The sequence below is a fragment of the Astatotilapia calliptera genome, chromosome 6, assembly GCF_900246225.1.
Source record: "Astatotilapia calliptera chromosome 6, fAstCal1.2, whole genome shotgun sequence".
Taxonomy (NCBI): Eukaryota; Metazoa; Chordata; class Actinopteri; order Cichliformes; family Cichlidae; genus Astatotilapia; species Astatotilapia calliptera.
In genome coordinates this window covers 30782496-31031003 of record NC_039307.1, presented here as the reverse complement: position 1 = coordinate 31031003, position 248508 = coordinate 30782496, and the positions used below count along the sequence as shown (strand labels likewise).

The 248508-nt window shown below is 40.5% G+C and overlaps 6 protein-coding genes across 7 annotated transcripts; 3 read left to right on the top strand and 3 right to left on the bottom strand.

The window, feature by feature from the left end:
• Nucleotides 1-14085: 14085 nt before the first annotated feature.
• On the bottom strand, nt 14086-16949 carry thumpd1 (THUMP domain containing 1). Its single transcript, XM_026169351.1, has 5 exons — nt 16422-16949; nt 15766-15943; nt 15587-15672; nt 15204-15366; nt 14086-15115 (listed from the first exon to the last, which is right to left on the bottom strand). The coding sequence occupies exons 1-5, from the start codon at nt 16626-16628 to the stop codon at nt 14787-14789; spliced, it is 963 nt and encodes a 320-aa protein (XP_026025136.1). The 5' UTR covers nt 16629-16949; the 3' UTR covers nt 14086-14786.
• A 1997-nt stretch (nt 16950-18946) lies between these two features.
• On the bottom strand, nt 18947-23230 carry eri2 (ERI1 exoribonuclease family member 2). The gene is made up of 9 exons (XM_026171652.1): nt 22982-23230; nt 22668-22729; nt 22494-22574; nt 22274-22401; nt 22037-22193; nt 21712-21812; nt 21372-21453; nt 21201-21289; nt 18947-20479 (listed from the first exon to the last, which is right to left on the bottom strand). Exons 1-9 carry the CDS (start codon nt 23002-23004, stop codon nt 19013-19015), a joined length of 2190 nt encoding a protein of 729 aa, XP_026027437.1. The 5' UTR covers nt 23005-23230; the 3' UTR covers nt 18947-19012.
• On the top strand, nt 22386-32633 carry rexo5 (RNA exonuclease 5). Its single transcript, XM_026171651.1, is given in 20 exon segments — nt 22386-22443; nt 24617-24719; nt 24721-24890; nt 25020-25146; nt 25245-25356; nt 25543-25650; nt 26247-26335; nt 26751-26866; nt 27032-27170; nt 27436-27530; nt 27605-27707; nt 27787-27851; nt 28823-28910; nt 29125-29241; nt 29323-29460; nt 29557-29649; nt 29764-30124; nt 30213-30370; nt 31818-31927; nt 32014-32633. Coding segments are annotated over 19 exon segments (2325 nt in total). The 5' UTR covers nt 22386-22443; nt 24617-24638; the 3' UTR covers nt 32069-32633.
• A 2199-nt stretch (nt 32634-34832) lies between these two features.
• Nucleotides 34833-45260, bottom strand: parn (poly(A)-specific ribonuclease (deadenylation nuclease)). Its single transcript, XM_026171650.1, has 26 exons — nt 45131-45260; nt 44808-44885; nt 44632-44711; nt 44391-44458; nt 43193-43274; nt 42962-43022; nt 41280-41448; nt 41057-41119; nt 40926-40964; nt 40804-40846; nt 40639-40719; nt 40466-40522; nt 40166-40243; nt 39990-40033; nt 39850-39892; nt 38864-38939; nt 38664-38774; nt 38519-38588; nt 38364-38419; nt 37957-38043; nt 37795-37869; nt 37522-37690; nt 37272-37396; nt 36812-36869; nt 36575-36729; nt 34833-35472 (listed from the first exon to the last, which is right to left on the bottom strand). Exons 1-26 carry the CDS (start codon nt 45147-45149, stop codon nt 35426-35428), a joined length of 2034 nt encoding a protein of 677 aa, XP_026027435.1. The 5' UTR covers nt 45150-45260; the 3' UTR covers nt 34833-35425.
• Nucleotides 45261-87898: 42638 nt separating this feature from the next.
• On the top strand, nt 87899-89998 carry LOC113023331 (piggyBac transposable element-derived protein 3-like). The gene is made up of 2 exons (XM_026169350.1): nt 87899-89271; nt 89511-89998. The coding sequence occupies exons 1-2, from the start codon at nt 88403-88405 to the stop codon at nt 89791-89793; spliced, it is 1152 nt and encodes a 383-aa protein (XP_026025135.1). The 5' UTR covers nt 87899-88402; the 3' UTR covers nt 89794-89998.
• Nucleotides 89999-111456: 21458 nt separating this feature from the next.
• Nucleotides 111457-238755, top strand: LOC113024497 (protein ELFN1-like). 2 transcript variants are annotated; one of them, XM_026171642.1, is made up of 6 exons: nt 111457-111855; nt 192542-192605; nt 231071-231765; nt 231850-232003; nt 233832-233998; nt 235535-238755. In XM_026171642.1, the coding sequence occupies exons 3-6, from the start codon at nt 231476-231478 to the stop codon at nt 237621-237623; spliced, it is 2700 nt and encodes an 899-aa protein (XP_026027427.1). In that variant the 5' UTR covers nt 111457-111855; nt 192542-192605; nt 231071-231475; the 3' UTR covers nt 237624-238755. The 2 variants fall into 2 exon arrangements, with proteins under 2 accessions (XP_026027427.1, XP_026027428.1); XM_026171643.1 differs by lacking the exons at nt 111457-111855; nt 192542-192605 and adding an exon at nt 211217-216591.
• The last annotated feature ends 9753 nt before the right edge of the window (nt 238756-248508 follow it).

The window sequence follows — 248508 nt, the reverse complement described above, 5'->3', positions numbered from 1 at the left end:
CAAGAATGATTTCAATTCACAGCACTCCTCGTCTTTGACAACAGCAAAAACATGAGAAAATACACTAATGCAAATGTCCATTAACAAATTGTTTTTGGTATGAATTTGAATCAGAAAATGAAAATAGCCCATGCCAGTAAAATCAGAAGAAGCAGCATTTACTCTCTTTGGAGATAATAAAACCAAACCAAGGATGCATGGAGCTTACTATGCCTCCTGAGGGGTCGTCAGGCCAGCTGTCCCATGTGAAGGAGAGCAGGGTCCGGTGGCTCAGGTGAGGTCCAGACACCTGTCCTCATCTCTGCCCACTCCTCGATGCACTGCTTCTTCATAACAACTCGAAGCTGGGAAATAATAACAATAATCATCATCACCATCATCCTTCCTGTTAAAAGGGAGTTTGTCCTTCCCACTATTGCCAAGTTCTTGGTAATAAGTGGTTTACTGATTGTTGGGGGTTTTCTCTGTATTATTGTAGGGGCTTTACCTTACAATATAAAGCATCTCGAGGGGACTGTTGCTGTGATTGATGCAGTATAAATAAAGTGAATTGAATTATTATTTTTATTATTTCATATGAGATTCAAAAATAAATTGTAACCCTCTTGTATATCTGGTTCTTTTATTTGATCGTGTATATTTGAGCAGAACAATATAACAGTATAGTTTTCAACCCTTATGACATGACATTGTTGGTAAAAAGCTTTTACCAGTCACATGAATTAACCGTGTGCAACTAAAAACAACAGATCCCTCAATTTCATGTTAACTTACTACTACATGTGAAAATCCTGCTGTGTAAATGCTCCACTTATGTCATAAGAGCTGATACTTCTTAAATGTAACTCTCTTAATATTGGATACAGCCTACATGTTGCGGTCAAAGGCTAATAAAAAAAAAATCATATTTCTAGACTAACCCAACACAATAAACGCCTACGTTTATTTCAACATATCCAGAACAAAATTATTTTCTTCATCTTGATTTTCATTTCTGTACATGTTCACTGTACCATTGTAATATATTTACATTTCAAAGATATTATTATTATTTTGTTAGCATTGTTTAATTTTGTCCGCCCTTTCGACGAGTGCCGTTGAATCCAACAAAAGCACGGTGAAATTTCCAGCACTTTAACTTTAAAACTCTATTTGGCATGCGCCATTTAAAACCATGTAATCGTCTCTAAACAGATAATCGCTGTGAAATTGTCAGAGAAGGCTTTCAGAGGACAGTAATGAAGACGGGCGGCAAGGTTTAGCGAATGGCAGTGTGTTTGATTGGCAGACTTTACAGCCAAGGCAAACACACTTCATTATGGAAATGTATGCACATTATTTTGGCCTATATCATCAACAGTCAACACACATACACTCGTTGCACCTGCAGATACAGGTTCTTGTGTGGTAACAGGCTGGTGTTGTCAGGGCTGCTGTGGTGCCCCCGGAGACAATGAGGGGAGAGGGAAGAAGACAAAGAGAGAATACTGACGAAGATGAACTTGACCTTTATGATGTCTTGGTGAGGAGGGGTTGGGGGCATGTTGGTACTTATGAATCTATAATGAATCTGAACTATGTATGTGTGTGAGTATTGCTGGTCTGTACTCTAAGCTGAAGAAAGGTCATCACACAAGGGGACCACTAATACACCTGGTGCTATCTATCTATCTATCTATCTATCTATCTATCTATCTATCTATCTATCTATCTATCTATCTATCTATCTATCTATCTATCTATCTATCTATCTATCTATCTATCTATCTATCTATCTATCTATCTATCTATCTATCTATCTATCTATTGCTTGAGACATACATGAAACATACTTTTCCATCCTAATACATTTTTCTTGACTAACTCATCATAACTCATCAGAGCAAAATCATATTGTATTGACTGACGGCTGAGTTGCCTAGGGTGAAGACGTGGATATACCAATAACCACGTCTTGGTATTTGACAGATAGGATTGGCTCCAGCACCCCTGCAACACTCAGTTGGATAACCTGCTACGAAAATGAACGGATTTAATAGTTATATGATCATTAGTTGTGTTTAGACTTGAGTTTTTGTGGCTTTGGAGTGTAGTTTTCAGAGTTTATGTGATTGTATGTTAACATTTAGCTAGCAATGGGCTACCGTCACCAAAACTCCATGAGGTGTACAGGGAAATCAGAACCAATCTACTTGTTTGTTCAAGAAGGTCAAGCAACTGAATTCAGGAAACAGAGGAAAAGACATGCAGATTGAGACAGTGTTCAGTGTAAGGAATAGTGCATTTATAGATACAGATCCATAGTACTTGATTGCTTTCCTTATCAGTTTCAGTTTTAGAATTTTAAAGACTTGGATGGTAGGAAGTGACATTCAGAGAATGAATATTCCTGCACACCTATATGCTCCACATCATTTGACATTTATGCAATACGACAATGTAACACATTTTTACTCATAGACAACATATATGTTTGTTAAACATTAAGCACATTGTGCCTCATTTATTCCTGTTATATATCTTGTTTTATTGGCTTTACTGACTTTTTTATTGCATTATTAGCAGAGCAGCTGTTACTAATAAAACTGACAAAGACGCCTTTCAACTCAGTGCGCCAGAACCAACGACGCCTGAACTCTGGAATCAAAGAAGGTAAATGGTATTCAACAATTATTAAACGTATTACCTGTGCTGTGCTTTTACTCCTCTGATGTGTCAAAATATCTTCTGGGAAAAGCTTTCAGTAGATCATGTTTGAAGTGAAGTCATTTTTATTCATAAAGTCCAATATCCCGGATCACAGCCCTTTACACTCTCTGTCGTCAGATGCCAGACTGGGTTAAGGAAGACTCATCCACCAAAATTCAAACAAACCTACCGTATGTTTTGGCTAACAAGAATCAAATAATGTGTTCTGCTGCACCTGTTGCCACTGGACTAATTCAGATGAATAACGTGATTGATACATGGATGATCAATAATCGACTGGTCACCCTTGCTAGCTCTTCTCAATTTCAGTAAAAACACAGTCACCTTTTCATAAGCTGAAGTGAAGTGAAGACGAGAGTAGATCATTAATTCCTAAATTGAGGCAACCCTCTTAGACTACTGAGACGGAGCTTTTTGTCAGTGAGCCGGTCCAGCTCAGGGGTCCCTTTGTTCCAGCTGCCACAGCAGATTTGGGCGTCTGTACGGAGGCCTGTCAGAAACAGGCTTATCTCTTGGGGGCCTCCCAGCACAAAGACCCATTTAGATGCTCAGAAAAAGTGAAATCTTCATTATATACCCCTTAAAAGAAAAACACACCCCTGCTCTTTAGGAAAATTAATTGGAGACAAGTATTTTATTCGGGTGAAATAAGAGCTCCAAAGCAAAGTATAAGGCTGAGCTTGTACAGTGAGCCCTTTTATTATGTTTGATATGTAGTAGTGAGTAGGATAACGTCAACGTTTCAGGCAACTTTGCACTGAGAATTGGCGATTACATTAGTCACAAACATTGCCACAGAGCTATGAAGGACGGCTAGCGTCATCACCCTCCTACTTAAACACTTCCCTCTGTTTTCATTTTTTTCTTTCAATCCTCAAAGTTACACAAGCCAACCAAAACAATATGTGAACTACAGAAAGCACAATATCAACACTCTCCCATCTATATCTATCTCTCTATCATTTATCCACCTATCCGTCAATCCACCTATCCATCCATCTGCTGGCCTTTCCCAGCCATGCCTGTAGTGAGAGTGTCAGTATATCTGCCATGGCGTCCCGCTGATGTGTATTGTGATGGGGCTGAATACTCCAGCAACCAATATGGCCCGCACCAATACTGGATTAGCCACAGTGGATTAGCTCGCTGCCCTCCTGCTGCTTATTCAAATATTGTTTCACGTATTGTCATCATTGGGGCTGAGCTCTGGCCCAGTAGCCTGCAAGCTACAGAATATTTTCAAAGAAACCCAAAAAAAATGTCTTTGCTTCCATTTCCCTACAAAAGCGTCTGATTTCAGCGAATGTGGGATCTGGACCACTGAGGGTCGGGGGAAATTGTTGAGGGTTCGGAGAGCATCCGCAGCCCTAGAACAGGCAGGGGGGAAAAGGGATGGAAAGATGATGGAAAAGCAAAAACCCAACTAGGCCAAAAACAGGCATGAAAGCGTGCCTTGATCTTTGATACATGGTGTTCTTCTTTTTTTTCTCCTCTCTCCCTTTCTTTCACCCTCACACATACACTTGGGAGTCAAGGCAATTGATGTGCTGCCTTTGATGGCAAAGAGAGGCCTATATTAACGGCCAAAAAGACCATGATGAAAGGGCTGAGGAAAAAGAAGCAAAATGGGTAGAAAATGTGTTATTAGAAAGAATGGCAACTCATGATGAATACTTGGGATGAAGTGATGGTAACCAGACATCGGGGTCTTGAGGGTTTGATGATTTAACGGCAGCGGAGGAAAGGCTAAGGTAGACGGAAGGCTTACCGTGCTAGCCCCGCGGTAGTGATGGCTGAGGTTGGCTTGGTGGTTCCAGTGTGTCATGCTGATGGTCGTCCTGTTAGAATAAGGGAGGTGAATACACCTGCTGCATTGCCCGAGTTCATCGCAGTGATTCCGAGGTCTGGACGCCAGTGGACGTCCCATTGCAGAAGCAGTCGCCATCTTTGTCCCGTTGTTGTCTTGGATATGCTCTCCTGCGTCTTCATCCCTCCCTCTTTCCTTTGATCATGCCTCCCTCCCTTGCTGTCTGCCGTATGACATCATCACGCAGCGGTATCGACAAGCATCAAAGAACCTCTGGGCAGGACGGGGTGTAAATATGGAGCATAAAGAGTGCTGTAACCCCCCCTGCTCCTAGCATCCACTCCTCTTCTCTCACTGCAGATGGGTGGTTTATTAGGCCGATACAAAACTATAAGCACACACCCACACCACCCATTTCTCAGACGGGTGTATCCCAAGGCCCCCTGCTGTGCTTGCAGCGTTTGATGATGCGTCTAGCTTAATTCGATCCCAAAGCTCGCTCCTTTTCTAAGACGTTCATTTCACCCTTCTTATATGTTTTTGCAAGCTGCTGCAACAAAACACAAATGTGTTCTTGGTCAACTTTGTGACTAAATGACAACACTACTCTTCGCGTAGCCACCCCTCCTTCTTCACACTTTGACTCTCATCCCCTGCTCTTTCTCTCTTACCTCTTACAGCTGGTCGGTACCATTTCCAATCCTGTTAAAGTTCTATGTCCTCTCAAGGAGACCTTCTGTCTGTCTGTCATCGGCCCCAAAATCACATATACATGTTTCACTGTCACACTCTCAATCCTCTGTGGCAGCTGGTATCAAACCCAATAAGATCATCCCTTAAAAAAACACACAGAATTAGCAACTGAATGGATTAGATTTGTCCAACATCAATGTACCTGCAAAGAGAATGAAGCAAACCAACGTTTTACTACAGTCAACATATATTTAAAATACAGTGTAATGGATTTACAATTAAACTGCTCTGCAAAGGCCGGCAGTAGTAATGTAATTATAAAGATAATAAAGTCAAGAAGAAACAATTAATAGTTTAAAGTTTTCAAAGTGGAAAAGACAGAAAGGCTGCAGTACAATTACTTTATGCGTTCTTAAAAGCTGATTATTTTACCCTAATTTAACCAAACTGAATCACATAAACTACTCTAGTTACTGCTAAAATGGCTTAGCTAGCTTTTAGCCAAGCTAGTTATACAGTTTTTCTACATCAAGACTAAAAATTAATGTTTTGCACTTTTTTCAGTCATAAAGTCAACACTTCAGCAGAATAGCATTTTTTAACTGTTGAATCTTGTGTCAAAAAGTCCTGTCCAAGCAAAGTTTTAAGCGAATACAGTAAAGCTATGTAGCAAGACAGTTTTAGCTTAATACTAACATTTTTGTCAATCCAAATAATTTCATAATAAAAGCTTTTCAGTAAAATAATAATAATAATAATAATGGATACTTTATTGATCCCCATGGGGAAATTACTTGTTTTTCTCTGCATTTGACCCATTCACTCAGTGAAGCAGTGGGCAGCCCACTAAGCAGGCGCCCGGGGAGCAGTGTGTAGGGACGGTACCTTGCTCAGGGGTACCTCAGGGTAGCCGTTAAGTGGATTCGAACCGCCGACCTTCCGATCATGGGGCGACCACTTTACCTACTGAGCTATCCCTGCCCCTAAGATAATAAAATAAATGTGTCCCCCTATCAAAAATGTTATTAACAGTCTATCTTTGACTGAACTGCTGTATTATTATACCTAATAATTTATATTGGCTGCTGTCTCTGCTGTTCGCTAGCTAAACGGGCCTACTTCAGGCCAATGCAGTTGAAGTAACCTGGGCTCACGCTGTATAATATCACTGAAACAACATGCTGTATCACTGCGGTCTTTCTGATGCAGTTTTTCTGATGGAAAAACGAAAACTGACCATCAAAGCAATGAACAGTCCCACAGTCCCATTCAGTTACCGAGGTATTTTCTGTAATAGACAAAGAGCCGAATCAAACATGACTCATCAGTGTAACAGAACCTGGATCAGCTTTCTCTCAAGCACTGATCATTGAGTGGAAAAAAGAATGAAAAGTAATTGGAGCTCTTTAGAGTCACACAGCTACCGCCTCCTCGCCTGTCTGCTGTTCTTCTACTTTCCCCCAGTTTCCATTCACATCTTTACTCTGCCCTGCCGCTTCTCTGCCCCCACTCTCTACACCCCCCCCCCCCCCCCCAACTAATTGTCAAGGTTCTTGTTAGCGTTATGCTTAAATGCACCTCTCTGCAGCGAAAGCCACCCAGTGATATGGAAAGTATCCTTAGCAAAGGATTATACACCACTGATTGGAAGTACCAAACAAACGTGAGTGTTTGGAGAGGAATAACTGCTACGAAATCTGTTGTTCACTCAGGCTTTCGCCTTTTTCCATCCTGTACTTCCCTCTATTCAACTCAACAAACTGTTTCTCAGCTTTCCAACTCTAAGACCAGGCATTCTCTTTCTCCTTCCCAAACCAATCGCATAAACAGCCATTTCCATTCAAACAGCAACTTCATTCCAGGTATTAGGAGAACTAATTCCACCACATTATTAGACTCCTTAAAAATGCCCACTTATTTCCTCCACAAATTACTTCCCGTAATCCCAATCAACTAAATCCATTTGCTGATTGCTGCCCTTCTGCAGGGGACAAACAGCAATGTCTGGAATCAATATGAGGACTCTTAGCCTACCTGTAAGATTGTTGGGGTAACAGCTAATGGCAGCAAGCTGACGGGCTGTAGAGGGTTGATAAGCATTTCTCATTACTGAACCCCCATTCACATAAGCGCCTGCAACACTTGTATAATACACATTCACACACACACAATCTGTGGGAGAAATACATGTCCTCCAAAACATATTGCCATTGTTGTAACAATAGATATAAATAAATAAATAAATCATCGGTGTGTGCATCTATTAACTATGTGTGACAAAAGAGAAGGCATCTGGAAATGCTATAAACTGGCACATAGCTAGAGGGTATGGATAAAATAGCAGAAAAGCTTCAACTATACAAAAACATACCAGCTTGGCGAGGCTTGTAATTGCTTATTGTCACCATCGCACAAGTGCGTCCAACTCTGTGGTCATTTCTGATTTCATTTTTTTGGCTCTAATTTGTTATGAAGTAAATACCACACTCAGCGTCTTTCAGTCAGTTTTAGTCAGCTCAGTGCATTCCCCTCCACTTTTAATAGATGTGCTTGAAAATTATGCAAAGAACAACAAAAAACAACAAGATAAATATTCAGTATGTATTTTATGTAATGCTAGCAGAATACCTGGATTTTATTCTTACTTTGGGGTTACTTCACAGCAGAATATTTGACTTGTCACAGTAAAGCACTGACATTTTCATTAATATGACATAGCACAAGTCAAATGTGTTTATACAGGGGTTATTAGTTTGTTTAACTGGAATTAAACAGTTCGAGTAGTGTTTTCCATCACAGAAGATGAGACCACGCGAGGTAACTCTGTAGGACGGAAAAATGATTAACGGGACAAATATAGCTTTTCTTTAGGTTGCCTTACTTGTTGTGTGATGCTGGATTGTTTCACCTTGAATTTCTGATCTAGTTCTTTTTGAGGAGAAAATCTTTGGTCAGCATCCACAATGATTGTTCAAAATATCTTTTGGTTAAATAGTGTCTTTTTTGCGGACTCAGTCGAATTTAATGCTTTTTGTACTTTTTTTGTACTTGGACATTTTATGTGTGGTTAATGGAAAGTGAATGAGAGTGCCCTTGTTCATTGCAGTTAGCAAACTTACCATATTAAGGCTTTGCCATACATAGAATACATGTCGGTCCAATGTATTTGTTGCTGTTCACCCAGTTTTAATGAATCAATCTCATGGAATCAGGGTTAACTCTGTTAACTATTTCAAACTGTTAACATTAACCCTATAATGCCCATTGTATCATTTTTGATACATGAGTTTCTGAGACCTCTATATCATCAACATGATCAATACTTGGCATAATTTCAAAATGTTATGAACAAAACTCTTTTTTTTGTCTAAAATTAACATTGTTGTTAACAAAAAGTTGCCAAAAATGCCTAATGTATCAAATGTGATACAAAAAATATATAATAAATATGTAATAAAAATATATCATACACCACATGATACAGCAAAAAAAGTGGATTTTGTTATAAGGGTTAATAAACATCTCAGTTTTTTGATTGCTTGGGTCTTACAGGGTTAACACTGAAGACAATCTTCAGGGCTCTAAATGCTTATTAGTGCAATTGATGCGCATTACGACCATAAAGCCAAGGATGATAATGTAGTCATGATGCCAGTTGATGAAGAACCTCATAATGCTGATGTCCATGTAGTACTGTATGCCCACTCACACCCACACATGGACAAGCTAACCTTTTGTTTTCCACCGTGTCTTGTTCTAATAAAGCTTGTCATACTGTAATGATTGTACTCTTTCACTATTTAATGCTTTCATCACATTATTACACCATGTGTATATTTTTAGGAGCGGCATTTTAAGGCACTAAAAGGTTTTTTCTTAGTCATTTTCTTGCATATTTTTTTTTGTCTGAGCTCTACTCACTGGTTTGCTGCAAGAAGAGATGATACTATCTGTATTATATTATAAATTCCTTAATCCTTTTTTGTAAAATCCAGAATTGAGTCCATTTCCTAGATCATTTTACATAATTCTGATTGTATCTACAACTCAGTCTCAGTCAGTCATCTATATTATCAGTTCCCAGAGTCAGAACCAGACACGGAGAAGCTGCATTCAGCTTTTATGCTCCTTATATCTGGAACAAACTCCCAGAAAGCCTCAGATCAGCTGAAACACTCAGTTTATTTAAATCCAGGTTGAAGACTCACCTGTTCTCAGCTGCATTTGAATAAAGCACCAAATCCACACTTTAAGCTTAAATTTCAAAACTTACATTAACTACTGATTTTATCTACTGTTCTGATTTTATCTGTTTTGATTTTATATACTGTTTTGTTTGTTTGTTTGTTTGTTAATTAGTTAGTTAGTTTATTTGCTTGTTTTAATCAATTTTAAATCATGCTTTTTATTTGTTCTTGTTTCTAATGTCTCTGTAAAGCACTTTGAATCACCTTGTTGTTGAATTGTGCTATACAAATAAACTTGCCTTGCCTTGCCTATATGTGCACTGGAGGCTTCAACCTTTCATATTTTATTCAGCTTACATGTTAAAACCAGGTTACAGGTGAGCAGAAGTCATATTGAAAAACTATTTCCTGATGTAGCCATAAAGGGTCCTTAATAACCAGGAACTAAATGCTTTCTTACAAATTGTCACTTTCGACAGTGGTTTGCTTGCTTAATGTTACATTTTGGAACCAAATTTTCACACCTTTAATGGTTATTTCATCCACCTATAAGTGGACCTCGAGTCCTTGGTGTGCTCTTAAGCTCAACAATTTCAGGCTCTGAATGTTCATTCTGCAGAGAGAGAAAGCTGCAGTCGTGAGGGGATTGAGGCCATTGTTCAGTTAAAGTGAGACAAATGAGACCCCGGAGAGCACTACTTAGCCACTCATAAAGGTCAGATATGGAGCCACACCAATGGATGCTAATCCTGACCCTGGGGACTGTGTGCACATGCGCCTGTGGATGTAATTGTTTCACAGGCCTGTGACATTTAAACCTGAATGAGTGTACAATCCTGGGTGGCTGAACAGTGTGTACGTGCTTGTAAGTCCTTTGGCTGGAAACCAATGGGCTGCAGTGCCCACAGAGGTTTAATTAGACATTGCCTTGGGGGCAATTAAAACATCAGAGGCTATGTTTTTATGTAGACAACACCATTTTATTACTGCTGTAAATATTCTCTTGATTTAGATGATGTTGTTTCTGGCTAAACATTTAAAACTGTGAGCTCTGAAAGACAGATTTTCAAAACCTTCATATGCCATGAAGAATCATCTGGAAGTTACTAATATTAGAAAAAAAGAATCGATGGGAAATGATACATTTTCTATACCATACGAATTTCACCTGATGGTAGATATGTCATAATGAGGCATCACTGTATGTCTCTCATTAAAATGACTAGCTACATAGTCTAATTGGTATTGCACTAATAACACACTATTGAGGCTGAAAACAGCCAATCCTTCCTTCCTGTATAAGCGCCACAAGCTTGTCAGTAGGTCTCACTGGCTGGGGCACCAGAGAGCTGGAGGTAATGCAATTTGTGAGTTTTAGCAGAATGTGGTGTAGATAACGACTGCCAGGGTCACAACAACAGTTCAGCACAAGTGTAATGAGCAGAAAAAGAAATGACAAATCAGTTAGAGCATGTGTGCGTATCTGAAAGAGACAGAAAACGTGAACTGGAGGTCCTTATTATGATTAATTACCATCACTACACTGTATCCAACATCCTAGTTATACTGCACAATTTTTTTCAGAGACAATTCTTGCTATTTCTCTTAGATTTGACATGAAGTTTGATGTGTCTGCCCACAAATCTATAAACAGTGCCTGGTTCTCCTGGTAATATCTTTAAAAGGCAAACTGCAAAACTGTTTATGACCTTTAGAGGAAGGCAGAGCAGAAACAGAGAACATACCCAGGATAATTCTACAAAGATATGAGCATGTACTCTGGCATGAACCTGTAAACTGAGGGAAGAGTCACAGATGCGAGACCTTTTGCAAACAATGGCAAAACAAACAATGCAAAAAGAGAAAGCGGCTCTTATTTTTTGTCATTGTTTGCAAGGCAAAGGTGCCAGTGAGTGAAATCTGAGTTTTTATTTTAAATCTATCATCATCAGCAAAATGAATTTCACTGGCAATTTCATGCCACAATATCTGCAAAACAAACAGCAGCAAACATTTCCATCAGCTGCTTTTGTCTTTGTGCTAATAAACAAACGTTAGCATGCTAACAAGCTAAACTGAGATGTACACATGAAACATTATATGTGTAAACAATTACTGTTAGGTTTGTCATTGTAATTCTATTAGCATGATTAGATCAAAAACGATGACTCACTTTATTGTGGCTCCCCTTGGAGACTTTTCAGCAGCATGAGAGTGCACCAAATGATCTTTGTTTTTATTCTGCTCCCAGTTCCCACCTCTCCTCTGTTAGCTAGGTAGTTTTTGCTTAATCTTACAAAAAAGCAACAATGATCACTTCTGCTGCAGTGTTCCTCTTACCGGGGGAAATTTATAATAATAACAACAACAACAACAACAACAATAATAATAATAATAATAATAATAAATATAGCACCATATTATCAATCAAAAACACAGCTGGCTCTAGCCGTTTCAGTGCCCTGGGTGAGATAAGTACTGTTCTATCTACAAGTTTGTTCATCTGTCTGAGATGCACACTCATGTTTGGGGATGCTCATATGTATGATACTGTAGGTTGGTATAATAAACTCAGGAGAAAGACACGAACAGATGTTTGATTCTTCTCTTTTTCATTCATTCTCTTTTAGATTTGCTGCTGTGCTTAAGATTATCGTCCTGACAGATGATTTATTTTCAGCCAACCTTCAGCTGTCAGACAGATGCTCTCACATTTTTCAAAATTTTGGTATACAGCAGAGGTCATGATCATCTCAGTGACTGCAAGGTGCCCAGGTCCTTTGGAACAAGTCCAAATTATCATCCTTCCATTTCCATGTCTAACAGGTGGCAGAGGTGCTGATAGGCTGTGTTTTCTTCTGGCCAAACATGATTTGCACTACAGCCAAATATCTCGCCTTTGGTATCTTCTGTGCAAAGGACATTGATCCAGAACTCTTGTGATTTGTTGTGATATAAGTTTGCAATCCTAAAATGTGCTGTCATGTTCATTTTAGAGAAAGGAGGCGTTTTCCTGGCAACCCATCCAAACAAGTCGTACCTGTTCCGCCATTCTCTGATTTCACTGTCAGAAACTTCAACATGTAACATGCTACTTGAGGCCTACTTGAAGTAGTTTCTGAGATGTACAGTGCTAAACAATGTTAATAGAAACCAGATATTTTGGAAATCTGTCAAAAACTTGTTTCAAACTAAACTTATTTATTAGGCAAATAACCAACAGGTTTCAAGTTTAGTTTAGCTTTGTTTTGGTTTTTTTTTTTACCAAATTTGAGCTAGAAGTCAGCGATTAATCAAGCATAACATTCAACTGCAAAAACACATCTTTCTGTGCAGGAATACGAGTAAATACCTCTATTTTGGCATCTTAATCAAAAAATAATATTGTGCTTTACTATGTTTCTTTCTATTTTTGTAAAGCAGTAAATCTGAAAATTAATTTTCAACAATAATCATATTTTTTGCTTTAAAAACTTTGATTAAAGAGCTTGCACATACTGGCGGTTTAACCATTACAAAAACATAAAAATTATTTACCAATACTGTTAACTGTGGCATAAACCTTACATTGGTTGACGGCCTAATAAATTGCTAAGCACTGTAGCTCTTGCTGCTTTTATTCCCTCTCTGAACATTGCACGCTCTTGGGCTGAATTTGAGTGTCGACTCCTGCAGGCTGTGGCTCTACGTCTCCTCCAGACCAGCAAACTGTTCACACATCTGCTTCTACAGAGGTGATCACACTCTGAATTTCAGTTAATCAAGTACATTTAACTAACAGCACCTGGCTGCTATTACCCTCTTAATTCCTATGGAAGCAGTGAGGCTGTACTTAGTATTTCACAGGACTGCACTACAGACTTTTGCATTTATAGCTTACAGGTTATCAAAATGTCTGAATATGCTTCCTCGTGACATTGACTTAATTAGGATGTGGGTTGCTCCTAATTACAGACTTTTTCTGTTTTTGTTAAACCTACTGACTCACAGACCTGCGTGAGCCACATTGAGAGCACACCTTCACTTAGACAATGCCATCTACACTGTATCTGGTTACAAAATGGATCATGTTATATTTGCATGACACATAAGTAACACGGGCTGTTTGACTTAGGTGTAGGAGCAATTACCTTTGGGACCTGATAATATAGAAATGAACCCCCCCCCCCAAAAAAAAAAAAACAGCTTATGTGAGAGTCGGTGCCTCTCACAGCCCACCCGTACTTTCTTCCCAGTATCAGTTGTTTATTGCAGTGTTCTAAACAATGCACTTGACACACTGCACGGGAGTAGTCAGTATTCATTAGAAACTTAATGCATGAATAACAAGTACTCACAGGTAGGACCGCACCTTCAGACCAGAGATTAATTTGTTCTCAACTGCACGATATCAATCAAGCACTAGAATGGCTGAAATATTTCTTCCTCTGCTGGCGTCGCTCCAGCAGCAACAGCTGGAGCGACGCCAAAAGAAAAAACTGCACTCATATAAAATTTGTCTGTGTAACAGGTTATACTCTTCATGTATTCTGTAATAAGATGTTACTCTCTTATATGAAGTGTTTTATATTTTAAACGGTAGGTACAGCCTGGAGTATTCAAGTAGGATTATGTAGTATTCAAGACTAAAACAAACGCAAGTCTGTTTCTCCTAAAATAATTTTTAAAAGAAAACAACAGTACGCAGTATAGCTACAAATATCCATTTAGAGGGTAGCACAATTATCACGTAACAGTCAGTACTCTGGAAAATGATGTTTTATCTCCATCTTGTGGAGCACAAAAGAACTGCCAAAGAAGTATCTACACTTTCTAAGTGTAACACACCATACAGAGTTTATATGTATGCCATTTCTAACCTGCTCACTCTCCTCCACTTCGTTCTGTTTATTGTCCCAATGAGCAGAACAGAGAGCACCACGAACCAAGTAAAGGATACGTGAGGAACCAGTTAAACACACGGGCAGCAGGGACGAATATAGGAAACAAGTTACACAACAGTAAAAGGTACTAGGAGTGATGCCTGTTAACTTGAAGAAAAGTCCATTTTTAAGCGAGTAATAAAAACACACTGAAATTAAAAGTCAAATTAACCATTTAAAAGAACAAACAAACAAAAAGACAAACCAAAAACTGTGAGCAGCTACAAATAGTTTGTAACATCAATTAAAAAATTCTCCCATTTGAAATGTACAACTCAATAAAGGTGATAATGGATGCCAGATATCCCCATGAATATTAAAAAACCCCAAATATTAAATTATATTAGAATCGTTTGTGATGTTTACGGAGGTCATGATGTTGACAAATCAGTCCATTTAAAACAAAAGCACGGCACTACAAAGAAAATTAAACGGTATTTCCTCAACGATTTTCTTCAGTGTGAGCTTTCACTCCCCCCCACCTTCACCCTCATCACCCTCCCCCTTCTCTGAAACACTCGTGCCCTTATCTTCTTCGCCCTTCGTCTCTCTTCTGTCAGTCTCTCCCGCATCGGGTTTCTCCGTCTGATCGCTTGTGTCTGCGTCTGCTTTTGCTGTGGTCACGTCAGGCTTCAATATGTCGTCTTTCACCACTTCCTGAACGTTGTACTTTCTGTACAGCGTATAGTCTTTTACCACACTGAGGCAACACACTGTCTTGATGACCTCCACAATGATTGTCAGTTCAGGGTTTGTCAAATCCACTTTGTTCTTAGGGTTCATCTTCCCCACAAGGCCTGTAAAACAGTCGGATTCGAAAGGAGTTAGTTTCCTTTAGCACGGGCACCGGCAGCCATGAAAAACATGGAAAATGAACGAGCCTACCTGCGATAGATTTGATGATTTCGTCTCGCTTGTTGTGGTTGCTGTTGCGAGCCTTGAACGCAATCTGGTAGGTAGCACAGCTTGGAGTTTTGAACCAAGGCTCCAGGAAAGTGGTCAGATATTTCACCATGTCTTCCTGAAAAGCTTTGCAGGTTCCAGTTACCTGAAAGAAGAAAGAAAAAAACCCCCAAGGGTTTTACTGTTGTTGTCATAATGCATCAATATCAAATAATAGCTCATTTTAAAAGCACTATTTTAGAGCTTCAGTCATGTGAATGCTCAGATGATTCAACAACCCCTCGACTTACAGTACGGCGGCATCTCTCTATCCTGCATCAGTTCAAACGCATATGCACATCGAGACTCGCAACTAAGCTACTTACTGGCAACATTCGAAGGATGACACGTGACTTTTTCTTCTTTGTAGTATGGAGATCTGACAGGATATGATGAACCAGTTTATCAGACTCTACAGAAAAACAAAATAAAACAAAAATCAGAAAAAAAAAGCCCAAACAAAAACACTGAAAGACAGACTCGCATCAACTACAAAAAGCTTTACCGATATTCTGAGTTCTGATGAAGATCACGTTGTTTGCTCCGCTGTCGAGAGCCTGGAAGCGCCTCTCCTGTTTAGTTTCTGATGCTCGCAGCTGGGCCACTTCTTTCTTCAGGGCAACATCAACATCATCTTCTTCAGCCTCCTCTTCTTCACTGCTGCTCCCCGTATTTTCCTGAAGCTGTGAGCAAGAATCAAGTCAACTTTTTTGTCATATATGCACACTGCAAAACACAGAGGTTACGCTGGGCAATGCCATTCTTACTTTGTATGTTGCCTTGACACAAGTTAAATCAAAGAACTACACTAAGAGAATAATAAGCACAGAAAATTACTGAATGTAGAGCATTAAAAACACACAAAAAAGTACAAGTGATACGAAAAAGCAACATGTGTGCTTCTCGTTTTACGCATGTGGAACACGAAAGCATTTCCAGTAACGTAAAACATGAGAAAAGAAGCAATCACACGTGGAAACACCGAAACCAGCCATTTGTTCTTCACATATTCATTATAGCTTGTATGAGATCGTTGCTTTTCCCTTACTCCATTAACAGAGCAAGCTAAATCCTAGTTTAACTCAAACCATCCAGCATATTAGCCCCAAACACTGCTCGTCGGAGGCCTTTGATCCAATAATGTAAACAATGTAAACTTACCTGCTCGAGACCATAGAGCTTGTCTGCGTATTCACCGAGCAGATTCAAGGCCTCCGCCGTGCACTTTCTCTCGTTCATGTTGCATGTGATGAGGATCCCCTGCATGCCCACCTCCAGCTCCCGGGAGCCCTTCCACCGCTTGCTGTGGTGGCCGGCCATAAAGCGCTTCTTGCTCCGTTTCCTGGATTCGTTTTGCACGGCTGACATGTTTCCAGAGCGCTTTCAGATACAGAACTAAAACCGGGAGTTTGGAGGCTCACTAGCTTATCGGCTACCTGTTTTGTGTTTGTTTTGATTGTACCTCCTCGCCTGTATTAGCCGTAAGCTCAACACGAACTGTCGGAGATTTTAAACCTGCAGCAACAATATAAAAACCGAGTGAAGTTGACGGACTGGTGCAGCCTTTTCCCCCCTCACGTGCGTTCAAACCTTAGCCGTTCCAAGAAAGGAGGTCTCCGTGCACGTTTGTTGGTCATCCTGTACGGCGTGTCAGGAGGGACAAAAGTCTCTGGCCGCGTGTTAAACTACGCTACTCTAGGACACCGTATCAGATTTCCAAAAAAATGACCACATTCTTAAAATAATACAAAATAACTAAAAAAAACAACAACTTTATTTACAATGTTGTCACAGTAAACATTTGTTCTTGTTCACAATCTTTTTTCTGTTAAAATTGCTATTGTACATTATATTGTTTGACAAGAAAAAAACCCATATATTTAAAAATGTATTTGGTAAATAATAATAATCATTATAAGGTTGATATATATTTGGGGGAGGGGGGTCAAACTCGAAATCATTCCAAAACAATGCTAAAGTACATCCTGAATGAATAAGTGTTAAAGAGTTTCCACCCATGTAATTTATATCAGGAATCAGTGTTTACAAATAACTCAATTTCACAGACAATGTTACACAAGAGTTACTGATTTCTTTTAGCCAACACTAGGGGTGAGTGTCTTCCTTCTCTCACCCCAACCGGTCGCAGCAGATGGCCGCCCCTCCCTGAGCCTGGTTCTGCCGGAGGTTTGTTCCTGTTAAAAGGGAGTTTTTCCTTCCCACTGTCGCCAAAGTGCTTGCTCATAAGGGGTCATATGATTGTTGGGTTTTTCCTCTGTATCTATGAAGCGCCTTGAGGCAACTTTTGTTGTGATTTGGTGCTATATAAATAAAAATGAATTGAAATTGCATTGAATTGAATAGAACCATAGATGGTATAAAAAAAATTATACTATCACATGTAGATTATGTGATAGTATAAAAAAAACCCTGAACACTATCTGAAAGCCACTAGAAGGCGATGCCGGTGGTTCCAAAAAAGACATCCAGCCCTATTGAAGTCTATGGAAAAATCACCATGACATGACCTCTCGAGTTTATGGGCTCAGTCACTCATTTTGGAACACATTGAATAAATAAAGTTGTCTTTTTTTTTAAAAATTTTGGTCATGGGATTATCTTAAAAACCACATTATTATTACCTAATGAGCTGTCAGTCAGAAGTCATTAGCCAGTGTGTGGTTTGACAGTCAGACCCGCCTTTCCTTGTCACATCTGATTTTTTGTAGTGGTGGCAACACTCAACTGGAAGCTTAAACTTCAAACTGGGACCATCTGTAACCAATAGGTTATGTCACAGTGGAAATAGTCGAGGAAATAATTATTTCAACCGCAGGTGAATCTGTAAGTTTGCTAGCTTACAAAGAAATGAACAGTCTCACATTTTTAATAATATTTTCATATTAATGGAGAGAGACAGAATTTTAACCAAACTAATTACACAACAGTTATACACTGAATTGCTTGTCATTGAGTGAATTATTTGAGCTACTAAAACTCAGCCTGAGTTCTGGCTCCTACAGATTCAAACGTGACCTGACCAATTTTTAGGACCAATGCTGGTGGTCAATACTTTCTATACTCTGTTAAAGATCATGGTTCCTCTCTACCTGCAGACAAATATAATCAACTTTATTATTATAAAAGAATTTAATGGATCCTTGATTCAAATTTAAAAATATATTTAATATAAACAACATAATAATAAATTATTTTCTCTTTTGAGTGGCCCCAGTTATTGATCAGTGTAGTAATGAATGAATCCAGTGTTTCCCAAACACATGGGCCAGGTCCCCCTGGTGTGTCTCAAAGGTTCTCCAGGTGGACCACAGTGATAACAGAAATTCAGTTTGAAATTATTAACAAGTATGTAAAGTTACAAATGTATATAAATGCCTATATTTATATAAAGAGTTAATTAAAACTGGTAATCAGAGGTGGTTAGTTTGTGATATTGATTGGCATTGATGCCATAATACTAGCCTTTCCACCAATAATACTAATGCAGGGGTAGGCAACTCAAGGCCTCGAGTGCCGGTGTCCTGCAGGTTTTAGATCGCACCCTGGGTTAACACACCTGAATCAAATGATTAGTTCATTACCAGGCCTCTGGAGAACTTCAAGAAATGCTGAGGAGTCATTTAGCCCTTTAAATCAGCTGTGATGGATCATGGACACATCTAAAACCTCCAGGACACCGGCACTCGAGGCCTGGAGTTGCCTACCCCTGTACTAATGTATGATGGAGGATTTCAGTAGCTTTTCCTTAGCAGTGACGTGTGGGCTGGACGATGGGACACAGTGGAGTTGAGCTGACAGAGTGAAACAGAGGATCCGACAGCAGGAGCGGCCGCTGATGCGCTCTTCATCACGGCCGACTCCCACTTAAAAAACTCGCACCCTTTCTCCATCCGTCCTCCGCTGCCCGATCGGCGGACTGGGCAGCAATAAAACCCTCGACCGTGGTTTGGACCGCCGTTTGACACGACCTGACGCTTTGCACGACGACCGCACGCGCACAGTGGAGAAGTGATCTTCTGAGCTCCTCTCACAGAAATGATGGAACGGTCGGCACGAGAGGGGAGAGCGTTGGTTGACAAAGAGGAGAGAACACTGCCGTGTGAGGAAGGACGCAAGGGAGCTGTAGCTTGTTTGGCCGGCTCGGTGTAGATGGTAAAGGAGGATCTCAGAGTGTCTTTATGTTTTGGGATTTGTGTGATGGCGGGTTTGGGCCGGGCAAAGGACGTGTTGGGGGTGGAGGTTTTTTCTGGGACAAAAGGATTAGGCCTAATCGAACAGTTCTTAGTGGGAACATATGATGTTTTGTGAAGTTGGAGGGAGGTTCTAAGTCCTGTGTTGCACTGATTTGATTTACCAATGTTAACAGTTTTAGGCACAGCAAAATAAATATCTGAGGTCACTGAATGCATCGTTTCTGTTGTTGTTCTGTTGTTCATTGCTGTTAAGATACAACAATGAGATTTTTGACCTTTACTGGTAGAATCTGTGGTAATCTTTTGCATTTTAGAGCTCTTTCCAGTTGATTCTCTCATATCATCATTCAAAGTGAGCCGACTTCCTGCTGAATGTGAAGTATGCTGCTCTAACCAATCATAAGATCCACTATCAAACTCAGACATGTACTCTGCATCACATTCATCATTTGCTTCATTAACATCACCCTCCAACACCATGTCGTCATATGAGCCACACCTCTCCTCAGTTTCCACTAAAAGCTCCGCACCCTCCTCTTTCTCCGTGGATCCTAGCATTGCTTCTGTTTTTGAGGCCCAGTTTGGTGGAGACAGATTTGAAAAGCAGCTCACGGTAGTGGAACACAGAATAAGACTGCTATTGTTATTCTGGGGAGAAACACAGTTTGTAACAACTGAGGTGGAAAGGCTAGGGGCAGCCTCTGCTGTGACTGATTTCCTGCCGTGCCTCAACAGCGGCGCCATCGTGCCGTTCAGAAGAGTCTTTGGTGAGATCAGGCTTTGACAGATTTGAGCAGATTTGTAAACGGAGCTTGGGTTTTTCTCTGTGGCAAAGTTTTGAGCAATCTCCTCGGGACATGGTTGTTTTTGACAAGCTTTGAGGGGAATTTTAAATGAGTGTTTGCTACGGATGACTGCATTTTTCTTTTCATTCTCATTAGGTTTTTCTTTCTTGTCTGCAGGACAGGCAGTGTTTCCAAACACTGGTTTGGCCATCACCGGGGTCTACAGGACACAGAGAAGATTTTAAATCAGTATCTGAATGGTACAACCCATTAACTATCAAATTAACTCTGGAAGCACTTCTTCTGAGTTACATAAACTATATTGCCAACAGCATTCCCTCAGCCAGCAAAATAATTGGATTTCCAAACTCAGGTTTTCCAGTTATTTCCATGGATGCAGGTGTGAAAGAATGGCCTGCACAGAGTCCTGACCTGAACCCAATAGAACACCTTTGAGATAAGTTAGTGTAGAAACTCCGAGCCAGGCCTTCTCATCCAACATCAGTGTCTGACCTTACAAATGTGATTCCAGACAACGGTCAGAAATTCCCATAAACAGTCCTAAACCCAGTGGAAAGGTTTCCCAGAAGAGCTGAAGCTATCACAGCTACAAAGGGTGAACTGACATAAAACTCTTTGGATTAAAAATGGGACGTCACTAAAGACGAGCGAACACCATTGGCAATACAGTATACTTAGTTCTAATGTTGTCTTCTCTCCAAGCACACAAAATACAAACTTAAAGATATAATTTTATTAATAAATAAAATCTAAATCAGTACAACATTTTTAAAAAATGTCCACAATCAAAATGTTTTTGCACAGAGCAAATTTCCTTTATATTATTATCTTCACAGAGCTTTTAAATTTGGAAGATGATGAGGGATGCTAGGATTTCCAGAGTTGGGGTTCGTTAAGGGCGACATCGGCCGGCCACTCACCCTCTCCAGGCTCCTAGTAACCTTCATTATGCACCCATCCCTCATCATTCTTGCTGCCAGCTGAGCTGTGTTTCGGGCATCATCTAAACCTGAGAGAGAAAACAAAGAAGGGTTAGGCCGTTAGGTTGATGGTCGTGTGTAATACAGAATTATCTACACTTGGTCACATACCAGAATGTTCTCTGCCCGAAAACTGTATTCCGAGATCCTGAAGAGCTCCATTCAGGCCTTTGGGTTTCCTGTTGTAAAAAAGCTGGAAAAACAAAAAGAAGTTAGAGAAACAACCACATGAGCAGAGGTAATTAGAGTAAATCAGCTCAATTACACAGTCTGTGACATCTTAGATCTTAATAAAAATATGTACTCCTTTTACTGCATAATATATGCCTTTTTGGACTCACTTAAATCTGTATTCTAGTCTTTGTGCTTTTACCTTAAAACTGACACCCATTTAAACATTTTATGCTTAAATAAAACATACAATAAACAAAGACACCTTCGAAACTCTTACCCGGTATGTGCTTCTCAGGTCTATCCAGCTGTTGAGAACATCAGGTTTATGAAGCTGTTTGCGTTTACACTCGTACTGCAGACAAACTCCAAGATCCCAGTCTGACACCCAGCAGAGACCAAAGAACACAAATTTCAGTGCACTTTTGCTCATTTTATACCATTTAATACCTTAAATAGTCTTAAGAACTGCAGTAAATGAGCAGATTTAATGGTTCTCTATAGCTAGTTTAAAAATACAATTGAGACCCCAGTGGTTCACCAATGTCAATTCATAGCAATGCTGAGCTTACAGATGTGTAGACCAATATACTGAGAACTTTTACCTGACCACGTGAGGAAAGTACACAGCTTTTGAGACGGTCCCGAACATCTCTGGTCTTTGTTGGCAAAGGCCACTCCCATTTCGAGCTGAAGGTTTTGGAGCCAACGGCTGAACCGCGAGAGACAGATGTGAAGCGGGATCCCTGCTTCAACCTGCATCTGTACAAGAGAGAAATAAAAGTTGGTTGTAATGTAACACAGAGCATGCTGGCATTTTTAAATGTGTATGCTGCAGACACCTGTGTAATCCCAGTCAGCTCAGTGCAGAAGTCAGACAGGATGGGGTGCTCCTGGGGTTGAACATAAGTGTGAAATTCAGACTCCATCTCCCCCGTGGACGTGTTCAGCAGAACAGCAGGAAACTCGACTGCAGGGAGGAAGAAAGAAAAGATGGGCCGGTGTTAAAACAGTAAGGACATCACCCGGATGTAAACTGTGAATGTTAAATCTGCTCCTTACTAATTTCTTGGCTGCGGTTGTTTTTCTCTCTCCAGCAAGTGGACTCAAAGTCGATCACAATCAGATAAGAAAATATTTGATCTGAAAGAACCAGACAGTTTTCACAGCCATGATCCAGTGTTAAAAAAAAAAATCAACTGTCAAACAAATCCGATTTGAACGTGGCATACTCACTTGATACCACAGATTTCTTCGACACAGAGGACTTGCTCCGCTGTCTCAACAATCCTAATTCCCTGCGAAGGGACGAAGATAAAATAGTGTGTATATGGTAACAACACCTGAATTTAAAGTTTACAGTGAACCACAATTCTACTTTTAACTGAATACGCTGTCCTCGCAGATGTACTTATAGCATTTATCTAAAACAATATTGAAAAACGTAACTTGTAATCGACATAAACTTATTCGTTGCTTTCAAAACACGTTCCTTTGTTCAGTTTGTTTAGGTTAGCAGATAAGCCAGCAAACAGGCTAATTTTACTTACTTCGCCAATTTCTTTGTGGTCATAGCTGTTATTTTATTTTGCCACGGTGATGTTTCTGCGACCGTCTTTCTATGAGAAACTGTGAACTATAGCAGGAGCTTGACTTTAGCCATTAATTGAAAACTCGGGGAATTCGCGCTGTTTCTTTCAAAACGGCATCTGTAGCTCCGAGCTCGATTATTTAAGCCTGCAAGTCGGCAGGCATCACTGTAGAGTCAAAAATAGTCGAGCTTCTGTTGCCGTCTTACGATTTCTTATCAAAATAAAAGACCTCTTAACACTCAAAGCAGCTAGGTTGTTATATAGTTAACAAAAAATTGAACAAAATCTAAGACTAGATGTGTGAAAAATACTCCACTTTTGTAAAAACTTAAACAAAAATAAAAACGACTTAAAAACGTCAAATTAAACTATCAGAAACGGTTTTGTGAACTCGAAAAATGTTTAAAACAAAAAGAATAAAAACTATAGATGAAATATCCTGTTTTAGTATCTGTTTGGTAAAAACCTTATTACAACATGCTTGATGAGGCACTGACGTCGTGTATACTGAGATTGTGGTTGTCTGCATGCCTGTGAGCCAGCTGCTTTTAAAAAGTGCTGTGTTTTTATTGTAGTAACTTTGCTGATTTTCCTGAAGCTTGCCCCTGAAATATGTGCTTCATACAATAATAATTGAAAAAATTGTGAAAAATAACACTGAAACCATTAACAAATAAATCTAAACATTAAATAACAATAACTAAATTAAAACAAAGAAAATTCCCCCTGGAAACTAACTGAAACCAAGCTCAATTTTAAACAAAAAAGTCAAAATGGAATAAAAATTAAGAACTAACTAGAAAATGCTAATCTATAAACAACAATTCTGCTACATGCACATAGCCGTAGCTACTCGTGTTTTATTTTTAAAGTTACAGACAGGAAGTAGTGCTAGTACCTGTTTTTATTTGCACTTACAAGACAAAACTAGTAACACATGCTTTAGCCATGTGTTACTAACTGAAGATATTGGCAGAAACATATAATTTTGGACCAAACCGGACCTATGGCGTGTGGTATTTACACAATTTTACCCTTATTATACATCTCACGCGTATACCGGACTTCAAATTTGATTTAAACTAAAATTTCAGCTAGGTTGAGATTTCCTGTGTAACTGTGACTCTGATATAAATAAACTAACTAACCAGAAAGAGAAGAATAAGAAAGTCGTCCGCTGAACCAGCATTTATGAGCACTTTAATTTGTGAAACTGAACTTTTGTTGATAACAAATGGCTTCGCTGTGTTTTCAGTTCCCCAGCTCTGGGTAATGTGCTGTAAACGTAGCATAGTCTTTCTGTATTTTATTTTGGTTTAAACTGCCTGTCTAAAATACAGTTCAACGAACAATTACCAGCTCCAAAATTAAGTAAACATGAAAATGAAAAAGCTCACTGACAGCGTGTGATTCTTAGCTGTTTTTAATGCCCACAGCTATATTAGTAACTCTAAAGTTTGAGCTCCAGCTCTACAGAACAAGGCTGCATTGCTCTGCACTTATTTGAACCTACAAACATTGCACATTTAAAAAGGAGCATCAGTAAATCTTAGCTCTACCCAAACTGAAATATGTTTTTGGTTTGCCTTCCAGTGTAAATATAATTGGCTGGAACATGGAGTCTTCCACAGTTGCAAAGTGCAAAGCAAAGAAAAGGAAAAACAGCACCCACAGAGCTCAGGAGGAGGCTAAGAGATTTCAAAACTGAACAGCGAGATGATGAGGTGCTGCAGTGTGGACCTGCCTCTTGCTTGCCAAGGGTTTCGATATTGCCTGACTGCCTTCAGCAACCGATCGCCCTGAATGAACTGACAGAGCTGCTGCAGTATGCCGCTCTCGGGGAAGCAGGTGGCATCAAAAAGCCCAGGTAACAGCTGCAGTAGTAATGTGTTATCTACCCCATCAGCTGGTGTCAAAGAGTCCTCAGTAACTCATACTGTGCCGTTATACTCACATAATAATAATAATTTAAAATGTGTTTTTTTCTGTCTACCAGCTGGTGCCGTCTCCGCCATCACAGAAGGGTTAAAGGTGTAAATGTTGTGATTGTGGAGGACCTGACACAGAATCACTTTTACAAACACTACCTCTGTCTGCAGCACCTCAGGACCAGCTACACTTCTGTAAGAGGGAAAATAAACACAGCAAATCAAATTATTTATGAGTGAAGTCATATTCGTAGCACTTTAGCAAAAAAATAAATAAATCTTACTTTTTTTAGAGGGTCACCTTCACGCCATCATCTGTAGATGTAGTATCTGGAATCTTTTCCAGTCAAGTTCCCAAACAGGACAGTTTGTCTGTCTCCAAACCAGATGAGGAACTGCAGGAAGGTGAGAATCATGTGATGGATGATGGATTCATTTAGCTCCTATTATCTTTTCTTATTAATATTCATCATATTATTATACTGTAACATTAAGTGAAGAATATTCGATCTCTCTGGTGTTTTTGAGTTTTCATGTAAGGTTTTTGCTCTTCTCTGTACCTGTGTTCACTTTTTCTGTGCACTGGTGCAGCGATGAAGAACCACCCAATCATCACTGTGTTTGGGACCGAGAGGAGAGGACTCACAGCATATGTTCTCACAGAGGATGAGATGATCAAGAATAACTACCCTGTTAAAGGTAAGAATTTTTCTCTTTGTAATATTGTGTCAACTCTTAGTTGACACAATATTACAAATATTACATTTGGTAATAAAAAAAAAATCATGAAATAAGAGATGAGAGGGATCTTTTTTCTGTCGATGCATTTTTTTAATGTTGTCATGGCCATCCAACAAAAAGGAAAAGAAAAATAGATGTTCATACTGGGATCAATCACAATTGTTTCTGTTTTCCATCCTTTTTTTTAATTGCCACTTGGCTTCTTCTTGTTTCTATCTAACACTTTTCTACTCCCAAGGTGCTTTTTACTACAAGCCGTAGCAACCCATTCATACAGAGCTTTATTCTGTGCTCCTGAGCACTGATCTCTGAAGGATCAGGGCCCATTTGGGGTTTAGTGTGTTAAAACAGTAATCTGATATTTTTTAAACTATATCTTGTGACAAAATTACCAAATATTAGATGGAAAAATAAAATAAGCCAACCTGGGGCATTTCAACATGAGTGCTGAGTGGCGAGATTTACTTTGAGCTTTGACCTTGAATATGAGTGGTATGGTGTTGTGTGGGCTCAGCGTCTCCTCCTCACCTGTTGGTTTATTTGTTTTCAAACAGGAATGCCCGGCTTTGAGGAATTTGTGTGTACAAACTGCGCTGACTGTGTGACTGACAGCAGCCCCCTCTTTGGAATCGACTGTGAAATGGTGAGAGACTAAAATATTTTGTCACTTCCCATTTTCCACGATGGAATCAGGTGGCATCACAGAGGTGCAGCTGACAGCTAACAACCTGTACGGCGCTATATTGTGTGGCTGATTTTTGACTTACCCAACACTTTTGAAAACCAGATCCCAGATTAAAAATAAACAAACAAACAAAAAAAAACTGTAGCACTATGTCCATTTCTTTGCCCAGTGTTTCCCAGCAGGGCAGTGTGCCTCTGTAAATAGGAAGCTTCCACTCACATGCCTGTGTTAGCATCTCATTGACTATGCCTATGATAACAACTGCAGCACAAAAGGTTACATCCATAACATCGATTTGTAGCTTTTTTCCTGCAATTTTTAGTATGATTGAGTTTTTGCATTCACTCACTGTTATGTTTATTTTATGTTTCAGTGTGTAACAAAAGATGGAAAAGAGCTAACTCGTGTTTCTCTGGTGGACGGTGATGGGAAGTGTTTAATGGATGAGCTGGTGAAACCTCCGAACCACATTCTCAACTACTGTACCAAGTACACACGCTTTTTTATGGTCTCGAGTTTTAATAAATTGTTAAGAGTCACATTATGTTTGTACAGGAATCTGTGTCAGTCAGTGTCATATGTTACATCTTATAGAAACATATTCATTGTTCTGTCTGAAATTCTTTCTCCAACACTGCTCGTATCTCCTGATAGATTCTCTGGTATCACACCTGCGATGTTGCAACGAGTAACAACGACTCTGCAGGATGTTCAAGAAATGCTTATTAGGATTTTGCCACATGAGGCAGTTCTGGTGGGCCATTCTCTTGAACATGACCTCATAGCTTTGAAAGTGAGTGATTTCTTTCAAACCTTCTGATGAAGTCATGGCTCACAAAAACAAAATATTAAAACAAAACACTGTGTGCAGGATATTGGCAGCTTTTTAACATTTATCAGAAATGTTAGAACATGATCATCTTGACTCGGCTGAAATAGTACTTTATTCCAGCAGTAATCATGTCCTGTAATTTCAGAGAAAATATCTTAAAAGAAATACTTCAGTTTTGTCATTAACATGAACTGTAAACCATGTTGCGTCTGTGCCCGCCCCGCAGCTCATCCACAAGCATGTAATTGACACGTCACTGCTGTACAAGAGGGAGTGTGGGCGAAGGTATAAGCTCAAGGTTCTGACTGGGATCATACTGAAGTGAGTTCTCGTGTTATCTCTAAATATTTCTGTCCCACTGTGATCGATAACCGAATTTTCCACTCGTATCTCAGGAGGAAAATACAAACAGAAGATATGTTGGGTCATCATCCAACTGAGGATGCTCTGGCAGCCCTAGAGCTGGCCCAGTACTTTATCAAAACAGGACCTCGCCAGGTAGGAAATCATATTTGGAAAAGCACACACACACTCACACACACAGGAATAATCTAACATTTCCTTTGCTTACTGTCAGGTTTTAGAGATTCACTGGAAGGCGCTGTGGAGAGAAACAAGAGAGGAGCCCTCACAGAGTCACAGGTACAACAGTCTCTATATTGTTAGCGTGCAGGTCAGTCTGTAACTTGTGTTTGGGTAACCTTAAAAAGAAAAAAAAAAAACATGGGTCTGACTAAAAACGTAAAACACAGTGATCCACTAAGCCATGCTGGGATTACTCATCCAGTCTTTCTTCCTTCTCGTCATGTGTAAACCCCACACACAGCAGAGGGTGTGGGTTTTCTTATAGCCAGGCATTAACAAATTATAAAGTGACCTGATGTAACCTGTAGGTGGAGCAGGTCAGAAAATTAACCTTACTGCACTCAGATGCTGCCATTATATATAATTTAAGGTCAAATAACTTAAATGACCCTGCTTGTCATTTACTGAGAGAGAGAAGGAGAAAACCCTGAACGAATAAACTCAATCTGCTGCATTCAGCTTCAAGGTGATCGCTGGAGTGGGTGAAACGGAGGAGAAGTGGATGAAATGGAATTGTAGAATAACAAATGTCACTTTAGTGTTGCAGGTCAGGTCAAGTAGTTAATGTCCACATATTTTGGAGGTCTGCTGGGGTGGATTGTCTCATGTTTGCTCTGAGCTGAGTGAACTGTGTCTTTGTCCGGGTTTTTTTAACCTTCAAGTTAAGGCAGTGCATTGCACACCTGAAAATTAAGCACTTGAAGAAATGTAGGTTTTAAAACAGGATGTAAACCTCCTGCAGTAAGCATGTAGGAACTGACCCATGTGACCCACTGTGTTATCTTCAGAGGTATTTAACACACTGTGAAACTATTTGCAATCGGCCTCCTGATCTCTGTAATCTGTTTTTGTCTTGTTTTGGATCTCTTTCCATCCAGTGGCCTCAGCTACCAGCTAAGACTGACCAACTTTATGAAAGTCTGAAATGAGAGAACAAATTTAGGCATTAAAGTCGTCTCAGAATACTGTGGATGGATTGAGTTGTTCACCTGCTGCTGACAGGTCCTCTGTCTTTCCTTCTTGTGCAGGTTTTCTGACGTGCTACACGCACTTGGACGTTCAGTAGCCTTTTTAGGAAAAGATTCCAGTCACAAGCAGTGTAACTCAGACAAAGAGGTAAGAAGTAAGGTGATGTCTCTTGTGTCTGTAATGAAACACTCGACTGAACCCCCCAAAGCTTTTTAGACGTTACTGACTCCTTCTCCAGTACATGTGAAAGTATTGGTTCATTGTTTTTCTTTCATATTTACCCTCACTTTCCTCTTATAAACTCTTCCTGCTTTGCTTCTGCCCAATTACACCTAACTCATTATGCACCGCCCCCCTCCAGGTGCTTAAATCTTTCCGAAATCTGAAAGCGCAGCCGTTCTTCTCCGTCCTTCAGTTTTCCACCTTGTCAAACCATCTGAAGAGTTACTTCCCTCATCAGGAGCGGCACCATCAGATGGTGAGGCTTTTCGCCAGCGCTTTGTATCATTTTGAAGACATTCGCTTGCTTGTATTTACTCTGTCTATTTATTCCCTGCAGACTTGCTCAAGACTTCAGGACATGTGCGTAGTGTTTGCTGGGCCGTTCCCCACAGGCTTCTCTGACGGAGACGTGAAGCAGCTGTTTAGTTTCTGCGGAGCCGTTCGAAAAGTCAAGATGTTGAACACAGTGGTCAGGGTGTGCATCGCTTTCATTGTTTCACCAATTCGCTATAAAACCAGAGCTGCGAAATTCTTCACCGTTGCTTGAATGCTTAAGTGTTTGATCTCCCAGGTACACGCAGAGATTGAGTTTGAGTTGCTGGAGGGAGCGATGCTGGCGGTAAAAACTCTGAATGGCCTTAATGTGCTCGGGCAGAGTATAAAGGTAGCTCTCTTCCTTTTCCTTTTTTTCCCCATTTGCTTCTGTTATTTATTCCCTTTGTGCTGCAGTTAGGCCCACATTTATGCAGATTATCTCCAACTACTTGTTATTTTCTAGGTACAGAGGCCGGTGTGTGAGTCAATGCTAGATCTGGACGTGACTCTTAAAGCACTGATGGGTGACGCTCTGAATGCCCGTCACCTCTACGCTGTTAAAATGAACCACAGTATGACTGAGTGCATCAGCACTTCCACAAAAGTTAATGGGCATGCGTCAGATGCTGAATGCTTAGATGTCACTCTTGTGAAAACAGTAAACGGGCTACTTCCTGCTAAAATAAACAAATGGTTGCATCTCAATACCTCTAAATCTGAACTGTGTGAGGAGTCAGTCAGAGAGACATTTGGCCACTTTGGCACAGTTAAGAGAGTCATCCTATCTGCCAAGCCTAAAGAATCCACAGGACATGCACGCATAGGTAAGGTGAAAACTACATTTATCACGCGTTGCACGTGCTGTGTGGGACGTTTGCGTACACTTCAGAGTCTAACATGTCCAGCTGTCAGTGTTTGTGAATTCAGAGGACAGACGCGCAGCGCTCAACTCTTCTGAGGATCTGTGGAAGAAGAACTACCTCATCTGTCCATCGCTGACACCGGTCCATTTGCCTTCATGGGTTGGAGCGGAGATTAAGGAGACAACCCACAGGCACAGCAGCGCTCAGGTAACGAGTAGATTGTTGTGATTCCAGTAGGTTATCGTTCTTTTTTTAACCCTTTATCACCTATGTTTGACACAGGTTGCCTGGACTTGTTTCATAATTTTGGCTGTAAAAATGACAAAATAATTCTCATCTTTTTGGAACCATTTGAATTTTCTTTCTAGCCAAAAATGGTTGAGAGGGAAGCCAATCAAAAAGCTGACCTGAAAGTGAGGGGAGTTAAAACGACCTGTTTTCAGAAAGCGCGTGAACTCGGGGCCTGCTAACAGGGCAGAACTGTGAGTCATGCAAAGCTACTCCAGTTAAGTCAAGCATAAAAATATTGATCTGGAAATGTGCACAAAAAGGTCTCATTTGAAATGTTTGGGTTTTTTTTCCAAGGCTCTGAATTCAATACTGTTGTTTTCTTAGAACAAGTATTTCAACCATCCTGGGTCATAACGCAGTTCTGTTGTGTCATCCTATAAAAATCCCAAATAAAAAGGGAAAAAGGAAAGGCTACACCAAGAAGAAACATCACACACAGATGACTTCACTAATTAAGAATATGACCAAAAATATAATATAGTAAAGTCTTACAGAAGAATTTGAATCTGTTAGTTACTTTTATTCTTTCCTATCTGCACACTTTCTGAACGTGTGGTCAGGTTTTATTGAGTTGAAATGTGACTAGTAATTAATTTCTCCCTCCTGTGGAAAATCAAACTGATCCCAGAATTCACACAGCGTGTCAGCACCTCAAAAGAGAAAAAAGAAAACACGTCATGAATTCTAAATAACTCTGTAGAGCGCAGGGATAAAACTGCAGCCTTGAGCTCACAGTATATCAGGGTTACTCTGAGCAGAGGCCAAGTGACAGCCCCACTGGAGTTTGTTAAATTGGATTTAAGAGTACGAGAAACAGAAAGCTGGATAGTGCTGGGACCATGATTATCTTTAGATGCTTAGCTGGCACGATCTTACAAATACAGATCCCCATGGTGAGCGTGATAAGCTGCTACGTTTAACGAATGGAGTCATAGTATGATGGATGTCATCATGTGGTTTCAGGATATCTCCGTGTGATTGGTTGATATAGATAGTGCTGCATTGTGTTTTTTTCTTTTATAAGAATCCAATCTCAGTATAGGTTCATTTCCTGTAATAGTTATGCTGCAATATGTTTGTGCAGATGACTGCGCCTGGCTCTGCTGGAGGTTTCTTCCTGTTAAAAGGGAGTTTTTCCTTCCCACTGTCGCCAAGGAGCTTGCTCATAGGGGAATCATATGATTGTTGGAGTTTTCTTGCAATAAAAAGCACTTTGAGGCAATTCCTGTTGTGATTTGGAGCTATAAAAATAAAATTGAATTCAATTAGGAGAGCTAAAAGCATCTTTGGTAATTAGATTTTTCAGAATATTATTGATGTACAGAACATGTATAATGATGACTCTTATGTTTTATATGCGTAGGAACAGCAGATGGATGTCGTGATGAGGAAGCTAGACCGCTGCCTGCAGAAGCTCTTCAGATTCCTCCCGGCTGGCACCTTGTCTGTGGTTGTGTTGCTCGGACACGCCAGGTGAGAACCCCGCAGCGTCTCTGCCTCATTCTGCCCTCCAGTCATACATTTCTGAACCATTTCCTCCCTGTTTTTCCTCCCCCTAGCACAAATGGTCACCTTCCCGGCTTGTGTCTAATGGAAGTCAAGCAAGATTATTGAGGAGATGGAGCTGTCGGCTCCAGGATGCCTGAACCTGTGTCACCTGGATCAAATGAAATCTGTTCAGTAAAGTGAAACCTGAAGGTGTTGGGTTTTACTGAGACTTGCTCTACCTCAGGAATTGCTTTTTTAGTTTTGTGTAATGCGGCAAGTTTTTTTTATGGCCTTGAAATAATCAAAGCTGCAAACTAAGATTTGCCTTTAGTGTGTGGATCTAAATTGAAGAACTCCATACCCTAAGGGTATAATAAAAATATGATGGTTGTCATTCCATGAATAAACAATATTTATACATTAACCTGGCTTCATGTTGTGGTACAATGATAGAAAATGAAGAAAACAACTTGGGAGTCTCATTTATGAGGGGAAAACATGCAGAGGGATTATGCTGTATGTAAAAGGAAGATGGAATGATTTCCACGAATGTAATGCTTGAATTAAATACAAAACACATGAATATTATTGTGCTTAGAATATAGGAACTTTGAATTTGGATGTTGTACTTAAAAGGGATTACATTTACAGACTAAAATTACACATTAAAGCAGTTCTGCTGCGACTGAGTGCAAACATTTATAAGCCAAACCTGCGTATAAATATAAAGGTCATTGCATATAAAATCAATCAGTGCTTCTTATCTGATTCCCTCAGAGATAGCTGATGTTTTTGTGATACAGAAACTTTAGCATATTTAATCAAACCATGCACGTCTGAATTGCAGGTCCTACAGTACAAAGTTATGCTGCGATATTTCTTTGGAATATATCCACACGAATATTTAAGGGTTGAAAAAGGCTGGGCATCAGTGCATGACTGATCGAGGCCCTGCTCTGTGGATGTGTGTGAGAACCTCTATCAGGATGTAAAATTGTTTAATCAGTGTTGTATGTTCAAAATAATAGATCCCAGAATTAATACAGAACATGTAAGCGCCAATGCAGTTTCTTCATTTAACATTTGCAGGATTAAAGAAATGATTGTTTTAGAAGAAATCACAGCTAGAAAAATGACCCTGGTATCAATATAGGTATGGAAATGCCACTAATCACAAATATATCCATCCATCCACTTTCTTCTGCTTAATCTGCTGTATGGTGACACGGCCCTTGAAAATGTGCACAAAATGAACTTTTTGTAGTATTCTCCAGTGAATTATCAGAAGATAAAACAGTCAGGATACCAGTGCTTGTTTGCGCTCTGTGCAGAGGTGCCGCTTCCCAACAGGAAAAGGCTTCTCACCAAAACAGTGGTGAGTGGATTAGCTAAAAACTTATAAATATATTAATATAATGGGCTGCATAGCGGTTAGCACTGTTGCCTCACAGCAAAAGGGTCACTGGTTTGAATAGACCATTTGGCCTCTGTGTGTGTAGTTTGTATGTTCTGAATGGTTGTCTGCCTCTGTGTTGGCAACAGATTGTCAAGCTGCTCAAGGTGTACTCCACCTCTCATCCTAAGGTAGCTCCACCGCTCTGAATTGCATAAATAGAACAGAATTCAATTCAATTCAATAAAACTTTATTGATCCTGAAGGTTGACCCCAAAGGAAATTGTTTTATTTTTATTTTTTTCCAATTCATGCATGGATATTACATATGACGCTATGTAAATGCAGCCAGTAGGGAAGAGGAACTCCCACCAGTAACACATTATTTCTTTTCTACACTTTGATGTTCAGCATTAATTAATTTAGCCAGCAGGGTAGTAATCTCTTTCATCAGGGTCAGATCATTTATGATGTTAAAAGGGACAGGATGGTCTCCCTGTGACTTTTTACCAAACGCCCCAACAAACAATCATGTCACAGACGTTACACTGCTGCGCTTTTAATTCCAGTCTAATATATTCCATGACGCTGATGTCCAACACTTTGGATATATAACTGATTTAACTGTGTTCTCAAACAGAGCTCAAATGTGTTTATTTACCCTTAAAAAACAAGTGGCACCTGTTCTTAAAAACCCAAAAGACAAATATTCAATACAGGGCCATGTACTTAAAGAATGAAGGCACAATTTTGTAAGGCTTTAACACATGTTCTGGAAAAAAAAACAAAACAAGGAAAGAAAACAAACAAACAACCAACCCCTCAACTGATTCTGAAAGCCTCATGGGGTTTGAATGATTTTGCATTTTAAAGATCTGCAAGCTGGACAGATAACACAAGAATCGGGAATCAACACAACTCTCAAGTTTCCATTTAGGCTCCAGAATTTCCCATCTTCCCCCTCTGGGAGCAGTTTCAAGCCTTCCACCACCCCAGCATCCTCCTATAGGCTGCGGGGGTGTATACACAGAAATTGAGTGCAATATTTAACAACGTGGGAGGATCTTGAAGCCAAGTCACCAAATTAAATTCCTCTGCTATAATAAATAATTTCAGGCATGTTTTCCATTCAACAACATCAAAAATAATCAGAAGTAGTCAATTTAATCATGAGGAATGTTTAAAAAAAAAAAAAAAAAAAAAAAAAGTCTATTTAACAATTGTTTAAGAAAATGAGACAAAAACAATTAGTAAGAAACATTCTTTAATTTTTTTCCCCCCTTTTCCAAGGAAATATTCAAGGATTTTTAAACTTTCTCATACAAAAATGTATACGTCATTTTAACGCTTACACCTTTTGCATTAGAACATACTCAGACAGCTGAAGGTTGACACGGTTACAAAACATTCAACACAAAAAGGTAAAGAAAAATCATTTCTGTACAAGAGAAAAAAAAAAAAAAAAAAAAAAAAAAAAGGAAATACAAGCACCTCTCATTACTTTTTTAAAAATGGAAAAAATATTGGACTGCATTAAAATACTAAATAACCCTGACTTTGTAAACTATAGGACCTGTCAAGTGGTATATCTCACAATTTATGACTCACAGGGATACAAAGACGGGAGAAAAATGTACATGTCCCTCACATGCATAAACTCTCACACTCACAACTCACACTCACAAAAATAAGACTGACTACAGGTATCCGTCATTAAAACGTGTAAATGTTTCCAAAGTGACAACGTGGATGTGGTGGCAGATACCAGTCTGAACACATCAGAGAATAAATGAACAATAATTTCGATATTAAAGATCTGGTGGTACATCTGTGTGTGTTTACCCAGAGGAGTTGCCTGCTCCTCTGATGTAGGATCAAAATATGGCAGCTGCTGTTATGGCTTGTGTTCTCTGTCAGTAGTCCAGTTATGTAGCTTGGCTGGTAGCTATGGACACGGTATCCACAGCTGTTGGATGAACAAATGAATATAGTACTATACGACCTTGAAGGAGAATATCCCAAGTGCTTAGGAAGAGAGACTGTGCAGGAGCCCAGTATGAGACAGCGGCCTCTACATGCTTCACCTCTCGCTACCAGACTTCTGGGACTTCAAACAGCGTTGGTGTAGATTCAGCACCTGCACAGGAGAGATGCACATTTTTCACATGACTGAAAAAACCCAACAACTTGCTCCCAGTGTCTACATTCACCAGGTCATATTAAAACAGTATATGATAAATGTACAGTTTTATTTTTTACCGTTAGTCCTCCCCTTCCTTAAACTGCCATGTAATCCCTTACTAACATCCTCAGGCTGTTGTGAACCCTTAGATTCTCACCTAATTTCAGCTTTCACAAATGAGACTCCCAGCAACAAAGAAAAGAAAGAAAGAAAAAAACAAAACAAAAACAAACTATAGTCCAAGTATATTTGGTAACTATATTATTTCTATGAGATCAACTACAAGCAGATCTCCTTTGTCAAGTATTCCCTACCTGACGCCCACCATATTCCAGTTTCTCCCAATTCTCTGGAATGTCAAAAAGATGGCATAAAGGAACATAACACAAAAATACTGGCACCCTCAGTGCCATTTCTTGGCCTCCTGCAATATCAATTTCATAATCCTACGTCACCCAGTGTAAGTTATTGCATTCACAGGATTTTCAGAAAACTTGACCTCTGACCTTGAGGTCAAGGCCACTGGGATTCGAACTTGCCTGAGATTTTTTTTTTTTAGTAGATACACCTATGGTCTCACTCTGAAACTCCTATTTTGCCCTGTTCAAGTTAACACACACACACACACGCTAATCAATGTATGTTGAGAAGATATTTAGTTTGTCTTATTCTTATCTAGGATAAAAGAAGGGAGTAGTTAACTTAGGAAAGGGCGCAGCTAAGCAGATTTTAGCTACACATCTTTATATTTGACAACACTACAAAGAGCCCAAAGCAGTGAGTCAGCCTGAATCTGACCTGGTCCTGTTTTTTTACTTCCAGAACATCTAAATGTGACGATGAACCATTATTTAATAAATAAAGAAAAAAAACAAAAAAAACTAAAAACCACATGAGGAGAATCTTTGTTCCAGGCCTGCAAGTAGGTTAATGGACCGGTAATAAATCCGCTTGGCATCTTTCTTGGCCTTAAGACAACAATTCTGATGGCTAAAGATCCAAACGGGACACAAAAAAAAGAAGGTTAATGGACCGGTATCAAAAAACTAAAACGCACCTTCAGATTTCTTTTTCTTTTGACCCTTCCTCTTGTGTACTGTTGGAGTTTGTTGCCAAGGGACAGTCCCATCAGCGTCATTGCCTGGATTTGTACCCTCTGGGCTTTTCTCATCATCAGGGGCTGGACTTAGCCCAGGTGAATCTGATAGATCCCTACAGAACACAGCAACCATAAGAGGCTTAAATCACAACAAACATGACAGTGTCAGCATAAATGATGGCTGCTTTTACTTACGTCGTCTTCAGCCATCCCTCGGATGTCTTACTCTCGACAGCTTTAGTATTTGCCGCATCTAGGAAACAGTGACAACAGTGCACAAGACCCAAGATTATAGTTCAGAGTATTCATTATCATTTAATGGGACACAGCGTGTGTGTAGAAAATGCATTAAGACAGAGCTTTTATTAGTATATGCACTCCCTCACTATTCACCATAAATATCTTTGGGAATAATGTCATCAAAGTCATTTGACATCTCTGCTTTGGAGCAGGTCAATATTAATAAAATTACACTAATCTAGCGCTAGAGTACCCAGGCTTGCTTAACTTTAACTCCTTGGCAGTGATTATCATTCACCATGCCACCTGCTCTCATCCTCTACTAAGTACTTTCCTAGGGGAATCCTGCTGCATACTACCAAACAGAGAAAAAACAAAACAAAAACAGTACAGATGAACACACGTATTCACACACCATCAGTTTTCATCTTCTTGGTGCCTGTGGTATCAGGATAAGAGTAGTGACTCCAGCCATCTGTAATTTGAGCATCATCAGCTCCCTGCTCTCCCTGCATGGGACTGATGCTTCGCTTCCTCATCCTACAACAGCAGAATATTTCATGTAAACACAACCTGTGAAAATCTGAAGAAAATACTACAGAAGAGAAAAATGGACAGAATTTCATCAGGAAATGTACAACGTGAAGCATTCATTGCACGAGTACCTGGAATATCCAAACGCAGAAGTGGTGGAGCAGGTGTAGTGAGGCTTCACCCAACTGTCTTCTCCCCATGTTTTGGTTGTCTGCTTCTCCTTTTCCTGCTGCTTTCCCTGGATGTACTCTGCATATGTCTGGATCTTGTAGCTCTCTGCATAGCGGCTGGTGTTCATAGCTGTGTTTAAATTAAAAAAAAAAAAAAAAAAAAAAAAAGCACAGTTTGAAACATTTATGAAAGACTATTTACTACTTTGTGATTAGCTAAAGCGTCACACTCACCTATCTGTACCTGGTCCGTCTGACTTAGGGACACAAAGGCAGACGTGTCATCTATCCATGAAACCTGGATGTTCCCTGAGTAGATAAAGAGCAGAGGGTAAATTATAAAGAATTGCTAATATCCGTTTAAAAGCAGAATTAATGGGCTAAATTGTGACATACCAAAGGCACTAAAGAGCTGGTAGAGGTCACTAGTCTTCCATTCTTTTGGGAAGGTGACGTACAGGACATGGTCTCTCTTGGGTTGCACTGTGCAAGAAGAAGGGAAGAAAGACAAACATGACGTGGACGAGCTGCAGTTTGAATTTGTACCAAGCATATTTTAAGTTTGAAACTTAACTTTGTATTGTGTTAGGGTGAGTCTAACAATATTTAAGCTGTTTCAGTTTATTTTGGTTTAATACCGCCGCAGCTCTAAGAAATGCTCAAAATTTAACATTTGGTCTGTAAAAAAACAAAACAAAAAAAAAAAAAAAAAAAAAAAAACACTTTGGAATTAGTGAGTCCAAACCAAGTTAATATAATAGACCATTAGTGACAGTCATGTTGCGTTGCAGTACTTTACTCACAATCCGGTCCTGTGATGTTGAGGTAGGGTATATCTATAATCCTCATCAGAAAAAGCCTTAATAACAGAAAACAAGTATTAAAAAGGTTTTATTAAAATAAAAATGTAAATCAAAATAAAACACTTAAAGCAAATCAAATCTATGAAATCACTTACTTATTGAAGAAAGGCTCAATTAATTTGGAACGAGCTGAGATGTATGCTTTGGGCGGAGTCAAGAAAGAACCTGTAAAGGGAAACGCCAAGTTTAAAATCAAATATCTGAACTGAAACTTTCTGTGTGAAAAGAATCAGTGATTACCCAGATAATTGGCCATGGCGATGAAACAAAGGCCAGTGATGTAGGCATCATAACCCGCCTCATGGAGCTGCTCCTGGGCTGTGTCATAGCTGGGGAAACCCTCTGCTGTTTCTGAGAACAGCAGCACAGAGACAAAAGTGTGTCAGCGGGGTTTCTGGACAGTCACTGCATTTCAGACAGAGTCTGCTTTATTTACTCACCAACTTGTGGTGACTTGAAGGGGCTCTCCTTCAGCTGCTTCTCCAACTCTGCCAGAGAAGTATTTGTGATCAACTCCTGAAATGTAAAAGAACGTGCAATTATCGCCCTGATCACTTATAATTTACAACAAATCACAAATGATATCTTCAGTTGATTGAGGGCTCTAGCCACTTGTACCATCACATTATAATTAGACCCAATTACAAAAACTGTCTTAATAAGCCCTACTTAAAATCATAATCAGCTTGTGGTCAAGTTTGTTGACACCAGAGAAATTAAGGCACGGGAGCTCTTAAAGTACTTACAGAGCAGCGGGAATTTACAGGTTGACACAGATTTAGTGGACACTAATCTCAAACAACCACATCACAGGGATGTGGGGGTGACATGTTTGATGTCAGAAGCTTTTTGTTTCCATTTGTATTTTGAGCTCTCTTGACTAACTGGATATCAGCAGAATTCTAACTGTGTAGGCAAACGTTATTATTAATGCTACTGTTACTACCAAAACTGCAGGTCAGCACAACAGCAATATAAATCATACTGGCACTTGTTTAGAGTTCGGGCAGGATAACCCAGAAATGTTGAAGGTGTCGCCACTCAGGACTTAGCAGGCAATGCAGCCATCATACTGGGTAACAGTGTTAACCTTTCAGGGAGACTGTTGCCCTTAGATGAAGACTTCAAAGTAACTGCCTACATCCAGGAAAAAAAAAAGTCTACATGAAGCAGAAGACGAATTGAATTTTGAACACTGTCCAATTAAGACTGAGTTTTAAAAATAGGAAATTGTAGCCTAGATATTGGCTGGCTGTAGCAGAAGGCCTGAAAAATGGGCCTCATGAGGGTAAGTCAGCAGTTCAGCTGATGGGTTCACAGATGGAAAGTAAACAAAACATAAATTAGTGTTACCCCACCCCCATCTTTTCAATACATCTTAGTGACCAACAGCGATCCACTAAAAGCACTTAAGCAAATGATTTACCTTAAATGGCTGAGTGGAAGCCATCAATTTGGTGTCTAGAAGTCTGCAAGTGAATAAATCAATCAATTAAAGCAAACAAATAAAAAAGTAATGCAAAACCCCTGCTGTAATGACAAAAACCCCAAATTTAACAACATTACCTTGGGAAGACGCACATTGTAACTTCTTTAAAGTCTTGAATATCCTTAAAAAAAAAAAAAAAAAAAAAAAAGAGTACCACCTTAAATAATGCATACATCTCATACCAAGCGTGAAATTGCCATTTCTTGTACCGAAAATGCATTTTAGCTCCATATTTAAAATATGCAAAACATACCTCAGGCAGAGGGCAGTAAAACTGATGGATGGTGTGCATCACATCCAAGAGCATGTTGTGGCCGACAACCAGTTTACCCTGCAAGTCAGAAAGAGTGGTTCTGTAAATGTCACATTTATGGGCGCAAATTTAAAAATCTTCTAAAAACAAAAAAAAAAAACAACAACAACAAAAAAAACAAAACGCAACACTATAAAAGAAATTCTTTAACAAACAAAACTTTGCTCACAAAATTGCATGTTGGTATAAAGCCTCAGTCTATATTTGTGTATAAATCTGTAAGTGAAAAACTAGACTTACAGACTTTGAGATGGCATGGATGACTCTGGAGAAACCAACAGCGTCATTTAGCTCCTCCTGTCAGGGGGAGGTGATTCAGTTCGGTTAGTTTTATAAATGCATAAAGCTACAACATGTTTTTCTGAATTTCATACAAGCTTGACAATTAGCACAAGAAACATTTGATAGCTTGCCTGCTCTTTCTCTAGTTTCTGCTGCTCCCTCCGCTTCCTCTCCTCCTCGTCAACTTTACTGATTTGTATGTATCGCTCCTTCTGCAAAGACACAAATATGTATTTTCAAATGTTCACAAAACAGCAAAAAGTGAAAAAACAGCTTCAAACAAAATATAAGCATACCTTTTCTGTTTCCACAGTTTCCACGTGCAGGCCCTTTGGAAACCTGTAGGAACAAGACAAATGTTAATCTTTAAGCCAAGCAAGACCGTCAGAGCAAAGACAGGGCTTTAAGCAACACTCACTTCCAGTTCAGCGTCTGGTATATCAGCTTTCGCTGAAATCTGGAAAGCAAAAGTAGAAATAAAATGAAATTTACATGGTGAAAACAAAAGTTTGGGTTAGATGCAGCTTTTCTAGAAGAGTGTCCAGTTACCCAGTGCATGGTTCCAGGTCCAAAGTCTTCTCAGAGTTAACCATGAGGGCCTCAACCTTCTCGCTGTAGTGGAAACAAAATGATTGTAGAGTATTCAAAAGCAAACAACGTTTCCTTTGTGGCTTCCTTGACCAATACACCACCAAGGACATCAACCAAAAGCTAAAACATGATCAAAGAACTCATTTGATGCTGTAAAGAAAACAACTGAAGCAGCACTTACACAACTTTGTTGATGAAATCTTTATGTTCCTCAGGTACATGTGAAGAGCCTTTGGAGGATGATGGGGAGATAAAGGATGGTGTCCCTACACCATTGGCATGCTGATTCCTCCTCTCCTCTGTCTGCTCTCTCAGCTGGGCTTCCTCTTCCTGATTTAGGTAGGGGATTCCTTTAAAATACCACAAAGCCTCGTTTTTAAACTTTGCAGTGACCTGGAGCTTATTGTGCAGCGTGTACAAACATGGAATGTGTATCCAGATGAGGTTTAATGCACTTAATATAATGCAACCGATTCATCCCAACTGCATTTGTGGAAGGCCAGGTAGCAGCAGTCACGCTATTGTGCACTGCTGGTCCACTGCTTGCCTGGGACGTGCAATGTTTGTTGACAAATCAGCCGTCTGTGCCAAACTAATTTGCACATTGAGATTAGATGAAATTGCAGGCGCACAATTGAGACAGAAAGAATGCAACGTGAAAATAGAGAGAGACCCACAGGTTGTTGATTAACATGATTCAAGCAGGGTTCACTGGGCGTAAATGGGGCATAGTTGTAATGTGTGGTTTGTGCTCTGGAGTGTGCGCTAAGCCACAAGAAAAAGTTTCAGCAATGGGCCACATTCACAATGTGCACACAAACATTTGTACCTGAATTTGTTCGTACTCGATGAATGAATTGAAGATGACCGCAGACCATACAGATAAACAGATGAAGATTTAGCAGTCTAAGAAAATGTACTCACTTCTTTCAAATGAGCACTGATTTTACTACAACATTGTTACAGCTTTCTAAAATAACCATAAACCAAAAGAAGAAAAAAAAATGCTCAGAATTAAATACGATTCATTGAGTAATACTATAAAGAATTCAACACAAATTCTTTGCTTCCTTTAACACGAAGCTCTGTAGCCCATCCCAAAAAACAAACCCCTGCTAACAACAGTAGCAGTGACAATGACGCCGTTGCAGTTTAACGTGCAGCCGGAGACTGTTTACACACAGCGAAGAGCAAAGAGGTGGAGCCGTTACCAAGACAGTGAGAAACCGTGTTTCTAGTGTCCAAAACAGCAGTGCTATTCCTGTAATCACCATTAAAACCTTTACTGGGAAGAAGCTAGTGGATGATGGTGCCCTGATGCATGTTTATTTTATGATTAATCTTATTACCATTTATTAAAAATGACTTCCATCAGTGCTGGGTGTCACCACTTATATAACTTTGTTTAATCAGTTTCTAGTATTCCACAGATGCCGAAGGATACAGATGTTTTTTGATAACTGCAGTGTTTCTCTTTGGAGACTGACCATCATCCGTCCTGTGAAAACTTATTTTAAAGCTGCACCTTTTCTGGCTTCCTTCTCAGACCCTTGTTTCAGCTTCCATTTATATTGTAAAAGCCTGCTGATGTAGAATGATTCTGATTCACTAACATACCCACGGTGGCAAGAAAACTGGCCAGAGCACATGGTTCATAAATCTGATGGCAATTTTGTGCGTGCACATCACCATAACTGCTATAAAGTAGAAGCAGAAAACCCTTTATAGCTTTTATGAGTAATTATATATCAAGTATAGAGGCCAAGTAATCACAGTGAGCTTCCATTTTAAGATTTTTGTATAACAATAGATATCTAGAACTGCTTTTTTTTTTTTTTTTTTTTTTTTTTTTTTTGCACTCACCGTGACAGAACACCTTGTTGAAGTCAAATCCCTGACTGGCCAGGAAGTCGATACTGGAACTCTGAAATGACAAAATGTGTTTGTGTTAATACTGTTATTAAAGCTTTCTGCAGCTGAACCAGCATTTCATGAAGCACCATTTTTAAACCATCTAAATCTCTCTGAATCCAAAAGGTCATATCCCAGTTGCTTATTAAGAAGCAATTCAATAATGTGGAGAACAATACTCACTTGACAGATGAACTTTATGTCAGGAGATGTCCTGTTGAACGGTTTAGGGAATATATAAAAGTTAAAGGGCTTTGTGATGTACCTGCAGAGCAAGGAAATGGGGAGGAGAAATAATTTAAGTTCCTGGGAGTTTATTGCAATAACCTGCAGAAATATATATGGTTCAAGCACTTTACATCTTTTAAGCACCACAGGGAGACTGGGCCCCAGTTATATATTGCTACAATGTCTTGCATTACTGACAAATATTTTGCAAGGTATACAGACACACACATACACAAAAATTACAGTGTCTTCAGAACCTGGATTTAACATTATCTCACATGCACAAATGCACAGAGAATTGGTTTAAACTGTATGCATCACAAAAGTAAACCAAACAATGGCTCAAAGATAGATTTTTGGACCAAAGGCCAAAATAGGACATCAACCTCCTTGTAAGTAGAAATAAATAAGGAAAACTAGGAATAGCATACATTAACGAATTAATAAAAAATGCCTGCACCCATGTCAATCTATGAGATTCTGGCTACACTCTGCAAGTAGTTGATGTGAATACTCGCTTATGCAATCAGCAACTGGCATTGGCCAGTTTCCCTGATTTATCATGGTTATTCTCTGTATTACCACAAAGAGAAGCTGGTCACGCAACAGCAGACTGGCTTCATCTTTTATTGCCATATTGATGCACCAGAATTGTTTTGAAGACAACACCTGACTGAGTGGTCACAGGCCTGGTCCCCACCTTTAAAGTAACCATATCAAAAGCGACAAGCCTAATATTACTGGACACAGTTGCTCTAATTTTGGCCTCCAACCACCTCTTTCCCTAAACAGATTATGATAATGTGTCTAGAAATTGCACTGTCCCAGACCCTCATTTGAAATGGTACAAGGCAATGGGCATGTAGTAAGCCTGGAGGCTTTTGGGCCTAATTGTGGGCAGTGATCCATTTCATAATCCGGCTTTAAGTGTGAGAATGCCCAAGGAGGAGAATATCAGTAGATTAGTCTGAATCTAAAACAGTATGCCTACACTTGACCAGAGGCCATCTGTGGTTTATGCATTATGGTGCACTTCAATGTAAAGGACCAGACACCAGCAAACTAATGGGAGTCCAGTAGCTGATTAGTTATTTTTGTGTTTCACCAATTAGAATAACACATTTACTGTATTCAACAAACAGACACCACTCACTTTGACTTTGCCTGGTCGTACTTGAAGGTACACAAACCAAACTGGAACAAGAGGAAGTCCATGGAATGCTGCAGGCATGGAGAGAAACACATGTTAACACGTTCAAACGATAAACGGAAAAGTGAAAGTGTTCAAGCTACTGCAGGACCATAAAAGAAGTAGAGGTTCCAACTAGAATTGTGTGTATGGAGGTTGCAGTATTATTTAATATGCATAAACTGCGTTTCTCAACGTTGCTAACCTTTTTAAGCTTCGTGTATCGCTCTTCCGGTGTGTCCAGTCCATTGGTTAGTGCACTGACATTAGGACCGTCGCTTATCCCTTTAAAATAAACAATTAAAAAAAAAAGAAGTCAGTTTCCACATATAATGCTGGGGACTTCAATACCAACGTCTGCTACAGCTCTGACACGGATACCTGAAAATTCCCCATCGATGGCAAGGAAGTCAGCCTCTTCTATCGCGCTGTACACAGTGTTTAAGCAGTCTTTATAATCTGAGAGAAGGAAACAGTCAGTCAGTATCAGAATGCTAGCGCAATGCTAGCCAGCAGTTGAACACACTGCAGCTATCAAGCTAGCTGGGTAGCTCGCTCGCAGGCAGCACTCACGCTGGGATGTTCATTTTCAGTCTGCTCAGTACTGAATATCTGTCATACCACTAGTCTATTTCATCCTATCGTGAAATGTATGGTGAGACAAAAAGTCCGTAAATCGCTGAAAACGGTGTCTGGCTACTTACTTTTCCGTGTAACCTCCATCCCTACACAATGACTGGACCCGGCTGACAGCTACGGTTAGCTAGCCTTCGTCAACTGGCTTTTAACCCGTTTGACATACACTTCCGGCGGCGGTGCCGCAGCACGAAGTAACGCTGTCGCGGTCATGCATCTTTGTAGCTTTTGAGCTGAAAGAGATTTAATTGACAATTATAAAAGGACAATATTTAAAATAAATGTTCCATTTTTTTCATGAAACCTTTGGGGCATGTTTATAGAGTAACACTTAAAATACGATTTTGCAATTTATTGCAGCTATCCAGTTATTTTCCTTAATTTTAACGCTGTTGACATTTCCGTTTAAAATTCCATTTCTTTTTCATTTTTAATATTTTTCTCTAAAGTTGAAATAGATTTTTCACATAAAAAAAAAATCCTACCAGAAGGAAATCTCTACAAAAACGACAGCCATCTTGAAACGCCTGCAGCTATTTCTCTGGGCAGTTCTCTAGGATTTCTGAGGGTCTTTCAAATGTTTTTTTGGAGAAATTGGCCGCTTTTTCACAAATTTCAGTCCATTTGCAGAGGAATGTTTTGTCTGTCACTTAACACTTACCTATAGATCGTTCAAGTATAAAATGCCATCTCACAATGGGTCTCGTGGAGTGATGAATCAAATGAGGTTTGAAATGTTTGGTTGAAATTATTGTCAGCAGAGCAGATCAGGAGAGAGGTATCACAGTGAAGATCTACAGCCATTTGTAAAACACAGTGGAGGGTCTGTCATGGTTTGGAGCAGCATTTCAGTCGGTGGTATTGGAGATTTGTCAAAATAAATGGAACTATAGGTCGAAATCAACAGATTTTGATCCATAATGCAATACCATCATTGTTATCAGCATGACAATGATCCCAAACACACTGCCAATGAATTAAAAGCATACCGGGGTAGAAAAGCAGACAATAGATACGATCAGTCATGGACTGGCCTCCCCAGAGGCCAGACCTCAACATCATTGAAGCAGCATGGGATCATTTTTACAGAGAAGAGAACAAATGGCAGCAAAAATCCAAAGAAATGTCTAAGGCAGTTCAAACTTGTTAGAAGTTTGTACTGTACTCCCATGTATGTTTGTATGCCTTCATCCACCCACTTTCCATTTTCTAGCAAAATATAAAGAAAAGGGAGTTGCTCAAGACTTTTGCACAGTATTGTAGCTCTTTTCAGTCATCTCTTTTATTCTTGCCTACTGCGTCATTGTGATCATTATTTGTCATTTCTGGCTTGTTTCGAGGTACAATCTTGATTCGACCTCCTCCTTCGCCATTTTGCACCCATGATACTTACACTTATCAGTGGTAAACACATTACCATCCTTACAGTTTTCATGTGTAAAACATACCACACATTCTTCCTCTTCATATTCTTCACAGTGACAGAATTCATCTCAAACACTGAACAAAAACCATTAACTCTGCGTACACCTGTCAAGCTGTACAAATGGTGCCTTGTAGGAGGCTGTGTTTTGTGGATCTTATATCTGTGGGCTACTCCAGATCTTGACTGATTTGTAACTGTCAGTTCCAGATGTGTTGTAAAGTGGTGACTCAATTCAATCTGGCAGTGTGTCTGCCACTGATTTTCTTAGAGCTGGAACAGCTTCTGCAATTATCATATGCATTTGTCAAAGGAATATATATATTAAAAAAATCTTTGTCAATAGAAAATGTCTTCCCAGTGGAAGAAGCAAGGGGTGACGTGTTTTCTCCATTGAAATGCAAAGATGACATTTCAAAAAATAGGGACAGGAAGGTTTTCCTTTTCATACTTTTTTATAAAGGAAAGGGAAAAGAAAAGCTTCTGCTTGTATGTATTTTCTCAGGGGGTGTAAAGCTGCAGAATTACATTTTTTTTACTTCTCAGATTCAAATGTGAAATGCCACATCCTTTCTAGTTGTCACACTGAAAGCATTTTATGCTCAGTAGAAATGTAAAAAGTTTGTTTTGTTTTTATTCTTAGAGTTTTACTATGTGTTAGGATCGAGACAGAATGTATGCATTGCTACAAAAGGAGGATTAAATAATAATAATAGTATGAACAGATCTCACACCAGAACAAACAAAGGGAAATGCAGCAGCAAACCAACTGTTGGGATGACTCACAAAGAAAAACAAATTAGAGCACAGTCCGACATGATGACAAATGCTTACATAAGAGATGAATGACAAGTCATATTAAACAGATTTAATTAAATATGGTTAATGAGTGGAAGTGATAGAGTGTGGGGGAGGGTGTGGGAAGGGTGTGGGGGTGTGTGCATTAACCTTCAGCTGAATCACGACTAATCTGAGGAAGCCCTGATTTTTAAATGACCTTTAAGGTGTCGCTTCACATTTGCTGCCGTTCTCTTTTTCCTCCTATACACTCAGTGAGAGATCTGTGCGCTTCTCAAAAACAGCAAGGATGCTTGATTATTCTCCAGCTCGAAAAAGGAAAAATCTTTGTCTGCTAAATGTGAAAAGAAAAGTCACCTGTAATAGCTGAGCAACACCTGAACGAGTCGCAACGTTTCCATGACAAATATAAATTTTGTAACTTGATTCATTTCAGGAAACTCATTTCCCTGAAGGATGTTTGCTCTTGTAATATTGAGAACACGTCGAGTTTGAGCAAAGATTTTGGCTTTAAAAGGGAAACGTTTTTGCTGACATGGTGACAGTACCCTCACATATGTAATACTGAAAGAGTTTCTGGTTGCATTATTGGCAGCAAACACATGTCACATCAAGGTTTGTTGTAGTGCCGGTGATCTCAGCATTAGCTTCTGACAGGCCAACAATTCAAACAACTCTCATCATATGGATAGATTATAACTTAACTATGAAATTACATGCTACCCTTATGTCTGTGGATGTTTGTGTTGCAGTGATCAGGTTTAGTGATTCAAGACTTGAGTGTCAGCTACTAAAGAAATAATCTTTAAATTATGTTATTGTTACCTGTAAAACAGTTTTAGGAATAAAAACTTTATACTTCAAATCTCTTTCAGTGCAAATTGACTGCTTTGCAACATCTCATGAGTTTCTCTCTCCTTTTATCTTCTTTTTCCCTCCTTGGGTGATTCCTGTCCATTGTATTCCCATCATTTAACAGCTTTTCATTTGTTGTCTTTTGTACACTGATCAGGTATAAAATTAAGTGCACTGACAGATGACAGGTAAAGTGAATAACACTGATTATCTCTTCATCGTGGCATCTGTTAGTGGGTGGGATATATTAGGGAACAAGTCAACATTTTGTCTTCAAAGTTGGTGTTAGAAGCAAGAAAATGGGCGAGCATAAGGACCGAAGCAAGTTGGATAAGGGCTAAACTGTGATGACTGGGTGAGAGCATTTCCAAAACTGCAGCTCCTGTGAGGTGTTCCCAGTCTGCAGTGGTGAGTGTCTATCGAAAATGATCCAAATAAGAAACAGTAGCGAATGAGCGACAAGGTCTTGGGTGGCCAAAGGCTCATTGATGCACTTGGAGAGTCATGGTTTTTCCTGTGTGGTCTGATCCAACAGGCAAACGATTGTAGTTTAAACTGTAGATAAAGTTAATGCTGGTTCTAATAGTCAGGTGTCACATTACAGAACGCATTGCAGTTTGGTGTGTATGGGGCTGCATAGCTGCAGACCAGTGAGGGATCCCATGTGGATCCCTGTCCACCGCCTAAAGCACCAACAATGGGCACGCAAACATCAGAAGTGGACCACGAATCATGTTTTCTTCTACATCACATGGGTGACCGGGTTTCATGTATAACACTTACATGGAGGAACACCTGGCACCAAGCTGCACTATGGGAAGAAGGCAAGCTGGTAGAGGCAGGGAAAACCTGAGAAAAAACAGTGAACCTCCACAGGAGTCCTGCAGGTGGAACTAATTATGTGGATGTTACTTGAACTAGCTACCTGGACTAGCTACCTATAAGCAATGTTGCAGACCATATACACCTGTTCATGGTATTCCCTGATGGGTGCAGCCTCGTTCAGCAGGATAATGCAACCTGCCACAAAGTAAAAATGGTTTAAGAAATTTTTGAGGGTGCACAACAACAAGTGTGAGATATTGGCCTCCAAATTCCCCAAGTCGCAATCCAGTGTAGCATCTATGGGGGATGTGCTGGACAAACCGCAAAGTCCGATCCATGGAGGCCCCACCTCACAACTTACACTTTCCCATAGCGCTTAAAATATCTGTTGCTAACATCTTGGTGCCAGATACTACAGCACAACTTCAGGGGTCTAGTGGAGTCCATGTCTTGATGGGTCAGGGCTGCTTTGGTAGCAAAAGGGGGTAAAAAAACAAATCCTTTTCTGAAAACAGCTTCAATTTACAACCTACACCGTTTTTTTTTTGTGCAAACATCCATGTGGAAGATGCCCATTTTAAACCACAAGAAGCCTCATTCAGACAAAATGATGACCTCTTACAGTGAAAATACGTGACGAGTTCAGGTTGGAATCATGAAGCACTTGGTTCATTTCAGTTCTGTTCAAAGAGTCATAGCTACTGACTATGTTTGCCACCCCACCGCCCTGCTACATCTTATTCAAAGGCTTCACCATTCATACACCAAACATTCAGCTCTAATACAGACTAGATACAGACAGTTTAGTCTGTTTCTACTATAGGTTATTAAGATCATTTCAGTGTAAAACCTACAGAACATAAGCCTGCCAAAGCCTTTGAGCACCCCACATAATATCAATAACTCAGCAGCATATTATTTAAGCCAGCTTATCAGATCATAATTGTTTGATTTTAATTTACTGCCAATCCCAGCTGAGCAGTCAACGGCGCTGTTTCACCACTGAGGAGCTCCACCACAACTGCCACTCTAATCCTCGACAAGTGTCTATTAAGTCCAAGTTTTCATTTTCAGTAAATTTTCATTTGTTTGTACACGAACTGTTTCAGGAAGTGTGCTGCCAGGAAACAATCACAGCAAACGAAAACTTTTCTGTACTAATATTCATGCAATTATTTTTTAAGACAGGCTTTCAAAATGTAGACTTAACCTTTAACTGACAGATGGGAAGTGATTGAAACAAATGTCCTCAGTTAGTGTCATGTGCAGTCTCCAAATCTTGAGGATAAGGCAGGACTTGCAGTACTGTGGCATTTCAAAAGTAAGGTAGTATGTGTTATATGTTCAGAGTCAATTAACTTGAGTGTACACATCACACTATATCACAAAGTACTTTTGTATTTTCCCTGGAAGCTCAAACCACTATATCATCTGGCACATGTTCTGGTGTGTTTGTCATATAGGTTTCTGGTAATTTTATCAAGGTAGAGCTTTTCTGTATTTATTTATTTTTGTCATATTTAAAATAAGGTTCATGAAAATACAAGTAATCCCTAAGAGCCCAAAGATCAGGCTTTACACTGCTCATAAATGCTCAATTTGTTACAGTTTTCTTTCCTACACTTTGATCTGTATAATGTCAAACAGAGTAGATATCCTTAAGATCTCCAGAAACACATTTCTAGCTGTTAGCACAGTGGCCTTGCTGTTCAAACCTTCTATCTGTGAAGGGCAGAGAGTCATAGAAAGCTGGTTTAAAGGGAGGGGGTCCTTAAAGGAGAGAGAAGTTAAACAATGAAAGAAAGCTGTTATAAGTTAAAGAATAAAAATATTGAGCTGGAAATGCCTGTAATAGGTCCCCTTCAGCTGCTTGTTAACACAAATATCTAATTACCCAATCACGTGGTAGTACGTCATTGCATTTAGGTACGCAGATATGATCAAGAAGACCTGCTGAAGTTCAAACTGAGCATCAGAATGATTTAAGTGACTTTGAATGTGGCATGGTTGTTGGTGCCAGACAGGCTGGTCTGACTACTTCACAAACTGCTGATCCACTGGAATCAGCAGTTTGTGATCCCAGTTGACACGGCTATCTCCTGGGTTTACAGAAAATGAAAAGAGAAAAGAGAAGATAACCAGTGAGCTGCAGTTTCTTGGGAAAAGTGCCTTGTTGATTCAAGAGGAGGGAAGAATGGCCAGACTGTTTGAAGCTGATAGGAAAGCAACAGTAACTCAAATAACCAATCTTTACAAAAAGGAATACAGAAGAGCATCTCTGAATGCACAATATGTTGACTTTGAAGCAGAGCTGTCAGCTAAAGACAGGAAACAGAAGCTACAATTCGCATGAGCTCTCCAAAACTGGACAAGAAAACACTGGAAAACACATTTGACTTGTATCAACAGTTCATACCACTGCTGTAATGGTATGGGGGGATAGTTTCTTTGGGCCCTTTTTGGGTTAACTGAGCATCATTTAAACTCCACAACCTTCCTGAATATTGTTGATGACCATGTCCATCCCTTAATGACCATCTTGTGACCACCATGTCAGAAAGCTTAGGTCATTTCAAACTTGCACTGAAATGGCTTCTAGAGTCACCAGATGCAGTCACCAGAAAAAGGGCGTCCAACCCAGTACTAGCAACTCATGTCAGTTTTCAAACTCAAATAGAAAGTTCTTCCTTATTTCTCTTTCAGTTGTCCGGACTCTTTGAAAAGCTTGTTTGACAACACTGAAAATTCCTTTTCATTCATTATACATATATTTATGACAGTTGTCAAGTTAATATTTGAGTGTTGTAACGAGTGATATTTTCCCCTGGCATGACAATCCGGCGTTAAGTTTGACTTTATGGATCAGATATGAATGCTTTGTATTAACCAGTTCTATTATCTAACATCATCCGGAAGATTTAATTGACCACCATCATTTTCAGCTTATAATATAAGTATAACCTAATTTAAGACAAGTAATTTTGCTATTGATGTGTATTTTTCTGGCAATGTTTTTTTGTAGCCATTTAAAAACACTTTCTCGTACAAAACTGTGATGGATTAGGTGTTTACTTCCAAATAGTGACAAAGCCATCAAGACCACAAAGTCAACATTTAATTGGGCAATGAAAATGAATAGGAAAAAAAAATCTATCCATAAATAACTCGGCTAACAAAATCCTGAAACAAAGCAGAGTATTAAATTCACTGATATTTTCTGATGGCCAATATAAAATTCAATTATTCATTCAGTATTTTTGAAAAGTGTAGCTTTTGCATGTTTTAATAGCTTAAATTATGCAACTAGATCTGATTTGTAAATTCTTGTAAAGTCATTCATAAATAAATTTTGCTGCGCTGCATGATAAGGCTGAACGCTGAAGAAAACACTTGATCATTACCAACTTCACCGGTTTTGCAGAGGGTGGGTGTCACATTTTTGTTTCTTTCCATTCACATTTGGGGATAGGCTCCAGCCTTCCCATGACCCTGAACTGGATAAGTGGAAGTAAATGAATGGATGGCTGGCGATCTTTAAATCCAGAGATGCACAAACTTGGATGGTAAAAATAGACAAGCACCACATGAGGGTGCTGTACTCCAGAAATTGAGATTTGTTTTTTAACTTGCTATTACATAGCCGCATTCCACTCTCCCTTTTACACACACACACACACACACACACACACACACACACACACACACACACACACACACACACACACACACACACACACACACACACACACACACACACACACACACCGGTTCTTGAGATCACTGTAAAACCATTCTATGCCTCTTCTCCAACAAAGTCCACCATACCTTTTCAGTCAAAAGGAGCACAATGTCTGCAAACTGGGCAGAGTAGGAAGTGAATGTAAGAACGAAATGAAGTGAAGGCGAGGGGATGAATGGTGGGAGAGAGGCAGAGAAGGGGTGGAGGCGAGAAGGGGAGTAGCAATTTGTGGAAAAAGCATGCTGAGAGGAGACTGTTGGCTTCTGTCAAGTGAGAGTGTCCATTGTTTGCTGATCCAACGGTGGATGTCTCCTCAACCACCCTTTTTTCAGAGTAAAGAAATTGAAGTGCAGCCACAAGTGATGAAAGAGGTAAAGAGGGAAAATTGAGAATGTTAGATGAAGGTCAAGGGCAGAGATTTGTTATCCGGTTGGTATAAAAACAAAGATGGAAGGTGCACAGGTGGGGGGGAAAAGAAAGAGTCTGGTTGTAATGTGACAGTTAGTGGTTCGATAAACATTTTCTAGGCTGTCGCACACAGGGAAGCGTACATGCAAACACACACTGAGAAGGGACGCTCACATTTTTGTAACCTGCTCAGACAGTCGTGTTATTGCTCTCCTAATCATGCGTGAGATTAGGTAGCAACACACAAGCAAAAACCTGCTGTTGACACGTCCTGTGCCATTTCATCACTTACACACACAAATGCACACACACTCTCTGTTTAAACTGGGCCTCCGGTGAATAGAAACTGATTTGCTTTCAGGCCAAAGAGACGAACGGTAAAGTGTGGTTTATCGCACGATAATTGCAGGGTGGGGAAGGGAAAGGAACAGAAACAGAGTTGTTGAAAGAGATAAAAGTTTTTCAGAGTTGTAGAAGTGTAACAGATAAGTGAGAACAAAGAATAAATTGATGGCAATTTAGGGAGCGGAGCTTTGCTGGCTGCCTGTCGCTGGTCTGGCTCTTTGTTTAAAAAAGAACTTGTGGGAGGATGAGGAGTTTGACTCGGATGAAAGGAAAGATGCTTGAATGAATCTCAGCTGTGGAGACAAGTAAGAGGAAGTCTCCCTGTCAGAGGTGAGCCTCAGAATTTATACACTCATTTCCATCGCTGGTGTGCAGAAATGGCGTCACTTATTACACTTGGACTCTAAAATTATCACACTTAATCAGAGAGCTGCTGCTCAGTCTGAACATGACTCCCATTTGTTTGCTGTTGGTTTGACTGAGATCTCAAGCCAAACACGTGTGTGACAGCTCATGGGTACACAGGGATAACAGAGACTCAGTTTAAGTCCAAGGGCAGGGTGCAGGGCACAAAAGACAGAGGAAAATAGCTGTCACTGAGCTACTGTTCTTTTTTGATGTATAAAATTGTGCCCAATTGTCTCCCATTCAATCTTTATTACATTTATGTATCAAAAAAAGCTAATCAGTTTCATACTAAACACATGCATGTGTGTGAACGAGAGGCAGACAGCTGTAACAGAAAAGCTGCAAGGATTAGAGGTTGCAAAGGAGTTTAATTACCTGGCATCAACAGACAGTATATAAGAGAGGTGAAGAAGAGAGTGCAGGCAGGATGGAGTGGGTGGAGACGAATGTCAGGGGTGATTTGGGACATAAGGATAGCAGCGAGAGTGAAAGTGATGGCTTAGATGATGGTAGTGAAATCTGCCGTGATGTATGGTTTGGAGACTGCAGCACTGACAAAAGGACAGGAGGTGAAGCTGGAGGTGGCAGAGTTGAAGATGCTCAGATTTTCACTGGGAGTGATGAGGATGGACAAGATTTTAGTACATCAGAGGGACAGCTCAGGTTGAGCAGTGTGGAGACAAAGTCAGAGAGTCAAGGGTGCGAAGCTTTGGCCATGTGCAGAGGAGGGATAGTGGATATGCTGGACAAAGGATGTTGAATATGGAGCTGCCAGGGAGGAGGAAATGAGGAAGACCATAAAACACATTCATGGATGTTGTCAAGTAGGACATGCAGAGGGTTGGTGCGACAGAGCTCGATGCTAGGGATAGCGTGACATGGAAGCAGATGTTCTTCTGTGGCGACCCCTAAAGGGACCTGATGGAGGAGGAGGAGGGGAAGAAGAAGAGCCATCAAGACATTACAGTTATATCATTTAACTGAAGCTCACATTCGCTGAAGACGCCATGGAGTATATGTTGAGTGTCTAATATAGTCCATGTTGACTTGATCAAATTTCTAGACTTGATCAAAATTCTTAGAACACATTCAATAACACAGTATTTGCTAGCTTATGAGGGTATTATTTATTCTTGAATTAGTTTTACATTGGAATCAAGTCTGTCTGGCACAGAAACAAGTGTAAGGAAACTTACTGTATCTAGAAAACACTCCCACGGGTGTCTGTTGGACAAAGATCATTCACACTGGCCCAGTTTTATAAATGAATCAATCTGAGGATGATGACTGGTAACCTCTTGGACATGTACTCTTCCTTTTTCAGCAGGTATTGGCTACAGCCAGGTGGATGAGTGGTTAAGAAAACAGACAGATGTATGGATATACAAATATAATTGAATTGAACTGAAAATGTTGACTTCTGAAGCAACAACAGAACATTTGCAGCTCATTTGAGGCCATGGGCTATTGCTATTCCTGGATAAGTACTTGTTATTACTTATATCTCTCTACAACACTAAAATAAATATTTATAACACAAATCTGTGCACACATATTTTATTGACACCATACCTTAGTTGAACTGTAGCCACAAACACAAAAGGGTGGACACTGCAGATTTATATTTTAATATATTCATTATGAAATAAGAACTCCTCCTAGATATTATAGGGCGAAAGGGGGATACACCATGGACAGCACTCCAATCTTTCAGAGGGCTAACTAATAGACACAACCATTCACTCACATTCACACCTATGGCCAATTTAGAATCACAAGTTAACCTCGCGTGCATGTCTTTGGACTGTGGGAGGAAGCTGGAGTAGCCAGAGAGACCCCACACCCAGCCATCCAGTGGATTCTCTTGCCGTCATGGCGCCACATGTTTCAATCAGCTCTATGAAATATCTGACACTATACACGGAATAATTCTAACACAGCCCTCAACTAAGAGGTTAATGGTAGAATTGTAGCCACTAAACATGCTTATTTGATATTTACATGAGAAGATATTAAAGATAGAGTTAAACAGAGATTTGTAAAGTCAGGAGACTTTGCTGGCTTATATAGGTCCTGTTACTGCTTTTCAGCTTTGCCTTTTTCTTTGTACAAAGTGGCACTGCAGTTGTGCTAGAGTCCTAAATCAGAGTCTGACTCTCACTAATGATCACTTGACCCAATAAGTCCAATCAGCCTTTTTGTTGCTGTTGTGTAAGTTTGTCGCAAACAAATCTGTTGTGCAGCAACATAGTCTTGAGTCCTTTTCTGTCTTACAAGGACACACATGAAGAGCAACGGGGTGTTAAAAGATTAGAATTAGAATCAGGCTTCATTTGAAGCAAAACTCAAAGTGACAAAACATGGCCTGAGGAGAATGTGGCTGCAATGTCAGTGTTAATTTAATAGCCATAATGCTATGTTTGGAAGCTAAACATGTGGCTGGATAGCAATATCTGCAAAGTCTTTTAATTATGTCAGACAACCACAAAAACATATAATATAAGATAAAGTTAAACTAAAGTTACATCTTAGTTCACATGTGCTTCAAAAGATTTGGCCTACTGGTCTCAGATCTTATACATTTTCCTGGCCTTTAGTGGTTGTTCACCCTAAATACACCATCCTAAGTTGCATGAACAAACCGCAAGACAGATGATACAACAATATGAAAATGGATCAATATGAATCATAATAAGTATGATTCATATTGATCGCACAAAGACTTTTGTCTCTTCATCCATCAAAGTAAACGCACCACATGCACATCTCTACCGTGGGGCGCCTGGGAAAGATGAGCAGATTAAGCTCCAGAGCTGTGACACAGCTTAATGATGAAACACAGTGTAATAACAACAATATCTATCCATCTATCTTAGTAAGAGCATCTTGCAACTAGCGATAGTATTGGACACAGGGAATTGGATGTTAGAAGAGGTCTAACACAGCCATTTTTTTAAACTGGTAACTGCCTCCTTTCTTGTAGAGTCAGAGGGCTGGGAAATTGGAAGTGAGTCATAAAATTACTGTGTCAGTGAGTGCCATCACAGACTGAGATTATCACCATCCAATGCTCAGCTCTGCGTAAGTGGCTCTGAGTGTGTGTGTTAATGTGAGTCCGTGTGCGTATCCCGTTAGATGATATAGCCAATAAAATGCACACCTTGACAACAGGCAGCCTGCTGTTAGGTTAATTAAGTTGTGTGTTAACTGTTTTGTGGCCACTTGGGGATATACCAAGCAGTAAATATAACGTGGACATAAGAGAGAGGTAGGACACTGCGCTCTTTTAAGTCAACTTGTCAGTCACCTCTGCATTATAGTCTGTTTAACACTAGATGCAATTATATGTTTGTGAAAAATCATCATCTTCCTTGTGATGTATTAAATAATACCTGAAACTAGTGGCTGGCATCATAAAACCTTCAAGAAAAGTTTTGCTGAGGTAATAAATCAAGTGTGCATTCTTAAATAGACTTCAAGATAATCTGATTTCTTTATGCAGCCAAGCGAATCACCCCCTGCTGGCTATCTGAAAGAATGGAGTTTGAAGGCGCTGTTGCACATGCTTCAGTTTTCAGACCCAGAGGCTTTTATATAAGGTCTGATCATGCTGTATTAGCAGCAAGCTGCATCCACTAGATGCAGAGCAACATCACCATTATCTTCAGGAATTGAAGCATTTTGCACCTAACAAATGTGCAGTTAGGTCCATAAGTAGCTGGAGGAAGCCATAAGTTTTGCAATTTTGCCTCTGTGCACCACCACAATGGATCAAACAGGACAGACTGATTGCTTGGATAAATCAAACAATCAATATGTGTCCAATGAGTGCAGACTTTCAGCTTTAATTCAGGGATTATTTTACATGAACTGTTTAGGAATTAGAGCCATTTTTATAGACAGTCCATTTTTTTCAAGAATGTAAATTAATTGGACAAGCTGACATAACTCTACATGTAAGGATTGTTTTAAAAAATTGGATGAAAATTATTTGCATTCAGTCAGTGTCTAGAACCCATGGACATCACCAGATGCTGTGTTTGCTCCCTTGAGATGCTCTATCAAGCCTTTGCTATAGCCACCTTCACTTGCTGCTTGTTTGTGGGTCTCTCTGCCTTCAGTTTTTTATTTGATAACTGAAAGCATGCTCTGTGCTCAGGTGCTGACTTAGCCATTTCAGGCTACTTTTTCTGCCTAGAGAAACTCTTGGGTTGCTTTTGCAGTTGGCTTTGGGTCATTAGCCATTATCCAGTCTGCACTTCAATCACATTTGGATTGTTTGATTTAACGTTCACTGTGACAGTTCAGTTCAAGCAGTTCAATTCAGTTTTACTTATATAGCACCAAATCACAACATCAGTTGCCACAAAGTACTTTATATTGTAAGGTAAAGACCCCACAATAATACAGAGAAAATCTCAATAATCAATCAACCCCCTTATGAGCAAGCACTTGGCGACAGTGGGAAAGAAAAACTCCCTTTTAATAGCAAGAAACCTCCAGTAGAATCAGACGCAGTGAGGTGCAGCTATCTGCAGTTGTGGAAAAAAATTGTATCAGACTGTTGAAAACTTCTCCATGTCAGATGTGTAGTTTAGTAGCATGAGCTAGCTAGCTGAAATGCAGTTGTTTGCTAAGCTAGCATAGTTAGCTAAGTGCCTCACAAACTAATAGCTTTCTGGATTATCTATTTCATGATACCACAACTTAACCTCTGGACATATAACCTAATAGCCTATCCAAAGTAGCCCAGCTTGTGTATTTGCCATATTTCCTGTTGCCTGCATTCAAATTTTTCTCCTTAGAATCCACAATTTTCATTTTTTTGTAAGTTTGTCAAATTTAGTTCTTCCCCTTTACTTAGTTGTTAATGGATCGCACCACAAGTACAGCCTTAAGATAATGTTTTTAGATTTTTTGCTGACAGACATAATCAACATAGAGGTAACTTCATGTGGTCAGATTTGTGATCCGTCTCATTATTACTTTTTTTGGGCCTCATTTTATCCTGCGCTAATTACTGAGAAAAATATCAAGCTCTGTAGTTCATAAATGATCTACTGTTTACTATTTACTAGTTGATAACTTTTGTTCTGGACAGGTATTTCATAATTAATTTCATTAAAGCTATTTGCCAAGAAGCAGCTGCCTGTTGTGTCTGGGAACAGTTGGTCCTACCAGCAGGTCAGAAACCCAATGCAGGGAGGAAAGAGATGCTGAAATACTCAGAAAACTGAAGAAAGCAGAAAGCAAATGACAACATTAAACACAATAATTTGAGCTATAAAGATGCTGAATAATTTTACGCAGATGACTTCTTTATTGGAAAGGTGTGCCATATCACAGATAATCATATTAAAACATTAGATTATTAATAGAATCTTCATCTGTAGAGATCTCAGCTGCTAACACTTAATCACTCCAGAGACACAGTGGTCTTAAAAAAAATCAGCTGCTTTTCAATTGAGTGTGCATGGCTTAAAATGATGGGTTTGTTTATTTAAGTTATGACTACACACACTACTTCTGTCTCTCTAAACCAAGATTCAGAGATTAAATAAAGTGTTTTTAAAAAAATCCACAGGGATGAGAAGAAAGTTTCGGTGTTGCCACTTCATTTAACTGAGAAATGGATTTTAGGCTCTGCCAAATCTTGATTTCATACTTGTTCTGATTGGATGGACTCGATGAATTAATCAACTTTTTTTAACCAAAGTGGGAAAAAACCCATTTCTCACATCAGTCGAATCTTTCTGATAATCCGTGTTTGGCTTTGATCACTATCAATGAATCACTGTTCGTTTACACAGTTCCTCAAAAATGGCCATTTTACAATCCGGCTTAATAAATATATTTCGGATATGATATGAAAACTATAGCTACATGTAATAATGTATAATATTTAAATTAGATCATTACTATGAATAATCGTCTCCAATGAATTATAGTCACGTACTGAGACGATATGGAAACTTTACTATTACCACTAAAATGTTCATCAAGGGAAGAATAATGACATTTAGAGTTAGAAAGATATGAATTATATATAGGATACCTCTTAATCAGCAGCACCTCCAACTCATTCGCACAGAAAATGTAATCTGAGCATCCATGTGGAAGAAATGGTTCCTGCAGTTGTCGACATTATGGCTTTTTGCAGGATTAGCTTGCTACACTACACAGGATCACTTCCTGTCTGATAAGTGCCCACAGATTCTCTATCACCAGCCACTACAGATAAAAAAATCACAGAGTTAAAGGGGCTTGGATTAAAGCTAATGCACAATCACAAATTTTAATCAAAGACGATTTCCACTACCTTATTATTCTTATGAGCTCAAGCTAAAAAAAAATGTATTGAATACCTTGCTAACACAATCTAACACAAATCAGGACCAGTAGGCTTGGAACAAACCTAATAAATGGTTGCATGTGGTGCTTGGCAAAATCACTTTTCTTTGCTGAGAAAAAAAAATCATTCTAAAAGAAGATATTACTGGCTTCAAATTCTTTATTTGCAGCGCAACTCGTGCCTTTCGTGTGAAGCAGGGTTATGTAAAAATTAATGCTGCCCACAGCTCTCAGCTAATACAATATAGCCTCCACTCTTTTGGACTCTGCAGCTCTCAGTTCCCTCATAGGTCAGTGCTGTCAGGGCAGTTTGCGGCTGGTTAATAACGCAAATTATGCATGTCAGAGTTCACCAAAGATGAACTTTTCCAGTGACTGGACTAATATAGGCTCTTTTCCACAAAAAACTTTTTGACATCTTAATATCATTTAGCTTCTTCATTCCTCATTTCCTACTCACTGCCCATGTTCTTGGGACACAGGACTAAAACAAGTCATAGTTGCCAGAGCAAAATGGCCACTGAACAAGGCCTATATCTCTGGCACTCACCTTGAAGAGGCTGTGGCTCCATATTAGAGTAGGTCACCTAGTAATCAGAAGGTTGGTGGTTTAATCCCCATCTGCTTCAGTCTGCATGCCAAATATCCTTGGCTAAGACGGTAACCCCAAGTTACTCTCCATATGAATGTGTGTGAATGTTAGCTAGAGAGCACCTACATAGGAAAAGAGTAGAAAAAAGGGCTTGGGTGAGTGAGTCAAGTTGTATAAAGAGCTTTGAGTGCTCACTTAGAGTAGAGTATGTAAGAACCATTCCATTTACCTCTGAAATCAGTTCTGCTACAACAAAATACAGCTGGTTTGCATCTATGCAGCCATATTGAAAGGATTCATTTTAACATTGGTTTCTAACGTTTAAATGAAGCTTACGTATAACTTCAATAAGGAAGATCTGTTGTGTAGCTTAAATCTGTGATTTCTGTCACTCTTCCTTTTCAGACTCTCATTGATGCAACCCACCTCCTCCCCATCTCTACCTCTCTACCTTTATCTTCACCAGCATCTAGACTCCTGGGGGTCCTGTCCTAAATCCTATCATCACTGGGATTCTGTTCGGTCGAATCGGAGTCTAATCACTGAAAACGTGACTTTCTCGATCTCATTAAATCATGTTCAGTTCTTCCAAGTGATCTCTTCTTATTGAAATAGCATTTGTTTCAACATCAATTCAATTCAATTCAGGTTTACTTATATGGCGCCAAATCGCAGCAACAGTCGCCTCAAGGCACATCCAAGTCATAATTATGAGAGGTGAGAGATGATTGAACCAGTGTGCTTCCTTGTTAGTTGTTAGAAGAAACTCCAGTGAGCCGGGTGAGTGTCCACTAGTCTTTACGATCTGGTCGTGGCAGATGGCAGCCGTCTCCTGAGTTTGGTTCTGCGAGAGGTTTCTTCCTGTTAAAAGGGAGTTTTTCATTCCTGCTGTCACCAAAGCACTTGCTCAAAGGGGGTCATGATTATTGGGGGTTTCTCTGTTTTCTTTGTATTATTGTAGGGTCTTCATCTTACAATTTAAAGCACTTTGAGGCAACTTTTGTTGTGATTTGACGTTACATAAATAAAAATGAATTGAATTGACCTGAATTACCAATAGGAAATTGAGTTGTGGAGGTGAGTATCCAGTTTGTATTCTGTGGGAAGATTAGGAGTTTTTATGGAAATGGGAAGACAGCGAGCAACTCTTCTTCAAGACTTAATTTACTTGGTACATGGACAGTGTTCTGCTTTATCAGTACTGGTACACAGATTGTTGACGCGATGCAATTTCTGGACAGCCTCATCCATCCTCTACCTGACTACAGGGCTAACAGGCCAGGGTAATTAAGGACACGTGAGAGGTTGTGCTGGGCCTTTAATCTGTAAATTCAATGTCGTCAATGCACATTACTCTTAACATTCACAAGACTTTCTCTGCAATCAGACAATCATATAGAGTTTTCCAGGTAAGTCAGCTTGGCCTAAACAAATCGTTCCCATTCTCCACCCATCCCTGACGGCATTACCACAGCTTTAGAATCTCAAAGAGAAACTGATTGGGAGCTTCACAAAAGTGGAATTTGTTGCAGGAGTTTGCCATGGCATTGCATTAGATTGCAGGGCTATACCTCATTAAGACCTAACTGATTTCTCCTACAGTTGTGGCCGTCATTCTGGCTCAGTAGCTCCTTTCATCCATTCACGATATAGAGTCTGACTCTGAATATACAACATGTCAACCTGGACAAATCCCACCATCTGGTATCTGAGACAGGCTGGTAGAAACGCACAGTCACTGACAGTATTTACATGGACTGCAACAATCTGTCCTGTGGCTGAGTGGAAATTTTCCCTCGATCTGTTCTTTCGGTGACTATATGCTGGAGTTGATTCATGCACAGTAATAACCCATGCATCACTGAGCAGCTGGATTGCTGTATGTGACGCAAAATGCCATGAAAACTCTGAGTCACAGTCAGATAAAGGCATATACATGTCTTGAGTGCCCTTTCATAACAAGATTGAATCCCTCTCATCTTCAATTCAAAGCTCTGACCTTATTTGGGTTAAGCTAATTAAAAACTGCTGTTTACAATTTCTTACTGAGAGTACTGTTTTAATTGGATTAATGTAGTATTGCTTTCCATTTCAACACTGCGTACATTATATGTTAAAGTTACGGGGGTGGATGGTACCCAGCTAATCAAGGTTGCTGGGTTTGTGAATGTTGTCTATGCGTGTGTCTAGGCGTGAGAAAATATGCCTTGATGAAGGTGGAAGTCTTTGAACAGCGGTTTAATGAAGCCTGTGCGTCGAGATGCTGATCAAACTATGCGTGAGGCATAAATATTTTGTGTATATAAGCTTGCACATGTAATTTAGCTGTGTTATCTTCAGCCGGTGTGTGGGCAAAGCATGGGGGTGACACCAACATGAAAATATTGTACATTATTTATTAAGAAGTTGCCGCAGTTTGTAAAAAAAAAAAAGAAGTTGTCTGAGGCTGTGAATGCATGGATAAGTTAGGATGGGGCTTGTCAAAAGTGTTTAGTTGGCAATCGCACGGGTGTAGCTGTGCAGCCAGACACTTTGATCTAAGTTCTTCATCTGCTAGGCAGCGACAAAATTAGACAGCTGCTTGATAATTTCTCAGCCACGCTAGTGGCATGGCTTCAGGGTGCCAATGAAGATCTGTCAGTAAGTTCACCACTGTGGTTTCAGATTGAAATATCTCAACAACTATTTAACCCTTGTATGGTGTTCGGGTCTGTGAGACCCGTGTTCAGTTTTTTTCAAAAGAAAAATTAAACAATCAATTATTTTTTCACGTGTAAATGTGTTGTGTCTTTCCACTCACTCCACTTGATTATAACTGATTTATTTATAACATTTTATATAAAAGAAAAACGAGAAGCACATTAATTCATAAATGTGATCTAACAAAGGTAAAGGGAAAAAATTAACCATGTTTGCTGTTCATATGTCTTGTAATTGGGATGAAGTAAACATCTGTTGAGTAATTTAACATAAAATTGTTTGATAGTGTTAATTTGGAAAGCCAAAACTCTAGCGGGTCCACCAGACCCATGAACACTGGCTGAGTAACAAAAATACGAACACCACACAAGGGTTAATAACTTGAACAGACCTTCACTGGGCCCAGACGATGGATTCTACAGATGTTCAGGATCCCCTGACTTTTACTTTTAGCACCAACATAAGGGAGAGTTTTTTTTATTTTATTTGTTGTACTCATATTACCTAGAGACAAAGCACGTACAAACTCCAAAACACTTGCAAACTCCAAAGCACATGCAAACTCCAGAACATATGCAAATTCCAAAACACGTGCAAACTCCAAAACACATGCAAACTCCAAAACACGTGCAAACTCCAAAACACTTGCAAACTCCAAAACACTTGCAAAATCCAAAACACTTGCAAACTAAAAAACACATGCAAACTCCAAAACACGTACAAACTCCAAAACACTTGCAAAATTCAAAACACGTACAAACTAAAAAACACTTGCAAAATGACCGGATTTTGGGGTTTGCAGCCTTAAAGGCCACATTTTAAGGCTGATTAAGTCACAGCGACAAGAGAAGGCTTTCCCAATTCAAAGGCTGCTCGAAATGCGGCCCTCAAATGCGTCCTTAATTTCCCTGAATTTTAAGGATGGGTCGGTGTAGCCTTCATGGCCCAACATATCCCAGACTTCATAGTGCGGTGGTGGTGTGGATAATTTTGCCGAAAAAAAAAAAACGGTGGAAGCGGAGCGGAGGAAGAGTAAACTTTCAGAAGTAAGTACTGAATATTATGTCACTTATTTATGCGCAAATATTTTTTTAATGAAGAACATTAAACCATTATTGTTGGCCACATGTCGGGAAAGTTATGTGACATTAGCGATGTCTGTACTTTCAGAATTAACTTGGTTTTAAAGCCTTTACTTTAAAAAATATATATATAGTCGACCTTAATCTTACAGAGATTGTGATGATTTTGTGGATAATTAAAGTCAGTCATATATCCACAAACACAACAAGCTGAAAGTCAGTGATGCTGCTCGGTTTGCAGTCCTGAATATCACGACACAAGCAGGATCCACTGCACTGTTTAACGTGTGTTTGAACGAGCTGACGGTTCACTCGTTAAGCTGAAAGAAAGATGCTTTAATCACAGGAGTCACACATGTGTCCACTGTACCATCTGGGAACTCTTCTTGTTTAGCACTCGTAATGACACAAACACTAAATCCTCCTTCTCTGGTGCTGTTTTGTAGCAGTGTGTACACCTGAGACTTTCACCTGTCTGTCTGTCCTGCACTCTCTCTCTGTTTCTTTCTCTCTGATTGTGTAATAAAAGTATGAACATGTGTTTATAAGTTACACTTGTGTTTGAATCCTGCAGCTTATCACACATTTGATTTCCATGTGTGACAACTGCAAGTGTCCAGAGTGAGGACAGACTGAGGGACCCACTGCATTACATCATCTGTGAGGCTTTGCACCCCTAATGATCCACCAGGACAAACTCAACAGTGTGTGAGGAAGAGGAGGAGGAAGAGCCAGCAGCAGCTGACAGATGGAGAGAATAGACAGACTGTTCCCTGTTTGTGAAGGACTGCTAGAAAAGTTTAAAATAACTAATTGTCTGTCCTGAATCAGTCTTATTAGGTAATTTTCAAATAATTTGATCATTCCAGTGTTTCCAGTGTGGGAGTAAGTACTCAGGGCCTTCAAGTTACACACTATGAAAGGCAGCAACAAGTTTAATGTTCAGAAACCTAAAGTCTGTATCAGCAGCAGAATGGACCTAAAAATAAATGTTTGTTTCAGTTCTATGAAGCTTTGAGTATTTTGGATCAGTAGCACTGCTGTGTTTGTTGCATCATATTGCTGTAATTGTTTATATGCTTTATATATTCTGAGGTAAGTTGATCTATAGTGTTACATCATATTCTATAAGGATGTTATGTGTTTGTATACTTTCTGCCCAGTTTGACCCATTTAGCAGAAGTCAGCCTGTTTAAGGCTCTGATATCTATTCTGTATGACTTAAAGCAGTTATGACATGGTCTGATTTTCTCACCCAATAAAGGAATATTTCATATATCAGTCTACTCTTCGTTTTATCAGAAACAGTTATCACAGCTTGTACATTTTCTTTTTATAAATATATGTAAGCAATGAGCCAAATTTAGTAATGCCAACATACTGAAGGAACAACATTTGTCTCTTATATATGATACACCTATATATACACTGTCAAAGATACTTGTCTTTGAGTGAAGATTTAAGGTGATAGGACATATAAATAACTGCAACTTGAATCTGTACTGAAGCTCAGTATTTGACACAGAGTTCATGTTCACTGCTGTAATAGCTAATAATGATTAATATAATAACTATAATATTGGCCATATTATATTTACATTACCAAAGTGATATGACTTTAGTCTCATGAACAACATCAGCTAATTCTTATTTACTAACTAATCTTGAAATAACTAATCTTGAAATAACTGTTCAGTACACTGGGGTGGCTGTAGCTCAGGTGGCAGAGCAGGTCAGCCACTAATCAGAAGGTCGGTGGTTTGATCCCAGGCTGCATCCTGGCATGCCAAATATCCTTGGGCAAGATACTAACCCCGTGTTTGCCTACTGGTGGTGGTCAGAGGGCCCGGTGGCACCTGTGTCTGGCAGCCTCGCCTCTGTCAGTGCGCCCCAGGGCAGCTGTGGCTACAATGTAGCTTGCTATCGCCAGTGTGTGAATGTGTGTGTGAATGACTGAATGTAGTGTAAAGCGCTTTGGGGTCCTATGGACTAGAAAAGCGCTATACAAATGCAGGCCATTTACCATACAAATGCAGGCCATTTTACAGAAATGAAGCCCAAAAATCATGTTTTACTGTCCTGTGGTCTCAGCGTCAGATACTTATCAAATCACACAAAGCTCTTGTAGAAACAAACAAACAAATGAACAAAATATGTTCTCCCTCATTTCTGTCAAACAAAGTTGTATGACATGTTTCCAGCAGTTAGTATCATGGTTGCTAGGCAACCTGGGAAGCGCGACGGAGACTAGACCGTCCCATACAGACAAACTTGCCGTTTATTTTGCAAATCGAGCTCAACACTGCCCCTAGCGTCCTGGAGCACTTCCGTTGTGTTTTGGAATTTGCATGTGTTTTTGAGTTTGCAAGTGTTTTGGAGTTTGCAAGTGTTTTGGAGTTTGTACGTGCTTTGTCTCTGGGGGCCACCGTACATAAGCACTCAAGTTATATACGTTTATAAGCTTAAAGAAGAGATTTAAAAGAGGCTACAGATTTTGCCTGTCAGAGATCTTTAGGTTCTATTGCTTTGCGGCTTGAACTGCAAAGGAGTGACCACCTTTAGTGATCAGACGAATCTTTGAGATCACCGCCATGGCCTTGACGGAAGATCTTGAAAATACGCTGCTTACAGATGTGGGCAGGAGCCTGATCATATAGCGCTTTAAAAATGAGCAATAACATCTAATAGGTAACAAGCAATGTTCCCTCTAATTTTTCATGCGTCTGAGCGAACACACAAACTCTCTGAGCGGTCCCTTGGACCACTGTGAGCAACATTAGACGTGTGCACTGTGGTCACGCCAGCCACTATGGGATAAAAGAGATCAACAGCCTGACACCTGCAGGCCTGACAGCAGGAGATGTATCACTCCTGTAACACCTGTAACATTCAGCAGTCGCCTCATTGTTCTGACACACACTAAAAAACTATTGACTACACTACACACTAACTACACAAGAGTTGAACTAAACGTCGCAAATCTCTCACATCTCAAAACACCGCTGCTCCTAACTCCCCCCGCCCCCCAATAACTAAATGCCATGTTGCCATATCATTTTTTGATTGGTCCACATGGTACATTTTTCGACCAATAGAAAAGGGTGGGGTTTTTTTGTTTTTTTTTTGTTTTTGCTCACAGTCGGAGAGCGCTTTCCTTATGAAATGCTGTTTTACTGTTAATGATGTACAATAGACAACAATAGTATTTGGGAAGAAAACCAAACATTGCATATTTTTATCATAACTCTGGTTTTACGTGGTCTATCAACACAATTTAAAAAGTGGCATAAAGTCCACACTTTTTCCGTCAATTGTTCCATCTGTCCTGCTCACATCTCCAATGGTTGTAGGCTACACGTTGTCATTAACATAGCTTCACTCCACATCAGCCACGCCGCTTTGCTTGCTAAAACACCGGTGTCGGCACATAAGGATGCTGTCATAGCCTGTCAACGATGTCAATTAGCTGAGTATGTACGAATGTGAATCGCATCATTGGCTGGACTATGGGATAAGGTGGCATCGTTCTAATCCCATATGGTAGCAGCCTGTCACTTACTGACTAACACTGCAAAACAGAATTTTTAAAGTTTTAATTTTAATTGCAGTTCAGGTTAGATTTTTTTGTGCGCAACGCAGATTTTCTGTGTGCAGAGGCTGTGCCAGCAGTGCGCAATTGCGCACGCGTGCAGCTTAGAGGGAACATTGGTAACAAGTGAAAGGGTGCAAGGGCTGGTGTAATGTGTTAGAGGCCTGGCAGCAGCATTTTGAGTTAATTATAGCTTGTTGATAACTTAATGACTTATTCCAGATTCAAAGTGCACTACGGTAATTAAATCTGGAAGAAATAAAAGTGTGGGGGCATGCTTTTTCTTGCAGAATACTTTTGAACATCCAGTTTCTAGCTTCACTTCTTCAGTTCTTTTGGACTACATCAATAATATATTTTATCTTTCATCTTACTGAGGTTTTGAGTTAGTTTACTTTCTCTCAGCCTCATATTTCTTACAGTGTAATAAAATATATGGCGTTTCCTTATTATGAATAATGTGCCAGCAAACATGCCCATGTGAGCCCACAGTGGGTAGGGGTGAGGCTGTGTGGGTTGGGGAAAACCCACACTTATTTAACATGGGTGTGCTCACACAGGGCCCACAGCAGTTTTGCACTTTGGGGCTCCTATATGATTTTCTATGCACAAACCCACTATGGGTCGCCCACAGAAAACTGTTATGGAGGCCTCAAACTCCACTTGGGTTTTTAAGCCCTAAAGGGCAAAACTGCTGTAGGCCGTGTGTGAACCAGTGCTAACTTCACTGATTCATTAATGATTCATTAATCATAGTTTTCATCTAAAAGGTTTATTTTGATAACAAATGATAACAAAATAAAAACGAATACATGTTGAATTGTGACGAAATGTACCAACACATTCATCAACAAATAAAAACAGATAAAAATGTTGTGGAGAGACATGCAGTAAGGTTAGACATGCACAGACATTTACTAAATAGTTCAGTGAACATTTGGACACATTTGGCACATTTGACATCTGATGTCAAGGAAAAAAGAGATTGTGTAAACTGTGTGGAGCAGCTCTCACCGGTAAAAACCCAACAGACTGATTCAACGTTAGATTTAATCGACTGTAATCTTATATTATCAGTATGAATTCAAATAGAGAACAGATGCTTCTATAACAATTAACATTCAAGTTTCTTCAGTTTACACAATCATTTGAATTATTTGTCATTATCCTGTGTGACTTTCATAAACATTGCTCAAACAAAATTTAGTTGTTGATGAATGCAGAACTGGTAGAGCTAAATGAGAGTTTAACAGTTTGTTTCACAAAAGGAGATAAGAAATGGATGAGGTGAATTTTCTGGGAATTGACATGGTGATAAAGAACAAGGTGGAAAGTGTACAATCACGATTTTTCTAAGAAAGATTTTTCCACAGCGAATCCAGAGGAGATTTGCTCCAAAAGGAGCTGTCAGGCAATTGGCTGGAGATTCAAACACCAAGGAGAGTCTAGGACAGGAAATGAGAGAACACAAAGCACAAAAAACACATTTGCAAGAAAGTAAGCTGAGTCTGAACATGTTACTGCTACTGAAGGTGCATGATGCAATGAAGAGTGGATGACTGAGTCCTTAAATACACAGGTGGGTGATGAGCTGTTGGAGAGCAGGTGTGCCAGGCAGGATCATCCACTGGGAACCAGTGGGAAGGCATGCCTGCAGAAAGACGTCTCAGGAGCTGTAAAGTCTGCCCACCCACAGGCACACAAACCAGACCAAGGAAAATGAAGAGGTAGAACATGACAGAAAAGGGTGAAGGCGCAGAGCGAGAAAGCAAGAAAAAGAAACAGGAAAAGTAAAAGAAAAGCACGAACAACAAAAAGTTCGATACAGGAAAAGCATTTACTACATTTGAAAGATTACTTACCCCACCAGAGATTCTACAATTGTAGGGCTTCAATCAACCTCAGACACACTCATCATTTGCAGTTGTTGACATCCAATGACATATCATAACAACAACAAAAATTCTTGCAATTGCATAGTTTGCTAAAGCAATGCAGGTTGCTGTTGTCTATAGTCCGAAAGATGCAGACTTTTCTGTAAACGCTTGGAAGCAAAGACATTTGTCTTTAAAGTAGTGCTGTCGGTGTTAATCTTGCTAAAATGATGTTAACACCATAACCGCATTAACGCGGCAAATCTCCGTTAGCGAGTTAACGCGGATCACGTGGGGCTGCACTCACTCACTAACTGGTCTGGGAGTACATAGTTTTTACCTACGAGTTTGCCAGAGTTTGCGTCTCTGTGTTACTGAGGCTTAAGCAGCATTAAATTGTTAACTTGCTGCTAGCTGCTTCACAATTTTAAGTTAGTCAGCTGTATACATGTCACACAAAAGTGAAAATAAAGGGTTTACAAAATAGAACATAGATCTGCTTAGACATGGTTTGGAGACAGTGGACTGACAAAAAGACAAGAGACTGAGTTGGAGGTTGGCTGAGATGAAGATGTTAAGATGTTTATTGAAAGTGACCAGAATGACTGAGATTAGAAATGAGCACATCAGAGGGACTGCTCAAGTTTGGAAGCAAAGTTAGACATGGAGAGGGCTGGTGTGACTGAGATGGAGGCAAATGAGCTCCTGTGGTGGTCCTTAAAGGGAGCAACTGAAAGAAAAAAAGAAGCTGCAAACATGTCACACTGAGGCTGACCTCTGTTAACTAAACAAAAGTTAAACAAAAGCTTTTGTCATTGGGAACAAAGCTGTTCCTGATTGTATTCTCAGTCTCAGACAGTGCCATTCTTTATGAACAACCTCACAGTCTGTCCTTTAGGGCAGCTGAAAACTGCACAGGCTTCCTGGACATCATTGTCAACATTACGATTATTATTTAACTATGTAAAGTTATGTAACTTTACTTCTAGTACTTTTATTCATTTTTGTGTGTAGAAAAATTGAACTATGTTTTAAAGAAAACATCTCCCACTCCTGAGTGATTCACAGGTAAAGGAAGGAAAGAAAATAGAGAAGGATCTAAAACATTATCTTTCAAAAAAGAAAGGAAAGAGCTCAAGGCAGCTAGGATGCTGTATGACTGCACAAATCATCTGTAGTAAAAGAACACCAAATCAATGAGTGCTTATCATCACAGTGGTGATATAAGCCACAGAGATTGGAATAAAATAATTATGTGCGAGATTGCTAGTTCACAGTCTGCCCATGAATTTTTCAAACATGGTGTGAAATGCGTTGATTCAAAAGTCTCTTCTTTTAAACGTTACATCTGTGTCCTTTCCTTTCCTCCTCAATCTCTTCTATCTCACCTTTTCTCTATCTCTGTTCTCACCCGTTTACCAATCCCCCACTTTCAGCATTTATTTAGTATGATCCTACTTTTTTACTTTTCTCTTTGAACTCCCATCTGCACTGTCCAAAGTGCCATATTTCTCTGTTACTGCCCAACAGATGCTCAGCCAAAGCCTGAATCATATATTTTCAGCATGATGTATAGAGGTCCCGTTGTGGATGCCTTTGTCATAGGACTTAACAGCACCAGACAGATTTGTCCTTCTGCCAACTGAATTTGTGATGCATAGCAACAACCACAAAGCTTTTCTGACGCCTTCATGCATTAATAGTGAGAATATTTATGCTGATACACTTTAATTCATATTTTTCAATCACCACTAATCATATTAACGTCATCAACTGCAGTTGTTAGATTTGTATTGTTGATTGTCATTTATGCTTAGCAATATCTACTCATATATGCTTAGAGTTGTATAATCAATGTCATGTTGATAGAGGGTTGATCCTTAATAGTCTGCAAAGACTTTGTGTGCATTCCAGAATGTTCTGGCATTCACACTTACATCCTGGGAGCATGGAAGAGGTCGTACCTTCTCTTATTGTTTTATGGTAGGATAAACGTAGCTATATCTGTTTTAGTCTAAGTCCCTTGAACTGCTGGACTTCCAGACCAGCAGGTTTAGAGAAGTCTTTATGGGGTCACACATTGACACCCCCCCCCCCCCCCACACACACACACACAGCCACACATACTTACACAACGCACAGGCAAGGTGCTCTTTGTGTGTATGTATACGTTGTATGTTAATGAACCTATGTATACTCATGTGACCTCAATAAAAGAGCAGTGTTACGGGGGAGCAGATGAGAGAAACTGGGGTCAAGCGAAGGAACGGCGTTTGTCCAGTTCTCTCCCGTGCACAGGAAACATAAAGAACTTTGCCTACTCGTGTCTTGCTTTTGCTGTGTAATTAAATTGTCTTCAAAGTTCCAGCGAATAGGTTTAAGCTACAAACCTATCAGCAGTCATGTGAAAAAATTTTCCTGTGAGAGACTAAATATATCCTATGGTTCAGTAGCTTGTAGAACCACCTTTAGCAGCAATACCTTGAAGTAATAATTTTTCCGTATGTCTCTCACATTGTTATGGAGTCATCTGGGCCTGCTCTTGTTTACAGCACCACTTTGGTTCACTGAGAGTTGCAAGTGTTCATTTATGCACAGCTCTCTTGAAATTCCACCACAGCATTTCAATCAAATTGATGTCTGGACTTTGACTGGACCGTTGCAACATCTTGATTATTTTCTTTACAGCCATCCGGTTGTAGATTTGCTGCTGTTGCTGCACGACCCAATTTCGGCCAAGCTTTAGCTGTCAGACAGATTTTCTATACTTTGTATATAAAGGGGTTCAAAGTCGACTCAAATGTCTGGTGGAAACCAAAACAAGCCCAAATCATCACCCCTTCACTGTCGTGCTTGACCGTTGGTATAAGATGTTTGTGTCTGTTTGATTTTCACCAAACATGGCGCTGTTCATTATGGCCAAAAACCTCCGCTTGTTGATCTACACTGCACCAGAAATCTCACTGTGCGACCACATTCTTTTTAGAGAGACGAAACTTTGACCTGGCAGTCACTAAAAGTAACCCATACTTGTGCAGTCTTTTTCTAACTAAAGACCTAAGAAATGACTGTGGACCAGGAAAACAGTGACCTCTGTTTCAATCCAGCCAGAGCTGTCTCTATTCTCAGGTCTATTTTGAGGTCTTTTAACACACAATTAGGTCCATAAATATTTGGACAGAGACAACATTTTTCTAATTTTGGTTCTCTGCGTTATCACAATGAATTTAAAATAATCAACTCAGATGCAGTTGAAGTGCAGACTTTCAGCTTTAATTCTGAACAAAAGAATACTTAAAAATGTCAGGAACTAAAGCATTTTTAATACAATCTCTCCATTTCACGGGCTCAAAAATAATTGGACAAATTAAATAACTGAGAATAAAATGTTCATTTCTAATACTTGGTTGAAAACCCTTTGCTGGTAATGACAGCCTGAAGTCTTGAACTCATGAAGGTCACCAGATGCTGAGTTCCCTTTTTCTTAATGCTCTGCCAGGCCTTTACTGCAGCAGCTTTCCGTTGCAGTTTGGTTGTGGGCCTTTCTGTCTGACGTTTAGTCCTCAACACGTGAAATGCATGCTTAGTTGGGTTAAGATCAGTTGACTGACTTGGCCATTGAAGAATATTCCACTTCTTTGCCTTAATAAACTCCTGGGTTGCTTTGGCTGTATGTTTTGGGTCATTGTGCATGTATACTATAAAAAGGCCACCCAGTCAGTTTGACTGCATTTAGCTGGATTTGAGCAGAAAGTATGTCTACGAACACCTCAGACTTCATTCAGCTGCTTCTGTCCTGTGTCACATCATCAGTAAACACTAGTGTTCCAGTGCTACTGGCAGCCATGCATGGCCGAGCCATCACACTGCCTCTGCTGTGTTTTACAGATGATATGGTATGCTTTGGATCATGAGCTGTTCCACACCTTCTCCATACTTTTTTCTTACCATCATTCTGGTGGACGTTGATCTTGGTTTTATCTGTCCAAAGACTGTTTTTTCAGAACTCTGCTGGCTTTTTTTTAGAAGTCCAATCTAGCCTTTCTGTTCTTGAGGCTTATGGCTTCCACCTTGCAGTGAACTCTCTGTATTTACTTTCATGCAGTCTTCTCTTTATGGTAGACTTGGATATCGATACACCTACTCCCTGGAGAGTGCTGTTCACTTGCTGGTTGTTGTGAAGGGGTTTCTCTTTACCGTGGAAATGATTCTGCGATCATCCACCACTGTTGTCTTCCGTGAATGTCCAGGTCTTTTTGCGTTGCTGAGTTTACCAGTGCTTTCTTCCCTTTTGTAGATTTTGCGACTCCTAATATATTATCAGTTTCTCAGGTATTTTTTTTTCCTTTTTCACAACTTAAGGATGTCTTGTGTCACCTGCATGGAGAGCTTCTTTAACCACATGTTGTCTGTTCACAGCAAAATCTTCCAAGTGCAATCACCACACCTCAAATCAACTCCAGGCCTTTTATTTGCTTAATTGATAATGACATAGCTAAAGAATAGCTTACACCTGCCCATTAAATAGCCTTTGAGTCCAATTACTTTTGATCCATTTAAAAAGAGGGGGCACGTGTTAAGGAGCTGAAACTCCTAAAGCCTTCATCTAATTTGAGTGTGGATACCCTCAAATGAAAGCTGGGTGTCGACACGTTATGTCCATGTTCATCATATGACTATAATTGGAATATGTTTCAGTAAACAGGTAAAAAAAAGTAAAACTTGTGTCCAAATATACATAACTGTATGTTGGACAATGCTCCGGATATTCTACATGTCTGTGGTATCATTGCTTTCCTCTATGCTGTTGCATGCTGGGGCAGCAGGTTGATTGCTGCGAATGCCAACAGAATCAATAAATTGATCCGCATGTGGCTATCTCACTGTACAATTTCTCCATGTAAAGAACAACTACAGACTGCACTAGTTGCACACCCTTAGTTTCTGCACATCCTCTACAGAGTATACAGTATGATAAGACGGGCACCTAAATGTTTAACCATGTATATTTAGTTTTGTGTATTATACTCAGATATTTATTATTAGAGCTATTTGTATTTATTATAGCTATTTTGTTATAGTTTGTAACTTTGTAATATATTGTATCATTTAATTTAGTCTTGTTAGCTGGAGTAATTAACCACATTATTTCCTCAGGGATTAATAAAGTGTTCTGATTCTGATAATTGTACTTGTATGAAGGGCTGTAGAATCTGAGATGTAGATTTGGATTTCTTTTTTCTTTTTTCATGGGAAGATTGTGCACTCAGGTACTGCTTTTTTAAGGTGTTCACACTTGCTTGCACATCCATTTAATCAAGCCTATTTTATTATCAGCACCTGAATGCTACTTCCTTCTTATGTCTCATGAAGGCAGCAAGGGGGGGACTGTAGATGTGTTTTCACAGTGGATCTCCTTAAAGGAATAGTTCAAGATTTTGAAAACTATGGCATCATGGTGTCTCCACTTATAGCTTGCTATTGGTATTCTATAAGACAATGGTAAAGAGGCAAAATGATTAAAGAGGAGTAGTCACATAGCGCATTCAACCTATAAATAATAAATAAATAAATAAAACGCATCATCTTTCATGATATGTTTTTTTTTATCCTGAGACCTGTTTTATCATTTCCAGCACAGAGCAGATAAAAGCAGTTTTTGTCAGTGTAGAGTACTTACAAATAACCTCATCTATCTAGTTCTATGTGGGGGGAAACATGGGGAGGAAAGAGGAGAATTTATGGTAAACACACACACACACACACACACACACACACACACACACACACACACACACACACACACACACACACACACACACACACACACACTGTTAATCTTGCATGGCCTTGTGTTGAGGGAGGATTCTGAGGTAGCTTGAGTTCAGCCTTGAAGGCAGAGAGAAGCAGCGATAAAGAAATGAAAAATGAAAAAAGAGGGCGAAAGGAGAACATGAGGAGGATCATATGGAGTTTTCAAGCTATTCTCATTTGCTAATTTTTAACAGTGTACACATTTAACACAGAAACACATTTATGTTTCGCTTTTCATGGGCAGCTACAGTGTTATTTTTTGTAGTTTACTCTTTGAGCTTCCTTTTGCATGAATATATATTAAATAATTTGCATGTAAATAATATATTTGTACATGTAAACAGTTTATTACACAACAGAAGGACTGATTATGTTCTGTAAGCTGACATTGGACACACTCTGGCTTCGACATGCAGCCCTGAAACAAGCAGGAAATGAGATTGTGTTTTACTAGCATCTAACACAGATGCGTGCATGCACACACACACACACACACACAAACATGCACACACACTCTTAAATACCGTACAGTCCCCAAATGTAGAGCAAAAAGCAAAAAGTAACTCTTATCTATATCTGAGTGCTGCGGTTCAGCATTAACTCATTATAAACACTGTCAGAAATATGTAATGTGATATATAGTGTCAAATTTACCATCTAATAAACCATGAAAATAGAAGAAAATTATCTTCTGGTGACAAATGTGCACATGTGTGTTTCTCTGTGTGTGTGAACAACTGCTGTAACACCAGCATGTCTCATTTATCTGCTCCTTTTCACTTTTTCTCTCTCTCAGTTTTTGTAATTGCAAGACATTTTATGTGTTTTCTTTGAGTCTGCTATTTGCTTCAAAGCAGATCTTTTCCTTCTCTTCCAGTGAATGCATTATTTGACTCACTGCTTCTTGGATTACTGCTTAACACCCGTGCTGCTCAAGTAAACGACCATAATTTCTAATCAGAAATTAATGAAATATATTTAAAAGGGCCATGTGTAGGATAAACGTAGTGACAAGGCTACGGATTAAACTAACTGCATACCCTGAATCCCAAGACTGTCTGTGATCTTGAGATGGACGCAGTATTGGCTTCTCTTCTTCACTTTTACCAGATCATTCAGCTATCTCAGTGCTAACAACACCGCAGCCTAGTTTGAATTCACTTTTCTCCTGCTCTTGTCTCCTTCTCCAGGAAGCTCCAGTGTACTGTCTCACTGCTTGCTAGTCAGCTAGATTCCCACAATGTGCATTTGGAGGTAATTGGACTTTTATTCAGAATCACTGGATTACTTACCTGCTTGCCCACTCATCTGCAAAACCCAGTGCCTCATAATTGCAGAATAGCAAAATGTATCTGTAATAAATGCTCCCGTAGTCACTGTCTGCAATTCGGTCTGTCTATCCTCATAAAATTATAAAACCTTATTATAGACTGAAAAAAACAAAACTCCAATATGATCCTTTAAACATAATAACAGTCACAATCAGTGTTTACACAAAGGAGTGTAATTGAAGCCTTGTATTTGCATCAGCACGCAGCACTTTTGCCCAATGCCTGCCTCTAGTTTGAAACACTCTCGTTAAAGCTGAGGGTACAGTCGCCAATCATTCAAGTCAGAGGACTCTGTTGTAGTTGCCGGTAGTCTGACAGTGATGGAAACACGGAAACATCACGCCTGGATGGGCATGCAAATTTTCTGCCACAATGCTATGACGGTCTGTCAGTAACGTCTCCAATCAATTTCATTCATCTTATTTTAAGCAGTGCTTAAACATTGTGCAGCATTTTATTTGACGAGACTGAATAAGAGACTTTAAAAAGTAATATAGCATTGTCACCGAACACTGAGCTGCTTTCGGCTGCTTCTAGGGGTGTAACCTAGACTGAATCCTTGATGCAAACATCCACCATCTCTGTCCACTGTTTCACAACACCCACCAGCAACAATTAACTTTTTGCCATGTGCTTTTGAACTCTCATTTTCATCACGTCTAGAGTCATCAATAGCAAATTTAAGACAGCAGGCATTGTGAAAGTTAGGTCCCAAATGTGGCTGGCAAAGTTCTGGTCATGGTCTGACTACAAAAACGGAAATTAATGGACACTGACTCTATTCCCTACAGAATAGAATCAGACTGTCAGAGGAATATAGATCAAAAATCTGTTTGTGGGTTTCTTTGCCTTATTGTAATCAGTAAAGGGTTTGTTGAAAACAGTTCTTGAAATGTTCTCTTTCTAGAGTTTAACATTGTTTTTGGAACTATATTTCAGCCAGAATTAGACATCCAAAAAACCCCAAAACAAACAATCAGTTGATGGGTATTCAATGTTTGCTGGTGTACAGTTTGAAGAATTTGTGATGGGGACACAGCAAAGAAACACGGCTTTGCTTTGTCACTGTGGTTAACTGCAGGTAAATGTAAATGGATACGATATGCTAGTCTAGTGAAAGTTGTAATGTTAGAAAGTCATTGAGGCAAAGAGTGAAGTAGATATACAGAACTAGATGTATCAGAATGAAAGAAAATGTGTTTGGTTCTTGGTTCTATCATCATCTATCATGAACATGTGGTAACAATGGTGTAATTTGGGGCTTTTTAAAAACCTGTCCTCCTATATTTCTTCAAATGTAACCAGATTTTTTTTGTGCCAACTCTATGATGTTTTTATATCAAAAATCCCTTTTCAGCTTTGTTTATAATAGTTTTGTTGTGTTGCGTCATGACTGAAAACATACATACATTCAGTAGTAACGCAAAAAAGAAAGCCTGTATTTGACAGACATCACCTTCTGTTCTACATTGTTTAAGCTTAAACAGTTACACCTGTATCAGTTTTATTGTGACATGGAGTTTGCTGGCCTCACTTACATCTTACTTTATTTCCAGTCAACTTTGAGTAGAGCTCTAATCAGTGAAAATATCTCTGTGGGTGTGCTTGGAGTTTATACGCTGCATCCAAATGTTTTGTGGATAGAACTGGAAAAGTTTGGCTTCCTTCAGATTTAATTTTAGTGGGTGTTAAAAGACCTTACATGGCAGAGGAGTTTTTAAGGCAATTCAGTAAATAGAACAATCTAAATGAAAAGCAGTCATAAGCATAAGGACAATCGCATTAAACCCATGCATTAGTGTGTTGATTTAAAATAAAATGTCTAACCAGGAAACTGTAAAAGCTTTCTCAAGGCCGGAGGATGGCGCATGTGTGAAATACTGCAAATCACTCCTGGAGACTTTCCTAGACCTAATTTTGCAAACATCGGTGTGAATTAATGAATCACAGAAAAGCAAAATGATTAATTGTGGCCAAGCTGATTAAATCAGTGCTTATTCTAGTCCACTGGCACAAACATAACTCTCAGCTTGAACCAATAATAGACAGACTGACCGAGGCTGAGGGCCAGGGCTCTCTTAATTATTACACCACTCATGCTTGCATCGAGCAGGCTGAACTGTAGCCTTTGAGGAAACACACAAATTCACCCAGGGAGTGGGGTTTTTTCTCCTTCTTTAAAAAAATAAAAAATTCCCCCTGCAGTCAGTGCACTCCTTGTTCATGAGAGTGGAAGTCGAGCTGTGCAGTTGGTTTACAACTCCCAGAGTGAGTTGTTTTTCCTCCCAGATGAGATGCTAGATTCCGGGCATCTCTTCTCACAGCAGCCCCTCCCCTTATTGCCCTGTGAAAACTAGACCATATATCCTCTTGTTGACATTAACGGCAGCTTGCTCTAGTGTGCATGCACACCGTTTTTGTCTTTCTTCTTGACATGTCGTACATGCAGACAAGCATTTAAATAAGAGAGAGCTTCAAGCGAGCACAGGTCAGGAGCTGGTAATAAACATGATGATTATTTTTGGAAAAGTTCATATGCTCATGATTCATAACTTTCATTCTGGGATTATCATGTAATTTTTATATGATCTCCTAAATGCCTGCTGTTGTAGCCTTGACATTTATCCTTCTTTGGAAACACATCAAACTGTTCGCTAACAATAATTAACAATTTGGCAAAACAGGAAATGAATCAAGGTACAACTGTGTAATAATTAAAGCATGGCTTGTAATAGCGGGAATATTTATCAACGTGTTACCTGGAGAATAAAGAAACTGCTGAATATTAGACTTTCCTAGAGAACTCTGCTCAAATACAATACTTTATCGTCACATGCTATTTTGGTTTCCTTTTGCCCACAGACAAGGCACAGTAGCTTCTGCCCACCCTCAGAGCAGCCGTCATAACAGTTTGTGAAGTGGAGCGTGTGCAGTACCACATGTGAAGCTGAATAGCAGGGGATGAGCCTAATAAAACCTTGAATTTCTGTAAATTGCGAGGGAGAGATGAGAGCTTCTTCTCGATAGATATGCAAATGGGGTGCTTTTGAGTGTCAACGTGTCAAAGGAAGTTCCAGTCAGTATAGAAAAATGAAATAGGAATGAAATTGTTAGAGGTCTTTTAGGCCAGGCTGCAGTAACTAACCGTGGAGCTGCTCAGGCTTTGCTTTTTAGAGAACGCGTACCAGTCTGTGCTCCGTGAAGTTAGAAAAAAAAGAAAGTAGTTCAGTGTCACACAGGAAAATGAAATTATCATATGTCTGATGATGAGTGCTGGTAATAACGTCGTTTCTTGAAACCCATTTGATGTTCGATCATTATGACATGATGCAAATGGAACCTAAAGGGTCAATTTCCTGAAACGCGAACATTTTCTCGTTAACCTCACGCAGTATGTAATTCATCCCTGTAGCTCTTGCGGTTCGTTTGATATTTGATGATTCTGTAGCCCATCCTAAGATGGACTGCCAGTGTTATGTCCTTTATCTACCAATCAAGCATGTAAGGATAGGACATTATGAGCCTAATAGGCAGCAGTGGTGCACAGTGCTTGCTTTGTCATGTTACATGTCTTAGTTATCTATATGTAATAAACACCTCCGTCACCAAGTGTAGGGCTGTGTTTTACAATTTTACAGAGACAAAATGTATTTGCCCTCCTTCATCTCAAATGCTAAAAGTTTACTTAAAAAAGAACTGTAAGAATGTATGATTAAATGCAGTTTTAAGTGTCATGCGGTGTTTCATATCCCACTGGGAGAAGACCCCTGGGCAAACCCAGGACACACTGGAGAGGTTATGTCTCTTTGGCTGGCTTGGCCTCTACGTCCCCCCAGAATAGATGAAAGAGATAGCTGAGGAGAGGGAGGTCTGTGAATCTCTGCTCAGACTGCTGCCCTCATGATCCAGACCTGGATAAGCAGCTGAAAATGAATGGATGGAAAAGCTTCCTTTTCATGGCATCAAATGCAAAAATTGACCCAAAAATATTAGTCAATGAAATTAACACTGTTACAGTTCTATCCTTTGGAAAGAGCCAAAGCCCACATTAGGAAGCAGGAGGTTTTGGTCCGTAAGTCACTAAGTGCTCTTTTTTTTCTTCCTCTTGTATCGCTTTTATATGTACGTTTGTACTGTCTGGTTAATGCCCCAAAGTTGATTCTGTTCATCTGGACGTAGCGTTTTCAGTGGGAGAAACGTTTCGTCACTCATCCAACTCATCTTCAGTCTCAGCTGACTGCAGGTTTCCTCAACTTTATCAACAGTACATTTGCACAATGACTGAAAGTAGGACCACTGAGTGAACAATGAATAATGGGCCGGGAGGTCAGTTCCTTGATCATTAATATGCAAATTGTCATGACCATTGATCAACAGTGAGATGACCAGAATCAACCTTTTGGGATTTACTTACCTGGATGATTGAGCAGACATCAAGACACTGTCTGGTTAGCTTTAACATGAAAACTACCTGGTTAGAGTTAGGCCAGTGGTGATCCTACAACCTGATTCTAAGCAAAAATCCACAGTGGACCCCTCCAACCAGCATTCATCACATTTTTGTTACAAATAATCTGATATCACCAATACCAACAACAGTTCGATAAAATGACAGATTAAAAATCTTACTCTGGAGGCAGTGACCGAGTTTATTTCAGTAACAATGCCCAAATTAGCTTTGGTGTTTGGTCTTTGAGGTGACTGCTGGTTTCCTAGGCTACTGTGTTAGCTAAGTTACATTATTCATGTGTCTCTCTCCCACATTTAGGCAGCGTTAAGTTATTTAGCAACACATTCATTGTTATTGTGGTCATCTGTTCCACTGTCTTTGACAGCACAGTTCACCGAGTGGGAGGAAACCTCTTGCGGTCTTGGACCGGCTGCAATCACTCTGAGGCAAACTGAAGCTTTTCAAATAATTGCAGTCTCACTTAGAAATGCAGACAGACTTCCAACACGTTGCTATCAGTCTGAGTCAGTCTGCACTGACACATCTGTTTGCAGCAGAGGATATGATTCAGTTGGTTGCTAACTAACTCCAGTTTTATTCCTGTATAAAAACAATGTGGTTGAGCACCTGCATCATTCTGCAGTTGAACTGCCATCATGCAGCAATTAAATGACTGCTTGTGGAGGAATTTCTGAATTTGTCTTTCAAATTTCTGAGGTTCTGGCTGGACTGTGATGTGATTCTATGTTATTTATTGTTATTTGCAATTTTATCACAGATTGCATTAAATTGCCAACTTGACCCCACTGAATTATGAACTGATATCAGACCCACCAAAGTCACAACTATTCAAAAAGCAACAGGAAACAGATGGCACATGGTCACAAGAGTTTTGGTGATGCCGTGGTCTCCAACCACTGTTTTCCACGGTGTGACTGAGGACAGTTTTCTCCTACTCTCAGTACAACCTTTGTATATTGGCAGTGCTGTGGTTTAATTGATTTCCAGCTGTAATAAATGACTTTCATAGTGGTGTTGAGTGCCATAAGAAAGGGACAATATGTTATCATATACACAAAGATATAGATCACATTTTGTGTCAATTTCACACTTTAAAATGTATTTTTTTTCCTGTCAGGCAATCAGAATTTTATATTCATTTCTCTCTATAAGTGAGTACAGGTTTAATAGACACAGCCTATTTCACACCTGTTTTTGACTTTGTTAAATAAATGTACCTTTCCTTGTGTCACTGGAATTCACGCTCTGTTTCAGAAGATATTACACAGAGGTGGGTCATAAAAACTTGATTAAAATATATGAGGGACTAACTCACCACAGTTGACAGGATGGAAATGAGGAAAATGAAACTGTTCAGGGCAGGACTGTTTGAAACAAAAAACAAACAAACATATTTTCATACTTACTGACATGAAGTGCAGTGACAGCTAATACTTTGCACAGTAATCAATAGTAGTTTCGGGACTCTGTAAACTGGCAAGATGAAAATTAATGACATATGCTGGAGAAGTGGAAAAGAGATGGGGGACCCTTTTCTTCATATATTTGTGAAAAAGCTGAAAGTGTGTGGAAAGAGATTGAATTTGGTATTAGGAATACAGTTGAGGTAATCCCCTACTTTGTGTCTGTTTGGATTATCACCACATTGCATAAAAAATTCAAAACATGGCTGGTTGTGGTTTTGTCTGCAGGAAAAACAATCTTCACCATTGGGAATCCTCCATAATGTCTCATTTGGAGGAGAGGATGAAAATGTAAATGGGTGACTGCGTGGGAGAGAAGACATCTTTAATGAGTTATGAGAGAGCTTTCTTTTCCAAATAAAGGGACATTGATAAAAACTTCTTGTCTGAGATATATGTGTGTAGGACTAGCTAACTGCTAACTGATTGAACATTTGTGGTCTCCAGACCTTTGTCTGTATCACATGACGGTAACCGATCTTTTTCAGTTTCAGACTAAACATGACATCCTGAGAGTCGAGTGTATACACAGATGATCGATGTAAAGGCAAAAGTGGTTATCTGTTTAGAGGTGATTGGGCTGAAGTCTTAAGGGCCTCAAAATATAAAGATCAAAGGCAAACCCTCCATTCTAGTCCTAAATACTTTGGAAATAATCTTTAAATTGTTCTGTCAAAAATGATCAAATTGAGCGTAAATCAAACACATGGTTTAAAGGAGAAACTCGACATCTGATGAAACTTTCACAAACCTTTTACTTGGTAGAAAAGTCACCCAGTGCAGAAACCTAAGTGTTTGTGTGGCTGGCTACAGTAAAAAACCTTCTACATGTTCTATGAATAGCCACTGGAGTGATATAACCTGGACAGAGACCGTAGGAATGAAGCGATTTGTGCTTAGAAACCAGCATGGTGATTAGGTTGAAAAGGTTGAGTCATTTAGATTTATGACTTTAGTGATTTTTTCCTCTTTTATTTGCCGAGGTTTAGATATGCATTCTCCTGCCAATCTAACGCAGGTGAGTGGATTGATGTTTGAAGTACATAGCAGTTCCACTGAAAATGGATTACAGCCAGGCCTTTGGTATTCCTGATCAGGTTTTTCAGTAATTTGAGAGCCTCAAAATAAATTCCATTTACCTCTGTTGTACTGGTCTGTAGGGAAAAAAAACTGTTACAGAAAAATGTACCTTTAAAGTTAAGAAAATGAAAAGAAAACCCTACATTATCTGCATATGCCTCATTTCTGATCAGCATGTTTTTTGGTGTTTTTGCGAGCCAAACAGTGAAGAGAGTCTTAATAACTGATCTTCTGGAAGGAGCTGAAATTGTTGTTGGAGCCGTTTTGTACATTGGAGCCACTTGGGATTCCTTCACCATGGCAGCAAGACAGGGATCACTGATCCCTCTGAAAGTTTCTTGGATATTACAATCACAGGACATCTGCTGCTACTAATGCTCCCCCCGAGGACTTGTGAGGAATGAATATTAAGGAATGAGTAGTGATGGTGCAGACTATTAAAAGACTGAGTTTAAAAGTAATTGGTGGTTATGTCTGCATTAATATTATAAAGTTAATACTTTCGGTTCTCTGAGATGTGTGTTTGTAGGAGAGACACACTGAAGCACACCTCTCTAAACACAAGCAGTAGGAAGCAAACATGGTAACAGTAACCAAAGCACCTTCTTATGCAGTTAAAGTATGATTATGATTGATAGATGACCTTTAAGCAACAGATACACTATCTGAAACAATACAGTCTAAGAAACAGCAGATAAACGCAGCTTAATGTCACAGTACTGGGCCTCTGACACAGTGTTTTTGTGTTTCTCATGTTTTCATTTGGTATTGTTGACTTTCCTTTTGAGTCTATTCCCTTTTGTGCCTCCCTGCGTTGTCTGTCATGTGTATCTTGCATGTGAAGTTCTGTCTCCACATTGAGTCATCTGTTTCCCACTCGTGTCTCTTGCTCCCTCTGTTCCCTGTGTTCAATCAGGCTGTGTCTTAGGGTGTGTCTCATGTTTCCTGTTTTATTTTGATAGTCTCTTGTCCTGTGTCCAGCGTATTCAGTGTTTTCATTGTTGGAAAAAAATCTGTTTGTGAAATTTCTTTCTTCCTAGTATTCCACAAACAACTGTAAGTGGGATTATTGCAAAGTGGAAGAGTTTATGAACCACAATGACTTCGTCACAATATGGCAGACCATGCAAAGTTGCAGATGAGATTGATGAGTGCTGAGACACGTAGTGCAAAAAATGCACCAACGCACTGCTGACTCAATAACTGCAGCGCTCCAAATTTTCTCCGACATTAACATCAGCACAAAAACTGTGCACTGGGAGCTTCATGGTATTGGTTTCCATGGCTGAGAAGTTGGTGTAATGTGTAGGTACTTGGTACCTACACTAGTTCTTTTGTCCATATGCTGTATTTCCTGTCACGTCTTTGCTTTTCTTAATAAGAACAAAATGTTAAAATGGGAAGAGTCAGATCAAGCCTAACAGACAGGTCATCAGGAGGCCTGACAGGATGTACCATTCTTTGTTTCAATGGCACAGCAACGTTACTACAGACAGATTTGGTTATCAGTTGCTGTGCAAGGCCTGAATAAATCAAATGATCTGCCGATTCAGCCCACAGATTCTCTCCATTAGTTCCTTCTCATGAAACCTCGCCTTTGTAATACTGTGTAATGTTAGATTCTCACATGGACAAAATGCCTCAAAAAGATATAAAGCATTAGTGGCTCTGCATCACGAGTGGCACTGGTACCATTTCAGTCTCTTTTATTCCAAGTGATATTGGTATGTTTAATGGAAAACTGCACTCTGTCTGGGTACTTGGACTACTCTTGCACTTCAGAGCTTTGCTCACTTGGTACAAGTTTCCTTTTTTCTGTATTAGTTTTGTGATTTATTGTTGACGCTATTGTTGTTGTTCCTTTGTATTCTTGTACGCAAACCCTTACTAGAGAGCAGATTTGCCCTTGTGGAACAACAGCGATAACTCTGAACCGCAAACATCTCAGCAGTAATGGTTCCAACATACATTGCTGTACATTTAGGTTTGTTTGCTATTAAGATTTTTTATGAATGCTACAGAACGATCTCTCCTAATGTGTCTGTGTGCACTAACTGTTGTAACTCTGTCACTTTTCGGCATCATTTCACCAGCGGTGCTGTTATCTCAGAACTTCTGTTTCAAAGACTCCTTACAATAACTGTGTATGTGTGTGTGAGTTTGTAGTAAAGGATGTTTATATAGGCTATACACAGTATGCAGTACAAATCAGGAGAAGCTGATAATCGATAACTACCCTGAAGTCTAATTGCCAAACAACGCATTTCTCCAAGATATAGAAACAATACGTCAAAGAAACACGCAGAATAAAATGAATTGATTACTGTCTATAGATTTGTATTTCAGAATGTGCAAGCATGCAACCAGGCAGACACACACAAACACACACATAGACACTCACGTTTTTCCTTCTTACATGTAAAAACCAAACAATAAGCCTCTTACATTGTAATTAACAAAGAAACAGAAGTTAACAATAGAATCTGATGATAAGACACGTTTTTGAATGTTCCACCCAAGCCACAAAGCAGCGTGTGCGGTCTGATAAATAGGCATAAACGCCTGGTTTGCAGAAACGCTGTGACTGTGGAACTGCAGAACATTTCTGTTAACATAACTGAACTCTGCTGTAAAGAAAACAGTGTCATTTTGAAAAGGAGCTTTTCTTGTGTGGCTGAAGGCTATGAAGTATACTTTAAAGATCGCGCAGGCTAATAGAGCAGGACTCGAGCCTTGGTTTCAAAGGTGGTTTTTATGGCTTTTTGCCTGATCTGAGCTCATAGATTGTGTTTATTTTCTCTTTATTGTTACTGTGGGCCCATTGTCCACATCACTCTGCTTCACTGAAATGTGCTTTCTTCAGTGTGAATTACAAGTTTCTAAGGGAACGTTCTGAAGCCTGAACTCTTGAGTCCTGCTGAGGTCACTTCAAAGGGCACAGAAAAAAACCCTGCGGCGTATTAAAGGTGGTTCCAGTCAGCAGGGGTCATATGTAATCACTCCTCAGGTTACCTCAGTATGGAATCTTAGCATGCAGGGGATTTTTTCCGTACTTATTTATTTAATTTTTCATTGCTGTGGATAATATTAAGATATATTTTTTACAAATATCTTTTTATTGCATAGTGAGTACATTGGGGGCATTTTAGATGAAATAAAATACAATTGTTTAATCCCTGAGAGCCTGAACCTTGGAAAAAAAACCCTAACCCTATGTATGAACTTTAATTAGCATCATATTTGCTAAATTTCTACAATTCTCCGATGCATTAGAATGTATTTTGGAATTTATTTAAGTTTTCTGGACGTAAAGAAGTCAAACTAATGATGGAAAGTTCTCAAAAAACTCACAAAAGCTCATGTATTAAATATAATACAGCCACTGTCAAGGGTTTAAATTGGGAAATTATCAGAAAATATTTATACCACAAGGGAAGAATACACTAAAAATATTAACAGATACTTAAAAGTCGTAAATGTTTTAGTATGGCGGTTTACGAGGGTGGACACACTTTTGGAAGAACTACCCGTTTTGCCCCACTGGCAACAATTGTTGCCAAAGTTTATCACTGTCATTTTCGACTCACAATAAAAAATCTCAAAGGTACTAATGCAACTTTTTCCACTTATATGCTAGTAGACAACTTAGACAAAGGTTTTGATTTTAAAAAATCGTTTCCAAGTGCTTCCTATCGCATGACATCATCTGCTTCCCGCTCTTTCTGGCTGAAGACATGGCGGATGCAAATCATCCTGGAAAGAGGTAATTTTCATAAATTTCTTATGACTTTCCCCCCAAACATATTTATAATTATTTAATCATTCAAGTCTCTAGAGTAACCCTCCCCAAAAAAATTGTACCTAGGATAAATATTTTTTGTTCATGGGCTTATTTCTGTGAGTGGCAACAAAAGTTGCCAGTGGGCACATAGCATGTCGCTAACTAAAGGAAAACACTGTCTGCAGGATTGCTCCTAATTTACTTATTTAAAATTGTAGAATGATGTACAATGGCTCATTTTAGTCCTTTTAGAATAATTCCTAGCTAAATAAATTCACAGGTATTCAAGGCCTCTGTGTATAGGATTTTTATACATTACCATACATCATTTTCTTGCTAGCTAAAATTCGCTTGCTAGCTAACATGTATGTTGTCCTTTCCTTAGGTACACCGTAGCAGAGATCCTGGCCAATGCTGCAGGACTCTGAAACTGTGGCGGACATCACAGTTGTGCCTGAGTCAGAAATGCACGCACATGACACAGACTGTGACAGTGACCAATCTGATGATGAGGCCACTGGTGACCATAACCGCCTCCCATCAAGAATACTCAAAGGTGAAGGCTTTCTACCTAATTCGGACATGCAGCTGCCAAATCCCCCCGATGATGATCCTGGGTGCTCATCCTCAGTGAGTCAGACGGAGACTAGAAAGGTCAGTGGCACAAATGAAAATGTGACCAGTCAGATTGTTGGGCCCATGCTCCACAAAACTAAGAACCAAGACAGGAAATTCAAAAAAATCAAAATTGCGGCCAAAGCTGGCCTTGGCCTTGGCCTTGGCCTGGCAGAGAAAGCTGAAGTGCCACCTGGAGTCAAGTTTTACCACGACAACCTCTTCACAACCCTGTCCCTGGTGGATGAGATGACCCTGAGAGGCTATGGCAGCTGTGGCACGATGCGACAAACTCAGCTCCATAACGTTCCCTTCACAGCACCCCAGACCTTCAAGAAGACACCCAGAGGAGATGCTGAGTATCTGGTTGAGGCAGAGAAGCTGATTGTAAGGTGGAATGACAACAGCGTGGTCACCGTGGTGTCGAACATGGAGAGGGAGTTCACCGAAACTGAGGCGAAGAGATGGAATAAACAGAAGCGGACTATGGACAAGGTCAGACAGCCCAAGTGTATCCAGGACTACAACACACACATGGGAGGAGTGGACCTGCATGACCAGTTTGTCAGCCGCTACAGAGTCAACATCCGGTCCAAGAAGTGGTGGTGGCCATGCTTCAGCTGGGCCCTGAACAGTGCCATGGTGAACAGCTGGTGCTATTACAGGTACACAAGGCTGTATGTTATTTAGTGATATCACAATCGAGTTGGTGATGTTTGACTCGAGGTCATCGCTAGTGCTCTTCGGTCGACAAGAGCAACAGTGATGATATCCAGACCAACATCACAAACTCAAGTGTGATATTGCTTTTACAGAACATTCTACATATGGGGCATGACGTTGTAGAAAGGATGAAACGATGCACATTCATGCATCTATCATGCTTGTTTTGTCATTCATTTAGGTCCTGGAAAAGCGGGGAGAAGGATCTCCTCTCCTTCCAGAGGCTGGTAGCCCAGACCCTCCTCCTGCGCCATGGAACAAAGCCAAGTAGGCAGGGCAGAAGATCTTCAATGGCGGTGGCGATAACTGATGCCACCAGGTTTGATAATTTGAACCACTGGCCCTGCAACACTGGTAGCAGGTACAAGCGATGCAAGAACTGCGGCGGACGCACATCATTTGCGTGTGGAAAGTGTGATGTGCCACTACATGTGGAGTGCTTCAAGAAGTACCACACTGAGTAGAACATGCATGAAAGATGATGGAATGTATGGGAAGAAATATGTTATATATGTATATATGTTTTTAGAGGTTCTAAGAAAAAAATGTTTGTTGAGTTTTTGAGTATAAAAAAATTGAGAATAAAGAAATCAGTTCAAATTGTTTGATGTTTTGAATTTTATACAGGGGGAACCTGAGGCTCCACCTTTTTGTTATTATTTATTATGACTATATTATTATTTGTTCTTATTATATTATTATTATTACTTCTCTATTATTATTATTAGGTGACATTTGACCTAGTGACAAGCTGTGTGACTACTGGCAACAATTGTTGCCAGTCATATAAAGTGGCCATTTGAGGGCCTCCAGGTTTTTGACCCCCTTCGCTTCATTTTGAAGCCTTGTGGACTGAAAGTTTTTAACAGGCATTCACTAAGGGAAGCAGTCTTTGTAGCTGTGTCTTTATTCTGAGAATCTTGTAGAAAGGACCGAACAGAAAGTGCTCAAACTCTTGAGAAAGTACACGTCGCATTTTCTGTGCAGATGTTGCAAATACTTGACCTTCGTACAGTCGCAGTACAAATATATGTCTGATTGAATTAATAGAGAGTATGAAACTGAGATGCTGCTTGTGTGTAGATATTCTTCCCTTTATAGATTGTGAGTTGATAGGAGACAAGAGAGAATATCTGAAGTAGTATTGCATGGGTAGTGTATTGAACCCTAAGGGCCCTGTCACAAACACTGGTCAATACAGAAAAGAGAACATTTCCCTACTCGTTGCAAGTGGTCGCTGGCAGTCACTGTGAAATTGATTGCTAAAGCCGTTCACCTTCAAACAACAATCTTTGCCTTTTGGAATGTGTCGGTTTCAGTGGTAAGGCACAACTTTTATTCTGGTGTAAAAACCAAAAGCTTACGTTGCACTTTTTCTTGTAGTTAATGTTTTTGCAGACAAGTTGACTTCTTCCACGTAAACTGTGGGCATCTGCAACCAGAACAATAATAATGAGGCTTTTGGTACAACTGGACTGGCTGCTAATTGGACTCTAGAAGTGTATTACTGAGGCCTAAGACCACCAGAGCAAATCAAATAGTAACTGGACTTAAGTGTATTCTGGAGCGCCTAATTTTAAGTTGTCAACTGAGAGAGCTGTATGGCACAGAAAGACCAGACGGTGTAACAACTGGTTGGTTTAAATGCGCAACAAATGATATCAGGGAATGTTTTGTTAAAAAATAAATATTGACTGAGTTTCTGGAAAGAGAATAAAGGATAGTGGAGCTGCATACGTTAGCAGTTAGAAGAATCAGTCACATTCAGCTGTGGTGGTTCCTGCTTTGACTGAATATTTTGTGTTTCGGTTTAACTCCCCTCCACACATCATACTGTGTGTGTGTATTTAATTTCTAGTATTTAAACGTCACAGAGAAAATGTGGGTTTTTACTCTTTTCCAGTTCTCCTTTATGAGATTTTGTGGTGTGTGTGTGTGTGTGTGTGTGTGTGTGTGTGTGTGTGTGTGTGTGTGTGTGTGTATGTATGTGGTGGACGAGGGTGGCCAAAGGTAAACCTCGAGGGTGGGGGGTGGGGCATACAGCTGAAAAGCCACTGTAAGCTTAAAGAAGTTTGCAAAATGCAGCAAAAATGCTTAGCCAGGAGTTTAACAGATGAAAATTATTCACTGGGGCACCATGTAAGGAAAACCAGACCTACTGGGAAAGAATTTGAAAAATAAAACCATGAGCGAACATGCATAAACTCAACTGACTGTAAGTAAGTTTACACCTTTTAAGAAGCCGAGAAATGGGCCCGTCTCTGCATATTTCGATCATGGAAACAAAAAAAATTATTTTAACCTCATGAAAAAAGTTCAAACTTCATACTGGACTGTGTGCTGAAGTTCATAAAGGGAGGTCATATCATTGGAGATGAAATTAGTTCATTTAAATAGTTAATGCTGACTGTGAATGTGAGGTTATTTGACTCCTAATAAGCTTCAGCCTTGTTAGCCAGACATGCTTGTTCTTTCACGCCACAGACTACCTACAGAAATGGTAAATGGCCTGTATTTATATAGCGCTTTACTAGTCCCTAAGGACCCCAAAGCGCTTTACATATCCAGTCATCCACCCATTCACACACAGGTGATGGCAAGCTACATTGCAGCCACAGCCACCCTGGGGCGCACTGACAGAGGCGAGGCTGCCGGACACTGGCGCCACCGGGCCCTCTGACCACCACGGGTGAAGTGTCTCACCCAAAGACACAACGACCGATACTGTCCAAGCCGGGGCTCGAACCGGCAACCTTCTGATTACAAGGCGAACGCCCAACTCTTGAGCCACGATCGCCCCATCACAGAAGAGTGATGTCGCCACCATGACTTCACTGACTGGGTCGTACACAACTGTTCTAAAGCCCTGAGGCTTGAGTCCCTTATGCAGTTTAAATTGGTATAAAACGGTGTCCTTATTCTACAGTGGCCCTGGGAAATGTCAAATACACCACAACCTGAGAAAAAAAACCCAGCAAAATACACAAAACACAATAGAAATAAAGAAAATACACAAAGGAAATCGAATAAAACACAAAGGAAGTTTTTATGGGGAGGCAAAAAATGGTAAATGGCCTGTATTTGTATAGCGCTTTTCAAGTCCCTAAGGACCCCAAAGCGCTTTACACAACCTGTCATCCACCCATTCACACACACATTCACACACTGGTGATGGCAAGCTACAATGTAGCCACAGCCACCCTGGGGCGCACTAACAGAGGCGAGGCTGCCGGACACTGGCGCCACCGGGCCCTCTGACCACCACCAGTAGGCAACGGGTGAAGTGTCTTGCCCAAGGACACAACGACCGAGACTATCCAAGCCGGGGCTCGAACCGGCAACCTTCCGATTACAAGGCGACCTCCCAACTCTTGAGCCACGATCGGACATAAAAGCTGCAAAAGTGGAAAAAGTGGAAAAGGGTCGCATTGAGACACGCTTAAAAGAAGCAGAAGATTCATCTATGTCGTCAGGCAGAAAAAGATGCATGTGGTGTGTGTTTTAATTGCATGATTCATACAATTCTACAGATAAATGTTCGCTATTAGCTGTTTACTGGTAGCTTCTCACCTCCACAGCTGTTCTATCACGCTCTTGTCTCCTAAAAACACTTCTGTTGTGTTTCGTGAGGGTTTTTTCTGGATGTTTTTCTGTTCCTTTGTTGTCTTTTTCCCCTACTATTGCTGTTATGCGGCTTTACAGCACTTTCTGTTGTTTTCTCAAGTTGCCATGCGTTTGACCCCTCAGGACCACCGTACTGTACCATACGGATGTCATGAAGGGGGAAATTAGCCAAGGAGACCAAAATCCCTGTTTCTTAACCAGCTGTATTCCTGTTTATTTCTGCAGGTTAAGTTTTAAATTTTAACATAGTCTAAGGGGACTGACTCGTTTTTTTGGAGCCGGTCTCCAGGGGCCATTAGAGGAACTGCATTTTTTTATACCTCTGTGCTGGCTGCATTTCTTAGCCCTGGAGGTTTTTGCTTGGTTAAGTCAGATAAGTGTTACAGTCTCATGTTCCTCTTGGGTATGAGGGAATATTATTGGTTTTAATGAAGTGAAATACAAAAATCATAACAGAGCCCCCCGGATGACACCACTGACAACCCATTTTTTGTGTCTTGTGTTTCTTCTCCTTTATGATTTTCATGTTTTTATTACAAAAGTTTTTGCCTTGATAATTAGTAACACTTGAAATACAAACTTTGTCCCGGGTTTGTAGCAACATAGAGGTGATGTACAAAGACTCAAAGAGATGAGGCTGAAAGATGCAGGGGGAGGTGATATTATAATCAGCACTTCCAAAGCTACCAGTGCTGAAATTAAACAAACAAAAATTTTAAGCAGCAGAGATATCAGCCTGTGATGATTGCCACTGGGAAGGATTTGTTAAGGGCGAAGAACGATGACAATCCAACGCTGTCCCCTGAAGAAAGGAGCATTTGGACAGGCTGGATGGGGAATTGCCCGAGGCCCTACTAAGGAACAGAAGGAACAGCTGTCCTTGACACATACACTGCACACAAATATCTGTGCAGGCACGCAGACAAACACATGTGCATGGACATGTACATGCAGAGTGCACACACAAACACACACAGTCAAACTAAGCCTGTCTATTGTTGCCTGGGGGCATATTGTTTGCAGGGAGGCGATTGATTCCACAGAAGCCGACGGGACTGCGGCTCATATCGAAACCTCATATTTCTTGCACTGCAGAGGAAGCACCTCGTATGAGGCTCTGTGCAGACGTGTGTCCAAACGCAACCTTAATAAAATATAAAAATCATCTCCAGTTCCATTTCTCCTATAACTCAGATTTATGTCCCTCTGCGACTTGTTAACATAGAAGGTCATTAACTGACCCATTTAAAGCAGACGCTGCTTAAGCCATCTGAGAATTGATAAATCAATGCGACACACATACACGCACGTACTGTACATAAACAGATACTGGGTCTTTAGGGAAGTGTTAAGGTGCTGGTGAATTATGGCAGCCATTATGTTTTCACATGAAGCGTTTCCTGCTTATCGGCTTGTGTTGGCTTCACAGAAACACTTCATCTTCCTTCTTGGTGGAGCTTTGCTCTTGTTGAAAAATAGAAACACTTTTGGCATAAAAAGTTACCGTCTGTCAGCCCTGTGTTTAGAACTTAAAGGCAGCACTAAAACAGCGATATAGCGCACATCTTCAACTCATAAACAGCATGGAGGCAAAATATGTCATCTTGGAACATCATGTACATTATAAAAAAACAACAAAAAAAGATGACTGTCTCCATTAGATTTGTTACACGCCAGCTCTATTAGAAAGCCTTTTACGGGTTCTGCATTTGGCTAGAGTCAGTGTCACAACTGGTAACAAAGACCGTCCAACACCTCCAGGATGGCACTTCAATATGCACCACTGCCAAAAGGTTTGCTGTGTCTCCCAGCACAGTCTCAAGAGCATGGAGGAGATTGCCTGCCTCTTGGAGTTGCTCTAGGAGAGCTTGGCAGGGCTGTAGAAGGTCCTTAAACCATCATGATTATGTCAATAAGGACCCAAAGTGTCTAGTGGGTCCTCTACTCACTGCCTGTCATGGTGGAGCCTGATTGACATTTGCCATAGGATACCAGAACTGGCAGGTTCACCACTTGCACCCTGTGCCTTTTACTGATAAAAGAAGGTTCACGGTGAGCATGTGTGACAGATGTGAAAGGGCCTGGAAAAGGTGTGGAGAAGGTTAGGCTGCCACCACCAAGCTGGTCATGCTTGGTGGTGGGTCTGTGATGGTATGGGGAGGTATATCTATGCAGGGACGCACAGACCTCTACAGGGTAGCCAACAGCAACCTGACTGTCATTGGGTATTGGGATGAATTCCTTGGATCAATCGACGACAGACCCCACTTTAATGCAGTGGGTCCTGGTGCAGGACAATGCCCGGGCCCATGTGTGAGAGTATGCACTTATATGAATATGAACAGACGTCTGTGAAAATACTAAATCAAAATGTTAGTGATCTACAAATACATCAAAGGCAAGTAGATAATTATCAGTCATACCTGTATGTTTCTGACACAACAGTACTTGTTGAAATAGATGTTTGCAAGATAATTGGCGAGGCAACAATATGCTCACCAGTCTAGAAAAGTGGAAGAAGTTCAGTTCTGCTATACTGTATCTTTTTCAGATTTTCCTTTCTTTTAAGGTACTACAAGTCCCCGTGCAGACCTCTAAAACGTATCCAAGTAAAACAGAGTGTGAAAGGAAAATCAATCCTCAAACAACTTGCTCACAAATCATAGATGTGCACTGAGGGGGTCACAAAAAATCTCTGCTTTTGATTACAAGCAAAAAGGGAACCACAACTCTAAAAGCCCAAAGTGCACTTTTAAGTTTGTAGAAGTCTCTCGTGTGGATGAATATCATTAGCATCAAACTGTGCTATTCAACAGCCATGGGTACGTACCTAAAGATTTCTCTCCAGATGCTGCTGATCCATCCATGTATCCAATGTTCCCTCTAATTTTTCACATGTCTGAGCAAACACACAAACTCCCTGAGCGATCCCTTGGACCACTGTGAGCAACATTAGACGTGTGCACACAACTTTATTATTATTATTATTATTATTATTATTATTATTATTATTTTGCTCTGACTTGTATTGTGAGTATGAGTCTGTGGTCTGGGAGAGAGTCCTGTATGACATTTAATTTCTGTCCACTATGAGAGAAAGGAGAACATCCTGATACCTGCAGGCCTGACAACAGGAGATGTATCACTCCTGTCAAAACTATTGACTACACTACACACTAACTACACAAGATTTGCGCTAAACCTCTCAAATCTCGCACATCTCAAAACACCGCTGTCACTCCTAAAACTTCCCCCTTCCTAAACAACTAAATGCCATGTTGCCATCTAATTTGATTGGTCGACATGGTACATTTTTCGACCAATAGGAAAGGCTGGGGGAGGGGGGGTGTTTTTGCTCACAGGCTTTCTAGCGTTTTCCTTATAAAACGCAGTTTTTACCGTTTCTTCCCACAGTAAATATAAACAACGATAGTGTTCAGGAAAAATAACAAACATTGCATATATTTTTTATCATAACTCTGGTTTTCCGTGGTCTATCAACACAATTTAAAAACTATAAAAAACTATAAAGTCCACACTTTTTCCGTCAATTGTTCCGTCTGTCCTGCTCACATCTCCAATGGTTGTACACGTTGTAATTAACGTGGCTTCACTCCACATCAGCCACGCTGCTTAACTAAAACACCGGTGTCGGCCCATAAGGACGCTGTCATAGCCTGTCAGCAACGTTGATTAGCTGCTTATACACAAATGCGAATCGCATTATTGGCTGGACTATGGGATAAAGTGGCATCGTTCTAATCCCATATGGGAGCAGCCAGTCACTCACTGACTAACACTACAAAACAGAGTTGTTAAAGTATTAATGTTAATTTCAATTCAGGTTAGAATTTTTTTTGTGCACAATGCAGAATTTCTGTGCGCAGAGACTGTGCCAGCAGTGCGCAATTAGAGGGAACATTGCATGCATCCTTTTTTTTTTCTTTTTTTTACCACTTATCCAATTTAAGGTTAAAGAGGAAGGGGCTTATCATTTGACTGGTTGCCAATTGACGGCAGGGCTAACACAGAGAGAACAAAAGCATTCATACTACAGCCAATTTAGATGCATGTCACACAGGCACGGTGACAACATAGAGAAGGTCCTGGTGGGTTTGAACTCAGGACCTTGGTGAGTGACCACTGTGGTGCAGTGGTCACTCACCAAGGTCCTGATTGACTGATCAATTAAACAGGTTGTGTTAACTTTTTTTTGTTAACTTTGGTAGATAGCTAGTTGTGCCTTTACTGTGCTATTAGTTTTCCCCTGATGCCAGACTTCGCAGATGGCTCAGTCCTCTCATTAAAAATTACTAAAATTGATCTGTGGAAGGAGAGCTGGATTGATTTTTTTTAAAAGAGACACTTTGAAGAAGAGGGTCCCCACCAACACTTGCCTTTACAGTGACCATTTTACCTGTGAAATTATACTGAATTACTGGAGACAACTTTCCCTCCCTGGACTTCATCTTCACATCCCATAGCCGTGTGCTGCCCTGTTCACTGCAGCAGTACACACCACCACAGTTTAAGCTTTCTTACTGTTCACCAACACAATGGCACTGTGATTAGCACTGTTGCGTCACAGCAAGTAGGTCCTGAGTTTAGTCCCACCACCTGGATTCTTTGTGGAGTTTGCATGTTCTCCCTGTGTTTGCTTGGGTTCTCTCTGGGTGCTCCGGCTTCCTCCCACAGTCGAAAGACAAGCAGTTAGTGGGGTTAGGTTATATGGTAACTCAAAACTGCCCATGAATGAGAATGATTGTCTGTCTTTATGTCTTAGCCTGGTGACCTGTCCAGGACGTACCCTGCATCTTGCCCTATGGGAGCTGGGATAGGCTCCAGCCCCCCTGTGACCCGGACTAGGATATGCAGAAGAAAATGGATGGATTTACTACAAAACTGGCAAAACAGGTGTTAAAATGAGATAATGCTTAAAACTTGGCCGTTCTCCTTGGGGTGATGGGATAGTTCTCTTGTCAGTGAACGTGCACTAAAATCATGCCTGCCAGCTTGAGAACTAAATAAGCTGACGTTCCATGGAACCTTTATATTTTAGTTTCTTTATATGAACTGTGAAAGGATAAAATACACTCAATACTTACACACAATTACAGATTTCCACCTTGTTGATGTGGATGCTGGATGAATGACTGTCACCTGCTAGTGTGCATTTCCTGAATCACTGACAGATGGTAAACAGCTGACGAGTAAACACACACTGCCATGCCATGCTTTCTGCAGAGCCGAGCATCAGCTGTGTTTGGAAGTAGTGATGTAATAAATGTAATAAAACTATTTTTTTTGTTTTTTTTGTTTTGTTTTTTTTGTAGCGTTCATTCATAGCCAACATTCATAGTCATAGATTTTTTATGTGCCATTATGTGTTGATGAGTTACTCACCAAAACTATAAATCTGAGCTGTAAAGAGAAATGTTTTTGTTGCTGTTTTTCACTAGCTGGGCCCACGTCCTCATTGAAGGTTGGGCAGCATTTTTTTAGTAGATAAAGGCGAATGGCTTAATCAAGAATTGAGGTGCGGTTTGGGGAAGGCCTCGATGGGGACTGGCGGTGTCTCCTGGGCCTGGCAGATCCCCATGTACTAATTTGAAGTGAAGAAGCGAGGGAATTGAAATTCAGATAATTTATCTCCAAATAATGTTACGATTGGTACACTGAATTGCCAAAAGTATTTGCTCATCTGGGTTAACGGGCATATGAACTTGTGTAACATCCCATTCTTAATCCATGGGGATTAATATGGAGTTGGCCTACCCTTTGCACATATAACAGCTTCACCTATTCTGGGTTTAGGGGGGTGTTTATGGGAATTTTTTACTATTCTTCCAGGAGCACATTTGTGAGGTCTGACACTGATGAGGGATGAGAAGGCTTAGTCTCTGCTTTAAATCCTCCCAAAGGTATTCTGTAACATTGAGGCCAGTCAAATTCTTCCAGACCAAACTTGCTCATCCATGTCTTTATCGATCTTGCTTTGTGTACTGGTGCACAGTCATGTTGGAACAGGAAGGGGCCATCCCCAAACTGTTCCCACAAAGTTGGTAGAATTAAATTACCCCAAATCTCTTGGTATGTTGAAGCATTAAGAGTTCCTTTCACTGGAACTAAGGGGCTGACTCCTAAAAAACACCCCCACACCATAATCCCCCCTCTACCATACTTTATATGTGCCACAATGCAGTCAAACAAGTACCAACAAACCCAGACTCATCCATCGGATTGCCAGATGGAGAATCATGATTTTTCAAAGCAGAGAACACATCTCCACTGCTCTAGAGCCCAGTGGTCACATGCTTGACAGCACTAATTCATTCATTAGTTTTAAACCTAATTTAAAGTTTGCAAGAAAAGGAACATAGTGTTTTGTTAGAGTAAAATAATAGCTGGGTGTGCTTTAGGGCACGATAGGGCCATTATCCTTGGTTTGTCAGCCAAATTCAACTGTCACTCATGACATGATGATGCTCAATGGCCAAATGTTTCAAAACAGGATTTCACCATCGATGGATGATGTCAGGGTGGGGAATCTTTTATCTTTTTTTCTTTGGCATTTCACAAATAAACAAATATTACTATTCAAGGAAAAAGGCAAATCTCAGAATGAATGTAAACAAAACCCACCTGACAACGTGGCCGCTACTTAAAGCACAACACTGCCATGAGGTGATTCCAGGGGTCCTTGAGTAGCCAAACAATGCCCAAAGGACATTTCTATTAAGAGGGTAGGAAAGCACAGAGATTAAAACAAACACAGTCTGAAGGGGTAAATCAGTGACTTCTGTAATTGCTGAAGGGGAAAATCCATATCGCATGAATTAAAACAGAAGAGGACAGAAAGGGTAGTGGTCACAAAAGAGTCAATTTATCCAATGGAATCCAGTTTGAAATAAATAGAGAAAAGCACACGAGCGTGACTAAGAAAAAGTACATCTGGAAGAAAGTGAGTGGCAGTTTGTATGCAGAACCAGCTGGATTTCTTACTTGGCCAACCATGTGCTGCTTGACAGAGTGGCAATCCCCCGAGTGGCTATGATTGATTTTTTTTTAATCTTCACCTTTTTCTGCTTGACTTTTCCCCCCTTACTTTACTGGATATTCTGATTTGCCCAAAGGAAGCAATATATTAAGTCATCTGTTTATTGAACAAGTTTTTCCTACTATTTCAGAACAGCTCTTTGTCTGCTTTTGCGTCCATCTTGTTGTATACTGGGACTATGAAGGTCTTAGTTGGTTCAGAAAAGGGTGAGTTATGTATTTAGTTTTCTCTTTTCTCTTGCTCGAGAGATGGTAGTATGTTATTGATTGCAAAAATGTATATATATGATAATCACAGATCCTCCATGTCAGTCTTACGACAGGAGAGCTTCATACCCATTTTCATGAAAGTGTACATTTATATAGTGTAAATGTAAAAGTAAGTAGTTCCGTGCGTTTGGTTACTTCCTGTCATAATGGTTTGATTGGTCAGCTCCTGAGTGGGCTCCACCCACCATTCCTCATCCAGGTTGTGTTCAGCCTTGACAAAAAGTCTTTATTTATATGGAGACTGCCAAAGTATGAGAAAGTTGTGCAGGTATGTGTGTATGAACTAGATTATCTGCCTGACAGTCTTCATCGATACGCACATTTTGCAAATTGCTTGTGAGAACCTGGGAACATTTCTGCTCCAAATCCAAGCAGCTGCTCAGTTTTGTCTTAATATCAAGAGCCCGCGCCAACTTGGAAATGTCCACTGATCATGCTGCATTCCTTCACACATATCTGTTTCTGTACAGAAAACATGCCCTCCACCCTCTGGAAACATGGGACTACAGAGCTTATGGAAGTGGCATAAAAACGACCTCTAAAATGAGTCTTAGTTTGACGTTGAAAAGACACCCAAAACGACCACATTTAGATTATAAAAAGGCGGTCCTACACACGCCTCTCGCCCTGTGACAACTGGGATAGGCACCCTGAAAAGGATAAGCGGAAGAGAATAGATTGAACTTCAAGAACATGAGGTATACCTTTAATTTTAATATTCATACAGGTGTTCTGACGTTGTGAAGTGCCACATCTTGACTGTCTCTGACCTGCTCCCGTGAATAAATTCTAATCAGACTTTTAGCTTAATGCTAATGGGACCGGGTGGAAGTTAGTTGATTGGCAGGAAATGATGTACACTTCTTAAAGATAAGTGATTAGTGAAGTAGCAAATGACTGGGCCTCATTAAAACACCCATGCTGTCACACACACACATGAACGTGCACACACACAAGCACGTCCTCTGGTGAATATGCATGAGACTTGATGCTTCCTAGTGGGATGACAGACTGTTTCCAGCCCCCTTTGATCTGAATGCCCGCTCACACACATGCGCACACTTGCACACAAACAAACACACTGTCCCTTTGAACCCTGGCCAACATGGTGGGTCAGGAACACACAGCCTCCAAACTGGACAGGAAATGGAGCCGGTCCATGTAGAAAACAGCATCAACAAACTCCTGTTTACGTGTTGCGTAGAATAAATGGACAGAGGGGGGAAGACATGAAGGAGAGGACAATGAGGAAAAAATACCAGCTGAGGACAGACAGAGCAACGTCTGTCGAGCCATTCTAGTACTGCCACGGTCTCTTAGGGTTGACTGTAAATGCAGCTAAGTATATTTGTGTGTATGCACAGCTTGTGCGTGCGTGGATGCAGATGTTGGAGTTGCTCATCCGTGAATGGTATACTGCGAGTATTTGTGTACTTTTAACTTGTGTGTCGGCGTGTCTTTCTGTTGAATAGGCTTCTTGTCATTGACCTAAAAACAGTGTGAGAGCCTGCCAGTGTCGCTTAAATCCTCTTTTCTTCTCCATTCCCCCAGTCTCTGTCTTCTACTCAGCGCACGCACTCGTCTTTGTGCATATGCGTGAGTCTTTTGGCGAGTGCGTGCACGCACGCGTCAGTGGCTGTCTCTATTTAAACATCATACAGACTCACAAATGGCGTTCCTGCCAACGGAGATGAGAGCACACTGTTCACAAAGACTTACTCTCCCGCTCTTTCTCTTTTCCACTCTCCTTCTTCAGTCCCTTTTTCACACTTTGAGGTACCCATGGGATATCATTAGTCTTATTACCGCATCGAGATAAATGAGCGCATGTATGTCTGTATGTGTGAGCACACTGTTACATATGTTTGTGTGAGAACCATGTGGTGGTGGAGCTGCTGAGATGCTACACATCCAAACCCACCCTGAAGGCTTGGATATAATTACGGCATATGAGTGATTACAGATGCTGCTTTCAAAAGATTTCAAGTGCAATGTTATTTTTCTTTTCCATCTTCATTCTGTCCTCCATCATGTGTGTGTACATGTGTGCTTCTTATTTAAAAAAAAGACACTTTTTCTTTAGCCTTACAAAAGGTAGAGCGATGTGCTGTTGTTTTATCAACCTTGGTAAAGGAGGAGCGATGTTGCATCACCAAATCTCTCCTTAAGGGGGTGAGGGTTAAGCATAATTACAGCTGCAGCTTTCATGTTTTCTCTTGCCTCGGCTAGTCTTCGCTGCCACCGCTGGCCTTTCGTTCCATATCAAAGGAGACTTTGGTCCTCTGGGGCTGCAGTCCCAGACAGACGTTGACACAGATTAATGCACACATATGCAGACCCGCACACATTCATCAGGATTTTATTTGGTGGTTTGCATCAGTTAGGTTTTAAAATGTTGTGATGTCGATCAAGATTTCATTTACATTTTAACTCTATTATTGATTTTGGGCAGTAGTCAGTTAGGCTTTGGATCTTGTTTTTTTTTTAGTTCTGACACAAAAGCAGTTTTTGATTTTGCTGTCAGCTGTAGTGGACTAATTTATTAAACTTATTAAAGTTCATCACTTTAATCAAAAACACTTCTTCTCTCTCTCACTTTTTCTCAGCTTCTTTCCATCTGACTGTTTCAAAGTTTAAACCTTAAAGATTTGAAGGCATAACAATTAATTTTATTATAGAAAGAAGAATCTTTTACTGATAAATATGTGCATTAGTATGTAATTACTTCTTCTAACAAACTGATGCATTGATGAACGTATCCATTAAAGATGCATAGTTGCAGTTTGTGGAAGCCATACTGTTGCCCCACTATTTTGAATACAGTGGCCAAGGCGAACATCATGTTCCATCTAATCACATTTTACGTATGTGGTTAGAGACTGGCCACACATGTTGAACACATAACTTATTTTTTCATTTAAAGATCACAAATAGCTCTTTTAAACTATATGTGACCATTTAACCTTTGCACATGTAGCTATGTAGCTTTCCGTAATCTCTTTCTCATTATGTCTTTCTCCTCCCTCATTACCGCCTCATCCTTTTCCTCCTCACCTCAAGGGTCACCTCTTGAACTGAAGTCAAGGCTCTAACACACAAAAACTTGCATCAAAATGCTAATTTATTGATGTTGTTGTCAGCTGATTAGACATATGACCCTGCTGTCCCCAGACACCTGACGCTTCCTAATCTAAACAGCAACGACAAGTATTTTTAAGCTAACATTAGCCAAGCTACTGTTGGGCTTGAGAGACCTAATAGTCCCACTTTCTCTCTGCTAAACAGTTTGATGACATTGTTGCAACACAAGAGAGCTTATTCACGATGTCTGAGTCCAACAGTGTTAGATTCACTTCAAAGAAAGTTTCACTACCATCGGCTAACAGCAGCAAAAACAGCAGTGCTTACCTCGGGGGTGGCTCCTGATGTGTCCATTGGACTGTGAATGTAAGCTAGAAAGCACTTAGACATATGAAAAAAATGTTTGCATACATGTGTGTGTGAATGAAGCATGTTGTATAAAGCACTATAAAAGTGCTATCTAAGTTCATTTATCATTTACTGACAGGAAAGGTGATCATACCCCAATAACTCAACTCAGTATCACTGTCATCAGACGGAAGTGAGCTTCAGTGACTCATCAACTCGTATCAGATGACTTTTTTTTACACTTCCTATAGAGTAAATAGACTGGACACATATCGACAGCTGAGGTAAGACAGCCTTTTTCTCACCACAGGTGAATGGGGGCATCATACATGTGTGATAATCTAAATGAAAGTTTATTTGAACACAATTATTTATGGTGCTTAGCATAAAAACCTAAAAAAAACCTAAGTGAAAATATGTTTCGATACAGTTCTCTGCATTTGAGTTCTGCTTTATTAAATCCAACCTATACTTCATCCTAACCTCTAAGCAACATACCAGGTTTAGCTTTGACAAAAAGCCAAATTGTAGACTGGGAAACATAAATATAACACTTAAGGGTCACATTTACTTTGGTAATGATATAGCAGTGCTTTTTAAGATTCACTTATGAACAAAAACTACCATGATGTGTTTTTTTTAAATTATTACACTGTGCTCTAAACATAAAATTATAGCTTTAAATCCCAAGTGATATTAATTAAATATTAAACAGCAACAAAGCCTTTGAACTTTTTTATAGTGAAATTTAAACTCTAAAATGTTTTCTTAGTCATCTAAGTCGTAAAAGGTCTAAAAGTTATTTTAGACCTGAAGAAGATTTGCTTTCTTTCCAAGCTCCTTGGACTCTTCACTCTAATCTAAAATGTGTTAAACTGTAACTTTGAGAGTAAATATTTCATGCCATATTCGGTGGCTCAGGTATTCAGGCAGGCAGCTGCTGAAAAAAAAAATCTATCTAAATCATTGTGTCACACCTCATGTTGCTCCAAGAAATCAAATATTCAAAAGCTTAAATACAGCCCATGCCTTTTCCAATAAACATCTTTATCAAACACCTGAGTAATGCCCTGATTATTTCCTTTTACCTCTTTCTAGAGCATGCACTTGGAATAGTCTGTCTGTGTTTCCTCATCAGAGAAGGCTCTTCCTCTTGTAGCATTTGCATATAGTTTTCTTCTGTTTCATTGTGCTTTCTGAAACCAAAGTGTGCTTAGATGAGGGCTTATTTCTTCCATACTAGCTCATCTTCATCTGCATTGTGACGGCTTCTGTTCCTCTAGCCACGGGCTAATTTTCACTTTTCTTGTCCCCCATTGCTGAGCAACGGCAGTAACATTAACCTAAAAATGTTAGCTGTGAGCTAGGAGGAAAGATGCTGATGAGCATGTGTGAACTCAAACAAAGGTTATGAGCACAAAAAAAAAAGGAGATTGGTGAGGCAAGCTTTGGGTCCTTGTTGGAACTGAAAGTAACTGTAACATTGTAATACATCACACATTGTATTATGTATTGCATATATATATGTTGTAACTGTGACAATAGACATATACAATACACAACTGCCACAAATGAAGGTGACATTACCAGCAGCTGCACTGTGACAGGGGTCCAAAGCAACTCAAGAATGCTCGATAGGCTTCCTTCTCACCTCTGCTCTCCTCATGTCAGTCATCTGAAGCTCTCCACCTGTCGGCATTTTATTCTGCCTGCCTGTCTGCCAGATCGGTCGACCTGTAAGTGTGTTTCTCCACACTAAATGAGCGATTGTGTGTGCCCGTTTGTGTCTGAATGTAGGCCACATGCGGAGGAAATGTGGCGGGTAAAAACACACATGGAACAAATAGGGTCTGCAAGTGAATATTCTCAAACTGATGATAGTATACCACAACTGGCCAAAGAAAAACTGACAAAATTAATTGTGGATGATTGAAAAAAAGAAAAAAGATTTCTCTACACTTGGAGCCTTTATGCCAGCTGCACTTGTTGCTGTCTTCCATGTTTTCCTGTGTTTGTGGGCAAGGATAGACAAGAGCACCTGAAGCATATGCCTAGTTGCAGATTCGGTACATATGCTGCATATGGTCGTCACAGGAGGTCCCACTCCTCCAAAAGAAAAGAAGAAAAAAACCCAAAAAAGCGAAATAGGTGCTGTAATGTTTTCAGTATTTTGCTATTAAAATGTATCATAAGTTCTTGAAGCACATTCAGAGTTCTGCTTTAGATTTTGCCTCCTTTTATTCCTCAAGATCCATCAAGATGATCCCACACTGCTACAGTGATGTTAAGGTCCAGGTGCTGGGAGGCCAATCCATTACTGATAATCCTTCACTGTGCGTTTTTCTATCCAGGTGTACTTTTTTTTTTTTTACTGCATTGGCACTGGGAGTGTGTTTGGGATCATTGTCATGCTGAGAGATGAACCTGTTCCCAATCAGAGGCTTTTCTCGTGGTATTACACGATGGATTGAAATCTGACAGTACTCATAAATCCCAAACACCACTGGCTTAAATGCAGCACCAAGCCATGACAGAATCTCTACCTTTCTCTCTCCTGACCCCCTCCATGCATATTGGCAACTATTTGAGCTACAGATTTCAAGTTTGGATTCATACCTGTTGCCACTTCAGTCCAGTTCTTGTGTAATTTGGCATAGCTCAGCCTTTTCTCTTCCTCAGAAATGGCTTCTTGACAGCCACCCTTAAACTGACACGATTTCTGATCAGGCTTTTGTAAACAAAAGCTTGCTCAAGTGAAGGGAAAGATGCATCTCTTGGGTCCTGGTCTTTGCGTGATCTTTTACTATTTTGATACTGTTCATCTGTTGTAGTTTTTTTTAAGGCTTACCACTTTGTCTTTTGACTATTTGTCCAGCTTTCTCAAATTCCTAAAGGCACGATGCACATTATGCAGTACAAAAATACTGTTTTATGGTGTCAAACTGTGTTATCTATGGGACTTTTTATGGATTCATCTCTCTTTTTTTTAGATAGGCTGCTACTAACAAAGTGACTAAAATCTTCTGTCTCCTCTATGTCCTCATCTTTAGTGGTCTCCACAGCAGGTATCTGCCTCCATCCTACCCTGTCCCTTGCATGCACCTCTGTCAAACCAACCATTTGCATGTCCTCCTTCACTAGATCCATGAACCTCCTCTGAGATCTTCCTCTTTCCTCCTGCCTGGCAGCTCCATATCCAACATCCTTTCTAGCATCTTTTCCTAGAACCTTTCCTAAGTTCTGTGTTAGCTGTAGATGGAACACTGTTTCATCTCTTGATTTAGGTGCCATTTCTGTGCTTAAATGAGCCACATTCGCTCACATTCACACTTATGGTTAATTTAGAATCACCAGTTAACTTAACTCCACTACTTGCATTTCTTTGGACTGTGGGAGGAAGCTGGAGTACCTGGAGAGAACCACCACAAACATGGGGAGAAGATGCAAACTCTACACAGAAAGGTAGATTCAAATTCAGGACCTTCTTGCTGTGCGGCAACAGTGCTAACAACTGCACCACTGAGCCGTCATAGTTAAGAAAAGTAGGAAATCAATGATTACGAGGCTTGATAGAGAATTTTCTTTATATTTGTGTCCTTGACTGGTCAAACCACAATAAATAACAATATCCACAGTGATTTTCCTGTGGTTTGAATATCGCGAGTCTAGGCAACTATCCACTCTTACTAGATTGTATCATGTCATCACAACAAGAATACATTTAACAGGTGTTAAGTTTTTGAATTTCATGCATATTTTACATGTTTTAATTACATTTAACATAGAAACATGAAATTATTTGGTTCAAATTACAAGTTAAACTCTTGTAAATGTAACAACCACCCAATTTCTCCCAATTTAACAGTCAGATGATCAATCAGTCGTTCAGTCATTCATTTTAAAACAATTAATGATTCACCCATGAATCTAGCTTCTCCAATATTATTGTTGGTCACTCTAGAAAAAAGTGACGGACCTGATTCAAGTCGCCTTCACAGCTGCCTAAGATATTTTACGAGCTTTGCTGAGTTTGCTTTTGGACAAAAAACACAAAATCATGGTTATCTGGAAGAATTGTGCATACAGATGTAAACACATCACACATGCATTTAAAACTAATTATAAAACTTCACTCAGTTATAAATAGAAGTCATGTTGAACTAGCAGGTTAGTTCCTGACCCTGTAATACGTGCATGCATACACAGAGTGAATTTGCTCAGCTGTCACTGAGAGTACAGAAAGAGTCAGCATCTCAGACGACACCTCGACGGACAATTAATCAAATAACAATCTGCTAAAGCGACAGAATGGCCTCTGCAGTGTTCTGACACATTAGGCTCAATAAGATGATGTTTAATTGATACACAGAAACATACTGTAGGTGAACATTCACATGCAGTGCTCAACTCAAAGTCATGAAACTGGGACAGCGGCTCTTTGAGTTTCTTGAAAAGATGCTCACAGGAGACATCCAACCATGATCAGCAGCTATCCTGGTTACTGGCCTTTGTCCAAAGGAAAAACGTGTTGTTAAATACCTTAATGTGACACAACATCTCTTAAATATGCTTAGTTGTAAAGGTCTCGAAGCGAGACACTTTTACAGCAGGTTCGAGGTGTCCATGGCTCAGTTTCAAAATGTCCCACTGACTTTCAACAGTCACACAGGAAGTGATGTATTTTATATCCACAGTCGACCACAGTGCAGGGCGGATTTAGTGAACTACTGCATAGTGGTGCTGGGGTCCTGCCAACGCGCATGACCTACAGCTCAAAACTTCATTCTTATTTTCCAGGTGTTTTTGAAAGTCACTGTGTTGTGGGGAGAAAAAAAGATACTGCCAAACTAACACCAGAAGTATGACTCACTTGTTTTTACAGTGAATCAATTTGATTATGCATCTTGACTATTTTATTCAAGAGTTCAAGAATTTTTGCCCTTCGTTTAAACTTTTGGAACTTTTGAAGCAAAAAACAAAAACAAAACAAAAAAGCACTGAAATAATTTTGTGAAATCTGGATAAAGCAGGGGTGCTTTATAACAACACACACAGATTATAAAACTCTCTGCTGATACTTAGTGAAAATATCATTGTGGCTGATAGCAGTCAAGTCTTTCTTCTTTTCTTTTCATGTCACGCATTTCCAGTTTTGTTCCAGAGAAAAAAAGAAATCTTTATAAGTCATACACCTTCATATCAATCTTCATAAATCTCCTCATATGTAAGAAAACAACTGAACTGTTTGTCACTCTAAATCTTTGTCACTCTGTCTTTAAACATTTAGCCGGTGAACAATTGATACAAGAGATAAATATTAGCCACTCGTGTGAGTGAATAATGATGCAACACAATCAGTAAATGATATCAGTCAACAAAGCAAATATATATATATATATATATATATATATATATATATATATATATGAGCATAATCCTACCAAAGTCGCTTTTGAATAATAGATGGAGTTACTCTAAACTTTTAGTTGAGGTTCACTTGATATGTTTAAGTCTGCATAGATTACAAATCAGAGTGGATTTAGTTTGTTTGGTATTGAATATTGATTTCTGCTAAAAGCTCCCATGTGAACTGATTGTGTTTTAGTAGATCTATAAACTGATCACGCACAGTGTAATCAAAGCTTTAATGTCATGAATAAATCATTTTACCTCTAATAATCAAACCTTGGTTTGAAAAAGCATGTTGGGAAATTAGGATCATCAAAGTCTTAGTGCGAGGGCATCTAAGAAGAGGCTGAGGCGGACTGATGATCGCTGCAAATAATACATGCAAATCATACAGAGAGGGTGTAAGAATACTTTATGTTGCATTTCATTGATTTGTCCATCTAAAGGTAATAATCTTCCTTTTAGCGCTGCGTGCAGTGCAAATGAGCTTTGAAAACAACTACTGTGTGCTTCACTAATGTCGCATCTTTGAAGCATCCAGCAGAAATGTTCTCATTTATTCGATTTGTTTTATTTCCACCCGAAGAACGTCAGCCCGGTGCTTGCTTGCCAGCTGGTGTAGGAAATGTCTCTTTAGCTGCTGAAATCTCCGCTACATTTACCAGCTAATCGATAACTTTGTCATTAATCTGGTGCTGCATGAGAAGGTAGGTGTGCCGTGGGCTTTTCAGAGCCTTTCTCCTGGAAACAGATGCTGATACATCTGGACGCAGTTCTGATGGGAGCAGAAGGAGTGAAAGAAATGAGTGTAGTTGAAAAGCTAAAACACGGCGCTGGAGGGAACTAAATGTAATGTTGACATCAGGACACAGGCGATAATGCCCTGTGGGCTCATTCTGACCATTGTTATTGCCTGCTGTAAATCTACCAAGTCAGGCAATCTTCAGATTTTGAAGAATCCTTTAGTAAAAACACACAGAGTGGCTTTGATATGCTGATTAAGTTTTCTGTCATTTAACTCACCCTTTTTATTCCATCAATAATAATATGGTGATTCATCATTCAATACTTAAGTCCCTCGTAGGGATGCTTTAATACAGTAGGTCAGCGGTCAGCTGCCTCAATAACCCAGCAGAAGCAGGAGATTTAATATGCGATTCACAAAAGCTCCTGAGTGGTCTGCTGTGCAGTCCTGTATGATTTTACTTACCCCACATGCCCACAGAGGCAGACACGAGCATGGATTTATGCAAATGAATGAGGTGTCTTTCCCTCTGTTTCTTCCTTTGTCCCCCCACCCAGCCTCATCTGCCCCTAATTCCTAAATACTCAATCATGCAGGATGAGGGTCACAAGGCTTGGGTTCACTATAATGCCAGCCATCACCTGCAGCCATGTAGCGCTAGGTCACTGGATTTATATATAGTTTCCATATCCATTAATGCAACACAAAACATAAGCCAGAGGACACCCAACTTTGTGTTTAATGTGCACGACTTTTAACAGAAGCTCTGATATTTTTTCTTCTTCTCTTTTTAGACCACAGTACATGTTGTAGTGGTGATATGTGGTTTCAGCATTCATAGCGCTTTTAAGTTGTTTAGCTATTTATCCGCACCCACGTGTGTGTGTCTGTTTCTGTATGTGTGTGTGTGTGTGCCTGCACTAAAGAGGCAGTTAATCTGACCATGTCTGCTGGCAGGACATCAGGTTGCCCCGTAGTGCATGTAGGCAAACAGCCAACCTTAAATAACATTGAACTGTTCAGTCTGGTAGGCTTCTGTCACTTCGCCTCCAGCTGCAGAGACCTGATGCTTCCAGCAGCGGCAGCTGGAGTGCAGATAGAAAAAGGCAGTAATGTGAAATCCTATCACTCCAAAACAAACTACAGTATATCTCTAATGCTATTCTGCACGGCTCTTCTAGTCTTCTAAAGAACTCCAGGCTGGATTTCATATAGTTTCGTGAAGAACTTTCACGGTTTGGGTTTGATAGTGCAGCACTTATACAGCTACAGTATGTCGCTCTCCAAATGGGAAAGCATCTAATCTAAATGACTGTCTGCTGCGCTTGAAGTGCCAAGCAACCCTCTCTCTCTCTCTCGCTCTCTTGGCTACCGGAACAGCTGGCTGGTGGACGCTTTAGTTCAGAGAAGAAGCGACGGATCGAGGCACATAGCTATAGAAACAGAGGGAGAGCAGAGGAAAGAGAGAGAGAGAGGGAGAGAGAGGTGGAATTCTAACGAATTAATCACCGTCTGTTCCCGTGAGTGTGTGTGTGTGAGAGAGAGAGCGTGAGAGTCAAAGGCAGTGAAATAGAGAGAGAGAGAGAGAGAGAGAGAGAGAGAGGAGGGGGAGCGGAGCCTGACGCAGTGTGAGAGGCAGAAACTGAGAGGAGAGAGGCAAAGAACGAGGGAGACAGCAGCGGGCAGGCAGCGCGTCACATCAGGCGCCGTTTTGCATCCAGAAAATCTTGACGCGGGTCAATAACCACATTGACTGATGCCGTGATCGCACGAGCCACTTCCCGGTCACCGCTCTTCACGGAGACCGCAGAGGAGACAAGCTGGGACAAATCAGTACAGACAAAGATAAATACACATATATATAAATATAAATATCCCAGTATCAACAAAACCACACATACTGCCAGAGGCAACGAGGGGACGTTGGTGCCGCGGACACCTGCGAGGCGAAGCTCTTCTTCTTCTTCTTTTTCTACGCTTGCATCTGGAACAGGTAAAGTGAAAAACCATGAGGAGCATGTGTGAACTGCGTGCAGGGCTTTCATGTGCGTTTCATGTGTGTTTCTCGTGATGGCTGGACTCGCATTGCGTAGGCAACTTTGAAATATGTCAAGCGCTCTGGCATTCCTGCGGTTCCGAATTTACCGACACTGAAGCCCGTGTCTAAGAATGTGTGTGTGTGTGTGTGTGTGTGTGTGTCTCTCTCTCTCTCTCTATGTGTGCGTGTGCACGCGCGCGTGCATTGGTGGTGAACGGGGGGGGGGGGGGGGGGATTTGCTGAATGGCTATTCCCAGGCAGCTTGTCTTGACTGTCTTATCTCCATCCTCATGAGTCCATTGATAAATGCGGGCGCAGATACAGTACGTACACCCAGATTTACATTATCAGTCCGGTGGATGCATGCCTGACAGACACCGTGCTCAATTCCGTGCAAGTAATTTCTGTTCAGATTTTGATGCAAGCCTGCTCAGGATTTGGTAATATTTCTGAGGTGGGGCCACATTTTGCTCACATTTAGCTCGGTCACTTTCTCTTACTGTAGTTTTCGTCCCGGGACGCTCTGTAGTGCCAGAGCCTTCATACCCCTCTGCAGCCCCGTGTTCAGCACCTTGGACAGCGGCTCCACACAAGCCGGGTCGCCGGAGAGAAAAATCCTGCACTCCGAACTCTTCCCCCCCCCTCCTCTGTGTTGATGATGTTTTGAAATCGTTATTTCAGCTGTAGATGTCTTACTTTATTCTCAAGCGGAAATAACTTTACACTCATATGATGCCGAAACAGTATTCTCCATAATTTCTGTTTTCCCCCTCTAAACACGCAGAGCACCTTCACCACTGCACTGTAGAAAATCCCACCATAGAAGAAATTGACCATGTGCAGGTGCAGGTGACTAATTAAAGGGGCATTCCTGGGATTTGGTATTATGTTACCTTAAAGTTGGGAGAACATGAGATTGGGTGAAAATTGGGTGTCTGTTGGTTTCCTCCCTTCAGGGGTCACCATAATTTCTCACACCTCAGTCGTTTCTCCACATTTCTCTTCCTTAACAATGGCTTCTTGACAGACAGCCTTCCACTGAGACCTTCTGATGATGCCTCAGTGAACAGTAGATGGATCAACTAAAAGTCCAGATGCATCTCTGAGGTCCTGTGTCAGGCCCTTGTTGGATTTTTCTTTTCCATTTCTTAAGGACACGACTTTCAGATACTGTTCTGTTATAGGTAGTTTTTTAGGCCTGCTACTCCTTTTGTCCTCTACTTGTCCAGTATCCTCAAATCTTTTAAGGACACACTGCACACTATGCCAAGATATGCCAGGTTTTCAACTAAAAGCTCTTTCGAGAATCACCTTGTTGACACAGAAATGCTATTTTATGTCTGCTAATTTTTATATATACATTTTTCCCAACAGGCTGCTAATTCCTCTTTAAGGGTCTCCACAGCAGATCATCTGCCTCCATCTCAACCTGTCCCTACCATCCTCCTCTGTCACACCAGCCCTCTGCATGTCCTCCTTCACTATATCCACAAACCTCCTCTGTGATTTTCCTCTTTTCTCCATCCTCAACTTCCTTTGTCAAGTATATCCACAATCACTCCTTTGCCCATGTCCAAACCATCTCAGCCTTGTGTCCTAACATTGTCTCCAAACTGCTCAACCTGAGCTGTCCCTCTGATGTACTCATTTCTGATTGTGTCCATCCTGATCACTCCCAGTAATCATTTTAGCCTTTTGAACTCTGCCACCCACTCCTCCTCCCATTGTTGTGTCAGCACCACCATCTCCAAACCATACATCACAGTCGGTCTCACTACCATCTTGTAATCCTTCTCTTTCCCTTTAATTTAGACCAAAATGAGGTCAAAATTAAAGCAGCTTATTACGAATCCCAAACATAATATTGTGTCTCCTAACTAGACCTTTTGTCAAACTTTAGTGTCACCTCCTGAGCTGCATAAGTCATTATTTTTCAGGTTTCATGATCATTGTGACAAATAAATGAAACTTCCTGTGTGAAACCAATGGTGAATCCCTTAAAGGAAAAACTGAATACGAGTAGAGAAACCTAATTAATGATAATTCTTCCTAATAGGGCACCGGGTGGGCTGGACTGACTTAATGAACACTGGAATAACGTGAAGTGTATTCACATGGTTTTCATAGTAACCGGATTTGAACCCTGTTGAATACTTAAAGTAGATATTTGGGAGACCTTTTGTTACCTCTCATCGCCATCATGCAAACATCACTTCAACAGAGTTTCACACATTCAGAGTGACGAGCAGCAGCGCTGTTTAACACTGGGACTCGTGGTGGCTCCAGACTTTGCTAAATAAGTTTCATTCCTTCCCTCCATGCTTTTATTTGTTTCCACAGCTTTTCCATAAATGAATAAACTGGCTGTGAAGCCATAAACCACACCTTTAAAAACAGCCCTGACGTGTTTTTTATAAACACAGCAGCCCGCTAAGTGCACGCGTGTGAGCCAGAGTCACTCAGCCAGTTAAATTTTGGCTTCTGTGCCTCGTGCCTCCTGCCCACTGCCCCACTATCTCTTGTAACGGATGTTGTTGCCACTTTGTCCCATAGGGCATGGACTACTAACAGAGTTTTTCCACTGACTGACTCCAATTGTTGGCTGAGTGCCACAGAGGGAGAGCAGGAAAGAAAAGGAAGAAGGAAAGATTGATAGAAAGAAAAGAGCGAGAGAGGAGCATGGCCCCACTCCTGGCACCATGAATAGACACGAGGTAGTTCCAGCATTAACAGTTTCAATGACTCGGTTTAGGACATTATGCTTTTGGGATTTTAAAATGGTTGACTGGCTCTTTTTAAGGCCGGAGATCGTCTGTCACAGTGAAGTCTTTACTTATCCTGGGAATTCACTGATAACTATCTTAGAGGTCGCTCATCTTGCTTTCATCCTGCATTAGCACTGCAGTGCTTGCTGCAGCAGTACACTTCTCCAATCAACAGGGACATCCCCCCTTCTCCCCTACAAACCTGTGCTTACCAACCTGCTTTGTTTGGTTGTTAAGACCTAAAAGCTTTGCACGACTAAGCCAAACAACATCTCTTTGCAAGCAGCTCCACAGTGAGAGCATTTTGTGCCAAAGCGGCACAAGTGGGAAAAATCTTGCGACCTTAATGGTTACATTTCTAATAAGACAGGTGGCAACACTAAAAATCAGCCATAATGAGAAGTGACAACTTTAGTGGAGAGGAACTGCCAGGATGTCCGCAGGACTAAATGAATGAAAACTGATGGGCGGTGATGTCTGTACTGCTTTCAGTTGGTGCTCTTAACCTTCTCCTGAAGTTGTAAGACGTTTTTTTCTCTCCATCTCTTGCTGTCTCATTTACTGTAGACCCAAGAGCGAGCTATCCATCCATAGTACAATCCAAGTACCTAGAGGCATGACTGTGGGGCAAGTTCTTCAGGAATAGCGCGGCGATGTAATGGGAGCTCACTCCTCGCTCTCCCATCCACTTATTGCATTTTTTCGCCCCTTTGGCTGTCGCTGCAAGAGAGCAACACAGGGCGTGTATCTGGTGAAATCCCCAGCTTAATTTCAGAATCAACTCTCACCAGTTTTTATTTGTCAAAGCCATCCATATTTCAACAGAAACCAGCTCCCCATATTAAGCATGTTGGTGCAGAGTGCTGGCAGAAGCTCTCGTCATAATGTTGATCTTTGTTGAGAGGGAATACCCCGTCGTGTGGAAGCAAATCCGCTTGCATAGTTAATGTGGCACCTCAGTGCTGACTGGGCCTGAATGTGAATACCTTTTTCCCCTTTACTGCGCTATTACTGCAAAATGTTGTGTTACATTTATTGTTTTTCCTTCTTTTTCTTAATAGAAATACAAGTTGGTTGTACAAAAGTCTTAGATTAGGCTACTTGTGTTGAAAGGGGAAAAACTTAACACCTCCACGCTCATGGAGTCATGCACAACGTGCAGCCACAGCAGCCGTGGCATGCACACGTACTCAGCTGAATGCGAACAATGCATGTGCACAAGAAGGGGAGAGGGACGGGTAGCGCAAATAAACACACGTCTACACACAGAGGTGCACGCGGGCGTGCTACAGACACACACTTCCCAGCAAAGGATGCGCACACTCAGGCGAGCACATGGATTAATAATGTACCATATTCCCTGTAGGAGGCTAGTTAGCATTTCAGGAAGATTGCACAAACACTGGGGAACTGTAATTAGGAAGTTATTGTTACAAGTTGCAACTCTCTGTCTCTCTCCCTTTCTCTCTCTCTTTCACGACACACACACACACACACACACACACACATTGGTAAGCATATAGGCGCATGCATGAATAAAGAATGCAAATGGTGAAGGTTGGGGTAGAGTATTTCTCAGCAAAAATGAGCAGAAACAACACAGAAAGATTAGATACACTATAAAAATGCAAGAATTTTTGCACAGCAATTTGCAGTTTTTGTAAATGCAGCTGAATATCAATGCTGACGCCTCTGAAATACTACCGGCGACCTACTGTGATTATATTCTATGCTGAAATGCACTTTATTTTATTAGAGTTAGTCTGCTGATGTAGATTACAGTAGGAGTACAATGCCAGTAAGTCTACTGAAATTAACAAGGAATGTTTTTGCAGTTTATGCCACAAGACATGTGCAAAATAAATCAGGGGTGTGACGTTGCCCCAGACAAAACCTGAACAGTGCGTTAAAGCAACACAAAAGTTGTCTAAAAGAAGACTAACGCATTAAAAATACTCCAAAAACCTGCTGCCACAAAAAAAGGGGAGCGCACAGTTTCTGTGGTCTGGAGTGTGACTGGAATCCAGCTTGTGGTGCATACAGCATTAAAAAGGTGCGTTTAAAAAAAATTCAGAGTAACATCTCCTTTCGCAAATAGTCCCGCTGTCAGAGAGCGGTAGCTTCAGAAAAAATTCTTCAGAAGTTTTTTGTCTTATTCTATGGTGGATCTCAAATACTGGGCAAGTGAGCCAATCAAATCTGTCTGCATAGATGCAAAGAGAAAATCTTCCTCTAATGTAGCTGTAGCTCTAATGTATAGCCAATTAGCGAGTAAGAAGCTATCCTCTCACAGCTCTGAAGTGGAAGGTGAGCTTTTCATTTTGGTCTGACGAAGGCCGTCAAAGTTTGCCCAACAGCAGCTGCATCCATTTAGGGTCTCGAGTCGCGGTGCATAAAGATTCCTGAGAGCCTGTTTCATTAACCCGGTCGTTACATTTTGAAATGCTGAGACAACCCAAAGCTGACCTCATACCTCATATCCATAGCGTAAATGATGAACGAGGTGCTTAATATCTGCTGACACGTATCTCGCTGTTGCCAGTTTTCCACAACTCGACCTAATCCTGACCTACACTCCCCAGTAAAGCTCTACGTAGCTTCTCCTTTTTCCTGTGTCTGTCCAAACATATTCCCGCTCTTCCCAAATTTACCTCTCATCTCTTCCCATCTATCTATACACATACCATAATGCACACGTCCTATGTGTGTGTGTATGTGTGTATTGAGTCAGCTAGTTTGTATGCCGGTTGCTGCCGTACCACCCCTCTCTAGAAATCAAGGCGAGATTGCTGTGTGTATGAGAGGAGGAGAAGAAGAAAGAGCAGAGAAGGGGGAGGGAAGGTGAAGAGGGTGAGGCGATAGAGACTGAAAAGAGAGATGGAGAGAGGGATAGCGATGCCACGGGGCGAAATGAAAAAGGCAGAGTGGAGAAAAAACCCCAGCAACAAAAGGGTGGAAGAATCGCTCAATAGACATGTTTTCCTCCCATTCTCCTCGTCCTTTTTTCCCTTTTCCCCTCTGCCCTCTGTTCTGCAGACAGAACTGTCGCTGTAGCAGAGGTGGTTTGGAGACTGTGGTCTGGCAGAGACTTGAAAAGCTCTCTGATGCTCTGTGTCTGAGGTGCTCTTCAGGGCTAAGAGGAGAAATCTCTCCGGCTGTCCCATTAACTAGTGGAGGCTGGACCATTGAAATCGTATTACCTTCTCTGACTGAGCAGCACATCGGCTTCCTGACAAAGATCAGATCTGTTGTTAAAACCCCGAGACGCCGGCAGCAGCAGAACAACACTGAGATTTTGTTTTTTGATATGTCCCTCCTCTCTTATCTTTCAGGCATCTCTTCTTTGGCGACAAATTTCTCTAGGGTTTAGGCGTCATTTGTATCCCCCTCCCATTGCTTGAAATGCTCTGAGAGCAGCTTTGAAAGAGGCAATGGTGGAGAAGAATGGTGAAGATGATTCTCTCCCCAGTTGCTTAACAGGTAACTTTTACATTTGAGAGTAAGATGATGATTGAATCCCCCCAAAACAATTTTGCTCAGTTTCTAAAAATCCAACCATTTTAACACCTGGAAGCTCTTTTTCAAACCACTTCACGGCGTGCATGGCTGCCCCGGAAACAAGATGTAAAGAACGTACTCAAATAGAAACCCTGAGACACGTCTAACGACTTCTTATTTACAAGGAGCTCATTATCTTTCTGTGAAGTGTGTGCGTGCCCTCAACGACTATTGTTTAATTACAGCTGAGCAATATTATTAGGAGACATCGGGATAGTCAAGCTTAGGGGTTAAAAGCAGAAAGTTTGGGCTTGTTTTTTTTTGTAAAAAAGAATTATAGAAATACAAGTATAAAGGGGAAGTATTCTGTGCCAGCAAGTGGGAAATATTAGCACATCCTTGTGAACTAGCTTGCTACTGACAGCATCCTGTGCTTAATTAATTCTGTTTTTTCTCCCATACTGTTATAATTGGTGGGGTAAGTCTTATTCACATCAGCACAGTCTACAGCACAGTTGGGTCCGAATCCCCCCCCCGAGACAAAACACTAAATCGGGCACAATCAGCTAACCTCGTAACTCCTCTGCTCACCGTCAACATACATCAGCAGCACATTGAATCCCTGATATGCGTGAGTTGTGTTATCAGGTAAGCTCTTTGTTTCTTTATTTTTCCAGCTTGTGGCAGAAGATCAAAAGAAAGCACTGAATGCACTGAAGAAGCTACTTTGTATGCATTTGTGTTACAAGTGTGAAAGTGGGCATCTACAAAAAGAAAAACAGCATTTCTTATGGTTTCAGTCTGTCAAGTCACGTCAAGTCAAGTTTGTTTGTATTGTCCAATATCCTATTCAGTGTCTCAGCGGGCTTTATAGGCTCACAGCAACAACAGCTCAGAGCCAGAGCTTTCGAAGAGACAAGGAAATAAAAAAAGCAAAAAAAACCCCAAAAACTGTGAGCACACAAAAAATTGAAACTGCTTGAGAGGAAATTCGAAAAGATATTCTCTCCTCTCTGCTGGGAGTATCGAATAACCTCAGATGTGTCAATGATGGAGCAAGACATGGTCTATAATTCCAATGTTTCCACTAGCCTTTAGGTTTGTATAAACTCATGGAGCAGTTTGTGTAACGTTCTCAGGCAGTGGGGAGGACGAGCACAGGACTGAGTGAAAAAGCTCTATGAAATACACAAGTGTTGGCCGTTTCCAAAACCAGAGACCAAATTCAGAATCAGAATCAGAATCAGAATACTTTATTGATCCCTGGGGGAAATTATTTTTTGTTACAGTGCTCCATTTTAAACCAACATTAAGACAAGACAGACAATACACTAACTAAGAATAGTACAATATATACATACATACATACATAAGTCACTTATAAATAAATAGTTGGAAAAGAAACATGTGTAGCTGTAGCAGCAAACAGTGTGTTAAGTGGATGCATTGTACAGGGAGATGGCCACAGGCAGGAATGATTTCCTGTGTCGTTCAGTGGTGCTTTTCGGTAATCTCAGTCTCTCACTGAACGAGCTCCTGTGGCTGACCAGCATGTCATGGAGTGGGTGGGAGGTGTTATCCAACATTGTCTTTATCTTGGACAGCATCCGCCTCTCCGACACCACCTTGAGGGAGTCCAGCTCCATCCCCACAACATTGCTGGCCTTACGGATCAGTTTATTAAGTCTGTTGGCACCTGCGACCCTCAGCCTGCTCCCCCAGCATGCAACAGCATAGAGGATCGCACTGGCCACAACAGACTCATAGAAAATCCTCAGCATTTTCTGGCAGATGTTGAAGGACCTCAGTCGCCTCAAAAAATAGAGACGACTCTGGCCCTTCCTGTAAAGTGCTGTGGTGTTTTTAGCCCAGTCCAGTTTATTGTCAATGTGTACTCCAAGGTATTTATAGTCCTCCACAATGTCAACACTGACCCCCTGGATTGAAACAGGGGTCAAGTGTTTCCTGGTCTTCCTGAAGTCCACGATCAGTTCCTTGGTCTTTGCCACATTGAGCTGCAGATGATTCTGCTCACACCACGTGACAAAGGAGTCGACCACAGCCCGGTACTCTGTCTCATCATCCCTGCTGATGCATCCAACCACCGCAGAGTCATCAGAAAACTTCTGAAGATGGCAGGTCTCTGTGCAGTGGCTGAAGTCTGTGGTGTAGAGGGTGAAGAGGAAGGGGGAGAGGACAGTCCCCTGTGGTGCCCCTGTGTTGCTAATCACCTTGTCAGACACACACTGTGGGAGACGTACATATTGTGGTCTTCCTGTCAGGTAATCAACAATCCAGGACACCAGAGAAGCATCCACCTGCATCGCTGCTAACTTATCACCCAGGAGGGTCGGCCTGATGGTGTTGAAAGCACTGGAAAAGTCAAAAAACATGACCCTCACAGTGCTCGCCGGCTGGTCCAGATGGGTGTAGACACGATTGAGCAGGTAGATGATGGCGTCCTCTGTTCCGAGACGAGGCTGATAAGCGAACTCAGAACTGCAGACTCAGACTCAGCATAAACAGTTTATGAAAGACTCCACACAGCTGGGGGGCACAGGTCTTGAGGACAAGGGGACTCACTCCGTCTGGTCCAGCAGACTTGCCTGAGTGAAGTCTCCTCATTTGCATCTCAACCTGGTATTGAGTGAAGGTGATGGGTGGGGGAGGGGGGTCAGGAATCTCACAGGAGGCAACATGTGAAGAGAGAGGCTGGCACAGTGGTGTGGCTCTGGATTCCAGGCTGACTACAGGTGAGGTTGTGGGGGTGGGAGCAGACACTGTGGTGTTGAATCTATTGAAAAACAGATTCAACTCGTCGGCTCTATTCTCACCTCCCTCAGCTCCCCTGCTGTTGGTTGGCCTGAATCCAGTGATGGTCTTCATGCCCCTCCACACCTCTCTCATGCTGTTCTGCTGGAGTTTCCACTCCAGCTTCCTCCTGTAATTGTCCTTAGCCTCTCTGATCTTGTCCTTTAGTAACACCTGGATCTTCCTCACCTCCTCTTTGTTGCCCCCTCTGAAAGCCCTCTTCTTGTTGTTGAGGAGGGCTTTGATGTCCTTAGTCACCCACGGCTTGTTATTTGGGTAACAATGAACAGTCTGAGCTGGAACAATGGAGTCGGTGCAGAAAGTTATGTAGTCTGTGATACACTCAGTAAGCCCATTGATGTCCTCGGCGTGTTTCCCAGTCGGTCACCTCGAAACAGCCCTGTAGTTCCGCTATTGCCTCCTCTGACCACCACCTAACAGTCCTGGTGGTCACAGGTTCCCTCCTCACAATTGGCACATAGCGGGGGGTGAGGTGAATCAGGTTATGATCTGACCTACCAAGTGGGGGGAGGGAGGAGGAGCTGTATGCATCCTTGACGTTAGCATACAGTAAGTCTAAAGTTTTCTCTCCCCTGGTGGGACAGTCCACATATTGTTTGAATGTTGGTAGTGTATTGTCCAGTGATACATGGTTGAAGTCACCCGAGATCACAATAAAGGCACTCGGGTGCTGAGTCTGTAGCCGAGCTATGGCAGAGTGGATAGTGTCACATGCAGCTGTGGGGTTAGCAGAGGGGGGAACATAAACAGCCACCAAGATGACGTGAGAGAATTCCCTGGGTAAATAATACAGCCTGAGTCCAACAGCACACAGTTCAGTGTCCGGGCAACAAATCCTTTCTTTGATTGTTATGTTGGCAGGGTTACACCACCGGTTGTTAACTAAAACAGCAAGCCCACCTCCTTTACGCTTACCGCTAGCGATGCTGTCCCTGTCCGCCCGAACAGTGTGGAAGCCTTCCACTGAAGCATTCTCATCGGGAATGACCTGGTGCAGCCATGATTCGGTGAAACACATCAGGCTACACTCTCGGTATTCCCTCTGACTCCGTACCAGTGCTGAGAGCTCGTCGATTTTAATTGCCAACGATCGCACATTTCCCATCACGATAGACGGCAGACACGGTTTAAACCTCCTCCTCGCTTCGAGCCTCCGCTGTCTCACCGTCACCTTTTTTCTTCTCTTCTGTCCTTGACCTCTGCATCCCCGATGTGTTTTCCTCCAAATTTCAGCTGGTACTTCTGCGGGCACTTCTGCGGGCCTGGCCAGCGAACCGGCCGGCATCAGGGCGATCAGCTGATCTCTGGAGTAAACAGTCCGTGCGTGTAGGAGATGTGCCGCGGTCCCGTTCCTTGATAAAAGTAACAGTTCCACGGCCACCAGAAGAACAAAAACTCTCTCAATCCACATGATTGAGTAAGAGATAGAAAACGGAGGAAAATACAAGTCAGACAAAAAAAAGAATACGTAAGAAAAAAGAGCTAAACTAAGAGAAAAGCAGGAGCGACTGTAACAGGCTGCACGCTGGTTGGCGCATGCGCACTACTCCATTCAAATTCAAGCTAATACTGGATGTTTTCACCATTCGAAGTGGAATCCTCGTGTTTTTATCAAAACATCTTAAAAATATATAAAGTAGGATAGTTAAAATAATTCAGCAATGCATAACTTGTGAGGTTTTCGAGAAAGGTATAGCTGAAGAAGTCAAACATCAAAAAAGACACATGAATGTACATTCACTGGCCACTTGATTAGGTTCAGCTTACTCTTACCGCCTTGAACCTCTTTTGTCTTCAGGCATATATTTAACAAGGTTCTGGAAACATTCCTCAGAGAATTTGGTCCATATTGGTAAAAAAAATGGTAAAATGGCCTGTATTTGTATAGCGCTTTAATAGTCCCTAAGGACCCCAAAGCGCTTTACACAACCTGTCATCCACCCATTCACACACTGGTGATGGCAAGCTACATTGGAGCCACCGCCACCCTGGGGTGCACTGACAGAGGCGAGGCTGCCGGACACTGGCGCCACCGGGCCCTCTGACCACCTCCAGTAGGCAACGGGTGAAGTGTCTTGCCCGAGGACACAACGACTGAGACTGTCCAAGCTGAGGCTCGAACCAGCATTACAAGGCGAACTCCCAACTCTTGAGCCACGATCGACCAATATTGAGATGTTGGCATCATTTGTTGGTCACACATCCATGATGTGAATCTCCTGCTCCATCGCATCCCAAAGATGCTCTGCTGGATTAAGATTTGTTGACTGTGAAGACCACCTGAGTACAGGAAACTCAATGTCATGTTTAAGAAACCAGTCTGAGATGATCTGAGCTTTGTGACATGGTGTGAGATCCTGGTGGAAGTAGCAATCAGAAGATGGGCGCACTGTAGTCATAAAGGGATGGACATGGTCAGGAACATTACTCAGGTAGGCTGTGGTTTTTGAATGATGTCTTGCACCAAGGAAATATCCCCAGCACTATTACAACGCCAGCCTGAAATACTGATGGTTTTGATTTTTGAAACCAAATTCTAATACTACCATCACAACTTCAGCAGAAACTGAGACATCACATCAGGTTTTTCCGATCTTCTATTATCCACCTTTGGTCTCAATTTCCTGTTCTTAGCTGTCAGGAGATGAATCCAGTGTGGTCTTCTGCTTGTAGCACAACACAAGGAGGTCTGACATCGTACATTCGGTAACGAGTGGTTATTTGAACTACTTTTGCCTTCATACCAGTTCAAAAAAGCCTGGCCATCCTTCTCTGACATCAACAAGACATTTTCTCTCAGAGAACTGCTGCTCACTGGATAGTTTCTCTTCTTTTGAACCACACTCTGTAAACTCTGCTGATGGTTTTTGTGGGAAAATCCCAGTAGTCCAGCCTGTTAGCCTGCCTGCAGTTGGTGTAGGCAGGCTTTAAAAAAAGCTAAAGCTGCAACCTACTTTCACCCAAGGTCCTCTTTTTTCATGTGGCAATTTAATCGTACCATGTCATGTCAGTTGTCACTGGTGCATACTGTGCTTTGTGCAGGGGTCTCTTTAGCCAAGACATCATTAAAGTTAAATGGATCAATAAAATGAATGACTATTTCCTTAATCAGATCCACTATGACAGTCTTGGATGGCTGAAACAACTTCTCAGTTTTCAGCCACTCGCTCTGTGTTAAATAGTTTATGGTTATGATTTGTACTTTTTCAAGTTAATTAGTAATACCCATATGGCTGGCAGGGAAGCCAGCTTGATAAGTGGGTGTCCAATTTAAGTGTCTGTTTTGGTAAATTTGTGAAACACGGCCACAAGTGAACTTCAACCAGGAACAAAAGAAAACTAGTTTTTTGAAATAAACAGTTTCGGGCATTTGATTCATGAATAATGCGTAAACACAGTGTGTACGTGTAAAAGTAACGCAAGCCCCACTATTTGTTGTTTCTGAATTTATTAGTGTAAGTGGATGCCATACTATTTGATGGTAAGGCTGCTGTTCACAGCTGCAGGTTTTTAGGAGTCCTGTGATCAAACATGTTTTTGCTTAATTGATCCCGTGTTTCCATGACTTGTCCTTGTTCCTGTTTTCGATTTTTAAAAACCTTCTTTGTTCAATTTAGCACTCCAGCTATTTACAAGCTTTGTGAAATCATCCAGTTGGCAATCACAGCAGAGGCTAAACCATACAAACCCTTTGTCAATTAGCGCGCTGCAACACCGGGGGGAAATACCAGCGCTTGGCAGGCAAATGTGTGTTTGGTGTGTGTGTGTGTGTGTTTATTAATGTGTCTGTTTTGTGTGAATTACTAAGTGACTGAGTGAACGAGTGGGCAGACTAAGTGTTTGAAGGAGGTCAGAGGTCGTGTGTGTATGTTTATGTCAATTTGGGTGGATAGCACACATGCATATGTGTGTGTAGGCAGCAAATGCTGCCGGAAAATGCGTGTGTGTTTCCGAGTGTGCGCCGAGACAAACTAAATATCACTCCTTGTATAATCCTTTAATTTCCCAGAGCGTTGTGCATTTTATCCAGTTTTTGTAGCCAGCTTGAAGACACACAGAAGTGTGCTGAGAGTCTGTGTGAGGGAGTGTGCGTGTACGTGTGTGTGTACGCGTGTGTGTGTGCGCGTGCACTATGTGTCGGACAGCCGAACCAAAGAAAAGAAAGAGAAACATGAGCACGGCATTGATATCTGTCAGCTGCTGGCAGTTTGTACTGCATGTTGGAAGTGTGACATGCTCTGTATTGAGGCATATGCTGGGTGTTAAATGTGTGAGTGAAGGCAGTGTAAGGTGTATATGATTTATAATGGCTGTCTGCGCTCAGCCTATGATTTTCTCCTTCTGTCTGTCGCTTTTTCTGTTTCCCGGGCATTGTGTTGTGATGTGACATGTTGTCTTCTAGCTTCTGCAGATTGGTTTTGTTTGAGGAGCCTTGCACAAAATGTTAAGAGTCGGCTCTTTATTTCAGCTTGTCTCGGGCGGTAAAAACATGCTGTTCAGAGTCATGAGTGCTAAAAAGGGAGCTGTCCGGTCTCGGGCTACAACTGATGATTGTTTTTCTTTAGAGTGAATCCTCCAATTATTTTCGATCGATGTTTATGAAACCACAAACAAGGACTTTAAAAAAGTTCATCACCTTTTTTTTTTTCCAAAGGGACCAACAAAAAGAAGCAATTCTTCCACTGGAGAAGCTCGAATCAGGAGTGTATGTTTGTTAATAAAGAATGACTTGTGATTAACTTGTCATTGACCCCACTAATGGATTAAATGACTGTATAACTGATTTGAGATTTTTGGGTTACGTTACTGTGCAAAAGTCTTAAGCCAACCCACATATCTTTATATTGTACTTACTTTTATATTATGCTTAATTTTCAACGTTTTGCTTTGGTACCTGGCTGCTTGTTCGATCATTTGCAGTTCAATCCTTTTCATTTTTTCATTTTTTCAGAGGAATGTTTTTTAGTTTAACTGTTTGACACTGATCTATGGCTCATTCAAGAATAAGGAAAGCACCTAACTCAAGAGATAAACCAGACGACTGAGCAAAGAACCAATTTTATTACCAGCAGCCTGTCACAAAAACTAACTTTTAGCATTGCTTTAGCTGAAGCTATGAAAAATGTCAAAGATGCCCCAGATTAACAGGCATAAAATAGTATTAATAGACCGATGAGGTGATTTTCAAAGAGCTATTAGCTGAAACTGGACAAGTAGAGGACAAATGAAGAAGGCCTTAAAAAATTATCGTCAGCAGATGAAATGTATCTTAAAGTCATGTCCTTAAGAAAGAGAAGGAAAAATCCAGCAAATATCTGACACAGACCCTGAGAGATGCATCTGGCTCTCAAGCTGATCATTGAAGCCTCATCAAAAAAGGAAACAAAGCCATTTTTAAGGAAGTGCTGAAATTATGCCAAATTATACAGGAACTGAACTGAGAATCTGGGGCAACAGATCTTGGAGAGTGATGAATCAAAAAATAGAATTTTTGGTCAATATGCAAGTAGAGGGTCAGGAGAGAGCAGTGAGTGAGGGTAACAGCTGGGAAACTGAGAGAAATGCTTAGTTATGCCATATCAGACAAGAACTGGACAGAAAATCATTTATGGAGCGACGAATCCAAACGTGTAAGATTGTTCAAATCAGCAATATGTATGAAGGAGGTCAGGCAAAACTGAGGGCATTATGAACGCAGGAAAGTACCGTCAAATTTTGATCCACTGTGTAACACTATCAGGAAAATGTCTGACGGGCAACAGCTTCATTTTTAAGCATGACAATGATCCCAGACACACTGTCAGTGCAGTAAAAACATACCTGGATAGAAAGGGAAGAGAACAAAAGCAGCCAGCATCCAAAGAAGAGCTTTGAATGTCCTTCAAGAAGCCTGGAGAGCTATTCCTGAAGACCACTTAAAGAAATGACTAAGAGAGTTCGGGCTGTGCTGAAGAATAAAGGTGATCACACCAAATATTGACTTTCAAACTTGTTAGAAACGTACAAGCTCTGTTTGTGCCTCAGATACTGTATTTCCATGTATGTTTGCATGCTTTAATAAATCACTCTACCTATTGTCAATTTTTTATACAATATAAAGAAATGAGGGGTGATTAAAAACATCTGGACAACAGCCAGTAGTAGATCCAGTAACTGAGAGATGGGGTACATCCTGTAAGCCACAAACGGCAACATGAAAGTAATTTTTTTATTACCGCAAATGCTTAATTAAAGCTCAGATTGCTGCATAACGTTTTCTGTTGTGTCACGCATTAAATAAAAAGGTTGTAACTACAGTCATGTGTCTAAAATATTGTTAAAAATAATTTGAAGCTGACAGGAGATTCAGCTGCTTCTGTGCAAGAATGACAAAATGCACCTACCAGCACTTCCAAAGTGCACTAATTAACGCATCAGATCTTATTTGTTTTAATTGTTCAGAAACCAAAGTGTACAAACACCTCACAACCACACTGTGATAACAAGATCCCTCCGAATTTTAAAGTACAATGAGTCGTGAGCTTCACGTGTGCTCGCGGCTCGATTTTGTTTCTTCTGGACAGAATAAGGCTCGTTTTCCCCATTTTTCTAGTAATGGCTTCATATACCTTACAGACATGAGAATGATACTGATCCTCTCATCTATGAAAGCAATTAAGTGCATTTTCCAAAGTGTCAAATTATTCCCTCAAGCAATCGCAAATTATATTTAATCTCTACCATCAGTTTGACTTTGGAAGTAATGCATAGTTAAACACTTTAAACATTTCTTTAATCTTTAAAAGTAAGGTAACTTTATCTTTTACTTTTCTTCAAAGTTTTTATTTTTTTAAGGGAACTGAAAACACACGCTGAGCATGAAATGCTTCACAGGGCAGGCGACATCCTGAGATGGTGAAAACAGTGTGAAAAGAAATTAAGAAAGGCAAAAGCAAAGAAAAATCTTTGTGAATGTATCACAATGGCTCAGTGTTAGATGCACTCCCATCCTTATTTCTCCATCTCCATCTCCATCTCCCACAGACATCTATTACCATGACAACACCGAGAATCCTGGGTAACGACAAACAAGCGGCGCTGTCAACCGCTCAGGACTGTTCAAGTGTTCAAGTGCTTCAGAGCTGCAGCAGGCGATGCTTCGCTCTGTGACACAGGGAAACTTAACCTTTCCCTTTTAATGACTTGTCAGTTTAAGCGACAGCAGAAATGTGTTTAAATCAGCTCGATTTAACAGCATAATCTCACGACATGCCCCTTTTCTATGAGGCCTTCCTCCTTCGGGGACTTTTTGGGAACAGTTCCCATCAGCATTACACAGGTGCGCTGCACCAGATGCCAAGATGCTACAAGTGAGAGTAAAGTTTTTTGGCCCATAAATCACTTATTCAATCAAAAAAAAAAATCTGAAATCATATTAGGAGTGAAAGGTCAGGGCTGTCCTTAAACTGCAGTTAAAATAATCTCATCACAAAGTCCATCCACTTCCTGTTCTGGGCATTCAGTCATTTTACAAGCAGGGCTGGTTCTTGCCTTGGTGACATCACCCACTGGTCTCTCAAGTCCCAGTGGATGCATCAGAGGCAACTGCGTGCAGACTGAAGTACACAGGGCATCAAACCACTAAATTGGCAGACAACCCACTCTTCCGGGAGTGGAGCTATTTGCCCGTCACTGCCATGAGTGGGATTTAACATCATTGTAAAGCTGTTGCTATGAGAGGCATATTTTCAACCCCCAGCACCTGCTTTCTTTTGGCACCACTAATCCACAACTACTGAGCTGAGCGTTGGAAAAACCCTAACGTCAAAGTTTGTTTTAGTGCCTTCTGTCTAGAATTTCACAATACAAGTTAGAGAAATATAGCACCATATCAGTGTCAGGATCCCGTCTGCCTGCTCTTCTTCATGTCCTCTGGTTAGAGTGGCACTGTAGCCTACAGTACAGTTAACCAGGCAGTGTCACCTAGCAACAAGTGTGTACATGCTCATGCTTTTATATGAAACATGTTTACAGCTCGTTTTTTTTTTTTTTTTTATCATTTTGTTTCTTCTTCTTCTTATTAGACGTTATGTGTAACATATCAGGAAACAATTAGAATTACAAGTGATGCATATTTATAGTTTGTGATGACTGTTGATCTGGTCATGGTGTGCCCAGGCTTTTACCCTTTGACAGCTGGGACAGGCTACAGCCCCCTCACCCCCAACCCGCTGCCATTTTCACAGTAGGCCTCTATTCAAAGCTGAGGACATGAAGAACAGCAGGCAGGTGGTTTGAAAGTAGGTGCCAGATCAGAATCGCCTGCTTCCCAATGAAAGCTGAGCCGGGTCCTGTGTTTAAAAATATATTTAAAAAAACAGGAAAATAACTAGTTAACACTCATTAAATTTGCACTGAATAATCAAGACTGTGATTGTGAGCCACTGCCACTCCTGTGTGCTGAGGCTGCCTTCCTCATGAATATTTCTGACATCAAAAAGCACAGCAGGCTTATTTAAAAGCATTTCAGCGTCTTAAAAAACCAGCAGCGCTCCAGAGATTTATTTAGATGTTCTTTCTAAAAGGCCTAAAATGTACATATTTAGTAAGGCAAAGAGTAACTGCAGAGAGCGAGAATGGTGCTCAGATTTTATCTCCACCGTGCACACAAAAATAAAGATGCTGTTTTAGCTGAGCTTCCTGATAAAATCAGAGTAGCATATCATAGAGCGTGAGGCACTCACACACACACACACACACACACACACACACACACACACACACACACACACACACACACACACACACACACACACACACACACACACACACTGGTGCACACACTGGTGCACACACACGGCAGCTGCATGGTGATGTCAGGAACAAAGTCACATCATCTTGGAGAGAAAACAGGCCAGAATCTCATCACAGCTTCCTGAAATGAGATTACCACCACAGCCTTGCTTTTATATAGAAGTCAATATATCATTCATTCCTCCCTGCCTCCTTCCCCTACAAATTGCATTAAATCCCACATGCGTCCCTTAGAATCAAGACTGGATTTCTGGGTGGGGTGTTCAAGCAAGAGCTGGAGAGAGAAAGAAGGGAGAGCGCGAGTGAGAGAAAGAGAGATGCGAGTGGTGGGGACTTTAGAGAGCAGAGCCTCTTTGTGCGTCACTCAGAGCGAGCTCAGTCAAGGACACATTGAGACGTGTAAACTGAAAATATCACACACGGGAGGTTGTATCTGTTGTGTGTCTGCGTCTGTATGCGTGTCACACGGAGTTGGATGCACCATTATGTCTTTGAACACACGGGCTGAACGCAGTTAGGCTTTTGTGAGCAAAGCTGCTGCTCTCACATGCCTGCACTCACACTGGCTGCTGCTACAGGATACAACCAAAAGTATGTGGACACGTTTCAGTTATTTGCAGGTGGCGCAATATTTGGAACTGAGGTGACAAGATCCCCTGCTATTGCTTGCACTGGCAATAAGTCATCACACATTCAAATATACACATGTACATATGCATCTGGAAACTCACTCAAGAGCACAGCGTTTTATTTGCCTCTAACATACACTCTGAGCCATAATCATAAAACATCAAAAAATCGACATAGACGAAATGTAGGATCGATGACAAGGAAGACAAGGATCTTTACATCAGAGATGAGATGTAGTTGGGAGTCATGCTTATTAGATGCACAGCCACCCCGCATTTCTTTATATTTTGCTAAGACGATAGGAAATTTATTGAAACGTGCAAACTTATAATGGAAATACAGTTTATATGCAAACAAAAGGAGTATTTAAAATTCTAATGAGTTTATTCTTCAATACAGCCTGAAGGCAGCTTTCTTGTCATTTCTTTAAGCGGTCTTCACGAATACTTCTCCAGGCTTCTTGAAGGACATTCAAAGCTCTTCTTTGCATGTTGGCTGCCTTTTGTTCTCTTCTCTGTCAATATGATCCCATACTGCTTCAGCAATGTTGAGGTCCAGTCCTCTGGGGAGCCAAATCCATGACTGATAATGTTCCACTGTGTGTTTTTCTATCCAGGTATCTTTTTTTTCCTAGTATTACACAGTGAATCAAAATTTGATGATACTTTCCTGTGTTCATAATTCCCTCAGTTTTGCCTGACCTCCTTCATACATATTGCTGATTTGAACAAACTTAAATATTCAGATTCATCCCTCCATAAATGATTCGCAGTCCAGTTCTTGTCTCATATGTCATAACTAAGCATTTCTCTCAGTTTCCCGTCCTTAAGAATGATTTCTTGACAGCCACCCCTCCACTGAGACCATTTCTGATGAAGCTTCTGTAAACAGCAGACGGATCAAGTGAAGGGCCAGATGCTGCTGCTGGCGAAGCTGCTGAAGTTACTGTTAATCTGCTGTAGATATATTTTGTTCTTCTTTTGTCCTTCACATGTTTGGTTTTTGGCAAGTTTCTAGCAAATAGCTCTCTGGGAATCACCTCGCTAGCAAAATGCATGTTAATCTGTGCTATTGGCATTTTCAGTAGATTCTACTAAATAAATTGGAACAAATTATATGTTTTTTGGAACAGGCTGCAAGGTACAATTTAAAACTGGTTCTTTGCTAAGTGGTTTGCTTTGTGTAGACACAATACTGGATCATGAGGACTGAACTGAAAATAAGTGAAAAGCAGCCAACGTCGAAAGAAAAACTTATATTGCTCCTTAAAAAATACAAGCATGCCTGGCTCTTTGTAAGCATAATATAAGGATATGTGGTCTGGCTCAAGACTTTTGCACAACAACGTCAACCAAAAATCTGTGCAAAACAATCTAATGTATATACAATTGGGAACTTTCAGGCTTTCACTGTAAATTTGTTTTCTGAGCTCTAGTTTTAGTGAGGAAACACTGTTTCCTGTGTGACTACAGCGCTTTGGAAGATACTCATTACTACACTCGTGATTGGGCCAAGTTGTGCTGTTGAGGCGGGATTTTCTGGAATAAGTCCCCATCTCTAATAATAGAATTAGAATAGAAAGATCTCCATTTGGACAGTGTAAACAGGAGGAACGCATTGTGCACAGCGTACATACAAGCACGTGAGGCATGCTCGTATGTAATAAACAGTTTCAGTTTATTGAAAAATCTCCAAAGTAGACTGGCCTGTTTCTTCTTCATCAGTCTACTAAGGCTCTTATACCTGAATAAAAGCTAATCCCTGCAGCCATAATTCATTATCTTGTGGACAACATACAAAGCAGTGATCTGTCCATATATTTCTGGTCATGTGGTACATTTTATTCCTCTCTTTTTTTTTCTGGGCAAAATTAGGCCACAGATTAAAGTCAAATATGATTATCATAGGAAATAAAGCACAGAAGAGCAACCCCCACAACTATACAGACACACAGCTCATTGCTTCCAGCCACCGAGAACATTTCCCCACAGGAAGAAACAGAAAAAGTCCACTGTCCTTACACTGTACCTCATCACAGAGCAGTGTGACTCACCCACCCTTCTCTTCCCTCTCTCGTCTACAGTTGCCAACTCAGCTATTTAGCTCACGCCTGCCCTCTCTGACCATGCACGGTCTCACTCCTCTCTTCTCTCTCCGCTGGTTTTTTGCAGCACTACAACTCTTAGCGAAACTGCTCACGCACACGAACACATACGTGCCCCACTGCCTGCACTGCATTGCACCGCGCTGCACACATGCATGCACGCACACACACACACACGCGCGCATGCATTTCAGGCACTTTATATAGTTAAGATGCAAATGTAACATAAAGGAGTGTCTCGATCAGCAAAAGGTCCCGCAGCCAATCACAGTAATGAGATCCTTGGGGATGCGTGTGTTTAGGTGTCTAGTTGCGTACGACTGCGCTTTACCGTGTGCATTTGTGCGCTCATGTGTGCCCTGTCTGTTTGAATGGGGCGCTCTGTAATGGCTGAACAGTTGACTACTGTCACTCTGTCCACGTTTTCTACAATTAGAACTGAGTGGCTGTCAGAATATTTGGCTCCTCTTCTTCCATCCTCAAAGCCCTTTGATGTGTGAAGCCAGCAGCTGTGTATCAACGGGCCTCTTGCCAATCAGAAGGCCAACTAGGACTCCTTATATTTTAGCCTAATGGTGCAAAACACTGGACTCTTTGATTTAAGTGACATGATCATTTTGCGTTTGAAGACGATAACGTGGAACAGAAAGTGAACTCTATTGTGCTTTTTGAAGACTCTGAGTAGTAGTACATGCATCACATCTAGAGCTAACACACACACACAAATATATACAGCAATCTGAAAGCTAGGACCTCTCTGTATGTGTATACAGAAGCAATACAATAGTAATTTATGCATGCTGCCACCAAAGTTACTGTAAATTAATATCTGGGCCCTAAATTAATAAAAATTAACTGGCAAAGCAACAAAGTGCAAGTGTGGAAAACATCCACAAGAATAAACGGAGCTTAGCTTGATACACTGGGCGAGTTAATGGACGATGGCTCATGGTTAAATTAAGATGCGATTCACACAAGAGAATCGACAGGTCTTTAAATTTGTTGATTTGCAGTTAACACATTCTGTTGGGAAGTGTAAGGTTGCTGGTTCGATTCCAGCCGGAGAAACAAACCGTTCTTTTGGGTTTCATCAGCGTCTGCCAAATCAAACCAGCTTACCTGCTGTGGCAAAACCCTTGTGACAAGGGAGCAGCTGAAAGTAGCTTTGATGATTTAAGTAAAGGAAAACTTGAGCTGGAACAATGTCACATCCCTTCAAATAACACTTCACTGTGATGTTTTTCTAGCTTAAAAAGGAAACGCACAAGGTCATCAACAAATTAGTGATTAGCTTGTAAGACAAGATGCACTTCACGTAGGTGCCTGATTCCCTGATTGATTGAAGAAAATTGTCACATATTTCCTCTAGAGTTTGCAGGAGCAATCAGGACCGTCCCCTGCTAAGTTGGCTCTCCACTCTAACGCGGTTGTAAGTGAAAAAGTTTGCCGTGACTTCCCAGTGAAATGGATGAAGAATTTAAACATGAAAAACAAAGAAAATGAAAAGAAATCTGATAACATTCTTACACAATTATGACACCTCAGACCTACTTTGGTAAATTTCCAGAGTGAGGGAGGGAACTCTAAATCATTACTTGCTGTTTATTATATATTACGTCACAAACAAGTGCCTGGTAAAGCCCACCAAGCAAGCTGTAAGCTGGCATTGCCAGGCGATGAGTTCTGTTTTATAATAAATGTCGGGAAGAAATTCATGTGCTTTGTATTCACATAACAGCCCGTTATCTTGTGCCAAATTTAAGTCTCCCAGAAACATCTACTATTTGTTTGGATATGTTTTCTGCTTGGCTCGAAGACTTGACGGCTGGAAAACCTAGAAACACACAATAATAATATCTGTTCAACCAGAATGCTGCGATAAATAGTGATGTTAACAGTTTCCAGTGAGCTGATGATACAGTCAGATTTTCTGCAAGGGGCTCCAAAAAGCTAAACTAAGAATTAATTTGATCATTTTACCTTGTTGATACTTAATATACGCACACAACACAGAGATACACATATTTTATTCACATATTCGCATACATATTTTTCTTCTTTATAGCTTTTCAATAGACTTTGTCTCTTCATTAGGTACACTTTGCTAGCACCAGATTCGACCTCCTTTTGCCTTCAGAACGTCCTTGATTCTTGATGGCATAGATTAAACGAGGTGCTGGAGATTTGACATGATGACATTACAGCTGCTGAAGATCTTTGAGCTGTGCATCCATCATGTGGATTCCCATAGTAGAATGGGACCATAAGGCCATTTGAGTACAGTCAACTCATTGCAATGTTCAAGAAACTAGTCTGAGAGGATGTGAGCTTTGTGGCATGGTGTGTTATCCTGCTGGAAGCAGCTATCAGCTCAAAGCAGTCTGGCCATTCTCCTCTGAGCTCTGACTTTAACAACGCTTTTTAGTTTTATGTTTGTCTCATAATATCTAGTTTTATTCAACCTTGTGTTCAGACAATCAGTGATCATGTTCAGACAAGCTTGTCGTTAAACATGATCACTGAAGGTAATTTTAACCATGATGTTGGTGTTCCTCAAGAGCAGGTCACTCATTCTAAGTTTCTCATTATATTAATGATGACTGCATTTAATCATCAGTAATTGTGCCATTTGAGTCTGAAAAGAAGATTTGAGAAGATGCAGTTACATTCATCATGCCTGCCTATAATTACAGTGACATGCTGTTTTTGTGCAAATAAGAAAAAAAAGCACAACCAGAGAAAAATAAATTAATAACTGAACTTGTTTGCACTGACTTAATAAGCACTTTAAATATCAACATACTGTGCACATAGAATTAAATCAAATATTTAAGTTTTAAGTTTATCAACTTCCAGGACTGATCTTTGAGGTTTTTCTCCACTGGTAGAAAACATCCTCACTGAGTCCCTCAGTCTCCTGAATGAGCCATCCCGGGTCATCTGCTGATAGTCATGGGCTGATGACTGTGCTGCACACTGTTTGTCAGCACTCTCGCCGTTCCTCCCTGGTTGCCAGAGAGACCACATGACTTGACCTTAAGCGTCGGACCTGGCGAAGTGTCCTTAAGCAAGACAATGAATCACTTCTGGTTCTAAATGAGGCTGCTGGTGTGTATAGCTGGAGGGCAGCGGGGAAGAGAAACTCCCCAGAGGGATAAACAGAGTGTCACATCATTGCTAATTATCAGTGGCCCTGATGTACTGATGATGAACACCTGATTTAATTATCATTGAAGAGTCTTTTTCTTATCAGGCTTATCGCAGCGCCGAGGTGCCAGGGTGCAGAAAATTAGGAAGTAGATTTCAGGGAGCGCTATTTCCCCGCTTAACCTGAAATGATCGCTGTTTAAAAGATATCTTCTCAGATGTGCGTGTTGGAACTAACAAAACAAAATCACAAAATGAGCAGTTCTGATAAATATCAAGGCGATACTGGCAGTCTGTGTGTCCATAATTAATGAAGTAGCAGTGCTCGGAGAGAGGGGACATAGGGGTCGAGCTTAGAAAGACTGGCATTGCCATAGGAACGAGCTGCACCCACGCACTCACGGAGTGAAGGCAGGGAGAGTCACAGAGGCAGAGAGAACAAGGGAGAGTGAAAAAAGAGAAAGATTGAGAAAGAGAGTGATGTCTTTGATGTGACTATGAGCCTCAGGTCTCTAATCTCTGGCTTCTAAATATTTTTGTGCTAATGTGATGAGATTTACCCCCTTCTTTAAACCCCCCTTCCTCCATTTACATGTTCTTTGCATCCGTGACAGATGTCTTCGGGCAGAGTGAAGATGGAAGTTTAGTGGGAGATGGAGAGCATCCGGGGCAGTTCTGAAACAGTAAATGATGTCAGTCAGTCAGTCCACCTGTGTGGAGGAGGAAGAGATAATACTCCCAGGGTGCCTGCAGCTTGAAGAAGCCTTCGGGGGAAGTAGGGCTGCACTGTAGGATTTCATATGCGCCGGACATGTGGGGGCCCATGTGTCAAATCTTATCAGGCTGGCCAGAGTGTCTGAGCAGCCGCTCGAGTTTTGCCGCGTGGAAGCCCTGTCTGTCACATGCTTGAGCTCTTTAGAAATACTGTGGCGTCGCTTGCCTTGGCTGCATTGATCTCTCTCATCTATCTCACAGCAAGGCCATCAAAAACCCCTTTTATTACATCCAGGCTTCCATCAATTACTAATTAGGCTTGGGTCGCAAAACGACTTTGTTTCTCTATTGGCTTTATCAGCTTGTTTCCATACTGTAGACCAGGGGTGTCAAACTCAAATACACAGTGGGCCAAAATTCAAAACTGGAACAAAGTCGCGGGCTAACGTTAATATTTATTGAAATATATTTATTCCTCCAGATATAAGAATGAATCTTTTCTTATGGACTCAAACACGTTTTGCTGAAAAACTGAATATGGAACAAGCAAAGCTTAATACTAAACAATATATATATTAGCTGTATAATACCAGTAGGCCAGCTCTAATAGTAATTTCTTTATTCTCTTTATTCTCTTGTCACTTTTTAAAATAACACCACGAATTCTGCTTCCGTCTCAAGCATCAGCCTCTGTCATTAAGCCATTTACATCTCTCTGTAATCATGCTATCAAAGCGCTATCCACAAAATCATCCTTATTTCATCATGGAAAAAAAATGTAATGAATATAATTTTTCCCTTATATCTGACAATTTAAATAATTAAAGGCATACGCTTAAAGTTAAGGGTCTTCCTCATTATTAACTTTTGCTCTCAATGTCCAAATAAAGCTGAAGAAAATGGTAGAGTTACACGATGTAAAACATTTGCACAAACTTCAGTCCTCGATGAAAGGCTGAAACTTTCTAAAACTCCATAAATGCCAGCTCAAATCAGATTCACGATTTTAAAAACCTTTGGTTAAAATTTAACCACAACTGCAGTTGCTGTGTAAATGAACTCACACTCTAAATGTTGCATAAGGTGATTATTCTTGCTATTTTAGGTCTTTACTCACCATCAGGGAGCAATGTCAGTCAAGGACCTTGTGTTAAAAAATTAGCCACATATACAGGACACTGGTGATGCTTTTTCTCTGCAGTTGTTCTTTTCAGTTAAATAAATTCTATTGAAAACAAGAACGAGAAGCACTCAGAGAGCCAGAAACTAAACCACAGGAGCTCACTCTCTGGGCAGTCTTTAATTTGAATAATAACTTGAGCTTATTATATAATATTATACTACAGTATTTCTAACTAACTAGGCAGCTCGTTCTCATTCTTCCTACTTTCTTTAAAGATATAAACGACTTTAGGTTCAGCTTGAAAGAATGGCAGATCTGAGGTCAGAGGTCAAATGCGATATGGTATTTGGATGCAAACTATAACATGATATTTAGATTTTCTCCATGTAGCTCTATTATTTACTAAATGTTGCCAACAAAGGCAGGAGAATTTTGCACAGCGTTTTAAAGATGAAATTTAATGAAGGTTTGACCTTATTTGATGTTAAAGAAGCAGTCAGAGGTCCAAAGTAAGGTGATATTTAGAATCCAAATATATTGTTCCCTATATGCCTAAATACCGTGAATACAAACAATGGTAGTAAGAAACATAGTTTTAAATTGTTTGGTATAGCATTATTATTACTTTGACTTTCAGATCAATTAGTTGACCTTGAAGGTGAGGGGGTCAGAGGTCAACTGAAAGACGATATCATAACATTCATATAAGAAACTTTCCACATGCTAACAATACACAGCACACCTATAAGAATCACAGATTCTAAATGATAAGACTTTGTGTCAATTTTTCACCAATAGATTAGTAAGTCGACTGTGAAGATTTTAACAAACTGTTAACACGAATCCATCTACACCCAGTTTTATTAGAATTCATTCAAAATTATTCAAGTGGTCGTTTTTATAGCCTGAAAGAAAAGCAAACCTCCTCAGTGGAGGTAAAGTTAGTTAAACTAATTTATCACATTAATGAATATATGCAATGCCAGTTGACAGCTGGTTCGAAGATGTTATGCAGCCGGCTGCCAATAGGCAGACAGTACAACTCCCTGTGACTGCAAGTTAGAAATTAGCAAGGTGAGAAAAACAACAGCCATAAGACGCAGTGGAGTTGTGCCGTACTTTGACATAGGAAATGCAGAGTTGTGCCAATACATGCTATGTCACAATAAACAACAATGAAACAATGCCTAACTAATTATAAAACCATTAGATTATTGAAGAATTTGAGTATGTTGAGTAGAGTTACATCAAAAAGAGTTGTTTCTTCTCTGAATGTTAGATATGTATTTTAAGGTGTTAAAGCTGATTTTTTTTAATTCCCCAGGAACATCCTTGACTTTTGTTACGTTACTGTTTCTGTAATCCCAATCATCTGTTTCATCTTATTTCTTCGGATTCCTCTCTTACATAATTTCTTGTATCTCATCTCATTATTCCCTTTTAATTACTCCATTTCTCTCTCTCATCATTTCATAGTTTATTGATGGTAGCTCATTTAATTCCTGCTGTAATTTTTGTCCAACTTCTCGGATCTTATTTTCCTGTCTTTGTCTAAACCTGCCTTCAATTGAATATTTTTGTCAGCTTCCTTCCAACTCATCAGTTTTATCTACCCTTTCCTTTTCTAAACGTAAAATCTATTTAATAAAAAAATTGAACTGAATTTCAAATTTTCACACAATTAGCAGATCTCATTTCTCTCACTTGTGTCGATTTTTTAATGTAACGTCTTCATTGTAATTTAGTTCTTAAATCTAATTTTGTTCTCTAATTTTACTATCTCATGTGACTGCTTATGCCTTACTAAATGTTATCAAATTTCTCAGCGATTCTCTTTGTTGTAATATTTCTTAAATGTGATCAAATTAGCTCATCTCTAAAAACAAGGAATTCTTAATTCCTTTACTTGTGACGTCGTTTCTCATTTCTTTTTTAAAATCTTCATAAACCGTGAATTCGTAAAATGAATTTGCAAAAATGACCTTAAACTTAGAAACTTAGATTTGTAAGTCACTGAAGAGTAAAGTTAAAGAAAATGTAATGAGGAAGAGAAATAAAAGAGTGCAAAGAGGTCAGGGGAGATGATAAAGAGGAAGTCGGGTGTCATTCTGACGCTCGCTCTGATGGGACCATCTGTTATATGCACCTATCACCAGGCTCGCCCGCAGCCACCTCACTCATTGTCATCACCACGGCCTGATGGATTGGCTCATGTGGTGTGTATATGTGTCAAGTCCGAGTCAACACCAAAGTGACTGCGCGATATTTTGTTTGAGACAAGGAACAAAGTGCTTCCAGACAGTTTTATCATTAGATAATTGTGCATATGTTGTTGGCACCGCACTACACACATATGCTTCAGGGCAGTCGGCTATCATTCTTCCATTCCTTTGTTCTTCCTCCCTCTTGTAAATTCCTTTCCTTTCCTTCCCTTTCCTTTCCTTGATCCCTTTTTTATCGTCCCCGTCGTCTTTGGTGAATGAACTTTTCTCCCTGAAGTTTCTTGCTCAGTCCTCTTTGTTATTCTGTCTAGTTATTTCTGACAGGAGCTTTTTGAAGTCTTTCTCCCCTGAGGTTGACAAAAAGACCAAAAAAAAAAAAAATCTTTTGGAAAAAGATGTGGGTCATTCTGTTGTCAAAAAAGCAAAACACAAAAACTTCTTATTATATTATATTTGTCTCATAAAAAATAGGGTCTCTCTCTTCTCTCAGGTGGTATCACATTAGATTTTCTCATGACAGATTGATGTTTGGAGTCAATTTACCAAAAACCCGACTCCCTCTGTTGTTTGTTGTTCGGTGAAACACAGTAAGTTCAAGTTGCTCTCGCTCATTAATATTTCTTTTTCACTTTCGCTTATGCCTCCCAAATCTTTCCCATTTATCAAACTAGAGTATTTCAACTGCTTTACCTTTCTCCCTCCCTCTCTCTCTTTCTCTCTGCGTTGAGTCCTACCTTCCTAAAAGTGATCTATACCACCAGAAGGGTAATTTGCTTTAGCTCAGATCCCAGATGAAAGCCATTTTTCACCCAAAAGAGTCAGGACGGATACATATTCAAGTGCTAAGAGCAATATATTTCACAGAAAGGCGGTGAAGAACAGGAGGAATAGTAAAGACCAACGAGGGAAGGACTGAGAAAAACTTGCAGTTTGCAAAGAATGTGCTTCTGAGTATCGGGGACACTCTGTTCCACTCTTATTTTCCTGACATCAAACAAAATACATGCTATTGTTTTTGTGTTTTGCCGCTGATCAGAAGTTGTTCATTAACCAAGGAATGCATTTGTGCAGAGAGAATAATGAGGAAGAGAAATACTTACACTTGCATTTTTTTTAACGATGCATCATTTCAGAGTTGAAGTCTAGAACGTAAAGTGTAGGGCGGCTGTTGTTTGAGCCAGTCAGAAATGGACCTGACTGAAAAAGAGGTACCATAAGCCTTATGTCTGCATACTGGCTTTCATTTCACAGTCCACTTCAGTAATGTATGTGCAGTCACAGTAAGGTCCAAATCATCCCGCAGCCCAGGGAGTGGCTGCTTTACTGCTTTGGCGAGCATGAGTTATTATAGCCTCTTCTCTTCCAGCACCAGTATTGGCACTCTAGAGTGATGTTAGGCCAAATGACTTTACATATTTAATGCATCGCCACAGGCTCAAAGGCAACAGGCATCCACTCCTCACATTGTGCACCACTTGTCCCTCATGCCTTCTAACAGCAGACCTAAATGATGCTGCTGGGGGGATTTGTCAATTCCGCCCCGGGCTTGTCCACATGCCATCTTTAAAGGCTGCTGTGGTTTCAGGTTTGAATTTGAAAAGAACATTAGCAGATGTGCATGTTCTCCAGCTGAGCGAAATCAAAGTGTTTTTGCTTCTCACGGAGAGTCACGACTGAGCTTTAAGGCACAAGCTCCTCGTTCGGCTTTGTGCTTGCTGGAGGAAAAAAAAAATCTAGATTTTCGTGCCACAAATTGATTAAATCAGATGTTTAGGTCATTTTGTCTTCAAACTCAGGTCAAATTTTGGTGTCTATACGGCTTCACTCAGAGACGTGTGGTGTTTGCATGTTTCTGGGTGAGGCAGGGATTTATTCGTTTCTGCTTCTCTTATCTTTGTATGGGAAGTGCATATTACATTGCTATCTCTGTGAAGAGCATGCATGTGTGCACTCAGGAGGTTGTGCACAGTGTAGCTCTACTCATCAGACCAAAGGTCCTTGACACTGTAATCTCTGACATACAGGCAAGCGCCCACATAAACTCCCATGCCTTTATTTTTGTGTTGATATGCTCTGAATCCACTGACCTGTGCATATATTTCTATGTTAGATTCATTATTTTACTATTTTTAACAATAAAGTCCTCACATTATGACCTCAATGCAAACATAAATGTGGACTGCCAGGGTCCAGATTTATTTTTGAAAGGTGACACAAACCTACTTGGCATGAAGGAAGCTAAATTTCTGTAGAGACTGCAGAGAGACCTTTTTTTTAAAAGCCTCCTTGCTGGAGGAAATGTGCCATCTTTCCCTTTAAAACACCCCAGAGGTGTTCTGTTGGATTTGAGTCAGGTGACCCGGTCATAGTTTCCATTTTTTTCTTCTTCAGAGACTCCTGTGTGATTTTGGCAGTGTGCTTTGGATTATTGTGATGCTGGAATTTTCCTTTCATGCCAGACTTCTGGAGGCTTGGAGTATTTTGGTATGCCCATAGGCACTGATGGTGCCATATTTAAGTATGATCCTCCCAGCACTATTTGTACTCATTTAGCCCCATATCATCAAAAGTCCCAGCTTCATACTTCACTGTGGTAGCCCTGATAAAGTCAAAGTTAAAGTCAAATTTATTTATGTAGCATTTGAATTGATCTTTACCAATACACCGCCCCGTTTCCCTCGCCTTCTGTGGCATTTCTTCCTGGAGGGATGGCAATGTGGACCGCCGCTGTAGAACAGTGGTACGGTCTCTAACACACGTGGGATACAAAATTCCTCACATCATGGGGCCAGTCAGGACTGCTCTCCAACAGTAGCTCAGATATTTAGTAGCGATTGGAAGTCATAAACCAGAAGAGTAGAGAGATTTTTTGAAGAAAACAGGTGTAAACAAAGCTAGCAAAAACAAAAGAGGTAACAGCTGACAGCAAGCAGTGCACACACAGGCGCCATCTTAGATTAGGAAGAGCTCAAGGTTCACACGAACATACTGGATCCCATATGAGCCAGAGAAATGTACTGTGGCTTCACTTGAAGACAGAATGTGTTACCAGTATTCATTAGGCTTCTTTTCATCATCTTTCAGGAAGTTAACCTTAACCTTGGATGCTGTCCTTTGTCACTGTTTGAGCTGTTACCAAAGCTTTGATTACCACTAATGACGTTTTAGTATGCTGTGACTAGTTTGGCTACCTGTATGCATTGCTAATTAAAAATATATATAAATAAAAACTAAAATGTGTGCACTGGTATGTAATTTAAAGCTCAACACCACCATTTGACTTAAATTAGACTCTGATGAAATGCAAATCTTAAAAAAAAGACAAACAAAACAAAAACACATGATTTAAGCTGTTAATTTATGAGAAGCTCTTTGTGTTCACATAAAAACTATTAAAAAAACCCCACAACTCTTTTATAGCATCAGTTTTGATGCTATAACACAACAGGGCTGCGTTTTTCCATCTGTCATGCTAATGCGCATGTGCAGATAAGAAACTGAGTGCCGTGTGAAAGCCCGAGAGGCCTGAACGATTACACAGGAGCTGCTGCTTTGATGGTTCCATACACAATAAAAAAGGCAAGTGTCATTAAAGAAAAATTGACCCTCAGAGACGAATGCATTGTTATTTTCAGCTATTAGGCTCTGATGTTCAGTACATTCCAAGAATTATTATGCGCTAAAGTGCTGTAATTTACTCTCTCCTGCATACCCTCATGTGCTTTTAGTTTAGCCCGCGATTTCCTCCTGAGACACTATTATGAACTAATGTACGAAGCAGTGGATTGCAAAGTGCGGCAGTATGTATCCCACGAGTGAGGTTTTCTGGTCAAGAAAACGTGAGATCCACATTAGGAATTGCGCCTTGTGGTTTATCGGTACTGCTCTCACAGGAGAAGCCGGTTTGACGTCCTTTTTATTGTGTTTTTCTTCACAGTGAGTGGAGCGTGGACTATTTTTTTTAATCTTTGTGATTCTGAATGACCCTTTGTGATTTGTCACTTTGAGTGACACAGCTTATATACATGTTGTCTGTGGATAGAGTGCAGTGGATCTTTTTTGTTTCTCTTTTTTTTGTTCTCTTGAAAATAATGGAGCTTGGTGGTACTTACCTCATACAGTCTGAGATAAGATGGTGATTTCAAGAAAGAGACATCACTGATGAGTTTTTCAAATGTATACTTTTTGGTTCTTTGTGCACCACACAGCATTGTACCATTATATTCAAGAGGCGGCAGATATTTCTGCAGCTGATATCTCCGTAACTGGGCACCACATCGAAGCCATCTAAGTGTATAAAAAGCCCTATAGGCCTCAACAGTAAAAAATCCAATTCTTTTTCTTCATGGGGATTTTGATTGTGAGCTACAGGCTTCAAAAGTCTAGTGGGTAGAGCTACTCTACTGCAGTAGTGGGTAGAACTATTCAAGCTGCAATCCTAACCTGAAACACCAATGTGTACGGAATATGGAATTTGTAGTGCATTGTGGGATGAGTAGTTCCTTCACTGTTAAAAGTAATTCTTTACAGTCGGGCACCTTTTTGTTTTTTCCCCCCACATTTTTCTTTGTTCTTTTGATCAAAATCAACATTTTTTACAGGTATGAGTAAAAAGCATCATAGCTTGTTGGATTGGTTCAAGGCTCAAAATTTAATATAATGATTTTCTGAAACATCGGAGAAAAGATGTAATCTTTTTGATGTAAAATCACCCGTTTGTTGAGCTATCCATTCTTCACAGCAAAATCTCCAGTGTTAAATTAACACTAGAGAGTGTCTATATGGGTCCACACCTCTGAGTGTTAAATACAACACTGTTGAGTGTTAAATTAACACTTTTGACGGCGTTATATGTTTAAAAGTAACCTAGTCAGTTTTGAAGATTAACAAAGACTAACACTGAGCAGTGCTGATGTTCTAACACTGGAATATTTCTAACATTTTGAGTTATTTTCCAGTGTTAGAAAATCAGCACTGCTCAGTGTTAGTCTTTGTTAATCTTCAAAACTGACTAGGTTACTTTTAAACATATAACGCCGTCAAAAGTGTTAATTTAACACTCAGAGGTGTGGACCCATATAGACACTCTCCAGTGTTAATTTAACACTGGAGATTTTGTTGTGTTGGATTACAACATGCATTTTTTAGAGTTTAGGTAGCGGCGGCATTCGGTTATGGTTTTCTGTCAAAAACATCCACGTCTATTTTGCATTAAACAAAAACCTCGATCGTGCTCTCGTTGCCTCCAAACCTAAACTCAGACGTGAACGGAATCCAGTCGGTCATTAGATTAGCACCACATCATAGCTGTGAAAACAACTCGGTAATATATGAACGTGATTTCTGGGGAATAAGGTTGCCTTGGAACACATTTTAGGTTATCGCAGTATATTACTTCTGCACTAATCTACTATCATTTTCAGTTTTATTGCTTTGCCTACAGTCTGATTGAATTTTCAACCTTAATCTGGAATTTGAGGAGCAAGTGAAGTTCTCCTCAGTGTCACTCACAGCCCTGAGCAGAGCATTATGGCAGCGCTTCAGTAAGTGTTGGAAACACAAGTCACACGCAGTCACTTATATACTGGAGACTTAGAGCAAATGCAGAAAATTGGGTTTGGGCTCAGATGAGTGTTTTGTTTGTCTTTGAAAGACACTAATTTTAATGTTAAAGCTGCTGTGTGAAACTTTTTATTTGAGTCCCAGTTAAGAGGAAATGTCAGCGCCTGAATATAAAAGATTTCATTACTTCATCAGAAAGATTTGAAAGCTGCCTTTTCACATAAAAGCATCGTATCCCAACTTAAACATAATACTATTATATACACACATCCCCATTACAGGCAACACTTGGCTCCGACTCTGATCCAATTGCTACTCTCTGCATGAAACACATAATGTTAGTTTATTTTCTTATGAGAAATCCGATTTAAAAATGGCCAAGTCAATTTAATTGATACTCTTAGCTGTCATTAAATAGAATGACGAAATTTAAAAAAAAGATAAAAATGATATAAGAGATTAAAAAATATCCTCTGTACAGTGATTATGCAGTGAAAATCTCATGAACACAATATGTGCTGAAAAAATGACATCATGAAACACAGATTTTGGACCCCAGGAGCTTCCAGTGAAGAAAATGACAACAGGTATGACACAAGGCAAAGAGTGAATGAGTGAGTGAGGTTATGCAGCAATTCTGCATGTAAGTCCTTTAACTGCAGCAAGTAACTATTCAGACCAAGTTACTGGACACCATGCATCATCACTACTGCACTCCATATTAGACTATTAGACTACAGGAGAGAATAGGTATGTGCCAATTCATAGGCTGCATCCTTGGAGGCCGCATTTGAAGGCCGATTACGTCACAGCCAGGCGACGAAAGCTGTCCCAATTCAAAGGCTGCTCCACATGTGGCTGACAAATGGGTCCTTCATTTGAAGGATGGGTCGGGCGTATCCTTCGTGGCCCAACCTATCCCAGACGTCTGTTACCCACCAGCCTGATAGCTGACTGGGAGGTTGAGGCTCACTAGAGCTGGCGAGAACGCTGGACCCCCGGCACATTGCTTAGGTAACTTAAAAATTTTATTGTTTGGCTTTTTTCAGTGTTTTATTTGTTCCTGAGTAAATCGGTTTGGCTGAGATTAAAGTTATTGTTTTCACACAGCTGAATAAATGTCAAACAGAAAACTGATTAAACAGAAGTGTGAGATGCGTTAACATCTTTAGGCTCTATGCTCCTTTGTGCAACTTGGACATTGCTAAAGTTGTGAAAGAGAACCATTTACTGTTTCTTCACCATTTTCTAATTCTGAAATGCACTCACCATGGAAGAGCAACAACGCAACAACAAATCGACCCTGAGGAAGGCAATAAACAGAAATACATCAATAAAATAATACATTAGCACTATAGCATTAACCTCATCCAAACAATGGCCTGATTCCTCCAACAGTGTCCAGAGGCCAGGTTGTAAAAGGTTAGTGAGTTTTGTTTGTCTTCATTAAAAAAAATACCACATTACGCATACATTTACATGTACATGTAAACTGCAGCCAGACAAAACATGGGACATAGTCTCAGTATGTGGGATGAGGAGAAAGATAATCCTGTACAAAGATGGACGGAACATCTTTATTTTATTATAATTCACAGTCCTCAGATAATTAATCCTACTGACTTTGGCAATACTCAGTCTTTACCACTAAAGCCTCAATCACACAAGCCTAGAGATTGGTCAGTGACTCCCTGGCAACCTCCTGTCACTAGGGGAAAAATGTGTTTTCCCTGCTGGTTGGTGAGTACCTGCTTGAGGTTGCAAAGCTAGTGCACCAAAAACCTCTTGTGATTGCTTTGGTAGTTAGCGGATTGCCTTGGTCACCCTTAGACATCGGTTTGTCTGAAAACATTCACTAACAAACCACTAAGTAGAAACCTTAAGCTAAATTGTGCCCTAATGTTAAAAAACATCTCTCTCAAAAGGCAAACAGCTTAATTTCCAGCGTATGTTGCATGCTTTACAGTCCACAACTGCTCACAATCCCAGCAATTACAAGGTTTTCTTTAGCAACTGGTGGTTACAAAGTGTTGGTCTAGGCTTTTTCACTGGTCCTTAATTAAAATATGTTAGCATGCTAACAAGCTAAACTCACGACTGGCATTTAGTTTGCTAGCAGGATCTGGGACAAATTAAGTCCCTGTTCATTTAGCTCACAACACAGTGTTACAGTACAAAGTCTTCTGGGACTGTTTAAAGTGATCTGCCACCCATAAAAAACCACATTGTTCACCTTGGGCTGGTTGGGTTTAGACAGTACTGTCATCATTTTCATAAATGTCCCCCTTTGCATGTTTTCTCCTGCGCATGTTGCTGTGTGCCAGTTATTATCTTCTCTGAATTATGTGTTGTGACAAAAGTCTCTCTAAGTTTATGCAAACTGCTTAAAAATGAATGATTACTAAAGGGAAAAGGATGCTTACTGAAGTATATAATCGTAATATGGTGCTACTGGATGGTGTAGCGATTATGCAGCTCAGTATTCAGATTTCACTCCTTTGCCTCAGAGCGACACAGTTTGAAGGTACAATCTGACATGTGACAGAAATGAGAGTGAAGAGGTGGTCCTGCCTCCCAGACAGTGACGTCTCTCTGATCTTTGTGTCTGTGAAAAGAGACTTTCAGAGGAGTGATTTTCACAGCAAAAGGGTTACATGCTGATTTTCACACTGAACACAGTTTAAACACTAAAAAAAATCATTTGAATGCATTAATCATTGAAATGAGTCTAATTAGCCCTAATTAGAATGACATTTCAGATAACTTCCTATATTATCACATTTTCAGCTTGTAAAATTGCCCAGGAATGCTAACTTGTAGCATGTAAGACAACAAATGTTGGTAGTTGTAGTTAAAAAGCTTTTTCAAATCCTTTAAAAATGACTAATTTCTTCATATAGTAATAAAATAATTATGCCCCATGCTTATCTTGGTCCTATAAGATTTGATACATGAGTTTTGTTAGCTTGTTAGACTTCTACATCATCAGTGGGATTTTCTTTTCATCAAAAACTTGCACAAAAATTTTTTAAGCAAAAATTCCACAAAAATGCTGGATGTTGCAAAAGTGATACAAATTAAAACTCATATATGCAAATTGATATTTAATTTCTTTGTTTTAATTTGTTAGAAGGTTAAAAAAAATGTATATATGATAACTTATTACAGAAAACTGAAAAAATGAAATATTTGCTGGTTTCAGCTTTTACAAAAATATGATTTATGTTCTTGTAAATTCAGTTCAGATAAATGAGGAAATCTTAAGATAAGCTGTTTTTATGCATGGTTTTACATCCTGCTTTTCTTTAAAGTTAAAAAGCTAAAACCTCCAAAAAACATTTACATTGGTGTGTTCAGAAGTAGTGATTGATATTTCAGGTGGAAAAAATCTGTGCAGCCTCTGAGTTTTGATTTGATTTGATTAATTGTATTTGCTCTTGGCTTGAGGAACAGTATTATGTAAATTCTAAATCTGAGTAGTAGGCACCTTGTAACACAACTACACCCCATATGGCCTGAGTAACGCCTGTGCTCGACTCTGTCCCAAAATATTTAAGTCCCCATGGAAACCAGGCACGCCAAAAATCCATAAATAATGGTGAGTGTTCATATGTGCTTCATCTGAGTGCAGATATACAAAAGTTACTACTTTTATATATTTACTGTACACATCTGAGGGAAATCAACTATCTGTATAGAGTAGGCTAAAATAAGTGAAATAATTTACAACGTGATGAAATCAAATGCAACACGATGAAACCGCATGAAAATGACCTAGTTGTGAAATGTACACTATTCCCTTCAATTTTTGCATGTTATGTTGTGTTCTTGCCGTTTTTTACATGTTTATCATAAATCTACAATAATGACAGAGATTATAAATGCATGTTTTTAAATGTGGGGGCAAATACAGATATATATATATAAAAAAAATCAAAAGCTGAAGTTTCTCATTTCCAGAGATATTCAGGCCATTAATTCAGTCCTTACTCTAGAAAGTCTCTATACGCTTTGCACACCTGGATTTGGGCAGTTTATCTGATTCTTCCTGGCAGATCCCCTGAGCTCTGTCAGACTGGATGGGAAGCATCTGTGAACTGTCGTCTTCGGGTCTCTCCACAGATGTTGTGTGCAGTATAAGTCTGGAAAATAGAGCTTTACAGTGTGTGATTTATGTTGTAAAAGGCTCTACTTTAATGCAGATGATCTTTTTTTGTAACACTAACCACTATGACTCAGTGGAGTCAGTCTCCTATGCCATGTGAAATATAAAGTTTACATGAAGACATCTGCAGTGATCTTAAAGAAGCAATTGTTGTTTTCTGTCAACCTGAGAAGGGGTTTAGGGCTATTAAACAAATAAATCCATCAACCCAGCACAAACCAAGCACAGCATAAGAGCACAAACACCACACACCAGCTGTTAAGCATGGAATTGGAGATTCACAAGCTAGATATCCCCAGACTGGGATAAATGATGATCAGAAACAGCATAAAATCTTTGGCAATTCAAACGTGATCATCAAGTGTAAGAGTGAAAGGAAAGGTTTACAAGACCAAGCTGTGACACCTGCTATGAGGTATGGTTTAAAGATGGCGGCTCTGACAAAAAGACTGGAGGCCAAGCTACAGATTAAAGTGTTGAAGAAGATAAGATGTTCATTGGGTGTCAGAAACAGCATAAAAGGTGAATTTTGGGGTTTATGTGGGTTGCAAAGTGACATGCAGATGTGCAGCAACTGTCATGCTGTTTAATAGCCAGCCATCAAAATCAATCAATCAATCAATCAATCAATCAATCAATCAATCAATGCTTTAGTCGCCACGTGCAGGTTGCCCTGCAGTGAAATAGGACCCCCCCCCCCCCCCCCCCCCACCTTACACACACAACACAGACATCACATGGGGATACAGGTCGGAGAGCATTACAGAAAAAAAAACACTGAAATATACACTACAATGGGAAAGTACAAGAGGAAAAAAGGAGACCTCTACTCATGCTGGGCTCCTCGGAGGAAAGCATGAGAACGGGAAACAAAAAAGCTCCTCTGCAGAAAAAAGCACATAAATGTCGACAGCACAACATTATAGAACACGTGACAAGCCACAGGGTCGGGTGGGGGGTGAGGAGTAATCTGAAGCAAACACAGCAGGCATCCTGCCCAGCGCTACCATTCCAGCGCAGGCTCAAACCCGAAGAAATGATGAAGACGAGACACGTTATGGATGAGGGAAGCTGAGAAAGGAGGGCTAGCAGGGGTGTTGGAGGCAGATGACATGTTTTGGTTTCTTTTATAAGAAAAATGTAATTTCACTGTATGGTGGAGTTTCTGTTTAGGTTGACACTGTTTGAAACACATTATTACTGAATTTTGTTTGGTGAACATTTAGACTACACAGTTTTCCTGTGGCTTAGGTACAGCAAAACATAGCATGTAAATTTGAATTTTGGCGTTATAAAAAGGCATAGTTCTCCTGTTTAACCTAAGTCTCCTTTTTTTTTTTTTTTGCCTGTCCCATTTGGTTCTTTAGCCGTCAGAATTGTTGTCTGAAGACCAACAAGGATACCCAACGGATTTACTTTGCCAAATGGATCATCACGGCCTTGCCGTATTGGTCCATTTGATCGACCTTTGTTGTTATTATTTATTTTATTTTATCTTTAGTTGTTACAGACAGGACAGACATGACTGAGGGATAGAAAAGGGAGAAAGAAAGATGAAGGAAAAGAAAAAAAAGAAGGGAAGAGGGACAGTGAGAAAGGGCACTTAAAAAGAGAAAAAAGAGAAAAAAAATCTCCTGGATCACCTGTTGAGAGAAAAAGAAGAGAAAACAAGCAAAAAAACAGAGCAACATACTAAACACAACACCGTCACGTTAATCTAGCTAAGTGTAAACAGCAGTAAATACTAAATATTGAATGTTGTTGTGTAGCAAGCAGGACCGACAGCGCACAATGTGCTTGGAAATAGCAGCCAATAAAGGTGTAGTTTATGTCTATGAACAGTGAACACCCATGTGCACACCTGTGTGGATCAGTGCGCTTGTATTCAAAAGGTTTCCCCGTGTAATGGTCTGCTAGAGAATGTAGAGAGCCATAGCCCCGTCCCCCAAGGCATGAAGCAGGCATGGAGGAGATCCAGGCTCCAGACATCCAGAGGCCCCAGAGTGCGAGAGCCCAAGGAGGACCACCAGAGGGGCATCCGTAAGTCTCCTGAATCAGTGTTTCCACTGTATGCTCAGAATCAGAAGAAAAGCAACCTTGATGCCATAAATAACTCTGGGTAAGACGCTTTACCTATCCCTTCAAATCGATAAATAGCATTGATGTAATCTAACTGTAAGTGTTTTTCAACTTATTTCTACTTGTTATTCAGAATCAGAATCAGAATCAGAATCAGAATACTTTATTGATCCCTGGGGGAAATTATTTTTTGTTACAGTGCTCCATTTTAAACCAACATTAAGACAAGACAGACAATACGCTAACTAAGAATAGTACAATATATACATATATATACATACATACATACATAAGTCACTTATAAATAAATATTTGGAAAAGAAACATGTGTAGCTGTAGCAGCAAACAGTGTGTTAAGTGGATGCGTTGTACAGGGAGATGGCCACAGGCAGGAATGATTTCCTGTGTCGTTCAGTGGTGCTTTTCGGTAATCTCAGTCTCTCACTGAACGAGCTCCTGTGACTGACCAACATGTCATGGAGTGGGTGGGAGGTGTTATCCAACATTGTCTTTATCTTGGACAGCATCCGCCTCTCCGACACCACCTTGAGGGAGTCCAGCTCCATCCCCACAACATTGCTGGCCTTACGGATCATCATATTGAAGAACATAATGATTTTTACTGTGACATTGCTGTGCAGTGTCATTAACAAACCAGACCCATTTCTCATTGTCCAAATATAGTCTTCTTTCACTCGTACATCTAGCTTTCTTCTCCTCGCAATCTGCCCCGAGACTTTCCCCTCTGATGCCTCTCATCTCCAGTGGCTCTCGTCTCTCATTGGGCCTCGAGTGTCTGGTTCAACACCCACTCTGTGGCTAATGACTGCTGTTGGAGGTTAAATATTTTGATTTCACAAAATCTAAAACATCATGTGCTTTGCGTTTTTATTAAGTGCTTTATTTTTTTGTGTGTGTGTCCTTGCAGTGGACTCATCCAAGGATACAAATATCTTACTGTCTCGCTCACGCACACATGTACACGCTTTCACACAAGAGAAGTCAGTGAAGTGTCCCAGTTTCTTAGAAGGGAGCAGGCAACTGATGCCCTGATAGCTTCTGATCACCAAATGTCTCCATCATCTGAGTGCTGACACACTCCTGTATGCCCCAGACTCCGCTAACACTACACTAGAGTGTGACTGAGAGCAACAGCACAATACACTTCAACCGACAGCACTCAAGCGCTTTTTCAGTTTAGAGCACAACTCTTCTCCCTTGATCCTCCTCTCACCTGTCCCCCCCCCCCCCCCCCTCTGTCCTTTGCTGTTGTGTACTGCCCGCTCCTCTTTTTACTTTCTTCCGCCAAGATAACTCATCTGACCCCAGCTCGAGACCCTTGAGAAGCATTCATATCTTATCTCCCGTAGCAAGATTAAAAGGGAAAAAAAGTGGAAGTGAGAGAGAAAGTTTGGTAAGCGCACATATGGTTTGATTGAACTGAGCCCTCATTCTGTTGAGCTTATGTTCTCTATAGTGATGAAGAGGAGACGAGACATGGATGAGGGAAGGTGAAAAAGGAGGGCTGGCGGGGGTGTGGGAGGGAGGTGACAAAAGGAAAGCTGATTGTGGCCAGGAGTGGAGGGGAAGTGGGTCTCTTTCGGTGCAGCGCACTGATGAGGCAAAGAAGTGATTGGATCGAAGAAACACTTGCGTATAGTGTCAGTTACGTGCTGAGAGGCTTTGGCTATTTTGGGATCTCAGGCAGGTTTTTTTTTTTCAGTCAGACACATTTTCTAGAATAAACCTGCCACAGGACACGTGCCTTGAAAATATGTTAAAAAATTTATATAGGTCCTTTAAAAATTGCAAAACAACCAAAAACTCCTTCCCAGCGTTTCTGCTTTCTCAGTAGCGCGTGACTGCAGACCAATTAATGTCCTCTCTGCAATCAGCCTGTGTGCTTTTGTTTGCCTTTAGGCTGGCAAATATAAAACTTGCATACAAGTTGTTTGTTGAATACTAACAGTGAGAAGTGACCTGTTTGGAAACAAGGACCTTAAGGAAAGCCACCTTTTCCCTTAAAAGCTGCCTTAATTCTTTGTGGCACAAATCCAACATTGGCTGGAAATTTGAGTGCAGGGAACTTATTCTCATGTTCAAGAAACCAGTTTGAGATGATCTGAACTTTGTTATGTGCTGCATGAAACACATTCCTGAAGATGGGTACACACTAAAGGGACAGACATGGTCAACGACAGTACTCGGGTAGGCCGTGGTGTTTAAATACTTCTTAGTTTCTACTAAGGGTCTCAAAGGGGACTAAAAAATATCCTCCTGAAGCCTGAACCATGAATGCAAGGCAGGGTGGACCATGCTGGCAAGTTGTTGACTTCAGTCTGAATCTGAATCCTTTTTCCTTCTTTATCCTTTATCTTCTTCTTGCCCAGTGTTGTTGAGCACATGTGAAATATAGTCTCAGTTTCCTGTTCTTAGCTGAAAGAAGTCACTCAGTGTGGTATCCTGCTACGACAGAGGTTCAAGGTTGGATGTATTGCATTCCAGAGATGCTCCTTTGCATACCTTGCTTGTAACGATTGGATATTTGAGTTATCGTTGCCTTCTTATCAGCTCAGGAGTCTGGTCATTCTTCTCTTTATTTTGGCATCAAAAAAGCATTTTTCACCCAGAGAATTCATACTTCTTTCTGCTTAAAAACACCATTGCAGCACATTCATACACAGAGCCTGTTCAGTGCTCTGTGTATGGCTTATTTAACAAGTCAGAAATACACAACAGTGGCAGTAAGGGTTAAAAGTTTGCGTTCAGTGCCACAATCTTGGAATATGTAGAACTGCTCAGACCTTCCAAGTGGGAAATATGAGTTAAGGGAGAGTTGAACAAATAATTTCAGACTGGGGAAAATTTCAACTTCCGATTCATTCATGAGCGCACCTATCAGGTCCCAACAACTATGCTACATTAGAAGTCATATTTATTAACTTTTAGTTATATGAAACAAAAAAAATCTTTTTTCATAAAAAACCCACTGAGATCTTCAACCCTTAACAGCAAGTAAGATCAACTGCAATGGTTAAGTAAGTCACTCTAGTTCTGCCAGTTGGCACGACTATTAAAACCTTTTTCTGCTTGTTTTGTCAATGTTGAAAGTTGTTGATGTCTTTTAAAATGGCTGTAATTGGGGGGGGGGGGAAAGTCTGTTTTGGCCCAAACATTTAATGGGGTTTTCCCCTGAGTCTAGATGCTGCCGATGTTGAGCAGCCAACAGCTGGTAGATGGAACCACTTCATGAAATCTGCTGATCAAGGTGGTAATTAAAGAGGCAGCGAGTTGTGTAAAACTTGCCCAAATGAATATTTCAGGTTGGAATTTAGCTAATTAGGTAGATGTGATCATGGAGGAAATTGCAAAGGACAGAATTTGGACATCATGGATATGTTGAAATTGAAGTTTTGCTGCCTTTGGTTGGTCATTATATATTGTGATTAAAAAAGGTGTGAAAGTGTATGTGTGTGTGTAAAAGTGCACGAGAGATGAATCAGGAAAATAGGTCCAGCTTTTAATCTGTTCGCAAAATGCACAAACATGTGTGGCGCAAGGACCCACTTACACACATGATACACAAACTAGAAAGTGCAGAGCTGGCAGGGTGGACTAATTTATGCTTGAGTGCAGTTCAATTAAGGCAGATGTTAAAAAAACTGTTCCCCAGTCTCAGCATGTGCTACCCCGTTAAACGCAATGCAGAGAGCACACATCCTCCCTCTGTCACACGTACACACACAGATACACATACATGGTACCAAGGGTGTTGGAAAAATTCAGGAGTTACATAATGCCGCTGGAACTGTTCACCGAGCCATAGGATGTGTACCAACAGTAGAATGCCATGGCAACACAGGGAGGGCACTGGATGAAGGAGTGCTGGAATTCAACTAAAAGGCATCGTGACTGAGAGGATTGTGGCTTCTCTCGGAAAGGCTGGGGTGATGATCTGACACAGAGAAATGTTTTTCATCTCCAATCTGCTGTGTATGAAAAGAACCTTTATATTGTCAGAGTAGATTAACAAGGTCAGTGGCATGAGGAACATCAGACTGACCAAACAAGAATTCAGATTAGCCGTTATTTTTTCATTTTTGTCCAGGGGCTCCTGTTGACTGTATTATGTGCTCGGCTTACTTGTGACTATTTGACAATTTTTCAGTGATAAAGCATTAAAGCTGAGAAGTTCATCAGCAGCAGCTATACCCTGGTCACTAAGCAGGGTCGAATTACAACTACCTATTCGATGTCATCTGCTTGACTTTGGACTGCATGCAAAAACTTTGCATAAAAGAGTGGTCGTGACCTCGTGCCATCCCGTTTTGTCTTGCCAACATCCTGCTGACTAAATGTAAAATTAGCTGAATTTTGGCCACAAAGTCTAACAGAAAATTAGGGTGCAGTGAGCTCTTTTGGATGAAGTAGGCACTAAACGGTTCATTATAGAGGGAAAACCTTGCTCTGAGCAATCCTGTAGTTAAGACATGATAAACTGTTCTAGGGCTTCCTTTGAATCACGACTTGTCTTTTTTCTTTTTAGTAGAATTTGGCAGTTCACTTTTTTTCTTTAAGAGTGAGCCAGGACATACACTTAATGCATACTTTGCTTGGAAAATGGGAAATAATTGCATGAATGGATATAGTATATGATGCAAAAACAGAGTCTGTACAGTTTTAACAAGCTTGAAGGTCAATATTTAGTACGACCAATTATTCTTTAACACAGACTGAACTCTCTTAGGTAAGCTGTCAGTTCTTTATTTCTTCAGGAAAAGTTCTGCAGGCTTCCTGAACAACATTCGAAGCTCTTTGTTTGGATCTCGGCTGCCTTTTGATCTGTTCTGTGTCAATATCATTCTACGCTGCCTTTAATAATACTGAGGTGCGACTCCGCGGACACTGACACTATGCACATTACATTGTGTGTACTGCATTGGCAATGTATTTGGGATTATCTCCTTCCTATATACTGAAAACAATTTTCACCAAAAATTTCAAATTTGGATTCCTCACTCTGTTGCCACTGACTTTCAGTGCAATTCTTGTGAAATGATTCATATTTCAGCCTTTTCTCCCAGTTTTCCCCTTCTTTAAGAATGGCTTCCTGCTGCCAGCCTTCCACTGAGATCATTTCTGATGAGGCTTCAGTGAACAGTAGATGAATCAACTGAAGGGCCAGATGCATCTCCCAGGTCCTGTGTCAGCACTCTGCTGAATTTTTTAAGGACGTGATTTTCAGATACAGTTCATTTGTTGTAGGGATTTTTTTTAAATGCCTGACACGTTTTCTTTTGTTCTTTACTTCTCTAGTTTCTTAAAATTTTATAAGGACACAGTGCACACCATGTTCAGATATGGCAAGTTTTCAGTTAGTAGTTCTTTAGTTATCACCTTGTTGGTGCAAAATACTATTTTTTTCTGACAAAGTGCCTGAAAATACAATTTAAAAGTGGTTCTTTGTTTTTCTAGTTCTTTGTCTGCTGCTGGTTCATTTTTTGAGTGAAGTGCACTTTTTGCGTGTGAATGATTCACAGATCATTCACGCATTCCTTATGTGCTTCATAAACAAAAAAGACAAAACAAACAATTAAACAAATAAACCCACAACTTTTAAAGACTTTCAGAAAGCCTGGAGTGTTCTTGTTCAAGACCACTTTAAAAATGACAAGTCTGGCTCCTTGAATAAAAAATAAAGAAATGAGAGGTGGCTCAAGACTTTTGCACAGTGGTGTACATTCCAAGGGGTTTGCCATAGTCGTTGTTGTTGCATATTACATCATTTCTTGCTTCCACAGTTTTTTCTTTTCCCATCCCAACTGAAACGTTGACACTTTACGGTTGATTGCAGTAACTTAATCACCATAGCTGGCAAGAAGTTCTCAGTGGCTGGAGCTGCTTATCACACTGGTGTCAAACTTTCCACAACCTCTGTCACACACAGGTTTCCGGGATGGAAAGGCTCAGTTGGTAACAAGAGCATCACATCATTGCAGGTTTCAGCTCACCAATGAGTAGATTTTTATCACAAGCCAAGCAAACTCTAACTGAAATCAGGGACATTTTACTGATGTTCGGTAGCTTCGACATTCAGGCAGCAGCTTTATACTTAATGTGTGACTCTACAGTGCGCCAACAAGCTACTTTTTTTTGCATATGTTGTGGCTAAATTACTATAATTTTAAAATTTGTGTGGTTCTGCTGCTTAAACAAGAATCCAATAAGTAAATTTGGTCAGTGAATTATTTCTAAAGAAGACCTTCAGCTCTGATAAACTCAACAAGCGTTCGCCATCTTCTCTGAGCTGCTGTTTACTCTTAAATAACAACACCTCCTCCTCCCGCGCGCAGTTCTGTGAGCATGGATAAGTGGCATACTTCAAACGCACTTTTCTCTAACTGCTCACTTTCCCATCCATCCATATCTGCGTACTCATATGTCCTTGTTACTGTATAGTTTTGGTTTTCTGGGTTTTGCTTGATTCCCTGCTCGCTGGCTTTCTCTGTGTACATCTTCTGCCACTCCCTCCCACATCTTATCGCTCGGAGCAAACAATTACTTGCCTTGTTTGAGATACTCTGGACTAAAATAAATCTGAATAAATGTAGGGATCACAACTGCTACAGAGATGTAGTGCGGGTGAGGGAGGAACAGATGAAGAAACGCAAGAGATGGTATGCAAAGAAAGAGGATGTCACTGGCCATCAGAATAGTCCTCCCCGCCTTTTTCTGCCTTGCGTCCATGCGCACACACTAAAGAAGTGTAGGGTTATATTCGTAATCATAACCCTACTAGGCAGGGAGGAAATAGGTTATTTTCTAGGAGATTACTAAAGAAAATGTGCAGTCCTGTCAAACCTGAGGGCTTTTTTAAATGTATATGACGAAAATGTTTAATTTTCTGCTTTTCCCTCCATCTCTGCTTTGCATATTTAGGTTTGTGTTACTGTAAATTATTAGCAGCTCCCCTCCCACCATCGATCCCGGTCCATCATTCACCATGGCCTCCATTTGAGGCTGTTTCCCCAGCTGCACCTCTAAGATCTTGGAAGAGATTTAAAGAAGCTGGAAAAAATTTAAATTGCAAATAAGACTGTGGGACTCTTGAGGGTGCACATGCGAGATTATTTAAAACATTTATGACATTTCTGACTTTTTTTTTCCCACTGAATGGATGAGAGAGGAAAAATGAGGGATGGAAAGATTAAATGTGGGGAGGGATTAACCCTTTAAATGTCCCACCCCCTCAAAAATGATTATTTGGGATGCTGACAACAACAAAAAAACATATAAGTATATTTTAACAGCATTTTAAACTCACTTATGAGCCTCTATCAAATACTGTTAGGTATGAAGTCTCTATCTCACAGGTTCAAAGTTTATAAAGAGCCACTGCAGGTTTAGGTTATGGTAATGTGGTTCTCTACAAAGATATAGGCTTAGGCTGCAATTCTGCAGTTGAACTGTAGTTGGACATTTATATATATGTGTGTGATTGTGTGCTGATAATAGAATCTTAATTGGTTGATTAAGGAGGATTAAGGTCATTGATTGGATAGAGCTCAGGGTTCACCTGCTGTTCCCAACATCTAATTGGTTGGCTAAATAACATTTCAATGAAAGGCTGGGAGCTGAATCAGGCGAGCTTTCACACACTCACACAGACACACACATACACAGGCAGCTGAGAGAGGGAGGGAGGGACGGAGGCAGATAAAAAGAGGAGCAAAGGGTGAAGGATGAGGGATGAGGGAAGAAAAGAGAGAGGGAGAGAACATCCTTTTACACCCAAGTGTCTCAGCCTTTCTGGGTGACAAAAATATGGCTTGTCAATCACAAAGCAGGGTGAAAAAATGTGTGTTTGTGTGAGGGAGAAAGATGTTCAGAGTGCAAACGGTGCAGGTGTTCAGAATAGACTGTTAATAACCTGTGTCAGCACACACCGTGCTATGTGTGTGCGTGATAGCTGCAGTGACAGTAACAGGATGCAGAAGATGAGGCTGATAATTGATTGACACCGATGTCCTTGCAGCTGTATCTGTGTTTGTATGTGTCGGTATGGATTTTGTGAGAGTGACTTTAAAATGTGGTGCGAATTCGTGTCTGTGTGAGTGATTCGAATATTGAATTTGACACGGTGAGGGGAAAAAGGGTGCACATCCATGCAAATGTGTTTGCTTTTTTCCCCCTTTTTGTGCAGCTGCATGCTGCGTCTGCACCTGCAGGCTTTTATGTGCGAAAGCACATGTTCAGGAGCTTGTTGTCAGTTTGGTTTCATGGAAGGGATAATAGACTTTCACCTGGTTTATGAAACCACTTGAGTACTGCAGGCTGTTAGAGGGTTATTGAGGTGTGTGCTTGGCAACCACAGCCTGTATCATTATTATGGGAGACCTTAATGATGGTGAATTATCATTACTGCAGAAAATGCTCCCCTGCACAGCAGGAAAGAGGTGCATAAACTACATATTCACACACGCAGGAGGTTGTAAATCTCACTCTAGATGTTTCTAATGTGATGTGTAGTGATGCACTAGAGTCACCAGGAGCGCTGCTAATATTGTTTGTGTTATTAATCCAGAAAGAACGTTAGGAAATAAAGGAAAAACATTACTTAGTTATGACAATGGTTCTTTTTATTGCAAAGAATTTGCACATTTTTAAGGTCCAATGAAGATCTAGCCATCTTTTTTTTTTTACATTTCAAAATGTGATATGACTTAAATCTTAAGTACTTGATAATAATGACCTAATGATCCTGACCAAAATACACTTGATGAGTCACACAAATTCGACAAGCACATACCTTCTACTTGCCACTTTCACAAAGTAAGCGACATATGCTGTGCACTAAAATCCAATCCTTTCTATTGCTTGCACCACGCAGCAAGGCTGGACTGAGACAAAAAATTGGCCCGGGCATTCTGACTAGAGACCAGCCCACCAGGATAAAGATTGAAAATGTGACGTCATTCAGGGGTAAAACCGCAAAGGATTCTGGGAACTTGTGGCAAGAGGTACTAGCGCACGCAGGCTTTCAATTGAACTCAGTTACACAGCGATAAAAAGAAACCCAAAAAATGGCAAGAAGCTGTTGTATTATTAACTTCAATAGCCGGTCGCATGACAGCCACGGGAAGCCGACGGGTAAAGAGATCGTTTTTTTTTTTTTTTTTTATCGGATTACGTCGTTGAAGAGAAATTTTTTAAGCCATGTTTCCGAAGTAAGAGCCGACGGATGGTCTGGATATACCAAATATAACGTCTCAGAACACTCCAGCTCACATGTTAGTCTGCTCCAAGCATTCCCACAAAGGTCAGAGTTTTGTAGTAGTTAATACGTCATTTTTCTTAACATAACTGGTGATATAGGTTACAAGCAAGTCTGGCGCTGAACAGAAATTGTCGCTCCTTTGTTTATTGTGCATAAATAGTGAACTGTCCTGACACAATATTGCGTTTCGCTTCTGTTATTACCATGGTACATTGACAAAAACATATATTTTTATTCACAGGATAAAACAGTTGTTTTGTATCACTAATTGTCCAGTGCGATTACAACATACAGTATTATTGTCACTGCTACATTTCTGTAATGCTACCAGAAATTATTTCCACTACTAATTAATTACCGTTGAGCTCAAAGGTTATATTAATAAACGGTTAACGAATCTGTATTTATGACGACGATTTGTGAGACTGGTAAACTTACCTTTGTTCGTACGATGGTCTTTCGTTCTACACGGTGCATTTCAAGGTCCTGTACCCATCCATCGGTAAACTGTACCTTGTCTTGTTGCAGTGACCTGAAGTTACTAAACTTCATGAGTGTATGCACTCACTCCAAGAACCGTATAATTATAAATATGAGCGTGGTGAAAGTTGGGCAGCACGCTAACGTCTTTTGTCCACTCTGTGTGCTCGTAAGGGTCTGACCCTTTCACTCCTTTGATTTTTTCCTCGTATCTTTTCTTTGTGTTTTCGTCGAGTCTGTCTTTGTACGGACCGGCATTGTTCTCCTTTTGTTTTGTACATTCCTTTTTTGTGCGGCAAAGAAAAAACAAGAAGGTATTGGAACCGGAGAATGAACGTTTTGCGGTGCTGCAAATGCTTGCATTTGATGCGGTACTTGGATTGTTTTGCCACTAGTTCCCGGCATGCAATGCGCGAAAATCACATGATTGCTAAACAAGGGGAGGGTACATCCGGCCTCCTCGGCTGTAATTGGTCCAGCCCAGAGTCGATCATGACCAATTGGCCAATCCAACACCTTTCATTATATATACCCTTCCTTAAAAAAAAAAAAAAAAAAAAAAAAAATCCATCGGCCCATAAAAACAAAAAATCGCCAGCGGCCCACCAGGCAAATGCCCGGTATGCCCGATGGCCAGTCCAGCTATGCCATGCAGTAATGCTTTCCCACTGTGCTGAGTAAAGTCCAGCGCAGTGGTGGTGTACTGGCTGGTCAGGACACTTTGGCTTTTGCTCAGCACAGCGTGACGAGCAGTTGTGCAGCCAATAGAAATTCAGAATGACAGGGAGAGGGTAGAAAAAATGAATAAAATACAGACAGAAAGCCACTCAACACAAATTTTGCGCCGTTTTCTCAACCTAGCAACAATGCATCCTTCCTTAACAGTTAGTGATACTAGATGAACAGGGTGACACCAAAAAAAAAAAAGAGGCGCCATCAATGATTGCAGGAAATGAGTTAAATCCTCAACAAAGGTTGTTTCCAGCTTGCCATTTATTGCTATTACTGTTATTATTGTTGTTGTTATTGCCTTGCTACTAACCAAACGCAATTAAACACATGCCTCTTCTCTCTAATAGTTGACTAATGAGAATGAATGAGTGAGAATCAGTGATCAGTTGGGGTTGTGATGTGCAACACAATTAAGTAATATGATGGACCGAGAGGGCTCGAGGCTCTCCAGCTGATGTAGGTCAAAAGTTTGATGGAGACACTTCAACAACAAAAACAACATTTGCCACCACAAACATTCCTCCTCTGTGTCATTTAGTGGTTGTCAGAGATGTGAGTTACCTATTTATAGACCTGATCCTGCTCAGTTACACACACATCGACACACACATTAAACTGCCAGGCCTTGACCTTTTGGCCAGTGGTCATGTCATACTAAGCACGGTAAGAGAACAAACCTGACTCAGCTCTTTAACTGTAGGTGTTCACACACACACACGCACGCACACACAACAGCACACACACGCAAATACACACAAACACAGATTATGTGTATGTGTGTAACTATAATAGAAGGTTCTGCTTTCCCATTTGCCATATTGTTCAGAGGAAGGTACTTAGAACCAGATGGATCTCTTTCAAACACACACACACACACGCACACACACACACACACACACACACACACACACACACACACACACACACACACACACACACACACACACACACACACGCAGAGTCTTTCACAAATTGAATATACATATTTATAAGATGAGTCACTGAATAATTGAATGGTTTGAAATAGAGCCAATAAAGGTACAGCAGGACTGTGTATGAGTACACACTCTATGAATATGTATGTGGAAAAAATGTGTGTATTTAAAAACTCAGTGACCCCCAAAGTGCTCCCAAAGCGTACATCTCCTCACCTATGGAGGTAGTGATGGCTTTAACAAGTACATGAACACACACATATGCAGGCACTATAACCTTAGAGGACATTTACTTATACTTCCTTGTGTTTTACTAATATGAACCATAACTGCTAATTTCCTAATCTTATCTCAGCCTCATGTTAAATCACGTGTTTACCTTAAAGAGTAACATTTTACACTGTAGAGACTTATATTTTCTTCCCTATAAGGATGACAAAGCCCCTCGTTAATGTGACTGTGGGAAAAGATTTGGAGAAGGTCCCCACAGCATGAGTAACAGTTGGGTCTCTTACACACACACACACACACACACATACGCGCGCGCGCGCGCGGCGCGCACACACACACACGAGGGTTTGACAAAAATATAATCTCTCAAAATCTTTCTACTGTATGGAAACCTTTTTATTAATTCATTAGCTAATCGCTCTTAAATGCTTCCCTGGAAGTTTTTAACTATTTATATTTTCCTGATTCATACCCTTAGAGGGTGTGTTTGAAAAGTTTAATACTCAATGGGAAAACTTGTTCACTCAGCTCTCCATTAGCAGACCTCACATCAGGGTGCCAATCTCATCAAAAAAAATATACAGGTTTGAGATATTCTTAGGAAAATAAAAACCTTTTTTATCCTCATGGAGCAGTGGGAGAAAAAAAGAGAAGAGAATGAAAAAATAAAGTCACATCTTGATTTAAATCAGAGGTAGACAGCAGTGTTTCAAATAAAGTGAATTAAGGGCTACATATTGGATAACTTAATCAAAATATGTAGATTAGATGAAAACACTACATTTAAATTAGCCCATACCCACCACTTAAGTAATGAAATCTCAGCACTGTTTCCAGGTCTACTGAATTGATTGAGGCTGTCATCTTTTTAAAGTGTTGTAAATGCATTGTGTCTTGTATTGCATGCATTGTGTGTTGTAATGCAATCCTACGTCTTTACTGTGCTAATCTGTTTTTAGCTTAACCCTCACTTGCCTAGCTAGCCATCAGATAGCATATAATATATGTCAGCTTGTCCAACACCACTAACCTTCTAGTAGTTTGTGTTCTGTCTTTATTTACTTGCAAAGTTAGGGCAGAGGTTTACATTAAAGAAAAAGAAAATATTTCAGTCAGAAAATAATATATATTATCTTTAGGTGAAAGCTAGATTAGCTAACTTCCTGCTAACCTCTGTCTCCGCTAGACCTTTTAAATCCTCTTTTTCATGGATGCTTGGGCATTAAATAGCATTGTAACACCTGTGAGAACAGTGTCATTGATCCATTTACTGTAGCTGAAATAATTTAGACTGTTTTTAATACTTATAGGTGCCTCAGAGCTTGTTTGATTTTGGGAGCATTTGGACCCAGAAACAGGTAACGATGTTCTCCTTAAGAAGTGAATAATCTTTTGCCCTTCAGACCTTTGCAATGCCATATTATGATAGTACAAGTATTTCATTGATGTGGGAAAAAAAGGTAAAAAATCCATTATGTATTTCCAAAGCAATCACATGCAAACCTATAGTGGCATAAAAACATCTAAAAGTCAGGAAGTTTATATATAGAATTAAATACACAAACAATACCTAACAGTGCTCAAACCATATATAAAATAGGATGGATTTGCTATTATTCAAGAGTAGTTTGCACTTTTTTTTTTTAAGTTGGAGACGCCACAAAGTTTTTACCCCTCAACAAATACTGAAAGGCGAAATAAATGACGAGGTTCCCTAGTTTAATGCAGTGCCAATGTTCACCATTTTGGCATGTTTCACTAATGTGTTTGTGTTCATCGTAGAAGAAAAAGAGGGAATACTGAAGGCAAGAACACCATACAAACTGTTCTCTCTTAATAAAATATAAGTGCTAAAAGGAGACTTCTGTAGTTTATAATGTAAGTGGTGATCTGATTTGCGCTTTTCACAGTCATTAAGAGGTATAAATGATCACATGACCTGACCAGCCAACCCACACCAGTCATCCTATTCTTAGAATTTTAATGATTACAACCCACTTTAACATCCTCTTATGAATCACCCGCCGCTCAGACTCTTCAGTATAAACACTCTCTGGTCGTCACTCCATGTTAACTTGAGAGCGTACAAAAATAAGAGCTACTTATTTAAATGTTCATGGCAACAAACCACATCAATCCAATTTACATTTTCAGATGACAGACATTTGCAGATTTTGGCCTCGGAAGACTGCGAGCACCGCAGTTGTGTACACTCACAGTTATGAGAGCCCAGCTTGTACATTTTGATGAAAAATGAACTTAACCCAGAGTCATTAGTACTGTATGTGGGCTGCTCAAAAATCCACATACTGTATTTTCTTTAGCCTGAGGCTTAAATTAAAGCCCTCTTCGCACTGGTAATCACACTCAAAAGGCCTGGGCTGAACATGTCCATATTTCATCCTGATCTCCTCTAACTCACTGTCTTCTTCCATCATCTGTACAACATATTTACACTCCCGTGAGAAATTCACTGCCATTTTTTTAATCGAGTTTTGATGATTTGCTAACCTCAATTGATCTGTTGTTGTGTGTCCACATTTTTCTGAACAGAAAATAACTTTATATATCGCTAGTTAGCAACTTGAATGCGTATTGTTAGCGTGCACTTTGTGACTGCTTAGGCTTAAAACGTAGTAGGATCTCCCTGCGGCTTTACACTCTTTCCTCTTGGCTCTCTGTGTTTGCTCATAGTTGAGTAGGATAAGTAGAAGAAAAAACACCTTGAGTGTTTGTTGCAACCGCTTTGCCATCAAGAGGAATCTCAGAGTCACCTGAATTTTTTTTATTGAGTTGAATGCAGTCATTCCTCTAAAATTTGCTTTGAATTCAGTCTGAACATCAAAATTGGCTTTTCTGTTAACATTTTCAGATAATTACTTTGCTTGTAAAAAAAAAATCAACTCACATTTATGGAACTAAATGCCATTTGCCTTTTACACTGAAAAAGGAACTAAGAACCTAAAAGCTGTATCTTGGTACAGTGGTCATCACTGTTATCTCACAGCAAAAATGTTCACTGGACTTAATCTCCTGGTTGACTCAGGCCTTTTTGCGTGGAGATTGCATCTTTTCCCCATTCCTGTGAGGGCTTCTTTAGCTTCCTCCCACAGTCCAGAAATATGCTTGTTAGGTTACCTGGTGATTGCAAATTGGCCGCATGGGTGGATGTGATGACCCATCCAGTCAGCAAGCTGCCTCTTACTTAATGCAAACACCCCAGCCCCATGATAGCAGTTGGATAAGTGGTTAAGAAAATGAATGCATGGATTGAAGTGCAAGTGTTGCAACTGCACAACCTGTTTCAAACATCAGAGGGTTTATAGATATAGACAGATGAACCAACTCTTCCATGGCAGATGACAAAAACAAGTCATGAAGCTAAAATCTCATGTTAAAATATGTTTGACAAGAAGCTCAAGGTTCTATCAAATAAATATTATAAAAAAAAATTTAAGAGCATTTTGATTTTTCATAACAGGAAAAAGCACACATGCTATTAATACAATTAATAATGGCTCTTTTCAAAAGTCCCAGTCAGTCACAGAAAGCAGGCCTTTTCTTACTGTGATAAATCAAAATGTCTTTACTGAGCCTTATGTCTTGCAGTGTGACACTGTTTAAAACACAAACGTGGTGTGAAATTGCCACTTCAAGTTTCCTGGCAGCTTTGAGTGGACTTCTGAAATATTTCTATCAACCACAACACGTCATGTCTTTTGGCGTTTTCTGATTGTTCCCTAATGTTTCCAACATAGTTATATCTGCACATACTTTGTTGTTTTTGTTCAGATGCATTATCAGCGCTCACTTTTGTCCAGTCCACCTTGAAAAGAGCATTTTTCCATTTATGAGTGTTATCAGCAATTACCAGCTGCTATCCTAATACAGCTGCATCCACAGGTTTGTGTGTGTAAATAAAACAAATTGTTTGCTTTTCAAAGCTCAAGAATAAAGTAGACTGTAACAGTTTTCTAAAGGTGTGCATGAACTCGCGTGCCTGAATGCGTGGCAGGAGGAAATTTCAGCTTCTCAGCATGCAGGGAATGTATTGAGGCACTGGTATTGATTGGAACCCCCGCAGATATATTATGGTTGTTTTATGTGACACTAAAATTTTACTCAGTGCAACTTAGACAGCTACATACATTTTGCAATTATTTTGCAGTTGAAAGAAATGAAAATCCACAGTGCTAATATCAGGCATCCTTTATTGATAGGGATTGTTTTTTGCTTCGTAGCCTCTTGTGCTCTCAGAGCATTGCCTACTAAATGAATCCCTGCTGTTTTATGCGAGGAAACAAACTCTGAAATATTAGTAAGATAATGCGAGTCGACAGATGCGGGAGACACACGAGCAGAGATCAGTGTGAGAAACTGAGAACAAGACTATGAACACTTTGGGGAGTGCGGCCCTCCCTGTCTCTTCTGGATAAGTGAGATCCTTGTTCTGTGTTTGGAAGTTCAGACTAAAGTGATCAAAGAGTAACAGGTGGAGTCTTAAATTGAAATTGCCCTTCTAATAAGCATCCGAATAACAACAATGAGAATCTAGCACATCTGCATGCCTCCCAGCAGGGAAGACTTAATCATTCGAAATCTTGGTTAATGCTTTGTAAATAAGCCAGACAGTGAGCGCAAAGATGTTCAGATGTAATACATGCAATTTTCTGTTTAATTATGCATAACTTAATGATGTCGTTTTTAAAAATGTACAATGACGGGGTTGTTCAATTGAGACATGAAGTAAACAGCATGCCGCATTGAAAGTAAAAGTTGTGCCTTCGTTGTGACCTGATGGTCGAATGGCTGGCACGACGGCTACAGTACCTGAATGGACTTTCCAATGCTGCACTTTTATCGTTATGGAAATCGAAGCAAAGGGGTATTTTTAGACCAATCAACCTGCATGTTGCACTCTGCTTAATATGATTTTATCTATAAAAATTAAACATATGCTCATGAGACGATCATGTTTCATATGTCTTAGATACAATAAGATATACCTGTGATTACTAGTAGACTATTAGTATAAACTGGCAGGAATTTCACATTACTTCACCTATTGGTTTTTTTAGGCTTCAGTATAACGTGGAAAGGATTTGTTGTTGTTGTAAAAATTTAGAGTTAGCTTCAGAACAAAAACAAGAGCAACCCAACAGGTGGTTTTGTTCAGATATACATTTTAAAAAGGTAAAAGCTTCACTGTGATTAAACCTTTTTTTTCTCTCGACATGCAGGTGCAAATGTTCCTCCTGCGATCACTAAAAGGAACAACAACCAGAGATTTCACAAGTGTTTGGTAATTATAACAATGGGGCAGCTGGAGTTTGTTTGGTAGAGTATATTTGGCCTTTAAATGTAAAAATATAATTGCGGCGATAGAGCGTTTCCTCGTTTTAGCGAGCACTGAACCCCAGTGGCTACCAGTGCATCTGAACTTTAATTAAAAGTATGTTTATATTGTTAATGTGTTGTTCCCTCCGTGTGAGGCAGATTAAACAGGTTTTCTGCTCAGACTCGTAGTCCTATTCGTATTCATCTTTTTTTTCCTATTATAGTCTTGCGGAAACGATCACTTACTGCATAGTGGAGCACTTTCTCTAACACAGTGTGTTGGTGCACAGCTGCAAATAAAGTGAAAGGACGTGAAGGCAGAGAACAGGTGGCGTATAAATGCCTTGTATTTACAAAATGAGGATTTCAGGAGGTTATATGGAGGTAGAGCTCAACTGAAAATGCAGCACCTTTAGGTAGAACAGAGGGCAATGAAATCCTTTACAGGGGATTTCGTGAAGGTTTTTACTCCCAGTTATAAATAAATAAATAAAAATTAAAGAAACTAAATCAACACTCCCCTCCCAGCTCTCCCAGTATTTCACTATATAGTGCTGTGATGCCTAAAAGATGCAAAGCAAAGAATTTCAGATGATTTAACACTTGCCTACAGTTCATTTACAAATACCAGTATCGTAGAAAAATGCAACGCCTCCATGTTTACCCCCGTTTTTCCAATTTTGGTTGGGTTGGAAACTGCAATGTTCTGTGTACACCATCTCATTCCAAAGTAAGGAGCTGCTGCTGCACCTGCTGCTATCGTTGATGTGGCACTGAGTTCTTAAAATGGTTTACATCATTAGGATCAACGATGTGTTGTGTGTAGTAATTACATTCCAGAGGTCTGACGGCATTCGTGCTGCGAAGCAACAACCGATATCCTGCTCTGCTTTAATAACTTTTATACAGTCTCTGTAAGGAGAAAGATGTTATTGCAAAAGTTCTCAAACTTCTTAATATAACATTCAAGTTCTCAAACTTCTTAATGTAACGACTAAATTTTTATCAACCATACAAAATATTGGAGAAGCAACAAAGGAGCCAAGTTGAATATTATTGTAATTAAGGAAACTATATTCAAGTCAGCATGAGGGGATCAGAAAAACTGTATCATCGTCGCTACATAAATCACATTCGTTGTATCGAGAAATTAAGGCAACATGCCTTTTCTATACTCCTATAATATCTGATACTACTATCCTATTTATCTGTTTTCAAAATATTGGTGATTAAAAGGTGTTACGTCCTACTTTATTTTTATTAAGAAGATTTTTTCTGTGGCTTTGCATCATTTTGGTGTGAAACAGCCTTTTTTTCACAGATAGTCTCAACCTGGGTAAACAAAAAAAGCCACTGAGATAGAAAAGATTTCACCCTCAAGGGTAGGAAGGCTCACAAAAATCTACCTCTACATCTGGCGAGTTTCCATTTATTTGACGTTATGCACTCAGGTTTGGATCCTTGTTTCTGATTGGTTCTTCCTTATGTATTCGTGCAGACTCTTGCCAAGGTAGATCAATCGGCATTGCTCTGGGAAACGTGTTTCTCAGACATACAAGAACAGCTGAGATGAGTGACTGTATCGCCTGGCAGCTCCTCAGTTCTCAGATTTCAATAATATTTTTGCTCTAAAGTGCGAACAGAGCTCTAACATTACTGCCTGTTTACCAGCAGCGTAAATGTAATAAGTATCGAGCGCTCGGCGTCAACCTTGGCAAGGACCGAAAGCCTTTAGAGGACTTTCCATGATTCCTCTTTAAAAAAAAAAAAGAATTTTTTTCTAAAAACAAAAAGTCATCAAAGTTACGTTAAAGTTTCATTACATACTTCATATGTAAAAGGGTAATTAATAACCTGTAACCTTTTACATTTTACCAGCAAACTCTCCTGATACTGTTTATGTAATCTATCAAAATGTGATTAGAGCCCATGAATCATCGAGAACTCACATACACAGCAACTTATACACCAACACCTGGCTGGTAAATATTCCCTGCAGTTTTTCGGGTGTGCACAGTGCTCAAGGTTGCTTGCAAATGTGAAAAAGTCCGTTTTAAATGATTTTTTTCCGAGATGAAAAACAAAGTGTGTGGGGGAGGGGAAATCTATAAATGACCTTTCAGCCTGCTGCATCCCCTCATCTCTCGGTTCTCTGTCATGTTAGGAGTAGTACCACAAGTTATCACAGCTGCACAGTGTTTCTGTTATGTTTGTGTATTAAATTTGTGAAGAGTGTGTGTGTGTCTCTCTCACGTTTTCCGTCCCATCCACATGTGTGCCTGCCTGCTTCCTCCATTAGAGAAACAGTATGTCAGAAGAGCTAGTGTTGAGCTGTTAAGAGTTTAGCCACGATCCTGTCAAAACCTTGAGTAAACAAACACACACAGATACACACACACAGAGGCTCATTTATAGGGGACGCTCGACGATGAAAAGACAAGACAAACAAGGCGTGAAACAGGAAAAGACATTGTACTGTGCTACTGTTTGCTGTGTGTGTGTGTGGATCCTTTGTTTTTGTGTGATTCCTCTGTGTCCTGGCCTTATTTAGGCTCACTTACAATAAACAGATGAGTTAGAAATTCTCTTTATCAGGTGTCCGGGGGGGTGGAGGGAGTAGATGGAGACGTGGGAAAGACGGAGAGAAGAGGCTGAGCAGCTCCTCGCATACAATGATCTATTTATCAATTCCCCATCCTGTTTCTCTCCTCTCCACCCATTCTCTCCTCTCCTCCTCCTATTTCTCCTCCTCTCTTGACTGGCCTACTTGCTTATCCTCTTCAGAGCACTTTAAATTCAACTTAATTTTTTTGGCTAATGCATCCTTCGTCTCCTTTTTTTCTCCCTTCATTTAATTTCAGTTTGATTGCTTATCTTCTCTGGTAGAAACACGATACTGTAGAAACAATTGGCTGCCACTAGCTCATTCCCGTTATTGCTCCATCCAAGCATGTGCATGTGTAAATGTGTTTGCAGTTTGTTGCAGGAGGAAAAAAACAATGAGGACAATACAGTGGGCCATATTAACCATAGAGTTGTTGTTCTCTGTAGCACACTGCTGCAATGCTTCAATTAATGCCTAAATATAGAGATTTAACTAAATGCTTAGAGGCTGATTTGAACAAATCCATGCCAATTTCCAGTAGGCATATTGTTTAATTAAAAATGTTATTTTTGGAATATAAGATTATGTCACTCTATAAATTGAACGATGCACAGGAAGAAAGCGAGATAGACAGAGAGTTGGGCATCTCGTTGTAAAGGAGAGCTTGTGGAATGAGTCTGCAGTCGGGTCTGCGGGAGCTGTGCTTACACACAGAGATGCAACTAAACACATGAAATTGCAATAAGAATTTCCACCAGCTTGGTCTCACGGAAAGCTCGACCTCTTAGCGCTGCATTTCATGGTGGTGGCACATAATGTGTTAAAATTACACAGGGGCACCGCAGAAGGCAGCAAGCTGCTCCTCTATTGTCTTGGTTACCAGGATGTCAAGTCCCGCCCCGGGCAGCGGTAAAGACACCATTGCCTTTCTGAAAAAGGTCGGAGATTTTTCACGCATTTATTCACACAGCCACCCACTTACACCAGAATTTTTTTCTGAAACTGACCAGTTAGCTGTTTCGTCTAAACCTGACTAAACACAAATGAAAACAAAATTATTTTAATTAAACGAGTCACAGTGTCTCTTTATAGAGTTGTTCCAGTAACCGTGTGATTCGATTTTATCAGTGCCTGTTTGTGTGTGTGTGTGTGTGTGTGTGTGTGTGTGTGTGTGGGGGGGTGTGTGTGTGTGTGGGGTGTGTGTGTGTATACTAGTACCGTGGGGACCTTAATCTTTTTACAGAGTCACATTATGGGGACGTCTCTTCCTTAAAGGGACAAAAAGCCAAAAAAGTCTCTACAACATAAGTTATAGAAGAAGTGATTATAGTCAGGATCCAGGTAGGCTGAGTTAGCCTAGAACTGCTGATGGGGATGATTATAAGTTGATGTAATGTTCTCTGAAGTAATTTATACACAACTGTAAATGTGTGTGTTTTTGAATATGTGTGTGTGTGTGTGTGTGTGTGTGTGTATGTGAGCGAGATAGAGGGAGAGAGAGAGTGATGATAAATCTGTATCTTCTCATTTTCTGTCAGAATTGAACATCCTTCTCACAGTGGGTTTTGTTTTTGTACGAACAAACAGTAATCAGAGCAGGAAACCCCAGTGGGGGGGCAGGAGAGAGAGCGAGAGCGAGAGAGTGGGTGGAATTATTACTGTGTGTGCTGCTGTTTGTGCTTTTCACAAGGGGAGGGGGGAGATTACACTGAAGGGATAACTCAAAGCTGATTGAAGGCTGTGGCAAGGCCCAGGAGCATGTGACTGTCTCATGTTGATATATGGTGTCATCAAGATCATAGTTTGTATTTTTCCCCTCTAACAGCCTTTAGTCAGCAGAGCTTCTAAACAGCATGTGTTCAAGTGTATATTTAGCACCGCTGCAATGCTGGCTTCAGCATTTGAACAAAAATGTCAAATATTCTCTATGGGGAAAAATGTTTGAGTTGGGGGACATAAAGTGCTTCCTTGTAAACAGGGATTATTACTGGAAAGTGTCAAGGAAAAAGAAAACCGTCACCAGTGAGCAACTTAGTAATTTTCTGCCTGCTTTACATACAAAAACACATCCTGTTGCACTTATAGTTGTGCACTGAATGTAGCGCAACTCATCATATCTTGAGGTGATGATGGGTACATTTTCTATAAAGTGTTGTTCACGCGGAGGGCTTCTGGTAAACCAAGAAATGTCTGGCACACGATCACCCATACAAAGGCAAATGGATGTTTTCAGTATGTTCAGCCAGGCTGCCTGTCTTATCCTGATTGTCTTTCTAAGCTAGCTGAATGTTAGCTCTGGCTAACATAAATGATGCACATACTTCCAGAAAATAGCCATTTGGTGATATGTGCAAGCTGTCTTTACAAGATTTGTAATATTTAAACACCTCTACCTTGTGAATAGTTTTGGATAACATGGACTAGTGTTGCCACCTGCAGATGGGATTAAACCCAAACTTGGTGGGATGTAGTAAAAGTGTGCATTTTAAACAAACAGCCTTCTTTCCCTAGCATTTTGGGGCGTTATAATAACCAAATAACAAGTCAAGCGAAACTTAAATGTGACTCCAGACTATGCAGAGGTAATATAAGGGAGGACTCTTTGCCAGAGAACGAGCATGTTTATTTCTCAAACTTTGTAACATATGTGGCATGTAATAAACTATTCCTCCAATTTTTGGTTTATATCAGTTATTGCTGCCATGTTACTGTAACGGCTCTAATTGTAGTTACAGCTATTCACCCCATCCATATAAGCTGTAATGACAGAATTCAAAGTCAGTTTTCATTTCCCTTCAAATTTTCTAACTCTTTCAAAGGACTCATAGTGTTTGCCAGGTTTGTACTGAAAATGTGTTAACTATGCCAGCAGAACTCTAATGAACTGTTTTGGATATGGAGGAGTCGTCACTCTAGTAGTGCCATCATCATGTGTGCTACAGTTTGCCAAAACTGTCAGAATCATCGCATCGGATCCTTTTCAGAGCTGTGCTGGCAATTTCAAAGCAATTTGCAATTTGCAACACCTCAAGGCACTATGTTATAAAGTTAACCCTATACAGTATTAGAGAGAGCTCCAACAGTCAGACAATCCCTTATGAGCAAGCTCTTGGCAACGGTGGGTAGGCAGAGCTTCATTTTAACATGAAGAGACCTCCAGCCGAACCAGGCTCAGGGAGGGGGAGCCATCTGCCATGACCATTTGGAGGGTGAAGGGAAAGGCAAGATGGGGGGAAATAAAGCACTGAATGAAGATTAAGACCATGGCGATCAAACTGAGAGGCAGTTCTGACTGACAGGTGGATGCTCACACAAACGGTTGTACTTGGTAGCTACCTGCTGGGCTCTACCTCTGCTAATCCAAGTGTTTGTGGAGTTGGTGCCTCTTAGAGCATTTTAAATACAATCATCTGCAGTGTGCATGACTCCACTAAGAGAAATCTGTGCTTCGGTGTTTGTGAGTAAAGTCTAGTTTTGCATTTTTTACCTTTTTGTAACATAGCACAAATTAGTATTAGCGTACACTGCACAGATCCAAGTGTAAATTCCTGGTGCAAAAAAATTGCAGTTTCTCTAGCAGTCACTTAAAGCAAGACCAACACAAAAACTGTTTGAATAGTTGGATAATTTTCCTCCTCAGAGCATCTCTTCAGTGGGTTATTTTTGATGACCTAAAGTTAAGGGTGGAACTGCCTTAAGTAACATGTCGATTGTCTGCCAGGCCTCACCTCCACTGGCTCGAGTCACTGAACTATGTTTGTGCTGTTGGTGCCTTTTGGAGTATTTCTTATGCAATTATTGTGGACAAATAATAACACCTCCTCTGGAGGTCCCACCCATCAATGAAGTTCTTGCTTCAGCTTAGGTGAAGTTCTTGCATAGCAAACATTAACCTGGATGTGTGTCTGTACATTGCACCATACAGTTTATGAAGTAGCTTGCAAACCAAGCTTGGTAGTTTTTAACTATCTGATACAGGACATTTCTATACTTTATACAGTCTTTTTTAAAATATTCAGTGAATCAAATTTTGCAGTATATAATTTAAGACTCTAAGCAAATTGCTTTGTTTAATGTTTGACAACATTTAACATGCTTCGCTGAACAAATGTGTAAATCTTTTCCCCTTTGGCGTTGCCAAGCTCTAAAGGTCATAAATAAGCAATGTCAATAACAAACCCTGACTTGATGACACCTCAAATAAGTCTCCAGTGGGGGAGGGGGACTAATGCTCTCACAGTATCAGGATGCCCGCGCTGCTGAAATAACCCAGGATAAGGCCGAACTACACACACCCATGCAGCTCTATTTATTTATGGTGGCAGATATATATATATATATATATATATATATATATATATATATATATATATATATATATATATATATATATATATATATATATATATATATATATATATTTCTGCAATCTTAGGGAAAGCTGCCACGGCATGAGCTTCCGCAGCTATAAGGTTCTTTCTTTTTTGGCAAAGAAGAAAAGGGAGATAGGGAGAAATATAGAGAAAGGGGAGCCGGGTGACAGAGGGAGAGGTTGGTGTGTTTTCAGCTGATCCACTTCCTCCCTGATGTTGGCTCTCATTTGTCTTGGCTGGAAACTGAGTACAAGGCTGGAATACTGATGACTGTTACTCTTCACCCCCCCCCCCCCCCCTTCTCACTCCTCCTCATCCTCCTCTCTTTCTACTTCTCTCCCCCCCCCCCCCCCCCCTTCATTTATCCTCTCTACGCATACTCTACATTCTGTCTGCTCAACTGATTTCCTGCCTCCTGTCTGTCCCCCTTTTTACCCTCCTCATTTCGGCTCCCTCCCGATGCAGCTGCACTTCGCCGACCCAAATTTCTCTTCCACCCCTTCACTCCTCTTCTTCTATCCATCTCTCCATCTGACCTCACTCTACCTCTCCCACTGCTTGGTCTATCACTTACCGGCTGCATTATCCAGCTCCATTCCTCCTCCCCTTTGCCCTTTTTTTCCTCCTGAATCTACATTCCCACCAATTCCTCCTCTCATCTTGCCTTCAGGATCCTCACTGCAGACTGCTGTCTTTTCTGCTCTCTCTAATTTAGTGTCTCAGCCTCCTGTCCTTCTCATTTGGTCTGCCTCCTGTCACCTTTCAGTTTCTCCCTCTTTCTATCTGTTTCTTTCTTTCCTGTGTGAATTAGTTTCCTTGTCTATGTGGGTCACGGGGGTGATGAGACGTGAAATCAGAAGTGTGTATATGTGTGTGTTCTTATGACAGAGAGCAAGGGAAGGTGGACTGGGAAAATAAGTGAGGAAAGGCAGGAAGAGACACAACTGCAGGCACAATGTATGATGGCTACTGTAGTCTCAGGGAAACTACTGCCTTTTAGCTATTCAGGTTAACATAACTTAAACTTGCAAATAGCCCAGTTTTCAGTAGACAGTAAACATCATCGTTGCCAAACGTGTTAACATAATGTTATTATGCAAAACACCCTTTTTATTTATACTGGACAATCTGTAAGTCTAATATGGGCAACTGTAAGCGTGATCTGCCAAATCAAAACAGCAAGCAAGGGAATTAAAGTTGTTACACAGATTTGTGATGCACATTTAATCCCTTTTGATTTGTATTCTCGTAATTTCAACCATTTCAGATGAACTTTTTGATCTTTGTTTTAAATGCTCATTTAACTTTGCTTATAAAGCTTGCTTGGTTTTTATTAAACTAATCACAGCAATCACAGAGGAAGGCCAAAGCACACGAGGGACCTGGTTCATATTCCTACTTTTGTTTTGTTCATTAAAGTCCAAACAAAACATTTGGGAAGTCCATTTACAGTGGCAAGTTTTTCATCTCTGACACCTAAAGGAAACAGGGGAAATGCAGTTTTCTGCATGTACTTAATTGCCTGGCTCAGTGCCCTGTCAGATAACTCCGCCTTGCATTGCAGCAACACTTGAGCCTCTGTTCAAATGATGAGAAGAACGCGTTGTTTTCCTGTCTGCTACTGGTTTAAACCCTTAAACACTTATTTCCCTTATTACTGCATCTCCTGTCTGTTGGAATCAGCTTGTGGTGGAATATTGATATTTTTTTTTAAGGGAAAGGAGCGATACATCACTGTTATAGGCAGCGCATAAAATGGTGAACACCTAACTTATTCTCTGTTTGGAGGTTTTCTGGGCATGTCTAACTGGGAGGAACCCTGGGACAGACTCAGAATCCACTGGAGAGATTATACATGTTGTCTGGGAAGGCTTCAGACAAGAGGAAGAACTGGTGCATGTTTCTAGAGTGAGGGATGTCTGGAATACACTGCTTAGCCTGATGCCACCACAACCACATTGGATAAGCAGAGGATAAAGCATGGATGATCATCTAAGCCACCTAACATGGAAGCCTAACCCAAGTACCTGTCTGCAAGCTAGGGGCATGAATACTAGTGTGTTCATGCCCCTTGAATTTTACTTACTAGGTGCTCACTGAAAAAACACAGTGCTGCCACATGGTTCAGAAATGACCATGAATGTTTGTGTTCAGAAGCCCAGCAGCAGTGTTTTCCTCTAAGATTAGATGTGTCTTTGCCTTACTGACATGATGGTTGTAACATTGTGTCATCTGTTTTGCTGCTGCTTTCCAGAATGTAAAGCATGACGGTACACTTTACAGCATGAACACTGTTAATGAATACTAAGGAAATGCATAACCTCATCACACCCTATACCCTTTAACCGTCAGTCAGAACCAGAGATTGGCAGTAACACGTTACTTAATCTGATTACTTTTTTCAAGTAACGAGTAAAGTAAGGGATTACTATTGCAAAAAAGGTAATTAGAGTACTGTTACTTTCCCGTAAGCACGCTGCGTTACTGCGTTACTAAAACCGTGATTTTTTTTTTTTGCACGAGTGTCTCATGACAGTGACGTAAGCGAGTGCGACGTTCGTGGCAACAGCTGTGTGCAGATCAACAATGAATAATATAACGAGTGCGGGACAGAGTATGAGCGTGCAGCGTTTAAAGCGTGGAAGTAGTGACCTAACTATTTTATTTTATGTGCTGGAATGTGCAGAAAATAGGTTTAAATGTTAAACAAATTTATTCCAGTCAGAGAATGTTGCATATAATTTAATTTTTGTTTGATGCATAAAGTTAAAAGATTAAAACTGATAAAACAAGTTTTTAAAAGAGACTTTTTAATTTCATTACACTTTATATGATGGATTATGCAGAAAAGTAGAATTGGGCTGAAAGATCTATTGTTTTATTACATATTCAGGTTGTAAATCATGTTTTTAAAAAGTAACTAAGTAACTAATTACTTTTTAAAATAAGTAATCAGTAAAGTAACAGGATTACTTTTTTCGGGAAGTAATCAGTAATTAGTTACTGATTACTTTTTTCAAGTAACTTGACCAACACTGGTCAGGACCGCCATAGTCAAAAGAAGATTGTTGTTTCCATATGCAATTATTTGTATGTGGTGGCATAACGCTGGAAAATGCAAAGCTAGAGGCAGAGAGCGAGGCCGCAGGACGCAGAACAGAGCAGGCATCGATGATAAGAGTTAGGACACTGATCAAGTCAGACCAGCATGAAGGTAGGAACTGGGGTGCAAAGCAGCTTGCAGATATGCAGTCACTGTGGGCGTGCTAAAGCAGCTTAGACTGCTATATAAGTGACAGATATGCAGAAGGGCATCTCAAGAGCTATCAGCTGATGCGAGCTGATGGCTCAGATGATCAGCTGATCTGCTGGGGTAGGCAATGCTCGATTTAATTCCGAGCATGTAAACTATGGCATCACATTGTACATCAGTACATTTGTTATTTACAGCTGCATTTTGCATGGGGAATCTGCAGAGGGGAGATCTAATGCGTGCAGTGAATATCTGCTTCTCTAGCTGTTTCACATTTAGGACAATGGGCGGTGAAATGCATTTCATCCTCAATGTCACCTAAACTGCCTTCTTTCCTCGGTCAGTGCTCCCTAGGTGACCAGGTGTTTAGATGGCTCTCTCTCTCTCCCTCTCTGCTCAGTAGAAAATGACATGATCTATGAAAGATGTCATTGGTATTAGCACAGAGGTACAGAGGAGCAGAACATCTCACCACACACTGGGTAACTACAATTTATCATCACACGGCCAGGCTGCTGTCGTAGTGGACCGCAGAAGTGGCCGTGTGTGTTGTTCGTGTCCGTTCATTTGAGCTTTTGTGGCGTAAATTGATTCACTGATGGAGTGTATGATGGAGTGATTTTCTGACTGAGCAGGGCATGACTAGGTTGGCAGCTTCTCCTGCCTTCCAGCACACAGCATGTGTGAAGCTAACTCAGCAAAACAAAGCAAAGTTTGCTTTCAACATGACGTTAACTATCTGAGGGGAGCTTTTGCTTTACCCGGGATGATCTGTTGTTGCTTCGATGAGGTTTGTCAGCAGACGGTCCATCAGGATCTCTCTGAGCCTCATCACTCCGCCTTTCTCGGCAGCAGCGTGAGGCAAAGAGGAGCCATAAGGTTGTCTCTCTCTCTGAGCTCATTTTTACAATCTCTGAATTTAATGAGCATCTGCAGCAGAGCAGTCGATGCTTTGCTGATGAGCGAGAACTCGTTTGTTTTGATCATTCGCTATCGGGAGGACTTCAAAGTTGGAAGTCTTGATAGATTTTCTGTGGGATGGAGTGGCAGAAGAGCTCCACGGTGAGTTGCAGCGGTGAAGGAGGATGTTCTTCTGAAATGCCAAATCAAACCTGCACTCACAAGAGAAGGCAGGAGTCACGAAGGCCAAGAGGTGGTGCTGAATTTTGTCCATCGACTCGCACAAGTCTGATAAACCGGCTTCATCCAAGTCTTTCTTCTCTTGGAGTAAATTAAGCTCATTTATTTGAAGCCAGCTTTCTGTTTCTATTGAACCATGATCAAAAACTTTACTGCTGAGTTAACATAAGTTTGCGCTGTGGGAGTATTCTCCTGCTGGTTGCATAGCATGAATCTTACTTTTTGATAAGATCCACGTTTGGCGTCTGAGATTAAAAAAAAAGGAGAGGCTTCACTGATCAGCTGGTTTTTTGTATGATATATCGTGATTATACTATACTCTGATGGGGAAATGACAGCTGTTGCTATATGATACCATAACACACAATAGGTCCACAAATTTTGATAGCTTGGCTAAATTTCTCATGTATGACTTTGAAGCATCCATTAAGCACCCTACACAGGTTTAACCGAACTGAGCAATGAATGAAGAGAGCACCTGCGAGTGTGCTCTCTGCCAGCACAAGGACTCTAGTTGCACAGCGATGACATAATTGTTATGCTTATCATGTTTTCACTCTTAGTGTCTATTACACGGGACTCTGCAACAAGACGTGCATGAAGCTACTGCTTTATTTCATGTGAGGCCTCATTTTACAGGATTGTATCATGCAGAAATGTGACTGGTACTGCACGCGAGGCATACAATACCACACCACTAATATTAATAGTAATAATATGTTACTCAGTGACATTAATATCTCCTATTTTCAAATCAAGGGGGAAATGAAAGTAAATGGTTGCGCCATCATGCCTTCGTCTTCCGAAACAGTGATGACTGATAACCACCTCAACCCCTTTCTCATAATTACGAGATCAGGATCTCATAATTATGCGATAGTGTCTCATATTTATTAGATAGTGAGTCGTAATTATGAGAGACAGATGTTATAATTACATGAAAAGGCCTGCAGTGTTTGGTGAGTGCACTGCGTCTCCACAATAAACAAACTCAATAAAGCAAGGAAGGGAGTCAAATAAGCTCTGAATACTTCAGGTGGCTAAAAGCAACTTAGCTAATGTAACACATAAAGAATCACTCAAATCATTTAGTTAGCTGTTCACTTTGACTTTTACGATTTTAAACACCCAAATAAATGTAAAAAAAAAATACCAGAAAGGTGTACTATGAAGACAAATGTGATAGGTGATAGTCAGGAGTCACTAATGTGGTGCTCGGCTAGATCATTAGAGTAATTTACACTGCACACGTCAAACATACCCATTTAATCAGAGTAAATATCGAATCAATAAAAGCAATTTTAAGTGTGGTCTGTCTGGAAACAAAGTGGTATTTCTATTCCTCGACTATCAGAGTTAAATGTATTGAGTTGGAAGCTCTAATTTGGAGCTGTCACATTACAAACAAACAGCAGCGTTTCAGTGCGTCGACTGAAAAATAAATATATGAATTTACAAATTTGTATGATTCATTTGGAGCAGCAGTCTTAATTGCAACAACACTATAGGTTTTTGTCTTAGCTCTATCGTTCAGACTGACCTGATTTAGACTGGAGAAAGAAACATTCGAATGATTCGCTTCGTGCAGAAGAATGAGCACAAGAAGACATCTATCTCTAATCCAGATTCTTAGTTTTACCAGTTAAGTTAGCACAGCTGTGCTATGTTAAAGTTGCTTCTCTGGTTTATTATGTTCATTATTATTTATTTGCAGTCATATTTCAGTAATTCCAGTATTGACTTGGGATCTTCACATTACTTGTTTTTGGCTTTGTTTTGGGACTCTTCATTTTTCAGATTGACGTTTTTACTTCACGGCACTTTGTTAAGCCACTTGGAATGTGTTTGAATGCATAAACACTGAAAAGTGCATTAAATTTGCCGCTGTGTTTATCAGTGAATCTGGACAAATTCGTTATGAGACGAGTCTCGGGTTTTTCCCGCAGAACAGAAATAATCAAAACACTAAAGCAGAAAAGAGGTCAGATTCATCTTCAGATGATTTAAGAGTTGCAAACATTTTGTTTGCAATTTTGTTTTCAGCGTTTTTAGCGAGCTTCATCTTTACTTCAAGATAAAGCTTTGATTTAATTTAGTTAAAGCTACTTTCTCTTATTTTATCTTAAAAGAAAATGTTTTTCCTCCTATCTGTACCTGTAGTACTATGCGTCACAAACCTTTTTATGCTATTTACGATGACATTTAAAGACACAAATTGTATATGAGTCACATCTGATGTTGTTCTGAGCCGCACAAGCTACAGTTAAAGAGCTCTTTGGGGCTTTCTGATCGCTGATTCAGTTTTGTTAAAGTTTCCTGTTTCTGCAAAGAGAAAAAGTGCACAAATGCTTAACTATGACTTTAATTAATGACATTGGCCAGAACGTGGTGTAGCAGCAGCTTATTCTCTTTTATACTTTACAAATAACACTCGTTACATCTTTTCTCCCTGTACCCACCACGTCCCCTCCCCCCACACTCACACTCACACACTCTCCTTCCCTGCTGCTCCTCTCCTCCCTCCCTCAGCCCCCATCTCTTTAATTCACATTATTTTAATTCATATTTCATCCTTCACTGTTTTATTCTAACTTAATCTATTATTCACGGCCTGTTTTAAAAATGTAACAGTGCGAAGGTCACTGATCCGTGCTTGCTCCTCCCTGGCTCATACAAGGCAGCGTGCACGTCTGGGCCTGCATGCACGCGCGCACACACAAATAAACAAACAAACACACCAGCACACATAAAACTCTAAAATGTCTACAGAAATTATTCATGAAGCTTGAGTCTAAGGTTTTTTCAGAGAGGCTTCATGGAAGACGAGCAAGAGACAAATACACAGAAAGAAAGAAACAGTTGAACAAAACATTCAAAGAGAACAAAAGAAAAAAAATACATCCATTCCTGGACGGTTACCACTACTGTCATTCAAATTTAAACGTAGTAAGCCCACTGCATGTGATGCCAGGCAGCCGATTTTGGGGCTCTGAAAGCTACCAGAAATGAGGAAACACAAACGCTAAATACAGACTTAACAACCACAACATAGCGGATCAACACAAACCTGGCAACCCAGATAAAACAAACACTTTTTACTGTATGGGGGGGGGCAGCAGACACAGAGATCCAGATTCTGCCATTCTTCAGTCTGTGTGAATACATGAGAAGGAAGTTCCTTATTTGAATAAAGCTAAAATTTCAAGGATTAAACATAAAAAATTAAACATCTCAGACCAAAACAAAATTTTATATTTTCTTACAGAAAAATAAATGTCAGAGAATGTCACAGTCAGAAGGAAAACCAGTGGGATGACACACACCAGCGAATCTGTGCTTCTTGATTTGTACTTGTCCTTTCCTGTACCCCTTACATAAGCACCTTACTTTATATGGGTATATGGGAACCTGATTGGCTCGCAGAAGGCGGGAAAGGAAGTGATTGGGCCAGAGTGATAACAACTTACAATGAAATGAAGACTCTGTAATTTTTATGGTAGTTTCTAGGATAGGCTACATGACCATCAGCAAGTAGCTTGGTGAGAAACTGCTTGTGTGATTATTATGAAATGGAAGAAATATAAACTAATCATCAGTCACCCTTGGCCTGGAGTTCCATGCAAGATCTCGCCTCATGGGTTGAGGCTGAATGTGAGAAAGGTGGCGGATCAGCCCAAAACTACACGGGAGGAGCTTGTTAACATTCACCAGTAATACCACCTTGATATCACACAAGGTGCCCCTGCTTAAGAAAGACCGTGTACAGGCCCGTTTTAAATCTGCCACTGAACACGTCTAAACGATTAAAGGGAAAATTCTGGAGAAATCTTAAATCAAGCTCTTTGTCATCAACTCGACCCATCGTGTCTGGAGCAATGAACACCACGCCCACAGTCAAGCCTGGAGGTGGAAACATGGTGCTTTCGGGCTGTTTTTCTGCTAAGGGTACAGGATTACTTCACTGTATTGAGATGCCAATGGATGGGTAAATGTATCGTAAAATCCTGGATGAGAACCTCCTTCCTCCACGAGTGTCTCCACCAAGGACAAAGTCATGTTTTGATCAAATACTTATTTCAATCAGTGACATGCAAATCAATTTATAACGTGTATGTAAAGTCAGATTACTAATGTTTATCAGGGCAGTCCTTATGTGAAAGGGGAAGTGTTACACTTTGTAAACCATATTGAAGTTAATCAAAGCAAATCAAATAGACAGACATAATGGACAGAGAGCCGCGTCTGAGGAGAGACAGGAGGAAAGTGACAATAAGAAATTGGACAGATGTTGCATAGTGTTGAGTGATGTTGCCAGCAGATGGTGATGAGAAACACGAGAGCGAGAGAGAGAAAGAGTGAGCCATGGCCATAAAGAAAAAGATGTGAACTAGGATTGAAATGAGAAAGAGTGCAGGGCGGCGATAGAAGAAAAATAAACTAGAAAAAGTGATGAAGAAGAAAAAGAAACCCCCTGCATGCAAAGTAACCCACATGTATTCACACTGACTGGTAGATTCATACTTCAGATCATGGAGCAGTTCAAAAGCATAATCAGAATGAATAATAATAATAATAATGAGTGAGTGACATGCCTCCGGTGTTCCAGTGTGTGCTTCACTTTGAAGCGAACAGTCTCACACATAATGTACAGACAGCCTAACCCGACTGTCTTCCTCTCCTGATGTGCATCTATGCACTGAATTCTAATTGCCCCCTTTACCAGCCAATTAAATGGCAGTATCAGTCACCATGACAGCTCATTAGCAAATCAGCATTCAGCTTTCAGGCAATGTCTTCTCAGTGTGCGTGTGTCAATGTGTTTGTGTGTCAGTTTGCCCAGCATGAAATAGCTGATCGCTGACCTGACCACGTGTGTGTCTGGGAGTGCTGCTATTAGCAGGAAATTGAAAAAGTTTTTCTCTCTTTTTTTTCCTTTCCTCTGGGACTGTGCATGCAGATAGACAAGAGGACTGTGAGCTCTGAATCACTGTGTTTTATATCTGCAGTCGCTCCTGAATCCATTTTCATTTGTTTGGAGGAAAGATTAGCCGCACGCCTGGCAAGACATCGTCAGGCAGTGCAGGGAAGCGGGTTTGACACCTTGCCAGAGAGGAAAACGACCCAGCATGCATGCTGGGAGTAATGACTAAGAACAATGGCATTGTGCCTCATAACCAAGGGAGTTCAATTATGATCTCTACTGCTTCAACTATGACTGTACTTTATGTTGGAGTCAAGTTGGATGTTTCTGCTACTGATTGTAAAATTGCATTACAAAGAAACAAAAAAAAAGAACAAAAAAGAAAAACATCGGCAACCAAACAAACACTCCTTGACACGTTAAGTAACACTGTGACACTGCAGTCAGAATCAGCTGGAGCACCTGGAACAGAAACAGAAACAAATATTGGTTTTCAGCTGAATAACTGTGCTGGAGTTTCAGAAACTTCTTTTTGTTTATCTTATGGCCTTAGTGTCTTCATTTTTCATTATCATTTGCCACTAAAACCAGCCAAACAAAAGGTACATAATGGGAGAAAAGGAGGGCATAATTTCTTACTTTGACTGTATTATGTAGCAGGAAGCATTGGTTTGGTAGTGATAAGAATGTATCACATCAAATCAACTGAAGTCAAGTCAGTCTTATTTTTACAGCCCATAATTACACGTAAATGTTCAAACACACTCAAAACAGAAGGAAAAAACAGTTTAAAACAGCCTTTTTATTGCTAGCATTAACCATGAACTCCCATACCACACTGAAAGAAACTGCTCAGAGACCTCCAGTATTCCCTCACTGCTTGCTGTGTGGTTTCTTGAGGCTGTCACTAGGTAGAAAAGGTTAGAGAGAAGGTCCTGCATTAAAAACCTTCTTGTCATTTCTGTGGTCACTAGACGATTGGCCCAGAGTCTGCATGGAAGACACTAACACTGGCCAACTACTCATGGAGCAGTAGTTGGGGTAGAAACCACAAATGGGGAGTGTTCACGTTCAAAGTAAAAGTACAAAACAAAACACAGATTTCATTTCGCTTGCAGGTCTCTGTGTGCCTAGGGCCTAAGGCGGTTAAACTTGGGAGTTTGACCAGCAACCTCACATTTCTGATAGTTATAGTTAGTGGTAGTTATAATACAGTATAATACAGGATTCACTAATGCACTGCAGGTTTCCTGGTCACTCACCTCTTCACTCTCTATGAGCCTGGTTCTTTCAGAGGTGTCTTCCTGTTAAAAGGGAGGTTTTCCTTCCCACTGTCGCCAAGACTTGCTCAGAGGGGGTTGTTTGATTGTCTCTGTATTATTGTAGCGTCTCTACCTTACAACTAAAGTCTCTTGAGGTGACAGCTATTGTGATTTGGTGCTAAATAAATAAAATTGAATTGAACTGAATTGAATTGAAAACTGGTCTGGGTGAGATCAAATTTGGTTGTGTTTGGGTCATGAACCTAAACGACATTGACACCCCTGGTTCTGCTCTTGAGCTTTAAAAAAATAATACTATCACAACAGAGACAAGCCAAAGGTGTGACTCACAGTTGTAGGAAATCCACAGAGCAGAACAGGAAGTACTAAAAAGCCCTGCTGTTAACCTGATTTAAACTGCTAATTGCTTCTAGCATTTTTCTACAGAACCTGGTATTGGGTTTGTCTTCACTGGAGTTGTGTGCTCAAAGGTAGTCATACAGTAGGTAACTTCTCAACTTAAGTATTCATGTACGTGCTTCTTTAAGCTTTTTTATTATTAAAAAGACAACAAGTCTTTTACACGGACAATGAAAACAGAACACTCAAATGCCCATCTGAGGCCCAGAAATGCTGCATCTGCCAGTCACAGCTAGGAAATTAATGAAACTTTCAACACTTCAAATCTTGGTTGCCTAAAATACCTCCACCCACTTCACCACAGTACACCACGTCTAACAAAATGCTGCCTGCTCTGGATTTGTAAGCCACAATTATAAGCACAAGTTAATTTACATTGTGTGCCCGCGTCCCTGCCTGCTCAGCTGTGAGGCCACCCACTCAGGGGCTGTGAGGCTAATCCCAATCTCAAAAGACGTGTTTTTCTTTCAAAATAAAATGCATTCACATTTGATTTGAAAGTCACAATGACAGTCATTTTTATTCTGGAAATACAAATCCAGCCACCCATAGTGTTGAAATATATATCTATATCTATATTTATATATTAACACATTGATGCAGTTCATGCATACTCAAGTGTCTGCAGAGTGGGACAGAGAGGGTGATTAAGACCAGGTACAAACTCCCAGTGTACATAAAAATTTTACCAGCTAGCTGTTTCCCCTTTAAGTATTCCACTTGTTCCTCTCTCGGTTTGGCCTAGTTGCGTGTTCGATTGTTCTCATCACACTCTACACCTCCTTTAGACTGTTTTTGTTGCAGATTGTTCTCTTCGGTACTGGTAGGTGTTGTTCCATACTCCATTCTCCTTTTCGGCTCCCTCTGGACAGACTTAACTTCCTCTCTTCCCCAAAGCCCCGAGAGCTCTCTTCTTCCTATTTATAAGGGATTTGATGGCTTTTGTCGTCCAGCGTGTGTCCTTTGGAAAACACATTTATTGGTATCTTAAGTGTCCACGCAGACACCGAGGTAATCTCTAATGCCGTGGGAGAGTCCTTTGATGTCCCACAGAGCAGGTTTGGCTGTGTGCATTCATTAGCGGTCATGCAGCCCATCAAACACTCCTGAGCCCACACACTTACAGTCTTGATAGGAGCGGGCTTCTGCTTGACAGCAAAGAAAGATCAGGATCAGTCTGTCTGCTGCTCTGTGTCAGGCAGGTGCTGTGCAGCTTCCTACGACTTAAGCAAACTTCATCCAGCTCTTTATTCAAGCACGTGTTGTTGACAAATGTTAACACAATGCATACACCACACGGTACATTCCACATACAGGGCATATGTTTATAGTAGTCAAGTGAAATGACATTCAGAGGGCTGAGACAGAGTGCCCTGAGCTTGCCTGCGGCCAAACTTCCCTTTTTTCTTTTCTTCATATATATATATATATATATATTTATATATTTCTCTCAGCAAATCAGATATCCCACACTACAGACCTCCCACTGATGGAGACCAGCTGAGTCTGACTCACTCACAGTGCTCCTGGGCTCGCTGGTCACTGCGTTTTTAGCCTTTACAGACACTAGTTTGTCAGGATAACAATAAACACGCAGCACCTCTCTCTGCTGTCCTCTCCATTTGCAGTCAAGGTGACTACAGAGAAGCAAGCGCACTGCTGATGCATAAGGAATATTTGAAGAGCACTCACTGTGCGTCTGTGTGAGGCAGTTCAGTAGTAGTTTCTATGTTTAGCTAATTTGCCACAGGTAATGCATCACAACCTCAATTTTAGCTGTTCTTTGCTTTACTTTAACACCCCCCACCCCTATCATCTCCCCATGCTTTTCTCCTTTATTGTTCTTGTAAACCTACCACACCTGCTCTGTTTCATCCTCCATTGCATGTGGATTGATTTTAATGTGTGTTGTCTCCATTCGGTTTGTAATGTCAAATGCCAGAAATGACACGAGAGACTTTGTGGTTGATCATAGAATACGTGTTTTCGCCGTTGCCCTCCGCGATTACAGAAAGCGTGTGGTGTTTGAAAAAACGGATCCCTGCAGTAAAGATCAGAACTGCGGAGCTCAATGATGTTGTCTGAATGTCTTACTGTTTATCCTGGCCGGCAGGCTCCAAGGACTCACACAAGTACAAAATGGCTACACTTGTTAGCAGTATCATTCGGCTGTAAGTAACATTCTATAGCCGTTCAACAGTTTGCTATTTTGCCTTTTTCCACTCAGGCAACTTCTCATTTCCCAGAATCCTCCTGTTCCTCCTTCAGTCTCTCCCTCTTGGTTCTGTCCATCTCCGCATCCTCAGGCTCAAGCAGCTCTCTTGCTAATAAAAAGACATAAGCTGCAGTGCTTGAATGAGTGTCTTTGTGTATGTTTGTGTAGATGTGGTTTTTTATTTTCGTCGTCATTTCTTTCAATTGTGGAAGCAGATTTAATCATTTTCAGTTCAAAGTACCAACTCGAGCTTTAGGCCAAATGACTTGACTTTAGACTTGACATGGCCGAGTTGACTTCTTAAGCCTGTAAAAAAAAAAGCTGGAAGATCTCCAAAGACATCAGGTTTATATTTTTATTCTTTTTATTCTTATATTTAGTTTCACTCTCAACAGCCTGATCTAACCTCAGACCAGTGTTGGGAAGGAAAATGTGATGGGATTTTATTTTCCGGTACCAAGCATACACACTTCGTAAGGGGCAGCTTGTTCGCTATCTCCAGTTAGATAAAGGACTGCTCTTGCTGTTCAGTGGCCAGATGTGGCCAGATGTGCTAGACTGGAAAGTCTGTGATGGGTGAAGGGAGTACAATGTAAAAAAACAAAACAAAAAAAATGGATACATTATTACATGGCAAGCGCTACTATTCAGCGTGTGGTTAAAAAATATGGGAAAAAATCTTTAAATTAATAAGGAAAATTCCTTGATTGTAAAACCATATATTATTTTACTTTTCAGTGTAGCATGTGATGATTATGCACTCTGTGTTTTGAAATGTATGTGCGTGGCTGGTTTGCTGTCAGTAGTTTGCTGGTATCAAAATGTTTAAAGATTTCTGGAGAACTGTGTGGAGCCTCTGAGGCTAAAACACCTGCTGTTGAAAAGGTCATTAAATGTTTCTAAACTGGAGGGATGGCAGCAAGTCTGATGTTTGATTTCTACTTATTAAATACAAAAGATGCAACATGTAGGTGTGAATGATTGGATGTCTGCTGCTGAGCTGCCCGGAAGCAATGTAATAACTTTTTTCATTGGGAATACATATTCAGTAAAAGTAACTGGTCTGACACTGACAGACAGACAAAACAAACAATAAAGAAAAAGAGAAAAAGATCAGCATCTTTGTTCTGGTTTACAGGCCTACAAAAGGTCACTTGAGTGCTTAAAATAGAGGAAACTACAATGAAGGGATTATGTAGTATACTGACTATTCAACAAGATGCATAAAGCCAACACTCCAAAGCTATGCTCAAGCTTGAGAGAAGCTGCATGACTAGATTTGGACTTTTCTTTAATGACATCAAATCATCATGACGCAAAAGGACTTGAACATTTGAGATCTTTGTCCTTTTGAAAAAACAGAGATAATCTTGTAATTTTTACTCATGATTAATACAACATGAATCTAATTATGCAATGACTTGATATGTGCTACCAGTTTTTATGTGCAGATATTTATGTGAATATAGAGTAGATCTATGAAAAGGTGAAATTCAGTCTGGGTCTAAGACTGATTTGGGAATGACGGTGCTGTATCGAAGGCAAAAACTAATTTATGTGAGATCTTTATTGCCAAAAAGCATCTTGACAGAAGAATAGACCTCTGCATGCGTAACACATAACATTCTGTCAATTTGCATTAAATTATCCTGCAAAATGTAGATAATCAAATTATTGAGCTCACAATATCATGTAATGAAATTTAAATCTAATTTGTAATTCTGCAATGACACTTACCATTAGTAAAGGTGCTGTAGGGGAACTGTATGACACTGACTGCCAGGAGTATTAGTCTTGATAGACTTAGGCAAGATTCACATGGATGCATTTCAGAATTTGGCGCCCTCGCTTCTCATTTACGCTGAATCGGGTGATGTCACACAGTGCCAAACTGAATTATGGATCCATTGTTTCGCTTTAGTCTTCCTGCTCGGAGTCAAAGTCGAGAGAAATTCAACTTCCCAAGGGCCAGTGCGAGCGTCAGCCAATCAAATCACATTTATTCAAATGATCCAGTGCAGCTGTTAGCCAATGAAATCATTTTATGCAAATATCCTGAGAGGGCGATGTGTTGCCTGTGGAGTCGGTAGCATGACTTAAAATATGTGCTTAAATCAGTGGTTCCCAAACTTTTTCTGCTAGACCCCCTTTGTTTTACAAGAAAAATGTTCGCTCCCCCCCAAACCATCTACCCCGCCACCGCACACCTCAAACATTTAGTAAACAATTAAGCAAATACAAGTAAACTGCAAGAAATTACAGGTAGTAAGAAAATACACTACTAACTTTTTTACGCTACGTCCACACCTACACGGGTATTTTTGAAAACGCAGCTGTTTCTATGTGTTTGGGCCTTTCGTCCACACGTAAACGGCGTTTCGAATCACTGAAAACGGAGAGTTTTTAAAAATCCTTTTTTGCGTTTACGTGTGGACGAGGAATACAGAGTTCGTCACGCAACGTCAAAGGTATGTGCCTTTTTTCACGTCACGCTGTGCGCCACGTTATTGTTTACATGAGATGAATTGCAGAATGGCAGATAGAGACAAAATACTGTTAATCTGACTATCCTCAGGTTTTACACGCTTACATACACACGCAGTTACGGTCCCTCCATTTACAAAGGCAGAGGCGTCACAGTGTGATTATTTTACGTGTAGTTGTTCTTTTCCTGTGTAATAAAATTCAACATTGCTATCAATACATTTTTCAAAAAATGCCTCTCTGTGCAAAATGGGTTTAAAAACATAAACAGCTGTGGGATACTGTTTGTCCGGGATTTGAACCAGGGGAACAAATTGTGGCAGGATCAGCCTGATATTATTTGTATCCCCACTTTTTTTTTCTTTTCATACCGTGACACCCCCCCCCCTGCAGTGGCTCTGCGCCCCCCACTTTGGGAACCTCTGGCTTAAATCGATAATACTGCCTCTGTCTGAGTCTCGACACTGTTGCATTTTAAAAAATCTTATCCTCAAACAGCAACCTTAGCTTAAATAAGCTGCATGTTTGTGAAGCATTTGTGGGTCAGCCTCGTCACAGTCACAGGTCTGTTGTGATGTTGTCCTCTGTAATAGGCTGCAATGAGCTGGTCATGTTTTAGTGGGGTTTGACAAAATAATAGGGGTACTTTACAGTAACATAGCCGGCAGGCTTTTGCTTTTTGTTTTTGTTTTTTTTCTCTTCATCCACCAACTGAATAATGGGAGCTTCTTCTCTACACACACTCACATACACATGGGTCTTGACACAAGTAAACAGTCATGTGCCAGAGAGGCCAGAGGAGGTTGTTAGCGCTCTTCTGCGAGACAGAGCCACATATTAGCCTCAATATATATAGGCTCTTTCTCTCTGTCTCCCTCCCTCTGTCCATCATTGACTTGCCAACTGTCAGATGTTGCTGTCATCCTCAGCCGTCCCTTCATTTGTCTCTCTAATGGGAATCCCCCTCTGTTTTCTCACACAGCTCTTATTTCAACAATTCCTCACTTTTTTCCCATGACTGTGTCCCATTTCACTGTCAATCTCTCTTCCCTCTCTGACATACATAGATTTTTTTAATGTCCTATAAATGTGTTATATAAATCTAATTCATATTATTATTTTTGGATGACTCTCGCGCCGTAACTGCAGGAAAATGGCACATTCAGACTTATAGTAAGCAGCTCCTGTGTTTTTCCTGATGCATCCTAACTGCTCAGCTTTCTTGTTTTTGAAGTAGAGGCATTAAATGGGCTTAATGACTTGTTTCATTCTACCCTAAACTAACCTCTCTCTATTTTCTTCTTCCTGTTCCCTTTCCCACTTTTGGTCCCTTTTTTGTTAGTGATGTGAAAAGTGCTCTGAGACTGAAGGCTCAGCTGGTTTGGAAAAGACCTCCATCTGCAAAGGTAAAAAGTTTCCCCCCTTCCTCTTTGTGTCTGTCGGTTTTTCATTCTGTTCTCTGTCTCTGCTTTTAAACCTTCACTGCTGGATGAGAAGACATCTGCAGAATACAAAGCAGCGCTTTAACAGTTTAGACCAAAAGTGGCATGCGGCAAACATTTCAGACAAATGCACAAAATGCACACACACACACATACATAAACAGGCGTGCAACGCGGTGAAAAGGTAATTCATCACATGATTTACCCTTTATTTCCTTTGAGAAAATGTTCATGACACAAACACAGGAGGAGATTTTGTGTGTGCGCACGTGTGTGAGGAGAGATGAAAAATCCTATTATCTCTTCCCTTTATGAGAAATTGTGAGCTGTCAAAGTTTAAGGGTTATGGCCACCCAAGGACACGGGACTGGTAACAGAAAAATCTAGACGTGTTTATTGTACAGTCAAATTGGAGCTGTGCTTAGAGTGAAAATACCACAATATTTCAAACTTACCCTACTGAGCATTACAGCATGACCCGACGGTGTTTTATGTTTTTTATGTTTTGAATCGGAAGCTTTAACATGATTTGTCTAAAGTCAAGCAGGGTTGTAACCAGTAATTAGCAAGGTCTAAATTTTTTCTCTTACTGTGTCACCCTGATAAAGATAAGAGGCAGAGGATTCATGGATAATAGTGATAATGGTTGACGATCATATTATAATGCTGAAATTCTTCTTTGTTTAAAGTTAACAAAGTAACAATGTTTATGCAGAGGCAATAACCAGGGATCAGAGTCGCACACATTACGTAAAGTCAAACCTCAAATAATGTGATGATTTCCTGAAAACGTGTAGTAGCTTCTGTGTAATAACCAAAAATCACAGCTGCAAAATGCCACATTTCCTCAAAATTTCACAGTTTCTATAATTTTAAACATAGGACAAGAAAATAATGCTACATCCAAATGTGAGAATTGTGAACAGTGTTGGTCAAGTTACTTGAAAAAAGTAATCAGTAACTAATTACTGATTACTCCCCCCAAAAAGTAATCCCGTTACTTTACTGATTACTTATTTTCAAAAGTAATTAATTACTTAGTTACTTAGTTACTTTTTAAAAACACGATTTACAACCTGAATAGGTGATAAAGCGATAGAGCTTTCAGCCCAATACTTTTTCTACATAATCCATCATACAAAATGTAATCCAATGGAAAAGTCTCTTTTTTAACTTGTTTTATCAGTTTTAATCTTTTAACTTTATGCATCAAGCAAAAATTTAATTATATGCAACATTCTCTGACTTGAATAAATTAGTTTAACATTTAAACCTATTTTCTACACATTCCAACACATAAAATAAAATATTTTTTGTGTTTACACTCACTCTTTCAAATAGATGCAAGTAAAATACAGCAGAAAATAAATAAAGTCAAAGACTAAGTGGTCCTGTTGCTCTATTTTCACCTGTAAAGCAGGACTGAGGGTAGGCGGAGGTTTACCTTGGTGCAGGTGTGCTGTGGTCAGTTGCGCATTACGTCATTGCGCACTCGGTGCTTGCTTGGAAGTTTAGGGGTTTTTTTCGCTGTAAAAAGAAGTTTTCTTCCCACGCACGATGGACGCTAATGTTTTTGTCACTTTTTATGGAATCAAACTCAAAGTAAGGTCAGTACTTCCACGCTTTAAACGCTGCACGCTCATACTCTCTCCCGCACTCGATATGTGATCCATTGTTGATCTGCACACAGCTGTTGTCACTAACGGCGCACTCGCTTACGTCACTGTCATGAGACATTCTCGCAAAAAATCACGGTTTTAGTAACGCAGTAACGCAGCGTTCCTACGGGAAAGTAACGGTAATCTAATTACCGTTTTTGCAATAGTAATCCCTTACTTTACTCGTTACTTGAAAAAAGTAATCAGATTACAGTAACGCGTTACTGCCCATCTCTGATCGTGAACCGAGCATGGTAGCTCTGGTTATTTTATATTACACTACTAGGAAGTAAACAATTTACATATGTAGGCTGAATGATAGCGACAAAAGATTTATTAATAATAACATTCAGCTTTCAGCACTAATTTAATCATTTTTTAAGGATTTGATTGAGGTGTTATTGGTAAATCTGTTTAATCTGGTATCTCTTTAATAAGTGTGCAGTCTGTTTCTACACAGTACACGAACCCGTGCCAGCAGTGTTGCTAGTTTATACACTTTCACTTAAAAAAAAGAGAAAGAGTAAGAATAATAGACTACACTTCTGACGAGAATTAGAGTTGGTAGTAGGTCGTAGAGTTGGAAGACGATCAAAACCAGAAATTTTGAAAACCAGAAATAAATGTGTGTTGTAGTTTGCATGTTTTGCAAGAGGGACCTTGTATATAGAAATATAGAAGTATAAAACAAAACAAAAGAATTAGAAAGTATTTCTTTGCTTGAAATTACAATAGCACAACAGAAAAGATGCATGTTCTCACATATCATTGCAGTTCCCATAATATTTTAATCTTCCTTTCACTGACAAACACAGTGAAACATTGTTGTTTTAGCCTCCGTGCATCTGGTGCATATGCCCGATATAGTCTGATTATAATTATGACTTGTCAGAGGTTACTTATGTTTGCATGATTACAGTGTGTTAATCTGAGGCGTGCATTCAGTGAGCATCAGCACAAACTGAATTCCAGTCCTCTTTTGAGATTTTACTTTCCTTCCAAATTCACATCAGGTTGCTACAGTATAGCTCGATAAAATAAACAATTATTTTGTGTCATAGATTAGGATTGTTAAAATTCAGCTTCCCAGTACAAACACACTGTGATCTGTTGATCCCTGAGCTTCTCAGGCTTGTTGTGAGGATAGGCCAAAGCAAAACTGACCACCAGAATTTATTTTTATTCTGTATGTTTTAGCAGCCTGGGGATTGTAACATTAAAAACACCTGGTGGATTTTATTTAGATTATATATACTCCTTATATGTGAAATACTGCTCAATGAGCCAGTTTAAATTTTACACTGTCTGGAGAACACATTCAAACAGTGCTTTGTCTGAAGGTATTCACGCTGTGAAGCTAAATTTAACTTTTAAGTAATTAATTGAAACATGAAGAAGATGGATGGATGGATGGATGGATGGATGGATGGATGGATGGATGGATGGATGGATGGATGGATGGATGGATGGATGGATGGTGGGATGGATGGTTGGATGGATGGTGGGATGGATGGTTGGATGGATGGTGGGATGGATGGTTGGATGGATGGATGGATGGATGTTAAAGAGTCCTACTGAAGTGTTCAAATGTAAGAATTTGGGCGTAAGTCAAGTGTGACACTGCACCAATGGCAGTGTACCTCTGAGATACTGATAGCTATGATAAAACAGCAGCATTTGATTGATTTGTGATGAGAACTGATTCACTGATTGGCTATAAAACACTGAAAGTCATTAACACATACATAACAGAGGCAGTGTCATCAAAACATAAATCTTGTCTCTTATCCTCGGCATGCTACACGAAATGTCTAACTAACTAATGACAAACAAACACTTTTAATGACATTGTTAATCATCACTTCAGTGTTTATTAACAGCCATCAACGATATACTTAAGTGAAATTAATGCTAGACTGATCATTCATTTAAAATGTTGATTATATAATGATCACAATGATAAACTCATGACAAAGCTTGTGTATGTAAAGGGTCTCGAGGACTAGCCACCAGTAGTGCAAATTTTCTGTGTATTTTGAATTCAAACCTATATTCATGAGGCAGTTCACAGGTTTGATACCTGCTCTGTAATTATTGCCCTATTATTGCCACTTCCTGTGAAAGTGCTCTTTGTCGATTCTTAACGGGTGACAGTGTGTCAGCCTTCAGTGTTTGTTTGCGATGCTCCCTGTGGCCTGTAGCTTTTTGAAAACACACTGTTGCCTATTTGCACACAGCAGTATTCATCCAGTGGCATACATTTCATTCTTTAAACAGTCCTTGTCTGTCAGAGCTGAGCGCAAACTAAAAGATTCCTAAAACAAAATTAACAGCAGGAGGCTTTACACATCTTATTATGATTGTATCCACCCAGTGTGCCAGGATCGATGATCAAAAGGAGATAATGGTTGACAGAACACTATCATTATCATCAGTTTCAGTGCTTATATTGTCACTGTGACCTTCTTTCATCAGACTAATCATTATCATCATTATTTTTATCCTGCACAAATGTACACACCATTGTGCCTCCGTCCGTCCCTCCATTATTCCAGCCTCTCTGCCAAACACCGTCTCTGATCCTCCAGACACAAATGTGGCTACCCTCGTCTGTCAGCATTTACACACCAAATGGTGTTTGACCAAGATTCAAGGCTTCTCTATTCCCATCCCTAATGCATGTGAATGACCTGCTTGCCTACGTTTGTCTGCGTATGTGTGTGTGAGGGATGTGTATGTGCGTAATGAGGTGATTTTTATTCGTCGTCCCTGTCCTCTTGGCCTGTCAAGACCGCAGATTCAATTTGAGTGGTGAGATAGAAAGCCAGAGATTATGCTTGTCTCTCCCTGTGTGTGTGTGTGTGTGTGTGTGTGTGTCTGTGCGTGTGTGTGTGTGTGCGTGTGCGTGTGTGACAGAGTGATAGATTCCTGCCAAAGTATTCTCATCTTTGAGCCCAAAATCAGAGATGGATGTAGAGATGAATGCTATTTTTGCAAGGCTGTGTGTTTGCCTCTATTTGTGCATGAGTGTGCATGTGTGTGTGTGAGTGAGAGAGAGAGTGTGTGTCTGTGTGTGTTTGTCTGTATAGGAAAGTAGATGGAGAGCTCAAATTTAACAACTTGGCACCAGCCTGTGTGTGTGATAGAGAGAAGAAAAGATAAAGAGCGAGGAAAAGGGGACAGGGGAGAGGAAGAGGGCTGTTTGGGTGTGAACAGGGGAGTGTGTTTGCTGCGACGAGAGATTTTTTAGGAGAAAGTGGAATTTTAAATTACAGGAGAGCAGATTATCTGACTGGGGAGACAAGTGCTGCTTCATCTGTCTTGTGAGCCAAGCAGGCACAACAATGAGTACATGAATTTACATACAAAGACATGCTGCTTTCTGCTGAGAAATTAGACTGTTTCCCATGTGTTAGTGTGTGCGTACACCACCATGCATCCACGCATATCCACACATTTTGTTATCATGTGGATTTGTGTGCATTGTTGAATTTGGACAACATGTTAAGTTGGGTCTCAAAGGTGTGCCAGGGTGGGAGCTACAGGCTCAAAAGACAACCTGATTCTGCTTTCGGAGACCTTTATATATTATGTAGCATTCGATTTTTAATGCTGACATTTCAGTTTAAAAGAAGCATTTTATTACTGAGTTGTTGTCTGAGATAGAGCTATGTTATGTATGTTTGCGAGTTTAATTCGATTCCGTTTTATTTTAATATAGCCCCAAATTATACCAACAGCTTTATACAGTTTTATATTGTAAACTAAAAACCTTACAATAATTGAGAGAAAACTCCAACAATAAAACAAACCTGTATGAGCAAGCACTTGGTGACAGTGGGAAAGGAGAACTCCCTTTTAATGGGAAGAAAGGCTCAGAGAAGGACGGGACAGAAGACACAATGATAATGATGATAATTAAAAAATGATCTGTGGATGGGCTGAGGGAAAGCAGGAGAACAATCCAGAAAGACCAGGCTCAGGAACGGGCAGCAACCTGCATCAATCAGCTCTGGGGTGAAGGATTGTCCACCTCCTAGGATTCATGAAGCATGTGAAGGTGTTATTCACTGTATAAAGAAAAAGAAGGAAATATACAAGACACTTTGCTACATAAATATTCTATTTTTTCACTCTTTTTTTGTGAAAAAGGGAAAAGTAATCAGCAATTAACTTCTACATACAGACATCTGAAACATTACCATATGCTTCAGAAAGATGTATTAGAGCTTTGTAAATCCACAACCATCAGATACACACTGATTTAATATTTGTTTTCATCTTTGTTTCTGTTTTAGACTTAAAACGGATTCGAATCTTATCTTTTTCCTCACTGATGTACACACAAGACTCCAAAATTATAAAGTAAAGATGTGGGGTTTTTTAGACTGAAAGGCTAAAATATTCCACTAACAATTCTGACGTTTCACTTAACAACAGGTTAACGTAGCGATATCTGAGGAACTAAGAGGATAAGCAGCAGCCACTCCATGCTAATCAAATCCACTTCATTAATTAATCATCGGCAACTGTGACCACAGCTGCAAAAACAGACGTTTCGGTATCCTGCTGGTCTGGAGCATACTAATGCCACAATCTTCCCAGGACTGATCCCAAGGTTGGACTGTGCAATGCTCAAAGAAATCTCCACAGGCCGCACTTAGCATGTTAAAGTTCCAGGCAGCACAATAAGAAACAAACTGAACAAGTAAGGTTGATTTGGAAGGGTTGCTAGGAGAAAGCCTCTCCTTTCTCCCTAAAAACAACATCAAAGGTTAGGTTTGCAAATATACATCTGAACAAACCACAACACTTCCAGAACAATGTCCTCTGAGCAGATGAGGCTAAAGGCAGATAACAATCAGCAATCGTGCACAGCGCCATGCTTGGAGAAAACCAAACACCTCCTACAGCTGCTGGAAGGGTGATGATTTGGCCTTGTATTCCAGTCACAGGGCCCCCTGCAGTCATTGAGGTGAGCACATTGTCCTGGTCAATGATCAGGAGAGCTGTGCATAAGTGACTGCCTGCAAACTTCAGTGAACATAAGGAAAGAACATGATTGCTGCTAAAGGTATAGCAATATATACTTTTTCCTCAGCCAAAGAACTTAAGTAATTACAAAAACGTTTTTATCCAGTCCCGTTTTATGTTTTTCATTTACCATCCTCGCTGTCCCTGTGGTAGAAACGCTCCACAGCGTGATGCTGCCACCATCGTGTTAGACTGCAAGGATGGTGTTAATGAGGTGTCTGACTCAGTGGCTGCTTCCCTCCACAGACATCATTGGGAAAAGCCAAAAATGATGCTGTTTGATTTCAATGGTAAACATTACAGAGTCTGGCTTGACTCATGCTAGTTAATCACATCATGGCTATGCAGTGCAGCCAGTGGTCAAAACACACAGAGACTTTCATTCCTGCTGAAGGAAATGTATTTACATACTGTCTGTACCGAAAAAAAGGAGAAAAGATGCAGGAAAACACGCATGACATCATAAATTATACCAGCTCGTGAGTGATCAATCACAGGGCTGTTAGGACTCACAGTATGTAATGGTGCGTAATGATACAAAGGCTGCTTCGGGGCTGTTAGTAAACGCTGACACTGCAAGAATGAGGATAGACCAAGTCCTATTTTCTGGCACACGATCATGATTGAGCTTCATGCTCAGAGCAGATTTAGTAGGGGTGTCTCAGCAGTCCTTTATAGTGGTAGCTAAGATCCCTGCTTAGGTTGAGCCATGCAGCGTGGGGAGTTGTGTTTTTGTTCTGTTTGGTTGTTTTTGATATGATTTAAAACAGGAGTTATATCAAATGCATTAAAAATCCAACAAGATTGTAATGAAGCAAAAACTGGTAATGATGAGAAATTGAACAGTTCAGCACTGAGATCATCACACAAGGGCATTTCCTTTGAATTTTAATTAGCAGGAAAATTTATTTTCAATGAAAACAAAAAATCATGAAGAAAACCTTTTAATTAAAAAAAAAAACAAAGGATTTTTCAACAATTATTGTTTTCATTTTACAAATATGACTGGACTGATTTTGAATAGTCTTTTGCTTCTTCTTTATAAAGGCCAGAATAAAGATTATTTTCCTTCAATATAACCTCAAGTTGATTTGATGCAATAAGAAATATCACGCGCAGCTCGCTGTGACATCTGATATCTCTCTGGTTGGGTGTCAGCTCTGGTAGACATCCAAATTAGACAGAGCGGCACGCAGAGGAGATCCATCTTGGTTTATTGATAAAGCACAGCGACAGCAGGAGACGCATTTCTTCACTCAGCCGTCACTGGCACCACACTTTAGTTGTCCATGTATCTACCTGACTGAATGTGGGCTATTTGTAAACATCAATATATATATTTTTTGTCAAATTAACTGCCATTCTGAGGATTAATGACAAAGAAGACCGAACTAAACATGCAAAATAGCGTCTGATTTCTCATTTGAGAAACTTTTTTGTTAAAGTTACATTTATGATGTGAATGGTGTGAAGATGTTTTGGAGTTTCAGGAAACTGAAATAGATGGGAAATTGTTTTGCAAGCATTTGAATGCAAAGTCTAGAGCCTGGATGGGGTTACCTGTGGTTAGCATGTTAGCATAGAGAGGGATGCAAACAACTTCCTGGGCATCTAGGGGTGCCATCAAGATGGAGTTGCATGGGTAAAAGTTTGTGCTGCAGACGTTTTCCTTCATGGTAATGTGACCATCATCCCCTTCTATACTTGGCATGCTTGGATTTATTCATGGTCACCATAACATTTGGTAGCAGTCGGCATCAGATCCAGAGTAATGCCTCTTTGAAAACACATAACTGAACCATCACAGATGGACCCTCAGTTTCCTCGCATCCATCATCCAGCGACAGCACATTATAGAAGATATAGTTCATATCTCTTCAGCTTTTTTTCTCATCATTTCTTTCCTTCTTCACATCCTCTGTGTGTCATCCTCTGCCTTTGATCCTTCAGCGGGCATGTCTGTTGTTGTTATTCTGGTCACCACGCAACAGCAGCACCATAAAAATCAAAGCGGTCATAACATATATAATGAGAAAAAGAAGTAAATAAGCTGGGTGCAAGTTTCCAAGCACTATATCCAGAGATGGAACAGCTCAGAAAAGCCACCAGAAATCATAATGAAAAAAAGAAAGATATAAAATAACAAGAAAACTTTAGCTTTTCGCACAGCAAACAATCCTGATGAGACACAACAATTAAACCTACACAGACATGGGAACCACATGCAAACACGGCACAAAAAAGACAGCAGGCTCCTATAACTTTTTAATTCCTTCATATCGTGGGAGGTTTTGTCTCCTGGTGTTTGTGCTGGTTTCCTCTGCTGGCCCTGGTTTCTGCAGCCCATCAAAAAATGCGACTAACACTGCCCATCTTGGCCCAGGACACTCTTGCACAAGACATCATAATCCTGTTTGTCTCTGCTCAGTGTTCAGCTCACTTTTTCTTTGAAGGTTTAAGGATTTTTAAATGTGAACAAAGAGTCATTTTCAGAAAATCAATCTGTTTTTTTTTTTTTAATTAGAAGAGGTATTGGTTTCATGAATGATTTATGAAACAGCCAAAGACAGACACAAATGGAAAAACACAACTGTTTTCATCAATTGCTGATTGTTTTCAGAGATTTCTTTTTGTTTTCTAAAACAAATCGTCCCCTGATTCAGAGATCTTCATGACATGCAATCTGAGAAATGTCATCAACACCTTTGCAATATAATACTTGTCTTACTTGTTCCTTTTGTTTTTTTCATTGTTTTTGGAGTATCCATTACTGCCCCAGTGTTGCTGTTCCTACAGTGTTATGATTAATGTTGCTTCAGGAAACTTCGGTGGGGTTGACCTATCACACCGCTGCGATGCCATAGATTTGGGACTTGGGGAAAACACCAGACTGGTGAGATAGCAGAGTAGTTGGAAGCTAGTGTGAAGTTTGCTTGCAGGGCTTTATGCCAAATAAGCCTCACTGGCAAAAATGCCAAGTTGGACTACTTGGCAATCAATGTGTTTCTGTGTCTTACAGGCCTCCTGGCTTTTAAGCAGAAAGGTTCAGGAAGTGAGGTGAGATAAAGAGCAACACAGTCTGTGCAGACTATTTTTTTGAGTTTTTTACTTTCCTTTGGTTAAGTGTAGGACAAAATCATTTGTTGAACACAGTATTAAAAGTGTTACTGCCAAAGTGTCTTGAAGTCAAAATATCCCAGACAACATGGCAACGTGACTGGTCAGTTGCAGACATGTTGCTTTAGCAACACTGATGCTGTTGCAGCACCATCAATACAGAATCGTCATGATTGCGCAACTGTTTTCACACAGTTTTGTTTGAAGGGGACAGGACCCAGATCCTGGTGGCAGGGTTAAAAACAACTAAATGTCAAAGTCCATAAATAAAAAATGAACAAAATAAATAATTTAACACAGTCCAATGAAAAACTCAAATGCAAAACATATCAGAACAAGGTTATCCAAACATTAGGAACACATCAGGAATGCACCATAGAAGGAAAAATAAAGCCAATCTGGAAATCTGAAGGCCACCAGATGACGATAGTCTTGTAGAAGTTTATGGGAAAACGTCTTTCTGTCCTTACCCCTGTAAACACATTTCTGCTGAGATAAAGCTCCACGTAGTCCAGATGAAAAAGAAAAACATGATGTCAAGTGCTGTTAAGAGCATGAAAAATCAACAGCTGCTGGTATAAATCTAGTCATAAAGAAACGTTGGCCAATCAGAAGATTACAAGCAATAAATCAGTGCACAATCCAACATCAACGAAAGATGCAAACACCTTTGATACTGCAGGACAAAATCTCAGTTTCTCTTCATCCAGACACATAAACGGAGCTTCTGAAAATCATTTTACAGAAACTTAAAAAAATACCTAAGGTAAATACTAGGGGTGCAAGGATACACAAAATTCACGGTTCGGTTCGATACTTTGGTGTCACGGTTCGACATTTTTTCGATCCAAAAAAATGTTCATGCCTTTTTAATTTGTCATTTATTAAAATTCTAAATATATATTTTAACTCAAAAGTACGGTTTTTAAATTTAATGTTGATGAAACAACAAAATAATTTAAAAAAAAATTAATCTGATTTCTGATTGAGGAATCACTCATCTTTGGAAAAGAGAGTTTATTACAGAGAAATGGCTCTTTCCAAAATAAAAGCTATACTATACGCTTCTTCTGGGCTATATTCTCAGCAGCATATTAAACATATCAGGTCCCCATAAGGAGAATCATGTGCTAACGGCTGTCTAAATGACTCGGGTAAAGTTTGTAGCATGCGTGCTTGTTGTTTTTGTCTGCTTCCACTTGTCTTTGCACTAGGATGATGTCGGTGTAAATGTGCCGTCATATTCGTTGTGTTCCCACTAGTGCTGTCAGCATTCATCTCGTTAAAATGACGTTAACGCCATAACGCGGCAAATCTCCGTTAACGAGTTACCGCGGATCGCCCCGTGCGTGGGGCTGGACGGCGTCAACACGTTAACAAGCTAACTGCGCTAACGCACCAGTTCCCACCAATTGAGCATTGCGTGGCACATCCAACATACTGTTTTACTTTAGTCCATGACGCGCTTACCTTCAGGGTCATACGTCACATGAAAACCAAAATAGTTCCAAAGGCCAGATCTGAATGAGGGTGGGGGAGGTTCAATTTGCCATGTTGCAACGAGCTTAGCTTCTGTCTGTCTGCGCTCAGTGGATCTGCGCTCGACAATGCAGCCTAGGCGGAGTAGTCAAACGCAGATCCACTGAGCTCTCAACACAGACAGCATCGTCAGAAGAAAAGTTGATAAAATAAATAAAAAAAATTGTATTGTTCGATACATATGCGTACCGAACCGAAAGCACTGTATCGAACGGTTCAATATCGATACGAGTATCGTTGCACCCCTAGTAAATATGTATAGAAAAAACAGGCAAAAGAAAATACTTGTGAACATGTGGACATATGCGCACACACACACTGATGGAAATCCATACAGCTTTGTAACAAGAAAAAACTAGTGACAATCAAGACAGGAAATGAACAACTTTAACTCATCCAAGGAACGTGGACACAGGAATGAACTAATAAAGTAGAGAACACAGAAAAATGAGAAAGAAAGATGAGACTAGCAGCTGAATTGAGTAAAAGAAACCATGGATTTAAGGATATAAGTAGCAAGAATAAAGACAAAGTACAAGGAAGAAAAATAAAGTCAAAACAGGAATCGTGCCTGAGCCTATAGTCACAAACAAACAACACATAAACACTAAGAAAATACAAAAGAACCCAATAAACCAAAATACAAAAATCTCCAAACACAGGGAAAGACCAGATATGATGACAAGGATGAACAAAATAACACGTAGAAGCATTTTAACTGCAGCGACGTGATGCGGCCGCTGTTTGCATATGCTTGATGCAACAGTGCATGCAGGCTTGAATTAGACAATTGAATTTAGATCCTTTGTGTGAGAGAATAATGATATTTAGTTTCTCTTTTGTTGATCTATTGCTTCAATACCATCTGGATTACTCGCCTAATCTCCTGTTTGCTTTCCTAATTATCCAGTCAGGTCACACACCTGAATTAATTCATTAAAAGTTCCACCTCTAGCATTTTCTCTTGATTCGAACCCCAGCGGAGACTTGCTGAGTTCACTAAAGGTCAGTTATTTAACTGTTTTAATAACTAGCCCTATAATCGATTCCACAGCCTACGTTCTTCTGTGCGTGAGCTCCCAAAATCAGCTGCTTTGAACAAATTCAGCCATCCAATATGTGCTGAGAGAAAGATTATTCTGTGAAGCCAAAGAACAGCAGCTTTTTGTGCAATGCTACAGAAATCTCATCAAATCTGGTCCAGAGGGACAGAGAAAGAGAAGAAACGGTGCAATGGGCACTGCCAATTATCTCGTTGGTAGTGTTGTTTATGTAATAGTAAATGTGTTTATTTCAGAAAGTTAAGCAAAAACAGAAACACATGAGGGTGATGGAAAATGTTTTGAAAAGATCCTGTCACCATCCGTGAGGCTCATTTGTCTCTGTTGCATGGCGGTGACAGGTGTAGAAAGAGAGGCATACATAGTAAAAGACAGGCGGAGGGAAGTTGATGCAGAGCCGGCTGACACTTGAAAGAAGATCAGAATCAGCCACATAACTTCTTCCTGCTTTAATACGGGCCCACACATCTACGCCGCATGTGCACAGACACCTCCGAGATGTGACAGACTATCGTCTAGCGGCGGGACACGCGAGGAACACAAAACCTTAACAAAAGGAATCAAAGAGGATGAGGACGTGTAATTTGTTTTTATAAGAACTACAAGGACAAGGAAGAGGGACAGAGTGTAACAACTGACTTGCGAACGTGTGTGTGCGTGCGTGCGTGTGTTTGGAGGGCTGGCATAACTTGAGACAGAAGTGCTTCTTATCCACTGAGTTCTGCAAACAAGGAAAAACCAGCGAACAAATACCATAAAGTGAGTGATACACAGATAAACAGCAGTGCAGCTGGAAAGATTTTGGCTCGGGATTTACTCTGCGCACTCACACGCGCAGAAAAACACACACCTTAAACAGTTATGGTTTATTTTTGAATTAAAATCTGGTTTAAAGTGCGTACATGCTTTAGGGCAACAGAGATTATCCGCGAACAGTCGATTATCTGTTGGAAATTAGCATCTTTGCCTGCATGTGTTTAGAAAAGTCTGTTAGTGTTAAGTCCTTAAGCGCCTCATTTAAATTCTTCAAATGTGAAATGTACTAGGTGGGACTCACACAGACAGATGTCTCCTGGGATTATGCAAAATGGTCAGAACCTCGCTGTAAATCTGCAGTCTAGTCAGATGCTTTCCACCCAGCAGGCAAAGCCATATTAAATATTCCCGTGTACATTATTTCAGAGAGGAAAAATGAGTAATAGAATAATCCCTCATCATCGCTTTAGAGCCCGACTCTACGTTTGTCACGAATCCGAAACAATACCTGTCTGCGGAAGAGGGAACCAAAAATATACCGCGCACATTTCTGTTCCTGTGATGAGGAAGGCAGGTGAGGAGGCTGGAAAGAAAGAGCTCATTTCAAGCATCAAATGATGTTTGAGAGGTAGATCCTGTGATAGCAGGCACAAATGCATGGTACTTCATTTGGAATAGATTTGTAAAAGTGCCCAGTGATGTTTCACCACATGAATATTGATGTAGTGAAACTTTGCTCTTCATCCAGTCGAGTGTTTCAGTGATTTGAGCAAATTCTTTTTATTCTAAAAGCGTTCGCATCAGGACCATTTCAGTCAAACCTAAACTGTTAATCCATCCGCATCCGGACCTCCCTGCCCTTCAATGCACATGTCAGAGTCAGACTACTGATGCTCGCTTAAAGTATTAATATTAAAGATAGAAACTCTATAGAAAAAAAATAAGTGAAGGTAAGTAAAACTAAGGCACTCGAGTGTCATGTTAAATTAAAATTGAATATTCCAAAGTTAAAACAATACTAGCTACAGTATAGAAAAGATATTACAAGCGATGTGGAAATGTGGAAAGTCAAATCAAAGCAACAAGATTCCCTCACAGAACAGAGATGGCATCAATAATAACAGACATGACTGATAAATGGAGAAATAACATGAAAAGGAGGAGCTGGGAGGCAGGTTGAACCATTTTGAACAGGTTGCCTCATAAGATGTTTGCCAGTTGGATGCTTAGAAGAGCATCAGGTGAACCATCAGATAATGCCGGCTGGCACCGACATCAGCTGATATTCACGGATTTGCAGCTGAGCTTGAACTTGAGGCCTGCCAGAGCAAAAACCATATGCTCAGTTTTATATACATTAGATGACTGGTGGGAAAAATCTCAGCCTAAAGCAACAATAACTACAATATTTCTTTCTTGGCTCAGAAAAATGTTCTTTCAGTGCAATCTCAAGTTTTCACACATGGTGTATATATATAACCCTGAACTTTTCTAGACATTACCTGATGGAACTGCATGCGACAAGCAAACATTATCTCACCTACTTATGTCCAGCAGTTCTGATGTGAGAGCAGCTCTGGTACAGGTTCTGTGTATTTACAGTGAGTGAGTGGTCATCACGTGGCTCTAAAAGGACAGCGGTCTTGACTAAATTAGTATTTCCACTAAAAATGTGCATGAAGCTGACTTTCTCCTCCTGTGTGCTACATGTGATAAGCCTCGAAAAATATTCTTGTGAGTCTGCTGATAGGTGTCTGAAGTCACGTGTGCAACATTTTAACTAAGGAGGTTAGCATGTGTGCAGGTAATCACCACAAAACAAAATTGCACTGCTCCTAACAGTGTGGGACACTTTTTTCTTGTCTTTGTATAATGTCACTGAGAGGATATGCTCAGTGTGGTCTGTGTGTGCACAGCAGCACCACCCACCTGATGCCACACCAAACCTTTTGTTTGTTGAAGGGCAGCCAGTCAGAAGAAAGAAACTTAAGAGGAAAGGAGCTGAAACAGCTTGTTCCAGACAGAAGCTGACACTTCAGCTTCTGTCTGGAAGCTGCACCAAGATGCAATTATTTTGAATCTTGAATCATGCAAAGATACTTTTAGTGGGAAACATAAAGAAAATATGGAAATGATCATCATAGGACTAGTTTAATTTAGTGCTGCCTAAATAAATCAATAAAAATACATTTTTTAGCGTTATTAGTGTATCATGCCATGTTTTTGTCCTTCCTGCCCCCTGTTAGCATGTAATGACATGACATGATGCTCATGACAAACACTGTGTTTATGTCTGTTGGCTTCATCCTCAACCCCCTTTTTCTTTTTCTGTTCCTCGTTCTTCTTCTCCTTTCACCAACCTGGCCTTCACCCCCTGCCCACTCCAACACAATACACACAGATAATAATGTGAATAATATTGTAAAATAAATAAATAAATACGGCAAAAAGAGTAATAAGAGGAAGCCTATAGAAAGCCTACAATGCTCCTCTTGGGTAAGCATTCAGACCATGATTTTCTTGGTTGTGCCTCAGATTTGTACTTGGATTTATCGTATGCTTTCCATCATTGTGTGTGAGCTACAGCTCAGTTCTGTGCTGAAATAGCTACACGTTGAAGGTGAGCAAAGGTGAACTTTGTTATAACATGATGCACTCCAATAAAAAAGAAAAAAATTCAGTCTTCATCTTCATCTTGTGTTCTCCACTTTATTTTTCAGTTCAGTTCATTTCTGTCTTGATTGTCGTCACTTGTTTCTCGTTGCCCTGCTGTATCCACTACCCTGGTTTGCCATCCGTGTATGTGAGTGTAGTTAGATGATTTGGTTACACTCAGCTTTGAAAAATTTGCTGTAGTGTTTTAAGTTTTGTGGAAAATGTTACACCACAAAGGTTACAGCCAGATTTTCATGAAGTTATTATTCTATAAAAAATATGATGTGAACTTTGACCTCTGTCTGGGATTTATACCAACCTTTTTGCTTTTGTTTTGTTGTTTTTACAATGAATAAATGCTTTCTGTTGAAGTATGAGCAAAATAAAACAAACAGTTGGCCATTGGAAATAAACAACAAAAGCGTAGAATATGATCCTAGCGAGTTTTATAAACAGCATCTTTTTCTTTTCTTGTTTTTTTTCCTTTCCTGTCTGATCATTTGTCTGAAATATTCTCCGTCTCTTTTTGGTAGTTTGCGCACTCGGTAGCCTCTAATTTTACGGCTGTACTTCATGTTCAACAGAGATATAAAAAGAGCAGCAGGCATTTCAATGCATCTGATTGGTGCTGAAAGGACCTTTTAATATGAGCACCTCTGCCAAGTATTCGACGGCAGTAGCATAATACAGAGAATGTGAGGAGGTTGGCATAACAAAGAAGGAAGCAGTGTTGAAATATGACACTGGTCAAACTGGTTATTTGTGCCTGAGTGGAGCCATGGAAATGAAGCTCTGATGCGGCACCTCGGAGATGTCTGTCAAACCGCGTAGAGCATGCGATTCTCCACAAAGCATTTAAAGAGCGGCAGCAGAGAATGACGTCTCAGTTGTTTTGTTTGTTTTGTTTGAAATATCGATCTTCAAACTTTCCATTCTGTCACTGAATAGCTCAAGAAGACCATATTGCAATTATCCGGGTGTTATCATTGCCTGACCTCAACAGTCTACTGTCACTGAGTAATTTGATTGCTGTCTTGTTATGGTGTTAATAACTCATTCTAGTCTTTAATATATTATTGGCAGTAGCAATATTGATATTAGCAACATTAATAAAATATCACCCTCAAGTTGTGACTGAGATGACAAAAATCTTTTGCTTTTCTCTCCTCATTCACAACTTCCTTCGGCCACCCACTCACTCCTCCTCCTCCTCCTTCCCTCTCCTTCCTCGCCTCCACTGTGTGTATCCACATTCTTGAGCCTATATGAGACGTACAAACACATTTATCACATTGCCCTAGCTCCTAGCTATGGCCTGCCGCTGCCTCCTCCATCCTTTCAAGCGTGTGTGTGAATGCGTTCGTGTGTGCACTCACGTCGGGGGAGGCTGTGCTTTAGTTTACCCATGTGAAGGTATTCTGTTTACACAGAAGCCATGTTTTATGTATAAAAGGCATGGAAATGTTGCAGCTGCATTGAGCATGTCTAAGCTGATCAGCAACGTGTGCAGTGAAAGTGTGCATGTGTTAGCGTGAAAGTCAGCTTGGGTCAACAGATCTTTATGAGGTCTAGACAAAAAGGTTGCATGAGCCTCATCGGATTCATTACACACACACACACACACACACACGCACACGCACAGATGCACTCGACCCCTTCATATCAGGTCATTCCAATCACACGTCTGGATTCACAGTTTCTATGAAGTAACCTTGGTAGCGTTACTGTAGATTTCTATGAAGCTCTGGTGCAATGAGCTGTTGAACTCGGCTTGCTTTATGTTTTCAGTCGCCAAACAACTTCCCAACACACATGCTAGGAAATGAATACGCTGTTTTCTCCTTGTCTACGTTCTCTGAAAATAATGAGGCTGCTGGTTCCCATGATGCCTGAATGGCCCGGTCCTCCTTCCCTCACATAGAAAACCGGCTCATTACAGCTTAAGCGGACATGAACGCCTTGATATACACGCACACACATACACACTCACTGACTTCACCTCATGCTGATTTAGCAGCACATACCATCTGTCTAGAATGATTAACCTTTCCATCAATCACTGGACTCTCCATTATCCAAACACACATTTACAAAGCAGGCACTCGCCGATTCTCACTCGCACTTAGTGAGAGCATCAACAAATTCATGAAACAGATGAAATAAGAAATTCCAGTTTTTATCCTCAATGTTTTTTGTGCCAGAAACTGAGGCGTGTATAGATTTTTCAAAAAACATAAATAGACGGATCCCTCCCAGCCCCAGTAAGATGTTTGTTCAAGCAGCTTAAGTGACTGGCGTGGTTATGGCAGCGCTCCTACATGGAGCTTTGCAGATTATCGTCTACGTGTTGTAGCTGTGTATTGTCACCAGGGGACATTGGCAACTTTTGTTTGTGGTCGCACTACTTTTGTTCCTTTAGCTACTCACGGAGGACATACGTAACACTTCTTCATTATGAAGTGAGCGTAAGAAGCCATTAAAAATGTTAACTGCAGCCATTGGCTTTTATCCTTCCTTCTCTCACCCCAATTGGTTGCTGCAGATGGCCCCGCCCCTCCCTGAGCCTGGTTCTGCTGGAGGTTTCTTCCCGTTAAAAGGGAGTTTTTCCTTCCCACTGTTGCCAAAGTGCTTGCTCATAGGAGGTCATGTGATTGTTGGGTTTTTCTCTGTATGTATTATTGTGGGCTCTACCTTGCAATATAAAGCACCTTGAGGCGACTGTTGTTGTGATTTGGCGCTATATAAATAAAACTGAATTGAAATGAATTGAATTGCATTGATGTGCTTTGATGAATGTTTTATACCTGTCAGCGTGCTGTCACTCCTTTTTCAATTCAAGCCAACTTTTCAACAAATCAGTATTTTTACCTCCCTGTAGTGTCATCACCATCAAGCTGATGAACTGTCCACAATCACTCTGTGTTGGTTGCACACCCAACAATCACTCACTCTGTATGGAATGAAATAGTGAAACTGATAACAATGAATTCTGTGTTAATTCGACCCCTTTTAATGTGACAGCACCTTCCAGTGGCCACAGGAAGCATTTCACACATATATTAAAGAACAGATATGGTGTATTTAATGATACAGTTATGTAACCTCAAATACTGTAGCTGGGTTCTTGGGAGTATGTTTGGAAAATGACATAGTTTTTGTAGGTTTTGTCGCTGTGTGTCACCACAGTGGATCTTAAGTTAAACAATCAAGATGTGGTTGAAATCCAAACTTTTGGCTTTAGTTCAAAAATAATGCTTTATGCTTTAAAATAATAATAATAATAAAAACGTTTTGGAATTACAGCCAGTTTTATATCCAGTCCCTCATTCTCAGAGGATCGAAAGTAACAGGACAATTGTTTGATGAACAGTTTCATGACTACCAGAGCTCCAAATTCAACTCTTTGAATCAACTCCAGATCTTTTATTTGCCTAATTTGCTGTGATCTACTGAAGGAACAGGCCTCACTTGGCCATGAAGCTATTGTATCAGTCAATTGTCCAATTATTTTTGAGCCTCTGAAATGTGGGACGTGTATAAAAATGGCTTTAATTCATGAACAGTTCATGCAGCACTTTGATTAAACCCTTTGAATTAAAGTTGAAAGTCTGCCACATGGTGAGTGTTTGACCTAAAATCCACTGTGGTGATGTACAGGAGAAAAAAACCTAAAAACTCTGGGTTCCTAAGGGTGGATAAAATATTGGACATTATCATGAGAGTTGTTAGGTCAAGTCAGCAGTCCATAGGCCTGCAAGACAGGACTGTGTCAAGGCAAAGATCTGGGGATCGATACAAGACAATACTTTAAGCATTGAAAGGAATTTCTAACAAAGTTACTTTGAACAGAAGAAGTGTGAAGCAACCAACAGTCAAACTGAAAACCCAGTCAAAATGAGTAATAAGGGATGGATGAGAGCCATACTGTGGTTCCTTGTTGGCTATAGGAGAACCTTCTACAAGGACAGCCTTCAGTGCAGCACCAATTATACCTTAATGGTGGAGTGGCCAGATGGACTTCATTCCTCACTAACAGGCACATCACAACATGCTGGGAGTTTTGCCAGAGGCCACCTGAACGACAACTAGAAGGGGAAATTGGTCTGATGAAATGATGATTCAACCATTTGGCCGCAATTTCCAGCGGCATGTTTAGAGGAAACTAGGCGCTGAGCATCACCTCATTAATACCACCCCTACAGTCAAACACGGCAGTGGAGGCATCAAGCTGTGGGGGACAGGAACTAGAAGACTATAAATGGGATATTTTCTCTCTGTTTCCTTGTCTGTTTGTGTGTTAGCAGAAATATGCAACAAATCCCAGGTTGGTTTTTCATAAACTATCCTTGCAAAAGGTGACAAGGAAAGCACACATGGACAGAGAGAGACACACAGTGGCACACACTAGAAGACACAACGGTGAAAAGAAAAAGCAGGGACAGGGCTCAGACTTTGAAAATGTGCCAGGATAAACCTGATTCGTTCAAAACAATCACAAATACCATTCAGTATGAACAGGCTGTACCTCAGTGGCAGGTCTGCAGTGTTTACATCAAAATACCTTCTAGAAACATCTTCAGAATCTGAGGATGGTTACTAGGAAGATATGTCAGTCAGTCTGATCGAATCAATTAAGTTATCAATCAAGAGTAAGAAAACTTCTAGGAAATATGAAATGTTTCCAGGTAATTTAACTTTCTCGAATGAGTTCAGATTGTTCAAATTAAGCTCTGTTTAACCACATGTTTATTCTTACACACAGAGACAGAGTATTTGATCCATTGTGCTGTTGTGCCATTGAGACTGTTCTGCAGATTTGCTTTGGAAATTTCACCAGCAGTTTAGTCCAGAACGGGCAGCGATGCACTATTCGAATTTTAAGAAAGACAAACTGCTTCATACTTAAGACAAGACTGAATTTAAAGCACCCAGCAGAGCTGATGAAGGATGCTGCTGGAATTTTCTTGATCTGAGAGTTTAAAAATGTTTGATTGCACTGTCAAAGGAGCCCAGCGCGGGCTTTTTATGTAAAACTACAAATATTTCATCAGCCAGGATGACAAAGTAGAGCAACATTAGAGGAAACAACAACCAAAAAAAAAAAAAACACGGGCAAACCAGATGCGACACAGATGATTTGATCTGTGCCTGTATCAGCGGGAAACGTGATACACATATCAGTGCTGTTGTCACTTTGTATCCTGTTTAAAGTGCAACAGCTAAGTATTTGAGCAATCGATCCAGCTGAGATTGTTAAATAACAACTGAAGGTTCACTATGTTCAGTAATTGTGATCTTCTTTATTACATGGTAACCTGAAGATCTTATTAATGTACCAGGGGTTCAAACAAAACAGCTGTTTTAGATAGAAAAGGTGAAAAACAAAAGTGCAAACTCTGTCGAGTGAAAGCTCGGCAGAGAATTTATCGTCCAGCTGTGTGCAGTTTACTGGCAATGTGTTACATGATTACTGGATAATAAAACTCCAAGTTGCAAGCAAGCAAAACTGTTTACTGCAACTTTGGACCAAGCACTAAAGATTACAGATGAGTTAATGGCAGCGAGGCAGAGACGGCAGCTGCAGCGGCTGTGTCCGAGCTCCGGGGCAAAGTTGATGGAGGTGCATTATGACAAAAAAAGGTGGGACGAAATTGTTAAGATCCAATATTGAAGCCAAATTGCAGGACCTGGACTGCAATCTTACAGTCACAAAACAGAGAAAGTCTTACTGAATTTAGGATGGATAAATAAAATCAGCAAAGTTGCCCACAGCACTTCTGCTGTTAAATTCTATCATCTGCACCAGGTGAATTATTGCAGCACACCGCTTTTTTTTTCTTCTTTGAAGCAGAGAAAGTTTTCACCTTTGCCTGTTATCCACTTAGTGTGTCTTGGTGAGCCAATAGCTACTTATCAAATCAACCCAAGTGCACTGTCATCTTGATAACTCATGTTGTTTTCATGTTTTTAGTACCAAAGAAGAGTCTTGAGATCACGAATGCCTCTCACTGAACAGATATCATCCAAGAAAAGAAAAAAATGACCTTCTTTCAGAAGCTAGCAGCTCTTCCTGTTTTTTTTTCCTGCAGAATTGCACTACTTTAAATCTATAATTAATTTTACCAGCATTTGGCCCACAACAATATCCTGTGACAGGTGGACCCAGAGACTTTAATCATAATACATAATCCACTTTGTTCACGGCATCTGCATTTGCTGACTTTCCCTTTTTTTGAAGAATTACTAACTACTGCCAAGTCTGAGCAAATAACAACAGTGTTTGGAAATAAGCCAGACAAATTGTAGCAGGGCAACAGACCATCGGTCCCAATTTGGGTCATGCACTTTCATTTTCAAATCCTTTGCACATGGATATTGTTTTTGTCCCTCACTCTGGGCATTTAGCATTGTGTATGTGGGTATATACCCACATACACAAACTAAGGGTGATTAGCCAGCATTTACAAACGACTCTATAAAGGCATTTATTGTTGATAAAATGAAGGAGTAACTGTGCCTCTTTATATCAAGGAAGTAAAATTATATTTGCATGAAATTTAGAGTTCCAGTGAAACAAGACGTTTTGTGCTGAGAGTAGGGGAAGCTTTGCTTAAAAGTATGTTCAGTTACACAATATTATATTCTCATTTTGTCATCGAGCTTCTTGTAAAATATTGACAATATACCTTTTAATAAGGAGGGATCGTTTGGAAGGCTAGGATGGTGGTGTTGAGGTAAAGACTTTGGATCAGAGTTTGGATGACACACATCCAGCCTGAACAGTCCAAATGTACCAATACAGAGCCTGAAATGCACAGTGACAGATCACAGTGGATTTAAAGAACAGGGAAAAGGGGCAGGTTGGCTTAAACTGGCGGAGTGGTCATTGGGCAAGAGAGATTTTGAACAAGGTTATTATGAGAGTGTAGGAAAAAGTGGCAAAGAAAGTGTAGCAGCAGCAACAACGGCCAATATAAGCAAGAGGAATAACGACTAAATGAGAGCGGTTAGATCTGTCATTTCTTTATATTTTGCTTCCAAGAAGCCAGACTTTCTTGTAATTTTTTATGTGGTCTTGAGCGTTCTCCAGGTCTTCTGAAGGTCATTTTCTTTTGGGCTTTAGCTACCTTTTCCACACAATTTTAGTTTAGTCCTTGTATCTGACCATTTCAAGCAGATTTCCTTCAGCAAAGATGACCTGGGAGATGGATCTGGCTGTTCAGTTTGGCCACTGTGTTCACTAAAGCCCCATCAGAAATAGTCTCAGTAGAAGGGTGGTTGTCAAGTCAGTCTTAAGGAAGGAAAAAAGGGAGAAAAGGCTGAGGTATGCCAAATGGCATACAAACTGGACCCAAAATAAGTCAAAATGATCCCACACTGCTTTAATAACATTGAGGTGCAGGCTCAGAAAAGGGCAATCCACAGCTGATGTATGCTTTTACAACACTAGCAGTTTTTTGGGGATCACTGTCATGCTGAAAAATGAAGCTGTTCCAAATCAGATGTTTTCCAGGTTGAATTAGATGGTGGACCAAACTCTGATGGTACTTCAACAAGTTCCCCAACAGCAGTTTCTGTGGCTTCTTTTCCAGTTTCCTCAAAATTTTAAGTGCAAACTGCACACCATGCTATGATAGATGCAACAAAAGAAGTGGCAACAAATTATGTGCATTTACAACTGACTAATAAAAAAAGAGCCTAAAGATACAATTAAATACAATTTTGCTAAGTCATCTGTCATGTGTAGACACAACACTGATTCATACTTTTAGTCAGGTGCATTTTATGTTTCAATAATTCACAGGTCAGTGTTAACGGTCAGGTACAACGACTGAAGTGAAAATGATTGTAAATCAGTCCCATGTCCAAAGAAAAACTTTGAAAGACCTCCAGAAAGCCTGGAGAACTACTGCTCAAGACCACTTTCTATAAAATTACAAGAATGTCTGGCTCCCTGAAGCCTTCTGCACAGTATCAAAACTGAATGCCAGTTATGCATAGTTGAAAGAGAAAAACAAAGTTTGTACCATGGTGTGCCATTATTTCCATCATTTATCTCAATTTCTGTCCCCACCATCACAGCAGAGGTCGCCTCTCCATCAGTCGGCACGTCAGCAACCAGGAAAGCAGGTGAGCCGCATTTCCATTACGTCCGACCTCCCAGCTCACCAGTGTGTGCCACACAGTAACACACACAAAGCAAACAGCAGCCAGCAGGCACTCCTGGCACAGTCGCACAGATTCTTTTAACCACGTGTTTGTCAGAAGGTGAAAAGAGATTGGGGTGCTTGTGTGAGCGCTCAGCGGACACACTGCTGTTGCTTCTATAATATTTTCCACTTGGCTGCATGTATCAAGACAGGAAGGAAATTAACAGCTTGAGGTGTCTGAGTGATGCTGCTTCAGCTGCCGCTAGCTGTGTGTGTGTGTGTGTGTGTGTGTGTGTGTGTGTGTGTGTGTGTGTGTGTGTGTGTGTGCACCTAAGTGAGAGAGACAGATAGAACTAGAAAGCGAGGGAGAAAAAGAGGAAGAGAGAGAAAGATGCTTTCCTCCATGACTTATGGTATGTGGCCCGGGTCATTTGTCTGGTGAAGTTCTGATGCCAAACTTTGCAAAAGTTTTCAGACAGGCCATAACACGGTCCACCTACCAGAGCACATAAGCTCTATTACTAAGAAATTCCTCTCTCGCTCTCACTCACTCTCTCAGCGTAGAGGTCCCATATTTTATTGCATGCTCTGAAGACAACAGATAACTACCGCAGAGTTTCTTGTTTGGGGAAAATAAAAAAAAATAAAAAATGCCATCCACTTTGAGAGAAGTCTGGAGCCTGTCTTCTTGAGAAATATTAAATTGATCCCCAAACACACCTGTTTTTGAGCATTAGTCCCAAACAGATGTATTCTTAGAGAAATAAATCTGAAGAAAATCAATTTTATTGGAGTGCTAAATTCTCACCGCACAGGCTTGATAAGTGGCTCTGGAAAGTTTGTTGCTTGCTACTTGGTGAAGCTTTCCGGGTCTTTATAACTCCACACAGTTGATGTTTTTAGTGTGTTTAATGAATGCATTTCACACATGATTTTACCAATGTTTTATGGTGGTTTTTGTGTGCACACATTAGTACACCTTGGCCTGTGTATGTGTGCACATTTTTGACAGTCTGGATGGAAATACATTCATTGTTATCGGTCACAATTTAACCAGAGTTGCTACGCTCATATTAGTACATGCTTGAGAAATAAACCAGCATGTTTAGGATGGCAGGAGAAACCAGAACTCCAAGAACTGAGCCAAATTTTTGCATAAATTGCTTTTGGTTTGAACTGTTCCTTTAATCTGTTTAAGTCGATCCTTACATGGTTTCTAATAGCAATCAAGAGGGATGGAAAAAAAGTTGCTCAACCGCTCATGTGACAAGACAGAAAAAAACATAAATGCACAGATCAAAAAATAATGACTTATGATTCAATTTCTGCTCTAACTGCAGTCAAAGCAACCCTACCACACCTGTCGTTCTCTGCAAAAAGGCGAGCTACAAACTTTTCGGTGCAGCATTCAGCAAGTTTTGAGACACCAAGTACCAGATGATTGAAAATATAGATTTTCAGTAGAGCACTCCTTAAACACTCCCTGAAGAATAAGAGGTCACCATGACCACAGCACCGGTAAAGCCCCAACAATCCTGGGCTGACACATAATGGAAGATTTGTATAGCGTCTGTGTTTCTGCGTCTTCACTCTGTCAGGTGTGTGAAGCCACATCTCTTTTGTAAATGACTGAGTAACAGTCGTGTTTCTGTGTGGATATTGGAGTCCATTAATTTTGCATGTGTACAACGTGGGAGCCTGACAAATCCTTTTATATCAGAGAGTGTGCATGTGTGGGTGTGTGTGTGTTTATTTGTCTGGGATCACACATAGCTTTCAGACATGTTTATCTTCAACATTAGTGTGTGTCCGAGAGTGTGTACACGTGTGTACTTCAGAGTGTGAAATCCCATTAAGTGTGTTAAAACCCCTCTCTGGCCTACTGCCTGTTTGGAGAGGCAGACGCCCTACACACAGACACGCTCGCAGTTGTCACACCTGTATGTGTGTTTGTTTTGTTACGCAGGCATCTGTGTATGTTTCTGCGTGCGGATATGGATGCACATCGGCTTTTGGAGAAGAGCTATATCGTGTGATGGTAATTTTCAGGTGAAAATTTTCTACCGAAAATAGCGTTTGTGAATCTAATGTGGGTTCAAGGTCTCGTTGGTATCTAGAAGCTTTGGAACCATGAATATGTCACAAACTCAAAAAGTCTGCATACTACATATGACCACAATTTAATGTGTAATCTGTACAATTCCTTTGAAAAGCAAGGTGAAAGCTTTCAGAAGGGGACTTCACAAGTCTTTAGCTTCCACTTATTTCTTTGTATGATGCTAGAAAAATAGAAAATAGACTCAGTGGCTTATTGAAATGTGCAAACATACGTGGAAATGTATGTAAGGCAAAAATAGAGTTGTTATAATGTTTGTAAAAGTTCTTCACGGCTTCTCCAGACCTGCTGATGGGTTAAGGATGTTCTACAGTCTCCTAGAGTAACTGCCTGTCTCCTAAATCTCCTCTGCACCCCTCTATGGGAAAAAATGTCAGTGGCCTTAACCTGTAAATGCATTCCTTTTCTGGGGGGTGTCTCATCGTTGGATCTTTCGTTAAGGAGCTGAAACTAAAGAAAAACATTCAAGCCTGGCTAAATTTTGAAACAAGATACACCAAGTCTTCCAAAATGTGTTGTGCTCTGATGTAAATGGTATCTTTGACACAAAAACAGCACTAATATACTACATATTCATCAAAACAACACCATTGCCCCTGTCGAGCATGGCGGTGGTTGTGTCATGCTTTGAGGCTCTTTATCTGGGAATTCAGTCAAGGTTTAGAGAATCTGAAAAATTTCAAATACTATTCAATTTGAAGCACACGTGCCCACCACACAGCTGAAATTGAACATTTTAATACGAATGTGTGCCAGTGCAGCAAGATCGCAGCTGCTGGCTGATTCTTTGGAATGACAGGCTCCGTTTGGCTTTCGAGAATACTTCAATAAAGACCTTTTCCCGATTGCTAGAGTGCCACGGCTTTCTCTTTTAATGTCTGTGGTGATAAAAGCTGGCTCACTCTCTTGTTTTTTATTTGTTGGTTTTAGGTCAGAGCTCTGTGGCAGTCATTCTCTAGCACCACACTAGAAAAGCTATTTTTGTGGACTTGCCTTTCTTCACAGGGGCACTGACATGTCAGAGTTGGAAGTAAACTATCTGTGCTTCCTACGATGCCTTATGAGATTACTAGATGATCAAACCATGGATAGATGGATGGTCCGTAACAAGTGGTCAGATGTTAACGAGCTGGTATCATTACACGGTTGCGCAGGGCTGTGCGAGATTACATGACTTTTTGAGAGAATTCTCTTAATTAGAACCAAAGCAATTAACGCAAATCATTAATTACTTTACTTAGTTTTTAATGCATAATTTAAGAGCACTTCGTTAGCTGCTTTGAAATAAGCAGTAGGAGGGAGTGAGGCTGTGGCTTAGAGTCTATTCTTGACCTTGGCAACGAAACAATTGACAAAATAATCTCACCTCAAGGTCTGTTTATGGCAACTGTTCCCTTCATCTACTCAAAAATGAAGTAAATGTATCTTAAAGTATTAAAATTGTGTATGTGACTCAGAGATCTCAGTCTGTCAACAAAAACATGTCTGAGAAAAAATAAACTCATACTTTAAACAATAAGACCCTGGCGTCATAAAGAAATCTAATATTTGGAAGACTGTTATGAAGACAAGCTCTTTATTCCTTTTGAACCACTGACGAGAAAACATGAATCCATTCAGCCAGGACTTTTCTTTTCTCTCACCTTCAGTTAAGGTCTTTTTCTTAGAACCAGCCAGGGCCCAGAAATGACCTTAACTGTGCTGACTGCTGAGGAGAAATTGCTTTTTGAGGGACGCCCATATAAACAGAGTTCTAAAATATATCTATCATTGTTGAATAAAGGGCTTTGTGCTACGTTTTCACAAATCTACAGAGAGACAGCGAGATGGGAATCAGATTTGAACACTACAACTGAGGAACATCTGTGGTCAGATCTGTGTCATCAGCCACTGTGAATACGCAGCATCGAGCATTTAACCATCACTTCTGTCCTGAGCTACGACCTACTCTGCATACACGACAACTCCAAACTTTCATTATCTGAAATGAGTTTTAAATGTGAGTTGAGATTGTTCCTGACTGCAGTGACGAACATTTGGCATGACATGTGGGAAACTTCCTTCATTTAAATTACCTTTAAATTGACAAAATAAACAGTTCTTTGATTCAACTTTGAATTCACTTTGTGAAAATGTGCTACACTGCAAATGTTTGGCAGTCTCCTTACTTCTAAATGGAACTGAGATGTGAACAGTTACATTCACTTTGGAAACGTTTGAATAAATTCTATATAATACTGTGCAAAACTCTTGAACCGACCGTTATTTCTTTATATTTTGCTTCCAAACACCCACATTTTCTCAAACATTTCAAAAGTGGTCTTGAGCGATAGTTCTCCAGCCTAAGTTGTTCTTTGACTGCTTTTTCACTCCTTTTCAGTCCACTTCTTGTACCTGGCCATTTTCAAGGTCTTTGTGTGTGTGTGTGTGTGTGTGTGTGTGTGTGTGTGTGTGTGTGTGTGTGTGTGTGTGTGTGTGTGTGTGTGTGTGTGTGTGTGTACAAAAGGTAACTTCTTGATGTGTGCTCAATCATCCAGGTAAGTAAATCTCCAAAAGTTGATTCTGTTCATCTGGACGTAGCGTTTTGTGGGAGAAACGTTTCGTCACTCATCCAAGTGATTCTTCAGTCTCAACTGACTGCATGTTTCCCCAATTGAGGAGGGGGGCTAAGGGTACATCTTTTGCCGTCTTGCAGTGCTGTGATTGCAGCCATTCCTCAACTCTCTATGGAGTCATGGTCATTGATCAATGGTCTTTCATCAATGGGCTTTGATTAGTGGTTGTTGAACAATGGTCATGAGAATTTCCATATTAATGATCAATGAACTGACCTCACAGCCCATTGTACCTTCAGTGGGCTGGTTTCAGTCATTATGTAATGTGACGTTTCTCCCTCTGACAACGCTACGTCCAGATGAACAGAATCAGCTTTTGGTGACAAAAGGTAACTTTATTGATAGCACTGGTTCAACAGATGAATCAGTGTTGTGTCCACAGAAAGATCCAATTATCAATGGCATCTTTAGGCACTTTGTCTCAAAACATTCACAGTAATTTGTTTCCATTCCTTCAGTTGAATCTACAAGAACCAAGATAAAAATAAATCTCTGTCTGACAGGCATAAAATAGTATTTTTACTGCAGCAGCGCTGTGTTAAAGAATAAAGGTGGTCATACCAAATATTGACTTTCAAAGTTGTTGAAATTATACAAACTCTGTTTTTGCCTACTGTTCTGTATTTCCAAGTATGTTTGCACATTCAATAAATCACTGCGCATATTTTCCATTTTCCCATAAAAATCTAAAGAAATGAGGGGCGGCTAAATACGTTTGCACAATATTAAATGTTAGCAGAGTGGCACTTTATGTTTCTTTTGGAGGCATTCCAGTATGAGCTTGCTTTATTAATATCAGTCAAGCGAGCTTGCTTGTAGCTGGAAGCTCAAGTTTCTCTGCGTTTATCTGCACTGGCTGAATGTTCAAAGATGTTCGATGAGTAGCTTAAAACTGTTAATTAATTTTTTATGATGAGGGTTTTTTTCTGTCTTCTGGTAGTTGTTGTTCTTCAAATGCTAAAAGAATACAAGTAAAAACAAGATTACAACTGATATTTAAAGAGACCTCCAGATGTGATTGTTTTCAGGTAGCACACTCAGCACTCCATACTAAGAGTAAGAAATGGGAGATTTAATTCTAAGGCAAAATGAACTACGTGGCATGTTTCCAGTCAGCTCCTCGCCCTCATTTACTGAGCCGTGTGACTCTTTCCACCTCTGCTTCCCATCTTTCCTCCTTCCTCTTGTTCTCCTCTCTGAATACCAAATGCATTACGTAACCGTACAATGTTTCGCCACAGAGGATCATCCACAGCATCTCACATGTCCACATCTCTCTACAGGGGAGTGACAAGTGTAGCACCGCAGGGCCCGTGGAGGAGATATATATCAGCACTGCCTATTATTCTGGCATAACCCTCTCACTGCAAAGACAGCGAAAGACAGACAGGAAGACACTCTGTGATGGAGAAAAAGACAGAGACAGATACGACACAGATATTAGATCAGGATGAGAAAAGTACAAGCTTGTATCAATAGCATTATTCTCCACATTTTGTCCTGTCTGGCATGCCTTACTGCATAGAAGTCTCTCTCTCTCTCTCTCGCTCCCAACTGCTGGGTAGCAAGCAGCATAGAATTTCTATAATAGAAATGTCCGTCACGCTCCGTGTTTCCATATCTCTTATAGAAACGTCCATCATGCCAAGTCTGGACGTCAGCTTAACCCCCAAACTCCTCTACCCCTCGCTCCATCCATCGCTCACTCCTCGGCCCGCCCCCACTTTTTAAACCCCTTACCCTCGTGACTGAGTAGAGAGGGGGAGAGAAGACGCTTTTGCTTTCATTCCTCCCTCAAGGACGTGTGATGTTGTGTGATGTTGAAGCCTTATATCCGTAATAGTCAATCACTGTGGTGGGGGGAGAGTGGGGAGGGATGGGTGAGACTGAGAGTCAAAACAAATTACATTCTCACAGATGTCTTTGAATCACGCGGACGACAGGCAGACGCATACTCGCGCTGCGCCTCCCGGTTGTGAGAGATGTAGTAGAACTTGCCTCAGAGCGTGGCGCGTTTTGATCTGACTTCCTTAAACTCCCGTTCCTCCTTTCTTCTCTTTCTCTCTCGTTCTCCATTCCTCTTCGCCTTTTCTTGCTCTGTAATCTAACCTAATCCAGATGACTCACTTTCATCGATTGCACAAATGTGCAAAGTCTGTGTGTGTGTGTGAGGACTTTTGTACTGCCCAGAGCTGACTGTGTGATACGGTTTGTTGTGAGGTCCCAAGATACTGAGAAAAGATGAATTCTTCACAAGCTTGTCCACCGTTTCACATCTCTATGTCCTGGGAAATCAATAAGCATCGAACATAATCAAAACACAGGAAAGGGATTCACTTATGCTCCATTTTAACGCTAAATCTATATTTAACCAGATTGCACCTTTTGGGATCCAAAATCTGCAAGGGAGTCCTCACCGATAAGACAGCCATATTCTGTAGATAGAGGTCTTAGATAAATAATACAGCGTAAAAAGTTCTGGGGACAGACAGGCAGAACGACAGAGAGACACAGGCCTAGCATCCCCCCCAAAAAAGAAAAAAGAGAAAAAAAAAACTTATTCAAAGCAATGACAACTCCCAAGGATTCATCTCACACAGCTGCAATGAATGCTTTGAACTCTGCCAGAGAAATGAGTTTCTGAATTTTCGAGCCTTTAAGAAGACAAATTTACACGATGCACTCAAAGCATCATAAAGACTGTCTAGAACATCTCTGTCAGGGCTTGAAGCTACAAAGGGAAAACTGTACACTGCTAACGTCCATATATTTGTGCTGGTTACATAAATACCCAAATAATTTGAGAGCAATCCCAAAATAGCCTTGCAAATCAACATACAGCATTAAGAGAAGATGCATGTGACAGTATTTGTAGAACGTCTAGTGGGTGTAAGAAAAAATCAAGTACAAGGCGAAAACTCTAATTCAGGGGGTCACCGAGAGACTGATAACCATTTACACCTATTTACACCTATAGCCAATTTAGGATCATCAGTTAACCTGACATGCTTGTCTTTCGGATATGGGAGGAAGCTGGAGTTCGCGGTGATGACCTGCACAGGCACAGGGAGAACAAACTCCTCATAGGAAGGTCCCGGTCAACTGGCAGACTCAAACCCAGGACCGAGCTGCTCTGACGTGACAGTGCTAAACACCACACCCAGAAAACAAAGTTGAACTGAAATTCTTCAGACTGTTTGTGTAAGAGAATACTAACTTAAGCAATTAGTAGTTATTTTTAATACTATTCCAGAGGATGAAACCCTTTTTTGGCTATTAAGTATTTTTGGATTCAGAATTTAAGCTAAGCTAACCTTCTGGGCCATCGTTCTTTCATAAGACTGCGTGAACGACATTTACCCTCCACAGCAGTCCCAGTTTCTCATTTGACCTGTTGGAGAAATTAAGTGCTTACACCTGGCCTAATGTGTAATTGCTAATTTGCAGATGTGCACATGTGGTTTTCAATCGTAAGTGAAGCTAATTGTGGGCTAAGTTAACAATACAAGACAGCAACATCCACAATCAAAGTCTCAAACGAGGCATCGAAAAAGCACAGACTGATGTCATGGCAGACATGTTCATCTCTTACAGTTTATAAGGAAACCCAAGCACAGATGTACAGTCAGTGGTTCACAAAAAAACTCCACCATGTCATCTCATTGAAAGCTTTTAAAGTAAAGTAGAGTCAGGTGGAAATGTTAGGTTTGCATAAGCCGTAACACAGCAACAGTTAACAGTGAGGGTCTTATCAGTGAGAAGCACTGCTGCAATAAATGCATGCATCAGGCAGTCTGATGAGTTTCAGGGTGGAGATGGCCAGATTCCACTATTTGTTATAGAAATAGTGGAATAGTGTATACCTCTTTTCTGAAAAGAAAAGAGGTATACAATTTTAAACTCCAGATGAAACCATTGCATTAATATGCTATTATTATGCTATTATTACAGGCATACCAGTTAAACCTATTCTGACAGGACTTCTACTTACATTTAAATATAGTACGACTTCACAGTAAATGCACACATACACACACATACATATACAGGTATATGGGCAATATAGGTCATTTGTCTTCCTCATTCTGCCTCACCTTCTTCATCATTTTTCCGTTCATGGCTTCCAGCCGCTTTGTGCCGCTGCTGCTTTCCACATTGCTTTTGAATGGTAATGAAAGCACTGGCATGAGTTGAGATGCACCACTACACACAGAAATGGGGATCTACATCTCCTTATGTATGTGGGTATATGACAGTATCCCTGTTATTAATGCGCGCATGTTTTAGCCTCATTCACAGCCTGCCCAGGAGTGCAACCCATCTCCTTAGTGTTGCTCATCGGTCACATGGGGGGAAAAAAAGTGAAAAATGATGTAGAAGATGTTAAAAAATAGACAATTCAGTTCTACTAGTAAGAACATTTACTTTTAATTTACATTTACGTTAAAATTTTTTGCAGCGGTAAAAACTGCTGATCTTTTTAATGATCATGCAGGTTTTTAATCAAACTTCCAGTTTATCCCAAAGTAGGAACACCAAGCACTTTATTATGAAAACCATCATTACATCGACCAGTCCCATCTGCTGTCAAAACAACCTAAATGTTTTATGCCATAGATTCTACAAGATGTTGGAAACATCCATTTGAAATGCTGGTCCATGCTGACATGATTGGATCGCGTGGTTTCTACAGATTCGTCAGCCATACTTTCATGTTGTGAAAATCTCAGGAGATCAGCAGTCTGAGAAATACTCAAACTCACCCATCTGGCATCAACACTCACATCACGGCTGCAGTGACGGAGACCGCTTTTTGTCTTGACTCTGATGTTTGATGTGGACATTAGCTGAAGCCCCGGACTTGTGTGCTGGATCTTATGCTTAGTACTGCTGGTACATTGTGTGACTAGGTAATTGCAGGCATAAACAGGTGAGTGTTTGCATGATAAAATGAAGTTATCACCCAAAGGAAAAGAAAACTGAGTGCTACTAGAAACCTGGAATAAAATAAAATATATATTCCCTCACTTGGTACTTTCATGACCGTGAAGCAGAGAGCTGTACAACCTGTCAGCGCAGACTTTTCCATCTGGTGACTTGAAGATTCACAGTAAATGAGCACAGTTATTTTCACTTGGTGACTCCTTGTGGCCTTTGGATTGAGAGACCATGCCCATTAGGGTTAAAGTTGATCACTCAGGACAATACTGCATTGATGAGAAGCAACCCTTCCCTATAGGGGGACAAAATGCCCATTACAGCACAAGAGACTTAATGGACAACTTTCAGGAGTCAAGGGTTCAGGATTTTCCTTTGACGTGAACCTCTCTATATGCAGCTGACAAACACCGACTAAATATTCCTTGATCCATTTAAATGAGAGCATATAAAATAAACCCTTCAGGGATCTGCACCAGAAAACTTGTTTCTTTCTCTTTAGCCTCAGGGCGTAACCTCAAACCAGGTGTCTCTGAAATGTGTAAAATATCAAACCAACAGGACTGCAACTCTGTAGCTTTCTCAGCAGAGATAGAAAGAACAGCCTTCAGCTTTGTAAACAGGATACATCATCTGCAATCTACTTTCTCTGCTTGACTCTCTTAGATTTTTCTGAGTCATGCTGTGGATCTTTCCCACTTGTTTGGGGTAGCGCTGACGCAGGGAGCGAGAAGAAGAGCGAAAATCAGAAATACAATAAAGATGCTACTAAAAATTTTGTTGATAGTTTAAAATGTTTTAATATGTGTTTTGATTGACAATAGTTTATTATTGTTTTACGGGCCACTTGCTGCTGTTTCACACAAGCTCCTTTCTTGCAAATGAGCGTATGATGATGGATGTTTGTGATTTGAGGTTATTTAGATTCATTAAATCAAAGGAAACTGGACTGTACATTTATTGCCTTGTTAAAGATGACACACTTATTTTTTACTGCACAGAGTAACAGGTAAAATAAAAATAATGATGCGGTCTGCATCCTCGCTTTTATTATGCAATTCTGTCTGGATACTAAAAATCTCCCAGGAAAACGAACGCTCAAAAAAGGAAGGAGACTGTGGCTATGCCTGACCAAAAAAAGAGAAAAAATCATGATGAAAAGGGAGAGTAACAGAATCTGAAATGGAAACAAGAGTAAATAAAAAATAGTGACTCTCAAAGGAGAGTGCTCCAGTGCTCAAGAGGGTCTAAAGGGGAGATTCAGTCAGAACTATGTCTCCATATTACAAAGACACAATATAAAAATCATGATGAAAATCAGCGAGACTCAATAATCTGATAATCATGTGAGGAAGGTGTAACAAAGACCAGTTTTAGGGGTGTTTACAGAGGTTGTGTGCATAAACTGTGTATGTACAAAGAAACATGCATATAATATGACCTTCCCCGAATGCAAAGTGTTTTTTATAATGTAAAAATTAACTGTAAAAATGCCTCTAGAGAAGGCCAAGTCCAATAGCATAAAGATGAAAAATAAGGTGAGAAATAACTAGCATGAAGCAAAACAGCCAGTGCTTTTACGATGGTCTATCATCACTGATGCTATAAATAGCTGTGACCATGTGTAATGGTCTGCTTTCTCTTTTTTTCCTTTTGTTTGTAGTCTAATATTTTGTTTTTTGCCAGGGTCTTTTGCTCTTTTTTATCCCCGTTCTGTTTTTCTTTTCTTTTTAATTCCAAAAACAATCAAAGCCACATTTCCCTTTCTCCACTTTCTTCACATCCTCCCCAAAGTAAATTGCACTTCTTCATTAACCTGAGTTGCAAACAGCGATTTTATATGGAACTGATGCAATAAGAAAGCATCTGTGTCCACTCGTGGCTAAAGATGCGAGCAAAGAGTTGGCTCGGCCATGTGCGTAAAATCTCACTGTGACTGAGATTTGTGTTTTTAAAAGAGGACAGCGCATACACGTGGCTTTCGAAATCTCTCAAGAAGACAGCGTATGCATTTTTCTGCTTTTGTGCACACACAGCTATATGAATCTTTCCCCGGGTGGCTTGTTTTTCCAGAGTTTCAGAGAACATGCGCATCTACACAACATTACCTTAAAGTACAGCAGCCATGACACCACCGTGGTCAAAGCAAGGTTAGAGTCTCAGTCTTTCTCGGGATGACAGTTTGTACCCTATAAATCTTTGAGTGTGACATGACTGAAAAGTGAGGCGGTCACGATGCTGAGTGCTGAAATATTCCACATGCCTGTTCTCGACAGCTGAGGCAGCGTCGAGCGTGCATACACGCGGAGAGTGCGAGCGAGGTCGGGGAATGCAATGAATGATGCAAAATGGAAAAGAGGCCGACAGGCTCTTAACAGTTCCTTCTGTGCATATCACGTTAGCTACTACAAGTGTATTTACTACACTTTTTACTACAAAGAAGGTCAAGTGAAAGCTAGTAACTGCTACTGGATCTCTCTTTCTGGTAACCTGCACTCTTGTTCTGTCTCCTGGACCCTTGTACTTGCCTCAGTATGAAAAGAAAGAGGTCAGGTGGAAATCAGCATCTTAGCTAACACCCCCCCCCCACACACACACACACGCACACACACACACACACACACTGCACCCCCTGCTACACCACCATGTTGTTCCCTCTCAACAGTTTGTTTACTCGAGTTTATCTGGTCAGCAAAATGGACATCTCCCATCAGAGTGTGTGTTGCTGGCAGCAGTTCCTACACTTTCTCTCGTGTCCCATCTAGGTAGTTTGCCTCATGCAACGTGGGAGGAAGTCTCACCATCAATTATAGATTATGCTGACTGGGTGGGAAAGCCCATGCATATGGCTACACACCGGTAAACACTCATGCATGCCAGCGTACATTAGTCACATTTATGAAGAAGGCTTCCGGGGGGGGGGGGGGGGGGGTTCCCCTCAATTCATTTCTATTTCTAAAGTGCCAATTCACAACAGCGATTATTGCGGGGAACTTTACATTGTAACGGCAGGCGGTCGGACTCTGTTTTGACAGGAAGAAACCGCCGACGTAAACCGAGCTCGAGGAGGGCGGCCATCTGCCTCAGCCGGTTGGGGTGAGGGGAAAGCAAAGAGAGAAAAGAGGAGCAACAAATCACGAACAATATAACAGTAAACACTCAGCAGGTTGGTGGGGACAGTCACCGTGCATCAGAAACATGCAGCTCTGGAGTCAGACATGCATGAGAAAAGGTACAGAGGGGAGAGAGGACAAAGAGGAAAAGGGACAAACTGCATACTGGAGAAGTTAAAGCCATCAATCCCTGCAAGTCTAGAAGTTCAAAAACCCCTCACTGAAAAACACATAGCATTTGTGATAAATCAAATGACAAAGAAAACTTGGAGCACAGTTGTGCCTTACAATTGCTGTGCCGTTCAATATCTTTGTCTAGACATGATGGTTGTGCGTGAAAGATTACTCCTATTGTTTTGTTTTGTTTTTCATCTCCTTTTAACACAATATCCAACGAGCTCCAAACCACTGCAGGTTTAGTGCTACCTACTTGACCAAGGCCAGATGACTGATGAGCTATGAGAGGGAACACGGAGGGTATCAACACAAAACCATGTGTCATTAAAAGTGAAAAATGTCATTGCCATTACTCATTATGTGAATGCATTACTAACAAGCTATATGTGAATGTTTCCAGAAGCCAGCTCTCTAAAAGGACACAAAAAGTCGAAGGGAACTGTATCCTATTCCCCACAAGTACGCCGCTCTCATTTACCCTCGTCCTCAGATCAGAGGTGACACATCAGCACCGCTCTGCTTCGCCGTAATCAATAATGTGTCAACAGCAGCCAGGAGATGCTTGTCAGGAAGGCCCAACCTTTTGCTCCTTCCTACTCCTTCTCCTTCACCTCGGTGATGTCACTTCCTGTTTGTTGCTCTCGCAGCTGAGAGAAAAAGGCTTAGAAGAGAGAAGAGGGAGCCACTATTCTCGCAATTTCCCTGAACAGAGTCCCACCACATCCCTTTTTCCCCTCTCAGCCTCCTCTTTCTGCCCACAGAACCGCTGTCTCTTTCACCACCGACTGCTTTATTCCTCCTTCTACCTCAACCTCTTCTCCATCTCACCATCTCTCTCCCCCCTCCCCCAAGCATCTTTCCTTGCAGCTCCCTTGCACCCACTTTTTCTTCCTCCTGCTCTGCACAGCCCTGTGAGAGCCTCTTTCACTTTCCCGCCTCCCCGTCTCTCCTATTCCGTCATACGTCAGCTGTTTTTCCCAGGAAGTGTTTTATTTAGAGCAGATTAATTAATTAGATACAGTATCAGAGCCATGGCCATTCTTAGCCCTGGCCATCAAGGCCCAGAGGCTAATGGAACTGCAGAAAACATGTGTGCATGTGTGTGTGTGTGTGTGTGTGTGTGTGTGTGTGTGTGTGTGTGTGTGTGTGTGTGTGTGTGTGTGTGTGTGTGTGTGTGTTGTTTTTCGCAGCAGCAGCACCAAGCTGTGTGTATTTTTCAGATCTGCAGGTGCTTGTGTATCTGCGCCAGTGTGTACACTAATTGGACTTGTCAAGAAATGTCACTGTATATAAAAATTGTGTGTGTACGCATGCCTAAATTTGAGTATGCATGTGCACACGTCAGACTGTTATATAAGAAAAAAAATAAGCACCTTTATCTCATCGTGCTGGTAACAGGGTTGTTTTTGTTGCAGCTCACAAACAAACCACTGTGTGTTACTGGCAATCCCGTTCTTACGCCCTCCTCCCATCTCTCGCTCTCTCTCCTTTTCCCTCCAGGGACCGGTTCTCACACCAAGTACAGAGCAGCACGCAATGAGGAAGAAAGAAAAGAGGTGCTTGTCCAATCAGAGGTGCAGATGGCCACAGAAGACATGAATACCAGCCAATCTGGCACTAGGACGACTTCCACTTGCCAAATCATACATAAATCAAATGTGACCCCGCTAATTAATCGACTTATACAGTTTACCTAGACACACATACTACCAATGAAGTGTTACATCCCATTCATGCACACTATTTCTTCAAGCTTTTAGCAATTCCTCGGTTTGGCACATTTGCCGCTCGTGGAACAGTCACAATTCTCAAGAAAAGCAAATCCCTGTTCATGAAAATATAACCGTTAAAAAACACACCCACCCTCCCTTCGCAATGGCTCCAGTCTACAAGAATAAATGTTAGATGGCGAGCAACTCTGGTCGGCTTTCTCCAGCGGATACTGCAATGACATCCCAAATGGCCCAGAACACTGAACAGGGACGGCAGCGACATAACACGACTGGAGGGTCTTCATCAGTGGTCTTGTCTACAGCCAGCTCCTTCTTCTGTTTCCTTGCACTGCTTTCAATGATGCGGCTGCCGGTGGTTAAGGCAGACTGCTGGCTTATTGAAGGGGAGAAAGGCTTCGTGTGGCTGGCTATCTGCAGTATGAACCAGCCTCCCTACGAGGCCATACCCTCCCACATTAACAGGTACGAAAACTTACAAAGAAACTTATTTCCACAGTATTTTCCCGAGTTGCTGGATGCTGAGAGATATCACACATCTCTCCATAGCACTATTGTGGATCTGAGGCTGAACGAGAACAAGATACGGGCGGTCCATTATTCTTCACTGAGTCGCTTCAGCAACCTCACCTATCTGAACCTGACCAAGAACGATATCAGTTACGTAGAAGATGGAGCGTTTTCAGCACAATTTAATCTGCAGGTGCGTCCTGACACAATATGCATTCATAGGTTTTTCCATATAGGTGCACATTCATCAATGCACATACATACAGCAGTGGAAAATTACAGTATTATTTGGGTACATGAAATGCACTCTTCAAACTGTTTGGATGTATTTGGATAATGTAAAAAGTGCTCCATAATTTTACAGTATACACAGTAACTAAATGAAATCCATCAGTCTCAATGTAAACAAAGTGTTTGTGCATATGAGAGTGCATATCCAACATTAAACTGCTGCTTAATCCCACAGTGCACCAGAGGACTAATAATCCAATTACACAATATATACTTAACACTTGGTATCAAATTACTATACTATTATGCACCAACCGAATATATTCTTTTTCTTCTTATTATTAGTATTATTAGTAGTAGTATGTATGTGTATGTTTATGTGTATGCAATAAAAATACAGTTCTGCCACTTTCCCTGTCAAAAGCAAATGCCTTATCTCATTTCTAGTAATCTGATCCCCTCCTCAAGGTGGTTTTCGTCCATGCAGTTCGTCCATGTGGCTGCCATTTTACAGTCAGGTCCATAAGTATTTGGACAATGGGACAGGTTTTGATTGGACAATTGACTGACAAGCAGTTTCATGGGCACTTGAGGCCAGGTTCTTTGTTATTTTAAGGGAGATTAAATATAAGCAGGCCTGTCAGTGAGGCCACAAAAACTTTAGGAGTGACCAAATCTGGTACTTTCTAACAAATAATGAATGCAGTTCGACCATGCCAAAAAGCCTCAAAAACCACAGAAGACAACCAAAGTGGATCATCGTAAATTCTTTCCTTGGTAAAGAAAAAGAACTTCATACCAACTAACCAATTCAAAAATACTCTCAGGGAGGTTGGTGCATCACTCGTGAAGTCTACAATGCAGAGATGCCTTCATGAATGGAAATGCAGAGTGTCTACAACAAGGCATTGTTAGGAACAGCTTCTGATCCACAGCATAGCACATCTGCGAAACATGGTGGAGGTAATGTGATGGAATGTGCAGCTCTTGGAACCGTTTACTAGTCTTTATTGATGATGTGACTACTGATAGAAGTACTATGAATTCTGAAGTTAGTGCTGGAAAAGTTATCTGTGTCCATCTTGATGTTTATAACAGGTCAGAGATTTAGTAGCCTATGACGAACCCTCACATTACACTAGTGATGATCGTTGATATCAAACTTGGGTTGTTTTGACATAGAGGTTAATGTTTCATTTATATGGTGAAATTGTCAATCTTATGTGAAAGTAATCACAATAAAACAGTCCTGAGGAGTTCACAGAGACAAATAGTTTAGAATCAAACTATGCATACCATTTCTTTACTTATTCTTATAGATTTCTACAATAAACATAGACTTATTCAAACTGTATTTATCATATATTACAAGTTTAAACTGTTCTATTTAGAATAATATGTAAACCAAAACAGGGGTCTAAAGAGATCGAAATTCTTCCATCGATATACGCACAGATGGACACAGACATGAGAATGACAACACCCGCTCATTATGGCTTCCAGGAATATTCAAGCAAAGTGTTTCACCAAACCGATCTCAACACATCCATAATGAGCTGGCATGCTTACACATCTATCCGGCTGCTGGAGCTAAGCCAGGAGGTAAAATGTGAACAAGAAAGATCTCAGTAAATTCAGCGCAGCACACGGGCTTAGATCACGGTGTCAAACACGAATTGTTTGAATCGTCATCTGTTTGTTCCGTATGTTTCCAGCTTGTGGTGAGTGATGCCTGGCACAGGCTAGGTCTTCAGAGATTAGACTAATCCCACTTGTCTTTGCCTCCCCAGGTTCTCCAGATGGGCTTTAACAAGTTGAGGAACCTGACAGAGGGCATGTTGCGAGGCCTGGGCAAGCTGCAGTACCTTTACCTGCAAGCCAACCTCATTGAGACTGTTACACCCAACACCTTCTGGGAATGTCCGAATATAGAGAATATAGACCTCTCCATGAACAGGTATTGACAATCATGCTTACTAGGTGAAACTGCTTAAATGTTGGAAATTGCTGCTTTTTCAGCCATAATATATGAACACCAATCAGGCATAACATCGTGACTCTTGTTTTGGTGCCCCTTTTGCTGCCAAAACAGCCCTAACCCATCGAGGCAAAGACTCCCCTAGACCCCTGAAGCTGTGGTATCTGGAAGTGAGCAACAGATACTTTAGGTCCCTTAAGTTGCAATGTGGTGCAACCATGGATCGGACTTGTTTGTCTAGCACAACCCACAGATGCTTGATTATAGTGAAATCTGAGGAGTTTGGAGGCCAGGTTAACACCTCAAACTTGTTGATGCGCAAATCATTGCTGAATCATATTTGCTTTGTGGCAGGGTGCATGCTAAAAATGGCTCCAGCCATTAGGGAATAACATGCCCATGTAGATGGTCTCCAACAGTGCTTAGGTAGGTGGTACATGTCAAAACAGAATATCCACAGAGATAGCAGGACCCAAGTTTTTCCAACATAGCATCACACTGCTTGTGCCAGCTTGCCTTCTTCCCATAGTGCATCTCTCACACGTGTCCATTGTTGGTGCTTTGGGCGGTGGACAGGGGTCAGCATGGGCAGCCCCATTATTATGCACTCTGTATTCTGACAGCTTTCTATCAGAACTAGTGTTAACTTTTTTCAGAAACTTTGGTTTCAGTATCTGATGGATCAGACCACACAGACCAGCCTTTGCTCCCCACATGCAACAGTGAGCCTTGGCTCCCCATGACCTTGTTGCAGGTTCACCGCTCTTCCTTCCTTGGACAACTTTTTGATAAGATACTGACCACTGCAGAGTGGGAACACCCCACAAAATCTGCGGTTTTCACAATTTAGCCCTTGTCAAACTCACTCAAATCTTTATGTTTGCCCATTTTTCCTGCACAGTAAATGTGAGGACAAAATATTCGCTTGCTCCCTAATATACCCCACCCACTAACAGGTGCCATGAAGAAGAGATAATCAGTGTTATTCATTTTAAATGTTGCTTGTTAGTGCTCATAATGTTATTCCTGATGATTGTTGATATATATAGATGGTGAAATTGTAATTGTAATAATTGCAGCACATGTACACTGGAGAACAAACAAAAATTAAAATGCCAGGCATTTTAGCTATGCTTGTTTTCTAAATTCAACTATTTGCACTGATGATGGAAAAACGCACTACTGACCATTCAGTGATACTAATTTTCTCCTGTGACGGTATCCTCAGCAGATCCCTACGCTACTCACTTTTTTTCTCAGTGGAAATAACTGTCTTGTTCTTACTATTGGTTTTGGTAATTGGTATTGATCTGTTGACCTAAATGTATAGCAACAGCTAAATGAAATAAGCTTAACTGCTCTTTTGGACTTGTTGAAAATTGTATTGCAGAAGATGTTTTTGACCATAAGCTGAAATCTATTAAATGGAGGGAATAGGTGCATTAAATGTGAAAGAACACATCTAAAGGGGTAACTTGCCAATAAATTTATACTTTCTTATTGATCTTTTTCCAGGATTCAGGTGTTGGATGGCAGTTTGTTCTCTGGACTCTCTAAGCTGACCACCTGTGAACTTTACACTAACCCCTTCAATTGCTCTTGCGAGTTGCTGGGTTTCCTTCGCTGGCTTGCAGCCTTCCCCAACAGGACCAGTGAGAGGATGGTGTGTGACTCCCCTCATGGATTCTCGGGGTACAACCTTCTCAACCAAAATCCCCGCATGCTTAACCAACGCAGTGCTTTGTATGCGCTCAGTCACGTGTGCACAGATGACAGCAGTAGCGCAACATCCTTCTATGGTATTGATTCCACAACTCCTCCGCCAGATTTCGCCTCTCCCTGCGGACTGGATGATTGCGCTTCCGGGACCCCTCCTGATGGGGGTGAGGTGATCAGCTTGAGTCCCATTTTCCCCGATGCCAAACCCCTTATGACTGTAAAGCAAGTGCTAGATTCGAGCGCTGTGATAACAGTTCAGATTCCCGATCCGTACAAGAAAATGTACATCCTGATGCTTTATAACAATAGCTTCTTCACGGATATTCAGAATTTGAAAGATAAAAGAGAAGATATTGAGCTAAAGAACTTAAAACCAAACACTGACTACACCTACTGTGTGGCTTCTATACGAAACTCCCTTCGCTTCAACCACACCTGTCTGACCATCTCAACAGGCCGTCGAGTCGGAACAGGCAGATTACCCACTGAGTCATCAGCAACCCATTACATTATGACAATTTTGGGATGCCTGTTTGGAATGCTTGTGTTCCTTGGCTTTGTTGTCCACTGCCTGAGAAGAAAGAGGATCATGGAGGAAAAGGAAAGGAAGATGAGCAGGATCCAGAGAACACTGATAGAGCTAAAGTATGGTGGAGAAGGGGATATAGAGGGAGGGAGTGGAGGAACCGTTTCCCAGAAGCTTGGTGCTGGGGACAGTCTGTCCAGAATGCCCTACCTACCTCAGGGTGGTGAGATAGATCCATACAAGCTTCAGGAGGTGATAGAGACACCAGCCCACAAGCCCCCTAAACTCAACTATATGGAGGTGAGAGGGTCGGACATTGAAAGGGAGAGAGAACGAGAGAGAGAAAGGGAGATGTCACCGCAAGCAAATCCCCAAGGCTCAGTAGCAGAGATCTCTACCATTGCCAAGGAAGTAGATAAAGTTAACCAGATCATCAACAATTGTATAGATGCTCTCAAATCTGAATCTACCTCCTTTCAACAGGGGATCAAATCCCCCTCTTCTGCAGGTGGAGGAGCTGTTTCAACAGCAGAGCCACAGCTGGTGCTTCTGTCTGAGCAAGGAGAAAGGGAACGAGGAGGTGAGTTCCTCTCCCCGGTGTACAAAGGAGGGAGAGGAGGAAGAGAAGAGAGGGGGAGAAGTTATCATCATTCATTACAGCGACACCACAGCATGGAGGCTCCTCCAACATCTAAAAGGCCCAGCACGTCCTCCTCTCCCGGCTCCGCCCGGAGCCCTCGCTCCTTCCGCTCAGAGGGAGGGTACCACTCATCAGAGTCCCGCTACATTGAGCGAGCCTCACCAGGAGATCGAGGGGAAAGGGGGGGCGGGGGAGGTGAGCCCATCCGCACAGTCACCCCGGCTGCAGCCATCTTACGAGCTGAAGCCCAGAGAATCCGCCAGTACAACGAGCACCGTCACTCCTACCCCGGCTCCCAGCAGCATCTCCAGGAGCTGCAGCACCACCCCCAGATCCTGCAGGAACTCCACCACCACCCAGGAGGCCGCAAGCCCTCGATGTTAGACCCCCTCACTCTCAGCAGGCAGGCCAAGCAGAGGGAGTTAGCCTACTCCCAGCTTTCGCCACACTACCCGCTCTCGCCACAGTACCACAACCTGAGCTACTGCTCCAGCCCCGAGGAAGACGAGGAGGAGGAAGGGCTCCTCTGCACCCCGACCCTGGGGCTGTGGGAGCGGTTCAAACTGCATCGCAAGAGGCACAGGCAGGCATCTATGGAGGATGAAGGCTACGTGGCAGCCGGACATGCGCTGAGGCGAAAAGTTCAGTTTGCCAAGGATGAAGATCTCCATGACATACTGGACTACTGGAAGGGTGTGTCCGCCCAGCAGAAGGCCTGATCCCACGTGTGGAGATCCCCCCAAACCATGCGAAGATGGAAAATTAACAAAAGTGCATCCATGACATACTGATACACAGTGACTTATTCAACAAAGAGCTGTAAATACACACAAATGCACACATCTTACAGGAGCTACAGAATCAGATTGCAAATACGTGTACACACAGACACACACACACGGACATACTTTACACAAACTAAGCCTTTTCTTCTGAGAGCACGGAGAAGGACCAAACTAATATATTATACTGAACGACAAAAATTATAACATATAGAGACTGAGTTACTTTTTGTAATGTAATGGAAGTTATAGCTCAGAGTTATGTAGCTATTTGTACTAAGTTTTGAATGAAGAAAAGCAGAATCATCATTAAGAATAGAAACCTTAAATGTTGCTGGGCAGGCCATCCTGAATAGTCCAGGGATGCTTTCAATCTCGTCGCAGCGGTGTATAATAAAGACTTTGCTTTTCCAGAGAGGTTGTTTTTGCATCGCGTCCTGCGATGCTGCCACATGAGTAGACTTTTTAAATGTTATTTTATTTATTTTTTTAAACTTCTGTGATTTCGGAGATTGAAAACATCAAAAGCAACAAATTCTGGATGGGTCGCCGGGCTACAGTAATATTTAACTGTGCTGAGAATGAGTAGGTAGCTCTCATCAGAGAGTGAATATAATGTGCCAAATCAACCAAGGGGATAGTAGAGCCCTACTGTGTATCAACTTCTCCTCACCACTGTTTTTATATACAGGATTTAAAAAAAGGGGGGGGAGGAAACTGCTAATATGAGATGTTGTTATTACTATTCATTATTCTTATTATCATTACTGGTCTTCTATTATTCCTATGATCCTCATCATTAATATTCTATTATTTGAATATGGCATGGCTCTATCGTGTGACTGTGTTTTTTTGACTGTTTTGAAACTCTCAGCTGAGGAGTGTACACCAACAGAGACACAAACAGTCGATGGACAAGACTTTTGAGTTCTCCTTTTTCTACCAAGAGGAATGTGCTCCTCGCCAAGCCAGAAACAAGCCCACCTTTTCTCTTGGTGAACCCCATCCCGCCCACACCCCACCCTAATCCTCCTAAAGAGGAGAACGTTGTACAGATGAGAGAGAGAAGTTCTATATTTGCAAACAGAGGTGACTGTTTTGTTTGTACAACATGGGTTTTGAAATCTTTCAGACTTTTCAGAAACCAGAATCCCGAGTTAGTCACCTGCCGGATCACTTACAAATGGTACGTTTTTGATTTTGAAATCGAACTTCAAAAAAAAAGAAAAACAATTCTAATCTTCAAATGAATGTCTTCAATTCCCATAGGGAAAGCATATCTGCACTGTTCAAAATCAAAAAACGACTCTTAGAAAAAAAGGAAAAAAGACCTAAAACTCTCAGCTTCCTTCCCGATACACTGTAGCGCCACTGTGTTTTTCATCGACAATTCACCCCCCCCAATCCCAACCCTCAAGCCCATCGCCCCGCCTCCCTCACCTTCCCCTCCCTCGTCCCATCTCCCAGGGTTTTAACGTTTGACCTTTTTTTGAATTCTTCTGGTTCCACTGTGGTGCCATTGTGCTAACTTGACAAATCGCAACACATTTGAGACGATTTTAAGTACTACTATTTACAGACCTCTTACCTTCGCATCAATACTTGTCAGTGTGCCAAACAGAACTACGATTTGCACAAAATGATCCACCACCATTGGCTCACTGCTTCCCCGCCTCCAATCATTTTTAAGACCAAAGTACTGTGGTAGTAAATTGACACCTTACCCTCCCCAACCCGCCCTCTCAAAGCCAGGACCCAACTGTTGACCCACCATCATCCTCACAGTTAACGACTCTAGCACATGCATACATGCAACTTCAAGTGTACTCATGCACTCGCAACCAACACACAGATGAATGTATTCTTCGAGAAGTTAATACTGTTCAGCAGCTGGATTCTGATGAACGAGCTGCATTCAGTCTTTGTGCCCATTGTCTGAGAGGAAACTCTCTTTGAGATGGCCAGTTGTGAGACCAAGAATTGGGAGATCAATAAGAAGCGATCGGCTTCCTAGAATCAAATGTGACCAAATTGGTGCACACAGTTGACCAGTTTGTCCTGGAAGCCCAAAGCAGTTGCTAAAGAGGTTCTATTTAAGTACTGGCAGTTGGTTGTTTCTTTTTTTAAATATATGAAGTGTTATGGTAAAATGTGATTAGTATCACTTATGTGGTGAACAGAGACTTTGTGTATATCTGAAATATCTGCAGGATTTAAACACTGGAGGTGAAAAATAGGAGAAAAAAATGTGATAATATACTTTACACAGAACTGTGCTACAACAAGTCATTTAATGAGACTGTAAACCAGGGGTGGAGTCAACAGAGTTTCATATCAATGCACCTTGAATTTAACGTTAACCAGTTTTGCGACATGATTTGAAACAGAGTTGACTCCAACCTTGAAATGATGACACTGAAAATCTACAGAGAACACAACAGATATGGCAAACAATGACAAGTTTATTGTTGAGTGGAAACACTGTAAAAAAAAAACAAAAAAAAAAAACTTTTTTCTCTGCTATAATGAGTTCAGAATGCTCAAGTCATTAAGCCGGTTAAAGCCATAATCGCGTGTGAGTAAAATCATCACAGCTGTCTGTAGCACCGCAAAAAGCACATTCATTTGTGTGGCTGGAAAAGAAAAAAAAGGCAAATTTTTTAAAATGTTTTTCTTCTTCCCTGACACTGCAGCGGCTATGACATGGTTCCTCTGCTGCTGCAGCAAACAATCCAACTCTGATCTAACAGGAAACTGATGAGCCGTGGCTGTTGCTGCGTTACACGTTCCAGATTGTGGCTTTAACCAAACAATAGCCTTAAAACATTCTTTTTTTTCATCTTTTTAACTTTAGCGTTGCTTTGAGAATTGAAAACAAAAATAATCCTGATTTCTTAACATATACTTCACCCGACTGCAATTTTATAATTGCTTGATTCTGAAGCCTCACTTGAGCATTCTTTTAGTAACAGTAATATCAATGTAGCGATGTATTCTATTACTGTTTTTGGTTTGTTTTTCTTTTTTTTCCATTATGTTTTATAAACAGTAATGGCCTGAACTTATCATGTGTCAGAGAGTAGCAGAGCTCACCTCGAGTAAGACACAAACGAGCTGATGGTCAAGGCGACCAGATGGCGGTGACCCCAATCAGCGCTGCTATTCTTTGAACCGTGATGAAGTGAAACTGTGTTTTTGAAACAACAATGCCTAGAAAGTGGAAATAAACCGAGGTCCTACTAACAGAGAGAAATGACAATGGAGCATGCTGCAAGGAAATCCTCAGTGGAAGCTTGTGTTATATTCTTCTAGTGAATGACTCAGGAGCAAGAGAGGAAGTGAGAGAGAGAGAGTGAGCGAGAGAGAGAGAGAGAGAGAGAGAGAGAGAGAGAGAGAGAAAACTCTACCATAGGATCTCTCAGAGGCTTTCTTTATTTTATTGTCAAAAAAAATTAAAATGAGCACAATAAAAATAGCCTTCCTTTCACTGTCTCCTTTCCCTGGAGAAACCATACAAATGCCACAAGTGCCAGAAGTATCACAGGACTTTCATTTCGCATTTAAAAGATGTTTGATGGATTACATTTGCTGGGATAAACTTTTACTTGTATAGCCATAGATAATTCTGGTCTCATATGTTTGTGACAAGGTTGTGGACATTTTTGCTTTTATCTCAAGGCGGAGGCCAAAAAGAAACCGTTTGTGGTTCTCAGTGCTGAACATTTCAGGAGACATCTTTTTCCACAAAACGATACCAGTTACTCTGCAAAATACACAAAAGATCTTGTGGGAAGTTTTAAAATAGTTATACTCAAAAAAGCCGATGGTGAAACCTTTGGATCCTTTAACACAAATAAATAAATGTTCTTCAGCTTTAGGATATTTTATCTCTCAGATTTCTGCCTCCTTATATAGTGGAGGGAAATGACATTATTTGTGGTGCTACTGTAACCCATGTGTGCGTGTGTTACACCTGTTTTTGTCTGTGTTATGTTCTGTTTTGAAATAATGAGACGGGATCTCTGGTTCTTTAGTTTCAACCGAATGAAATACAGAAATACTGAAAACCATGAGTTGTGTGTGCTGGGCGCCTGCGAGGCCTGAATAACATAGTAATGTGATAAACTAAAAACATAAACTGGTCCATCACTGACTTGAATTAAACAATTAATCAGGCAAATAAATTCAAATTTGTAACCTGGATCGTTAAAAACTTTAGTGAAATCAAATCTCTGCAGGATTCACACAGGAAGAATAGAACAGCATACAGCAGTTTGGTCTTATTCAAATTGCAAGTAATGGATTTAACAACTTTTATCATCAGAGTGCCACTGCATGGTAACCTCCAGCCTTATTGGAAAACACTGTGACCGGAGAACATCAGCACAGACTCAAACCACACAGGCAGGAGATTAAAATCCAAAATAAATTATTTAACAGAAAAACGGGTGTTTGGGGGAAATTCATAAACTTGCATCACATCAGCTGCTACAGTAATAACAGCCTGACCTTTGAAGAAGTAGGGCGCACACAGAAATGCTAAGAACTAAGGTATGTATTCAGAGACTGCATTTAAAAGATGGATGAGGCCCCTGTGATGACGTCCCAGTGTTTCTGAAGTCCTGTCTTTGATTTCTGCTTTGCGGCTGGTCATTTCTGTCTTTTGGAATCCAGAAGTGACCATATTTACAAAAATGGGTAGAGTCCCAAGTTTTCAGCTAATGCTAACAAGCTTGGTTAGCAAGACGCACTCACAGCTAGCCTATAGATACTAGCTAGTATCAGACTAAGAAAATACCAGGACTTCACTCACTAAGACTGGAGGACATTCCTCTTGAGTACAGGTGCTAGCAAGTCATTTTATTGTTACGTATTTGCATTAAAAATAGCCTAAAACATACATGAGTAATAAGGCTCAGAGACGAGAATTAGCTGTTGTTGACATCTTGGTTTTGAAAAATCCAACGGGATAAGGAGCAGTGTTGCCAACTCCTCAGTAAGGAAAATCGCTATTGGTTGTCCTAAAAGTCACTAGAAGTCGCTAAAGATGTCATCGCCTAATTTGCATAATTGGTCATGCTAATCTAATTGTAACCTATGTTGTTGGAGAGAGAAATAACATCGTAGAAGAGACATAAAGTGAGTAAAAACGTCCTAAATGCATTTAGAGTTTATTTAGAACTACAAATTCAATTTCTTTTAGCAATTATTGTTTTTTTTTAATGTCACAATTCCAACCTTGCTCCTTTACCCGGGCTTGGACCGGCAAAAGTGACCCGAAATAGGCACTCTGGTGGAGTTACTTTGTGTGTGTGTGTTTATAAGTAGTTTTAAACCTTGTGATCCACAAAACAGCAAAAGAGTAAAAGAAGAACTGACTGCGTTACAGCACCCGCTGCTTGTTGAGAGTAAAAGCAATACGCGCTTTCACGTCTTTTTTTAGCGACTTTTTTTTTTAGAAAAAAAGTCGCTAAGGGGTCTGAAAACTCACTAAATATAGCAACAAAGTCGCTAAGTTGGCAACACTTATAAGGAGGGGTGGGTCTGACTGTGAAACTGCTTGGTCAAGCCATTAGCCAATAAGCAAACCACAGATAATCCACCATTTTCTTTTAACATAACCAATATTTACAAAAAAGTTGTATTTACAAAAATGTTTTATTCAATATGATCAAAACTGGTGACTCGAACTCGAAAGAGTTTATAGAAGTCAAGACAGAAAACAATTCCAATAGAGTTCTATGATAATTAAGTGAAGTTTAAAATAAATATAAACTGCGAAGAATCACAGTATAATATGATTTTAAAAAAATTAAGTGAAATTGACTGCAAAACAAATAAAATTAAATCAGAGAATATTTTAAAAACAGTTACTGTTGGTAAAAGTCTTTATATAAACTCAGGTTAAACAAACTTTTTAAATGTTTTTTAAAGTCCACAGAGTCAGCTAGATGTTGTGGGAGATGTTCCAAAATCTTGGTGCCACAGACCTAAAGGCTCTGTTCCCCCCTTTTCTTCAACCTTATATGATGAACAACTAGCAAATTCTGAGCTTGTAAACAAAGACTGTGAGCAGAAGTGTGTTTAGTGGCAAGCTGGAATACATAGTGTGCAGGAAGTTTGTTTAATTGTCTGTATGTGAGGGAAAAAATGCAGAAAGAAAATAATAATGGACCCAGGAATGAACCCTGCAGAACCCCACAGTAATGTTAAAGGAGAACTGGCGCACCCTAACAATCACAGTAATAGAAATCACAGCTATCACCATCTGGTGGCTTCCAGATACATATTTTATGCTGTCTGTTGCTTAAATAATGGTTAGCAAATAGAATATTCATTATGGTCACCACCTGCGTTTCTTTTGTTAGCATCCAAACATGTACTAATTAAAACTTAGCATAAAGAGCAGGTGAAGCTCATGGATAAGACATTGATTTGAATTTGAAATCTAACTCACCAAAATCACCAGGATCCTACCTCTGGGGGTAAAGATAATGCATCTCATGGTTAAGTATGGAAATGGGCAAACCTCAGCACAAAGAGCCACGATCATGCCAGCATCACAGAGGGTCTGTGAAGAAATTAGTTACTTTATTATTTTGAAAAGTTAAACTGGGACCATTTTATAATACAAAACAACCAATAAACCTGTAGCCACCCTCACTGTGTAGGCAGAAATCTGAGAGACAAATACAGCATCTCAAACCGATAAACAAAGCTAAACGATCTTTATAGCTAGAAGCAAGCAACTGAGCACATTACAGGTGATTGAGGGTTACACCAACTGACACGTATTGATACAAAATAATTACATAGATACTTATTAATCCCAAAGGAAAGTTTAAAAAGCTGCTTTCAGCTGCTTCCTTATTCACAGCAGGTTGCTCTGAGATGTGATTTGGCAGATTTTTATACTCTTCCTGATGCAACCCTCAAAGGATTTGTGTCTCCTCCTTGGATTAAATCAGGGATCTTTCATTTGTTAGGTGAATGCGTAAACACTATGGAGCCACTACTTAGGTACTTGAACAGTGTCCTGCCATCTGATATGTAGTTAAGACTGGCTGACAAATCATACAGAGGTATTTATATTTAGTTTTGATCTAGAGCCTGAGGCCATTTTGTAAAAAATCATGGAGACATCACAGTAATGAAAACTGGTTAATCTCTGACTAACTGATGCTTGTAAAAAGTTTTTGTCTTGTACTTAAATATATTACTATTAAATAAACTGCATAACATATGTAAAATAAAATAAATCAGTTTTGACAAACCTACACACCACTTGAAGGTGAACATTTCCCCTTAAGAAAACGTGGATGGATATGGATACTGACAAATCTACAACGCCCTCGATAAAGATCGCACTTTGGATTGACAGCACGGTTGGGATGGGATGCTCACTTTGCTCGATTTTAATTTGACAGATAGCAGTTGAATGGACCAAATGAACCTGTCTAATGAAAACTTTATTGACAGTAAGTATTTCTGCACAGTATGTGTCAAAACATATTTTGAAATTTTGTGTTTTATATGCTGACAAATATGCAGCATTAAAAGCAACTTTGACAGATTTAAGAAAACTAGACATTCTCCTTCTTTGTGCAGGGAACAATCGGCGTTTGTGCATACGGCGCTGCTGACGTATCCCACTTCTCGGGCTGTTTTGTGCAAAACAAAACAACAAAAAATAATTTGATGTGGCTGGAGATTGAACTGCCAGCAGCTTAAATAATAGTGCAAAATCTGGGCTACCTGTACATACACAAGGGAATTTTAACTTTCTCAAACAACACAGGAAATTTTCCACATAGTTATGCGATACAATTTTCTCTCAGAGGCTTTGCTGTGCGTGAAGCAGGTGAGTGCACTGATAACAGACATCAATGCAATACAAGGCAGACGTTTTAATGCTGTGCAATGATGGGGCTACAAGAGAAATTCTAAATCAGTTCTTTTACAAATGCTGGTCGTTTTACATCACATGGACGGTTATGTCACATTCGGTGATTGTAAGTGACGACTGTACTCCACTACTTCACTGCTTTTCATGTATTTATTTATTTCTTTTATACAAGGTGAATTTACTGGTACCGTTAAAAGTATTCAAGCTGTGAAAGCAGGAGGAGCTCTGTCACATCTGAGGAAAGCACTTGAGCGACAGCACCTGAGCTGGTCTGCAGAACGCACACTCTGAACACAAATCCTGGTTACAGACCAGGTTATTGAAAGGGAATGTGTTTTTAACCATTATTATGGCAGGTAAGGGCTAATAACAAGACAAGATCAAGTTCAAGTTTGCAAAGTGTAGGGACTTAAAGTGGCTCCGAGCTGTGAGGGGAAACAGCTGTGCTCGTTTCCAGTCTAGCCCCTTCAACTTGGTGTGCTGTTGTGGAGGGTCTCTTAGTTGAGGGGTACGGCACGGATACATTGGCAAGCTTTGGAAAATCCTTGCTCTTCTACAGAACCAGAAAGTAACTTAAAATCAGCATCCATGCCGATTTACACTGTTATAACGTGGATGTATTTCAATCAAAAATGTGTCTTCTGTTCTGCATTCAGTTGTTTCTTCCTTTTTCTCTTCTGTCATTAGCTTTTATAACGCCAATAAAAAAAGAATACAATAATAAAGTACATAAATAGCTACAATCACAGAGAGTATAAAAGATGGCTGTGATGATGTCACCGGCTGGTTTCTGAAGTCCTGTTTTGAAGCCTCGAGGTGAGCGTCTCCGACATTGCTACTTCGTATGCAACATACTGGATGTGACAAGAAGGGATGGGTCTCACCTTGAAACTGTGATCAGCTAATGACTTCTTACTGACACGGTTGTGTTATGTGTTTGACAACATGTATTCCAGTATATTGTTTTTATAGTTACTTACAATGACTGCAGCAAGATGACATTTTATAGAGTCTGCCTTCAAATACAAGAAACTGCCATATATGTAAACTTAGCACAAGAAGTAAGGACGTTTGTGTTTTTGGTCGATTACCTCGTTGTTGTAACAATGCTTCTTGGCAATAAATCTTGTACCATTGGAAAGCCTGTTTATTTTCCCATAAATGGTAAAAAAAATGTAAGCAAAATGCATTTGTGGGTTGAGCTACAGAGTGGAGTATGTGGGTATTGATTTTACTTGGTCACACACTGCTGTCCCATTCTTCAACGCACATTTGTCGCATCACCCATTGTGGTTGTGTTAATCACTGTGGCACAAACAGCATGTCCAAGCTGATCCCACAAGTGTTCAGTGGGGTTGAGGTCACTCCGTTCCGTCCTCTCCAATCCCAAATTCTGGAGGTAGTCTCTGATAAACCCCACCCTGTTGAGACAGGTTTTTCTCATTTTAGAGGACAGAGTTGAGTCTCAGACTGTGGAGATGTGGTATGGCCACTGGTTGCAGAATCTCATCTTGATATGTATCTGCATTGAGATTGCCTCCAGTAAAGACGAGCCCTATTTTTCCAGGGAGATGCTGCCACACACTGTTACATTGCCTCCACTGAGATCTGTTATTCTATCAGTGCTGCAATCAGCATAGCCTTCTCTCGGTCTTCTCCACATTTTGACACCATGAGCAGAATCTAAACTCATCACTGAACATAAAGTTCCTCCACAGGTTCAGGTTCCAGTGCACATGTTGGTGACACCAGTGTAAACGGGCTTGACTGTCATCCCTGTGATACCAGAGATTGGCTGTGTGCAGTCGGGCTGGGTAGAGAGCGATCAGCCATATCATCCTACAAACCTTGAATGCAAATCGTTTCCTTAGTGCTGACAGGATGAGGAAACAGTCTTCTTGTGGTGTTGGTTCTTGGGTAGTCCAATTTGTGGCCTGTCTCGGCTCCCCCATTATAGGGAATTTGCTTTTCAATGTGGAGATGGTACCAGGGCTTCTTTCAAATAACACTGCAAACTGAACACCAGCTTGAAGTTTCCCTGTGGCATGAGCCCTATTCAGATCAGTCAAACGTGGCATGCTTGGAGCAGACACCAACTGGGTGCTGTAGCAGGCCTCATGTTCTCAGGCATGTGATCAGGCACCTGAGTGTCAGGACCTGGGGCACCAGAAGCTCGAACCAAGAGTCACTAGTGGAATAAGCTGTTTGGCACTGGCAGAGAAGATTTGATGAGTTTTTCATTTGATGAGTGCAGCTCAGATACTCAACTCTGCTGCTCAACTCAGAAATACATTTTCCTTAGAAATATGTTACAGTTTAACCTCCTAAGATCCGAACCCTTCCACAGCATGCATTTTTAATTTCTCTCTTTTTACCTAATTTTTGTTTCTAAGAAAAATGAGAGCCACTCATGAGGATATTCATTTAAAATTTCAATAGAACAGTAGCAGTATAATGTCCTCGTAAGTGGATATCAGGCCCTTGTAGAGCAAAATTGAGTATTTTGGTCTAAATAACCCAAAATGTGATGTCCTCATGTGGACGCCAGGTCCTGTGAGGTTAAGGGTAGATAGACAGGTTTTCCACTTGTTTTAGATTTATTGCTAAAGAAAAAAAATATATTGTTGCAACAAAGAGATAATAAAGCAAGCAAAAATTATCGTACTTTTTTTGCTCAGTTTACATTAACGGAAGCCATTATTTTAATTTTTTATTTAATTTTATTACTAAAGTAGTCATTCTGAAATAACCAGCTGGAACTCATATTTGTAGGTGTGATGAGGTTTCTCTCTCTGGGCAGAAAACAGATGCTGCACTTGCAGGAGGTGTGGTTAGTAAGCCGTTAGCCCACTTACCGCTTAACTAATATTAGATAATGTAGTGAACCCTTCACTTGTACAATCAAAAGGACAAGAG

Coding starts and splice junctions, on each gene's coding strand:
- thumpd1 (XM_026169351.1), bottom strand. CDS start 16,628: ATGTCAGCCGTGCAAAACGAATCCAGGAAACGGAGCAAGAAGCGCTTT. Junction 15,367..15,586: donor TCATCCTTCGAATGTTGCCA/GTAAGTAGCTTA, acceptor TTCTTCTTTCAG/GTAACTGGAACCTGCAAAGC. Junction 15,116..15,203: donor AATCATCAAATCTATCGCAG/GTAGGCTCGTTC, acceptor ACTGTTTTACAG/GCCTTGTGGGGAAGATGAAC.
- eri2 (XM_026171652.1), bottom strand. CDS start 23,004: ATGACCACAAAGAAATTGGCGAA. Junction 22,402..22,493: donor CAACCGCAGCCAAGAAATTA/GTAAGGAGCAGA, acceptor TCCTCCCTGCAG/TCGAGTTTCCTGCTGTTCTG. Junction 21,454..21,711: donor ACCTGAGAAGCACATACCGG/GTAAGAGTTTCG, acceptor TTGTTTTTCCAG/CTTTTTTACAACAGGAAACC.
- parn (XM_026171650.1), bottom strand. Junction 40,034..40,165: donor TTTACTGCCCTCTGCCTGAG/GTATGTTTTGCA, acceptor TTTTTTTTTAAG/GATATTCAAGACTTTAAAGA. Junction 38,420..38,518: donor ATTGAGCCTTTCTTCAATAA/GTAAGTGATTTC, acceptor TCTGTTATTAAG/GCTTTTTCTGATGAGGATTA.
- LOC113023331 (XM_026169350.1), top strand. CDS start 88,403: ATGCTGCAGGACTCTGAAACTGTGGCGGACATCACAGTTGTGCCTGAG. Junction 89,272..89,510: donor AACAGCTGGTGCTATTACAG/GTACACAAGGCT, acceptor TCATTCATTTAG/GTCCTGGAAAAGCGGGGAGA.
- LOC113024497 (XM_026171642.1), top strand. CDS start 231,476: ATGGCGAGCAACTCTGGTCGGCTTTCTCCAGCGGATACTGCAATGACA. Junction 232,004..233,831: donor CAGCACAATTTAATCTGCAG/GTGCGTCCTGAC, acceptor TTGCCTCCCCAG/GTTCTCCAGATGGGCTTTAA. Junction 233,999..235,534: donor ATAGACCTCTCCATGAACAG/GTATTGACAATC, acceptor ATCTTTTTCCAG/GATTCAGGTGTTGGATGGCA.